Here is a 286,495-nt window from a genome sequence, read left to right on the forward strand (position 1 = left end):
CACAAAAACAAAGGTTAAAATATAATTTATTATGATTAAGAAAAGCTAAAATTATTATTCCAATATCCATAACCATATATAATACATTAAAAATTAATTGAAAAGCTGTAAATGGAAAAGGAATCACCATTTAAGGAATCATTATTTTTAAATTTTTGAATCATTTCTTCTTCTAAAAGTTTCTATCCATATGTAACAATAAAGTTAAAATAGAAAATGTAGTGACACCATTCTTAGTAATAGATACTTATTTATTTTTATCAATTTTTTCTGACAATTTTGGTTATATTTTTCTTTAAAATAATTATTGCCTCGATTTTTTTTATTTTTTTTTAATTTTAAAAGATTGGAAAATTTATGTTAAAAATTTAAATAATAGAAAAATGATTTATTAAACTTTTATCATCATCAATACTACTAATTTATTTGACGTTTTTTCTTAATCTTCATCTGATCGCTAATGTTATTTATATAATTTTGTTAAATCACTTATTTTTTCTTTTTTAACTCTTTTATATATATAAAGTTGGATATGTAAATGATGATGTGACATTTCTTAGAAGCTAAGATTACTATTTATCTAATTTCTCAAATTTTTGAGTTCTTTTGTCATACTAAATACAATATGTTTTATTATAATTACACTCAATATAGTAAACAGTATGTTCTAGGAATTAAAACAAAATTATCATTTCAGAAAAAAAATGTTAAATTATAATTTTATTATGATTAAGGAAAGATAAAGATATTATTTCAATATCCCATAACCACATTCAATACATTAGAAATTAATTGGATATAACTGTATATGAAAAATGAATCACCATTTAAGGAAAATAAATGTTTGCAATACCATAATAATTAAGGAGAGAGTAAGATATTATTTTAATATCCTAATTCGGAACTTTAATCTACTACTCAATTAAAAAGAAAATGCATTTAATAACATTAAAAAGTTATTAGTTTAATATTTTTTCTCATTGTACTAATTCAATTCAATCAAACTTAATTTTAAAGATAAAATAACAGCTTCATTTTAATTGTTATCAATATATTTTAAAAAATTATTGTGAAAAGGCTTTTCTTGCACCTTATTTAATTTTCATATACTATTATTATTTTTTCTGTCATTTTTCAATGATTTTTTATTTCGATTTAAAATTTAATGTTTATTCTTAAAACTCTGATGGTACAATTAAGGTGGAGTAGAATATAATAAATGATGATTCTTCTACTAAATAAGAAGATATAACGAAATTGAAAGGGTGAAGTTTTTTTTTTTTTAAATGGATAGGAAATTCTATTAAGGTATCATTACGTCATCATTCAATATATTTTTAATATAAATTTCATTTGCTGATGCATTTGTTTAGTACTCCCTCTGTCCCTAATTACTTGTTCACTTTTCCTTTTATAGTTGTTTCTAATTACTTGTCCATTTTGACAAATGAAGAAAGAACATTTTTTTTACCTATTATACCCTCAATTAAATGACTAATTACTTTGAAAATTGCAGAACTTTTCATCTACTTCATAATTAATAGGGGTAAAATGATAAACTTACTATGTCATTAATTGATTTCTTAATAAATGTGTCAATTTAAAATTGGACAAGTAATTAGGGACAGAGGGAGTATTACAGTGTTATTTGACATTATGAGATACTTCTTAGACATTTAAGGAGAATGGTACACCGGAATATATATTATATATTAAAGGATCAACTTCATGCAATGGAAGAATTTGTTATTAGCAAATATATTTTAACTTATTTGATAAAAAATATATTCTTCCTCATTTAATAGATGTAAAATTTGTGAAGCTTTATTTTTTTCACAATCTTCATATTATTAAAACAAATAATAATATTACGATTAAACAACAGAGTAAATATAAAATTAATCAAAAATATTTAATTTTAATGATCATGCGAAGTGCGGCCAAGTTCTCTAATTTAAAACAAAAAAGTCAAATTTAAATGGGTCTACTATAGAATTCCTACAAATCCAACTTCAAAAATTATGTTAAAAATGGAAACTAAAAAGTGAAATAAATTTAATTGAGAGTTATCCTTCGTCTGTCCCATTCTATGTGACACTTTTTATTTCTCAAGAATCAAATAGTTTAAGTTTGACCATAAATTTGCGTATGATATCTTCAATTTTTTTTAAATGAAATTTATATATTTGTAAACTACGCAAAAATCAAAACATTATAATTCATAATAATTAATAATTCAAAATATTTTAAAGATGTATGAAAAATTTAAGATGAAAGATAAACTAAAGAGAGTAAAAGGGGAGAATGGAAAGCAGAAAAAAAGAATAGTTCATCTTTTTGGTGGGCCTCAATGTACAATTTCTATAGCTTTTAGTCCAACTCTTTAGTGCAATGTTGGTCCTCCCAAACTCCCATTTCTAAATAGGAGTAAAATTAAAAAAAAAGAAAAAAGAATTGGAATAGTGAAGACATTGAAAATTGTAGGGAATTATTTGTACCTAAAATATTGAAACACATGCAATCCACATGTTGATTCAATAATAAAGTAGGTCAAATATATGTTGGTACACCTCAACTCTCACTTCTAATAAGTAGTAAAGTAATATAGACTAGGGCCAAGTGCTAGTTAAGGGGGAGGCCCTGTCTAGTTAGTAAGTACTCCTATGATTTATGAATATGGTCCCAACCACTTATTTATTAAAATTTGTAACTTATGATTTATTTATATTTATAAGTCAATTCAGATAGACTCGTTGTAGGCATGCAAATTATATGTCTGATGTTATGAGCATGATGATCCTAAAGTGTATGTATGTTTATTTTGTATCCACGTGATTCCAATTAGTAATGCTTGCATTAGTTATATATAGATTATTTTTATGCATTGTTTGGGTTGATGCATAAAAGAATAGCATGCATTGCATAAAAAAAATTAATTTACAAAGATATCCTCCACCAATATTATGGTAAAAAAGGTTTTGAGGGGCAATTGAGTCTTTAATCATGCTAATGCATGCATGCATTAAAATCATTGCATTGCTAATACCTAGAAATCCATGGTATTAGCAATACACACCTTAATACACAATAGAGTGTATAACAAATGCAAGCATTAGTTATACATAGGTTGAAAAAGAGTACCAAGCAAGGTACTAGTAATACACACACATTATTTTTCCTAATACACTCTACCAAACGATGCATGCTAATACACTAACTAGGTATGTGGGTGCAATGTGACAATTATAAAATTTTCTTTAAAAGCGTGGTTCAATATGCTGATTTGATTTATAACAATTTCAATTGGAAAAAGATCATGTATTGCACAATATATTTTGATTGTTTCAAAGATAATAACAGATACACATATTGATGCTATAAATTGTGGTAGATTTTATCGAGTTCTTTTTGCAATAATGGTGAATGTTCTAAGAAAAATATTTCCATTATTATTTTGGATAATATTTTTTGTTGGATAATTTGTTATTGTTACTATATGTTGGGGGGAATTGTGGGATTATTCTCCCACATCAATGGCTGATAGTCACATACACCAAATATCACTGCAAGTCACATACACCAAATAGTATACACCATATATACATTCTACATAGACCATATATACATTCTACATAGACCATGCATACGGTATACACATTCATTTCACAACCAATACATCTAAAATCCCTTAAATTACAGCTATGTTTTGAAAAATCTTTCTAAGTTGGGTAATTAGGTGTAAATGTTGCTAATGTTTTGATATGACATGTGTGGTCTAGCAGTAGAATTGTTCAATGTCATAGTAATACTTGAGTTTGATTTTCATTTGCTATATTTTTAATTTTTATAGATATTTATTTTTAAAAAAAGATGAATAAATTCTAAGCAGTTCATCAATATTTTTTTTTAAAATACTCCCTCCGTTCCTATTTTATGACCAATGAATACAAATTATTCCCTTAGTTTTTCTATTATTGTGATTTATGCATTGATTTTATGAAATATCAAATACTCTTATTATGACCAATTATTTATAGTAACGATGACATATAAAAACGAACGGAGGAAGTATATATCAAAATTTTATTTTGCCTAGCTTGATCTATTGAGAAAAGTCTGCTTTCCTAGGGATTGGGGACTGGAAAATAAGATGTAAACATGAACAGACAATTTAACAAATTCTATGCTCATACTCGTTTCTATTTAGGCAAAATTGTATATAATAACAAATTATTAATTCAAATTAAATGCTATAAACATAGTTTGATTTAATTGTTCCCCATAGCAAACTGTTGCTATTTCGCCTCTCTCCTGGTGAATCTTGCTCGCCACTCTCGTTCTCTCTCTTGCTTTTTATACAAACGCAAAGGTATAAAATGCATTTGTGTTTGTATAAAGCGAGAGAACATTGTATATATACATATATTTTCGTTTCCCTCTCTCCCCTCTCCCAGATCTCGCTCGCCAGTCTCTCCCTAGCCTCTCTCGCTTATACAAACATAAATGTATAAATTGTGTTTTTGTTTGTATAAAGTGAGAGAAAATTGTATATACACATGCAAATACATATATCTTCGTCCTATACACTTATAATTATAAAATACAAATATTCTCCTGCCCAGTTCTTTTTTGCCTTTCTCTCTTTCTAGCTTTATACAAACACAAATTATACAATTGATCTTTTGTATATGTATACCGAAACAGAAACAGATTATATACAACTGCTTTCTTTTGTATATGTATAGCGAAATATACATATTTATGTTTGCTATGGAGCGCAATTATGCAAATTATAATTATATCATACAAATATGATTTTTGTGTTTGCTATATGTGAAAGTTGCTCAAATATTTATAGAGGCCGCAGAAAACGACTTTTTTTTAAAAATATCAAAAAGGAAAATTTACCTAATTAGATAAACATATCTATATATTAACTGTTTTTTTCTATAGTTTGAAATAATTATATATTGTCTTGCTAATTAATAATTTATATCAAATTTCAAGTTAAATGTATCTAAATATATTTATTTTTGTTACCAAATACATTAAAAAAGAGGCTAACAGGAGAAGCAAAGAGGCAAGCAAGATATTTATAGGAGGGAGACGAACGAGATTCTAGATACATGTGAATCACATTAGATACATCTCAGATACAGAGAGAGGGGAGCGAGAGTAAAATATATGCAACTTCAATTAATACAATGTATTTAGAATAAATTGCACATAATTTTAACTCATGTATTGAAAGTCTAAAATCCAGTACAATTTATAATAAAATAATATAGTCACACAAATAGTTAAGAAAATTTTTTGACAGATAAAAAAAATTGAATTTTTTGGTCAAATTTCATGTTAAATAAAGGGAAACTTACATGAATCTACTGTATTAAGAAAATATTTATCATTTATAGTCATAATATTTTTTTTACTTGATCAATTTTAATACATTTATAATACAGTTTTAATACATATTAAGAGAATAATTTATAAAACACATATAATACAAGTTTTATTGATGTATAATACATTTATCACACATTTTAATACAATGTGTCAATTTCTTATCAAACAATCATAATATATTTTAAAGCAGTTATAATACTATATATATTGCATACATAATTCACTTTTAATAGATATTGCAGATTTATCATACTATTGCTATGTATTACTATAAATGATAACAAATAAACAATATCGCTAATATCAGTAATTATTTATTAAAAGGTGTCAATCCAAAGTAATTTTTTCTTAAATAAAATAGTATTAGTACGTAAATTGTGGCTATTCACCGTCATTTCATTATCAAATAGTATTCAAATTCTCTTTACAGCTATACATATTGGGCTGGTAGCGGTACGGTTTAATTGGGCTGGTCCAGATTCATTAAAATGTTGGTCTGCTTGAACTATATAAAGGAAGAAAAGAAGATAGGGAAAATTGTATAAAATAGCAAATTATTAATTTAAATTAAATGGTATAATCACAGTTTGATTTAATTGTAACCTGTAGTGAACAATTGTCATTCGCCTCTCTCCCTGAATTTCTCGCTCCACTCTCCATTTCTCGCTGTCAGTCTCTCCCTAGCCTCTCTCACTTTATACAAACACAAATGTATAAAATGTGTTTGTGTTTGTATAAAGTGAGAGAAAACTGTATATAACTATATATACATATCTTTTCATTTGCCTCTCTCCCCGAGAATCTCACTCGCCACTCTCCCAAATCTCGCCTCTCTCACTTTTATACAAACACAAATGTATAAATTGCATTTGTGTTTGTATAAAGCGAGAGAAAATTGTATCTACAAATACAAATACATATATTTTTGTTATATACACTTATAATTATACAAATACAGATCTTTCTCTGCCTAGTATTCTTTTGTGTTTCTCTCTTTCTTGCTTTATACAAACACAGATTATACAATTGATTCTTTTGTATATATATGTATACTGAAATATACATATTAATAGCTAAAGTTTACTATGGAGCGCAATTATACAAACTACAACTATAACATACAAATATGATTTTTATGTTTGCTGCTAAACCTAAAATTTACTCAAAAAAATATTACTCCTAATATGGATATTGTGGTAAATATTCATATTGTTAATCATTAATTTAAAAGACATACAAAATTTAGAACAAACAAATAAAAATAAATAAAAGTGAGTACAAAATATAAGCGGAGCTTGAAAAATATATTTAGAGCCCTACCTTGTAATTAGTGGTGGCAAATGGGTGGGTTGAAAATGGGTCAACATAAAATGGATAATAATTCAACCCGTCCATATTTGATATGGGTAAAAATGGATTGGGTGACAAATGAGTTGGGTAAAATACTAGCTTACCCATATTTACCCATATTTTCACGAGTAAAGAGTACTCTACTTAAGAATTCAACATGGAGAAAATATTTTAGTCTTTTTTTAGATGAAAAATATTGAAAATGCTTCATTGAGTTTTATTGTATCATAAAAGTTTTTTAAAAAATCATGACTTTTCAATATAAAATAATTTTATGTAATAATAAGGGGAAAATATTTTTAATTTCAAATTAAATGAATAGTTGCATTTAGGACTAAAACATGCTTAATGCACTTTTAGCAATGTCAATACTAATACATGATTTGCTTATTTTACACTATTATATATTATCAAGTATAAAATTAAACAAATAAAAAAATATAATTATAATTAACAAAAGAAATATACATTTAAAATATATATTTTTGGAGGGCCAAAGACTTTACTTTTTCTATTATGGAGAAAAATAATTAATTCTATAGAAGAACATAAAAAGGAAGAGAAGTTACAATCTTTTTTAGTGATATCATAAATTTTGAGTGAATAAAAGTTAGAAGCTTAACCCATTTGGCAAATCCATATTTTACCGATAATTTACTCATATTTTTATGGGTTGAATATGGATATCAACCCATATTTTACCCATGTAAAAAATCATTCTCCCAACCCATTAAAATATGAACGGGTTGAATGGGTGACAACAATTTGGGCTCATTTTACCGGCACTACTTGTAAATGATCTTAAGCAGGTATGTTAACGATCTCCTAATATGCTATCACACATTTTATTTATTTACTATAGTATAACGCTTTACTTTTTATTGGACTGTCGTGTAGTGTAAAAACTCGTAAAAGCACGTGAAATATTAGAACAGTTGATATTTTTGTCCAAATAAAAGGAATTATTTGTGAACATGATTTTTGAAGACTAGGCCCAAGTGCGGGGCAGGCCCAGTTTGGTTAGTATGTCTTTATTCCATTAAAGATTCTCAAGTTCAAAAAGGTCCAACTTAGCTAACTTAACGGTCAAAACTTACGTAAATTTCACTAGTTTATAAGTTAATTTATTTAGATACGCTTTAGTTAAATATTACATATTTTACCAAATTTTTGTACGTTTAGATATGTGAAACATGTTCCATATGGTCAAAATTATGTGTAATTTGTTCTACATACATTGTATCCAAGTGGATTCACAGATATTTGGGATACATAACAAATCTCGCTTATCAGTCTCCTATATATCTGGTATCTCAAATACGTACAAATACATGTATCTAGTGAGTATCTATTATGATTCACATGTAATTGGTATTACATAAAAAATATCACTCGCCTCCCTCCCTATTTTAGTGTATCTGAGAGCAAAGATACATGTATCTTCCACAATATATGGTAGAAAACTCTTAATTAGTGATAAGATACTTAATATTTTGAAAATATAAATAATAATAATAATCATAATAATAATAGTAATGATAATAATATATATGGTAGTGGATTATGTCTAATTATATAGTTTCTCCTTATTTTAGTAGTTGTATTTCTATACAAATCAATAGAAATATATTACAGTATATTAAAGAAGAAAGAACATATACATGACTTAAATGAAGGCTATAGAAAAATCATATACATGACTTAAATGATAGTTACGAACCTTATAATTATATTGCTCTTTTTTTCGATTTAAAATTTTACAGTTTAATGAAAGAAATCGGGTAAGGGAGAAGGGAGGATAATAGATAATGAGGGTGATGAACGTGGGATGAGAGGTTGATAAGAGAGAGTGAGTTGATTAGGATGAAGATGTTAATTGAGGGATACATAACGTGTTTAGATATTCAGTTGCCCTAATCTAGGCTAGTTTTTAATGTATCTCAAAATATCTAACTTAAACACATGCTACAAAATTCTTAATTAATAAAAATATACTATATGTAATTATTGAAAGTATAAGTAAGATTAATATATGGTATAAATGTATATCTAATGAAGTAATTTTTTTCAATTTATTTGATGGGCTTCTTAATTAAACAAACCCTCGATATAACATATTTCACCATAGTCTAAAAAAATAACCATTGTTATAAGTTATAACCCAAATATTAATCAGGTTGCTAAAAATAATTAGTAAGTAATACTCTTTCACTTTTGGATTGTTTGGCCAAACCTTTTAAATTAACTTATTTTGGTTTTTTTTTTTATAAAAAAAGTGCTTTCTAACAATAAATACTCACGGAGAGAAACTCTTGGTGCTTTTGATTAATTAATTTGAAAATTATATTTGAGCAATAATTAATTTTGGCTAAATTTTCAAAGAAGTATTTTTAAATATTGCCTCATAGATGCTTTAAAAAAAGCGTTTTTTCCACCTTTTAAAATTTTTTTTTTTTCTTCTAAAAACTTTGCCAAATACGTCTACTTTGAAAAAAAAGAAAAAAAGAAGAAGAAAGATATATTTTTTTTGGGAAATATGCCTTATAAAACATACTAGAGACAAGACAAGTGTATGTGCTAGTATGGGCTCAATATCTGTTTTTTTTTTGGAAAAATTAACTAAATACACATTACATCTTATTTTACCAGAATCTCTAAAATTTTCTCCTATTTAAAAGAATTTCAAAAATCCCCTCTTGGATACATCACTTTTTCCTCGTTGATACATCATTATTCCCTCCCGAATGCATCCCTCCCCTTTCTGATACATCCCTCCCCTTTCTGATACATCCCTCCCCTCTCAGATACATCCCTCATCAATGTATCAGGAGGTCCAGTGATGTATCCGGATGTCCTATTCCCTCTCAGATATATCCCTCACCTATGTATCTGGAAGTCCAGTAATGTATCCGAAATTCACAAATTTTAAAGGATTTTTATAATTTAGAAAAGAGAAGGAAAATAATGTAATTAGCTCTTAACACTAGGGGTGTGCATCAGTCGCTTTGGTTCGGTTTAACCAATAAAAGAAATACTTCTAAAACAAATATATGGCTTCTATAATAAATTTGACCTGACAACGCAATAATGTAAATTTACAAATGCTCATAAAATAGAAACAATAATAACAAACATGAAAAGAACTATACAAGTGTAACACAAAGAGAAATAAGAGGAATATGGTTCTTACTTTAGATTTTGACGTTTTGTATTATATGAAGTTGTGAACTCAAAGTCACTATGAAGTGTGAATTGAAGGTTAAAGGACAAAAACATAACTAGTAAGGTATTGAGATTAATATATAATATTTATGTACAAGTAAAAGTAGTAAACTACTAATCTTAATGGGTTATCGATTTACCCGATAACCCAATATTAAAAATCAATACCGAACCGGTAACCCAATAATTTTTTTTTATACAATCATTAAAAAGCCGTTAACCCAATAACAACAAACTAATAACATAGTATAAATTCTCCCTCTTTTTGAATAAAAAGTAAAGAAAACAAATTCTCCCTCTATAGTCTATACTTGTTTGGAACTGCTTTCATTTTGTTATTTTTTTATGTTTATAACTTATAAAAATAAAATACGATTAATATATTTCAAGTACATTATAATATCCTAATTTATATAATGTAAATATTCTATCAATATGTTGTATATATTTTTTATACAGTTTTAATATACCAAATATATGAATTATGTATAAATTCACATCCTAAACAAAATAATAATACATGTTAATTAAAGAAGTGGAATATATTTAATAATATATAACGCTATATACAATTCAATTTGTAATATTAATAAAATATTGCATTTGGATTTCAAATGAAAACAGAAAAAAAATAGTTGTTCGTATATTAAAAAAAAGTTAGGAAAATAGCATAGTTGGATAACAGTTTCAATGAAAATAATTAAAAATAAATCAATAAGGGTAAATGTGTAATTTACTATTTTAATACACGTATAACTAATACATACATAACTTATTCCACCTTCTACCCTGCATAACTTATACATAGATTCCCTCATAAGTTATGTTGGTATTAATTATGTAGGACTACAAAAAACACAACCAAACATCGTATAAATTTAATACATGAATAATTTTTATATAATATTTAGAATTCTACCAACCAAACATGGTATAAGTTATGTTGACTTTTCCACCTAATACAAAGTTTCTACCAAACATGGTAAAAATAATGCAACTTTTTATACATGGATAAAATGCAACTTATACAGTAACCAAACGGCCCATAAGTATATATCAGATAAATAAAAAAACTATATCATATGCATAAAAACAATTCAAATACACAGAATAAACCAATCAAATACACAGAAATCCACATTCTGAAAGAAGAAGTAAAAAGTTTTTGATGCTCAATTTTTTTTTCTTTTTCTAGATGTTATATAACATAAATTCCAAAATTGCTATATGCATGATTTCTGCATTACTTATTTATATACATTTAATTATATTTATTTAGTTAACATGTATATAAATGTGTTAGATAGATATATCCAAAATGTGAATTATGATATAATAAATAGTATTGCATAATTACTAGTAAGGTTTGTGTTATTTATATGAAACAAAATTATATCAACAAATAAAAACACTTTATTTAGAAGTAGATAGTGTTTACAGTTGGGTTGTACATTAGTTAATGTAAGAAGCCCAGAAAGTTAGCAAGTACAGTAAATCTACTCAGTTTAGGTTTCAGGTTTTCCTGTACAAAAGAGGCAAAGACTAAGATTTATTTTCCCATAATTCACAGATTCTTTAATTGTTTTTCTAATTGATCGGAGAAATTAAAATTAGGTTAATTGATGGCCGGAGATTATAGCCGATGGTCGCCGGAGCCGCGGGATTTCAAAGCTATGTTGAAGAAATTATCACATGAACAAATTCTTCAAGTTTTGTCTGAAGGGCTATGTTCTTACTGTGAAGAAGTTATAGAGTCTCGTGTAAACAATCTCAACCTTATTCAAAGTAAGCCAATTTCAATTATTCTGTTTTTTCCGATTGATTATCAATGTTTGCATATTTAATTTCACGGGAATTTAAAATCAAAAGAAGTAAACATACGAAGAAGCAGCTAAAGGGGATCGAATTCACTCTGGGTGTGTTAAATAGAAATTGAATTTGTGAATAATTTGAGTTGAAATTAGTATATATAAGGATTTTTTTAGATAGAGAAATTCGAGAAAGATACCGTAAGTAAACTCACTCTTGAGAGTTCCTGAATAGGGATTGAATTTATGAATTTTAAAATGTAGATACAGATTTTTCAGATAGAGATATTGGAGAAAGATACCCACTTTTGAGTTCCTAGGGATTGAATTTCTGAATATTTCGATTTTAAAGTATAGATACGGACTTTTTGAGAAAGAGAGATTCGAGAAAGATACAGTAAATATATATATATATATATATATACCAACTTTCGAGTTCTTGAATAGGGATTGAATTTCTCTATTTAAAAGTATAGAGAAAGATTTTTCAGATAGAGAAATCCAAGAAATAAGCTCTCTCTAGTTCCCGAATAGAAATTAAATTTCTGAAAAATTCATTTTTTTATTACATCGAGCTAGAGCTAGGACAAGGTAAAACGCTGGAGGGAATTACAAGAAGGGTAATCAAACTCTTGCCAACCAACTGAACCACTAAGATATCGTTTGAATAATTTGATTTAAACCATAGATTATGATTTTAAAGATAGAGAATCTATGGATGGCTACTATTCTTCAGTTATTTTTGTTGGTAAAATAGGACTGTCATTGTGATTTATCTTTTGGTACTTAGGAGTACTATAATTCAAATAGCTCATAATATTATTTTTAACTTTGTAGGAAGGGTAGATGAAATGGCATTATCAAATGTTAATGTTGCAGATAGTTCTGCGGAATTCTTGCGGGGGAATTCATCTGATGATGTAATTTCACCAAAGAGAAAGCTGAATGCTGATGCTGATGCTTATACACCCTCTCCACGAGTTGGCGACTCAACTAACTCAGGAAGGTCGAAACGATTTGTTAGTGCCCCGTCTACACCAGCGATCAACAAACAACCAGTGTCTGACCTTTCAAATTTTGAGATTAAACTAAATGATGGACCTAGTAGATCAGTCGTAGGCGATGATTTAGTGGAGGATCAGAAAGAGTTTATTAGGTATAGCCAAGTTGGCAGGCGAAAGGATTTTGTTCATTATGAGAACGTTAATGAAAAGCAAATAAATGTGCTTAAAGGGCTTGAGCTTCACACTAACGTTTTCAATCCCGATGAGCAAAAGGAGGTAGTCGAACTTGTTTACTCTCTTCAGAGAATGGGACAAAAGCGACAACTTAGAGGTAATTTTCATTCAGTTCTGAAATCTGTTAATCAGTATGGCTATTTATTTCTGTCTCCAGCTAGAGTAATAGCTATGAAACACAAAGAATGTTTGGAGAGCTACTGCATTATTGCTTTCAGTGTTTTAATTTCTGGTTGACATTTTGCAGCGCGAACATATTCTGAACCAAGAAAGTGGATGCGAGGAAAGGGCCGTGTCACCATACAATTTGGTTGTTGTTATAATTATGCTGTGGTAAGAGTTCTCTAATTGATGGCTAATCCTTTTCAGTTTTATCTTGACATTTTATCCACTGACCCTTCTTAACAGGACAAAAATGGTAATCCGCCAGGCATTGTTAGAGATGAAGAAGTGGATCCACTGCCTCCTTTATTCAAGAAAATGATTAAGAGAATGGTTAGATGGCATGTTTTGCCAACGTCGTGTGTGCCTGATAGTTGCATCGTAAATATTTATGACGAGGGTGATTGCATTCCTCCTCATATTGACCATCACGACTTTGTTCGACCTTTCTGCACAGTATCTTTGTTGGCAGAATGTAAGATACTCTTTGGCACAACCTTAAAGATTATTAATCCTGGAGAGTTCTCTGGTCCTTTCTCCTTACCTCTTCCTCTCGGGTACGCACGCCACCAACACATTCTTTTTCCTTTCTTAAATTTTACTAATACTGTATACAATTCGATCTCTAACATACGAAATACATATATATTTTCCCCTTTTTATCTTATGCAGGTCAGTGCTCATTTTCAATGGTAATGGAGCTGATGTTGCTAAACATTGTGTGCCTAGTGTTCCAGCTAAAAGGTTGTTTTCCTATTTTCTTTCTGACAAAAATATTCATTCATATATAGTAGTTCTAAACATATATTCAGCCACTTCTCAAACATGTTTTCTGATAACATTTATACAATAATCTCACTGATATCACCTTGCAGAATTTCCATTACTTTCCGTAAGATGGATGTCAGCAAATTACCATATCGGTATACTCCTGATCCAGAGCTTGTAGGAATCGAGCGTCTTGTTCCTCCTCCATCATCAGACAGCTCAAGAAATCGTCACCATGGTAATAATGACAAGCTTCCGAAAAGTGAAAATAAGGTGTTTTCCAATGAAGATGAGTTCCCTCCTCTGGGAAAGTCGATTTCTTCTAGCCGTAGAACTCGCAGATAATTTGTGTAACTTATGGTTAAATTATGTTGTGCGATTGATTTTGGGTATTTTGACCAAGATCAATCGAGACAAATAGATACAATAATTTTCAAATGGTGTAATACATAAATATGCCTTTTAACTTGACTTCGTTTCACATTTATGTTCTTCAACTTTGGTTGTGCACAAATAGACACTTAAACTTGTGCACATTTAAAGTTGGAGGGCATAAATGTGAGCTGAGGCCAAGTTTAAGGCCATATCTATGTATCGTGCCTTTTCGAAATCAACATAAAAGCTTAGGCTGAAATTGTAATTTAAGCATATGTATTTTTTTTATCAGTAATACATAGTATTTGTTTTAAAAGCTCCTCAATCAACGGATGCTTTAAAGATATTTACAGACCTATGCATCATTGATTGGCTTACTAGTTTTAAAGATATTTCTAGCATGTTTGATCAAGTTTTTAGAAGTTTATTTTTTTTAAAAATAATAATTAGGGAAGTGCTTATTTTATAAATGTGAAGTGTTTGGCCAAATTTATTAAAGAAAATAAGTGTTTCAGCTTTTGGGTAGCAAGAGAAACTATTTTTCAAAGGTAGCACTAGTTTTTCTTCAAAAACAAAAAATACTTTTGAGACAATATATTGAGGGAGTACTTTTTAAAAATTAGGTTATATATTAATTGCTCTTCAAAAGTACTTTTTAATTTGATTAGTCAAATATGGAGTAATTTGTTTTTCATCAAAAAATTTTTATTTAAAAAAAACACTTTTCAAAATAAGTTAATTTTAGAGGCTTAAACTTAATAGTGGCTTGCATACTGTATGAGGTTTTTCCTTTTCTTTTTTCTACTTAATTTATTAATTGTTCAATATTCCTTGAATAAGTTTCAGACTGTTTATAATCGAAAGGTGACTTTATGCCTATAGTGAATAATTGACAATTATTCACATCAATTATGTCGGCATGCTCTTGGATCTTCTGAGGGGCGAAAACAGAAAATACTTTTAAATTTTCTTATGTTTTGTTATTTAGAATTTTTGAAAAATATCTTCTTCAGATTTTTTAAAAATGAGAAAAACAATTATCTAGTGGCAATAAAGAAAACGAGTTTCAGAAATGAATTTCACATTGATTGTGTTTCCCTCACCCTTTAACGCACCTCATCAACCTTGACCCGTATCCTCACCTCCCCACACGCATAGCTACATTCACCTCTCATAAATCATAATATTTATTTAGATTATACATAAATCAAACATTTTAAGATAGAATTTTTTGGTTTTAGATTATTGAACCCAAGAAATTAATTATTTCGTCTCATGATTCAAAAATCGCTTATGATAGTACATTTAATTAATTATTGGGGGAACATGTTAATCACCTCATGATTAACCGATTGAATTTGCAAAAAGAATCTCATAATGTCTTTTTTCTTTTTTGTGCCAAATGGAATAAATTGTCAACTAAACAGATGGTAAAAGACAAGAGTTTACACTATGCATGATAATTGTCTCATCATCTTTCCTGCTTTACCATTTAGAATCTAATTCCAAAGGTTGATTGTTATTAATACCATGTAGTATGTAATTGTCAATATGGGAATCACAATTCACAAAAAGTCAATAAAAAATGCGTGTAGTTGATTGATATATACTCCACTACTATTAGAGATAAGATAAGATCACTTTTTAATCAGAGATCTTGACAGAATAAAAAAAATATTTTTATAGTACGTGCATGTATATGTATAATGTGAATACATATTACTCGATCAACAAATGTTGAATACTGATTGAGAATCCCAAAATTTTCTAACTAGGCCCCCTCCCCAACCAATTACTACCAAAAGGAACAAAAAAAGCACAGTACTTTTTTCCGTTTCCATTTCATATATATATTTGAAGAGTACGTACTTGATAATTATTGGAATTAGTTAGTTAACTGATGAGGTATTAGCTAGTAGTGTTAGTTAGATGATAAAATTCTGTTAGGATGATTTGTAACTAACAAAATGATGAGCTGGATATAATTGTATAGGAACTCTAGTATAAATACTAAACTTGTATTGATTCACAATTTTTACACTGAATGAAACAATTTGATTTCCTTTCTTCTCTCTGAGTTACTTGAAAGATTTCCGCCATTGATGTGGCTCAGATTACAAAATTAACAATAATCTCGAGTTAGAGAACCTTATGAGATTGCTCATCTCATGCATGCATTGTCCCCAAAAACATTTACGTCAATCATTTTCATCTTAATTAAATTAAACACATCGAATCAGGATAAGATACTCCTTACATGACTTTAGTAAATCCATTTTTGTTTGAGCTAACTTTAAATCATGTAGTAATTAAGTTAGGATCAATGTTCATTTAGCATGGTATTAATGGTTTTAGACCAATAACTTTTAGATATCTTAGATCTATTTACGAACGGAAATAAATTACACAACCTAAATATTTGTTGAAAGAGAGGCACCTAACAAACTTATACACTTCCATAACCAAAATTAAAAGAGGGAAGAATGATAAACTAACCTTTTTAACGTGTAAAAGATTTGTCACTATGTATGTATATCTCGGTTGATATTGACACACTTGACACTTCCAATAACCCAAAAAGAGAAATAAGGCCAAATAAATTAATGAAAGAGCACCTCATGATCATATTAATTAGAATTCCACTTGTTTTATCATGGGAAAGTTGTATATAATAGCAAACTATTAATTCAAATTAAATGGTATAACCATAGTTTGATTTAATTGTACCCCATAACAAACTGTTGCTATTTCGCCTCTCTCCTGGTGAATCTCGCTGGGCAGTCTCCCTCTCCTCTCTCGCTTTTATACAACTACAAATGTATAAAATGCGTTTGTGTTTGTATAAAGCGAGGGAAAATTGTATATATACATATATTTTCGTTCCCCTCTCTCCCCTCTTCCAGATCTCACTCGTCACTCTCCCAGATCTCACTCGCCTCTCTCACTTTATAGTTTATACAAACACAAATGTATACATTGCGTTTGTGTTTGTATAAAGCGAGAGAAAATTGTATATACAAATACAAATGCATATATTTTCGTCCTATACCTTATGATTATACAAATAAGATCTTCCCTTGCCCAGTTTTCTATTGTCTTTCTCTCTTTCTCGCTTTATACAAACACAGATTATACAATTGATCTTTTGTATATGTATATCGAAACAAATTATACAATTGTTTTTTTTTTTTTGTATATGTATAGCGAAATATACATATTTATATTTGCTATGGAGTGTAATTATGCAAACTATAGCTATAGCATACAAACATGATTTTTATGTTTGCTATATGTGAAAGTTGCTCTTTTATTATTTGCTTGGACTCATCCAGTGGCAGGGGTGCGGGGTGGTGGCATCGCATGGGGGGTAATAACCGACTAACACACACGTGTGAAGATGAAGGATGTTGGAGGCAGAGAAAATCCGATTTAGACATTTTCAAAAAAGGTCATTTTCTTTTAATTTCACTAAAAAGGTCATTTTCCTCATATTAAAGACATTTTTTTAAAAATAAAACAATCAAAATATGAAAAAAAAAATTAAGAAATATTTTCCTCGGAACACACATATTCATAAAATTAATTATGCAACCAAGGAATAGAAAGATTAAAAAGAAAAGAAAAGAAGCACCATAATACGAATTTCAAAGAAGCTATATTCCAATATCTTTTTAGTGAAGTGAAAGATAATATTCGGTACAATGAATTATTTTACTATATATGTTATCATAGTTTGTGCATCAATAAATTAAATCCCTTTTCCTCCTCCGTCCAAAAAGAAAGAAAGAGTAGATTGGGAGTTCAAGGATATCAATAGATCTAAATTTTTAATGTAAATTTAAGCATCAAATTCTTAATATTTATTGTACAATTTAATGCATGAAAAATCGACCATGTCTCCGAGGGACAGTTGAACTAGCGACTCATGAATGCTGCCGGGTTGGACGAGCCAATAACTCGAAGGCGTTCGGCCTGTTTTTTAGCAAGAATCACAGCCTTTTTCTTTGAACCCACCCAATCAAAATCCTCCTTTTCTCAAAGGAGAATCGAAAAAATAATATTTTCATACAATATCTTAATTGAATTATATGTAATGATCAATAAATTAAGTAGAATTCTATATCTACACATACCAAAAACATAGAAAAATCCGAGCTACTATATATTACAGTATTTTAGAGTATAAAATACATATAAATAATATAAAATATAAGAAAAAAGGTTCATTCAACACTTAAAATAACACTAGTAACATTTTGACAAAAAAAAAAGAGTTCGAAAAAGAATGGTGTTATTAAATTAAAATTCGTGTGAACCTCAACATAGAGCAACCAGAGATTCCATAATACTAACTTCCAAGTCATGTGAGCTGTTCGTTCAAAAAGAAACAGGGATCATATTATATCCCCGTTAAATAATTATAACGAAAATAATAACATATCCAATGAAATCCAACAAATGAAATCAAAGGAAGATAGAGTATACATAGACCTTACTCTTTCCTCGTAGAGCTAACTAGATAGACTATTTTTGGTATGAAAAGAAAAACGACAGTGAAGGAATTATAACAACTAATATTTAAACAATAACAACAACAAAATAGTTAAATAATCAAAACTCAATAAACAACAAATCGATGATGAGGATAGAAATCAGAACAAGCTAATTAAGACAACTACAAGAATAAGACCAATACTTCACCACCAAGCCTATATGACTATATCCATTGAAAAACAAGACAACACTCTACTACATACTAAGCTTCTATCTTAATAAGCGATCTCCACACCCTTCTATATAAGTTTATATCGTCGTAAGATAAAACTATACCATGTCATGTCTAATGACCTCTCCTCGTTAAATAATTAAGTAAAAATCATAAATTTAGGTATTTGATACTTAGCTTTACGTGGCAAGCAGTTTAACGATGGCCTACAAAATCGCCCAATTCACACATAAGTCAGTATGTATAAATACCTTTCCATCAGGTCAGAGTCCGTCAACTCATCAAAATCCAAAAATATATATAGAAAAATAAATTTCTTCATCCTCATTTGCAGAAAATGTTTAAATATCTCTCTAGTTAAGCACTATCGATTTGAACTTCTTTTTGTTTGAAATTAAATTTTGGTAGCTCAGGATTTCTTGGGATCACGATCGATCATTCAATGTTAATTTGGAGGTGAGTTCATCTATATATATATATAGATATTACCGCATATATCCACGGTTAGATTTGGTGATCTCGAACTAAATATTTAACATTAATGAAATTAATTACGTTTGATCAATAAGAAGTCAAGTTAGTAAAAATAGAGAAACACTGACTAACCCCCCCCCCCCCCCCCCCCCCCCCCGGCAACTTGTACCAAAAAGGAAAATCAAAGATTATTTTTTTTTGTCTTCATTTCATGTTTGAAAAGTACTTGGATTCATCTTAATGTCGTTGAGTTAAAACATAGGAGATTGTAGATTCACATGCATTGTCCACCAAAATTTTATGTCACTCTATTTTGTCTGAAAGTAACAAAGATACCATTTCAAAATAATAATAAAAGCTTTTGCAGCATATTGAATTATTGATATATATATTAGTTGGATTTTTTTTTGCAAATTCCAGCTAGCTGTACACCTTTAATTAGTTTTGATTGAAGATGTGCTGACCAATAGATTTTTGTCTTAACAAAACCTAAAATATTTGTTGAAAGAGAGAGGCACCTAACAAAATTATATTCTTTTATATATAACGTAACCCAACCAAAGCAAAAGAGATAAAAATGAAAAATATAAAACTGTTACCTATTAAACATGTTGCTAATAAATTACCCTTTTAAAACGTGTAAAGAACTGTCACTATACCTTGGTTGATAATGACGCACTTTCATTAACCAAAAGAGGAAAAAAACACACACAAAAGAATGCCTTATGATATTAAATTTCATGTTTGTTTTTATTTGCTTTGATATTATTTGACACATATAATATCGATGGTCTTATTCGGTAGAAGACGCAGAAATTCAAATAAAAATTGTTATGCAATTGTTTTTTTTTACACCAACTAAATAAAGATGATAAAAAAGAAGAAGCACCATAGTTCGAATTTCAAAGAGTCAATATTCCAAATGAAGATCATGATATCTTTTCAATGAAAGATAATATTCGTTAAAATGAATGATTTTAGTATGGTATCATAGTTTGTGCATGAATAAATTAATTCCCACCCCCAACCCCCACTAAAAAAAAACGATCGCACAGATTATAAATTCAAGAATCAAAATCTTAAAAATACAATTAATACATTAATTTTAAAAACTATATAATACAGTCTTTTAGAATTAAAATTATTAAAAATAACAGAAAAAATCATTCAACACTTTTAATAATACTAGTAATATAAAAAGTATTGGAGAAATCATCCACGTGAATTAGTGTGAACCTCAACATAGAGCAAACAAAGATTCCATATTTCCAAGTCATCTGCGCTGTTCGTTCAGATGGAATCAAATCCTTTTTTAAATAATATTTTAAAAGTTTTCCTATTTTTTCAAACACAACAGATTTTTTAAAAAACTTTAATTAGAAATATATTTATTAGACTAATCTTATTAATGATACTTTAGAAAATAATTGCTTAATTATTATTATTAACATAAATAAATTAAATGAAATATTTATTTATTTATTTTGGTTTCCTACCCACATTTGAGTATATATATTTTTGAGTATATATACTTTACGTGAGAAGCAGTTAAACGTTCAAAATCGCCTACAACACAACCCCATGCTACTTGTCATAGTCCACCACTAGGATTGAAATACGTGGAGGCATCGCTTGCACGGACGACACGCAACCCATTTCACACCTCAGTATAAATATCGTTTGGGTTATCTCTATTTCAGGCTACTGTCCTTCAACTAAAAATCCAAAAAGAAGTACAAACAGAAATTTCTTCAGGTTATTTGCAGAAAAGCTTCATACAAATAAATAGCTTTTGTTTTCTTGTAGGTAACGTCATAGTAGTAAGAGTAAGTTGGTGAACTTTTGGCAGTTGTTTTCAAGGAAGAAGCTGAACTGTCAATTCGAAATCGTTTTTCCAGTTTACCTATCGATTTGAACTTTTTTTGGTTGAAACTTTGGTAGCTGAGGAATTTTTGGTATACGGCGATCCTTTGGTGTTACCGGTGCAGTTTGGAGGTGAGTTCATTAGTTTTTTATGCTCAATTTTGTGTAGTTCTACTATTATTAACCGTGTTTGATTTAAATAATGAGTTATTTTGCGATCTCAGATGATGTAAAATTGATGTGTTATGTTGTTGAGTAAATTATATAGTTTCTTCATTTGAGTCTATTGTTGATTACTTCGTTGGATTAATTGAATGTTTGTGTGCATCTCGGATGCTCATTGAACAGAGATATTATTGTTGAGGATTTAAGTCGATGTCAATTGTTAAGATAATTGTAAGTTTGCAGGGAAGTTTAACTGATTAAACTCCTATAGAGAGAAGATTAGGAGCAAAAATATGGGTATACTGCTGTTAAAATTCTTCTGTTCGGTTCTAATTTCTACAGAATGAGTTGTGTACAAGTTGATTGAATAGTAGTAGTCTGTTGCTAGGTTATTCTGAAGTGCTGCCTGCCTGGTGTTTAAGGCAATTTTAATCCTGGTAAGACAATCTGCCTATTCGAATACTTTATTGCCGTGTCGATATTATTTTGTAGTTTATCCTCTAAATGATATTTTGTGGTTCTTGAAGTGTCTGGACAATGATCAACAATATGGTCTTCATGGAATGCTTGGTACCATAGTACGGATTTCAAAAAAAAGATCTACTATATAACAAGTGCTATTAACTAGATCTATAAAGTGGTTAGGGGTATACGTGCACTTATGCTACTTGAAATGGATGCCTCTTATGCTATTGTTCTTGTCATTGCATGACAATGTGCTTAAAGAGGTATAAGAATCATTGAAGTTGCTCACCAGATTATTTCACTTACAGAGAAGCACCTTAGATGGGTTCGTCGACTTTTACTAAGGAACTTTGAACAAGTCACAGTGATTACTACTGGCCATGGAGGATAGTGGAAGGTACTGACACATTGGAGCCCTTAAGCCGTCCATTTATAAGCAAGTACTACTGGTTCTTTTAGCATGAACTTTTATGTGGGTCTCCCACATATCTTTTTATTGAGTACTTAATTTCTTAATTCTATATGCAGCATCACTGAAATGGTCCTCTCCAATGGGGATGCTTATGTGGGTAGTTTCAAAGGGGTGTTTCCTCATGGAAAAGGTAAATACACTTGGTCAGATGGATCTGTTTATGATGGTTGTTGGGAAGAAGGAAAAATGTCTGGAGAAGGACGGTTTGTTTGGCCTTCTGGAGCTTCATATGAGGGTGATTTCTCTGGAGGTTACCTCCATGGTTTTGGAATATTTAGTGGATCTGATGGCTCAATATACAGAGGTGTTTGGAGGATGAATACCCAACATGGAATAGGAAGAAAGCAGTATCAGAATTCTGATATTTATGATGGTTGTTGGAAAGAGGGAGTACGTGAAGGCAGTGGCCGATATGCATGGAGTAATGGCAACATGTATATTGGGAACTGGAAAGATGGGAAAATGTGTGGTAGAGGTGTTATGAAATGGTTCGATGGAGATCTTTTTGATGGATGTTGGTTGAATGGTTTAAGACATGGGTCAGGCTGTTACCGATTTGCCGATGGAAGTTACTACTTTGGGGTGTGGACTAAAGGGCTAAAAGATGGACATGGAATGTTTTATCCTGCTGGAAGTAAGCATCGCTTTCTGAAGAAGTGCAGTGATAGGTATGATGAGAAGAGGAAAAGGCGGCTCTCACACATTTCATCCTCTAATTCAGAGTCTGTGAAACCTAAAGTGAAGCGTAGTTTTTCAGAGAGAATCTCCTATAGTTTACTTAGAAGTTCAGGAAGCATATCGCAGAGGACTACATCACTGAGGGAAGACATTGCCCTCGGTGATTCCAGCAGAGACATGATGACCTGTGATTCATCAAGTGTATTATCTCAAAGCTCTCTTGATGACAGAACTGAATTTCTGGAAACGGGGTCTGTAGCTTATGAAAGGGAATACACACAAGGAGTCCTAATCAAAGAAAGGATTGTAAATATTAGTAGACTATCTCGCAAAAGTAAACAACGGTGTAAATTTCACGCGAAAGAAGTAAAGAGGAAGTCATGTGTGGACTTTCTTGAAGGCCGTAAGAGCTACTATCTGATGCTTAATTTGCAACTTGGTATCAGGTAAGCATACGCCATGATCCTATTTTATTGATAATGAGTTGTAAAACCCACTTGGTACCATAAAACTATTTGTTTATTTGGTATTTGAAATTACAGATATTCTGTTGGTAAGATCACTCCTGTGCCTATCCGTGAAGTGAGGCAATCGGACTTTGGAAATCAGGCAAGAATCAAAATGTACTTTCCCAGGAAGGGCTCTCAATTTACACCTTCACATCATTCCCTTGATTTTTATTGGAAGGATTATTGCCCTATGGTTTTCAGGTACTTGCAAATTTATTTTATATTTGCTACTTGGTAGTTTCCGCTTATATACTCTCCTACTATGGGAACTTTCTGTGTGGGAGCAAACTACAGTTTTGGAGTAGACATGTAAAATGTAGATTACATGTAGATTTTACTGTAGATGAGTTAGTGTAGATTTTGACAGACTTCTATGACTGTAAAATGTCATGTTCAGATATTTGAGAGAGTTGTTCAAGCTGGATGCTGCAGACTATATGATGTCCATCTGTGGTGATGATGGTCTGAGAGAACTTTCATCTCCTGGAAAGAGTGGCAGCCTTTTCTATCTTTCTCGTGATGATAGATTTGTGATCAAGACTTTAAAGAAGTCAGAGCTCAAGGTTCGCACATACTAAATTATTTTAGTTTTTTTCCTTCGCTTGCTGTTCCAACATTTACATATCTTCTTACATACTCAAAATTCAGCAAGGTATTACCCTTACATTTTGAAATCAGATGCAACTCTTAATGTCAAACCAAAATCATGATTCCGATTTTAAATTACATGCGTGTCTGTTTCTTCTATTTCTTCATCTATCTCCGTATACCTCCTTCATCCTAATTCCTGAAAAATTCTCTACGTTGACTTGGAAGAGAGAGAGAGAGAGAGCCAACCTGCTCATTTTCTGGAGGTGCCTATAGAACTATGTTTAGATCTTGGGAGAGGAAGGCAAAGGGGAATGAAGAAGAACTTATCTGGTTCTTGTCCTTGTAGTATGATTATCTACTAGTTGTGCAGTACCTCAGGAAAGGATAAAGGTGATCCTTCCATATTATCGGTCTTGGGAAAATTTAAAAAGCTCTTCTGGAAGGCAACCAAACCTTCCATTTCTATTTTAGCACCTCAAACAAACATAGCATAAGTGTGGATTTTTCTCTTATTGATAAGCAACAAAGCTTATGGTGGAATAAAAAAATATGTGGATGCTCTGACCCTAAACTCAGTTTCTGCAAGTCAGTTTGACCTAGTTACTGGGATAAGTAACCTTATTTTTAAAAAAGGTTACTGGGAAGTAAAAGTTGTTTTATCTCATATATGTTTTTTCATTTAAAATCCATATGGGAAAAAATGAAAGAAGTAACAAATAAAAGAATTATTGATGTTCTTCTTGCAAATTCCATATTCTATGGTGTGATAGGTCATATGGGTGGTGAAATAAAAACATTCTGAACAGTGTTGTTTTCTCACCAAAAAGTACTGCTGTATCTGGTTAATGTTGTGTTCTTTATTGTCACCAACGTGCATAAGATGTACTTATAATTAATTTGATAAAATGAGCTGAGTAATCATGAATATGGTGCCATTTGTCTTTCTGGGAACAATTATAAACTGTGAGTGAACTGAAAGGTTGTTAAAATGGATTATCTTAACATCATGTAGGCTCTGCTCAGGATGCTTCCTGCTTACTATAAACATGTAAAGGAACATGACAACACACTCATAACAAAAGTTTTTGGGGTGCACAGGATATCATTGAAACGCGGAAAAAAGGTTAGTGATCAGGCGTAAGTCCTACTGTACTTTGCTGCTATGCACTTTCGTCATAGCATTCTGATAGAGTATTTACTTATTTCATTCTCAGGTGCGCTTTGTAGTCATGGGGAATATGTTTTGTACTGAATTGAGAATACATCGCCGGTATGATTTAAAAGGTTCTTCTCATGGGAGATTTACGAAGAAAGATCGCGTTGATGAGATGACTACATTAAAAGACCTCGATTTAACATATGAGTTTCATATGGACAAGTTATTACGTGAGGCACTTTTCAAGTAAGTCTTTGTTTGGTATTCCCCTTCAGTTTGGAGTTAAAAATTCTTATTCACTGGAGTCTCTTATATGTGATGGTTGATTGCTGAAGTTTTTAAAGATGGTTAGATGGGGCAATAATTTAGAACTACTGTAAATCAAAATTAGTATGTTGAGGATGGTGAACTTTTGATTATTTTTCGCAAATTGGATATCTGTAGTTAAACTCCAGTTAACTCACAAAGCATAGTCCGTCTGAGTCCAGGTTAAGGAGGAAGATTATAATAGGTTCAGAGTCGACCTAAAAATAGGTCAAATTATGATGAATCTTTTATAGTGTTATTAATAACGTTTTAGACCCGAATATCTAGCTTTATTTGGGATTGAGGCAGTAATTGATTAAATTACTATTTGATTGAATTTCTATAGGTAACCAAGAGATGTGGCGTTCTCAAAAGACCATTTCTATTATTAGTTCTGTAAAAGAAAAATAGAACATTTTTTTTGGTTCCCAGCAAAGGTCATTTACGTATGTAATTTATCTTCTCTTATCTCTTTTTCCCTCCCCTTTTATGGCTATCATGAATGCCATTAATAAATTTATTCAAGACTATACATTTCTTTTTCTGATTAATTCCTGTTTTGTTGGCTGGAGAAAGTTCAGTGCTTACAAGTTGTCCTTGGTTTAAATTTTTTTGTTGTTCCCTCAACTCATTTCTTTTTTTGATCAACCAACTAAAGCTCTCCTTTTTTTCCTATTCGCAGACAATTATCTTTAGACTGCAGATTTTTGGAATCTCAGAACATTATAGACTATAGCCTTCTATTGGGATTACATTTTAGAGCTCCTGAGAATCTAATGTCTCTTTTAGAGCCACCTGATTCTCTGCACAGAGTCGAAACTGATCCTGATCACATTGAAGGTAAAACCTGTCTTGCAAAGTTTATTTCTTTGTCTAATCTTCATTACGGTGTTATCTCAGCTGAACAGTATTGCTGATTTTCCAGTTTCTTTCTTTTTCTCTTTCTTAGTGATTAATTGCTATAATAAGGGAATAAGGTTAATTCATCATAAGATTATCACAACACTGTCATTTTGTAATCATCAAAATGGTTGTCTTTCTATGTTTCCTTTCGCCCATATCCTTTCTTATGGACGGTTCCCACCATCCAACTCAACGAGCATGTCCCAGGCTGCTGCAAGTAGACTTCTGTTATGTTGTAAATGGACCCTCTCAATTAAAATAGTTGTACTTCTGGTGTTATTTAGGTTGCTTCACTTGTTGTATTCTAAATTAGAAAAATACCATCTGTCATGCTACTTAAAACATCTGAAGGTCCTTACTATAGATGGACAACAACAACAACATAGCCGGTGTAATCCCATAAGTGGGGTCTGGGGAGGGTAGAGTGTATGTAGATCTTACCCCTACCTTCGGAGGTAATTATTATAGATGGACGTACTCCCTGTTTTTCCTTGAGGATCGACTTCATTAATTTTCTGTCTAGCATCAAAGTATAATTCTGGTTTTCCTATATAAGACAAATATTTAGATAAACACTACCAAGCACCATAAGAGATGGTTGTCAAAGAAGAAGTGCTCTTGATAGAAAGCTAGCATGTTTGTCAAAAAAAATAGAAAGCTAGCATGTTTTTCTTAGTTAGTGATTCTGATGTATGGATAGATGTGTCATTTGAAAATTAAAAATCTTCTCTTTTTCGCTTTAATAGGTAGTTATGAATTCTCATAAAAAGTGAGTCTACTTGTACAATTTGAGGAAACCAGAGCCCAGAGGATACAAGCACAACTAGTGTGAACAAAACAGTCGGTTGGCTTTTCTTTTGTTTTAGAAACTTGAACTGGAAAGGTGCAGGTTCCATAGGGAATGACACAAGTAGTCCCTTCCCTCACTTGATGTAGCAGTAAAGATTGTCTATAGGAGAAATTGTCTGAATTGACCATGATCCTGATTTTTTCTGCATTTTGGCCTACTGACAGCATGAAGCTGTCATACTACCTTAGCTTCTCAATTTGAAGCATACATGGTTATGAACTGTGCTTTTAGTGAATATGAATTGGCAAATAAATATGTTGGGCTGTTCTTTATTTATCCAAAAAAAAAAAAGGGATATCCCGGTTCATGAACCATACCGCATTCATGCAGGGTCCCGGGAAGGGCCGCACCTCAAGGGAAAATGAATTAGCAAATACATATGACTATTCTACTCTCATTTCATCTGAAAGTGTGCAAATTAGTAGGAAACGTTCCAAGCAAACATTCCAGAATATTCTGAATTTCATCTCCAGATTTTTGATATTTGTCTTTTCATCGGGAATCTAGCTTGCTCTTACAGTTCAGCTTCTGTACCTGGAACTTTTTTATAGGAACATTGATTGCTACTCCTTTGATAACTTTTCTCTCCCGTCCTATTTTACATTGTTTATGATTTTCTACCATGATTGTTTCCACAGGGCAAATCTGCAAGTTAATTCACTAAAAGAAAGCATCTACATCATTGTTTATGATTTTCTACCATGGTAATTTGATTAGTAAAAGTCTCTTGAATGGTCTAGGTACTGAATTCCTGCTACTCTAATTAATATCATGCAATAGGAACTGTTACCGCATGATGCCATGCCATATCTGGGGTGCGTTTTAAGGTGCTCATGTCTTGACTTGAGGTTTCTTGGCATGATTCGGTTATTCTGTTGGGCCGTCCAGCCTTGCACAGGATTGTAGCAGATTTCTTGTCTGGTACTATTATTTTCGACCTGAAAATAGTTATTTTTGGAACTCCATCCCTCTTCTGTAATGTTTTTTCTTGGTTCCCAGTAAGTCCATGTTATGCAGCACCTTTCTTGTGCCTGTTCCTCTTTACTTTCTGGTCCTTAATCCAATGATAGTTATAAGCCTGTATGAGTTGTTACTACCTTATTTTCTGGGTCAGTTCCCATTTATCCTCTTTCTGTGCATGTCATTTCTCATTTCTGTACTCATTTATCTTGATAGGCTGGGGGATCGTGAAAATGGTGATTAACTTTCTTCTGAAATCTTTGTTCTTTATGCTCAATGATATCTTTTTTCTAGTTAAACTGGTGCTTATTGATTTCTTATTCCAATGCATTAAGGTGGGATATCTCAGGGGGAGCTCTCAATTCCGCCAAGGGGTTTGCTTTTAGTAACGCATGAACCCAGTTCTGTCAATGATACACCAGGTCCTCATGTAAGAGGAAGTACACTGAGAGCCATGTCCGTTGGTGACCAGGAGGTTGATCTTCTTTTGCCTGGTACTGGAAGGTAATTTCATCTGCTTCTTATCCTTTGTTTAGGACTGACATGGATACTTTTCTGTCATTATTATGCATTAATCTCTAATCTTCTCAAAATTAGTGGAGTGTCACAGCCCATCACGATTTACAAGCAGTAGGATTTTGTGAGAGGCACTGTAATAGATAAGCGAATGAGAGGGGACCCAACCAGATTTAGGAAAATGAGGAACCATTATCATGTTTTTTTTTTTTTTCAGGTTAAGGGTACAATTAGGTGTAAACATGCCAGCCCAAGCAAACCAAAAAGTGATGCAGGATGAGGCAGCTTCAGTCCAAGTTGAACTCTTTGAGGTATATGATGTTGTTCTATATCTCGGAATAATCGATATACTGCAAGAGTACAACATGAAAAAGAAACTGGAGCACAGCTACAAATCGTTGCAATTTGATCCCATGTCAATCTCTGTAATTGAACCAAAGATTTATTCGAAACGGTTCCTCAGTTTCTTGGAAAAAGTGTTCCCCGTTGAACCATGAAAAGTCTTGCAAATATTTTCCCTCTGTCCAGCTGGATGGAAAAAAAACCTTTTCACGATTCATTGAAGAGCAATTTTATCACCACTCGAGTGTTACATTGTTAATGTACCATATAGTTTATTTGTACAGAGTTGACTCAATACAACAGTTTTGTAGCCGAAAGGGTCTCCAGTTTTTGCTTTAAGCTTCTTATTTCAAATCTTCTTTGCATTCCTCTTATACCTTATTTCTTTAAAATTATCTTCATTTTTTCTCTTCTTTTTTAACTAAAAGACGTCGATCAATATATACACAAAAAGTTCAAACTCTAACAAGATCACAAGACATTATTCCAAGTAAATTCTTATTATTATTTGATTTTATGCCTGACGCCTACATGTGACAATATCTCCTCTTCTTGCCACTCTGAAAAATTGGCACTCTTTACATTTGGAAACTGTTAATTAATTTTAACATTTTTCATGTTGGCATGCTCTTATAAACATGTCATGCCATACGGAAGATTACAAAATCTTCCACTGTGCTTTTATTAGCGCATGTGGTGGTGTTTTTTCTTAAACTTTGTATTTAGTCTGACATCATCATACAACATGAAACAGGTAAAATTGGAAATTCAATAAAAGAAGTGGTTGTAATCTGTATGGAAGTTAAATATTATGTAAAACAAACACATTTTAGCATTATATTATTCAAAGGACCAAGTTCGATGTATTTAGTGGTATATATTTTTCAATTTGCGTTCATACTTTTGTGGGAGGGTAGTAGATGATTAGACATGGAAGAAGTAAATTTCTTGAATCATGTCATTATTCATATGATACAATTGAAGCCTGGTGAAGAACTTGTGTAAAAATCATATACTAATAGGAAAAATCCTTTTGGCTAAAATAACATATTTCACTGAAGGAATAATTTAGTCATATAAATAAATTAATGTTGGTTTCAGAGTTTGAGTATATATATGGTTGGACATTAGTAAAAGCATGTTATGTATACGTTGTTGTTCTCAAAAAACCTAAGCGGAATCTTTTTTGTGTTTTCAAAAACTCAAAAAGAGAGACTTCTCCTTAAAATATACATCATCATCTTCAATGCTTCCAAATCCAACAACCATATTTAGCCATTAAATTAAGACAGTTACTGATTTTATTCAGTTACATAAACACCCCACCCCCACCACAACACACACACACAAAAATAAAAGAAATTAAAATTATTTTTAAAAAAATTAAAGAGAAAAAAAAAACTCTAATAATTTCATTCATTCAGACAGAGACACAGTAGTACTTGATCCTCGTAACATGGCAAAAGGCTATAATATTAAAAAAATAGTGATGCAATAAATAAGTTAAAGCATTAAAGCTGATCACGCATTTGGATCAACTTCTATCTATTTATTATCAACGCAACGCTCTCCATTTCTTCAGTCAATTCACAAACGCTCCTTTTCCCAACAATATTCAATACTCTTTCCTACTCTAATCTCTATACGAGTACAAAAATCCAACTAAAGTTAGACTACAAATTTATTCAACTTATTATACATTTCATGTTGACGTATACTACATCCGTCCACTTTAATTGTCCTAGTCTCTTTTTTTTAGAGTCAAACTATAAAAACATTGACCAACATTTTATGATGTATTTTTTTCTATATTGATATGCAAAAAATTGCAATTTTTAGTACTTTTCGTATAGTTTTTTAATATTAAATCTTTTTGTTAATAATATCGAATTAATGTAATCTAATTTAACTTTGAAAATTAGTCAAATTGACTTTCGAAAAGCGCAATATGACAAATAAAAGTGAATGGACGGAGTTTTTTTTTTCTGGTACCATGTTGGAGTCCGATTATTCCGGATTCACGTTGGTAGGGTCCCATTCAAGGTGTAGCACTTCCTATCAAGGATTTTTCTATACCCAAGACTCGAACTTGAGACCGTTAAGAAAAAAACATCCTCATCCACTGCACCACGTCCTTTTGGTGGATTAATGTTGACATATATATAGTTGTATACCTGATTTCAAGTTAAGTGCAAATTCACAAAGAATTGATCTTTTATAATTAATAGAAGGTATAGTTTATGCTTTACTAAATAACCCTATTTATTAGATGTTTATTAATGTAGTTGGAAAAAATTACTATTATTTCTTGTTTTTAAATTCTAAAATGATAGTAGTAATTATTTTAGGACATTCGTATTATTTTTATTAAGTGATACTTATTTTGAAATGGGTGAATATTGAATAATGTTTAATATAGAAAGTAACTTAATTGTATACTTTATAAGTATTAGCCTTATTATGGTATAAAACCCTCTTAATAAACTGCTAGCACCTAGAATTTAAACTCACTATCAGATATCACCAATCTAAATATGTGGGAGATTTTTTGACCTTATAGGAGACTTGCTTTGGTAAAAAAAAAAAAAAAAAAAATCGCTCTGGTAGTTTATTAAACTTGAATTTATTACTACTAATGAATTTTATGATAAAAAATAACTTATAGTTACGGTATAAGTGATCTGGTTGTATAAAATTCTTTTTACGCACTAGTATTTAAACGTTCATAGATGTTGCCAGTTTGATCTGATTTGAACATTTATACTTCCTTCGTTTCAATTATTTTGTTTAGCATATTGTGACTTTAAATAAAATTTAGAATTAAAGAGTTATCAAAAAGGAAAACAGAAATTCTTTTTGAATCAGATTAAAGGATTGAATGATACTTCGTCCCAATATGTATATGGAGCAGTTGAAACTTTGAAAATCAGCCAAGTTTTACTTTGACTGAAATTAATTTAATTCTTTTAAATTTGTAGTTATTAATTAGTATGATCTATGGTGTTTTTTTTTTTACGTAGTTCTCAAATATATCGATTTTATTTCATAAAGCTTAAAACTTTTTATCCAAATCTACTATCAAAGTTAAGAAATTTGAATCTCGAAATTCTATAGTGTCACATACACAGAGACAAAGAGTAGTATTTTAAATCAAGTAGTATATATATGTATTTGTTTTGTTTTATTCAGCTATCTTCTACTTGTTGTTTATGGATGAGTTTGAGTTAAAATTGAGAATATATGTCAGAAAGGAAAAAGAGATTGATTTAATAAATTACGTATGAGCTTTAAAAGTTTGCTAGTGAAACAAGTAGCAACAGAGTATAGGAGGCTACTCTAGCTAGGGATGTTTTGTTTTTGTTCAAACAAACTTTACATAAAAACCTAATCTGTTCAAACACAGAATTTGGAATTTCTCCATCTTTTTTTACTTTAAGTGAACCCATTCACTAATAATTAATACCAACAAAAGTCTATCAACTACTCCTTACCAACATGTTAAATCAATGTTTATCTTTTTTTCCAAACTTATATTATTTGACCGTCGAAGTAGTAATGAATTGAAAATGAGGAAACACTAAACTATACTTATAAATTAACTAGGCTTCAATCTCAAACAAGTTAAAGGTCAAAGTCGATTGTTATACAAAATAAAATTAAAACTAAATATTTTTAGTCTATATATATAAACAAGATTTACATGACTCATGTGAGAACCAGTACATATATAAAACAAGAATAAACAAAATATATATATGTGAATACAGTTACAGAGTCACTAATTAGCATCACTGCTGATTACATAAAAAGATCTAATAATTAATTACTAAAAGAGTACATTTGTCACCATAATTTTTAATTAGCCACTAAAATACATAATCTCTGTGTCTAACCCTCCCTGGAAAACAAACAGCACCTTCTCTAACATTAACATCAGTGACTTAATTTCAAGGTGATGAAAATTAAATCTAGTACAAAAAAAATTAAAAAATTACAAGGGTATATATATGTATATAATTTTCATGTTTTTTTTCTTGGAAGAAAACCCTAGCTTGGTAGAGAAAAACCGACCAAACACACCTGCAAAAAAAAATAAAAAAATCTAGACAACAACCCCATTAACAAGATTAATTTATTTTTTAGGTGAACAAACATTACAAAAACCATAATTAAAAAAAAAAGGTCAAGACAAAAAAATTACAATTGTTGTTGTGTAGAAGTAGAATATTGTTTGAGAGGAATGAAGCCTGGTCCGACGCCTTTACTCCCTTTTTACATCTTGTTGTGTTTAATTTATTCGTTATCAACATCAATCTTGATGACGAATAAATAAACACATACAAGAGAGTAATTGTGTCGAGCCAGACAACATCCCCCTCAAACTCACCACACACATATAAAACTTTTCTACTTCATCATCATCATACCTAACACTATAAGCCCTAACCCTATTTTTTTTCAGAGCCTTTGAGAGGCTTTGAGAAAGAAAAAGAGAGAGAGAGAGATGATGATTAGGTACTCAAAAACCCTACTGAGAAGGAACCCCAACTATGCTAATTTATAGGGGGAGATCGATACAGCCTCATGACACCTCACTTTCCATTTTTTTTAAATTTATTATATGTAGATTTTATTGCTATACGCTTGTTGGTAGTTCGTGTTTGTAACGCTCCTAATTAACACAAGGAAAGTAAATAACTAATCATATTTACATCAGTCTATTTTAATTGTCGTGCTTACTAAAATAATATACTAAAATTAGGAATAGTTGTTGTTTCAGAAAATCTAGATATAATTGGTGAAAAATAATATTTAAATGTGAAAAAAAAATATGACAAATAAAATTAATATCAAATTTAACTATAAATAGTTGTTTATTTTTATTCTTATTACTCAGTGTAATAAGGAAATAAATATATGTGGTATGTGGAAAGAAAAATATAACAAGTAAAATTGAGATGTATATAGGTGGGTGGTGGTTCTAATTAATTCATTTGCCACTCTATTTTGTAGAAAACTTCACACCTTTTTTTGGCTCTATTTTTTGTATGCTTCTATATACCATTACCCCACCACATTTATTTATCATTATCTTTTATCACATGAACAATGAAAATAAGAAAAATTTAGTTAGGTAGCAATATAATAAAGTTGGTAAATTCAAACTCGTAATAGTCAGAGGTAAAGTTTTTAAAATATCGGTGCACGGATTAATAAAAGAGAGTATTAAATGAAAATTGATCCTTATTCATATGACTAAATAATTTAACATTCAGCCAATTAAGTGCATTATCCTTAAAATATATATACATAAATACCTAGTTTAATATAGAGATCATCAATTCACCTTGTACCAAAATTTAGACCCAAATATACCCATTCAAGACGGATATATAGCATATTTGCCATGGGTTCAATTAATCATGTGGTGGAGGTAGAATCACTACATAAAAAATATCTTTAGCGACAATTAATTAACGATAATAACTCAATTGCTGCTAAATATGTATTTTTAGCGGCAATTAACACTCTTTGTATATGTCCCTAAAGCCTTTAGCGACATTGAATCTAATGACACTTAACTAATGTCGGTAAAGATTTTATCACTCTTTATTATTGTGCTTATTTATTGCCGCTAAAAGTTATTTATGTTATAGTGAATATTTTTAAGAGAGTTAAACATTTCTTTTATATATATATATATATACTAATTTTCCTATAAATTGACTTAGCTTGGTAAACCTCCTCCCCCCCCCCCCCCCCTAGTTGTGCCCTGAGCTCAATAGAACTCATTGTTTTCAATGACATAAAGACTCAGAGGCATATTTAGGATTTCGAGATGATGAATGCACTATTACAAAAAAGTGGATCTACTCGGTTTGACATTTAGGTTCTTATCATTAAAAACAGTTAAAAGTTTAAAATTATATGTCCAAAATTGAAATGCTTAATTAATTAAAAACTCAAAAGTGCTATTAATAACCACTAAGAGAGGTGTTATCCAATTTTAGAAAGAAAAAAAACAAGATAGATATAAATTCAATTCTAACCTCACTAAGAGGTGCACCCGATCATCGTCACATTATATAATACTTGGTGTCTGAGTTCACACATCTATGTTTAACAAAAAAATAAAAAATATAACACTACTATATATGATTTCGAAAAGAAAGCATGAATTCACGTGAACCTGATTACCCCTCCTTTGTATACGCCTCTACATAAAGTACGCAAGTCCATGTAAAAATTACTAAATTTGTAATAAATAGTAAACTTGTACCTGTTATCCCTAATTTGCAAATCCTAGGTTCAATAATAACAAAATTTAAAATCAAACCCATCAAATTTAAATAATGAATCCACCAATGTGATTATACTGCGATATGAGAGAATGCTGGTTTCAGAATTACTATTCCTACAGACTTTGAAATTACTATATAATAAAATATATAGAAATGATGGGTGCAAGTTTTCACCAATGTTTTGTTGTAAACAATAATTTATTTTCGGTAGCTTAATCTCCTGACTCCATATAACTGTTCTATGAATATGTGCATGAGTCATGACATTGTCATCTTCTGAAATGTAGGCAGGTTCTTCGCAGATATTTTTTCCGTCCCAATTTATATAAAATAGTTTGATCCGATTTCAAGCTTAAAAAGAAATAGTTTGTATTTTAAAATAAATCAAAGATAATTTATTATAAATCGTCTTAATAAGTGTAAAATAAAAGGTTTTAAATTAAAATAAATTATTTCTGAAAAAACATCTCTTTTTTTAGGATTGATTTAAAGAGAAAAATGTATATCACATAAATTGAGACTCATAAAATGAATATATAAAGAGCATTAGCTCATATTCTTTTCCCAAAAATTTTGTAGACCGAATCATTTATTTCTTTTTTCCTTGGATTGATAACGGTAAATATATATATATATATATATAAACTCATATACATAATAACACCAAATATTAATTGGTAGTTTCCATAATTAAGTTCTTAGTAAGTCAAAATTAAAGTAAGTCGTAGTGATATTTTAGACTGGAACAGATTTTGTTTCAACTCCCTAGATTCAATATAAATCCAGTCAAACCTCTCTAACAATATTACTTGTCACGATCAATATATTTTGATTTGTAACATAAATAAAATCATGAAATATTGATTCCACATACCACGAATAATATGATTATTGTTATAACTAATAAATTATTATTATAGAGAATGAATGTCATAAATAAATCTGATTCCACGTACCACGAATAATATGATTATTGTTATAACTAATAAAATATTATTATAGAGAATGAATGTCATAAATAAATCTGATTCCACGTACCACGAATAATATGATTATTGTTATAACTAATAAAATATTACCATAGAGAACGAATGTCACAAATAAATCTGATTGTACCCCGTCATTTTTTTAATAGGGTCAAGAACTCTCATTGACCCTAAAGCTTACAATGGAAGTTTTATCTATAATACTCCCTCCGTATACACAATAAATTAAAACTAGAACAAAACCCCTTCTTTTTTTATTTACCCCTCGTTCGGAGCTCTAATTTTTTTTTCTCTCTTCGTGACTCGAACGCAAATAAATTGTTTTGTCACAATATAATGCATCTTTCCCTTCTTCCTTTTAAATTATCTTATTTTTGTTGAAATATTGTAAAATAAAAACAAAAGAGACAAAAAAAAAAACATATAGTATTTTTTTGGAGAATAGGGAAGGCTCAAAATACAATGATATTTCCTTTTCAACATGTAAAAGAAGCATAATACAATTCTTGAATTAGAAAGTGTCAATACGTAAGCAATTCCACAATAGCAAGCAATCTCCATCCTCCAATACTTTTATAATTGAAGTAAAAAAAAAAAAAAAAAGGTAAAATTTGTTTTTTTGACTCCCAAAAAAAAATGATTCGGGTTTTGTCAGCGGTACCGGAGGACCCGGGAACTCCAAAATCTAATTAGGATTGTATTAACTTACTTAAATCCCAGTCGCAACACGCGCCATTATGGGTGACCCGATTGACTTGACTTGACCCGAATCTGAATTAAATACAGGTTGTACCCACACCAACCACCTTTCGCTTAAAATTCAGAGACTAGTTAAAATTAGTGGGTCCCATTCCAAAGACGAGACAAGAAAGGTGGTGGGAAAATAGGGTAATAATGAGTTAATGATAAGAGGTGTCGCTCTCTTTTTGCCAGACCTTTTTTTTTTTTTTATTTTTATGACAGCTCACTACCCCCAAACTATACATTTAATAACATTTTCAAATATAATAACCATACCCAGTAATTTGAGCAAATTTTACCTTTATCTTTGTCGAAGTTATTTTCAATCGACACTAAAGCGACAAATCGTACTTTTTAAATCTTATTTTATGTGATATTCTTTTTTTTAGTCTATTTCAAAAAAGAATATCAGCTTACTATAATTAAAAGATAAAATTATTTCTTACCTTTAATAAAATGATTTACAATCACACGATAGTCTAATGATTATTTTAGACCATAAATTTAAAAAGTTTTTTTTACTAAACACTATATCAAATCAAATGGTGTCATGTGAAATGTGACCAAGGAAATAATACATATTGAAGCTAGCTCCATGTCTCTCCCATATAAAGTGCGACCATTTCCCCCACATACTAATATTTGTCCTAATTGTTGACCTTTATAGTTTATACCTTTATAATTAGAATTATGTTTTCAGTAAGCTAAAGTTAGCACCTCTCTCGGCTCCAAGTTCATTTTTCTATATACCAAAAAAAAAAAAGAATAAGAAAAATAGAGAATCTTCAGCTACCGCTTAGTCTTTTATTTCAAAAAATTGTTTTAAAGATATGATATTTGGACCTAACTCAGCCTCAAAAGCTAACTCATGAGGGGAGATTTGTCTAAGTCCATATAAGGAGATCAATTTCCCATCCCTCTACCGATATGGAACTTCTAATATAAAGAAGCTTTGCAGAATTATTATAAAGTTATGTGATATTAAATTTTAGCTAAAATAATTTTTCGGGAAATAGAGAAAGAGATAAAACTCTATTATCTTAAAAATCCCATCAAATTAAATTTGTACATATAGAACATTTGATTTACGTAACATGCAAACTCGCTTTGACCCGAGTGAATATTAGGGTTGGCCATTGGCGGGAGTATTCCCAACAACAGTACTATGCTTCAATCCTAAATAAACTAGGCTGGATTATTTACTTTTATGAATTTTCATCGATCACATTGCTTTACAAAAAGATATTGGTATAAATTGATAATGGATTTGGTGTTCTTCTCGAGCTGTTGTGCATGTGTGTCTTGGTTGACAAGACCCATTGTGCTCTCACTCCATTTCATAAAGGGAATTTCCATGAATAAGCTATTTTTATGTTCTAATTATAACTCTAATTTGAGCTACTTACGTTTCATTACAAAATAAAATAATGTTTCTCTTTATTTATTGTAGTAAAATAATAAAAAGTGAGAGATTAGATTGTAATCTTCCTCATTTTAGACTATAATCTTCTCATTCTTTTTCTCTCTCACTCAAAGTCGTAAATTTCATTATAAAAAAAAAAAACTTTATAAAGAAGTTTCAAATACTTGAAGTTCAAAATCAAATTATGCAAAATTGTTACTCCATATGTTTAGATTGGGTGCAGTTGCAAACGATTGAAAATATCATTTGAAATTTAATTGAAACTCGAAGAGGAAGATGAACAATAAATTTATGTATTTTGATTTTTGTATGTCGGGTGTAAAGTTATTTATATGTTCAATATATTCAAGACACATAACAACGTAATTGTATATTTTTGTATGCCAATTATATGTTTTACCGGTTGTTGATTTTATCAGATGTTATATATTTTGTAGAAATGATGCTTTTTTTTTTTTTTTTAGGTTATTCCGCTAAAACAGATAATTTCACCCCCTAACATTGTATCTCTATGTTAAAATCTCTATACATTTTAACTCGTCCAAATTCAGCTCATCAAGTTGATTTGGGCCAAGTATATTCTCTCTTGAAGCATGCAGAGAAATGAAGACAGCCTTAAACTCCAAGCCCAACTATTTTTTTGGGCAGGGTGGAACACTAGCCTATTTATCGACTCAATCCATTTCAGCCAGCGTACACCTAATCTCTACACGCACAAAACACCTCATAAATATCCACAACGAATCGTAAACTATACATTATATTCTTGCAGTCACTGTGAAATATCACTGGATATGTTTTCCTCTCATTTCATATTTTCTGTATCGTAACAACTGAACCATGTATCAAGTAAATAAGGAAAGAAAGAGAACAAACGCAGCCAATTGGTAACAACAACAATATCACAACTTGCTAGTAATGTTGGCCCTAAATTACATCAGTTGAAAACAGTGCATTGATTAGCCAACTACGACGAAGAAAATATACTCAGCAAGTACTTCAGATTACAGAAAAAATGGAGGAACATAAAGAAAGGGTATCCAACAAAACTTGGTTTTCCCAACTCTAATGAAAAACCAATTGCCTTTGGTGATCAACAAGATCATGACCGTGATAATAATAATCACAAGGCAAAGTCATTTATCATTTCAAACCCAATGCAAACGACAACTTAGGCCTGGATTTGTTCTTGCCCAACACTTTCATTTGCTTTGCACGCTCTTCCTCCTCTTGTTGTTTTTTCCTTCGCAAAGCCTCTTCTTTCTGTCTTTGGAGCTCTTCCAGTTCTCTATAACGCTGTTCTTCCTTCATTTGCTGCTCCATAGCTTCCCTTCTCTGAGCTTCTTCCACTTTTCGCCTCTTCTCTTCAAGCATTCTTTCCAACTCTTCTTTTTCTTTTCGAGCTTGTTCCTACATGAATAATAAAAATAAAAAAATGAGTCCCTTTTCACTGTCAATACGAATTTAATATCAATGAAGAATGTGGCGGCCAAGCAGGACCAGTATAAGTTCAAGAAAACTAAAACCATGATTATGCCAAAACAATTGGGTCAAACCATATGGTCACCGCCCTTCCCCAGCCCCTGCCCCCTCTTTGTAGGGTCCGGTGGTGTTTTAATCATTTCTTTTTTAATGGGATTATTAGCGGACTGTGTAACCTTATAGCAGGCTCATGATAGATGGAATGAAGAACCATCACAATAAGTGCACTAATTTCTTTTATGACAGGATGAACATTGAATATCATCTCGGAAGCACAAACATTGCAACAGAAACTATTGACTCAAGAGAGCATGAAATTTATTATCCAGGGTACAAAAACATGCTTAGTGCTAATATAAAAGAAAAAGACCAAGACATGGTAACCACATATATTTAAGCAAAAATAACTTGCCTCTTTTTGTTTTGACTCAATAAGAGCAGATTCCTTCTCTTTTTCAAGTTGAGCAGCAACTTCGTTCACAAGTTTCTTTCTACCATCTTCTAATCGCCTTCTAATTTCAAGCTTGATCTCCTCCTTGTTCAAGCTTTCATCAACTTTTCTCTTAATTGCATCTTCAACTCTTTTTGCAGTTTCTTCTTCTATTAATTTCAGTTCTGCTTCCTCTTGACGCCTGAGAGAAAAGGAGTAAAAATTAGAGACGGGATAAACATTGACACAGAGAGCAAAGACTCCTTTTATGTTCCCCAGATTCATAAATAAAGGAAGAACTAACTTGCGAAGTATTGCCCTTTTTCCTCCTTAGTATATAACTAAAGGAACAACAGACTGACCTCCATGTTGACATATGCACTAAATATACATGTTAATGCTTTATAGCATACCTCTACCTGAATTCTGTCCAAACAAATGAGAATCAAAACTGGTGAACAGTAGATAAACGAAGCACCCAATTGATCATCAAAATTAATTAGTGGAATATAGCAGTAACTCCCTCAAAATAAGCCTGTGGAGAAGAATGTCAAATAACCTGTAGCAATTTTTAAAGCTAATCACCAAAATACTAGCAACTTTACAGCAAAAGTAGAACTTTAAACAGAAAAGTTTCTACTTCTTTAATAGATGACCAAAACTGCCAACATGTCAGCTAAAATAGTCAGAAATGGTGACAAAAAGAAGCCTGAGACCAATGCTTGAGTCACAAGATACTGTTCAAGATTCAGATTAGAGCATAACAGAACTAAAGAAACTTGTTCCAAGCCAACTTGAAATGGACAAGACGTTTGAGTACATTCATCTACACTAAATAATGGCCAATCTAAATCTTGTCAAATGTTCCTTATTAACGAGTACATTCATGATTATGCCTGTCCTATTAACTTTTGTGAGGCTGGTTCTGAAAAATAACATGTTTTAGCAAATACATGTAACATCTGTCCTTGCAGTTGCCACATCTGTTGATGTAATGAAGGACAGATAAGACCATTGATGGGCAGCATGGCAGAATAACCAAACAAAGATTAAGGTTGCGTTTCTCTCTTTCTTTATCAGCCTTAAATAATTTAGCAATTGCTGAACCAATTAGAAGGCATAACTAATTACATGCAGCACTCTTGCTGTTGTTTGTTTTGCTACTTGGTGATCCAGCTGCATTCTTTGCATTATACTGTCTTATAACATGTACTATAGAAACTTGCAATCCACTTGCAACATAGACAGATTCAACTCCATCAACCCTATAGCCATTTACCTATGATTAGAAATAATAAGGCAAGAAGAAGAGTGCAATAAAACCCAGATCCATTAGGCATAGCTAGGGAGCTCAGGCAAGCAGCACTAATTTTATATCTTCATTTTTTGGGGGCATTGTCCCTGAAATTCTTTTATTCCGGGAGGAACATTACTGCCTTCATGTCAAATTAGAAGGATAAGGAGGTTAAATAAAAATGTGAAGCATACAAGTGTAACAATAGCATGCTACATTAAACAGTAGATACACATATTACACAACAACAATTCAAATCGACCACATTCTACAAATATCTACCACTCAACACTCACAGACAAGGTTTATTTTAATTTTAGAGCTGAGCTTTCATGAACAATAAACATCTTCTCATTTTCAGGCAATGGAGTAAAGCGCCAAAATTCCCACCATCCGATCCTACATCTACCTCATCATCAGGCTCTTCACAAAAATCTTTCAATTAAAGAACTGACATTCTGTTCTGTAATCTCCAAAGGTCAGTCCATTATAACTAATCAGAAAAAAACTCTCCAGTGGCCTCAGTGTAAACATTTCTAAGCAAATTTTCCATTTATCCACAATTGGTTTCAGGAAAACAGTACAGAAACTAGAGGTGTATGCTTAAAAGCTGAAAGAGTGTATAAAATAAGTCTTAATTCTATAGGTGAATACTCAAAACAACAGCATAGCTTGCTCTAAGATGAGGAAGAGATGGAAAGGAACAATACAAGACATAAATAGCTACAGAAAATGAGAAGCTTTACAAATACAGCAGTACCTTTTCTTCTCCTCTTCATCAAGTTTATTTTTTTCACTGATACCCTTTTGCTCTTTCGATCCAATACTTGAACCAGGTGATTTACCAATAGGAGACAATGAGGTACTCCTACTTCTCTGTCTCCTATGGTTCCTTGGAGAGCGACTCTTATGACGTCTGGTGGCTGGAGAACGACTTTTGCGGCGCCTAGGGGACAATGAACGACTTCGTTTTCTGTATAACAATGATTAACATTTAAGCAACAATATATATTGGCACCAGACAACATACAAATCCCCAGACATACTAACCAGTCCTCCAAATCAATTAGATACTAAAGCATGTACAGTTACCTCATGAATTGCAAAGAATAAACTCGAGCTCCGTCTTTTATCATAGGAACAGCTAATATCACAATCGAGCAACCAATGGACACTCACCGGCACCCATGACCTGCTTGCTTCCCATGAAGGGAAGCAATTACTTCTTTTAATTTCTCACCGAAGAACATAGTTTGCACCGGGTATTACATTTAGGTTTCTATTATTAACTCTACTCATTAGGATCATGCATATCGTCAGAATTGCAATCTGACCGAGGACTAAAATTTGCAGCTGAACAGCGCAAGAACCAGCTTACAAAGATTTTAACTATGGTGATCACAGGTATTGAAAACTCTTAGTAGCAGCAACAAGTCAATTCGACAAGTACATAACTTGATTTTGTAGAAATCCACTAACTCATATAATAAAAGGCTAGTGGATTTTGATGAGCAAATACCAATCTGAACAATATGAAGTCAATAGTGGCAGCAGAAGCACGAAACACATCTGCATCCCCTATCTCCCCGCTTTGAGGAAGCTAGATATCCAGTGATGGAAATTGACCAAATGAAATAAAAATTGAAGCATTTTGTCAAAAGAAAGGTTAAAGTTCTATAACTTATTTATCATTTGGCGGAACTTAGTGCTATAGAAATGCACCAGTCACTAGAAATTCCTCTTAATGTTTTTAAAATACAAGCAAAAATGATCAATCATCAACCCCACCACATCTTAGACCAATGTTGTCACTACGAAATCCTAAAATCCTTTTTGATCAACGCAGCAAGTCCATCCAATAAATGGTAGATAAAAACCAACAGTTATCAAGAATCAAACGTACACATTGCCTGAACAAACTGTAAGTGAATCAGCAAACACATGTGAGCTTTATTAGAATAATAAAACAACAAATCCTTGTACATATAAACAAACATACAAACCAAAGACATTAACATAAGGCGAAAATCCATATATGTCAAATCCATAAATCAATTTATGGCAATGGGTATCACCTGCTATAAGCATAAGGGGATCTGCTTCTATCTCTCCTGCTTCTTCGGCTATGTCTGCGCACCACAGGCGAGGGTGACCGTGAATATCTCCTCTTATATGCTGGCGACCTCGATCTAGACCTTGAAATATCCCTATCCCTACCTCTACCCATCTCTTCCTCAAATAGTTATATCTAAAAACCCACAAATTCACCTGCAATAATAAGAATCAGAACCCACCTAAACAATTCAAAGACCATGTGTAACCTTAGACCAACAACAATACAAAGAGCAAGCTTCACAAACCACACCCCCACAACAATTCCAAAAACAAGTATTAACTTTAGACCAAAACAAAATAATATTAACAAGAATCAAAACCCCATCTGCCCAAACCAAGTTCAAACACATATATACCCTTAGACCAAACAAAAAAAAACTAAAGTATCAAACCTTATCCACTAAAATAATAATCAAATTGAAGAAGATATATATACTGAAAATCACCTGTTATAACAAAGAAAGAATGGATCTTTCCCGGGGCATAACGAGAAAATAAACCCTAAAAAGTGGAAGGAAGTGAAGCAATAGAGATATATTTTGTGGGTCTCTTTTTTTCTTTTCTCTGTTTTTCAGGGCCGAATGATTGAAATACACAAATGGGAGTTTTCTTGTACAAAGCAAATACACAGAAAGAGAGATTATGAATGGAGTCGCTTGCAAAGGAAGATGAGCGATGACTATACCAAGGAAAAAAAGGTTTCACTGTTCGCGAAAAAAGTAAATAGAAAAAGAACTACCTATGAATTGAATTACTAGGGGAAAATAATGGCCAAAACCTAGCTCGTGAGGGAAAAAAGATTGCCTAAATCAGACCAATTATCCTTTTTCGTTTTTCATTAGACATAGGACTCTTCAAGATTATATGAGGCCTAATATAGATACACAATATTGGAATAGACATGGTAAATAATTTTTGACTAATATAGAATAGAAAAATATTAATTAGAAGAAAGTTATGATTATTTTACCCTTAGTTATGTTGCTCTCCTTTAAGAATTTACTCAGTTTATGTATTATCTTTACTTATATTGATCTTCGATACTACATAAGAGTGTAAAATTATCTAGAAATTACAAAGGCAAAAAATTGTTGAACTCACCAACTTGGGTCAAACTCTTGAATTGTAAGGGGAGATTATTATTACGAATCAATGGCTCAAATTGACCATTTACCATCCAAAACTCAAACTCGAGCCTCATGGGATAAAATGTATCTACACCTTGAAAAATGTTTATTTGAGAATACACAAGTCGATTCAAGCACCACCGTTACAAGAACAATGTATTACCATCCTAACCCTTTTTACACCCACACCATACACAAAGCTCTCTTGGCTGGTGTCTTAAAAGTCTTGGGAAACACATCCACAAGTAAGGGGGTTTGAAGAGGGTGGGATGTATGTAGCCTTACCCCTACGTTGTAAAGGTAGAGACAAAAACTACTATATCAATTCGGAAAAAAAATTGGAAGGTTAATTTAACATGGTAGCAAAGATGTTTACAAATACAAAACATCCAGAGGAAATTCTTCGAACAGGCACAATCTTAGAAAAACAATAAAATTATACACTGGCAAAGATAACACATCAAGTATGGATAAGATCCCTAAGATCCTCAAAGTACAGATGTCTTGAATCACACTCTGTGACATCCAAAGTTTCAATTGTACATGACCAAACATCTATGCCAGTTCACAGAAATGCATCCTTCTCAAGCAGCTTTAGGACATCCTGCTGGTTGTTGAGTTTGGCAACATCAATTGGCGTCTTTCCGTCCAAGTTTTGAAGAGTTCTGCACAAACAAAAGAAAAGCTTTTACTTCGACTTGCATGTGTTAAGCATATAGTGTTTCATCAAATCTAGTATATTAGACAAGAAAATTAAGCATAATGAGACATGTGAGGCAAAACCAATATCACAGCAGGATTGTAGAAAAGTAGAACATACACAGCAGCTCCGTTCTCCAGCAGAAGTGCTACACACTCCTTCCTACCATATCCAGCAGCATAGTGAAGAGCAGTATTCTTGTTCTTGTCCAATGCATCAACCTTTGCCCCAGCTTCAACAAGGAGCTGAGCACACTTCACCTGAAATAAATAAAATAAACAACCACTTAATCTCTGAAGAAATTTGATGAAACATTGGCTTACTTCAATGGTAATATACTCTCAAATAACATGCAATCAACCTTAAACCTCCTATCTCGACAATATGGAAATTTCCTTATATGAGGATGTTGAAATTTTTTCATTTTTTTTTTCTGATTGATGACTGCTGGTAAAATGATATGGTTATTGTGCCCCTCAACCCAACCCGGAAAAGTAAATAATTCTTTTTTAAAATAAAGTAAAAGTACACCCGATAGAAGTATATAATGCTTTCCTCACTCTGAATCTGAAGCAAAAAGAGTGCTTCCAAAACAGTTTATAAAAAAAAGGTAAGTTTGAGGATCAGATTTCATCAGGGTATATGGACATATTCAGAACAATAAAAATGGTCAGAATTAAACAAAACGTAAAATAGAAAAGAGCTCCAAAGTACACAAATTCTAAAGGAGAAGTAATTAGTGCTTTTCGAAAGAACTAATTCCCCTGAAAGGAAGCTTCGAAACGTTGATAGATCCATAAGAAAGCCAAAAAGGATCACCTGGAAAGCTAGAAATATTTAAGTAGCAAACTGAAGCATATGTGTACATGAATATACGGAAGGTCCAATATGAAGATCATATCCATCAACTTCTTACCTCGCCATATCCACAAGCAAAATGCAATGCTGTCCTTCCTTCCGAGTCTTCTTCATCTTTGTCAGCACCAGCAGCTAGTGCAGCCTTCAAGCCCTAAACTCCAATTAAAGCAATTATGCATTTAGATGGACAATACTGTAAGTCTGTAATGTGATCATAGGTATAATTCAATTTTAAGGAAAAGGAAAATATAGGCATATTGACACAAAATTGCTTTCTGATATAAGAAAAAATGAACAGGATTGTAATAATAAAAGCAAAGAGAAAAATAAGAAAATGTGTAATTCACCAGAGTGTACTTATAATGTTCACATCAAAGGGATCATAAGTGTATTTAAGAAACACATATTGCATGCACGGAGTTGTCAGAAGAGTAATTTCAGACTAGAAGCGGAAGAAATTCTGAACAAGTAAAAGGTATCTGAACAAAATTGCAAAATAGAACTACCACATCCCTACGTTTAAGCCCCGACAGCAAAAGGAAGTTGAATTTAAAAAGCACCTCTGCATCACCAACACTAGCACACTGATGAACAACAGATTCATCTTCATTTGCCTCTTCTGTTTCATCTGGCCCAGGTATTTCAGAAGAGGTAGCACCACCCTCTCCTCCAGCAGCAAAACCCATTGCCTCACCAATCTTCTTCAGAACATCTTGATCGTTCCAATACCTGAAAAAAGGAAGGAAAAGAAAACCAACCATTACAGTTGTATTACACCTAACAGAAAAGGCAACATACCCCACAAAAAAGGCTACAGATATCAGGAAAAGTGTTGCAGAAACACCTCAAGCCAGAAGCTTAGCAAATTAACTATTACATGTTCATTTTATCACCTTACTGTTACAGACGAAAAGGAACCTGCAAAATTAGTATTTGTAGCAATGTGTTCATTTAGAAGTCAAAATGTGACGAGGAAATTTTTTTGAATATATTCTGCAGAGGTTGGAATGTTGATTAGATTTATTTAAATTAGCAAGTGAAGTCCCATGCTTAATAAAGTATAGGATATCACTCAAGTTCTGGTTGACCAGAAGTGAGAAAAGAATAGTTAACGCAACCTAAATAAGAACAAATAGGAGATATGACCTCATCATTGCAGCTGGTCCTCCGCTCTCTATCTCTTCCAAGATTGGTTTGAGTGATGGGTCTTCTTTAATGCGCGCCATCCGTTCTTCAAGTTGCTCCTTCTGAGCAGGGTTTGACAAACTCTCAAGCATGCCAGACATGGATGGATCCTGAAGTAAAACAAGGAAATCATGTACCAATCACTCAAAGAAGAAACATTTCTCATTAAGAAATCCAGTGGCTCGTACAACATGAGGCAAAAAGATACCTGCATCAATGCATTACCAAGCCGCTCAGCCATGGTCATAAACTGAGGATTTTGCATAACCTGTTGCATTGTAGAGTAGTATTGTTGGCTATCAAAGTTGGGGACACTTTCTTCCACTGCCGCACCTTGAAAGGTCTTCTGAAGCTGCTCTGCCATCTGATTAAATGCAGGGTCTTTTGCAATCTGCTCCGCTAGTTCTTTGATACTTGGGTCCTACATCAGCCACAACATAAAAGAGATGTGCAGAATAAACCAAAAGACACCATAAATAATTCAAAGTTTGTCAATCAACAAAAATAAAATGACAAGAAAAGCAGCAAAATTAAAAGTATAATTGATTGCAAGTTGATGGTAATAGAACTTTTTTCTATTTTACATTACTAAGATATAATTTTAATAGGTTATCACCAAGTGTTGGAGCTTTGTTTTTGCATCAAAGTAGTTTGTAAGCCATTTGTACTATTAAAACTCAAATAGCATGTATTCAACCAAAATGAGATTAAATATGTAATTATATTTACTATTTAATATATTTGAACATAACAGAACTTTTATTCTGCATAGAAACGTGTATGTACATTGAGAAGTCCAGACATGGCTGAGAAATCAAAGGGATTTTGGACCCCAGCTCCAGCTGCAGCAGTAGAGGCTGTTCTCCCCTCTCCTAATGGTGCTTCCATGGTGGAAGACTCAGAAGATTTTTTACTCTCAGCTGCCCCAGACTTCTCATCTGAAAAAAAAAAATTGATCTTTCTTCAAACTGTGTTCCACATAGCAATTACTTTTTCTAGCAGAAAGAACTCAGTACAAGACAACTTTCTAGAGCACTCATGATGCTATAAAGTGTCATCTTTGGTAGGAGGTGCAACAAGTTGTAAAGCTCAAAATACCAGCAATGTGATATTTCCAAGTCATGAGAAAATATAAATAAATAAAATCTAGACAAAACGATGTTCCAAAACAATGATAGACAGCAGGCAACAAACATTCAGAAAACTACAAGTATTCTGTCTGGCATCCTGATCCTGACCCATAGATATACGAAAGTGCACACATGCATATTATAGTCAGTCTCAATCAGTTTGGACTGAGGCGTTGCTGATTACACGCACGAATCATATCTGGTCATACTCACATTTTTTGATAAGTCATATGTATAAATTAACTGATACAAAACATTATATGCACCAGTTAAGAGAGTAGTATTATTGGAGGTTGAGACATGCCTTCCAACTAAGTTTGTAGCAATGCCAACTCTGTTTGTCTATGTGCCTTTTAATCAATATCAGTAGCACACTTTTTGCTTGATTCTACACCATCAAAATAGACCTAACTTGATTGCTTCTTCATTCAGCATATTCTAATACTAGTGCTTTTATCAAGACAAAATTACTTTCGATTCAATAACTAAAATAGCTAATGTCAATGTAATCATCCCACTTCCATCCACATCCCATTTCACCACAGGTCAACAATTATCCTCATGGAACCTCATCCTTCAAGAATACCTTTTTGGAATTAAGTTCATACATATAACTAAAAAAATCCACATGCTAATATGAAAATTAAACATTCAATATTACATCAATCAATCAGAAGAAGGATGAATTATACCTTTGGATGCAGTCGGCAAAACCTTCTCTCCCTGAAATAATGAAATTAAAGTTATATGAATCAAGAAAAAACATATAAATATCAAGAAACAAGATTCTTTTACCAAAACAAAAGCAATCCCGACAAAACCTCAAAACCCCAATTCAAAAAATCAAATCTTGAATCAAGAAAACAAATCAAGAACAGAAAACAAGATTTGATTTGAATCAAAACAAAATCAAGAATCTAAGAAATTGAAGTGTGATGATATATATACCTCAGACATGGCTACAAAGAGATAGAGAAGTAAAAAAAAGTGAGAGTCTTTGAGTAAATGGGAGATTTGGGGTTAGACGAAATCAAAAGGGTTTTTGTGAGTGACACACACAGATAATGATAAAATTGACAGATGGACTTGTACAATTATCAAGAAAAAAACCTTACAGTATATAAATATTTTTTGTTTTTGTGATATAATCAGTGGGCCACATCAATCTTGAAATGAATGGCACCGATATGCTTTCTTTAGATTCTCCATTCCTTGGGCTTTGGACAGCGACAATCCATTCCTATATTGGGCCTTCCATATTAGGCCCTAACTTGCCAAAAATTGGGTATATATACTCTGATAATGTTTCAATGAAAGACGGTTCAATTATTATTTGATACTATTAAAGTATATAAATACCATCAGAGTATATATAATTCCATGGTATCAGCAGTGGTTCAGTAAATAGAACAAGGGGGGAGTCAAGTAAATAGTATGGCTTGTGGGTCCAATCAGGGTAAATATATATTGGATTTGATCCAATTTGAATAAATTACCTAATAGGTCCAATTTGTATAGTCTTTCATTAACTTAAATAGCCGGCAATTCAACTCTTTAAATCACAAATACCCAACGGATATATTTGTGTATAATTAGTACTATATTATTTATATATATCATTTGATAAAAAATAAATAATGAATTTGATCAATCATTTGTGATTTTTAAAAAAAAAAAATATTTCAGAAAAATTTGCTGATTGTCCTTTGTTGCCTTATTGGGGCAATTATTCAATAGATGGTCCTTTTTTTTTCTGGTAATTTATGAACCTACTAGACCATAATAAGTTATTGCCATTCAGAGAAAAAAATATCTAGTGAGAGAGGGGGGGGGGGAACGATAATCATATGCACTCAATCTTTGTTTATTGAACTTCATACTTTCAAATAAACTTAAGTTCCACTCTCAATACAACCAACTTTGTATATGTATATATTTATATGAAGTTCACTAATTAATTAATTTCCAATCCCTATAGAATTAAAACAATACAAATATACTCACTGATTAATTTATAACCAACCACACTATATAGCTCACAAGTTACAATATATGTAATTATACTTTTATTTGATGAGTCTCTTCATGATGTTTTCTTGGAATTATTCTTGGCATAGGTCTTGAAGTGAAAGTTGAGAAAAAGTGCTAAAAGTGAAACATTAAAACAGAAAGTGTAGAACCAAACATCAATTCCAGAGCACCCAAATTCACTTGTGAAGTGATAATACATCACTGCCCCAAAACACACAAAGCAAAACATGAACTGACCAATTTGTACATTAGTCACCAATTTCTTCCACCTTGGCTTTTTTCCAATAGCAAATAAGAAATAATAAGCATACATTAGTACATGAACCGAAGCATTAGTGATCACCCCAACATGCCACATGGATTGCCCAGTTGCAACACCAAAATAACAAAAGAGTGGCACCAATGCATGGTGGTACACGTGGAGGAACGAGAGTCGTCGAGATCTCGACCTACTTAGTAGTATCAAAAGGGTGTCTAAAAATTCAAGAATCTTGGAAAAATAAAACACGTAGCTCCAAAAAACAATAGGTCCTCGAAGAAGGGCATTTTTGTAATTTAACATATTATAACAGATGATCCAATTCCAGTCATGGACGTTGGCGGCCATCTCGTAGATAACTGAGATGCCGCATCCAACTACCATGATAAGCGAGAGGATACAAAGGACGAGGCTGTGGGTGGCGGTGACACAACGGAGGGTGGCGGTGGAAACGATTGGAAGGAGTGATGGAAAACGGAGAGATAGTAGAGTGAAAGACAAGTAAATTAAGATCGATAATATTGGAAATAACAAAGTGGCACCAAAAGTTTGTCCATGCTTAAACTCAAATTGACTAATAATTGGGTTGCCAACTAGCCAATAGTGGACTATATTGGTGTCAAGATCTTTCATTATTTTTTTATGATATAATAATGAAGAGATCGATGTTGTAATTATATAATATGGAGAAGGAATATATATACATAGGTCTTTGGATAAGAGTATAACAAATAGCTAGAAATTGGCGCCAACCATTTTACTATTGTTTAAAGTTGCCTAATTACATTGTATCTGCCATTATATAGACTCTCTGATGGATTTAAAATTAATTTAGACAACTATTTAGTAGGTGCTTACACTACTTATTACTGTATATAATTTAAATTATTATAACTCTAATTGCATTGAATGATGTTGTACTTGTGTGGAAAGTTAGGAGAAACGATTTGGTTACATGAATATAATTCTCTTTTAATACTGTAATATATTTGTTAGTTGGTTTCTGAGAGGATATCTACGTACATGTAAATGTGAGATTTATAATTTTAAAATTAAGACCTGTATATCTGATATAAATAGATAAAAAATTTAAGGCTTTAAATATAGAATTTAATGTGTGTGTCAAATTGTTATATGTTATCCTTGTGTGTTTGACATGCATGTTCAACTACTAATTAATGATATATTTTGGGCATCATATGGGTGTGTTTGGTATGAAACGAAAATATATTTTTGAAAAATAAGTGATATGCTTATTTTTTTTGTTGGTGTAATTAATAAATAAATAGAAAATATTATCACAAAAATATTAATTTACATATAATTTAGACAAACATTATGGAAATATATACATGTGAAGTGGGGATGGGGTAAGGGTGCGTGGTGTTGTGGGCTGGGGAAAAACAATTGACATAAAATATTACACTTATGAAATTTATTTTTATGAGATTTTTTCGTTCGATTTGGCAATCGGCACTGTAATATGTTAGTATCATCAAGTTTCCTAGAGGATATTTACAGATAAGTTTTTTTTGTAGCATAAAATTTATAATTTAGAAAATAAAATACGTAATACTCCCTCCGTCCACAATTGTTTGTCAGGGTAAGGTCATGCACACCCCTCAAGGAAAATTTAATACAAGGTGTAATTTGACTAATATAACCCTACTATACCAAGAATAGCAAAAGTCCACATAACTTTTCAATTGAACTACACTATCATTAAGGACAGAATTGGAAAAAAGTGACTAATTATTTCTTGATTGTTTAAATTGACAATTAATCTTGGACATCTATTTTTAGTATACCTGCCAAACAATTGTGGACGGAGGGAGTATTAATTAGGATAAAAATTCCTTATATGGTGGCCGGTGGGAGATTGAATTAATGACTTGCCAAACTTTTGGTAGAATCTGCTCAAACCACTGGTGGCACACGTGGAGGAACAAGAGTCGTCGAGATCTCGACCTACTTAGTAGGATCAAAATGGTGTCTAAAAATTCAAGATTTTCAATAAAACACGTAGCTTCAAAAAAAAAATTGGCTCTCGAAAAAGGATATTTTTGTAATTTAACCTATTATAACAAATGATTTTGTTCCAGTCATGGACATGGGGAGCCATGACTGAGACGCCGCATCCAACGACCATGATAATCAAGAGGATACATTAGATGAGGCTATGGATAGTGGTGAACCGAGGGAAGGTGTACGGTGGCGGAAATGATGGGAAGGAGTGATGGGAAATGGAGAGATAATAAAATGAAAGACGAGTAGAGTAAGATCGATAATATGGGAAATAACAAAGTGGCACCAAAAGTTTGTCCATGCTTAAACTCAAATTGACTCATGATATATAGTTGGGTGGCTAACTAGCCAATAGTGGACTATTTGGTCATCAGTAATGGGTTATACGAGTGGGTAGTGGGTTAATCAGGCCGATGGATGGATATGGATGTTTGGATTTAATAATTGATCAAATTGGGTCCCTTGGTAGGATTGTGTTACGTGTCCCTATTTGGTCTTCTGTTAGAGTGAAGGGCAAATATGCTCTAGTTTTTGGACGGCAGGGGCACCAACATCCAAAAAGTATGACAGAGGGTATCTGTATACTATTTACGATAGCTCGAGGATATATTTGTCCTTTTTCCCTTAAAACATAAGTACTTCTTTATGTTTAATCAAAGATTTTGAATTCGAGTGATAGAGTAGAAAATCGCTTTTGATATGAAGTATTTTATCGCAGGATAGAAATTCGAACTTCAAAATGGATATTAAGCATCGAATAGAAAATCAAAAGAGTACACAATAAATACTTTAACAAGACAACAATTGCTACTGCGCAGATCAGTACTTGCAACCTGAGAATATCTAATGTACAAATATTTACATTATGAATTTAATCCTGTTAATTTCCTTCATCTTTAGTTCACACATTTTTTTTTCATTTATCTCAAACACATTCTCTCGATTGTGGTCTAATTCATTTTCTTGAGATTACTTTGAAATTATTTTGTGGATGAATTTCGATGAGACTTGAATTCATGACTTTGGGTGTGATTATAGTAGTGTAGCATGACCTAATGTTGACAAGAGATTAGGGCCACTAGTATTTATTCGATTTCAGCAATAATTTTTCGATGTAATTGGCCACCTCGAATAAGCATAATTATAAATCAACCCACCCACAAAATTGTCCGTGGGGATGAGGATTGATGGCCTTGACAAAAACGCAACATTTCTGGCCCACTTCACTACCTCCCTCATTATTAACATATACATTTAGCATTCGTTTGATTATGCGATATGAAATTATGATTTAGAAATATAAAATCGTTTAATCATGCGATATGAAATTATGAGATAAATTGAAGTTCTATTTGGATACGTAATTTAAATTTTTTGTGTTATATATTTTCTTATGAACATAAAAATCTCATAAGTGGTAAAACTATTAAAATTGTCTCAACTCTTTATACAATCTTACCAAATAAGCAAAAATTTATAAAATCTCAAAATACACTATCACAAACTATTATAAAAAAAAATATATATTTATTGATTAAACTTTAATTTAATAAAAAAAATATTGAACATGAGTTATGACGTACTAGTCTTAATATAATCATCTCCACATAGTACGGACAAACTTTTCACTTTGTGTTGGTGTTTATGCATTTTAATATTAAAATTTAAATATTAAGTGCATATATTAGTGGGTATAAGTTGACAAGAATGTTGTCATGATCTTGGTGTAATTCTTGTAACCACTATTGCCATGATCTACCACTAATTTCACTTGTTATTCTACCTCATTATATCTTGTAACTTATGTAACCTTTGGGCTATTCATTTACCCAATTTACTACTCATTATCTTCCTATTCATTGCAAGGAAGAATTGCTCACCTATAAATAGTGGTATTTCTTCCTTTGTGAAGTGAAGGTAAAAAAAAGATGAGGAGTGTGGAAAAATATTGTAGTGTGTAGTGAGGGTAACTGTAGGGAAAGAGAGAGTTGACACAAATAAAATATTCTAAGTCTTCAACTTTATTCACTATACAAACAAAAGAGTAATTACATGTTGAAGGAAGGTATTTTTTTTTGTAGAGCTTTGGACTCTTTAACTAATCCGAAGTTGTTTGAGTTGTATGATGTTATTGGGCTGTTGTATCTTGGAGGGGACAAGTCAAGAGTATTACCGTTGGATCGGTGTAGATTATGTTGTAGTGGGCTTGAATCTCCTTAAAGAGAGCGAGATATTCGCACCTCAGCCTAAAGATTTGATTATTCATTTTTGTCAATTTATTTTCAACTGTAATATTTTGTATTTGTGGTATATTACACCTACACTTTGAACTTACATTTTTTGATCATATGATCGAAAAGACAAACCAACATTGTTATTTTAAGCCATTTATTGGTTAATTTGATTGGTAAATAAATTTGATATAAAATAATGAATTTTATTGAATACAAATGGTAAAGTAAGAATTGATTTGAAGTAATAATAAATTTTATGTTAGTGAGAAGAATCGTTATATGAGATATAAATGGTTTTAAAAGTAATGATATAAATTATAAACTTTATTTACATATAAAATAAATGGTTAGTACTTAGTAGATATAAATGTGAGGTTATTTTTATAAAATATAAACTCGTGAGTCAATTTTTGCATGTTAAAAATCTCAAATCATGATAATTTCCAAATCATGTTTTTTGAAGAATTTGAAATTTCATGTCATAATATAAAATCAACAACATGAAATCGCATGTCCAAGCATATATGAAATTGCATGTCCAAACGCTACTTACTCTATTGTCTTTGTTGCGTGCTAATTTTATTTGGGATTAATTTGAATTCGTGTAAAAGGAAAAAGTTACTACACGTATGAAATTCAACTTAACCGTTGGTGTGCTTTGAAGGACCCTCATCTGACAGTCCTTTACCAAATAGGTGTTCCTGTTTCAATCATTTTTTCTCCATCCCCAAATTCTAGAAAGAAAAAAAAATGGAATCTCTTTTTGCTCAATTCGCCATTCTTTCGGAGCAAGCTCTTTGTGACAAGAACTTCGATCCGTACACTATAGAAGATGATCTGATGAAGCTCTTTGAAGTGGAGGCTTACAAGGCTTGGGCAGCCATGGAATTGGATCAAGAAAAAGAAGTTGAAGAAGCTGAGAATTTCATGAAAGAAGCAGAGGATCATCTTAACACTGCTATGGAAGAAGCCATGGATGAATTTCGCCGATTCGAAGAGGAAATGAATGAGATGGCTAAATCTGAGTATGATAGCCTTGTGAATGTTGCCGAAAGAGCTAGAAATATGGGGAAAACTATGGAGAAAGTGGCTACAATTGCTGCAAAAAAGTATATTGAAACTGCTGTTAACTCTGCTGGTGCTTCAATGAAATCTGCTTTTAAAGCAATTTCTTCTCACTCTAAAAAGGTTCATCCTTCTTAACAGATCTCTCCCTAATTATCAATTTGGACTACACTTGCTGAATTGTGTTGGATTATAAATGCATAATAAGTATTTAAAGTTGTTTTCTAATGAGCTGAGCTGAGGGTATTTCGAAAATAGCCTCTCTAGCTACATTCTACTCTCTCCCAGACTTTCACCGGGTATGTTGTTGTTGTTGTATTCTAATTAGCTATATATTCTTCTGATAAAGAAAGTAACATAAAATTATTCCTTCAATAATATTACATATTAATCCGAATAGTTTATTGAACTGATTAAAAAACAACATAATGGAATTTAAGCAGCAACACAAGTTTTTATTTGGAGGTAGGGAACTTCCTTTATTCAAATAATTCTGCTTTCTTAGAAAATGTACTTTACTAATCCGGGTATGTGAGTTTCCTTCAAGTATTTATCCCACTGAATGGTTGTCGGATCAAAATTGAATGTATCATCTGCATTACTTTCTCTTGTTGCCATTCGCAACATTTCACCATTCGTATCATCGAAACTGGGATAAATCAAGCATGAATGGGTGTTAAGAGTATCAATTTGGAAAAACTTTTAAGTTTGATTAATTAGTTTCCACTAGTATAGTATATCAAACGTTACATCCAGGTGTCTAAATCAATATTAACATAGAATTAAGAGGAAGGAAGGAAGGGGCATCAAATTATAAACTCACATTCCTTTGAAGAACGCGTAAGGCTTGTAGAGTTCAGCTAGTCGAATGGTATGATTGATCCTTCTTTGTAAGTTTGTGTGATGGATTTGCAAATGTTGGCAAAGTATGAAGTTTGCCCACTTTAATATCTGAAACATGTTAAAATGATAAACTTAGCTAGTGGTAGGCCATCAATGCTGAAGTGTATGTCAACATTCATAAACACCTTTGTATTCTTTTTCTATTCATCGCTCCTGCCTATCGGGATCTTTCTCTCTTTTACTATGCAAAACTAACCTTTAATGATGGCATGTAGTGGATTGCTATGTATATGTGAAGGCTATCCATGCTAACCAGTAAGTGAAATTTCTTCACTTTGACTGGCTTTCCTCTTTTGTCAATCCGTGGATTCTTCTTGAAGTAATCAACGCCAATTCGTATAAAATCATCAATTTTAATTTGATTCCTCCTAGACGAGCTAATATGGTAAACATCTATACGGGAAGATGGATTTCGATGGGCTACCATAGCCGCAATGACTGAGTTTACGACCATATCATCTAGGCAAAATTGCAAGATGGCATTAAGGAATTAGTAAATACTTAGGAACTCAAAATGTAAGTAGATGAACTGATTTATACCAGCTGGCATAAGGTACACTATATATACATATGACTGACTCACATACCACATCTGTTATGGTTTCTCTGCCACCCATTGCAAGTTTCTGTTTTCCCTTACCATAGCCAACAATGAACGTGTCCATGGTTCTGTGGGAAGGAAGAAACATATTATATTGGTTTACTAATAAGAATTACTCTTCTTTAATTTCCTTGTGTGCTCAAATGGTTTATAATTATTACCTCATTCCTTCAATCCATCCAGGGAATGGCTCCTTGTAGGTGCTCAATATAATTGTTGGCCGTAGAATTATGAGTTGGAGATCCTCCTTGAGGTGTCCCAAAAGCATCTCTCCCATTGATTTTGTGAATGAGTATGTGTTTGGCCATCCATGTAGCCTTGCCCTGAAGAATCATATATATATATATATATATATATACTTGTCTTGAATGAATAGGACATATTGGTTGATGAGATAGATTGATTTTATGAATCGTTTTACCTCTCAATACCTAGAACTCTCATAGCTAGTGTAACTTCTTTTTCAGTGGCATTTCTATCTTGAAGGTCCTTTAGTGCCTTCTCTACCAACTTTTGCTCCACGTCTATGTCTAAGTGAGAGCTTCCATTAAGCATCTCACCGTAGTTCAATGGCTTCTCTAGTATCAATTCTTCCTTTTCCCCACAAACATAGGCTGAAAAGAACCAGTCCTTATGCTAAAGTTAATACGCCCAAAGAAGTTGCATGATAATGAAATTTGGTTAAACACACACATATATATATGATGGAGCTGACCTGTGCTTACATGGAGAAGCATCATAAGTTTTGAACATTGCTTGGAAAATTTGAGAACATTCATGGCACCCAATACATTGGTCCTTGTTGCAGTATCACATCTGAAAAAATATGGAATAAACTTTTTCGTTCCAATTTAAGAAAAAGAATTTCATTCTTTATGTACCTTTCATCAAATCTAGTTGTTGCAGCTGAGTTTACAATTATGTCTATTTCTCTGCACATCTCATCTTTCAGCTCAGAATTTATCCCCATACTATTACAAGCTATATCCCCTGCAACTGGGAAAACTTTGTCTTCTATAAAGCTATGTAGGTTGGCACCCAACTTCTCCCTCAGAACTCCGAACGGATCAGTTTTTATAACCTGCACTTAAAACATCATATTGAGCAGTGAACTGTGATAATCTTGAATTCTCATGTGGTAATGCATGACTACGGACGTGTAGTCTAATGTGCTAGCTGCTATTATTTCTACTGCTGCTGCATACAATCATATAGGAGTAGTAGTCTGGTAGTATATATATACCTCGTTGTTAAAGCGTTGTCTAACTGAATTTGAATCTGGAGCTCTTATTAGCAAGTAGAGCTTCTTCACATTTGGTTGGACTCTGAGTATCTTCTCAGTGAGAACTGCACGAATTTACAATTGGAGCAGTAGCAATACTAATATTATTCACAAAGCACTATTAGTTCAACCGTAAGGGGGAGGGAGAGATAGAGAAATTACTCTTTGCAAGGTAGCCCGTTGCACCAGTGATGAAAATGGTCTTTCCCTCGAGAAACTGCTCAATGCAGCACGATTCCATTGATGGAGAATGTGAGCTAGAGATGAAGGAAATTAATAATGTAAATATATATACATTAGATATTATCGTGCTGCAAGTACTGGAAAAGTATGTGTTGCAGGGAAATTATACTGGAAAACTGAGTATTACATTTGCACATATACAAAATCACCTGGATTTTAAGTTACATACCAAATATTCAACAAGAAAGTAATGTAGGTTATCTGTGCAGTAGCAATTGTAGTCCTGTCCAACTATTTATAGTGAATTACCAAAGTCTTATCTTGAGATAGGCAGTACTAGTTTTTTTCCCGATTTCTCATTGGTGTCCGGTACTCAATTTGGGGCCGACTAATCCGGATTTTCGTCATACACAAGGCTCAAACCCGAGATCTTTGATTAAAAATGGAGTAACACTTATCACTCCACCACAATATTAGGGATGAGAGTTCTAGTTTTAGTTAGGTGCGGTTCAATAGTGGAGCTAGCTAGTGCCTAATGGCCTAAATCTAAATCTTAATAAAACATATGAAATATATCTAGTAAAAAAACCCTCAGGGGTTGGCCTGCTGGCAATTGACTTGAGCCTTGGGGTTTGCTCCCTTTCAAGGTCTCAAGTTCGAAACCCACTAGGTGCAAACAATTTCTGAGGGCCATCGGACTGGGTAAAACCTGAATTAACCGTGGTGCACTTGCGGGAAACTCCTTGCCGAGGGCCTGTGCACCCCCGGGATTAGTCGGGGCTCAAAGAGACTCGGACACCCGGTGCAAATCAAAAAAAAAAATATCTAGTAAAATTTCACCTTATTCTTCAGTCTTCTTGAGAAGCAAAATTTATTACTCCATTTTGTTTTAGTTATAATCAATCTCCTTTGTACTAAATTCCTTCCGATTGATCATATATACTCAATCAAATTAAATTTTCTTAATTGAGACATTGTTGATCCTCTCAGGTAAGATCTTATCATTTTCTTAATCTTGAAAAGATTCTTTAAGTTGAGGTTACTGTTACAAAATCTGTTAATATTATCTTATAAGCAATATAAGTATATGTTCAGAGAATAGTCAAGTCTTGTTATCTGATTGAGTATATTAATTAAAGTATTAGTACTATATATGTATGTCTTACTTATAAGTAGTAACAATTTAACACTTCTAATTCCTTTAAACAAGTCTAGAAGCCAATGACAGAGATTGTAACTCCTGAATCCTGATTCCTGATTCCATGTTCGAAACCCCTTGTCAGCGAAAGCAAGGAGTTTGTCTTCTGGGTCGAGCTCGTCACACCGGGCTTGCCTAGTGTGGGTTACCTCTCTTGTGTGATTTGCGAGCTATTGCATAGAAACGAGAATTTTATCTTGTATGCACCCAAAGAATAGCAGACTAGCAGCAGTAAATTTTCCTTGTCATTAAAAAATTAAAAACTGATTCATTTTTATTTGTCAACAAGACTTTGCACTCCTTTACAGAATAATGAATAAAGTGCATTTTTATTGTTAATGCAAAACAATTAGTTTAGGCAGATTCTACCAAAAGTTTGGCAAGTCATTTAGTATTTCTCTGTTACTTGTTCATTATTTTAAAAATAATTTTTTTTACTTTACTTGTCATTTTTCATATAAGCAACTGGAAAATTGAGTATTGCATTTGCACATAAACAAATGTAGGCTATCTGTGCAGTTGGTAATTGTTGTCCTGCCCAATAATTTATAGTGAATTACCAGTCATATCTTGAGATAGGCAGTACTAGTTTTTTTGATTTCTCATCGGGTGTCCAGTACGGGCTGTGGGGGTCGATTAATCTGGATTTGCGATGAAAAGTGGGGTAAAATGGTCACTATTAAAGGTGACTCCATACTAGAGCTCAAATCCTGAGACTTTTAATTAAAGATGGAGGAGTATTTATAACTCCACCAACCTTAGGGGTGGCAGTACTAGTTTAAGTTTGGGACCAATAACGGATGGTCTCCACCGAGCAACTCAATAATGGAGGTGCTTGCTTACTTTCACGCTTCCTTCGATGAGCATTTAAGGCCAGGGGCACTCCTAGCATAGCTAGTGGCCTAAATCTAAGTCTTAATAAAACACCTTAAACTTATTTAGTAAAATTTTACTTTTTATCTTTATTGAATTTTATTCTTCAGTGTAATTTTTTAGTTATTTTGGTTATAGTCAATCTCTTCTATAATTCTACTAAATTCTTTTCCAATAGATCATATAGTCAACTAATTTAATTTTTCTTGAGACATTGTTGATCCTCTCAGGTAAGCTGCTACGAAATCTATTAATATTATCATATAAGCAATATAAGTATTTTGGAGAAGAGTCTAAAGTCTTGTTTTCTGATTGCATATATTAATTAAAGTATTACTATATATATATAAATATATATATCTTGTAACAATTGTTTCTCCCTCGTTCATTTATAATTTGTTAACAATCGACTTTGCATGCATTGAAGAATAATAAATAATATACATATGTATTATTAATGCAAAATAATTACAATTGGATCTCATATGAAAAACAGTTTAAATGCATTAGAAAGTCAGATCTAGAGCCCAATGGATAACAGTAGTTTAGGCAGATTCTACCAAAACTTTGGCAAGTCATTAATTCCGTCTCCCATTATTCCAATATCATGCTGATTAGTAGTAATTAATCAATTACTAATTATAGTACATAGAGGGTAATATAAGAATCATTGACAAATCCAAGTTTTGAAAGTTGTCTATGTAATCTAGTTTGCCTTAAACATGTAAATTCAGTTTTTACATGTCCTTTTTCTCATATAATTTGGCACTTAAAGAAGTACATTTTGAAAGATTTAAAACACAAATTGTTTAATTTATTTAATATTAGAAAAAAGTACTACACTAATTAGTAATTACCCAAATGATTTGGATATATCTTTCCATCATTAATATTTAGACTCACTTTTTTCCATGCTCTTTCTCACAATATAGATTTATTAGTATATACTTTCTCCGTTCATTTTTATTTGTCCACTAATTTAAAAATAGATTTTCACTTTTACTTGTCATTTGTAACATATTGAGAAAAAATAATTATTTTTTTCATGTTTAATCATTATCATTAATAACTTATTTTTCAAGACCTAATACTATTAAATATCAATTAATATGAATATTATGATAAAAATATTTATTTGAATCATCATTTTTTAAAGAAGTTTGCAAAATCCAAAACTATTTCTATTCATGCACTGTAGCTCGACGAGGGAGATAATCACAGTCCAACTAATTCTATCTACCTAGGGATGGCAATTGGGCGGTGCCCGCCCTGCATAGACCCGTCCCACATGAATTCGCATGCACAATTTTTTTAATATTTTATTTTTTTCAAGTTAAGTTTAATATTAAAAATAAAATTTATAAAATAAAGTTATTTTAATCTAATAGATAATGACTTGAAAAAATTATTTTTTAGAGGTTCATTGAAAAACATGTAAGTAATTGATTTTTTTTTATTGAACAATTTTCATTTATTATTTTGCATATGTTAGTAGCTTTAAAGAAATTATCTTTATAAATAATGTTCTATCACTCTTATAACATGTAAAAAGTTAAAATTACGTTTGAACCCACATAAAATCACATATATCTGCAGGCCACAAAACGCTTTGTTCTGCATTAGTTTTAAAAAAAATCCATTTCAATCCGCCCAGCATCCCTCCCGCCTTGCATAGCCTTAAACTCACCCCGCCCCATTGCCATCCCTATAACTACCCCTTTCCTTCAATAAATACAATACTCCTGATCTAAAAAATGCATGCTCACTCTGAAGGAATTGTTTGTAAATTGTGGGAAGATAGAATTAAAGAATGAATATATGGTAACCGGTAATTGTATGTTATTGGTAGTTTTTATTGAGATATCGTATTATGATTTTTGAATAATATATTATCTAGTTTATTATAACAATAATAAAATTATATTATGAGTATTTTTTGATAATTTTTAGAATTTATCATCGTATAAATCATGTTTTATTATTAAAATATATTATGAAAAGCTATGATCAAACACATTGAAACTTTGTACCCAAATCATAATATTTGAAAATTTACAATGAAAGGCTAACTAACTTCTTCACGGTTATGTAATTGGCGGCACATGTGGTAGGAAATATATATAGGTTGGTTTTCATAATTTTTGGGAGACGTGTAGGCTATAAACTAGGTTCATTGTATGTAGGAATTATGTTAATCTATCGATTCCTCAAATAAAATAGCTAGATTAATCGTGTGTTATTATATCCAGCGATTCATTGAATATGAACTATAAAAGAAGTATAACATAAAGTCCCTTCTCCTAATTTCCCACCGTACCAATATCCAATGCATGCAATTAATTAATAGGAGTTGGACTTAAATCAGTAAACACCTACTTTAAATTAAGGATAATTAACTTTAAAGTATAATTAGTAATGGTAGAATGTAATTAGACAATTTTAATTTAAATGAGCAACAGTAACAAGGTTTGGCGCCAATTATTCTCTATGGGCAAAACATAAAATGGTAAGCCTCTTATTATATTAATTAATCTTGTTTAAAATGAACACCTACCTACGGGTTCTCCTATATATATATAATATTCATCATCTCATAAAAAAATAATGAAAAATCTTGACACCAATATTAATCAATCAATCAATTTGAGTTTAAGCAGTGACAAACTTTTGGTGCAAGTTTGTTATTTCCCATAATTAATGTCGATGTTAATCTAGCTACTTGTCTTTCACTCTAGCTAGTATATATCTCTCCGTTTTCCATCACTCATTCCCATCGTTTAATTTCCACCACCACTCACAGCCTCATCCTTTGTATCCTCTCGCTTATCCCGGGATTAATATAATAAATAGTACCGGGATAAGTTATTCCTCTATAATAATCTCATCATTATTTGTCATGGGATAAACTTATTAAATGACAAAACTGCCCTTCAAATGCTGATATTTTTGGTTCCTCTGCTTCTTCAACTGACTACATATCTCATTACGTCTCAAAAAACGAATAAGTTTGCCTATTCGTGCTTCTGCTAGGTAGCTCGTTGTGAAGAAAAGGTCAATCACCCAATAAATACACTACTATTAAGATGGGAAATGGGTGTTTCAACTTTTGTTTACACAAGACACAAGTTTGCTTGATCAAGTCCCCTCTTCCCTTCCAACCCCGGCCCCAAACAAATTGTGTTGAAGTTTATAATCATTTGTTGGACTTGGACATATGGTATTGTCATACAAATAAATCTTGAGTTCCATTTTCTTTAGCGTGGAGTATTGATACCTCCGTAATTGACACATAATTGAACACAAAGAATATTCATACATAAAAATAATTAAGTTAAATAAGGTGGAGATTTGTTTTTAAGAATGAATAACTAAATATATATATATATATATATATATATATATATATATATACAAAAAAGCTAAAAAAGAGAGGGTATTTTTGTAATCAAACCATTTATTTTTAGGAAGTATCCAATGGTTATTATTTTTAGTATAACAAACCAAACAATCAATAAGACATAAGGCCATGATAACTAGTCTCAGTATAACTAATCTCAGCATAACTTAAATTCAAATCAAACGATTATTGTTATACAAATGTCTCACATATACCCTTTTGGGTATATTTGATCATACTCACACATATTCTTTTAAAACTATTTTTTTCACTTTCATGAATATATGTGTGCTCTTTTTGTAACTGTAGAATTACATGTGAGTCATTTATATAACGTATATATGAATAACTTTCATAAACAAACGAGGGGTGGGTATAAATGACGAAATTGAGGGTCATAAGAAGCCCTTCTCCTTGACCGCATTTGCAAGATTCCATATTTGAAGATCCCAAAGTAAATTGTGAAGTAAAAGGGAATGATGGGTTGTTATCTGTTACAAAATTATAGTCCATGAAAGAGATGGCTAAATCTGAGTATGATAGCATTGTGGGTGTTGCCGAAATATGGGGAAAACTATGGAGAAAGTGGCTCTGCTGTTAACTCTGCTGCTGCTTCAATTTAAAGTCATTTCTTCTCACTCTGAAAAGGTTCATCCTTCCTTATGTACACATCTCTCCCTAATTAATAATTTGGACTAATAAATTGTGTTGGATTATAAATGCATTGCAACAAATTTTCTTTCTTGTTTTCTAATTAGCTGAGCCGCTACCCTTTCACTGGTACGTACATTGTTGTTGTCTAATAGCTATATATTCTTCTGATAAAGTAAGTAGCTAGTAACATATATAGAAGTATATTATTACATTGCAAATAGTTTATTGAACGGATTAATGGAATTTAAGCAGTTTTTATTTGGAAGTAGATAACTACACATTATTCTACTTTCTTAGAAAATGTACTTTACTAATCCGGGTATGTGAGTTTCCTTCAAGTATTTATCCCACTGAATGGTTGTCGGATCAAAATTGAATGTATCATCTGCATTACTTTCTCTTGTTGCCATTCGCAACATTTCACCATTCGTATCATCGAAACTGGGATAAATCAAGCATGAATGGGTGTTAAGCATGAATGATTAATTAGTTTCCACTAGTATATATATCAAACATAACATCAAATAATAAACTTACATTCCTTTGAAGAACATGTAAGGTTTGTAGAGTTCAGCTAGTTCAATGGCTTTATTGATCCTTCTTTGTAAGTTTGTGTGCTGGACTTGCAAATGTCGGCAAAGTATCAAGTTTCCCCACTTTAATATCTGAAACATGTTAAAATGATCCTTCATAAACACCTTTTGTATTCTTTTTCTATTCATCGCTCCTTCCTATTCCCTCTTTTACTATGCAAACCTAACCTTTAATGATGGCATGTAGTGGATTGCTATATATTTGTGAAGGCTATCCATGCTATCCAGTAAGTGAAATTTCTTCACTTTGACTGCCTTTCCTCTTTCGTCAATCCATGGATTCTTCTTGAAGTAATCAACGCCAATTCGTATAAAATCACCAAGTTTGATTTGATTCCTCCTAGACGAGCTAATATGGTAAACAGCTACACGGGAAGATGCATTTCGATGGGCTACCATAGCCGCAATGACTGAGTTTACGACCATATCAGCTGGAATCTAGGCAAAATTGCAAGATGGCATTAAGGAATTAGTAAATACTTAGGAACTCAAAATGTAACTAGATGAAATGATTTATACCAGCTGACATAAGGTACACTATATATACATATGACTGACTCACATACCACATCTGTTATGGTTTCTCTGCCACCCATTGCAAGTTTCTGTTTTCCTTTACCATAGCCAACAATGAACGTGTCCGCGGTTCTGTGGAAAGAAAGAAACAGATTATATTGGTTTACTAGTAAGAATTACTCTTCTTTAATTTCCTTGTGTGCTTAAATGGTATATAATTATTACTTCATTCCTTCAATCCATCCAGGGAATGGCTCCTTGTAGGTGCTCAATATAATCGTTGGCCGTAGAATTATGAGTTGGAGATCCTCCTTGAGGTGTCCCAAAAGCATCTCTCCCATTGATTTTGTGAATGAGTATGTGTTTGGCCATCCATGTTGCCTTGCCCTGAAGAATCATTTATATATATATACTTGTCTTGAATGAATAGGACATATTGATTGATGAGATAGATCGATCTTATGAATAGCTTTACCTCTCAATACCTAGAACTCTCATAGCTAGCCTAACTTCTTTTTCAGTGGCATTTCTATCTTGAAGTTCCTTTAGTGCCTCCTCTACCAACTTCTGCTCCATGTCTATGTCTAAGTGAGAGCTTCCATTAAGCGTCTCACCGTAGTTCAATGGCTTCTCTAGTATCAATCCTTCCTTTTCCCCACAAACATAGGCTGAAAAGAATCAGTCCTTATGCTAAAGTTAATACGCCCAAAGAAGTCACATGATAATGAAATTTGGTTGAGAACACACATTTATATAAATGATGGAGCTGACCTGTGCTTACATGGAGAAGCATCATAAGTTTTGAACACTGCTTGGAAAAATTGAGAACATGCATGGCACCCAATACATTGGTCCTTATTGCAGTATCATATCTGCGAAAATATGGAATAAAGTTTTTCATTCTAATTTATGAAAAAGAATTTCATTCTTTATGTACCTTTCATTAAATCTAGTTGTTGCAGCTGAGTTTACAATTATGTCTATTTCTCTGCACATCTCATCTTTCAGCTCCGAATTTATCCCCAAACTATCACAATCTATATCCCCTGCAACTGGGAAAACTTTGTCTTCTATAAAGCCATGTAGGTTGGCGCCCAACTTCTCCCTCAGAACTCCGAACAGATCAGTTTTTATAACCTGCACTTATAACATCATATTGAGCAGTGAACTCTGATAATCTTGAATTCTCATGTGGTAATGCATGACTACGGTCATGTAGTCTAATGTGCTAGCTGCTATTATTTCTACTGCTGCTGCATACAATCATATAGGAGTAGTAGTTTGGTAGTATATATATACCTCGTTGTTAAAGCGTTGTTTAGCTGAATTTGAATCTGGAGCTCTTATTATCAAGTACATCTTCTTCACATTTGGTTGGACTCTGAGTATCTTCTCAGTGAGAACTGCAGGAATTTTCAATAGGAGCAGTAGCAATACTAATATTATTCACAAAGCACTATTAGTTCAACCGTAAGGGGGAGGGAGAGATAGAGAAATTACTCTTTGCAAGGTAGCCCGTTGCACCAGTGATGAAAATGGTCTTTCCCTCGAGAAACTGCTCAATGCAGCACGATTCCATTGATGGAGAATGTGAGCTAGAGATGAAGGAACTTAATAATGTAAAGATTTATACATTAGATATTATCATGTTGCAAGTACTGGAAAAGTATGTATTGCAGGGAAATTATACTGGAAAACTGAGTATTACATTTGCACATATACAAAATCACCTGGATTTTAAGTTACATACCAAATATTCAACAAGAAAGTAATGTAGGCTATCTGTGCAGTATCAATTGTAGTCCTGTCCAACTATTTATAGTGAATTACCGAAGTCTTATCTTAAGATAGGCAGTACTAGTTTTTTTCCCTGTTTCTCTTTGGTGTCTGGTACTGGGCCGACTAATCCGGTTTCGCGCCATACACAAGGCTCAAACCCGAGATCTTTGATTAAAAATAGAGTAATACTTATCACTCCACCACAATCTTAGGGATGACATTACTAGTTCTAATCTTAGGGATGACAGTACTAGTTCTAATCTTAGGGATGACAGTACTAGTTTTAGTTAGGTGCAGTTCAGTATTGGAGCTAACTAGTGCCTAATGGCCTAAATCTAATCTTAATAAAAATTTCACCTTATTCTTCAGTCTTCTTGAGATGCAAAATTAATTACTCCATTTTTTTTAGTTATAATCAATCTTCTGTACTAAACTCCTTCCAATTGATCATATATAGCCAATCAATTTAAATTTTCTTAATTGAGACATTGTTGATCCTCGTAGGTAAGATCTTATCATTTTCTTAATCTTGTAAAGATTTTTTTAAGTTGAGGTAACTGTTACAAAAATTGTTAATATTATGGTATAAGTAAATATAACTATATATTTAGGGAAGAGTCAAAATCTTGTTATCTGATTGAGTATACTAATTAAAGCATTAGTACTAAATATTTATGTCTTACTTATAAGTATAATAACAATTTAACACTTTTGGAGTTATTTGGTTTGAATAATTTATGATGAGATTATTTATGATTGAATAAGTTATGATAAGATTATTTTTTATTAAGTGTTTGGTTTGTTGTATTCAAAATAATAAATTTTAAGAACAATTTATTTGTTTACAAAAATGTCCTTCATGAATGTAAAAAGTGACGTATAAAAAAGGTTTAAAGAGATATTTTTGTTATTTACTTATTTTATCCTAGATTATATACCACCCAAGGGGAGATATAACTTATTCCGTACTAATTATTAATCCCGAGATAAATTATCTCAGACTTTTCAACCAAACAACAAATTAAGTGACACTATAATTAATCCTTAATTTCTTTGAAGAAATCTCAAAGTCAATGAGAGAGATTGTTACTCCTGAACCCTGATTCATGTTCGAAACCCCTTGTCAGTGAAAGTAAGGATCTTGTCTTCTAGGTCGAGCTCGTCATACTGGGGTTGCATAGTGCGGATTACCCCTCTTGTGTAATTTGCGAGCTATTGCATAAGAGCGAGGACAACAGTGAATTTTCTCCACCATAAAAATAAAATAAAAAATAGAAAAACTGATTCATTTGCACGCCTTTTCAGAATAACGAATAAAGTGCAATTTTATTATATTAATGCAAAATAATTAGTTTAGGCAGATTCTACCAAAAATTTGGCAAGTTACTATTTGCCAAATTTCTCTGTAACATGTTCATTATTTAAAAAATAATGTTTTACTGTACTTCGTCATTTTCCATATATATAAGAAAAGATGTTTATTATTTTTCATATTGTACGTTTAATATTAATTATTTATTTCTTAAATAATTTTTTAAAAATTTAATACTAAATATCTATTAATCGGAATAATATGATAAAATAGTCATATTGATTTATTTATTTTAATAAATATACAAAATTTAAATATAACAAATAAAAGTAAAAAGGGGAACTACATATTGTGAGGATAATGTTATTGACAAATCCTTAAGTTTAGAAAGTTTTCTATGTAGTCTAGTTCGCCTTAAATATGTAAAAGTCAACTTTTACATGTCATAAAAAAAAAAAATCTCATGTATAATGGCAATTAAGAACCACATTTGAAAGATTTAAAACACATTTTTTTTTAAAAAAAAATCTCTAATAGTAGAAGAAAAAAATTTACTAGTACTACTCCTTTATTTTATTCAAAGTCCGGAATGGAGTACCGATTAAATTTGAATCGCGCACTATAAATTTGGATGACACTCCCAACAAGATTTTCTCCATACCAATTAACATTAGATATTATCATGTTGCAAGTACAGGAAAACTAGGTATTGCAGGGAAATTATACTAGAAAATTGAGTATTGCATTTGGACATAAACAAAATCACCAAATTCCGTCCAATAATTTATAGTGAATTACCAAAGTCTTATCTTGAGATAGGCAGTACTAGTATTTTTGGTTTCTCATGCGGTATCCGGACTTTGGATGTCGATTAATCCGGATTCGCGAAGAAAAGTGGGTAATTAAAATGGGTAGTGGCTCCGTACCAGAGCTCAAACCTGAGATATTTGCGAGGCTTGAACACACAACTTTAAGAAACTTTTGCAACCCATTAACCAATGGACTAATCTTTTCACTTGTGTCAAGGAGTGTCAATATATATATAATTTGACCCCGTAACTTTCCAGCAAAGGGATATCGCTTGACACCCCTTGACCAAGGGTGGGTCTACCTCTGGATGGTGGAGTATTTATAACTCCACAGTCCACACCAATCTTAGGGGTGGCAGTATTAGGTTAAGTTTGGGACCGATAACGGATGGTCCCACCAAGCAGTTGCTTGGCGCTTGCTTACTTTCACGCTTCCTTTGATGAGCTACTTAAACATTTAAGGCAAGGGGCACTCCTAGCTTAGCTAGTGGCCTAAATCTTAATAAAACACCTCGAACTTATCTAGTAAAATTTCACTTCTATCTTTTTATTGAACTTTATTCTTCTGTAATATTTTAGTTATTTTGGTTAGGTGGAATGGTTTGATGAACCCTCCTACTTGTATGGGTTTGTATTCTGAACACTTCTACTTAATCATTTGTCAACTGAACCCTTAAACTCAATTAAAATGAGACTTTTAAACCCTTCCACCTATGTGTGTAGCTCACTCTCCTTTACATAAATGACATGTCATATCCATGTCACATATAATAATGCCATGTCATAATTATCCTAATAAATATTTTTTATTATATTAATCAAAATTAAATAAAAGGCCAAAAAAATAAGTTTCTATTAAAAATTGATATTTCTCTTTGATTTTCTGCACTTCCCCCAACCCTCAACCACAATCAACAGGAATTGTTTTCATTTTTAGGGTTTGCTATGGTTCTTCTTCCTCAGCTAGCAATGTTCTTCGTTGAACATCTTTGTCTCTAACAAATAAGCTAATAAGTGACAAGAGGAAGGTTGGTGCTCTATTCGTGAGGCTTGTTTCGGCTGTTGAAATTGAATTTTTCTATGTGAAGAATAAGACTAAAACGCTTATAACAAATCAAACAAAGCTTGAATGTTGAAAGTTTGTTCATCATGTGAATCGTCATGTCCGCTTCCAGGAATAAAAAGATGAAGTGACCAAGTTTGTGCCAAAGCTTGAATGTTAGCTTCTACTTTTGCAGCAGCTATTAGTGAAATTAGAGAATAGGACCTTTGGCTCACTTGTGAGCAATCACTAAAGTTTGTTGTTAAGTTTTGTTTATGCAATTTTTCTGGAAAAAAAAACCGTAGTCATTGACGACGGAGGTTCAATGGAAGAAATAGGGAGGAGATGTAGCGGAATAAACGGGAGGGTTGGGCACTTTTGTATTTTTCTTTCTTCTTTTTATTATTTTTCAAGTAAATTCATGTTTCCATTCGCTTTCACAAGTGTGATACCACGCTCTATAATTGACTCAGTAAAACAAATGTCACGTAAGCTCGGTCAATTGTCAGAGGGTTTAAAAGTTTTATTTTAATTTAGTTTAAGGGTTCAATTGACAAATGATTAAGTAGTTGTGTTCAGAATACAAACTCATACAAGTATAAGGTTCATCAGATCATTTCGTCTTTTGGTTATAGTCAATATGTTCTATAATTCTACTAAATTCTTTTCCACTTGATCATATAGCCAATTAATTTAATTTTTCTAGACATTGTTGATCCTCTCGGTAAACTGTTACAAAATCTGTTAATATTATCATATTATAAAATATAAGCCATATAAGTATTTAGAGAACGGTCTAAAGTCTTGTTATCTGATTAAATATATTAATTAATTAAAGTATTACTACTATATATGTATCTTGTAACAATTGTTTCTCCCTCCTTCATTTATAATTTTAACGTTTGACTTTGCATGCCTTAAAAGAATAACAAATAATGTACATATTTATTATTAATGAAAAATTGTTACAATAGGATCTCATATTTATGGAAAATTATGACAAACAGTTTAAATGCATTAGAAGGTCAGATCTAGAGCCCAATGGATAACAGTAGTCTAGGCAAATTCTACCAAAAGTTTGGCAAGTCATTAGTTCCATCTTCCATTATTCCAAAATCATGATGATCAGTATTACTTTCTCCGTCCAATAATAGTTATCCATTATACTAAAATAGTTGTTCAATAATACTTGTTCAATTTAGAAAATCAAGAGATAATTTACTTTTTGTATCCATTTTATCCTTGTTATTAAATACTATTTATCATTTAACACATTTCTCAAAGCATTAAATTTAATAAAGTCAAAGGATAAAATAGTAATAGTAACCCTATTATTTATTGTTTCTTAAGAGGTGTGTCAAGTCAATAGTGGACAATTATTGTTGGACGGAGGGAATAGTAATTAATTTAGAATAATTAATTACTAGTTATAGTACGTAGAGGGTAATATAAGAAACATCGACAAATCCAAGTTTAGAAAGTTGTCTATGTAATCTAGTTTTGCATTAAACATGTAAAATTCATTTTTTACATGTCCTTTTTCTCATATGATTTGGCACTTAAGAAGTACATTTTGAAAGGTTTAAAGACCAAATGGTTTAATTTATCAAACATTAGAAGAAAAAATGGTATTACTAATTACCCAAATGATTTGGATATATCTTTCCATCATTAATATTAAGTAGTCCATATACTTTCTCCATTCACTTTTATTTATCCACTAATTTAAAAATATATTTTCACTTTTACTTGTCATTTTTAACATATCGAGAAAAAATAATTATTTTTCAAGACATATGACTGCTAAATATCAACTAATATCATGCATGTGGGCTGTGGCTGAGCTAGCGTATCATATAGTATAGCTTGCGCGCTGTAGCTCGATGAGGGAGATTAATCATAGTCCGACTAATTCTATCTACCTCTTTCCTTCAGTAAATACACTCCCGATGTAAGAAATGCATGTTCGCTCTGAAGGAATTGTTTGTAAATTGTGGGAAGATATAGAATTAACGAATATGCGGCAAGTGGTAATTGTGTGGTATTTGTAGTTTTTATTAAGATATTGTGTTATGATTTTTGAATAATGTATTATCTAGTTTATTATAAAAATAATAATTTTGTACTAAGCTTATATTATGAGTATTTTTTCATAATGATCGTATAACTCATGTTTTATTATTAAAATTTATTTCCAAAAGCTATGCAGTAAACACCAATTTTAAATAGTGGTTTAAATTAATTAAGACTAGTATGAAAATTTTAAAATTAAATTATTTCAAATTATAATAAGCTGACATTTCTTTGAGACGAATTAATAAGGAAAATGTGTCACATATCCGAGTATAATTTTAAGGGAAAATTAGCAAAAACTAGTCAAAATTCACCAAAGAGGCCCATGGATCCTATAACTAAACCCAATGGGTTCATACAGTGTAATAATTAATCAATTGCAAAGCAAAATACGAGAAGATCGATCTCCTTCTCCGATTTCCATTTTTGAAGATCCCAAAGCTCTGTCAGTCAAAATTCTTCAAGTAAAAGGGAATGATGGGTGACATGAGCAGATGGATATTCTTCATGCTACTCTGTTTATTGCACACGGGACAAGCTATATGGTTGACTGTTCCCCCCATTGGAACTAAATGTGTTTCTGAAGAACTTCACAACAACGTCGTCGTTTTGGCTGATTACTATGCCCTTCCCGATGATCATACCCATCCCAGCCCCACCATTTCCGTCAAGGTATCCCATACTCCGATTCTATCTTTTTTTGTTTTATACTCTACTCTGTATTAGTTAGCAGCCCCGTGAACAACGACCGGGTACCAAATCTTGGGTAGAGGGTTTTTGTAGCTGGAATTCGAACCTGGGTTTTAATTAGTTTTAGTTTAAGATTAGGGAATGCATAGTTTGCTGGCGTACTTCAATTCTTCTTTATGTAAATGAATCTGTGATTTGATCTGCTTAAAGGGTAGTTAGGCATAATCTTCTTTGTTTACATTGGCACCTCACATACAATAGGTATTAGATAGGCTCCATATCAAGGTGAATCAGACACTTATATTTGGCTTTGGCCAATGATATGATGCTGCTGAAATTGATTTTGGTTCTGCTCTTGCTCCTGCATCATCATATGATTCAATTTGCTGCAATGTCGTTGTACTTGGTGCTGCTAGTTATTTCACCCTATAAGCTTAATCCAATTTCTAGCTGAATTTTAATTGTAGCCTTGTGCTTTAGTTGGTCACATGATAATATCAACTTAGGCTCTACATTCTACATCAATCTTAAAGGTTTTAAGATTGGACGTGTCACTTGGCATCATGGGTTCCAAGGGAAAAGCTATGGGGCAGACATGACTGTCGCTCCCTGAATTTACATACCCCCCCCCCCCCCCCCCCCCCCCCAACACACACACACCAGTTTTTTGCAACATTTCCTTAAGCAGGCTCTGTCTGCAGCCTCCTTGTTTAACCTGCTTGAGCTTGCTGTGTGGTTGGATACAAGTTTGGAAAAGTTAGCATAAGTGACATCTAATTAGTTGTTGAGAGTGAACTGTATAAACTCGTCTCAACTTGACCATGTAATATTTGATACAGTTACAATTTGAATCTTGTTACATTTAACATATACCTATCTATAAAGTAGACTATTAGAAATTAGAAAATACTAAAATATCCCAACTCTCCATAATGTACAGAAAGCTCTTTAAATCCGCTACATTAATCATTTTAGGTGAAACTCACAGCAAATAAAATTGTGCATGCTTATTGATAGGAGTGTGATTAGTTAGTATATAGTGTGATGATTTTACTTATTTGATGCTGATATGTTCTTTGTTCCTTCAAAAGAATTTAAAAAAGTTATCATCTTTATTGATACAAATACAGTACTCTCCTTTTTCTAGTTCATAGAATAGGGATCCTGCTTATACTTGATACTCAACTGCTTGTCAAAGTTGAGTCTCTTAAGTTATCTGTTGACAAGGGTGCAGATTTTCAAAGCCATACTGTAGGCAGATTAAGTCTTCAGGCTTTTGGCAAAGGATAAAAGAAAACCACTACGTAAATCTTCTTTTCTTGTCACCTTGTGTCACGTTCATGCAGGTGTTTTTATTGGGTTACCGTTTAGTACAAGGAGCGGTAAGGAGGTATATTTGCATGGAGAAAGTGGAGGAAAATGTATGTGTAAGTTAGCATTATGGGAGAGATTCCTTGCCAAGCCTGCAAATATTTCAATAGTCACACCTTAAACTACCCTGCTCTCCCCTAATTAAGTAAATAGATGGTTGTATTCAAATAATTTTTGTCCCAACATTGTCTTTGATTGCATAGAACAGATTAAACGCTTAGGATTATAGTATTCTTAGTTTAATTGTTTATGTTTCTCTACTGCTTCACCTTCTTGTTTATTGTACTACTAAAGTCTAGACAGCTCCAATGATTCAAAGCATCAACTCATAAGCTGGGTAGTGTATTATGTTTGTATATCCCTGATTGCTCGATTAATCGATAACAAATATTAAATCTCATGGGCTTGTGCCCTGAATGACTCTGTCTCTCTCACACACACACATTAGGACGTGTTTTAAACTTAAAGTGGTATTGCGAGTGTTTTCTCAAGATTCAAGTTTCTTTACTTTGTTTTACTGAAATAGTTTATCGTCCTTTTGTTGGCTAGAACATCTGTACAAATTTTACAGGAGATGTTGTGTCTGATTTATCATATTTCATCATTTCTGCTATTGTAGTGAATCTTATAGTATGTTATTACTTGTGCAGGTCACCTCACCATTTGGGAACACCCTTCATCACAATGAGAACACGACACATGGTCAGTTTGCCTTCACAACAACTGAGGCTGGCAACTATCTAGCTTGTTTTTGGGTTGAAGATGGTCATAATCCAGGAGGTAAGAGCTTAAATGTTGGCCTTGACTGGAAAACCGGAATTGCTGCCAAGGATTGGGAATCAGTTGCCAGAAAGGAGAAGATAGAGGTGGGGCCTTATTTTGTTGTCCTTTCAGATTTTGATCTTCGTTCGTAACATAATTGTCTGAAACCAAAGCGTGCTAGTTTGAAGAAAGTACGAACCCTCAAGGGACAAAAGGGGACTAAAAGCTATAAATTTGAAGCATGTTTCACTAACGAGTCAATAAGGCCATAGTTTAATAATGGTATAAATGAATCTAGAGTTCTTTAATGAGGGAAATCAATGTCATCGATGTCATTTGGATTTGAAATCATGGAGAGCTATGGAGAGAGCGTCAATTAGTAAAATCTCTTATTGTCCACAGTTTGAAGAAAAAAAAGTATTGGCCTATTCTGTATGGCATCTATATTTTGGGACATCATAATTGTTTGACACAATTTCATTTAATATCATGTCATACAAATTTAAAGAACGTAAATTCCATTTAACTATTTAAATTTGAACTGTTTTATGTGATATTTCTTAGTCAAACAAACATTCTGTTTAAATTTAATATTTTCTCCATTATTACTATTTACTAATTTAGTACACAAGTCACAGATTCATAAATATTGTGTACAATCATATATTGTCATATGAAATTGGACAGAGGGAGTACGAGGATGATTCTTACTTTGAGTAAGATAGTCAATAGGGAATAAGTAACCTGATTTAATTCTCAAAAAAAAATAAGTAACCTGATTTATAGGACAGTCAATTTAACTGCCAAGAGAAATTATGTTGCTTGTTTGTTTGTTTATCCTTTCCTTGGTGTGGTCCTTTCTGGACCCTACATAAAGCGGGAGCTTTGTTTACCGAACTGCCCTCTATGTGCGTTTGAACACTTTGCCTTAGTTGGTAGAAGACCCTTTGTTTATGAACCATTTATGCATGGTGGTCCTGAGCATATAAGGTTAATTCATGACTTTATGCTGAGGTTTGAGTTCATTAATTCCTTTGTGTGTCTTTGCTTATTGTTTCTGGAGTTGGCAAGTGGTTGGACACATGAATGTTCTCCTTCTTGTGAGGATGGAGGGATGGCCCCATGGACTTTGTGACTTAGGATGTTCAAGGAGTTAACTATCAATCTTTAGCATTAATTATGATTTGATTATGAAAGCTAGAATTGTCACCTTATAAATCATTCAGGAAAAAGGCTTTGTGGAAGCTTCATTCCGTGATGGAAGTTGAACTCAATGATTCATCCAAGATCAGGACAATTTAGTTTAGCAATAGAAAATTCTGACAAAAGCTTGTATTGTAACTTGTTTAAGCTTCGGTTATGTAGTCGTTATCTCCTTCTGTACAATTGATACATCGGTAAAGGATCATACTTTGGCTTTTCTTTTCCTGATAAGTAGATTAATAGATCTTTTCTGGAAGCTGTAGAAATTTTACTGAAATTTCTGCCTCTAGTAGGGTATTGAACTTGAGCTGAGAAAGCTTGAGGGAGCTGTGGAGGCCATTCATGAAAATTTGATATACTTAAAGACCAGGTACTTTTTAAAATATGTTTATAGATGCAATGCTTTTGGTTTACTTACTTGCTCTTGTTCTTTCACCTTTATACCATCTTCTTTATGTCCTTCCAGAGAAGCAGAGATGCGGGCGGTTAGTGAAATAACTAATACGCGGGTGGCTAGCTTTAGTCTTGCATCCTTGGGAGTCTGCGTCCTGGCAGCGGTTTTACAAATATTGTATCTGAAGCGATATTTCCAAAAGAAGAAGCTAATTTAGACTTTCTTTGGTTGAAGTTACATTCTAGTTGGCAGATAAAATCTTAGGACTAGCATCATTTGGCACTTTTTATGTGATTTTAGTGGATCTACCTTTTACTGTATTAGATATTGAAGGCAAAGGTTTCATGACTTAGATTTGTTCTTCACTTGATCATTTCAGTGGACATTGTTGTTGACTTGTTGTACATTCTCTGAAGCAGTCTTGCTTATTTAAGCAGCGGAATTCTCTCGACTTTTGATTACAGGTTCATCTGAATTCATAATTTTCAACACAAAGTGTGTGTATGTCTATATTAATTATGTGTGAGTAAAAATTTACTAAAATCCAACAAATGTATTATTCTTGAATCCGTAATTTTAATGTTAAATCCGTTAATTTTAAATTTTGGATTCGCTTCTTTGACTGAGAGCTCATTCTTGATATATTTCTTAGTTGTCATGATAATTCCCTTAGTTATGAAATTGCTTCGATAACAGCTAGTATAGCTATTGGTAGGGGTGAACATGGTACAGTGTGGTATGTTAGCATTCTTAATTTTGGCGATAAATTGGTAATTATATTGTTCGACTTTGATTTACATATATCCATTTAATAGAAATATATGATTTTTCCTTTTTAAGAGATGTCTGATTTATGTCATACTAACATGTTATAGGTTCAGAAATATTCAAAAAATAAAATAAAAATACAAGCAATTTCATCGTTAATCAATTGCACAAAAAAAAACATTTCAATCAAGATAAAATAGTTGAAATTCAAACCTTTAAATAATATATTTGCTGGCCATATAAATTATTTATGCTATCGATATATATTATAACTATGATACATTAATTTAACTTAATATATATTGATAGTGTAAAGAATTTATATAATGGGTACATTATCTGCTTTTTATGTAATAACCAATTACACTTATATAACTATCTTATCTAGTTCAAAGAGGATTTGTAAAGTATTTCGTGTTTGGGTTAACAAATTTGTTAATACTTTATAATTTGAGGGTATTTTTATTAATTTAAGTGTTCTTAATCAAGTACATTACAGACTCATTACTCATACATACATTTTTATTCCTATATTATATTATCATAAAAATAACACTCCACATATTTTTCCCATAGTTAAGGAGGTAGTAATTAGTAACAAAATTTGACATCACATGTGATAATAATCTTCGATGATTATGTCATTAAGATTGATTGAAGCTAAACATCTCAATAACATAATAGAATTTATCATTTTACTTTCCAAAAATGAATGTTATCAATAGAGAAATGCTTGTAGGACAATTTTAAAACATAACAATATGTAAAAAAACATGTCATTGGCAAAGGTAAGAATGAGTGAGCGAAGCCCTCAATTAATTGGCTTTCCTCTACTGTAAGTGAAGCCCTCAATTGGATACCGGAGACCTATAATGCTTCATAGGAACAGCTTTTCCAATAATAAGCATCAAGCCATGACTAGTTCCACAAATCTCACTGCATTAACCATAGTAAACTCCTTCTCGTTGTACTATGGACATTACACTGACCATAGTAAACTACTGAACTCTTTTTCTTTGTACTGACAATATAGAAGCTTTTGCAATGGATATAGCAAAAAATGAAAATTAAGCATCTCAATTTCCAAAAAAAGCAAGGATTTCATCTAAAACCAAAGAAATTCATATATGATTTTCCTCAACACCTCTAATCTGGCTTAAAATTTAAAACACCTGAGCTCCAAGTCTGGCTATAAAATTCAGAAGGTACAAAAATAAAATTACAAATGTCTAGGAACTGAGAAGGAAATGGTCCAAGTATGTTCCTATAAAAATCAAAGAGAACAAGGAAATATCCAATCATTATTCAATTGAAACAATGGGTGTGCTGCCCTTCCGAGGACCCTGCTAATGCGGGATGCCTTGTGCACTGGGCTACTCTTTTTTATTCGATTGAAACAATCCTGCGATGACTGTGAGTGAATTTGCAAATATCCTCAAAAAAATCATCTGTGCTGCTATGGCTGCTCTTCATCTGAAGAATTCTTATTCTCATCTTCCTCAGTTTCTTTCCACAGTTGATTAGAGACTCTAGAGTACTCATCTTTTGTTCAGCATTCAGTGGTGACCTAACGGTGACTACAACCTCCTCAAGGCAAGGGATCGTAAATCTGGAGTCCACCTGCAAACATCCAAGATTTCAAATGTCATGAACTAGCTAAACAAACATTAAGTGCACCATGAGGAACCATTGAGCAAGGAGAAACTAAAGACTCACATTTCTCAAACTGTTTCTCTGGCAAAGAGCAGCAAACATGGCACCATGGATTTCAAATTTTGTTAGCTTGGGATGACTGTTAAAGAAATCAACAATATCAATCTCAGGAAATGGCTGAAGAGCATCAAAATCCCCGGTGAATTCCACCTTCATGAGGAGATGCTTGACTTCACTTGCCAATTGAAGCATATAGTGTATAGCACTCCAACACCATTGAACTCCTCTCATCTCCAATGACTCAAGTGCCACAAGCTTTCCAAAATCAAGAGCACCAACCCGTCCTACAATAAAAGTTGGTTGATTGTGATACTGTTTGAAAGTAGAGCACTAAAATAGTATTTAAAAATGGAATTTTCAGTACCTGCAGTATTAGAAATGATGAGGTCTCTGAGAAATTGAGTCGCAGGGACTCTGATCCCACTAAAGCCTTGCACTTCCAAATGTTGAAGCTTCGGAGAATTGACAGTAAGGGAGCATTTACCTAAGCCATTGAAATCAAGTTTGCATTTCTCCAGATGAGGAAGCTCAATAAAGACATCTGTCAGTCCTTCACAACCAAGGAGCAACAGGTTACTCAAATTGGGGCAAGCCATTAATGCAGCATGGAGGTTAGAGTCATCTGTTACTGCACCAACTATTTCAAGATTTCTAAGCTTATGGAAAGTGTGCCATTTTGGGCCACGAGTCATATTCACACCCCAAAGTTTCAATGACTCCAAATTCGTTGCTGCTCCGATACTGTCCAACTTCCTGGAGCAAGAATTCATATCAACAAGGTTGTCATCCATCTTTAGTTCAAGCTTCCGTAGAGAATGTCCTGCCAATGAAAGCCATGACGCTAGGCCAGAACCACTAAAAGGACAGTACACAACAAGTTCTTCCAATTTATTAATTGATGAAACCATGTGCCCAATAATGTCATCAGGAGAGAACCTCTTAACATCATCAAAAATGTTACGAGTGAAGACAAGCTTGTTGAGATAAGGAATTGACTCCTTCCATCTCTTTGATACACAAGAAGCAGAAGCCACATCTTTTGCATTGGTTACATAGACTAAGATGCACGGGACAATGGCATCTGGCAAAAAGTCCATTTTTTCTGGGTAGAGATATCAAACAGGTTATGGTCAGTTACAAATCATAACAAAAGAAAAAAAGCAACATCAAAATTTTAAGCACCTTGATTACAGAAGGTTTAAAATTTTCATCTGTTAAAAAATAATAATCTTGAACATAAAAAACAAATATTATCATTATTATCCAACTGTCAAATTAAATCATGAGGCTAACTTGCACTCCAAAAGCTAGCGGAAAAGAAAAGATTCCTCAAGTTTTATAAGGAAGCTAGGGTTCTCAACCTTCACTAGATGTGGGATTCATTCAATTCATCCCACTCAAAAAAAAGTACATATGGTAAAAAGTTGTCATTTTTAGTAATCCGCAATGAGTAAGCCAGAACAAAGATCTACAGACTACATGGATTAACTGAAATGGCATATGATAAAACGAATCCATGATTATATGGAGAAATGACCACACTGGAACACAAATACAACATTAGCCAATATACACATCTTAATTATCAAAGAATTAGATGAAACTTCATTAACATAACATATACATCTATAGATTCAAACTTTGGCAAGAAAAAAAATTCAGAATTTTAACTAAACCAATGCAAACATTTGTCTTTTTCAGCCTTAGATGCTGATTTAATATAAACATATATATCTCATCTATAAATTAAAACAGAAATGAACCTACATCAAGTGCCCAAAACTTAAATCTACTAACGCCAGCTGGGGGTTAGGGTAGCACACAAATCAGGAGCAGAAATTAACGATTGACCCATGTAAAGAAATTCTTTGATAACGAACAATTAACATGAATTTCATCAGATTAACAAACACCAAAAACGAAATGTAGGTTCATGAAACAAAAAAGATTAAATCTTTGAACAACCACATTACCAATCTAAATCGATTAACTATAGAATCAGTTAAACAGAAGCTCACGATGAAGGATTCAGTCAAGTTTTCGGCTTTCAGCAACAAAGAAGATGCTCAGATTTAAGCTTATTCAGAGCAGAAATTAAAGAAAACCCATGTAAATAAATCCATCGATAACAAACAATTAACATGAATTTCATCAGATTAACAAAAACCAACAACGAAATGTATGCTCATGAAACAAAAAAGATTAAATCTTTAAACAACCACATTGACAAACCCAATCGATAAACCATAGAATCAAGAAAAGAGAAGCTTACGATGAAGAATTCAGCCGAGCTTTATGCCTTCCCCAATGAAGAAGATGCTCAGATTCGAGCTTATTCTAGAGAGAGAAAGAGATATAGAGAGAGAAAGGGGAGTGAGAAAATGGTGAAGGCGCGGGTATATATGGAGCGCTGTGGAGCTGTTTTCAAAATTCAAAAAAGTTTGTGTTATTTTCATGCATGCAAAAAATGACCCGCTTCGTTTTTGAATTTTTGGACCGTTTGTGAGCCTTTTTTTGAATGAAAATTATTCAAATAGCGCCTTAACAACACATGTTAACTTCTTTTTTTAATTTTACCCTAAGTCCTAAATTTTATACCATGTGTGAATATGGTTCCCTTTATTTCAGAAATATTTGTCTTTTTTTCCAAAATATTTTCCAATTTGAAATTTGAAATTTAAATTATGTCATACGTAGGAGTATTGTTCGTCCATGTTTTTTATTCAGATTTATTTTTATTCTAGAGAAAAAATAATAGTGAATTCGATTTTTAGAGTCTTATGATAATACGTGCATGAATATTTGAATTGATTTCACTAGTTTGAGTCGTTTGTGTAGAGTGTTATTCATCACATGGTTTATTCGGATTCATTTTATATTGGTGAAAAAAAATACTGTACATTTTAGGGTAAATTAAGTTTTTAAGTGTTTTACGTTTATACGTGCATGAATATAATTGGATTGATCTCACCAGTTTGAGTCGCGTATTCATGTGGATCATTTATTTATACTCTTAAATAAACGCGTTGATTCTTGAGGGTTTTGGGTAATTTGATATCACTTTCCTTGATTTATAGATTTATTTCCATAAATCTATAATAACTTTGCTTTTATTGGCTTTCGGATATAGATTTTGAAGTTGAAAATTTGAAACTTAAAAATTTGAGTTTTAAATTAGTGGTCTTTGAACTTGTAGTAGTGTTTAGAATAAAAATGAATTTTTGTAACAGTGTAATTTCTCTCAAAATCCTTTTGAAATTTGAAAAAAATAAAAATTAAGACAGATTTTCATAATATGATTCAAAATCTTTGGTCAAAGATTTATTTAAAGAATTTGTTTAAGGTATAAATCAAAAAATATCTGGTCAAACATATAATTAAAGATGAATTTTTAAAATATGATCTAGAATTCATGGTCAAAGCTAGCTTAAGACCCATTTGACCCCAAGAATACTTGGAAAAATTTGGGAAGTGGTATTGGGTCATATAACTTGACAAATATATTGGCCAAGTATCCCAAGTTCCCTCCCAAATTTTTAAGTACTAGAAAATACTAGTATTTGGGTCAAGTTATAATATTTGGGAATTTTAAAAAATTCAAAGATTACCCCAAACTTTTATATTTTATAAAAAAAAAATATATTCATTATTCATTAATTCCAACTAATATTTGTTACTACCTCCTCCGAAAAAGTTCGAGTTCTAATTTTAGTGACAAAATTGAGAAAAAAGAACAATTTGTGTTTAATGGTTTATAATTATAATTGAATCAGTGACAAACTTGAGTATGCGATTAATGTATTGTGTTGCCTATGTTGTTTATTTGTAATTGTTGATTGTTATCAATTATATTATAAGGTTATTTTTTAATGGAACATATTCATTATAAAATGGTAATACAAATTTATGGGTATTTTAATAGTTTTTAGAACTTATCATATTTTTTGAAGTAGTCAAATATTCTTGGAAAAACTTGGGGCCAAAAACATGGTGTAATTTCACCAAAAATTTGACCCAAATATTATTTATCAAAAATATTTTGAAACTTGAGATGCTAGCTTAGACTTTTTAGTTTGGAGTTTTTGACTAAAATCGTCCCTCAATTATGACTCAAATCTAATGTATATCCTTATATTATCTAAGTGAGCAAAAGACATCCTTATACCATCCAAAAAATAATAAGAATCATCATCCAGTTTATTTTTGTTAAGAAACTGATTGAATCAATAATTTTTTTTAAAAATTTGGTCATGTCTTTGCCACGACGAGAAGATCAAAGTTACCTAAAAAGACTAAGGATATGAGTTCGAAATGAATCTTTCATTCTCGAAATTTAAATTTTGTGTATTGTAAATTTATATGTTTTCTTGCATCATCAAGTAAATTGACTTGCAACAATACATAAGTCTTGAAATATTTATACACAATAGGTTCCGTTGGTTAGAAAGATTATATATTTAAAAATATTACGCCCAACTATTTATTTATTTTTTAAAAAAAATATCCAGTAATCAGTATGTATGTATGTTATATACAATCCAATTCACATTTTATAAAATGTACAAAAATGCTGAAAATTTAGGGAAATTACGTAGGCGTTTAGTTATGAAAAAAAATAATTTAAAAATTGAAAATTTTGAAGTTGGAGTTGTGTTGGGCCTTACTTTTTACAAAGAATATTTAGAATTTAAATATATAGATTTAAACCATTAATTTCTAAAAATTAGAAAAATCACCCAACTTGACTAACTTAACCATGTGTACATATATTCATTCGACTTGGCACATTTTTTTGTTGGTGGCGTGAGTTTCTTAAAATAAAAATAGACATAAGGATGAATCTTGCAAGTTTTTGGATAGGGGTGTACAAAACCGAATCGAAAACCAAACCAAATCGCAAATCGAGTCAAATCGAAAAAAAATCCGACTAATGGTTTGGTTTGACTTGATTTGGTATTGAAAATAAAATCCGACTATATTTGGGCTAATCTGATTTTAACTAAAAAAATTCAACCCGAGACAACCAACCTGACATTATATATGTAATTTTAAAATTTTATTTTATACATAAAAATATTTACTTTGATATAATTTTAAAATATTTCTTATAATATTTCACAGTTTTTATCTTTTAATATATTATTTCAAGTTTAAAACTTAAAATTCGGAATGGTCCAATAAAGATTATAGTTCATAGATGTTGATAATTATAATAAAACTTAAATCGAAATCAAATTAATTCTAATGCAAAAAGAAAATCAATTCAACACTAAGAATGACAATAATATTGAATATTTGTTCTTTCGTTTTACATTGGTTTAGATAATTAAAATACATAATCTAATTTTAATTTTCCTTAAATATTTAGTAATGTAACTAATACTTATTAAACTTATTTTAGCATGATTTAGTACTTTTAAATTATGATCATTGTCTTTATGACTTTGCAATATTTATTTTATATGATGATTTCATTATTATTTTTATTAAATATTTTAGTGTCATCAGTACTCATCTCATTTTTTGTGTTATTTTCTTAAGAAACACCTTAGATAATTGTATTTTTGTTGGACTAAAGAAATATTTGGAGTACAAGTTAATTATATGTTTGTATGCAAACTTTACCGAAAAAATCCAAAAATCTGAAAAAATTCGAGGTTTATTAATTTGGTTTGATTTATAAATTTAAAAATTTGGCACAATGGTTTGGCTTGGTATTTGAAAAATCTGAACCAACCCGAGGTTGAAAAACCCGAAAAAATCTGATTTTTATTAGTTTGGTTTGGTTTATAAATTTAATTTTTTTACACAAATGGTTTGGTTTGATATTTGAAAAACCTGAACCAACCCGGTCATGTACACCCCTATTTTTGGATAGTGCAAGGATGTTTTTTGTTCACTTATATAACACAAGGATGCACTTTAGGTTTAAGTCATACTTTAGAGATGATTTTAGCCAAAAATTCTTATAATTTATGTTGTGCAAATATTATTTACTATTTTTACCATCAACTAAACAAAAACTCTGAAAAGTTATTCATAATATATTTTCTTCTACTCAGATTCATCTTATAGTGAAAATATAATATGTTTTTTTAAGTAAATTATAGAATTTGCTCTTAGACGTATATAAACATTTGGGTTAATCTTACTAGCTCAATCACTTTTATGGATCATTAATTTAAATATTTATGTTAGCATAATATATTGAATAATCTTGAGGATTTTTGGTAATTACAAACCACTTTCCTTAATGTAGTTTTAGGTTTATCTTCATCGATTTATTGTAATTTTTCTTTCTATTTTAATTTTCTATGATTTATTATGTACAAAAATCATTTATCGCTTTCAAGGTTTGTTATTCCAAATAAATATATATGTTTTCAAATATTTTTTTTGCGTTTATCTTCCCTTAGTTGAGAGACGCTTAATTAATTTTATGACCTAAAATCAAACTTTAACCAGAGATTCTATATTAGTCATTTTATACATCTTTAAGATGCAATATAATTAATACTAGATTTTTTTTTTATCGAGTTTAAGTCAACCCTACCACCAAAAAAAAAACTTCAAATGTGAAAGTATAAGTGAAAAATTTAATTAAAATAACATAGTATGTTAATCAGAATAAGTTCCACCTCATTTTATTTGGTACAACATACCCTTTATTATATTGTAAAATATAATATATTTATTTATTAGACGACTTATAGTAATGAAGTTTTAATATAAATAGTACTACTTTCAAAAGTGTTGGAGTGCTTGGTCCTATTTGTTTTAAAGTAGATTATTATTTTTTAAACAATAAATTAGTTTTCTTAACCAAAATAGTCTATGATTTCCCTTTAACATTTTTAATACTTGAGTTTATGTATTGGTGTAACACCCCAGAAATTTTTTGAGCTAAGACTTGAACCATCCTTTGTTGTGAGTAGGATTTTACCGAGGAATTAAAATTTCTTAAGTGTTAAGTTCACTAGATGTAACACCTTGAGTTCGAAAAAGAACTAAATTGGAAATAGCAAAATCTGAAATTTTGCAAGTTATGCTTAAGTATGAGTTTTGGGTCGACTTCAAACGACCATAACTCCTAGCTCAGGATGAGTTAGGTGTGCTACCAAATACCGTAGGAAATACCTTTGAATTATCTTTCCAACGCCGCCGAGTTTACTAAGTTTAGAGGTCGGATGAGTGAGATATGACCTTTTGAAGTTAGGTTGTCCTGTTAAGGAAAGTTAACCGAATTTTAGAGGGGTATTTTGGTCTTTTCCTTATACAATCAGATTTAATTTATTTTTAGTAATATTTTAGGGGTCTAATCTGACTAGGTTTAGTTTTATAATCCTATTTTACGCTTAGGGTTTTAGTTGAGAGTTCAAGAAGAGAAAAGAAAAAGAGAGAAGAGGAGAAAAGAAGAGAGGATCAAACGTTCATCTAGATTTGTGTGTGTTGTAGCGGATTTTCGCCATGGGTGTGATACCTAAAAGGTATGTAAGCTTCCATAGTGTTGGGTTAGTTCACCCACACGCCAATCATGTTATTTCCAACGAAATTTCATTCTTGAAGTTGAAAGATTAGAGTTCTTGATGAGTTCTTGATAGGTGTTCTTGAAGTTCATTCTAAATCTTGTTGTGTTGGAGTTTTGATGATTTCTTGAGATGAAATTTAGTAATTTGAGTGTTTTTTTTAGTATATTAGAGTGTACTTATGTTAAGTAATCGAATCCAAGTGATTGGGAAGAAACCGTTCGATTTTAAGCGAGTTAGGGTGAGAAAATGAGCAAGAAAAATTCATTGGATTTTCTGGGTTGGGGCCTGGCACGATGCGCCAGTCAGAGCGCCCCAATCCCTCCTCTGAAGTTTAGGGTCTGGCGCCCCGCGCCACCCATAGCGCCAAGGTCGCCTGCCCCATCCAGTTTGTCGTCGGTTGCCCCGTTGGAGTTCGTTTAAAGTGCACATTCACTCATTTTCGATTCTAACTACTTTAAGCTACTTCTAAACACCTAGAAATCATTCATAACATGATCATAACCTTGAATTCATAATTCAAGTTCAAGGTAAAGTTATGAGTTAAGTTTTTGAGAATTCTGTCGAATATTCTAAGAAAGTCCTTTAAGTTTTTTTGAGGAGTCTTCTACAACTTCTAGTAACTTGTTTCAAGACTCGAGCAAGTAAGTGTGAGGATGAGGAGAATGTACTCATGAGTCTACTTTGTCATCACGAGTTCCTTCATATCATGAACCATAACTCTTGAATTCATAATTCACATTCAAGAGAGAGTTAAGAGTAGAGTTCAAGAAAGCCTTTGAGCTCAACGGTAAATCTTTTGAGATCAACTATCGATTTGAACTAAGTTTTGAAGAAGTAAGTTAAAGAATAAGAAGAGTCGTATACCTGAGTTTCTTATTGATATATTGACATTTGAGTCAAGTCGTTTATGCCCATAACTTCCGCATGAACTCCATCAGTTTAGTATCTTTGAAAGAAGTAGTATCTTCAAGTTCTAAGTCTTGAGTATTGAGTTCCTAATCTCCTATGAGATTATATTTATAATCATGACACTATTACATGTTACCCATGAAGTCCTTGAGTTGAACCCTATAAGTCGAACAGTCTTGAGATGAGAAGTATATTTGAGTCTTTGAGTTGAGTAGTTCATGCTCATAATTCCGCATGAACCCTATGAGTTGAACATTCTTGAAATGAGTAGTATTAGTGAAGTTCTTGAGTTTCAAGTATTGAGATCTATCTATGATTATTGAAAACCTTGCATCGAGTCGTTCACGTCCATAATTCGACATGAACCATATTTTAAGAAGTCTTTTACAAGTATTTTAACTTTGTTTGAAGACTTAAGTTTTGAGTTCAGTAAAGAGTAAAATTGAAGTTCATTTCTTCAAAATTATATGGGGACTATGCATTTCCAAAACAATTAAAATGTTTTCACATTTAAATAAGAACGAAAAACTGAGATTTTCAAAAGAGTCTTTGAGCTAGTGTTTCAGTAAAGAGCCTTTGAGCTAGTTTTTCAGTAAAGAGCCTTTGGACTAGTTTTCAGTTAAAGAGTTAATGCTTTCACAATAAAGCAAGAGAGGAAATTTTGATTTCCAAGATAGCCTTTGAGCTAAGTTTTTGAGCACTAATCTCAAATCACAGAAAGAGGTATGTTTTTAAAACATAAAGAGCTAGTATATTTTGGGAGTAGTATTGAGTACCGATATGGGGGAGAGTTCAGATAACTCACAGCCCCATAAACCATGTAGCCATCACGGGTAGAAAATGGTCATACTTTTTAGATGAATCATTTTCGCATAGACTAGTGGATCCACTTTGTAGTTCAAGTCATATACATGTGGCAAGGTATAGGATGTGCTGGCAGTGGGAGGAAGATCGTTGTATTAACACAATAGCTCTTATGTGATGGTTTTCGGTTAGAGAAACTCCCACATCAATATTTTATATTTTTATATACATCAGATTATTTGTATTTTTACATATATCTCAGAGTTATATGTATCTTTGCATACACAGAGTTAGCATTACGTGTTTAAACAACTTTTCTTTATATTGCACATGTTTTAAATTGCTTTATATTGAAATGAGTTCAGTTATGTTGAGTTGAGTTGAGCCAGGTAAGTTCTTCAGTTTCTTTCAGATTTTTTTCAAGCTTATGCTTATGCTTTAGAATTCCTCTTACATGCTCGTACATTCCACGTATTGAACACTTTGGTCTGCATCTTCTCATGATACAAACACAGGTATTCAGGATCATCATCAGGAGTTTCGCTGATACATCTGAGAGTTCGAGTTAGCTATGGTGAACCTCCATGCTTCCGGAGGATTTCATTTACCTTTCAGTTATATTAGTTGTTAGGATGTCGTGGGTCTTGTCCCGACTTCCATCTTTATCAGTTAGAGGCTTTATATATAGTCAGTATAGTTGAGAAGCATGTATTTTTCATTTATTTTATTAAATGTTTTAAAGACTTAAGTTGCCTATTTTATGGCGAGTTGAATATATTATTTTTATTCTAAGTTGTTCATTTGAGTTAAAGTTGCGAAAAGTTGAGTTTATTAAATTTTATTCAGATTAAGCTTTTGCATGCTTAAGTTAGTCTTCCGCTTGTAGTCAGCCAGGATGAGGGTTCGCTTGGAGACCAACAATGATTCTTGAGTGCCGGCCACGTCCAGGGTGTAGACTCGGGTCATGACAATTGGTTTCAGTTAATAAGTTATTTTTATAGTCATTTCAGAACTTTATTTTAAAGGGTTCTTATTTTAATGAATTGCATGAACAAGCTAAGTGATCAGTATCTACGATCTTTAAGTGTTTTCGATATGGTACAAAATTAAAATCAAGATCAAACTTACATTTTAAGAGTTTGATGAGTTATTATTTGTTTGGAATCAATTAATCATTTGTTTGCAAAGTTATATATATATATATATATATATATATATATATATATAGCCAATCAAATATGAGAAAAGTAAAAAATATTTTCTAAAAAATGGTTTCATACCTACCAAAAATTTAAAAACCTGGCAATTTGCATGCTTATATTATTGTTATACAGTGTAACTATGTACATAGTTAAATTACATTTAACCTGATTATTGAATTGGCAGTTTGTTAATTTCATCTTTATATTCGAATAAATATTTGCTTAGAAGTTGGAACTAACCAAGTATAACTGGCTAATTATTTTTATTATATATTAATCAAACACAGTATAGTTTGAGCATATCTTTTTTAATTTCTATATATCACCAGATGATACCTTATTCTTTTGGTGAACCAAATATCTAACCAAACCAGTCCATAGAATATTCTTTTTTTCGTGTGTACTTTTTTAAAAAAAAAATATATAAAAAAAAAATAAACGTGCATAGGTACTCCTAACAATTTTATAAAAAAGTGTTACGATTCTATACACAATTTTGAATTATTAATTAATGTTTAAGGAACATTTATGGGCTAAACATAACCAAGTTAATTATTAGACCAACAAGAGTTGTGATGAGATTGATAAGATTCCTTTATAACTTCACTAAAGCTTTCTCAAATCATCGATTATGTAGAAGATCAAGGTAGAACATTCTTTCCTCTTAAATAGGTCTTACATGATACAAATATGATTAGTCAACTCCAATATTGATAACGAAACGATAGGTGTGCATCAATTTGATTTGTTCTTCAAGGTGTGCTAGGTCATTTAACTTTACCTATGACTTCAAAATAATTATTTAATTCCAATTAGGAAAAGAAAAAGAAAAAGAATCATTTAATTGGAATAATTCCTTAATAGAGTATCAACCAACTTGAAATTACTGATTAGGTGGTTCATTTAATTTGAATGGAAGATATTAGGTATCCTCTTAACCTTGTGTGAAACATGGTTATCTATTTCAAATTTCGTTGACATTTAATATATAAGATAAGATAAAAAAAGGCAGTGATAACGAATTAAACACAAAACATACTTATAATTAACTGGTTATGAGTAGTGGCGGATCAAAAAAATTCATCAAAGGGTGTTAGTGGTTGTCTAGTTATGAGTAGTGGTAGATCCAGAATTTTCATTAAAGGGTTGTCTAGTTATGAGAGTGTCGGATCCAGAATTTTCATCAAAGGGTGTCAGTGGTTGTAGTAAAAAATTAGTAGGGCTTGAACACACATCCTCATGGAATTTTTACAACCCCTTAACCAACAGATTAAACATTCAACTTGTTTTAAGATGTGTCAATACTTGTATATATATTTATTAAACCAAAATTTGACATCTATATACATTGTAATTTTCGGCGAAGGGGTATCACTTGACACCCCGTGACGAAGAGTGGGTCTGCCTCTGCTTATGAGACACAACACATAAACGAACTTTAGTCATCTTACTAGCAATGTTTCATTTTTCTTGTGTTCGAATATATAAACGGTCAGAGGGGAATTCAAAATACAAATATATATATATATATATATATATATATATATATGATCCTTTATATAAATTTATTGTTTCTTTCACCGTGACACGTCAACTAGAATTAATACTTTGTAAATATTCATACGATTCAAAAGATCTATCAATTGAGCCCAACTTGGATTAAAAAAAGTATAGTCTAGTCTACAACTCAGCGTTGATTAATAATCGTTTAGATAGCAATGGTACATTAGAACTAACTTATGTTTGATTTCTAAATATCAGTAATTGAAAATAAGTAACTATATATAGTTTAACTTTAAGTATATCTTTATGACAAAAATAATAATCAATAACAATGAAAAATAGTGTGTAGATCGCGTGAATGATGAGACCGGTCTAACCTAAAGTCCAGGCTCTGCCCAATATGCATAATAAACTAAATTATACTAATTCAACTCTAAAAAATGATAGTCAGTGACTTTAACTATAAAGTGCATTATACATGTATATAATTTAAAGGGAAAGGCATAGATTCCCTCCTGAACTTGTCCCGAAAAGTCAGTTATACGCTTAAACTATTATGACAACATATTACACACCTTTACTATTTAAAAATTTATTTATTTACCCCTGAGACAGGTAACACCACTCTCACAATATGTGGTGTATTACACTTGCTACCACATCACTGTCATGTCAACGCTATGTCAGAAATTTAAAAAAATTATATTCTTTTTTATTTTTAATTAAATTTTCTTTTCTTAACTATATTTTACACTAATTAATCTCCAATTAATTATTAAAATTCTCTAATAATTATATTTTCTTCATAGCAAAATTACAATAAGATGAAAATTTTAACAATGGCCGCCAAGAACACTAATCGAAACATGGAGTTGATTTATGGAGTGGAAAATTCTCCCATTCTCTCAAAAAAGCCCGCCATAGTTGTAGTGGCTAAGAAACCCCCAAAATTTTATCCCATCAATGACATTAAGAATTCTTTTGTTAACAAACACAAATCAAAATCCACAAAACTTAGATTCATGATAAGTAATTTGCTAAGCAAGCTGAGAAGAAGTTGAAAAGAAGATATTTTTGCTTAAAAGAAAGAGGAGAAAAATGTGCTTCCTCAAGAGAGTGGGGTTGAAGAAGAAGAAGAGGAGGGTGGGTTGTGAAGAAGAAGAGATGTGGAGAGTGGGGTCTAATTGAATTTTGATTTTTTTCTACTTTAATAATTCTGACACGCCTATTTTTATTTTTTTAAAAATTATTTTGTCACAACAGTTTTAAGGGGTAAATAAATTCACTTTTAAGTAGTAAAAGTGTGTAATAGGTCATCATAATAGTTTAAGCGTGTAACTGACTTTTCGGAACAAAGGGAAATTTATGCATTTTCCCTAATTTATACTGTATACAACTATACATTGACTTATATTGAACAAATAACCTTTTCAACTACTCCTATTAACTTCATAAAACAAAAGTATCAAATATTGTCATTAAAGCAATATGATGAATTAATGATTGACCAATCAGAATTTAATTATTTCACTGTCTATGTTTGTATTCAGTGCCATAAAATAATCATAAAATTACTAAAAGTAATCATCAAGTTCCAAGTGTATAAATGCAGATGGCTAACCTTTTTTCGCATTCCATTAAGCACATCTTAATAATTCAATGATCCCCCCTGCCATCTTGAGTAACTCTAAATAAAATTATTAAAAAACACACATGCAAAATATAAAGTAAAATAAAGTGAAACATTGTTAAAAAGAAGAAGAAGAAAGGATAGAGATTAGAGAATAAAGGGTAAACACAATATTAGCATCATAAAAAAATGTGAAAAATAAACTATATTTTCCTTTCATATAGAATTTAATGAATAAAATTATTTCAGTACGTAGACTTTTTTTCCTTCTAAGATGGGGGCAATGGGGGAGATAATTACAATGTAGGGAATCAAACACTTACAATAAGATGAGAGTTCAGATAACCAACTAACTAAGTTACTAAAATTCTCACATAGACGAATAAGTAATAACTAGATTAAAATGTCAAAATTCCATAAATTAATAGTTTTACTCGGACTTGACACTTAATTGGAAAAAAATAAATAGGGAAAGCATTAGCTAAGTTTATATTACAATATATTACCTTCCTCCAACTCATATTATTTGTCTTTTTAACTTATTGAATTTCTTCCAAAAAATTGTTGCCTTTAGAAATCTATTTGGGTGAATTTATTGACCCGTCTTTTTACTAGCCCCTCCATTTTGCTCCTTAAAAGTTTAAATTGATATGTAACTCAATTTAATTTATGAGAAATCTTATCAAAATATTCTAAAAAGATTATTTATTTTAAATTTGATATGTTATATACAATTATAATAAAGAAGAAAACACAATTTTATTAAATATTGGATTTTTTCTTGACAAACAAATAAAAATAATTAAAAATTTAACGAATTAAGTTATGATACTGACCCATTTTATTAATCCAGTCTTATTTTCATCCAAGTAAATTTTGATCAAATAAGGTCTCAACTTATTTGTTATCTTGATCCAATCCATCTAATTAGCGGATATAACTATACATATCTTTAATTTAATATCATAAAATTCGAAAGAAGCAGTAATCCCCGTCCACCCATTGTCACTTTCTCTTTGTTTCCTTTCTCTTTCACCTTTGCTTCTACCCAACGCCGAATCATTCCTTTATATATTCTAATCCAATAGTATAATAATTCATCTTTCAAGCTTTTTAGCTTAGTGGACTTCAACTGTAATGGCATTCTACTGTTATTTTTTGTATTAAACATATGTGTTCACAGTTCACCATGAACAAGTGGCTTTGAGTAAGCCCAGTTGTCAATCCAGTTTTTAGACAGAGAAATTTTCCTAGAGAGAGAAAGAGAGAAAGGGGAACAAAAGGGTGTAGTGAAAGTCCTATATAGAGAGAGAAACACGGATTACAGATGCTCTGGGCATGGGGAAATTGCAAGGACAGAGACTGCCAGTGCAGAACCAGAACAGCGATGGAGTTGGTTCTACAACTTTCTGTCAGAGATGTTCGATGGGTTTTTCAAGAATCGGCTTACAATTTAGTTTCAAGTGTATCGCCGTTTTGCTACTGAGTATTGCCCTTTTTCTCTCTGCTGTCTTCTGGATCCTTCCACATCCTTCTAAGTTATCTGGGTTTGACGCTAAAGAGGCGATCAAGCATGCCGGTCAGTTTCATTATGCTTTTGACTTATATAGACTTTCGTCTCCTCCTCTACTGATGTCTTACTAGGGTTTTTGATTATTTATTTTTAGTTTGTTGTGCAATTAGGGTTTGTGGGTGAATTAGGATTGTGGGTTTATCTGGGTTTGTTCTTGTTTTGCATAAATAGGGAGAAAATGTATTGGGTCTGGTGATTTCCATTTTTGCTGTGCTGTAATGTTCTCAATCAGATGCCTAGTATTGAAATGGTTGAGAATTTCCGGACATCTCTGAAGCAGCCCGAGGATTCATATAGCTGATCCTAGTTAGTTTTAGATTAAGCTTTAGTTGAGTGGTTGATTGCAGTATATCGTTGCACTGTTTGAGTAGAAGGATGTTTTTTGGTTTTACTACGCTTATACATGTAGGCTCGTTGTGTTTGTTTCTCAAGGCTATTGCTGGTTTGCTGCTTCAAAGAGTTCTAATGTTGTTAGACTTAATTGTTCTATGTAAGTATGAGTGTGTGATGGCTCAGGTGCAGTTTAAGTTCTTCGTTCTTGCTCTTGAGTGGGTTTGCTGCTTAGGATTTTTGGTGATGCTTTATGAAGGGATGCATTTTCAATGGAAAAAGGGTGTAAGGAGATGGAAATACTGATAGTTTGGTCCCTATATTGTCTAGCTTTAGTAAATGGAGATCCTGATTTCCTTCTTTCTGGCAGCATAAAATACAAGATGATTTTTTTTTTCTCTGGGATGCTTCTCATGATCTGTTTGGTTATAGCCAGGAAGTGCTGTTGTAGATCTTGCTTCACAAACTTATTCCTTTCTGCAGAATTTTGGCACCCTGAGTAGTCAATAACAAGCACTAGATTACTTTTGTGCTTTCCTTGGCTGGTGGAGTTCTAGCTGAAATTGGAAGCCCTCTTCTCCTTTGCTCATGTCTCTGTTGATTATAGTGATCTAGGCATTACGTTGAACGTCAGTGTTCAATCTTTTATGGTGCTGTTTTTTCCTTTAAATTTACCTGATGAAGACAATGTCCTTTAAAATTTACGTGTGATGTGACTGTTTGATCATTGATGTGGATAATCTCCTAATATTGGTGACCATTCAGATATTGTCAGCTGTGGAGGCTGATTTCCCGTTAATTTATTTATCACCTTTGGTTTCTAAACTCATCCTTACGTCTTGGTGTTGCTGTGTTTTTCAGCCACTACTCAAGCATACTTCAGATTGGAGAAGCCAGTTTCAGACATTGTTCCCCACATTGCAAGACTGGAGTATGATATTTTGGAAGAGATTGCTATCCCTAACATGAAGGTTTGCAACCTACCTTAAATTGAAATCGTAGTTTATCAATGATGTCTCTTTTCAGTTGAGTGCAATTCAGCTTGACAATGGAATTTGCAGGTTTCCGTCCTATCTGTGCATGCAGCAGGTGTAGCTAACCAGACTAACGTAATATTTGGTTTTCTTCCGGATCCAGTTGATTCTTCTAGTACTCCAGTGTACTTAAGTCTGCTGAAGTCTGCTTTATTGGAACTGTATCTTCGAGATACCAATTTGACATTAACTTCCTCAATATTTGGACAACCATCTTCATTTGAGGTTTTGAAGTGTCCTGGTGGAATCACTATGATACCCGAGCACCTACCATTTTGGGACCTACCTGATGTCCTCTTCAATTTTACTCTCCACAGCTCTATTGATGAAATAAGGGAAAATTTTATTGAGCTGAAGGAACAACTGATATCTGGCTTACGTCTCAGTCAAAGTGAGGTATACGATAATATCTACTAATCTTTTTTTGTTTTTGAATTGACATTTCTGGATTAGCGGGAACGGTTAGATTTTGGATGCTTCTTAAATTAAGACTTGTGCATACTTTAGATTGGTCTGCTTTTGGAATCTTGGCAAAGAGTGCACCCACATTTATGTTGAGCTTTCTGACCATGCTTTGTCTACCTATGCATCCCCTTTGGTCTAGCTTAGTACCTTTTCATGGCTTAGGAATCACCTCGATCTTGATCCTTTCTTTACTGCTATGCTACCGATCTCAACTGAACAAAGCAGTTCTATTCTATGGTTCATTTTTATGAGAAACAAACTATAAAAACATGTGCAGTGCAGTGTTCTTTTATGATTTTTCATTTGGTCTGTGGCACACTTGCTTTTGACTTTTATATTTATTTCCAAGGGAAGTTTCCCCGTGAACTATTCACGGTTTGCAACCTTCACACTTAAACTATGGAGTGTTGCTATTACCCCTTGTACTGCAATATTCTGTATTTGTAACCCCCCCCCCCCCCCCAAGAGGAAACTGAAATAATAAGTGTATTTCACATGCCATACACGGGTCAACCTAAGACACGTGGCATTTTCCTTAGAATAAATCCCCTCTCCCAATACTTGTTACCTTTATCAACTCACATACTTAAATTATTGGGTGTTTCTATTACCATTTGATCTTCGATTTTTCCTATTTATTACCTGTAGACGAAAACCAACTTAAGATTCTAAACAAATTTCTTAGGGTCCGATTGTTAGAAGGGGTGAATTATTTAAAAAATTAGTTTTTATTTGCATAAAACTTTTTGGTAAATTAGGGTTTATTGAAAAGTGAGATCTTCTGAAAAAATAAGAGCTTATTTGAAAATTTTCCTCGGCTCTATGTTTTATATTTTTGGTCTTACTGTTATTTTAGATTTATGGGTTTTTATTAATGCTGATTACATTATATTTGGATAAGAGAAGAAGAAAGAACAAGTAGGAATTTTTTCTACGTCTTTATCTTCAATTTTATGTTAATTTTTTCTGGTGTTGCTGATATATTAATGTTATGTTGTTTTAACTGAATTCACCATTGTTAATTAAATTATGCCATGGTTTGCATCCCGGTTTATTTTTTAATTTATTTCTTTGTGGTGTTGCTGTTATTTTGGGGTTATGGAGTTCAACTAGGTTTACTCTTACCAGAAAAAGATGTAGAATTTTGAAGAAAATTACAGAGAAAAAAAACTTAATAAGAAGAGAAGAAAGATAGATAAATACAAAATAAAGGAAAAATGCCACACAACAGCTGTTTAAAGACTAATTTTAGCTGTCACACGTCACAAAGAGAGAAGTTTCTCTTCATGCCTCTTGGCACTCCATGATCTTTTAAATAGGGGAACATTGTAGTTCAGGGTAATGGCAACTCTCTGTAGTTCGATTATGAAAGTTATTAGATGTGAATACTTTAGTGTTTTTTAACGCATTCTCACTTTATATTTTAGAATGAGTTTCTTTAAGTTTTGCTTCCAGATGTCATATTTTTCTTCGATGTTTTAATAGTTGAGTGGATACTCTTTTCCAATGTATACTCCTTTATTTTCTTCTTTCTCTTTGATGATTCTCCTTTTCACATTATAAATTCCCTACTCAAGTATAGATGAGTCATTCCAAAGATAAGGAATTATGTTCCTTCATTAAATTCTTTTAGCAATTTTTGTTTTTTATTTGAATTACAATTCCTAATTGATGTTAATATTACCTTTGTCAAAAAAGAATTTTTTTTTGTAATTGATGATAAAAGGAACATAATGATACACAATGTGTGTGTTGGAAGTTTCTTGCTTAAATTGTGAATAAAGAGATCGATGGTTGTCAAGTAACAAAGCTTTGTTGGATATATGCCACACAAATCTTGGTGTATCTGGTTTTAATTGGATTTCCCTGTCAGACATTTGCGTGATCTGTCGCGAGGAGGTCTTAGACATGTTTTTCCTATGCTGAGGCTGTCATAAGCAGTTCAATATTGCTGAATGAGATGGAAAAGTACCTATTGCTACTCATGCCATAGTGATATATAATTCATAGTTAAACAATAACTATCTGCCACCGTGTGATTGGTCCAAAGGGCGGGTCACAAATGGATTTCTCGGTTATCAAAAAAAAAAAAAAAAAAAAACTATCTGCCACCCTCTAGTGATGTGATGTCAAAGTTATATGACCCCTATGGGCAAGTTGATATGTTTTCATGTTTGTTGCATCAATAATTTTCTGTTTGCTGCCTTTCCCCGTCTTATTTTTCTCCTTCCCCTGTATGGGAAATATTAAAGTGGGTGCAGGCATTGCTGTCTGCTTTTCGTTCATGCTGTTTACCATAGTACATTTTTAACCGTCAGATCTGACTTATTTTTCTCCCTTATTTCTGTCAGAGTGTATTCTTACAGATATCAAATGAAGTTGGCTCTACTAAAGATCCCCCAGTTATAGTTGAAGCTTCAGTATATTCAGATATTGGGAGTCTGCAACCTCAGAGGTTAAAACAATTGGCTCAAATAATTATGGGATCTGTTCCTAAATCTAATCTTGGCCTTGACAACTCTGTTTTTGGTAAAGTGAAGCAAGTAAGTTTATCTTCCTTTCTAAACCGTACTGTTCATGCTTCCCCGCCTGCTCCAACTCCTGCTCCTGCTCCTGCTCCAAATGAACCTTTGTGGCCATCACCTTCCCCATCACCTTCTGTTTCTTCATCTCCATCTCCATCTCCAGCTCCCTTGTCCAACTGTCGTAGATTACAGTCACATGCTAGGCATCATTGTGGTCCAGCTCGTGGAGAAGAACCTAGCAGCTCTCCATCTCCCATAGCTGATCCACCTTCTCCTGTGACAAGCTCTGGTCCACCTTCAAGTAGTTCTGGAATTGCAGCAAGCCCATCATCACATGCACCGACTTATCCTCCAAAACTAAGTCCCAGGGTGAATCTTTCTCCTGGTCCTTCTCCACAAATGTCTTCCTCAATCTCATCTTCATCATCATGTAAGTTTCTCCTCATCATGTGATCTTTATATTTGTGTTATCTCAATAATTCATTCTTCGTTATCATTTTGACATGTTATTACCTAGTGGGTAGCATCTATTATTTGCTTGGAATGGATAAAGAACATGTGGAAATTGGCGACTTTAAGTTGTTTCTTTAGGATCTATCTTTAGCTACAGCATTTTTAGCTCTGGAGGTAACAAGAAATAAAGTGAAAGAGTAGGAAGCTCTTTCATGGAAATCATGTACCGGTGGACCTTGTGATTAGTCTTGTAGGAATTTATGATATTTTTGTGCTGCTCAGTAGCTGTTTGTTTCGCTTTCTTTCTTGCAGCTCTTGCACCTGGCTTTTCTTACAAGGAGCTCTGCTTGTTCTGGTTATTTGGATTGTCAGTATTTCATACCCTTGGTTGGACGTGGTGACTATGTCTTGTTCTCGTTTGACAAGACTTTAACATCTTCAAAGAAGAAGAGAGAGGTATACTTAGCAACAAACAACTTTATTTGACTAGGAATTATAGCATCTTTTGCCAATTAGTCTGTGGTTACCATGGCAAGTCATGTTAACCACCCTATACAAACAGAAGAATCACAGGTCAAAGCCAAAAGGTGGCAGGACTCTGTTTGACACAATGACATCACATGAAGACAGTTACAAAGACGTTTTCTTCCCGAAGGGAATGACTACTCAAGAAAACAACTACATGCTCATCTGCAGGTTTTCAAGGAGATACCAGTCGTAAGATATGTTGGTTCATCTTGAACAAGCTGCAAAAATAATGCAAAAGAGCAAATATTTTACCTTGATGTATATTCTAACTCGAAACTCTGTAATCAGCTGCTTTTCATGTGCTAAGCTTTTAATCAGATAAAAATATCAGCCTTTGGCACTTTATGCATATTAGTATGTTGCAAAATGCTGACTGGTAACGTTCTTTGTTTTTTGGGATCGCAGAGTAATCTCTGAGGGCCATCCCTAGATGTCATGATAAAGTACTGTAGAAAGCGTGTCAACATTTTGAAAAAGAAGGAAAAATGTAACTATGAGAAAGTAATATGATAATCAAAAGACAATGCTTTAATAACCTTCTATCGTCTTCTTCCATAACTTCTTAGATTACATCATAAGTTGAAATTTACATCTCGTTCGTAATGCACAACAGATTTCAAGAACTCTAGAAAAATGGATACTTATTCCACATTTTTATTTAACTATGAATAAGAACAAAGGATACTGGATTTTGAATTATAAATTGTTTAAACATTTATCAACTGGATTATTCTACAATGGGCCAGACGTGCATAAAAGTGTACATTAGATACACCACCTAAATCAGATTACCAAGAACCTCTTAACATCTGACAATACTACAGCATATCAGGCCACCACCAGCAGCTAATGAACGCGAGGCAAATAGATGCCTGACCTCTAATTTGCTCTTTACATGTTCTATGGTCACATATTCCCTGTACAAAGAAAGGCAAACTATGTACAGCAGACTTGTGAACTAGATCATTAATCAACCACAACTGTATGACTATATAGATGCCACATTTGCATATGTATTGGGGAAAATCAGTAAAACTGCAGGTGCTCAAGGCTTGAGTCATGTCAGCCGGCACACTAGCAGTTAAATAGTAGGGATTATGACTCGTCCCTTTTAGTTGGAATGAGAGAAAAAATTGGTGCTGTGTCAGCAAAAACTCGTCTTCCTTCACTGGAGACGGATTGAATCTTCCATGCTGGGCCAAGAAGCCATGATGTTGCAGCTCCTCCTATTAAACCTCCGAGCTGAAATGTTAATGAGAAAAGAGTTAGAAAATCAGACAAGCATTCAAACATATGCCAATGTAAATAATTGTTTGACTTGGATGTATTTATGTACTTATTAAACACATCTACTGCATTTAAAACAAAGTGAAAGGGCACAAAAAACAAAAGCAAAACAAAAAGAAGAGGTGGAGGAGGAAGTACAAAGAAGAAGAGAAGGACGTGACCAGTTGAGGTACACACAAGCCAGTCCGGACACTACAGTTATCAGAAACAAAGAGAAAAGATGTAACCAGAAGAGCAATGATTTTTCTTCCCATACTACTTCCTTTTTTTCTAAATACAGATTTGGTAAAACATCAGAGAAGGTTGAGGTTGGTCCTAAATTGGCTCTAGACAGATTTCTCGATATGAAAAAATAAAATTTTAAAACTCACAGAATGTACAACAAGCGGAAGACACCTTTTACGAGATGAACAAACCTTTGTCGGAACATGAGACACCACAGAGACTTTGCATTCTCGAAAACAAAGCTCTTAAATATGGCTTACTAATTGGATAAAGTGAAAAATTACAGGCAATGATCTTGATATATTTTTTTTCTTTTCTCTCACCAGAGGTTAAAAACAGCAACAAAAAGAGGAGAAGATGCACATGGGAGAAGCTCGCAATGCCATTAATTGTCGTTACAAATAAAAAAGCAGGCTCATAAATAGTTATGTGATAAAAAGCAAGCGCTTTGGTGGGAATGCATCCAGATCAAAAACATGATGGAAAAGTTAGATATTACTAACATGTCCCCAGTTGTCGATTCCTTTGGTCATTAGTCCAATTGCCTGCAAGGAAAATGGTTGCCAGCACTAGATGAATTAGGACTGAAATTCGAAAAAGAGATCAAACTTGATACTTATGAATCAATAGACGTGTAAGTATTATGGTTCTCAGGTACTGAGCACAGATATGTGCAGTTTTTATGATTAATTTTCATTCCTTAAACCACTAATAGCATCTTCACCCTATTAAAGATCACAAGAACATATAAATTTGGAGAATATGCTTAATAATAAGATATGCCCCAATTACTCGCTTGGTGAAAGCCAACAAAAGTGCATTGAGCTGGGTAGGGAATGAAGTGTTTTACCAAATTTAGAACAATCACATTTGCTATGTATCGAAGATCCCCCTCGGTGCCTTTGACCATGCCCCTATGCCTCAAAACGAATACTGCAAAAGATCCAACCTGGTAATGACACAAAAACGTGGAGATCAGTATTTCTTAACCTGATAAATGAAAAAGAGGTAAGTCTAATTCTTTAATTTCCTCAACAGCTGTTCAGAAAGATCCATACTTCAATGGATTCCTTGTATTGGCCAGAAACACAACTTCATCAAAGAAAATAATATGTACAATGATAGTTGAATCTTAAAAGTCTACTTTTTCGTGAACTACATACAACTCGAAGGCAAGTCAATTTTCCCAGCAACACTAATAAAGTCTGTGGCGAAGTATTACATACATAATAGGTCCACAGAAGTAAAAAGAATTAAATATCAATTAGTTGGATGACATAAGGGGCAGAAAATCATGAAATAACATGAAATGATAACCCCAGTTGCATACACCAATTAGCAAGTCCAGTAAAAGTGCAAAAGAATAGCATCACTTACTAATCCAAAAATTGCTCCTGAGGCACCAACTGCAGGTGCCTTACTAAGCCAGTAACTCATAGCTGAACCTGATTTCTTTCATAGGATACAATTAGAATCACTGTATAATAGGAATTTTCTTTGAGATAAAAATGTCATTGTGGTGATGTATCATTACTTGCAATTGCAGACGTCAAGTATAGAGCAACATATCTTTTAGGGCCACTAACTTTTTCAACACCAGGCCCAACCGAATTCAAGGAATAACAATTAACCTGAAAGAAGCCACATCTGCTTCAAAACATTAATAAGGGATGTATTTAGGAATCCAGGAAAACATGAAGTGAAGTCAGACCATGAGATGCACTATGTTTGTATGCAAGAATGATGAAGTAATCAGCCTCCATAGTTGCCCTTTGTCAATAAGACTGTTAATCTGCAACACATATCCATCAACACATAAGAACATTGTTATTATGGAAAATGATACGTCGGCTGTTTACATATATAATCCAGTCTAACCTTAGCTCCCCAAAATAAAAGCTTGCCGTCTGTTGCAACTTGTGCAATATATATCCTGCAGTGATTTAAATAGAAAATGTTAATTTCTCTTTGTAACAATAGCTCTTTGTCCATTATACCAATCAACATCATCACTTGAAAGGTTCCTTTTTCTGCTTTTATTTTTTTCAGACATTTGCAAGAGGGTTTTTCCTTCATTCTGAGAGGGTTAAGGTTAAAAGATTATACGTATGAAAGCCTGGATCTTTCAAAAAAGGGGTTCCTATTCAAAGAGTACATAACCACATGATAAGCTCACACTAAACCGTCAATTTGGGATCCAAATTCGAGATTTTTCCTTGGGAGGTATTGACTTAAATAAACATTAATCCAAAACTAAAAAAACATTTTATTTTTTTAAAAGAAGATAAAAAAAAATCATAATATTCACATCGTTTTGGTTAAGAATGCAAAACTTACAATATGTTAAGTGCAAGGAATATGTTGGTCCATTTCCTTTCACTGGAAAAGAATGATCTTGATGACTTTGAGTATGAATTCTGAATCTTTTTGAATTTCCTTCTACTTTCATCAGCACTGAAGAATAATAAGCTCATGTCTTCGGCAGAGAAGACATCCTGTGACCACTGAAGGATGTTGAATCCAGTGACATGAAAGGTCCATTTATGCCATGCATCCTTCAATATAGGGCCATGAACATGACAAAAAATATGCTGCGCAACAAGCAAAATGGCGGTTAAGATCTTGGCATTTCCAGAATTTCATGATACTCCTATTATGAGGAGACATGTAACACATCAAAGCAAATCTGCCTATCTGAAACGGGACAAGTTGACCAGACCATTCAACATCCAAAGGACTCTTCCCACTAGAACGACTGATGCCTAATTCATTTGCTCACAACCCTTAATCTTTGCAGTCATTTTCTTAGACCCACATTAAAGATGAGGGTTTCTGAGAGTTGATGGACAATCAAATTATAATGAATCATCAAATGGATATAGAGGATTTATACAGCCAACCCCAACTAATGGTTATTGACTGTAACAGATCAAAGTATTGCTAATGAATTCATGTCACTCTTTTCCAAGATTCTGATAAGCAATACAGCAGCATGTTGGCAAACATGACACAGGTCAAAGATTTTCAATTTCAATTACTTTCAAAACAAATACTATATGTCAGGCTACAGGAATTATCCTTCAGTAACCGTGTGAACAGTGACATTGCTACAAAATTGCAAAAAAATAAAAATAAAAATGTGCGAAAGGTGAGTTATAGTATGAACCCAGAAGTCTAATTATGCTATGCACTCACAAAATTAGATTTATGAACAGTCAGGATTCTTAACTAACCTACTAAAGAAATCAAGAGGTTAATTGTTGCACAAGTTATTTGTATTTCTCAGTGTTCTCTTCCTTTTTCTGCTTTCATTTGGAACAATTTGCACACAACATTCGAAAACTCATAAAAAAATCAAGATCAAGAAGGTACCTTGATAGAGGATTGAAGACGGCGGTGGAGGACGTCGCCGATGCGGAGAGCGGCGGCGTTGGTGATGATGTGGGTGGTTGTGGGACCCCATATGGATATTGTCTGATGAAATTTGGGATTGGATGGAAGGGATGACCAACCCGCCATTTCCATTTGGCTCCGAAATTTTTTTATAAACCCGAACCAAATACCCGATATTTTATCGACTGCCAAATCGGTGTTAATTGCTATAACGCCCCTCGTAGTTTGTCATAAATAGCAGATGCATCCGGTATAGTTTTATTTTGGGGTTAGGGGTGGGGAGGAGATTTGAATTTGGAGAACATATCGAATACATAAAATACATTCTACATATACAATAACAATAAAAGTGAACGATCAAAAAACATACCTACATAACAAATACATTACATATGTATGTAGAATGTATCAAAATATTCTTTAATTTTATGATTTCAAACATACAATAATAATAATAATATATTTGATATAATCCTACAAATTACGTTCGAGTATATAATATATTCAGTGTAATTTTATAAATGAGGGTAAATATAAGTCTGAGAAAAAATAAAATATAGACATACCTAATTACTCCTATATTTGTTGGGGTAAAAAAAAAAGGACTGCAAGAAGAAAAAAATAAGGACAGCAAAAGATCAAACTACAAAGCGAAAAAAAAAAGATGCATCTTTTTAAATGGATTAAAATTAAAAAAATAAGAAAAATAAATTGAAGTGAAAGAAATATAATATAAAACAAGTCCTACTAGAACACCAGCTTCTTTACATGGAATTTGTTAATCATTCCTTCACCTACCACAACAAATGAATTTGTTTGTTAATGGTATCATCATCATTCTAAAAAGATACTACATTTTGAGTTTGAGGTTTTTGATAGACATATAATTTTGACAAATAGAAAGTTTGGTCCATAAAGTCACATTGAACATGGAAATAGTGGGCCTTCTCTTTCTCTCCATTTCTTCTAATGCATATTTGTGGCTGAAAATAATTCCATCACTTTGATAGCACTCTTGAAATCTAGAAGCCATTAGTAAAGGGTTAATTTCATATTTAATGGTCAAAATAAGTATGAAGTATCATGTTCTTGCGAGTTTCCTATGTGTATATAATTTAGATTCATTCATTTATTTTTTTGACTGAGAAGGAAGGACAGGCGCATACCTTATGAATCTTTTTGACCCCATTCTCAGATAATTTCCATCCATCAAATTCAGAAAGATATATAGTTTTGTCAACATACCTGTTTAGTTCCTATTGAAGCAAAGAATGATAAAAAAGCAAACTACTCTGTACTGTTATTAAATGAAATAAGGAACCATTATCAAGAGAAAATCCAAGGATTCCACCAAGCTCTCCCTACCCAAAAAAACAAAACAAAGTATTAGCAATAATGTTGTAGCAGATAGCTGGACTTATATCCCGTGTTATTATGACTTAGGTCACATGTCTGTCAGTGTATTAGCAATATGTTACCTCTAGGAAAAGCAGAAGTTGTAGTCTCAAAAGTGTTGAAGTATCTGTGTCTCAAACTTGACATCAAACTAAAAGGCCAAAGAGAGGTAAGCTGAGTCCAACCCCAAATGAGAGGATTCTGGATGTTCTCCTCGTCCTCTTCTTCTTGTTGTTCATTAAATTCATAAGTGTAACCATTTTGGTCCTCATTGTTTGAGAATCCTTGCAGTTGATACCGACAAACGGGACAAGTATTATGGAGTCTAAGCCATGGAACAATGCATTCAATATGATAAAAATGCTTGCAAGGTAACTCTATAACTTCTATCCCAACTTCAAACTCATCCTTGCAAACAGGACAAACAGAGTCATTTTCCAAAAGGTTTGGTGTTAGGTAAATTCTTGGCAATGCATCGATTGCTGAAGATGGCGTTGGAGGTGGCCCAGGCCTGTCATTATCAATCAATTCTTGAAGGGATGGAAAATTAAACGCGTTCTCATCAGGAGAGACAGGCCTAATAGGTTGATCATCAGGGCCAATAAATTGGAGAATGACACGAGCACGTTGTCTAGTCCTACGATGATTTTCATCACCATCGTTGTTTTGTTGCCTAATTGGTGGATCAACCATGAGTGCTAAGGCATCAAGAAGGCGAGAATTGGAGGAAGGTTGTGGTTGTAGCCTTGTGACATTAGAAAGTACAAGCCTAGGCCTTGTCACATCAAGTTCATAGAAAACTTGACCATAACAATGAGGACATAAAATTTCAAATGGATTGGCTGAAGTTGTCCTAATGGATCTTTGACAATGTCTACACCAATAGTAATGGTATGTCCTCATTCTCTGGACTCCATTGACAACAACTCGAGCGCGAGGGATCGATGGCATGTTCTTTTATTTATGTGAAGAAAAGAAGGATAAATGTGTCACAGAATTGACAAATTAGATAGAAATACAAAGGGCCTTTTATAGATGTTTTTTCAAGAAGAAAAAAGATGGCTTTATTAGAAATGCTTTGCATGGAGAGATTCTTTTTCTCTGCGGTTTCCTTAATACTTCATGACTTCTCCTGCCAAAAGTAAAGTATAAAGAGTTAAGACAAACGTATTGACAACAGTAAATGGTGTTTTAAGTTCAAACCTTAATACATGAATCTTTGACAAAGGCAACTCCATACTCGAGACCTCTTGGTTAAGAATGAAAGAGTACTTACTACTCTACTGCAACCCTTGATTAGAGAAATCAACTTTATTTATATTCCTTGTATATGGAATATGCTAGCTCATAATTTAGCTAAATTTTCTCTTTTACTTTTATATAGAATTTCTTAAGTCTAATTTCCCAAGTTGATTATAAATGATGTTCTAATGTCTTACCGACCTTTAAGTCATATTTTGAGGTTATATAATGTGACTGTTTACAGAAAAAAAAATTGTATAAATAAAAAAGGAAGTCCTATGTACAACTTGAAGATAGATTTTTCATATCTTTTGAGATTCACCCAACACTATATTATTCACCCAACACTATATTAAAGAAACCAAATTAAGTAAGTTCAGTTTTTCTAAAAAAATAAAACCTGATTCTTGAACCTTTTTCATACTCATATTACGAGGTACTACAATAAAAAAAAATCAAGAGAAAGATGGAATTGTTCACCGTATATGACTCACATTGAGATTAGACTTTTTTTTTTTTGTTTTCCGCCAGGTGTTTGGTATCCACAATAAAATCCAACTAAATTTGGATTCGCGCCGGAAACTCAAACTCGAGATCTCTTGATTAAGAATGAAGGAGTACTTACCACCCCACCACAACCCTTATTGGTAATTAGACTTGTTTCACTAGATTGAATTGATACTAGAAATACTTTTGTTGGATATATTTCATTAGACCGTGTTTGGATGGTTGTTACGTATTATTTCATAATGTATTGTATTACATTATGTTATTTTAATAAATATAATATTTAAATAAATTACATCATTTTCCATTATTATATAATGTCACACATCAATAATTTAAAAACGGACTAAAAATGAAGGCAAACAAATTGAAAATAAGCCTTGCCACATCAATTTTGAGAGATGGGAGTAGTTATTAACAAGTGATTTAGTAGAGCATTTTTGAGTTAGGGGGTTTAGAGGAAAAAGCAAGTGGCAGCTCTGGATTGGGTTTGTCTTTACCTATTTCTCCTTCATCTTCTTCTAAACCTCAACTCCTCTCTCAACCTTTCCTTCTTTCTTCTTCAACTTCTGCAATCTCTACTCCCACTTTCCATTCCTCCATTACCCCCCATGAAAATCTATCCATAAAGTTTCATTCTTTCTATCCAAAACGCCCCAAAAAAAGAAAAATCAAGAATGTCTCTACCAGTATTCCAAACAGCACAAATCAAGCCTATCAATACCCAAATCATTCCTTACTCAAAACCCTTGTTTCCCCCTTTGCTCTGTCGCCCAATTAGAGCCTTTAAAGTTTGTAAAATCAAGGCTACAGCGTCGCCGGCGGTCGATGGAGACCCAGTTTCTGGTTTGGAACGTTGCTTTCAAGGGTCACCTGCGCTTGATCATCCGGCGTCTTCGTCCTCTTCTACGGTCATGTTTGCGCCGGTGATGAAGGGGGGAAAATATGGTGCGCTTGGTTCGGTTACTTTGGAAAAAGGGAAGCTTGATATGTCATCGAAGCAGCAGACCAGCTCTACTCCCGAGGTTAGTTCTTGTTTTCCTTTACTCTGGAAAACTTGAAGCTATTTCTTCAATAGCTTCCTAGGTAATTGAATGGAACAGTCTCAGAATTATCTCCTTGTGGACTGTGGTGTATTTATGCTAATACTCAAATATTTGATCATAGTTCTTGCTGATTGCTAATGATAGTTGAGAAGGCTCTTCCTAAGAAATAAGACTTACAGTTAAGAGGCCGTGAGGTTCTTTTGAAGTAGAGGTTAATCTAAAAATATACGAGTATTTGAAATTTAGGAAGTTCCAGAGTTTTTCAGATTCCTCAACTAGCTTGGGTTATGAGGCTTAGTTGATTGATTGGTATAGAGTTTAGGAATTGCCTGCCTGGTCTCAGGCTCTTTTCTTTATTCTTGGAGCAAGAAGAATGTTTTTTCTACCAGTAAGGCGTTCCCGTTGCTATTTGCAATCGACTGACAAAGGTCTGACCAACTATGACAAACCTCAAACACTTAAATGCTAAGTGTTAAACTGAGTCTGGTATCACTAAAGTGACAATATGTGTCCAAGAATACTTAGTTCTGAAGTTGCTTACGAGATTTGAGATGTGCGTATGCGTCTTTACAAAGGTATCTTGTTGCTATTTATTCTGTTTTTTGTATCTTTCCTTTTCAATGAAGGAAAAGTTGGAAAAAAAAAGTTGAATGCACCTTTTAGTTCGGCATATATGATGTGAAATGGTGCTTCTGCTACTATATAAGATATTTACATTCTAATCCAACTATGCATTCTCTCTCAAGATCTTAAGATTGTTAACCTTGTGGCTTGTGTGACTATTTAGTAAACACTTTGTCAAGCAAATTTGCTTATAATTTCGCCACATCACAGCTTTCAACTGGCGGAGGAGGTGGAAATATGGGGAAAAATCTAAATCATGGCGGTGGTGATGGAGGTGATGATGATGGTGATGATGACGATTACTTTGATGATTTCGATGATGGTGATGAAGGAGATGAGGGTGGGCTCTTTAGGAGACGAATGCTACTGCAGGAAGTAAGAGGCCTCTGCAAGTGGAAAATTGCTTCTGCTTAATTCTGGATTTGTTCAAACAGTGTCATGTTACTCACAATTTTTCCATGTTACCCAGTTGTTTGATCGTAAATTTGTTGATGCCGTGCTGAATGAGTGGCAGAAGACGATGCTGGATTTACCACCTGGACTTCGGCAAGCCTATGAAATGGTAAATTGTGCTATGCAGTTGTCTCAAACTTGTCTCGTTTGGTCGGGTTATTTCTATGTCTGACTTTAATTTCTGCCTTTTCATCCAGGGATTAGTCAGTTCTGCTCAATTGGTGAACTTTCTTGCTTACAATGCTAGGCCTACCGTGGCTAGGTTTATTTCTCGGTTACTTCCTCAAGGATTATCCAGGGCGTTCAACGGCAGGTAATGTAGCACCCTTACAGTACTCTAAACTCCTCACAGGGAAAATTTTTTGGACAAAAATCTGTCTGCTGGATATACAGTATGTAGTGGCATGTCAGAAATATCATTTGCTGAGCAGAGTAGTTATTCTGTCTGTTTAAATTAATTTCCTGTTGTTCTTATAAAGTAAAAAATTAAGATCTTCTTTTAGTATCTTGCATTTTCAATTTCAAATACGTTTCTTAGCATTGCAGTCACTACTTCAAATCATTATTGTGTTAGCTTCACAGACATTTTTGAGCACTCATCTTCCTAGGCTTGTTCAAGATCGTGAAAGTTTTTTTTTTTTAGTGAAACAGAGCGGTTTTTACTCATTAGCCCCACACATTCCATCAAAACAGCTGCACCGCAATAATAACTACGAACGCAAAGCTGGAAAGGGAATTTCTTCTTCCATACTTCTGCAGCCATAATTGGTTTTATTATGGAGCTATTTTGAAATGAGATGAGTTGGCAGCATTGATCATCACTTTTGAGTTTTTGGGGTTTGATCTGCTGCAGAAGTAGGAGCAGTCTTGTTTTATCCTTCAAAAACTTGTAGGATATTGATAGTGCCAGTTTTCCATGAATTCAAATCACACCACCAAACCCTATAAAATATAAAACTCTTCAGAATGAAAGTTGCTCCAGCTATAGCTTCCCACAAAGTTGAAAGCTTGTATAAATATTTTTACCGTTGATAAATAGAACAAAAATTGAAAAGGAAAAAGAAGACTGGAAAAATCGGTTGGTGGTTGAATTCGATTGTTTCTAATTTCATTGGGTACCATAATTGGCAAAAAGGAAAAAGGAAAAAGGAAAATGAAACCATTTGTTTGAAGGGATGATGTGTCGCTAGATGCCTCACATCCCTTGCCCCAAAAGAAACAAAGAGTCAGATTTCCAAGTTGCCATATAATACCAAAAGACATCTATACCCTCACATCTATAACATTATCTTGTTATTATTATCTCAATTTTCGAAACAGATAAGGTAACCTCAGTCTCAGCTGCTCCATCATCCCCATTGTTGCCAGTGTTCGGCGGCAAAAATGGGAACTCTCTACTCTGCCATTGACTACTGGCTCATCAATCATTCACTTATTTAAAGCCTTGTTATGGGCACTCATCTTCCAGGACTTGTCACGCTTGTTCAAGATCATGAAAGAATTATTATTTATTACTCATTAGGCCCAAACGTTCATTGGAACAGCTACACTGCAATAACAACTAAGAATGCAAAGCTGAAAAAGGAAATTTCTTTTTCCATACTTCTGCGGCCAAAATGTGGTAATGTTATGGGTTTTATATTTTGAAATGAGATGAATTGGCAGCATTGATCATTTACTTTTAGTTTTTGGGTTTGATCTGCTGCTGGAAGGAGCAGCAGTCTTGTTGTATCCTTCAAAAACTTTAAGGGAATTGACAGCGCCGATTTTCCATGAAGATCAAATCACACCAGCAGAACATATAAGATATAAAACTCTGCAGGATGAACATTGCTCTGGCTATATCAGCCCCAAAGTTGAAAGCTTTGTAAATCCATGGGGCAGTTTGACACCTTAGTCTATGTCATCTAAGCTTTTCAATTTTTTGTTGTCAATTGTTTTGCTGTCTAACTAATGTATTAAGTATTCAGTTTTTTACTGCATATTGAAGTGGCATTTCCAGTTGCATTATTTTTCTGGATTCTCTCTGTGACAGGAAGATTGCAGATCCAGCTTTTTTGAACAAGCTGCTTCTGGATCAGGCACTTACAATTGGTTGCTCAGTGTGGTGGGAGGTCAAAAATCGTAAAGAAAGGTATGTTCATTATTATCTTTTTTAATGTTCTTTTTTTTTTTTTTGGGGGGTGGGGGTGGGGTTGGCTTTCTTCCACACTTTTTGCATCCTTACTCTGTTCATAAATGTTAATTGTTGGTAAACCACAATATAAGAGGATTGACTTAACGCACATGTTCTGTTTTACTTTGATCTAGGATTAAGCAGGAGTGGGATCTTGCTCTTCTTAATGTCCTAACTGCAACAGCTTGCAATGCTGCTGTGTTTTGGACGCTTGCTCCTTGTCAATCCTATGGGAATACTTTCCGCTACGATTTGCAGAACACATTACAGAAGCTGCCGAACAATATCTTTGAAAAGAGTTACCCTTTAAGAGAATTTGATTTACAGAAGAGAATTCATTCCTTTTTCTATAAGGCTGCAGAGTTGTGTATGATTGGCCTCAGTGCAGGAGCTGTGCAGGGGGCTCTTTCAAATTTTCTTGCCAGTAAAAAGGAGGGAAGGTCAGCATTTTTTGGCTTATTGACCATTTATTTATACTGTTAGGCTTTTGTTTGGATCTAATTTTTCAGGTAAGGGAAATGTAAGGTATGTCCATTACTGATGGCTTCTGTTTACCATTCACTAGGTTATCAGTGTCTATCCCATCTGTGAGTAGTAATGCACTCGGATATGGGGCCTTCCTTGGTGTATATGCAAACCTGCGTTATCAGCTGTTGAATGGATTTGACAGAGCTGTTTTTAACTACTTTGATGTTATTGGGGTGGCTCTCGTCTTCAGCACTGCCATGAGGTATTTAGCTGCATAGTAGATGCTTAGCTGCACGGTAGTTTACTCAGGCAAATTAGTTTGTTTTTTGTCGGTTTCAATTTCCTTTCCTCTTTTACTACTATCGGTAAAAGTTTGTTATGTTTTCCTATTTCTGTTATTACTCGCTCTCCTGTCAGGTTTATAGTATCTTTTGAATTCTTCGGCTTCAGTACTTTATGACTGCACAGGTTTTCATATTTTTTGTGGGTCTGTAATAACACTTTTTATCTTTATAGAAGAATTTTACCACCTGTATCCCAGGATTAGGTGAAACTATCTTGATTGGAGGTTGGGAAATATTATGCAATATCATTGATCTAGTAATCATACTGGTGTTTATTGATTTGATCTTTTCCAGTTCTCTAATATTTCATTGTATGCAGAGCGTTAAATGTTCAAGTAGGAGAGACATCAAGATTAGCTTGGCTTGGTGTGGAGGTGGATCCACTGGCTCATTCAGATGATGTCTTGAAGGCATACAGTAGGCCTACTGAAGGAGGGGTTGAGCAGTCATCTTCAAAATGGTTCATATCCAAGAATTCCATTGTTTCCGGGCTCGGGCTTTTGGGTATCAAACAAGGTCAGAGTGGCTCAACGACAGAGGGTGAAACATCAGCTCCTAAGGCTCGAAGAAAAAGAATAGTCAGGAAAAAGGTAGCAAGTTGAGCCTAGGTAGTTGATAATAGTACTGTATACTGCTCAATTTTTCCAAACCCAATTGGATGAGGGTGTTTTTGTCTAAAGCATCAATTGCCAAGTAAAGAAAGCTGAGATGCAGGTTTGAATTATGATCATTGGATCCACTACATCAGGAGGTGATTTTACTTGGGACGCTGCAGAAGCTGCTTCTGGGTTTTTCTTCTCATTCCTTACTGGATTTTAGTAAAATAAGTATAAAGATCTAAATATTGAAGTTTGCAGTGGCTAGGTGGTAGGTACATTGCTGATCAATCTTGTTATCTTCATATGCTTATAGTTTCATGGCTACACTCTTTATCTTTTAACTCTTTCTTTTTGGCATTCTATGAGGATCATGTTTTCTTTTATTATTGAGCAGGGATCACCTTGCCTGAGTAGTGATCTAGGGGATAACAACTTAGGTCATTTTCACATTTTCTGTTTATGCTTTTCCTATTTCAACCATGTACAATTTCCACAGCAGGAGTGAATTGGTAACTCTATGTTCAGGCAGCTTTCTATTTTCATAAAAGTTGCAACCGGTTTGCATGTTTTGGCAAGAAGTTGATATGTATTGTTATTATTCTGTTTAATATTCAAATGCGCAGCCTTCATTTTTTTCCCACCAATGAATGTGATGACCCTTCTGTTTCCTTTTCTCTTTTTAGTATAACTATTCTAAATTCAACGACAATGACAACATATTTGGTGTAATTTCATAAATAAGGTCTGTAAAGTGTAAATTGTACATAAACTTTACCCATATCTTGGTGGGAGGTAGAGATTGTTTTTGATAGATTTTCTGCTCGAATCATCATAATACCTAGTTTTATCATGTTATAAGTTGATGTTTATTATAAAAAGATGTAGCAATCCAATTAACCTCTTTCTTTAATACTTTTATTTATCATAATTTAAGTAAAAAAATGATATTAAATAAAAATATTGATCTTGAAGTCTAAAATATGAGAAAATGACATAAATAGTCCATTAACTATAGGAATAGGTCTAAAATGGTCCCTTAACTATACATTTAATGGATTTAGTCCTTTAACTATTTAAAAATTTATCAGCTTTGGTCCCTTAACTATACACTTAACGGTTTTAGCCCCTTAACTATAAACTTACCGATTTTAGTCTTTTAAGTATTCAAAAACTTATCAAGTGGTCTTTGTCCATTTTTTAAATACAAATAGCTTAGATTTATATTAACGGAAATCTTTGTAAAATTAAATCTTTAACCCATTTTTTAAGTTGCTTCTCTATCCCCATCCTTTTTTCTTCAAACTACTCTTATAAAAAGAACAATACATCAACGATTCAAAATAAAATTAAGGGAAAAGGGTCAAAAATACCCCTCAACTTTGGTTTATTGTTTGACTATGCCCTCGCCGTTAAAATGAAGTTATTTTTACCCCTCCCGTTACTAATTTCACCAAATTTATCCCTCAATTAGATGAAAAATCCAAATAAATTAAAATTACCCAATTTCAATTAAATAACCCAATTTTTTCTCTTTTTAATCCGAACCCGACCCATTTATACCAAATTAAAACCCCAAATCAAGCTCTGGAAATCCCCATTCATTTTCTCCGTTTTCTGGCAAAACACCACCAAAACAACCTCCAAACGACCACCTAAAACCACCCCTCAAAACCCCCAAAAACCAGAAACGACATCAAGCAGAAAACATTAACAACAAAACCATTTTCCTCTACTTTCCGGTGACGACAACAAGATCTTTCTTCTCCATTTCCGGCCAGTTCCAAGCTGGAACAACATTAAGCAAACCACCCACCGTCGAAATCATTCAAACAGCCGTGAAACCAACCTGAAATAGCTCTCAAACACCACCCCCTCCACGCCAAAATCCAGTGGTAAAACCACACTTCAGCCCACCAGAACCCAGACCTCTATCACCCAAGCTAAAACAACCAACAAATGACCACTAGACCACCAGTTCTCCGACCTCCAAACAACTAACCAACAAACCCCCGACCAAAACCCCATTGGAAAACAACTGAAGCACCGCTAACAGATCAAACCAACAACACAAACACGCGAGAATCAAGGCTCGAAAACAACAACCACAACTTCATATCTGGCTAGGCTCAACAAGCAAGCAATATCATAGTTTCAAATCTGCCCGCAGTAAAGCAAAATCCGATGATTGAACGAGCTCCAAGCTCCGACCACACTAGCGTGCTAAATCTCTCTAATCTTCTTCATATACTTCCTCTATTGAATATGGTCATGGAGGAAACCCATTGTCATTCTTGGATGGGATTTTCATTGCAGTCAAGGATGACATTGATTGCTATTTTCATTCGAGTATTTGTTTAACTTCATATTTCCTCCGTAAATATCTCTGTCATTTTTAGCTGAATATTTTTCCCTGTTAAAAAGTGCAGGTGGTTCTAAATGGTTTCATGAGGTTTGCCAGGTGAAGGCAGATGGGGTTCTGTGTCAAAATTACGAAATAGTGGTGCAATTTTAGTAGGAAGGACAAATATGCATGAGTTTAACTACAAAATATTTGTTGTCAATTTTAGTAGTATGTGTTTCAATGGAAGAAGGAGATGGAGAAGATTAGAGAGATGGGTTTAGGGTTCTAATTTGATATAAATGGGTCGGGGTCGGATTAAAAGAGAAAATCGGGTCATTTTCTTGAAATTGGGTAATTTTAGTTGATTTGGATTTTACATCCAATTGAGGGCAAAGGGTAAAAATACCCCTCAACTTTGGACGGGTCGGGCATTGGGTTTAAAATGGGGAATGGGTCTTTTTTTAAATTTGGGTTAAATTGAGTCAATTTGGGGATTTCTGTCAATTGACGGGTAAATTTGGTGAAATTAGTAACGGGAGGGGTAAAAATAACTTCATTTTAACGGCGAGGGCATAGTCAAACAATAAACCAAAGTTGAGGGGGTATTTTTGACCATTTTCCCCTAAAATTAATGAGGAAAGAAGATATAAGTCATAATTTTATTCAGTGGAGAATAAAATTAAGCATATAATTGTTGTTAATGACTTGAATCCTCACTCGAATATGCTAATTAGTGCGGATTTTATTTAATTTACTCAAATTTCTTTACGTAAAATAAAATGAATAGAATAATAAGATTGATCTATTTTTAAAAAATTACAAATCTACCATTTTATAAATTTCAATTTCTGGAAAATTAAACAAATTTCATTCAATGAAGTCGTTGGAGTACAAACTTTGGATTTAACGGGTAATAGTTTTTTTCTTTTTATAATAAAGTTTAGCTCAAGTCATTAGTAGCAATAATATGCTTCATTTTATCCTCTGTTGAATAAAATTATGACTTACATTTTCTTTCTTCGTGAATTTTATTTTAAATCATTGAGGTTAAGGTTCTTCGCATAAGGTTAATTTGAAGAAAAAGTAGCGGAGAGAGAGAAACAATAGAAAAATTGCTAAAGGATTTAATTTCTCGAGGCATGAATTCCATTAATATAAACCTACGCTATATGTATTAAGAAAATGGACAAAGATCAAACCTAATAAGTTTTTGAATACTTAAAGGACTAAAATCGGTAAGTTTATAGTTAAGAGACTAAAACCGGTAAGTGTATAGTTAAGAAACCAAAGCTGATAAGTTTTTAAATAGTTAAAGGACTAAATCCGTTAAATATATAATTAAGGGACCATTTTAGACTTACTCCTATAGTTAAAGAGACTATTTATGTCATTTTCTCTCTAAAATATTGTGAATAATATTTTGTTCAAATAAAGATAGATTTAAGAAATAAAGTTGTAGTCAATTTTAAAGTATTATATATTAGGAATTTTTTAATTTTTACAAATTAATAAAAATTTAATAGCGATAATTTTAATTAAATTTCTAGAATAGTAATTAAAATTATTTGAAGAAAATAATAAACAATTTCAATTATTTTAATGAATGATCAATTACTCCCTTCATCCAATAGTTGTCCACTTTATAGAATCAGTAAATAATTTTACATTTATTTCCTAATTTACCATATCCTTAATTGTAGTCATTTTTCTATTACATTTTTCAAGACATTGTATCATTCTACTATAGTTTCTTAAGGAGTGTGCAAAGTCAATAGTGAACAAGTATTATTGGATAGAGAGAGTATTAATCCCCCACCATTTACTTCTACTTATCTATACTCTTTCAGTTCACTTTTACTTGTCACTTATTTATTAAATAAAATTTCACTTTATATCAAGAAAAGATTTTAAAAAAATCATGTTTTATCCTTAATATTAAATACTTATTTTTCAAGACACCATTTAGATGAGATAATTTGATAAAAATACTTATATTAATAATTATTTTCTTAATGAATGTGTTAAATTAAATTGTGATAAATAAAAATTAGCGGAGAGAGTAATATTTTAAAGAACCTTAGTCATCAATTTAAAGTAATATAGGTTAGGTACTATAAAAGTGACCAAAAAATAAAAAGCATCTATCCGAAGGGATGACGTGTTTCTATAGATGCCAAGTCAAATTTCCGAGTTGACCAATCTCTTTCTTATCATCTCAATTTTATCAAACAGATAAAAGATAAACCTCCATTGTCGCCGGCGTACGGATTCAGAAATGGAATCTCTCTACTCCACCGTTGAATACTGGCTTGTCAATCATCCAATCATCACCAATTTCGAATGGAATCAAACCTCCACATTCGGTTCTTCGCTTCTTTTCCTCGCTCTCACTGTCCTCACTTACCTCACTCTCACTTTCTCTTTCCACTATTTCCCTCTTCTCCCCACACTCTCCCCCGCCTCCCTCCGCTTCATCTCCGCCGTCCACAACCTGTTCCTCTTCATTCTCTCACTAATCATGGCCGTCGGATGCTCCCTCTCCGCCTTCCACCAAATGCCCCAAAATGATTGGACTTGGGTCATTTGCTTCCCGGCTAATCAGACTCCCCCACGTGGACCCGTATTCTTCTGGGCTTACATCTTCTATTTCTCCAAGATTGTTGAATTTGTAGACACCCTTTTGATAATTCTCAGTGGGTCTAGATCTAGACGGCTGTCGTTCCTCCATGTGTACCACCACGCCGTGGTGGTAGTCATGTGTTATTTGTGGCTTTCTTCGTCCCAGACTCTGTTTCCGGTGGCGCTTGTTACCAATGCTTCTGTTCATGTGCTAATGTACGCTTATTACTTCCTGTGTACCTTGGGATTTCGTCCATGGTGGAAGAGATTGGTAACCAACTGTCAGATTGTACAATTCGTCTTCAGTTTCCTGATCTCGGGTTTGATGCTGTATTATCACTTTACCGGGTCGGGTTGCTCCGGGATCCATGGATGGTGCTTCAATGCAGTTTTCAATGCTTCCCTTTTGACACTCTTCCTTGATTTTCATTCCAAAAATTATGCAAAGAAGAGGAAAGATGTAAACAAGAATAAGCTGTTGTGATTGCCCAATGCGCTAAGCTTCCACTATTGCTGAAAAGGACCAAACCAAAAGTATCAATTTGACATATCATTGATCACTAGATACATACTGCCTTTCGGATTAAAAGAGTAAAACGCTTCTTACCAAAAGTTTCTTTATTCCCTAAACTCGAATCAAGATCGAAGGATCATAAACTACTTATTCATTTCAGAGAAGTTGAATTTGTTTGTAACATTATTTTGTTGAATGAATGGAAATAGATTTAGCAAAATTCACCTTTTTGTTTATTGCTTTATTTATTATATTTTTAATGGGTATCAGCTTCTCTCGTAATACATTGTATAAATAAAGAAAATTTAGCCATCACGATTCTTACACACTTTTATTATTATATTAAATTAATAATCTTGGATATAAAAGCATATAAATAGTACAAGAGACAATTGTAAGGAACACATAAGTGGGAAAAAATGGTCGGAGGTAAGGAATCGTCTGATTTAAGGAAGAAGAAAGGAAGCCTTATTCCTCTAATGTTCACTCTCTTCTGCACGTATTCTTCTCTAACTTGAAATACATATATGTATATATAAATACTCACTTGTCTTTCACTTCTTTTTAACTCACAATTACTACTACTTAGTAGTGTTGCATATTCATGGCTTCTCACTTCACTTCATCTTTCAATGTTTGGTTTCTCTTGTTTGCTATTGCCTTAGGTATAACACAATATACTCTCTCTCTCCTTCTTTCACTCGCTTTATAATAAGATAGAAAGAAGTTAGCGAGGTAGCTCACCAAGTGAGCTCCTCAACCCTTCACCACATAGATAGAAGGATTCAATATCGTATTTATTTTCTCTCCTGAATTATGTATATTTGATATTGTAATTTTTTTAGAATCTTTTTTTATTTTTCGGATATTGACACAATTTAGTGTGACAGGGGTAAAATTGTCCGAGTGTACAAATATTACCATTATAAACTACTGCGTAGAGACAGTATGGCCTGGAATTACACCCAAGAACAATTTCAGTGGAGATGGTTATGAGCTGAAACAAGGCCAGTCTGCCGTCTTTACCGCCCCGGCCGGGTGGAGCGGCCGTATATGGGGTCGAACCGGGTGTGACTTTGACAAGAATGACAATGGCACGTGCCAGACCGGTAGGTGTGGGACCGGCTTAAAATGTCGTGAACCGGGTCAGCCTCCAGCTTCAATTGCCGAATTTACCCTTGGAGATACTGATTTCTACGATGTTAGCCTTGTGGATGGGTTCAACTTGCCTATAGTTGTGAAACCTGTAAATGGCAAAGGAAACTGCAGTTCTGTTGGATGTGACAGTGATCTCAGACCAAATTGCCCTTCTGAGCTAGCTCTCAAGTCGGACGGCAAGACAATCGCCTGCCGGAGTGCATGTAACGTCTTTGACACCGATGAATATTGCTGCAGAGGTACATTTAGTAGTCCAGTTTCATGTTTGCCTACAAACTATTCAAGGATTTTCAAGACAGCATGCCCTGTGGCTTATAGCTTTGCCTTTGATGACCCAACTAGTATCATCACTTGCTCTTCTACGGACTATGTTGTGTCATTTTGTTCTTCAAGGTAAACAATTCTAATCCTTCTCAATTGCACAATTTTGCACGCACTCTGACTATTCCACCAGCACAAGTATAGGATAACTCTGTCCATCAAGACTTGAACAAATCGAAGAAATCACCGAGCATTTTTTTCCCTTGTTTGGTTTTAGACTACACACTTGGATGCTCTTTTGCTGATTTAAGATTCTCTGTGTTGGATAACAGGAACCAGAACCAGACACAGTGCACAAATCATGGCAAGAATGTGACTTGTAATGGAGCATATGGATTGAAGTCACTCTTTAAAACAAGACATTTACTGATGGTTGGATTGACAACAGTGATAAGTCTTGGAGGATTGATGTTTTGACAGAAATAGTACAGATTCTTATCTTTTTGAGCACCTTCGCAACTACATTTACTTTTCTCATTCATATAGGATTTTGATTGCATTTCCTTGTCTTTTGAAATTTTAATCACTAGTGTGAAAACATCAAAATTTGGCCATTGACCCAAAGTGCATAAGCTTCTAATTCTCAGCAAAACTGTATGTCTGGGATACTGTTCTTTTATGCTTTGAAAGTGATAAAATTCCAGCAACCCCCCACACCACCACCACCACCACCACAAAGAAAAAGGAAGAAGAAAAGAGTGTAATGAGATCACAGGAAAGAAGTGGCTTCTATGGTAACAACTTCTAAAAAGGCCATCTTCAGCCAACGAATCTTAAAAAGGCCATTGACGAAAACAAGACATTCTTATGCTCTTCCTCCTTAGCAGACGATACCTATTGCCAATACTAAATAGCAGTCAGGATTTTTATCTATTTTTCTTGATATGATGCATGGATTAAAAACCCCCAAGAGAAATTATTAGACGGATATATATATTATTTATCATATAAAATCAATCACATTATGTTCCAAGAAACAAAACTACGAAATCCCACCCAAATGATACTGTTTTTAAGGGCAAAAAACTGTTTCTGCTTCAATCTTCGATCCGTCACACCTGCTGTAACCACCTACTATAAAGAAAAAAGGAAAAAGAGAAAAGATAGTTACCTAAAAGAAGATTTACTATAACCTACTGCTTTAACTGTTTCTCTGATTTTACTCCGTCATTGATGGACTCCTTTCTTTGGTTTGGTGCATTGGACTCATCACCCTCGAATGGTAGTACAACAACTGGGGTGGCTGGCACTGTTTCCCACCGCTCCTTCAGAAAGCTCATGAATCTCAAAACCATTTGCCTTCGGAACGCGAGTTCTCGGGTGAATGCATCAGAAATCAGGAAAGCAGCTATATACTTGAATGGAACAATTAAGAGAATGGTTGCACCAAATAGTAGAACCAGAGCAACTTCCATCGTAATCTGACAAAGGTTATGAAAATTAACTCAATTAAGTAAAAAAAAATATAGAGTATTAGAAAAAAATTAACACTACAATCCAGAGGTGCAATCATACCTAGCAGAGTCAGCATTAAGAATTAATTGAGCCCCTAAATTAATTACCCAAAGTAGACCATACACAGAGAAACGGTTTGGACATAATCTCATCAAACTCAGAACATGCACAACTGAGCCCCTAAAACAATTAAAAGAGATCCAACATAATCGAACATTTTCAAAAGAACTAATTTTTTTTATTTTTTTATTTTCAAAAGAACTGATTGTTAGGTGTGGTGCAAGTTAGGGGCTCGTGAACTTTTTTGAGTGTTCATGATCTCGAATGTGATGAAGTTTCAAACGAGGGCGGGGGAGCAGGAATTGACCCAAACAACTCATTTATCAAGTTTAAACATCCATTTTTTCTTTCTTGCATATCTAGTCAAATACTTAAGATAAATACAAATGTCTAATGATCGATAGATCCTACTTTCTTTTTCTTTTTAAGAAAAAAGTTTTTATTTTGGGTTTATAACTTAACAGCTTTCTCTTAGTCTTTCTAGTTGTCCCTCCAAAAATAGAAGATGGAAGAGGAAATATTCAAATAGATATTATTATTTTTTGAGAAGGTAACGATTTGTATTATAAACCAGTACTTATGTAGTACTGAAAGCCCCTTTACAAAAACGTACGAAAATCTAGGAACAAAAACAAACAAGCCTAGCATGATTCTAATACTTCTAGGATTGCTTCTCAATCTACAGGGGAACTCTTTGTACACCAAAAACATAATAACAGAATACAATCTGTTTTGATCATTTGTAGGGATCTGCTTCTATCCTCAAAGTTTCTAGCATTCCTTTCTCTCCAAATGGTCCACCAGATGCATGCTGGAATTGTCCTCCAATATTCAAATAGATATTGTCAGAATGAGGGTAAGGAGGGGGATATGACGAGAGGGTTATTGGCTTTAAATTAGGCAATGGGAGTTGTGAGTAGTCAGCACTAGGGATAGAGCAGCAAGTGGTTGGAGGGATGAGGAAGGTTCTTGAGATGATGAGTGGATCTGGACAAGGGGACTAGCTGTATTTTCACTGATGCCCATCAAGAATGAAATGATCTTAAAGAAAAAAGAACCTTAAGAGTTCGAGTATTCACTAATTAGTATGCTAAAACCACAGAGAAGGGTTAAAGATTAGCAAACAGATTTTTTCTTTTGTTTTGTTTGGTAACGGTTGTGTGCAGGTTAGCGTGTGCGCACCTCAACAACTCAACTGGTCTTTGCTACCTCTCACCGTAGATAAATCTGCCTACCGGCTTAGGGAAAAATTCACATACAGTTTTACCTATTGGGTTTGAACCAATTTAAATAGATCAATTGAATAGGACAATATTTACTTCATTACAGAAATGGAGTGAGAACATTAAGAGCAAATTGCATTTTTGTTCAGAATGAAAAGATATATCACCTGAGCAACCACACTCTAGGACATGATAATATACTAGAAGTAGTTCCAACTGTCCACCAAATTTTTTGAGGGAAACAATTGATTGATGTCTCTGCTATTAAGGAGGGAATTGAGAGGGTTCACATAATCTATCTCCTTTACTTGTTCTAATATCTTTTCTAAGTAGCTATCATGAATCAAATAATTGAAGGCATATACTCTTGATGGGGCTATTAAGAAGTATCACACTCCTAAGCTATTCTTAGCAGTTCTTAGCATGCATGTCAGTAGCACACATCTTAAGCCTATCAGTGGCAATATTTTTCAATTCATCCTTTGGCCACTGAAAGTGATAAGAGACCAGTTTATGGTGCAACCTGGGTTAGATTGGAAGTACCTGAGGTTGGCCAGCAAGAATAATTGCTCGAATTTTGAGCAGCGACACATTCAAGCTCTGCAGATACTTTTCAACTTCACGCAAGGCCTCTTTAACTGCAATAATTTTCTGTAGTGTGTTTGATGGTGGTTGATCACGTATGGTTACTTTTCCAAAATATCTCCCAAGCCGTCCTTGTTCCTTGAGCCCCTTGAGTAATAACATGCCAGCAGCCAAGCCCATCAACATTGCTGGTAAAATATAAGATAGCATATTCCTGATCCCAGAAAACTGAGTGTCAAAAAACTCAATGTAATTAAGAAAGATAATTAACCACACAAAGAATAACTTCAGGAGCATGCTCAAAAACAAAAGTAACTAATTTAACAGTCAGCAATAAATTACCACGATTCACCCTTATTATGTATAGATATTCATGTGTCATACTCACTTCACATTGTACATTATCCTTCTTTATTTTACATGGTAAGTGAAGATAGTATAAATATATACAGTTTAGTTAGGTTCTTGAACACTGTACATAATCCTCTAAAACAACACAGTATTTGAAACTTATACAATGTTATATTTTTTCGAATACGCAAACATTTAAGAGTACAACACAATGTAGCATTTCACATGAACCTTCCTGCAAATGGAACTCTTCACTCTTCAGTATTGTATATGAATATGATTTTCAGAAGCTGGTTAATTTTAGATGACAAAACTGTGAAAATCATTTGGGATGTGTTTAGAATGGTAACTTAAACAGTCTCTTTAATTAGCATAAATCTAACAAAAAGTTGCCTGCAAGATAGCAACAAGCCCAGGAGATTGCAAGTTCATATGGTTCCAGAAAAGATAAAAATCATGAAGAACAGTGGTGAAATTTTCTCCAGAGACAAGTAAATATTCATTTGGACTTAGAGGTCATATATGTATGCTATAAAATGCTTCCACATATATCAGTAAACATTAACGTGTACAGGCAAACCAGATACTGATGGTCGATGCAAGTAAATTTCACAACATACCACAATGCACTTTACCTGAATATAATCGTATATGCGAGTGCAAGAGAAGAGGCAGTTAATAGGGGATCCTCCCAATGCCTAAGTTTCTCAAAGTTTTTTACCATAACTGTTAAAGGAAACACAAGTTCCTGCCAAGAAAGGGGAAGAAAATTAATAATCAATATTAATAATAAAAGAATGAACTTGTAGAATTAGAAAAACACAGAGAACATACAACAAGGCTGAAGTTGTAAACCCAAGAACATAACAAGATGTTTTAGCAAATTTCTTTCAAGAAAAAATGAAAAAACAATATCATTAGTAGTTTCAATATTCTCAATAGATAAAGCGTACAGCGGCACATCCCTTTCACATCAAGCTCCGAGTCCAGTCTTCTTCCACATAGTCACTATGTAGAATGTCAGATGACTGTCATAATCACAATTATTCCTATTTTACAAGGAAAATGTGTCAATGGAAGTCTTATAGTCAAGTGGTTCCAAACAGTACCTCCTCCCAGGCCATATGCCAATTCATCAAGGTTGGTTGAGGCTCAAAATATCCACAACTTAAGACCATCGATTTATACTTACCTTTCAAATCTTAGTACGAGCTTTTGAGGTTGTTTTCTTTTCTTTTAGCAAATCATGGTTGGTCTTTTTCCTTTTCCAAATCATGGTTGAACTTTTACCCTTTTTTCTTCTTGAAGGGAAAAGTAAACCCTGGTTAGATGTTGTGTCGCCATGGTCTAACCCCCCACCAAGTGAAGTAAAGTCCTTGAAATTTCAGTTCTAAAGAAAAGAAAGAAGAAAAGCTGCCTGATTTTAAGCCATAACCACAAGCACATCGTCCATGAAACAGTAACAATAGCTATAACTAGTGAGACTTCTATAATTATTTTTTAAAACTTTATAAAGGTTGTGACTTGACCAGTTCGTGTGCACCTTCATTATTTCACTGGCTAACTGTATCTTCCCATAATACAGGTATTGGGTAACTCTGTCCACAAGACTTTAGCAATGGAAACCCTGACCTCCGTCGGTCTTTGTTCTAACTCCATCGACTGCTAAGTCACGCCTTTGGGTACAAGTGAGGCTTCTATAATTTTGCCGAGCACAAGATAGTATCAACATTTCTGCCTATCTTGGGCAAAACAAAATAGCAGAAGTTTCAAGTAATCCTAAGCAACTATAAGTGATGATTTTATACAGAAACAACAAGTGCTGCAGGGCATTTTTCTACTTAACGATTCTCGATGCTTATGGCAGGTACCCAGTTTGTCTCCTATATAGGACAATAAGCAAAATAAGGACTTAGATGGATCACAAACAATGAAATACCTCTTAACACTAAACTCCGGGCAACAAAGTAGCAAATTCTAAATCAAGTCTGAGCTTACATTTGAAGAATATAAAAAGTTCCCTTCAGATATTAGTTAAATTTCTTTGTATTTCTATTTTTTCAAAAATAACTAAAAAAAAATTATAAAGGTAAAGTTGTATTCTTCAGCATTTCTAATTTCTAATTTTAGTGCAAGTCCTATCAGTATAGCAATCTTACAGAATATAACATGCTTATTTTGCCCTAACTATATCAGAGAATTTAAATGTTTAAACGAATTACCAAAAAAATGATTAATTATTCTGGAGTTACGAGATGTATAAATGCAGACTAATTAATCCAAAAATCAGAAAAAATTGCAGACAGAAACAGCAGAAAAGGAAAGGGACAAGATAACCTTGAAAAGGTCGATGTTACTAGGTATCCCTTCAATCATTGCCGCTTCAATTGTGGCTTGCGTTTTCTCTACTACTTGATATTTATCTCTACATATCAATGCTGCTTTTTCCATCAAATTCATATCAGCAACAACAAGATTTTTACTGAAAACTATTCCCCGTTTCGATCGGGGGTTCTTCCAAAAAGCAAGTGAAGCACTAGAAGCCCATGATGGAGACTTCATCCACTTCTGTAGGTACACACTTCCATCTATGTCAAACACATAACTACTACTTTCTGTTGCATCATTCGTGGATCCAGGTGATCCCCCTGATTGATAATCCTGATCAGTAAGTTTTGCAATCAATGGTCCACCCCAACAATTAACTGCTAGAGTTTGTAAAACGATGTCACCATAAGGTGCATCTTGCAAATATGAGAACTGAACCAATTTAGTTGGATCCTCCAAGAGCTTTCGAGCATATTGAAGAGCCTGAAGTCTCTTAACAGCATTGGTAGCATACGAAATTGCTCTTGCCTTCCCTTTCTGGGAACCATAGACATTGTATACTGATTGATCACCTTCCTCCGGACCAAATTCTCGTATGAACTCGTATAAAGCAATTACTTCATTGATGCATGCATACCACACATCCCGTCTCATTTCTCCTCCAAAGTCGACAAATTCTAATATCCATGTATCTGACCTGATATGAGTACCATAAATTAGAACATAATATATCAACAAGCAATTTTTATCAGCTAAAATAAAAAAGCTGGATATTTCATATAGCAACATCCCATTCTTAATCAAAACATGAAACACAAGAAATTCAAAATAAAAGCACATAAATTAAATGATAACTTGCTCTCCAGAAAGATGTTGCAGGGAGAACTTGACATCCAAACAAGCTACAGAAGGAAAATAAACGAATAGAACAGAAATCTTATGAAACTTTACTTCCAGTCAGAGGACCTGCATAGTCAACTATAAACACGGGACAGGACAAATAATTTTAGGATCAACAAGTCTAACATGCAAATCTAGACTCCAATCAAAGTATGAAATTTGCCTGCATTAATTGGGATAAAGAAGAAACTTGGGAAGATTTCTATCCACAAGGGCGAAATGAATTTGACAAAGTACCTAATAAGATAAATCGAGAGATATAACGATTCAGATCAGATACAATTTACTAGTTAGTCATATGATATTTTGGTGATTAGTTACCGTACTTCCTTTTAAGATTGGCATGCATATGTGAAACTTGAAGTTAGGATTAGGTGTATCAAATGGGCAGGTCATTAACCCCTACAAATGTTACTTTGGCTGAAATGGGCAAAATGGGCTGAACAATGGTTCATATAGTCCAACCCACCCAACTCTTACTGAATTTTAACTTTTTTGTTTTCTTATAATTTGTTTAATTACTTAATAAGACATTTTTGTTTATTATGGCTATATATAACATATCAAAAGAAAAAACAGACAGATGCTTTGACGGGTTATCGACTCCTCACCACACTCTTAAAGCTAGATGTCTTTTTATGGTTATTCAGTTGGCAGAATTTAGCCCCTATAGATTGCCCAATTAACTTGTTGGATTTTGGATTTCTCCTTCCCCCTTTGTACTTATTGCACCTTCTTGATGCCTATAATATAAAAAAATTTACTTCATCAAAAAAAAAAAAAGATGGTTGACACAGGCAATCTCTTCTTGTCTCTATCAGATAATGAAAATGGTCTATCCTAGATGTGATAAAACAGGAAGAAGTGTAAAAGTGAGCACTAACTTTTAGAAAGCTATTTGTTCTAAGGATGGAACTTTGTTTATCTGTGATCTTTAAGAACCTGAAACAATTGACAGGTGGCCATTAAATGTATGTACTGTCATGCAGTTGTGGGTCTAATTTGAGGCTCTACTTAAGGCTTGGGAGATGCCAACAAAAGTTCTATCCAAAGTAAAACAGAAAGGAAATAATATAGTCCACATGGAATTGGTTGGAGAAGCTTACTCACTGAGGACCTGAAGTGACAGATACAGCAGAATCTAGAAAGTCAAAGCCCAGAGGCCCAACTCTTGTTCTCTTTATGCTTGAACCTTCTCCTGTAAGATCCAATCTTGATGTATTTCTTTTTCCTGTCAAACCAACTGCCTGCAAGACAGAAGAGTCTATTATACAGTAAGTAATGTACAAAATGTTCAGCTAGCCAAACCCAATGAATATCATTATCCAATTGCCTCAATTTTCACAACTTGAAAGGAACTACCAACTAAAGTTTACACTCGAGAATGAAGAAATTGCATTACAAGAAAGATATTTCCATCAACAGTGATGGGTTAAGAACATCTCATGAGACCTTTACACAGTTCTTTGGAAATTGGAAGTATATAGTTATTAATGAGTACCTCAAAGTAGAGGGCCCTATCAGTCAAAATTAGTTTTCCAGGCCATGCCATATTATTCTCCCATTTAAGAACAGGGTGTTTTCCGCCAGAAGCAATGCACAAGATTCTCTCGTTATGGAGCTGGGAGAGATCTTGAAACTGGTATGACTTCCGTCCTTCATGCACTCTAAGAAGAAATATCAGAAGAATTATATTAGTAACTTCAAGATTACAAGCTTAGTTAAGAGTTCTCATCATAAATAGAAATCAACCTTAATAACAAAATTTTCCCCATTACTGAAAAGGATAGAACTACTACAAATACTAATGAACTCAAACAACTAGAATGTTAAGACAACAACAACTACTACTCCTCAGTCCCAAACAAGTTGGGTCGGCTATTTGAATCCTCACTGACCATGTATCTCCATTTAAGTTTAACTCATGTCATCATCATACAAAAAAAAACTTGAGTGTTAAGAAAAGGAAAGAAATATTCAGAGGCTATGTATTCATATGAATGCTAAATACTCTCCCTATTCAGTTTTATGTGATAAGTTCACTTCTCATAGTCAACAACAACATACCCAATATAGTCCCACAACTGGGGTTTGGGGAGGATAGAATATACACAGACCTTACTCTTAGTCTCTTAACTGTCAGGTAGAGAGGCTATTTCCGAAAGACCCTTGGCTCAAAGAAAGCAAAAACACCACTTACTTCTCATAGTCAAGTGGAATAAATTTTACATGGATTTAATATTTTATTAAAAAAAGAAGAAATAGTTACTCAGTAGTATGACAATCTCTTATGGGATTGTATTAATTTAAATTTCAGGAAACAAAAGTGAATAAGAGTATGCATTGTCAAGAAATCCTAATACAGCATTGGATTTGTCAAATTAGTAACCTGTATATTCTTATGAATTATGATATGAATTATGATGTTTTGTGTATGTGAGCTGCTAATCGACCATAAATTTGAATTGCGCAACGATATGCACATAACATACTAGAAGAAACTTTTGTACTCAAAAGAGAGGATGCTTACTTGAGAAGTTCACAGATGTAGGTGGACCATGAGGTAAATGAGATGCCCCGATCATTACCAGCAAGAGCTTTGAAAAGGTTGTGTGCTGTTGTCCAATCAGCTATACCAGCAACAGCAGGAGCAATACGAACAAAAGCTTCTTCTCCAACTAGTCTCCTCTTTAGCTTCAGCAGAAACAGATACATTTAGGTTTGACTCATATATTTGTGTTCATAGTAAGAACTTCTCAGTGAAGCACAATCATGAAACACTTAGTTTAGAACAAATATAACATATGAATAATGGAGAAGCCACTTTTCCAAGCTTGAAACTATTAATATCCTAGCAGATCCGGGAGAGCTTTTTATTTTGATCGTCATGGAAGCAAATTAGTATACATGGAAAGCAAAAGTGAGGTCTGCACTACATATAACTGAGAACAAAAGTATTTTGCTCCTCACAGCATCCACCTCCAGCCTCTCCTTTCCATCTTCTTAATTCTCAGCAATTTCTTTTGTAAATTTTAATAGTTAGATAAATATAATTGTCATTGATATTGCCACCAAGGAGTGTCCACCCTATATATCCTTCAAAGATACAAAATGGTTTAGAAAAAAGAAAATGAACTAGCCACTACACAATGCAATGTCCTTACACCAGCCTGAAAATTGACCCAGAGATAGAAGTGAATATAGCAACTACATCTTCACTTTCATATTTAAGACTATGTCAAGCATTTCCAGTTTATTCACCCTAAAATGCATTCTTATCACAGCAAAGGGATTTTATCATCCACCGTTTTACAGCACATTTACCCATAAACTATTCACTGTTTCAGTCGTAGGTTTAAATGTTTGAGATTGTTCTTGGAAAACAGCAAGCATCCTCCAAAAATTGTACTCTGTTTAGTGGGAAGTTTGTTAAAACTTCAATAATCGAGTTTGATCTGACTGCACAAAGGGAAAAAAGACTTTTTTCCTATCTTTCCTGTTCAAAAGAACATATTGTTGACAATGTCCCAATCTATCAAATCCAAGTTAGAAATCCAGGGAGCACCACCAGAAAACCTCAGCTTAATTGATTAAGTTTAATAGGCATCTTTACTGAAATAAACAAACCATTGAAAGAATAGAGAAGGTTGGCATATAAAGAATAACCTACCCTCTTTCCACACCACAAGAACAAACTGAAAAAAGAAAAAAGAAGGCAAAAAACAGAAAGAAAAGACAGAATATATGCCGATTCTTGGCAGAAGCACGATGATTAGAGGTCGAAGATGATATCAACTGACCATATTAGTCCTAGCGCATAAAATCACCAGAAATCTATCTTCTTTGACAGATCATCAGAAGAGTGATATAAGATGCCATAAAATTGTGAGTGATGATATCTTATTTACCCATCAGCTGTCTTTGAAAATGCATCTACAGTTAGACTAACAGCTTAACACTAACAGCCTAAAGCCAACAACCTACCCTTAAAGTGGCCCATGTCACATACAACCTATCATCTACAAGATCTAAAGAGCGGAGAAAGAACCTGGAGAGAATGCTTCTCTGCAAATTTAACTCGGGAATCTCCTCTACTCCTATATGGTTGCTCCCACGCCAACATAGTTACGAAAATCAGTCTCTGGAATGCAGGTTCCTGCAATCACATATGAACATATTAATGAATGAGTAAGAGATAAATCTTAACTTTTACAACTCATCCCTATCTGAAAATATTGAGTTAATATTTCTTTTATGCAAAATTGTAGAGAGACTTTAAGCATGGAAAGAAAAACTAACTGGAAGCATTCCTATTCCTAGAGGACCTAGGAGAGATTTCATGGATGCTATCATTGTTTTACTTCTCCTCTTCCATAATCTGAAAAGTTCAAACCAATATTTACTGATCCGACTGCAACTTTCAGATTGTGCTGAATCGACGGAATAGCAAAAATTTTTCTTCATCATAAAAGACACAGTATCACGCAAGATATTGGAAAAAAAAACTGTCAAAAAGATATTGATTTTGTTTTTATAAAACCAAAACCAAAAGTAGAATTAAAACAGTTTAACATCCACATCAAAAGAGATGAAGACTAACAGGATCACAAGGTACTTCACTTCATCCAAGAGTTACATGTTCTATTCTTCATTTTGGATTTGTCTTCTGTAGATCACCCACAGCAGAGACCACTCGAGGAATAGGGTTCAAAACCATACAAGAAACTTTTCATGATACTCTAAAGCTAATAAATGGAAAATTGGGATCTCCTTAGTAGGATTGGAGGATGTGGGATAGAGGAGTAAGCTGAGCATAAGACTCTCTGAAAAGAACTTCAGTTTCATAAAGGAAAAGAATACATGTTATGCTCATAAGAAAACAACTGATGAAAGACTAGAAAGGAAACACGTAGTTAAGGCAACAAACCTTCAGGGAAGGATGAAGGATAGAAGTATCCTTTGACAGAAACCTAAAGCAGCAGTATTCAACCAAGCTGCGAGCATCACTATGAACAGATTCAGGAACAAGTGCTTTGAATATCTTCTGCATTTTCTGCCCAGTCAATCCGTTCATCCTGCACATCTGTCATAAGTCATATACAGGTCCACATTTTAATTTAAAAACATATATTTACTCATCATTGGTTTGTTGGGCATTGAAGCTAACCACAGAGGGAAACATTGGTAAGCTCACGTCCACAATTTTAACACTCAATTGCAAGAATAACTACCTAAAAGGAGCAGAGGCTGCAAAGACAAGGATGTGCAAAAGTGTCAAAAGATTTTTGAACCTAACTCCAAGAGTATTAAAACACATGTTTCACCATATCATGATCAACTTTTTAAGTTTATTACATTTCTTCCTTAAACCAATTAAACTCTCCCCGCTCCATTTCCACCCTCTCTACAATAGCAATAACAACTACTCTCAATCCAACCTAGGTAGTCATCTACATGAATCCTCTTATCCACCGGTGTTCCATTTTAGGCACATTTCATTCTAATACCACTAAGTTTCTTTTAGGACAATTAAGGGTCTTGTAAAATTAGAGACCGGTGAGCCCATCATCCCCGAGTTCTGAAGGTTGTGCAGATTTCTGTCATAAAAGAAAAAAGGGTTTCTAAAACTTAAAGTTCTCAAAACATCACTCATCCCTAAAAAGACATTAATCTCTGGCCAAACTAAACAAACTCCTGAACGGCACCAAACCAATTATAATGTACCAACACTGAACAAATCTTTATCTTAACTAGTCGGTATTGCCAATGTGAATCCTCTACTTCTTTTTTGTTCTCTTATTAGTTAACTATGTATGGATTTCAAGAGAATATAGGTATTTTGAGACAGACACCCTCCACACTCCATGATTTTGTGTCTCCCTTATTCCCTTATAGTTTTATCATCCTAGTTTTGTATATATAGAGTGGGGTATTTGGATGTCTACTTAGGACAATGACCAAACCAAAAATTGTGATTAGGATAGACTTCGAAAATTCCCTCATCAAGAAGTTTTGCACTCCTAACTAGTATTTCCATAAGACGCCCAAGTTTGGGATGTGCTTAAATGTGCCACATGATGAGAGGTTAACATTTTTTTACCCCCTCCATCGCATTTTTTTTTAATAAAGTAGGGATGATTTCATTAAATAGCATCAAGAAGATGCAAACAAAATATTACATGAAAAAGAGATAGTGTCTGCTTCTATGCAAAAGCTAGTCTATACTACGGAGCAAACACAATCCAAAAAATGATCACAGCTAGATACACGGGCCTAATTGAGCCAACAAAATAAGTTCAATAAGCACTTAACTTTAAGTACGGAAGTAGGAGTTCAGATCCCATCCAAACATCTACAATTTTTTTCATTCCATGTGCACCACAAAAATGGAAGCAGGCACACCATTAACCAAGTTTTTTTGGATGGATTTTCCAACTCTCCATGAATACCAGATTTCATATGCTTCAAAGATACAATTAGGCAAGACCCAGGCTTCCAAAAACAGGGAAGAACATACTCCACATTTCAGCTGCTACAGTACAATGTAGAAATAAATGTGCAACTCTTTTAGAAACTTTCACAAATTTAAAAACTGTAAGTACTTTTTGTTCAGTACTTTAATATGATGTTTTCTCCGTTAAAAAAACATTGCATGTGTCGCCTTAATAGCAACTACCAATTTTATTATTTACTAGTCAAATGAACATTTTGAATTTCATGTCCAATCAATGGTTCACCTAAACTGAAATGCGGGAGAATTATCATGAATCTGACTAATCTAAGAAAATTAGTCCGAATACATAATTTGCCCCTGACCTTGAGGCCAAATCCCTGTGACACACCTTTCCAACACAGAAAACTCTTTACACACCCAACTTTCCCAACCTTTCGAGCACATGCTCAGCAGACATAAAGAGGCAGACTTCTTGATATGAGAAGATATCCTAAATTACCTTAAATCTACTGGGGAGCTGCCTTTTTGGCAGGATATTCATCACAGCACACAAGGACCCAAAAAATATTTACAGCAGGCACTTCCAAGATAGACACATAAAATTAAGCAGTTTGATTCAGAAATAAGTGGTTCCAATTATATGAGACCATAAAATGTACTTACCTGCTAAATTGCTCAATTGAAAGAATGGCAGCTACAGAAAGATCACCATTCGGTGTTTGGCTATCAACAGTCTGTTCAGCCATGAATACTTCCTCCATATCTTGCGTATCATCATGAAAACTGGTTCTTTTATCATTTACAGTTTTTACCAGTGGTGAAGTGACTTCATTCCAAAAGTTCTGTGTCTTTGACAGCCAGTGATTTACTGATTCTTGTACTGTACCTGTAAGGAACCACAATATACTTTAGAGTATTCTCAGGCAAGTGGGACCAGGGCTTGAAAGTGTAATTGACTTCAGCTTTGCAAATGTTCTGGAGAATATTCATCATCCATTATCTAATTGATACTATGATTTAAGTAAGAAGCTCTCACTTTGCTCCCTTGAAGAAGTGGGATTGGGAGACTTTGTTACCACCAATCCCACCGGTAAGCTCCTACTTCCTTGAAAAAAATTGGGGGCACAACCTTCGTGAGAACAATATGCTCCAATATCCTTATCCTTGAAAATCTAACTATACCTCTTCATCCTCCCGTTCCTTTCTTCATCGTGCATTGCACTAGTAGTTCTAGCACTATTATATTGCATACAGAAGCTCATTCCTTCATCTCCTTTTTCAATTTCAAACTCTTGAAAGAAGTCTTAGCGATTTCCTGGATGGTTTAACTAATTCGACAACTGTGTAAGAGGAAGACTAGGGTGCAAATTCTAAATATATATATTTATTTCATATACTGGATAGGCCATCACTACCAAGCACAGTACAATTCATTCTACACCACCTCGGCGATTCAATGAAATGAATCCTGAATCCTGAATCTTGAATCTTGATTCTTGAAGCCTATTATGGATAAATTGAATCGTTGGTTTATTATATATCATATGGCAAATTAAAGCTCTGTTTTATAGGATTTCCGAATTTCCCACTCACTCTTAAGTAATATAGAAAGTCCCAAACCAAACTAAACAAAAGAAGTTGGACCTAACTAAACGAATCTTGAAATCTTGAATCATACATAGTAATTTTTTTTTACTTAAACCCTATAATACATGGAACGAGCAATAATAAAGAAATTGAAAGAAAGGGTAAATTAAAGCTCTGTTTTATAGGTTTTCGGAATCTCCCACTTACTCTTAAGTAAACATAGAAAGTCCCAAACCAAAACTAAACTCAAGAAGTTGGACCTAACTAAACAAATCTTGAAATCTTGTAATTTTTTTTTACTTAAAGAAATTCAAGAAAAGAGCAAGACTAAAGAAATTCAAGAAAAGGGTAATGAACTTACTGGCATCAATATCTTTGAACTTCCACTTCCTATCACCCCCAAGATTAAACCTGAACTTATGGTCCGACGAAGAAGATGATGAAGAAGAGGAATTGTTGGTGCAGCAAAGAGTCTTGAACAAGAATGGATGATGAAGACGGTGATTGAGTCCACAAAAACCTGATGAAGAACTTACTAATTCTACTCCAACAACAACTTTGCTGTGCATCTTTTTCAACTTTCAACAACAATTCTCACCATTCTCCGATAAATTTGATTTATTTTTTCTCTTTTTTTTTGGAGAAGACGGTAATGTTAGGTTGTTTTTCTGTCTATTTTAATTTTAGGAGGATCTGAAGTCGAAATAATTAATAATGCATTTTACAGATAGTTACACTTATTTATAACTTCTTTCAACACTTCAAGTTTCGGAAAACTCAAATTTGGTCCCTCAACTTCCAATCTTGCCTATAATCTCATAAATATTTCTGTTTCTCAATAAAAAATAAAAAATAAAAGTCATTATAAAGCTTTCCCTACATGGACAATAATTATATGAACGAAACTTTAAAAAGATTTTAATTGCAAATCGGAGTATGTAACATTATAGTATATATCTAAATTTTAAAAAAAATTAAGAGTAAATATGTGTATTAGGGGAAAAATGGGCTTTAGTAAAAAGAATGTATTGGGCCGTGATACAGAGTAAAATCATAGTATAAATTATAGGAACCACATATTATAAGTACTAAATAACATCCTATCCCTTCTAGTTTTCTATTTACCAAAAATCTCTTAAAAATGATGTTTGCGGGATACATAGCGTTGTGCACTGGATACATTAGGTTTGATACATTCCACATAGCGGGATACATAGCGTTGTGCACGGGATACATTAGGTTTGAAACATTCCACATAGCGGGATACATAGCGTTATGCACGGGATACATAGCATTGTGCACGGGATACATAGCGTTGTGCACGGGATACATAGGTAAAATAAGGGATTTTTGAAAATTTTGAAATAAGTAGGGATAAATAGATATTAAGGTAAGTAAAAGAGTGTAGTTATGTAATTTGTCCAAAATCATAATCGAAGGAGTGTTTGCCACAATCTGAAGAAAAAAATGGGGAGGAGTTGCTCTAGGTATGTAGTAATGTGCCTCAGGACTCGCTTGTGCAAAATTTACTCGACCAGACATATCTCATAGGAGCTTCACCCAGAGTCCAAAGAAAGTCGTCTTACAAGCCTACTTGCTCCAATAAATTTCAGGTGAAACATTAGAGAATAAGCACAAGATAGTTTTTCAATCTTAAATGTACAATTATTTTATATTGAGGTGACGATTTAACTTTTGTAACCTATAAAAGAAGGCTTGTAGGAGTATATAATGCATTAGAAAATCCCAATAAAGAACACATTAGTTTTTTTTATCTTCTTCTCTTAATTTCCACGGAAGAAGACTTTTGGGCTTCTCCTCCCTTATTTCTTTCTTTCCTTTCTAGTAGATTGTATTCCTATATTGGCACATGATATTATAGTCAAAAGAAAAATAAAGTTAATTGACCTTAACAAACTTATGTTTAATTTCTTTATACAAATTTTATTGTTAATCAAAATGACGATTTTTTCAGTAAATAATAGTATAATTTAGGTAAAGATATTTCTCTTAGCTATTTATAACCTTTGTTGGTGACGGATAGATTGTAGCTATTTCAATACCAAGTTTGATGTTGGTATAAAGTGTAAAGAAATTATGTGGTTGAATATGAACTTAAAAATACAGCTCCATATGATTCACATGTGATATGTTATTTAATCAAATTTTCTTTGTTCTCATTTGGTGTACTTTCATTTTCTACCATTTTGAATCTTTTGGTCGCAAGTGCACTTTGAGTCTATCTTTAGCACACATCATTGATTGAGTATTAACTTTTATTAGAAAATAGAATTAGAATTTTAGACGTAAAGCACTTCCATTTAGGGGTGCGCATCGGTCGGTTCGGTTCGGTTTTAGGTGTTATTGATTCGGTTTATCGGTTTTCGATTTATAAATACTTCAAACCGATAACCAAACCAATAACATATTTCTTATCGGTTTTTGGTTAATCGATTTATGGTACTTAACGGTTCGGTTTTCGATTTAACCAATAAGAAAATACTCATATATATTATATACACGATAAAAAAAAATTCAAATAAACCATATGATTTTTCTAGCATTTGGCATGAAAGTAATAATCATAAAAGTAACAATCATTTTCTTGCAAGTTTAGATACTAGACACATTCAAAGGAAAAAATGTGAAAGTAACAATTGTTTAACCATTAACAAAAAGTGTGAAAGTAACAATCGTTTAACCATTAACAATAAGACTAGTAAATTTAGTATAGTCTTATTGGGTTATCGGTTTAACCATTAACAAAAATTATAAAACCGGAAACCGAACCAATAACCCAATAAAAAAATTTGCAAAACCGTTTTAAAACCATTAGCCCAATAACCCAATATCAATAAACCAATATTGATTTATTGGTTAAATCGATTTTTGCACACCCCTACTTCCATTCATTGTTTGCTAAAAAGATTATTAAGTTCATTGTTATACATTTCCTTCATATCGATTTATATGAAGTTTATTTTATTCGACATGAAATTTAAGAAGAAAGAAAAAGATTTTTAAAATTTGTAATTTCAAATAAATCATAAATATTTGTATGATTATAAATCACTTAATTAAGGATAAAAATGAACAATTTTAAATTACACTGTTAGTATTAAATATATAAAGGAGTTATTCTTTTTGAGTAATTAATATAATACATATAAGTTATTTGGAACTTAAAGTGATATATGGGGATGTAGCTCAGATGGTAGAGCGCTCGCTTAGCATGCGAGAGGTACGGGGATCGATACCCCGCATCTCCAACTGGTCACATTTTTTTTGTTTTTAATGCAGAAAATAGAGACAGAATAGCATCTTTAAACAATGAGCTTATGATATAAATCTTGCTGATATTACAGAATTATTATCACAAATATGTAGTAAGTAGTATTTTACAACAACATTCACTTCAACTGAAAAGGTCTGCTATGACTAGAGTCTCTAAAATAGTGGGCTGCTCCTACTTTTTTCCATCAGTAACTGGTATAGGAAGTGTAGAAGTAGAACCCCAATAATACTCCATATTCAAAATCCTGTGCTCTTTTTTGTTTTTCTGTGAATCCTTTACAATTTACATCTTTGCAATGTTATATACAAAATCTTGCTGCTAACCTACCACAAGTTTCGGACCCTCTTCATTCTTCCTCAGTATCAGCTCCTTGTTAAGGCAACAGCTCCATCATTGTTGAAGTATACCTAGAGCTGATCATTGCAGCGTCCGTGTATCATCTTGATCTCATACACTCTTAAACTAAATCAGTCCTTATGATAAACCTATTGTACAAGACTGCTGCCTATGGAAGAACTGTCATCATCTCGAATTAAGTCCTCAACTGGGTTCTCCTGGGCCCACACAGCTGCATCCGCATAACCTTGTTCAAAGAGCTTATCAAGAATATCATCTTCTGCAGGCTCAAGTGCCCAGTTGAGAAGCTGCAAATTGTGGCCGAAAAAAGAGGAGATAGAACTTGTTATTGGTCTATCATTAGAAAAATCTGGCAATTTACTGGAGGATGTTCAAGTACCTGGCGAGGAGTGGCCCTATTTTCAGGGTTGCAGTCAGGACTTATCCCAATTCCTTGCAATCCCAAACGACCGGCTGGAAATGCACAAATGCGCACCTGGATACAACCAATCAGTTATCAACTACCCCAGGAATCATATGAACAGAAATCAATATCCTGACAAGTCACCGATGTTTCTATTGTAGAACTAGCAAGTAAAAAACTTAAATTGTTAGCACCCAAGGTTGTTGTACCCTGGTGATTGAAATGGGTGTTAACCTTGGAGACCAGGGTTCATGTTGCAGTGGAAACAAAAAAAACACACAAGGTGATTACTTCCCATGCCTAAACCTTGGAGGTATAATTACTTGGTACATGTGCCCGTATGAGGTAGCAAGTACCAGTGGAATAGTTGAGGTGCACAAAAATTGTCCCGAATACCACCATTACAAAAAGAAATCATGAACAGTTGCAAATAAATACTGGTAAATGTAGCAGTGGAGGAAAAGCAACAAGATGAAACTGGGAAAATACAGTATCGGCACAGACAGCGAAAGGAAAAAAACAAGAAGGAAATGAAGTTCGTGCAGAAGACTAAAGACAAGTAGGTTACATATCAAACATGCCAGATAAAATCTTAAGAATTAAAGGTAATCAGCAACCAAGGGAGATTTGCAAATTTGCTGCTAATAGTTTTAGGCTACATTAGAAGAGATGAGGACAGGGAAAATGCATTCTGATTTCAGGTAACTTATTAAACAGGAAAGACTACTAATTTGCAGTAGATCATAAATGTGTATATTAGCAACTCCCAACTAATTCCAGAGCTGCACACAAGGCTTCAGTTGACAGCTAGTTATCAGATGACTTGATGGGTTGGGTTGAGTCAATTACATAAATGTATGGGTCATATAAGTATCTCTAAATGGGTTGGATTGAGTAAGCGTCACTCTCTACAATATAGAGTGAAGTCAGGTGAACAGACGAGGTTTTCAGAGACCCCCCCCCCCCCCTCCTTTTTTTCTTTTTAAGAGCTTCTCGTCAAAGTCAGGAGGCAGCATTTTTCTTAGAATTGCAAATCAGTGACTATGAAATGCTTTTCCTCTTCAAATTATTTCAATGCACAGGACATACAACAGCAAAATCAACCTACAACTAGCATCCACAAATGACAGCGGACTATTTGACTAATTTCTTAACAAGTTACCGTCTGAGCAGCAGATGTCGGCGGCATAAACAGTGTCAGCCCCCCATCAATACACAGTCTATTCCTGAAAAACGTGGCTGGTCTTGGAGCAAGATATCTGTGATTCATGATACTTTGAAGGTTTAGATTAAAGCTTGAGCTAAAAGAGAAGCTAATAAAGCCAGAAAGAATGTGTACCCTGGGATAAACGAAGAAGTAAAGACAGCGTTGATAAGATCTTCCTTTGAATCAAACTGATCAACCAATAAGCCTCTGGGCCTCCAAAGTATCTGTGTTACAGCAACTGGGATGAAATGACTACATTATTCTCAACTCAGAGAAACCATATTATATTTCGGAACAGCTTCAAATATCAGCTAGGATGAACAAAGTTTATCTACACTTACCACGAACTCTTCCATTGCATCTAATATGAGCATCATCTGGAAGAAATCTCTCAAGAACTTCTCTAAGAACAGCCTGGTACACAATGACATTTTTAGATGCTTTAACATTTAAATACCAAAAATGCTAAATACAAGTCTTCAAGAACAATACTCTAGAAAATCTCAATGACACAAATAAAGCATTTAACCACATAAGGTATTTTCCAGTGAGATAGAAAATCTGCAATCTGTCTCCAAATAAGAGATTGCAATTTTAAGTGGACAAATCAAGTCATGATTAAAATTGCTACACACTTGTTACTTTTAAGTTTTTTACTCTTATATACCCAATTCATACACTTTGATTGAGCCAAACACATTATAAAGTTTCAATTGATCTATTCTATTTTTACAAAAGACTGATTTATAGCTGCCCTGCTTGTGGGAATACACTAGGTATGTTGTTGTTGTTGTTGTACTATGATTTATAGCTTAAATCTGTTTCATAGAATTTGACTGAGAGCAATCCTATCAATTGTAAACATAATTATGAATGGGTATGATTTTTATAGCTTGCACAATTAAGAAATTCTGTTATGACACTTACCCCAAGGCGAAATGCTGTCCCTTTGAGCCGACAATCTTGAGCTAATATTTTAGTAGCATCTAGAGCCTCTTGCATACTGGCACCAGAAGCAACCACTGCACAGACAATTGCACCAGCAGAAGAACCAGCTAGTGGTGTTGTCTCCTGGGAAAGAAGAAATATGTCGGACTGTGAAAAGACATCTTTGTAATCCTTTTGTAACCAAAAAAAAAGAACATTCAACCAAGACCCTCCGACCAGTAGGTAAGTGGTTTAATGTACAGTATTACATTTTTGTTAACTTGTTGACCTTACACTCTGGTTGGAGTGTTGTTACATATTGTTTCATAATGTATCGTATTACACATTATTAGTATGTTGTATGTATCGTATTGTATTGTATTGTTTAGATGAATACAACGTTTGAATAGATCAGACAATTTTCAATCGTTACATAATCTCACACATCAGCAATTTGAAGATAAACTTACAAGAAAAGTATGGTACAAAACGGAGCTACTATATAAAAAGGTAAGGTAGGGTAAAGGATAAAGTAGAATTATAAGATAATAAGTAAAGATTAAGTGAGGAAAAAGAATAAGGTAACAGACTCGATCACAACAAATTGATGGTTACACAAAATGGGACTTTTCATCGTTACGTAACGATGGATTTAACAGATTATATTTAAACTAACAACACAATACAATAGGTAATAACCACCCAAACTAGTTGTAATCCTCTCACACGATAAGCTTATTAGCAAATCAAGATGCTTGAATAATCAGGGGAAAAGCTCAATAAAACTACAGAAGGTCGGTCCATAGCAACCTTAAATTCTCAAAGAAGTAGATGAACCAAGTTAAAATAAAGAGCATAGTAGTCTCAAAGTAAATGAAGAGTATGTCAAACCTTGATATATCCCTTCTCAATGAGAAGCTTAGCAACCCCAAGATGATAGGGAAACAAAAGCCCAGCAGCAGAGAAGCTAAACCCAGGGCTAGTCACCGTTTTCAGGCTCTTCTCAGCTTCCACATCCTTCTCCGTCTGTTCCCACACAACCTCCGGCTGAACAGGGTCCTCAACCACCGACGCTATCCCTTCCTTCCTCCTTTTCAGAAAGTAAGACTCACTCACTTCATCATCCTTGAACATAGTCACACCCGCCGGCTCCTCATTCCACCCATTAACTAAACTATTTCCACGCCTCAACACTCGTGAAGCAATCCCAAGGAAAAGCTCGCCGGTCGCCACCGCAAACGACTTCTTCTCATCCCCCACAGGCGGAGTAGGCAACGGCGGTTCTCTGATGGTGGGTGGTTGTTTTGCATTGGAGTTCGGAGGGGGTGGGTTAGATTTAGCGGAGAAAGTGAGGGTACGAAGTGGAAAAACGAGATGGGGATTAGATTTAGGGTTTATAGGAGGGCGAAAAGGACGAGGGTTTGAGAGGAAAAGGGAAGATAGTGAAGCAGCCATTGATTTGTTAGGTTGAGAGGAAGAAGAAGAAGAAGTAGAGGAAGAAGCCGTTTGATGGATAAAATGTTTCATATGTATTTGTATGTCTTTCGTCCATGCGTAGATGCTCTGTTTTTGTATACTGATTTTCCCTCTACTCTGTAAAATTGTTAGCTTTTGGAACATGAAACTCAGTTGATTTTGTCGTGGGAAACGAACTACTCATTTGGATTTTGTTCTTTGCTCCATTGTTGAGTTTGGAGAGAATGATTCGTTGAGTTCCAATCAAAGATTCTTTTTCTTTTCTTGTCTTAACAATTACTATTACTATTACCAGTGTTTTAAAAGGTGGATCGGTGCATAAGCCTCATGTATCTATCGGACGTAATCTCATCTATATTTAATTTTATAGTTTTATGACTAATAAAATAAGTAAAAGTAAACTTTTCAATGATTTTACAAATTTTTTTTTATAAATAACCTATAGAAATTGTTACTATAAACTTTTCAATGATTTTACAAATATTTTTTTATAAATAACCTATAACATATAGAAATTATTACTATTTGAGAAATATCATTACACCAAAAATAAAAAAATATGATTTAAAGTAAAAAAATGTTCAAAAAATAAATTAAAAACGCTTGGACCTACGATTTTACGCTCTGGACTTATGTTTTTATGCTCAAAGCTTACGCCTCAATTTTTAGAACTTACGCCTTATGAACTTATGTCTTTAATTTACGCTCTGGAGCATTTTTGGTACACCCCGCCCTGAGACCTACATCAAAAACATTTTTGAAAACACTAACTATTATTACCATACTACTTAATAGTAAGTATAGAGTAATAATGATGATATTTTTATTTATTTTTATGGTGCATATGTGGCTTTCGACTAATTTGGCTGTATTTCGACTATTATTATTCTAATGAGTATTTGAAATCTATATAATGTCAACACACTCACTTGATAATTCTATCTGAAATAACAAAAGTTATATCTTGAGTTTGAAGAACTGAATTTCTCAACCCTGAATTGGTCAACATACAAATTAATCATTTTTTTCTCAAATGTATGCTCTATTACAGTCGAATCATCTTGATCACCTTTAAAACAATTAGAAATTATGTCTTGACATATAGTCCTTGCTACAACCTTAGTAGATTATTTCTCAGAGTCCTAATGTTTTCCATAAGTTGAACTTGAAAACCAATTCACTTATATTATGCATCATAAGAGATGTAGTCCCTTGATCAAACTACAAGCAATGAGTTTATTTGCTATTATGATGGTCAATCATAGCACAGTAAGATGTGAAGCAAGTTGGACTATGCTGTTTAGCTTTACCATGAAGCATATCTTTATTATTGTTGATCGGAAATCTGATCAAGCTTGTACGCGTCATGAGAACTAGTTCCAACGCTGAAGTCCAACTGAAATGGTTCTAAGAGCGATTGCTTGAGACAATTACTATCCACAGGAGCCATGCTTAAAGAGGGACTCTATATGATGGATCCACCATTCTTAGAATAAACAGGTTTCCTTGGTTGCCCCTTGATATCCTGTAACAAATGATGTTGCATGAAAAAGGTATGTGACACAATTGAAAACAGTGGGTTATTTTCCTTTACCTTAGTTCTTCATCCAGGTATGTGATTTCAAGTTCACCACGACCACTTCCGCGGTTCTTTATAGGTATCTACGAGCCAGAAGAAAGATTGATCCAATAAAAGTTAACAAGCAAAGCTTTACAAATTTTATTTAATGTTTTTTGCCAATTTTCTTGAAGCAAGCAATAGACAGAGATAGGTAAAGAGAGTAGCAATGTGCAGTACGTGTCTCCAGTACTCTTCCTGTTTGATACTTTATAACGACGTAAAGAAGAAACATCTTGTTGCTTAATGAATACTACAATAGAATGCAAGCTGATTAAATTTCCTTGCCAAAATGAAGGTTACTTACCAGACTTGCTATCGTGAAAGAGTCAAATTTTACAGCAACTCTCCGTGCATTAAGAGGAACTAAATTGGCAGTAGCCTGCAGATATGTTAGAAAACTGACTTCAACTTTATTGCAAAAATCAAAAGAAAACATTTTTCTTTTATAGTAACTGACAGTGGATGATCCTTTCTTAAACATCTGTCGAGTTTTTCTCTTGGAATCCAGGACAATGAGAATCTCATCATGATAGAAAATACAGTTTTATCTATTTTCAAAGGTGCAAAAGACAGCCTATGATATCTGTCCCAACTGAAATCAAGCATCAGTTTTGTGCATTACCTTTTTCACAGCAAACTTCCATAAAAGAAAGCAGCTCCAGCAGCTTATAAATTATAACTAAATCACATACTAATACTGAGATCAAAATCAATCTTCTTCTTTTTTTCTGTGTGGTTTATTTATGGAAATATTTCATCATAAAGAATGTGAGTGTGTGAGGCTGTGAGTATAACTTCTTCAACGTTAACAATAGTTTTGAGAACGACCTTCTTGAAATCAGCAGGCTGCATATACTCATGAAGGTGACAAAACTAAAGAGGTATCCAATATAAATCACAGACCAGAAAATCAAGTTACCAAATGGACATGAGTGTGTATGAAGCACCTGAGGTGCAGCCCAAGTACTCCTGCTAAAAGAATGTAGTCCTTGAATTGCAAATAAAACTTACTTGACTAGATTTCTGAGCCTTACTTATACAATTACTGGAGAAACAGGCAAATTTTCACAAGTTACAGATTAAATAGGACAATATTTCACAGAAAAAGAAAGAAAGAAAGACTGGAGATCCTTTGATATTTCTCTATGAGTTTAAAAAGGGACCTGATTGAAAAATGGCCATGTTTCCATATTCTGAATCCTCAATGTATCTGCATTGATAGCCTGGTAAATTTTTCCATTGGCTCTCAAGAATTTGGGCCTCTGCGACAGTAATAAACTAATAAGAACCCTGTCACTACAGTTAGAAATGAAGCACATCAAACAAGAAAATAACCACAATGAAGAAAATAGCTCAATGAAGAATCTAATCAAACACACAGTTTGGAGGATCATTGAATTCATTGCACTAGTCTAATATTGCAATCACATCTTTATGAAACACGAACTACACCAAAATAATCACAGTCAATAATTATATACTTGTTACAGAAGTTTGTTCCCTTTCGAAGAAGAAATCTTCACAAGAATCTTCAATGAAACTTTTTCTGTTTTGAAATCCTTTTATAATTCTAAAGGGACACAATTTTCAAATAGTTGTGTCTCTTCTCTTTTATTAATTAATAAATTAAATATATAATAATTATATATTATTTATTTATTAATATGGATCTGGGTTGACCCAATCCAATTTCCTTCGCTCAACATACATTGCTGCCTTCTTTTTTTCCCTTTTAGAAAGTTGTTGTCATATGTCACTTTAGAATACATCTTAGCATATTGTTGATGTTTGGAATTGAGAAAACAAATTGAAACTTGTGATCTAAAACCAACATTCACAATACAGAAGGAAAAGAGAAAATGAATCAATCATCCAACACTCTCAAAAGAAGAAGGAAAAAATATTAAAGGCAGACTCTGAGACATCACTGCAAATAGAAAGCATAACTTATTTATGCTTGATATTTGAAGAATGGAAGCATTCTTTTGTTCTTTGTTTGGTCATCAGAAGATTTAACCAGAAGAGAATGATGAATCTTCATTAATAATGGAGTAAACTGAAAGCAATGACTATGTATTGAATGAGTATCACAATTCTTCTCACATCTGACCTATTTCTTGAGGCTAATCAATGCACTTAAGATTGTAGCATGCTAAATAAACCGATAATATTTTTTAGAGTAAAAATTAATAAAGGACGAGAAAAGGAGGTCTAAACTTGCTTCTGATTATACCTAAAAACAATTATAGTAACTGATATCAAATGAAGAATAAGCAACTTTACTGTGACTATTGTAGATATCATCCTTTGCATATCTCATTTAGTCTAGTTAGAAGAAGATAAGTAAAAGCCAAGAAACTGCTTCAAAATTTGCCAACCTATGGGCAGGCAATGACCTATGGAGTTAAATTATGACAAAAGAACAAAAGGGTGGAAGTGATTAACTACCTATCTATTTTCCCTTTGTATGTACACCCTAAACTTTTACTACTTGTATGAATCTAAAACCAACAGTCTTCGTAATTGAAGTAATTTGTTCCCTCGAGAAAAGAGCAGATGATAAACGAGCAGGAGCATCTTAGCTTCTGGAAATGTGCATAAGAAAGATAAAATCAGACCAGACCTTGGTTTGTAGAATTGATTGAGATGTAGAATACAAAAGCTCCCACTTTCCATTCAATAAGCTCGACTTCAGGGGCTCCTTCACTTTATTAGCTGCCTCAAGTTTGCTTGCAATCTGCATACACATTAGGCTAGTAATGCACCAGCAGCAAAATAGGAGCTAAAAGGCTTCTCTCAAACTTAACCTTAGCTGGCAAGTAAACACTCCAACTTTGAGTATGCATATCTAAACCCCCAACTCGTCTCCATTATGTCAGTTGAACATTCCAACTTACAAAATGATCTTCTAGACACCTTCAAAATTTATGTCACGTCAATGTTGGGTATCCACAAGACACCATGGGGACAAATTAGAGTGTTGAGTTGTCAGTTGAGACCAAGTTAAGGTGTCTAGACTTGTACTCTCAATACCCACAGTTATGTATTATATATATGCCCTTTATTATTTACTTTAACACTCCAATTAAGTCCTAAATAACAATTTTTCAACTTCAACAACATCATAAACTACAATACCCACAAATAATTCAAAACAAAAGAATATATTACACAAGGTGCATGACCCACCTGATCAACAAGCTTTTGATCTTCAGGAGTGGCCTCAGCACCGCGATCAAGTGGGGCTATGGCTTCGAGAAGCTCCTGCTTGAGGCTCTCAGTGTCTTCACTTTTGGTAAAGAAAAACGGAAATAAGGAAACCCTTGCCCTCAATTTCAAAGATTCCGGTACATAATTGACGGCCGTAAAATGATCGAAAAATGATCTCCGAAGTAGATTTGGATTTGCTGGGAAAGAAGAATGAATAAAGGGGGAGATTTGGTGAAGTTTAACTAAAGAAGATGAAGACATACAAAGAGTAGCCATTGTTGGTTAAAAATTTGAAATATTTGTTCAATTTTGGTACACACAGTTTTGTCCTGGAGTGGATAAGCATATATTCACACATCTTCGTTAGCTTCCCGCCACATTTTATAATCAGCACAGTAAAAAGTCAAGGATTCTAAAATTTCGATGAACTTGTTTATTTAGCTAAAGTAATATCGATTCGATTTTATCAAACTTCGATTTGGTTCTTCGGTTTTCAGAAAATGTGCATTGTTTATCAAGCCAAACTAATTCAGTGCAGCTCGGTTTTTCTACTTCAGTTCAGTTTAGTTCAGTATTTTTGAAACGATTTTCGGTGTGAATGAAAAATAAAAGGGAAAATTGTATAAAATAGGAAAATATTAATTCAAATTAAATGTTATAACCACAGTTTGATTTAATTGTAACGTGTAGCAAACTGTTGTCATTTCGCCTCTCTCCCTGATTTTCTCGCTCGCCACTATCGTTTCTCGTTGGGAAGTCTCTCCTCACCCATCTCACTTTATACAAACACAAATGTATAAAATGTGTTTGTGTTTGTGTTTGTATAAAGCGAGAGAAAATTGTTCATATACATATCTTTTCGTTCCCCTCTCTCCCTCTCCCAGATCTCGCTCACCACTCTCCTAGATCTCGCTCACCAGTTTCTCTCACTTTATACAAACACAAATGTATAAATTGTGTTTGTATTTGTATAAAACGAGAGAAAATTGTATAAACAAATACATATATTTTCGTCTTATACACTTATGATTATACAAATACAAATCTTCCCCTACCCAATTTTCTTTTGTCTTTCTATCTTTCTCGCTTTATACAAACACAGATTATACAATTGATTATTTTGTATATGTATAACGAAATATACATATTAATAGTCATATCAAACATAAAGTTTGTTATGGAACACAATTATGCAAACTATAGCTATAACATACAAATATGATTTTTATGTTTGTTATTTGTGAAAGTTGCTCAAAATAAAATGAGGAAAAAATTAAAAGATTAAGACACTTAAAAATTTAAAACTATATATGTTCGCCATAGAACATTTATTGTGTCAACTAAAAATACGTTTGGGTTCCTCTCGAAAAATAATATTTGAAGTTAACTATTGAATTATAAATTTGTTGCTACTTTGATTTGTCATGAATGATTTAATTGTTAGTTGACTTTTTTATTTTTAGTTAAGGAAATGCCCATAAATAAAAAATATATATCTTTTTTTATTTTTTTTTAATAAAAGTTCAATTGAAATTCTGAAACTCTTACACCAAACACTAAATCGAAAAATCGAACTTTTGAAAAAATAACACTGACACCGAATCGGAAGCCCACCCTAAAAGTAATACATTTCACTCATTTTTTTTATTGTTTTAAACAAAATGACTTTTCAATGAAGATTTGTTCTATTGTGTGTTTTTAGAAACATTTATATTCCTAAGAACTTAATAGAATTGTTTAACAAGGAGAAAACATTTTTTTTTAAAAACAAAAAAGTTCCGTTACCGGGAATCGAACCCGGGTCTCCTGGGTGAAAGCCAGATATCCTAACCGCTGGACGATAACGGATGCTTGTTGCTAAGTTGCAATCATAAAATTATTAACAATATAATGCTTCTTATCCTGTGGTATCTCTTTATTTTGGCCATGTGAAATCAAGTTAATGTAACTTTAAAAAAATAAAAAAGTTTTCTTGATGGGGGTATTAAAAAAAAAGGAAACTGAGGGAGGGGATTACAATGTACCAATTTGAACTCTCAATGATAAGGTGAAAGTTTAGGTTGTCAATCAACAAGGTGAATTTAACTTGAAGTTAGTTTATTTATTTCATACAATCTATATATATATAAAGTTGAATGAGAAACCGCTGATGTGGCACCTCTTAGAAGTCAAGATTCCTATTTATTTATTTTCTCAATTTTTTTTTATTTTTCATCACACTAAATATAATATGATTTAATATTACATTCAATATATTAAACATTAATTGCATTGCAAGAATAGAAAGAAAATCACCATTTATGGACAATAAAAGTTTAATTACAATTTTATTATAATTAAGGAAAGAGAAAGATTACAATAGATGTTTAGTTACAATTTTACTATAATTAAGGAAAGAGAAAGATTAATTCAATATTCTATAATCACATTTAATATTCTAATTATTAATTATATAGTTGGAAACGGAAGAAAGATCCCATTTCCGGAAAAATATATTCTAATATCCTAATCTGAAACTTTTGGCATTCTCTATAATATTAAAAATTATAAATTTCATTTAGAATAATTACGTATTTCTGGGATGAAACAATGAAATCATTTGCAAATTTTATTATTAACATAATGATTAAAAATATTGTGAGTATATAAAGAGCATCACCATTTAAGGAAAATAAAAAATTAATTACAATATATATTTTTATCTATTTTTTTAAACCCTCTATATTTTTTTGTCTATTTTTTTTTTTAACTCTTATCTTTCTTTTCTTTCTTTCACGTTCTTTCAAGAAAATAATAGTATAAACTTTTTTTTTTATTATAGTCATTTATATCATTTTCTTATATTCCATCTTCAATTTCATCAAATTCATCTCTTTATTCTATTTGTGTATAAACTGATTATCCTTTCATATTCTTCATTAATGTTATTTATTAAGATTAATTAAAAGTCATTATAATATTCTTTTAAATATGGTAGCAAAAGGAGACCCAATTCAAATCCAGCCATGATTTTTTTCACAATTTTCTTTTCTAGCTTTTCAATATTTCTATTAGAAAATAATACTTTGGAGAGACATAAGGTAATCTTAACTTCCTTACTATTTTTATGTTTATACTATTGTGAATTTTTTAATTTTTTTCATTTCATTTAAATTATATAATCAATGAAAATATGATGATTATATTGTATATACAATAAACATTGAGGCATCTTTCTTACTGTCAAATAATTGTTCCAGCAAATTGAGATTTACATTTTTATGAAATTGTTTGATTGTTGTAAAGAGGTTCATAATATGGATATTTATATTAAATTAAATACAAATGCATTGTTCATATGTTTCCTTCCTCTCTTTTGTTTTTCAATGAATTTGGCAGGCTTTATCAAGCTAAGGATTTCAAGACATATCTTTTCTGTCTCTCTATTTTTTTCATACTTCACTTGTGAAATTACACTAAATATGTTATTGTTGTTACATTATTAGAGAATATTTAATATTATTTTTTTATGAGAAATTGTAATTGTTTCTGCAAGTTATCATGGCATGGTGTGATATTGGTGATTGTCGAGACATGTATGAAGGAGCAGACATGGAAAAGATTCTTACAGAAGCATCTTGTCATTTGAGTATTTTCTCTATTTTCATCTAACACCCAAAATAATAATAAAAAAATTATTGGATAATAAAGAGATGTTAAATGAAAAATTATCTCAATATATTGTAATTGATTGATTTATTAGTTTCATTATTCATACATATTAGAGGTTTGGTTTAATTTTTTGGAAAATAATATTAATTTTTTTAATTATATTGTTCAAAATATATTGATTGTTGAATTCGAACTATTATGTTTTACTTGCAGGTTCAAAATTTATTTAAAAATGAAAAAGTGTTAATTATATGTTTAAAACTTACTTCCAAATGAAAATGTGTTAACTAATAACTATATGTTCAGATAATTTTAAGCACGGATAAGCTTATTTTGTTACATTCTAATAGAATAGTTAAGATGAATTTATCAACAAATTAACAAGAAGTCTTGACTAAATTTGTACTTAATAATTTTAAACTTAACAAGTATAAGGATCTTTATATTTAAAATTGTGTTAAGATTTGGATTTTTTTATTGACTGATAGTCTTAATTAGATAAATTTTAAACTTTTTACTTTATTAATATGTCATATTCCTCTTGCTGAAATATATTAAGTGGATATTTAATTTTTAGAAGGATTGTAAATTATTTTGATATATACATATTTCTTTTAAAATCTTTAGTAACTTATTGACTTGTGCTAAATAGTTATATCACCACAAAACAGTTAGGAAGAGAAAAAGTGAGGGTGATATTTTTCTTTGGTCAAGAAATACAATTTTTAAAAAAAATTTATGTGCTATATTAAAAGAATTTAAAAAATATTTAACTCTGTTAATTATATTAAATGTGCATTACAAAGTAATTAAAAAGACATTTTTAGAATAGTTAAATGTAAAACTTAATTTGTCTTTATTTTCATTAATTACTCTACACAACTTTTTATTATTATGACCTATAAAATAATTAATAGTCATATTCAGCATATTATTTGGTGTTTCATATTGTAGCCCTGCAAATAAAATTACTATAAATTTTTTATAGAAGATCACATTAGGTTTTTAGGTTGTTATATTTTCGGTGCTTATTATATTCATATTTTAATTTGATTTGAAGAATGGTGATCGGCTTGTGGGAGTGGACGTCCACAAGAACTCGAAAGATATGTGTACTGATTTCACATTTTTCCTTCTATTTATTAATGAATAAGGAATTAAGAATGATGTTGCATTTTTATTGATATGATTTATCTTTATTTTGCATCTTATGTGAATTTCTTGTTGCAATTTTTTTGTTCAAAATAGTAAAAAATTTAATAACTTTATTGGAAGTATACTAAGTAGTAATCAAACATTTTTCTCTTACATCAATATTATATTTAATAAAATTTTCAAATTTTTATCACTCTTTATAACCGCGCAAAGCGCGGAAAAGTTCACTAGTTGAGTATAATTTAACACTTTATTTTTATATTATCGAATAACGCTTGTTTTGAAATTTTGAGTTAAGTTTCTAGGAAATAAGTATGTTCCTTACTTCTTTTCTTACTTTATTCTAAAATATTTATACATAATTTGGACATATATTATGTGAGGTGGGAGTGAAGGTAGGGGTATGGGTGTGTTGGATAGTGGGGAGCATACAATCAGTTTTTCAAGGTTTAGCTTGTTCAATTGGAGTTGATGTTATGATGCCCTTTCCTTATTCAAGATAAAATGATGAATTTCTTTTAGCTATCGTTCCAAATAAAGGAGATTAACCTCTTGATCGATCGGTTGATTCGAAGTATGAAAGGGTTGATTAAAGTCTGAGATCAACCCAGGGCTAATGCCAAGCAATGGTTATTGCAAGATTGACTGTCTACCATCTATCTCACGATACTCCCAAACTCTTATAAAGGCCGGTGGAAGAAAAGCTCTTCTCATCTTTCTTACGGCTTGTTACCATAACACTTGTTCACTCCTTCGACTTCTTCCATTTCAAAAATGTCACTTGTAAAATTGGCTATCTCTACTTTCATTAGGGAAGTTAATTTTCTCATTTTTGATGAAGTTGTTATGCATAAAAATCAAATTTGTCAGTCTCCTTCAAATTTCTTTTAAAATTTAAATAAATATTAATCGTATTTTCATGCATTTTGTGCAAACTTAACAGATGGATATTTGTCATTTTTCCTAAAATAAATTCATTTAAAAATAAAAATTTTGAACATTTTTTTTTTTTAAAAATCATTGTCTTTTGACATTTTCCCTTGGTTTTATTGCCGATTTTCACTTGTTTTTAGTACTGCTAATTTTTGTAGTTCATGTTATTTCTAAAATTTGACGTAATTTTTTAAGGTGTAATTTCAGTTAATTTTTTTGTTGCATATTTCAGAATTTAATGAGACTTTTTTTTATATTTATAATTAATCTTTTATTGCACAATTATTGTCAAATCTAAAAGAAATAGTTTGCTTAATAATTTGCTGGACTAAAAATGTTAACTTTTGGAAATTTTAAAGGACTTCAACCTTGAAGTACATGCTTAAGAGAATATTTTTAATCTACCCTCAAACATAAAATATCATTTTTTGTTAAATTATGACAAAATCAAAGGATACAAAACTATAAAATGTATACTTAAAAAAAGACTATTTGTATGCAATTTTTTCATGTGAAAATTCTATTATTCCTTTTTAATATTATTTTAGTAACTAATACTTTTTTATGTTACATATTCCAGGATTTAATGAGACTTTCTTTTTTATATTTATAATTAATCTTTTTTGCTCAATTCTTGTCAAATCTAATAGAAATAGTTTGCTAAATATTTGTTTGAAAACTAAAAATATTAACTTTTTGACAATCTTAAAAGATTGAAACCTTGTCATTTGACCGGGAACAAGTTATCCCAGGATTAATTATTATGGGATTAGTTATCTTGGAATAACTTATCCCATCACACTATGATATAAATGGTGGGATAAGTTATCTCAAACAAGACATCAAAATTTAATTTTAGGACTATGTTTTAATCCCATGACTATTTGTTCTCATCCCTCACACCAAATGAGGGAGTATATTTAAGTCTACCCTCAAACATAAAAGACCATTTTTGTTAAATTATGACAAATTTAAAGGATCAAAACTATAAAATGTTTACTTAAGAGACTATTTTGACTGTACCCTCAAACATAAGGGACCATTTTTATAATTTTCTCAATTTTTAATACTACTCCTATGGTACTTTTTCTATTCCAATTTAAATGCAATGAAACCCCAAAATTCGAACACTCACATGAGAAACCGATAAAGAAGAAAGGGAAGAAGAAACAAAGAAGAGCCTTGCTTGAGGAATCATGAATGCTCCACCGCATGACGTATGTAAATGGCAATGGCGTATTCATCCTTCTCTCTACCATTCGGTTGTCTTCTTCTTAGTAAGCAAAAAAAGAAGAAGACGTAATAGAGAAACTGAAAGAAAAAAGGGACAAAAATAAAGCTGTCCCGGCATTTACTCTTGTTTTCTACTAGCTTTCTCTACTTTTCTCGGATCTTCCGAAATGTAACCGCTTCAATGATATCTAAGTTGCTGATTGTATCACTTCAACATTGTGTTTCTTGACCTCTTTGTACTCTGTGAGTTCCCTTTCTTGATTACTCAATGCACTTATGTTGTTTTTTTATTTAATCTTTGTTTTTGTTAAATTTGTTAACTGGGTGTTGGTTTTCCTGTACGTAGATGACTGGAATTATGAAGATTGCGGATTTGATTGCTGAGAAGACACATTAAGGTTGCTAGTAGTTTTTTGCTACTTATGTTACTGCTAATTTACTTGCATTTCTTTTTTCTGGAAGTTTAGTTCTGCAAAGCCATAAGGATGTGTGGGTATACTATAGAAGTATGATTAAGAACAAAGTTATAGGGGACTATTGGGTTGAGATGGTTCGGATATGTGAAGAGGAAGTGTTAGGGTGTGCCAGTGAAGAGGTGCAAGAGGTTGGCTATAGAAGGAGTTAGGAGATGTAGAGGTAGGTCAAAGAAGAATTGTGGGGAGGTGACTAGACTTGATAGGATATGGGAGTGAACTTTTTCTTGAATTGGGTCAAAGTATTCAAGTTTGCAGAGGCCAATCATTGCTAAGAATTAATGGAAAACGTGGGAAATAGCTTGAGCTAATTGTAAATTAGTCTTTAATACAATGTCCACATGTTATGTTGTTAAATATATTAGATGTTTGAGAAGATATGATGATCTTTTCTTCCTGGCAGTCTCTCGTTAGAATCGAAATTTCTAGTTTAGTGATGATGATGTGTTTGATTGCCCCTCCTTTCCCTTGTTAGTTCTTTTCTCGTTCTCATGTGACATTGACATGAAGGGATTTATGCAGCTACTCTGTTAACTAGATGAGCTAGGGAGATCTGTTTTCAGCTAGTCCTTGCCCAAAAGTGTTTTTCTCGTTTCTTTGTGTCCTATACTGAGAAGGGCTTTTGCATAATATGTGATTGATATTTAATTTTGCGACCAGCTGTTGAAGTAATGTGAACCGTAGAGAGAAAAAGAGATCAAATTACTTACTAATGCAGTAAAAAGGATCTTATTAGTCATTCTCTTTTAAAGAACCATTCCCATTGAATTTCGTTATGGATCATAATGTAATCATGGACATAAATTCCATTTTATGGGGTTCATCTTCATCTTTCGTGTTGCCTTCAGGAATGTTAAAGCAAACTGGTCTTTACGACTTCACCTATCAATTTTTTCTTACTTGGAAACTGAAAGAAGTAATTAAGTAGAAGTGCATGAAGATAGGTGTAGATGATCTTGGCTAGGATGCCTTTATACTCGTTATGACTTCCTTTTTAGAGGTGAAGAATAGGTGAGAGAGATTAAACATTCATACTTAATTAAAAAATTATATATATCTTTCTGATAAAAAAGTATATCAGACATTCTAAGTTTTCGAATTTACTATGCTGTTTAATTACAAAGTGGTGTATAAATCCAACCAAAATAGTCTGTTTGGCCTGGTCCAAATCTTAGTCCATTGTGACTAGAATTCTTAGTCAAGCCTCCACTGCGGGGCATATATAAATGGCCAAAAATTGATCCGTATATCAGTTCAGTTCACGCATCTCTCCACTTTCTGGTTGTCTTGTTCTTGGTAAATTAAAAGACAGAAGTGAACATAAAAGAGAAACAGAAAAAAGGACAAGTGTCAAGTGGACAACAAAATCTGACCTGTACTTACTCTTGTTTTCTAGTGTTTCTCAGTTGGGACTTCCCCTTACTCATAAGTCATAACTGTAACGCTTCGTTGATATCTAAGTTGATGATTGTGTCTCTTCACTGTGTTTTTTGCTTGTTATTCTCTGTAATTTCCAGGGTTTCTTTCGTCTTTCCCCCATTTTTGTTAATTGATTTACATTACCCAATGCACTTGCATTGAATCAATTTGATCTTTGTTTTTGTTTTGTTAACTGGGTGTTGGTTTTTCTGTACTTAGGTAACTTTGGAATTCTCAATATTGCATTTTGGTTTGCCAAGAAGACACAATAAGGTTGATGATTGTTCTTTACTTTCTTTTGTCCCTTATGTTATTGCAAATGTATCTACATTTTTACCCTGGAATGTAGGTCCTGAAATCCATCTCGAATACTCTTTTTCCTTGGCTACCTTAGGTAGGAGTGTGCTCATTTTTCTTGAATTTGGTTAGCATCCAAGTTTGAAAATGTCAAATCATTGCTCAAAATTAATGAAGGACTTTGAACAATAGCTTGAACTAATTGTCGATTAGCCTATAAAACAATGTCAATCAGTTATACTCCTTTAGTATCTTAGATGTTTCAGAAGAAGTGTTCCAACTTTCTCTTTCTGTCACTCTGTCGTTAGAATCTAATTTTGTGAAAGTGCTGGTGCTAATGCCATTATTCGCCCCCTTCCTCCCTCTTGCTAGTTCTTTTAATTGTTCTTCATTGACATTTGCATGAATGGATTTCTGCAGCTATGTTGTTAACTACATGAGCTAGGGAGAGGTACCAGCTCAAAAGGGTTTTTCTCTTTCTTTGTGATTTTTACTTAAAAGGGCTTTTGAATGACTTGATAGTTAATTTGCCAACAGATGTTAAAGTTATGTGAACCTTATGAAAGAGAAGGCATGAAATTGCTTGGAGTAATTCAGTAAGAAAGAAAAATCATTTCCAAAGAAAAAAAAGTAATTCAGTAAAGAACATATGTTAATAATTGAATCTTTATAGAACCATTTTGTATAAATCGGACTCTGGTCATAATTAATGTAATGGGTTTCATCTTCATATTTCTTCTTGTTGCCTTCAGAATTACCAAAGCAGATGGATCTTTGCCTATAATTTTTTTCCTACTCAGAACTGACAAAAGTAGGTAAGTACAGGAATTTAAGATATATGATTTTTTTTTCTGGGGTGCATTTCATACTCGTTATGGCTTTCCTTTTTTAGAGATGTAGTTTAGGTTACTACTTAATGCAGTAATTATATCTATATTTATGAGAAATGTAAGTATTTCATTAATGACACACAAATACAATACAAAACAGATGTTTGAATTGGGGGTATGGCTCAACCATTTTCTTCTATCAAGTCTACTCAACTTTTTTTTGATCAGGTGAAGGATTTCATTAATAATAACAAGTTAACTCAACTATCAATTAAAGAGGGAATTCTTACACCTATAGTGTACCTGAAGAGAAACAAGTTATAACTTTTTCAAATCATTCTTACGATCTTAAACAATCTTCTATTTCTTTCAATCCAATTAATCTAAAAGGACACTCTTATCAACCAAAAGGAATAAAAAAAAGTCTCAGTGTCGAGATCTTGCTTTTGAAGCTTTTAAGATGATCCCTATAATAATGTGGGTAAACATGGATACCCATATTATCCATTGGGTAACTTGTTTTTACCCATTTAAAATATGAGTCGAGTCGAATAAAGTATTTTTTCCATTTTTATATAACTCGTTCTCGATCGACTCATATTCGACTCGACCTGCTCGTTTGCCACTCCTACGAATGACTCCCCTTAGCTCCTCAATATTATCTTGTCTATTGTTTCCCTCCTTGTTGTGGTATCATATACTTTATAGAGAAACTCCTTATTCTAGTCGTATCACTAATCTTGAACGCCCCTCATGAAACTTAAACAATATCAGCCCTTTTAAAATAATTAGCCACCCATAAATTTATTTATTATAATGAGAGATTGATCATTTTACAAATGGGTATATTTTGTTCGTACCATTTCTTTTTCTGAATCGTAAGAAGTGGAAGGTTGTTCGTGTTAGTTTGTGCTTCATGTGCAAGGAGACGGGTAAAGGTGTGGATCATCTCCTTCTTTATTGTAGTCTAGCTTCGAGGTTATGGTGCGAAGTATTCAGTTGGTTTGGTATCTCATAGGTGATTCCAAGAGTTGTATAAGAGCTAATGATCAACTATAATTATGGGAGAAGGTGCATGGCATGGACTATTGCTCCACTAGCTATCTTGTGGGTTATTTGGAGAGAAAGAAACAAAAGAGCTTTTGAAGGATAAGACGAGTTTTGTTCCGTTAATGAGTAGCCTTCTATTTCTTCTTTTCTTTTGGTGCCCCCATGAAGTCGTATATTGTATATAAGATTGGGTGTCTTTGATAGAGGACCATATCTTTTGTAGGTTTACTACTCTTTTGCTATACTTCTTGTATATGGATATTCTTTGCTTTGGTCCATTCATTAATTAAATTTGTTTACTTAATAAAAACAAAAACAAAAATCTTATTGCTGAAAATCCAAAAAGGATGTTCTCCTTTCATGTTGCCTATATTTCTTACAAGATCTTTAACTAAAATTTGTAGACATTTTTTTGTATAACACAACCAACCATATGAAACCGGTTGTGGAGATAGAGCTATGTTTGTCTTGCTCTCATCACCAAAAACAAGGTTCCATGATTGTGATTGAGACTACAATGCAATTAGGGGTTCGCCTAAATCACAATAAATTGAATTACCAAAGTTTGATTTATTGTATCAGACCAAATTTTCAAAGTTCGGTATTTGGTATCTACTTCTAATTGTATTGAATTACCGAAATCAAACTTTGGAAATATCAAATTGAATAACCAACGCCTATCCCCAAAGAACTTGAGTCTCCTTTTGTCTGTGGCAACAATTGTCATGTCCTAGTCGTAAATATTCTCTAAGAATATTAACTTATTGATCTAACCAAATTCACCAAGAACCCAAGTTTGAGAACTTTGGCTATTCATTTACTTTTAAGCTTGTGGGTATGAATTGTCTACCATATATATAGGTAACATGAACGAGTGATTTGAATGTCTTGATTGACTCGTGACACCAAATTTTATAATTTTATGGCTTGAGAACAGAGATCTAACCTTTATATGGCATTTCTCTAAAAGCTAACATGTCAAATGTTGGACAAATTCTAAACATATCTTGTAAAATCATATTTCCCTTCAATACGTAATTACCAAATTACCGTACCAAAGTTTGATATACTGTAATAATTGGTATCTTTTTTCAATTACTGATTATCGAATTACCGTCTACTGAAATTGAACTTTGGAAAAGGGAACCGAATACTGAACGGCCACCCTTAAATGCAATACGGGGTGCTAAGTATCTTCCCCATACTTTCTCATGATCATACCAACTCATAACAATTTTCAGATTTCCTTATGTTAGCCGCCATTACCATTTTACCCAATATTATCAACAAGGAAAGAAAGCTACTTCCTTTAGCCATCTTGGTACTCTACGTTCTTCCGCACTAAGTGCTATTGTTTTAAGTGAATGACTTTCCATAGGCTCCCTTATTGGTGAATCCAAGATTTTCACTAAGGGGGTTTGGAAAATGAAAATGTAGTGCACGGAGTTTGAACTTGAAACCTCAAGGTGAATTTTGAACCCCCTAAACCATTGAGTCAACCTCTAGTCTCGTGTTTAGGGAATTCAAAATCTATATATATGCATAAAAAATTACCTTATATATACAAGGTAATTTTTTATCGAGGAAGTTTAGGTGAACACCATGACAACCCCCTATATTCGCCCTGGGCACTGTTCATATCTACCTGTCTATTCTGTTCTCCCTATTGAGGTGTCATAAACTTTTTTTTGAAACTCCTAAAGCTTATCTTATTCCTAATCCTATATGTTCTCGAGATTCCATGTCTTATTTACTTTCTTAAATAATCAACCATCGTTGTTTCTCTATTAGAACAAATTTACCATTTTGTGGAAGAGAATATCTTGTACTATCCTTTTCTTTTTCAATAATGTTGAAAAGTCCTTATTTCCCAACATGATGATCTTTACCTAAAATGGCTAGTATTTTTTTGGTAAAACCAAACATAGTGAAGTGGAACCTATTTTGAAAACAATCTTAATATGTGTTCCCCACATAGAACATGGTGAAGTGGAACCCAAAATAGTGTATTTTTAAAGGATTCGACGGGTGTGGCAACATTTTTGGAGAGTCCGAGCAACTTAGGAAAAAGTTACCATTTTCAAAAAACCAAAAAGAAAAATGAAAAAGGCAATCTTTCTAAAACAGACTAAAAAGGAAAGTAAGACAAATAAACTGAAATGGAGGGAGTATTAGAGAGAATGAATCTTGAAGAGTCTCATGTCAACATATTACTTAATAAGTACTTATAATCATATACTCCCTCCGTCCACTTTTATTTGTCATGTTGTGCTTTTCGAAAGTCAATTTGACCAATTTTCAAAGATAAATTAGATTACATTAATTCGATATTTTGAACAAACAATTTAGATATTCAAAAACTATACGAAAAGCATTATAAATTACAATTTTTTGCATATCAATATGATGAAAAAATACATCGTAAAATGTTAGTCAAAGTTTTTATAATTTGACTCTACAAAAAGGAAACTATGACAAGCCCCCAAGGCCTAGCTCAAGTGGCAAAAAGTGGAGGATTTGTGGCTTAGTCACAGATTCAAGCCCCACACCATGCAAAGCAAAGCTTGGTATTTAAGTGGAGAAGGGTAGAGGGGCGGGCCCATTATCCACTGAGTTTAGAAGGCTGTGATTGGTCCAAAGGGCGGGTCACAGACGAATTTCTCGGTTATCAAAAAAAAAGAAGGAAACTATGACAATTAAAAGTGGACGGAGGTAGTATATTTTAGGATTTACTATTCTATATTAATTCAAATTATTATTTTTTAATATTTGCGAGAAGTTGGATGCGAAGGAACTCTTGTCCGATTTTGTAGTAGAAATGGAATTCAAAAACAACCGTCAACTATAACCCAAAAGAACCATACTCCGTCCTAATAGCCCATGTAGTATGATCTCATTGAATAATTTTCTCTTGACACCCTCCATTTCATATCCATTCCTTCCCTTCTGATTGAGATGTCATATATTGTCTATTGGAACTCCTCAACTTTTATTTTTCCGAATCTTGTACGGTCTGTCTCTCCATGAAACTTATCTTGATGTAATTCCCCTATCTGTGATCATAAATGGAGCTCTAAAAGTTTTTTTTCCCTATATACAAAGGATTAAGACATCAATTTCAAAAAAACAAAGGATTAAGACATTTAGCTCTTAAGAAATACCATTAGTTTAAGGCATTATTCGTTAATGTAATTTTTCCATATTAGATTTCAAGCACAAGTAGTTTCACCACTCTAAGCTTGTATAAGGAAGTTAAACAGGGCAACGATAGGCTAAGTTGCTAGGACTTGAGTGTGGGTGTCCGATATGGGTGACAAGGTGAGGATCTAGAGGTTGGATCCTTCATGATTGGGATTTGGCTAAAAAGTGATTCAAATATCTAACAATAGAGTTATATGTCTAAACTATGACTCTGAGACATTATGTGGAAAACTTACAAAGTATTATGAGAAGAAAATATTGATAATCCTAGGAGAGAAGGAAAAGAACTAACATAGAAATTTCTTTATACAAGCTACTATATTTTCTTCTATTTCACCTTAGTTCTTATTTTTTGATGCCAAGGGAAATCCGCAGCCTCTACCCTTTGGGTGCGCACAGGGTAAAACCCCCGCTCCTATGCAATAGCTCGCAAACCACATAGGAGAGGTAACCCACACTAGGCAAGCTCGGTGAAATGAGCTCGACCCAGAAGGCAAACCCCTTGCTTTCGCTGGTAAGGGGTTTCGAACTTGAGACCTCCAACATGGAAGTCCCAAGCCCAAACCACTGGGCCATCCCGAAGGGTCTTAGCTTTTTTTTTGATTATGGAGATCATTGTATTTGTCTCGAATTTCTTTGTCGATTTTGGTCAAAGTACTCAAAATCGGTTGACCAAATCCTGCACGGATCCTACACTCACACCCACACCCACATTCACGTCATGTCGACAGGGTGGTGGCATCAAAAGTGAAGAATCCGAGTAACTTAGTTGATACATGACAACCTAATGAACATGTCAAGCAGTGCTATAATTGCACCTTATTTTATAGATTTCATTCACATTTATTCTTCTTTTATCCATTGTGTAAGTCATGCCTAAATGATACCTTTTTATAAAAAAGAAAGAAAAGTAGTAAACATTAAGTCCAGTACAATTGTCATCCAAATAAGACAAGGAATGTTATTCAATGCTACTGCAATTTTCTCTTTACAACTCTCTACTGCTTCCCCTTAGATTTTGGAAACTGACTTTATACCATTATAGAGATATTGCATCATAACACTTTCCAATCTGTGACTCAAGTGAAAGGGTTATATTTTTCTGTAATTTCTTTTCACTGTAGATAGTATGACTCGAATCAAGCCAAGTGAGTCAAATGTTTATTCTGCTTGGTTGCGTCATTTTTGAATAAGCACAGTGTATGAGTTACCACTACCTAGCCTGAAGTTTAAAGGCTTAGGCCTCTTCTTTTTTCCTTTTTTTTTTCCCGGAAAGGTGACCACTGCTATAAATATCATCTGCACAAAGGCAGTGGTAGGTGTCATATACAATTCAAAAAGCAAACACAGTGTATGCTTGATTCTTCTTACAAGGATTCTAAAACTTCTAAATAGAGTTTGAGTCATTTATAAATTTCTCTTTCCACCAAAAGTAAAACAGAAGTATACAATTCATTTAATCTTCTGAGTAGAATTATACCTATCTTAAAAGCATCTTGATTTTTTTTCTTCCTTTTTTGGGTGTTGGTATTGGTGTTTCTTGAATTAATTCAAAACCTGATGTGCGACCTAATTCTATATAATACTTTCTTACTAGAGAGGTTACTTTCACTTGACATACTAATTATTGTTTTTTTTCCTTATAAATTACTACTATTATTTAATAGAAAATAAAAACTCTAAGCTCAAAAACCTTTCTGTTTATTGATAGGTTCTCAGCTCAAGTTTCTATCAGTAGACTAAAGAATTTGTGCATCAACTTCTAGTGCAAAAATTAATGTTTTTCATTGTGACATGACATAAAATGGGTAAAGGAACTTGCAACAGTGCTGTAGTTTTAATTGCTATAATTCCAAGTCTTATCCGATGCATCATTAATGCATGAGTGTAATTGGCCTATGAAATCTTGCTTTTTTAGCTGATTTGGTGATAATATCGACTACCAACTGGGAACATCAAGCTACAGCCTGATGTTACTTTCATAGTGTTACAAAATGCTGGTGGGATTTTTTTTCTAGATTTGCAGTGTTTTAGTTGGTAGCAGATGAGTAAGAATTACAGAGGGCATGATTAAGGGTTGGAACTGATAGGATATAGGTGGGTGGAATTTGATTGCTGCAGCAATGTTTATTCGGAAATAAAAAAGGAGAAATAAGGGTCCTGTCAGCTGATAGAGTGAAAGGGAAAACTTATAGGTAGTGGTGCATATTTTATATCCTGCATCTATAAGGGGCCGAAAGAATAATTTATGCATATATGTAAAACTAAAGGGTCAAAATGACATAAAATGATGTTCTAGTTCATATGCTGTAATTTATAATGCATCCAGTGGAACATGTTTATGAATATTGAGTCTACTAGTCTTGAAAGTCCGTTGATTTGAGCTGGACTAAGCTGAGCTCAAGTAGCTTATAGTTTGTCTTGGCTCGGTTACAATTATGGTAAGATTTTCGGAGGTACATTAATCCTATAGCAATCGTTTCTTGACATCAGTCTAAGAAACCTTAGATGTTGCAACCTCTTCGGTGTTCCAATGACTATTCTTGATGCGTCTCCTGATATCTTATTGTGAAGCATTGTGGTCAATTGAATTCCTTTTATATCTGAAATTAAGTGATATTTGTATATTGAACTTAAAAAGAGTGTTGAAATACAGAATAAAGTGTACGTGTATATGTAGAAGCTTTCTGAATAATGTGATTTTTAATTGCTGTTCGGCCAGGTTTATCTCAAAGAATGATTGATCAGATATGATATCTGAGATGACTTGTCAAATATCTATCATGTATTTGCATATAGATATATCCAGGTAGAAGATTTTGTTTCATACAGCTTGAGCTCTTGTTCTGGTTATTTTGGACTGTAAGAAGTGGCTATGCTCCTAAGTAGGAGCTGCTAAGTAGCAAATGTTGATATTGTTTATTCTTTGTGTCGAGTAATTCTTAATTTTATTTTGGTACACTTCAGCATTTAGATTAGGACTGTATTCTGAATCATCATTCCTTTTTCTGAATTGGAATGGCTGAGACTCCATTGTTAATAGTGACCGCTGGCCAGGCTTACCTTGAGTTTTAGAATATAGCTTTAGTTTTTGCCTAGAGGGTGTAACGAGATGATATTCCTTTTTCTATTCAACAGGGAATCTCATTCTTCTAGGAACGACGAAATTGTACATTGCTATATGCTTCCAAGAAGATTTCCTCAGATGGATGCTAATCCTAGGAATGGGGGTGAAAGGGATAATGCTTCGCGAGGAATTCTGCATGACTTATTGCCACTAAATGAAATTGATCCAAGCACTCAAAAGTTCCCTTGTTGCCTTGTTTGGACTCCTCTCCCTGTGGTTTCTTGGCTTGCACCTTTTGTTGGACATGTTGGCATATGCAGGGAGGATGGTACCATTGTGGATTTTTCTGGAGATAACATGATTCATGTTGGTCAGCTCTTCTATGGAACTGTAGCCAAATACTATCAGGTAGACAGACAGCAGGTATGTGCCCATGACTGCTTTTATCCATTCCAAAATCCCACCCCATCCCTATAAAGAGAAAGTAGCGAGAAAAGTTAAACGGTGCGCTTGCAGTAGCATCTCTTCAATGACTCATAAAAATTTACATACAGGTCTTGATAACTCTCTTTATCAACTTTGTTATGCTTAAACAGTGCTGTTTTGCTCGCAACTTTGGTGGACACACATGCCGTCAGGGTTACGTACATGCTGTATTTGGGACAGCAATAAGTTGGGATGATGCTGTTCAGTTGTCTAGGCGCACCTTTGAGTACAGAAACTTCAGCGTTTTCAGTTGCAACGGCCACTCATTTGCTGCTAATTGCCTGAACCGGCTATCATTTAGAGGATCAATGCGCTGGAACATGATTAACGTTGGAGCTCTTATAATGTTTAGGGGAAAGTGGGTCAATCGCTGGTCAATCTTGAGATCATTTCTGCCTTTCATTGGGATGCTTTGCTTCGGCTATTTAATGATTGGATGGATGTTTCCAATTGGTCTGCTCTCCTTTGTTCTTGCGACTTTTGGATGGTATGTCATGATCTGTTACTGTTGCAAGATTGAGGATGATGATTAGAACCTTGTGCTGTGTTGGTTCAAGTCTTTTTAGGTGTTTGAGAAAGACACTCAAAAGTGTTCTTTCCTGAATAAAGTCTCTTCTTGTGAGAGAACTCTACTTATTTTCTGTTGTAATGTCATGTGAAAACATATTATATTAGTTAAAGTCCAGTGTTGTAATGTAATGTTAAAACATATTATGTTAGTTAATGACCAGTGTTGTAATGCAATGTTAAAACATATTATATTAGTTAATATCCAGTGTTGATATTTCTTTTTAGCACATCTGTTCCTGTCAATTTATGCAATTTTTACAACACAGAATATTGTTATAGTTTTGACAAGTTCTCTTGAAAAATTTTGTTATAGTTTTTTTTTTGACATTCATGAGTGTTCTTAGAAAAAAGTTATCCTTAAGTACCTCAACTAGGGATGATAATGGGGTGGGGTGGGTTTAATGCTATATGGGATGGTGCAATTTTAAGGTTGTGTGTGGTGGGTCGTAGTAGGGTTTTTTTAAAAATTAATGTGGGACGGGTTGCAGGTATATGTGATTTTATGTGGGTTCAAACTTAATTTTATTTTTTACATGTTATAAGAGTGATATAATATTATTTATTAAGATAATTTCTTTAAAATTACTAAAATATTCAAGATAGTAAATGAAAATGGTTCAATAAAAAACAATACAATTTCTTACGTGTTTCACAATTGACCTCTAAAAAAATAATTTTTTAAGTCATCATCGATTAAATTAATACAACTTAATGAAAAAATAAATGTGTTTCTATGAGTTTTATTTTTAGTATCAAACTTAACTAGAAAAAGAAAATATTAAAAAAATTTTGCAGGACGGGTGGAACTGATTAAAAATGAAAAAATTGTTATGCGGGGCGGAATAGACTAAATTTTATGGATTAAGCTCAATTCTCCCTGCACCGCCCCATTGTCATCCCTAACCTTAACCATAGTATAAGTTAAGTTGATTTTTCCAAGTAGAATGCAACATTTTCTTTAATTGAATGAAAAAAATGAGATTATTTTCTTTTAAATTAATACTATCACTTTCAAAAATAATATATTTTTATATAAATATATTAAATATAAATTGAGTAAACTAATTTATTTATTTATTTTGGATATTTATGCTAATTTTTCTCAGAGGAAAATATGTTGGTGGTAGCAGTGGCGGAGCTAGAAATTTTATTAAGGGTGTTCAAATTATTTTTTTTAATAAGTGAGTTGAATGTTATTTGTTTAACCTAGGGATTCTACCATGAACGATCTCAACATTTGTCAATATCAAATATAAACAATCGAGTTCTTTTTTTCTTTTTGATGCATTGATTTTATATGATAAAAATATATGATTATTGTTTTTAAAGTGAAATATTGATAGAACAAATGTGTCTAGCTTTACGTAACATAAATCATATCAGTATAATTTATTTTTTCTTAAAAAAAAGATTAAACACATGTATTGATTTTAGCTTTGGGTTTAAAGTTGTCAACGTATATAAACACAAAATTTTAAAGTAAAATTTGGCTTTTTTGTTTTCACCATTCGAAAGTGTATTATATCCTAGATAAAAATTAGAAATACATGATATTTAAATATTCAAAATTAAAATAATGTATTCATATATGTTACTCTGTATTATTAAAATTGTAATATTAATAATTAAGAAACTTGAAGAACATAGTGCATTATATCCTAGATAAAAATTAGAAATACAAGATATTTAAATATTCAAATTAAAATAATGTATTCATATATGTTACTATGTATTATTAAAATTGTAATATTAATAATTAAGAAATTTGAGGAACATAGTGCATTATATCCTAGATAAAAATTATAAATACATGATATCTAAATATTCAAAATTAAAATAATGTATTCATATATGTTACTCTATATTATTAAAATTGTAATATTAATAATTAAGAAACTCGAGGAACATAATAATGGTGTGTGAGGTTGTGTGTTCTGCACTCAGTGAGATTCGAGTCCACACACCTGGGGTGGAATTGAACACGCTTAACGACTGTGCCAGAGAAGAGTTTATGTCAAGATTGTTCAACGTTAATTATTTATCCCTTAAATCCAGAATTTGACCTCTCTATATGATGTACTTTTCCGGCGAAGGGTGTTCAGCTGACCACTCTTAAATGGTTGTAGCTCTGCCCCTAGGTGGTAGGGGTGTGCATCGGTCGATTCAATTTATTGATTTTCGTTTTTTTGAATACGTTAAACCAATAACCAAACAATAAGAGATTCTTTATCGATTTTGGTCTTTAACGGTTCGATTTTCGATTTTCGGTTTAACCAATAAGAAAATACTTATAAAATAAATATATGATAACCTGATAATATAAAATAAATACCCAATAACCCAATATTAAAAATCAATACCGAATCGATATCCTGATATTTTTTTTATATAAAATCATTAAAAAACCGTTAATCCCATAACAATAAACCAATAACACTTTTTCGGTTCAATTTATCGGTCGGTTCGATTTTTACATACCCCTAGTTGGTGGTGAGATGTAACATATATCTCGTGAAATTTGTTGAAGTGCACGAAAGTTGGTCGGGTGATAAAAAAAGAAAAAAAAAAGAACTAGTATTAATTATTATATTACCTTTAACATATGCAGACATCCCATAAAATTAAAATTAGTAGCATATATTTACCACTCAATTAAATAAAAGTTTTTCCAAAAATAGCCAAACAGCAAAATAATATTTTTATAATAATGTTAATATTATAAAAGAAAAATAAAAATAAAGTAGAACTGTTTCCTATGCGGAAGGAATCAGTTTCTGCTTTCTGCTTCTTCCCCAAGTATTTGACAGATACTGAAACATCTCTCTGTGTATACTATATATACCCCATCCCCATCCCCACCCCCACCCCCACCCCGACCGACCCGGCCCCGCCACTCAACGGAGAATCAAGTAATCAGGGGTGAATCAGTTTGTTGAGAACTTTTGAATCGGACTGTTTCTTGAGAATCGGAAATTCTGGTATGCAAGATTACTTTTTCTTCACCTTTTGATTGAATTTTATAGATGGGTCTTGACGTTTCGGCACTTTGATTTACTTTCTTGAAATAAATGATCATATCTTGAATTGGGCTTTCTGATTGGGTCCAAAGACATGTTGTGTTTTTGGAAGTTCTTCTGTTGTGTGTTAGGACAATTCTACTTTGATTCTAAGCTCTGTATGGAATTTGCAAATTAACACAAGAAAAGTTCTGATTTTCTTGAAAATTTCTGATTTTCTTGAGAAGTTCTGATTTTCTTGAAGGAAAACGTGTTAATAGATTAAAAAGGGGAAAAGGGAGAAATCAAAGACTCAGTTTTAAATTGAAGATCCTGATTTTCTGGGAATGCTTGGGTTTGGTGCTATTTAGTCAGAATTGTACTGGGCACTCTTGAATCTTTCGGTTTTTGTTTGATTGTAGAGATTTTTAAAAAAAAAAAACTAAGTTTGTGGCCGGGCCAACCATCTGGGTACTGGTATCTTCTCAGTGATATGTTCTCCGCAGGACAAAGGTGATATACTCTGCCAGATATTTGCGTCCTTTCACTAGTGTTAGTACAAATTCTGCCCACCACGACTTAGGTAGATAGGAAAATTATACCTGGCTTTTTATTTATTGTGGAAATCTTACCTCCCATGGTTTTATTCTAACTTCATTTGTACCTTGAGTGTAAATCCATGTAGAGATTTTGAACTGAGTACTTCCATTTGTTTGATGCCTTGAATCTAGATTTAAGAGAAAGTTATTTCTTTTTTCTTCTCTATTCCTTTTCACTCGTTTTAGATGTTCTTGTTTAATTGGAAGTTCACTATGATTGAAGCTATAACAAACCCATTTCAAAATTATTTCCCATGATGCACAGCTAATTCTTGCTAAACATTTTATTTCCTTCAATGACTGATTTAGCTTAGTTTGATCTCGTTGATCATCCTTTTGTTTTCTGTGTGTTCATTTGGTTAGTATCATAATTCATATCATTTGGAGTAGACTTTTATTAATCATCTAGGATCTCTATGAAAAATGGTAAGAAAGAATATTAAAAATATGGAAGGAAAATAGTGGTGTGTGTTGATAACGTGTGCTTGTGAGAAGAGAGAGAGGAGGATGTGGACCACTTGATTTTCTATTTGTCTTGTTCTTTTTTTTTTTTAAAAATCTGTTCATTTTATTTATATGTATATTCTTTAATTAGTACGAGCACTGTTTATTGTTTCATGCCAAGGAGCTCCGAATTCCTGTTCTTACATAAGTTCTAGATAGATTTTAATTTGGCTAAGGGATTGCAGAAAAACTGCTATAATAGCAGAGTTAACTGCAGAATAGGAACAAGAAAGAACGACAAAAAATTACCAGTTGAAAGCTAAGATGATATGGTGAAGGGTAGCTTTTTAGATTTTAATAACCCATTGCATGGTTGAAACTTTAGCATTTGGATTCATAAAGAAGATGCCCCTAGGCCTAATTCAACCTCAGAAACTAGCACATGAGGTGAGGATGTCAAGACTATATGAAGTGAGGATGTCAAGACTATATGAGGAGAACGGTGTGTCCATTTCATCTAAAAGTTTAAGCCGTTAGAGAGAGCACACTGTTATTTATTTAATTTTGCATTCAACATGCTCCTCATGTATGGATTTTGACTTTTTTTCATGAGCCAAGTATGTGGAATTTTTTTCTGATAATGATTGATGGCAAGACTCGAACCTATGACCTCTTTTTGCTCTAATGTTATGATAAGAAAATCAACGTTGGACCTAATTTAATGCTCATGAAGTGAGGATTGTCCATGATCATATAAGGAGACCAATTTCTAATCCCACAACTGATGGACTTTTAACTAGCACTACTTTCAGTTTCTAAAAAAATTCAGTTTCAAAAAACTAGCACTACTTGGTGCTTGAAACTGCCTTTAACTTATTGATAACGTGTTCCAGTGAATGGCATCTGAAAACCTGAAGCAATTGTTGGTACTTTCAGTTTTGGGAATGTCCAAAGCAAATATTTTCTTTTTACTTTATTACCTTTTTGAAACAATAAAGGGTGACTTTATAATTTATTTTCGGAAATAATAAAGGGTCAACCCTGCAAAAATGGATGGACTTGCAAAAGAAAGTAAATCTTATGTATTTTGTCTTGGGGTTTCTTATTAGCAATTTCCCTTTCCATGGCAGGTTGTTTGCACATATTTGCTCTCAATGTGCTGAGAATGGTTTGAATTGTAAGATATTGCAAAATGGGACGTGAATTAGAGAACAAGCAAAATACAGATATGATATTAGAGGCTTCGGCAAAGAAGCAGAATGGAAGTGATTCTAAAGAACTTGAAGCTAGTTATGCAAATTGTGCTAGCAACCATACCTCCTTGGCTGAACAAGTAAAGGAGGAAGCCCATGGCATTGAGGACGATGAAATTGATATAATAGAATGTACAGATCCTGCTGATAATGTGCTGGTGCAATCAGATAGAGAGGAGTTGACAGAAAGTTCAAGTTCTTTTGGGAGTATTTTTTCTGAATCAGAGAATTGCACAGGTATGAATGACACCGAGTGTACGTCAGAATACAGCGGTGATGCTACAGCAGAACTAGCATTTAGTGGATTTGGTGACATTTTTAGGATGACGTATGTATTCCTTCTCCTAATCTTTATTTATTGGATAGCCTTTTTTTTCTGTAGTCTGCAGTTTGGTTTCTGATGCTTTGACTTTTATGCTTCATATTTGTGATGAGTAAAGGTAAATTTTATGTATAAAGGTTCAGTACCAAGCTGGTACTAAGACAAAGTACAAAAAGATTTGCTGGATATGAATTCTTCAAAGCTTTAAAGATTTCAAGAACTCCAGCATTATGTCGCTATCAGCAGAAAAATCTGCATTGCACCAATTCCTTTTTAAAATTTTGGATACATGTATATTTTACAATAGAAATATTCTCCTCATTCCCCTAAAGCATCTTATGTTCGTTCCTCTCGAGCCAGATTCTCCATATAATGCGAAGAGGAATGACCTTCCAGATCTTCTTCTTCTCCTTACTTGTTCCTTGCCTCTGCCAACAGTTCAGAAGTTGTTTAACATTTGCTGGTATGTCCCAACAGACCCCATAAAGATTGAGAAACATGCACCAAATTTGCCACACAAAATTGCAATGTAGTAGCAAGTGATTCACAGTTTCTCCCTCTAAATTGTGAGGCTTCATATGCGAATAAGCATTATAGTTCCTCGCTTATTCATCAGAAAATGAAACTGATTGCAGAACTAAAGCTGTCTTTCTGGAATTTTGTTTTTCGAACTAGGTGACCTTGTATTATATCACAAAACAATACACGGGTTGCATTGAAACCTTATATACAAGTGTACTAATTTCACTTCTCTATAACTAAATAGAGTCTATAACTTCAATGATAGAGATAGTTTCATTTGAGTATAACTAAATACACCAAAAAACTAAAAGTAGAATGCAGTTAAGTTAAACTTTGTGCACATTGTTCACTATGCTCTCAAAACATCTTGAATTCCTCTCTTTTCAGATAACCCACCCTATCGCACTAGGGATAATCTTCATTTACCTTTGTCCTTAGCATGTACCCCTTCTTCCTCCCAACTCATTGAGGCCTCAGCCACCTTCCTTGGTATGGTCCAGGAGAGTCCTTTGAGGATCAGAAATATTCTCCATAAATGTTGGGTGTACTTGCAATGTAAAAATAGATGGTTAACCGTCTCAGATGTTTCACCACATAGGAAGCACCTAGAGCACAAGGTTATCCCCCTCTTCATGACATTGTCCTGTGTAATGACCGCTTCCTTAGCCATTAACCAGACAAAGCGTGATACTTTGTGAGGTATTCTACAATTCCATATTTGTTTCCAAGGCCATCTTGTACCCTGCTGATTAGTTTGATCTATCAACTTATTAGCTTTGTTGACTTTGAACACTCCCCGGTCATCTCCTGTCCATCATAGTTCATCCTCCCATCTACAGTCAAATGAATGTGTCCACAGTGTTGAAAAATTCAGCAACTCTCATGACCTCCCAGCATTCAACTGCCTTCTGAGAGTGAATTTGCAGGGATTGATTTAATCTATTGAAGTCAATTTTCTTGTTACATTGAAGGATTTGGTTTTAAGAAATATATGTGCATGGTTTAGTTGTTCAACTAAGGTGTTCTCTTTATTTGGACAATGGTGGTGGTCGGGCTAGCTTGTGCGCGCCTCAACTAATTCTCTTGGTATTTTACCATTCAGTATAGGTAGAAATATCTATGCATGGTTTAGTTGTTCAACTAAGGTGTTTTCCTTTTTTGGATAATGGTGGTGGTCAGGCTAGCTTGTGCGCGCCTTGACTAATTCACTTGGCATTTTACCATTCAGTATAGGTATTGGCTAACTCAGCCACCAAAGTTTGAGCATATAGAAAGAATTCATATTGTCGCTGCTTCTGGGATTTGAACCAGGTTCCTAAGGTCGTTATTCTGATCTTCAACCGCCAGGCTACCCCCTAGGGTAGTTGTTCAACCTAGTCTGACCATGAACTTGCTGTTGAGTAACTTGAATTTCTTGTTCACAGACATAACAGGCTAATCATCTCATCCTTAGCTTATGTGACTTAGTGTCAGATTCAACATGGGCTTAGGGGGATAGTGTAGTCCTTTGTGGTGTTTTGTGCCTTTTTTAGAGTAAGAGAATATCTATGAAAAATCTTAACACGTTTCTTTTTTTTTCTGTCCTTTAGGAGGAAAAAGGTGACACCTCATTGGAGAGACTTTATACAACCTATTAGGCAGCGATGCAAGTTGATTGAGTTGAAACTTCATCTGCTTCAGTCTCAAAGTCGGAAATATGAGAAACAAATGCAGGATGACAACCACCAGATGAAGCTTCAAATGGGAAGTGTTCCATTGGAAGATTTAGGTTCAAAGTCACTTCCATTCTCTTGTAATAGTTTAAGAGATAATGTTGTGAAGAGAAAGAAGAGAAGAAGAACTGAAGATACATTGGATATAGCTGCTTATATGTCTCATCATCCCTTGTTCTCTTTCTTTGGTAATATTTCCCCTCATTGTCCTTTAGCCTAGTTTCACATTTTCATTTCCAAATCATGAATTTGTATTTGTGACATGCAGAAAAAAGAAAGTCAAGTGCTGATGGTTCTTTTCTGGACAATGAGTTGGACAAAATAGGTTCGAATGCATCCTTGCCTTAATTTTGAGTTGCAGTTGTTGTGGTTCTTTGTTGCTTCTTGGTAGAAAAATAATTTGATAACATCAAAATGGTAGCAATGCATATGTTGTTCCTATTCAAGTCTTCTATTAATGGCTATTTACACACACAACAGAGGCTATGTTTGGAAGCTGTATGGAATTATGACTTCTTGTGCAACACAGCTGCTGTTTGGTTAAGAATTTACAATTGTTTCTTGAGTACAAGTTTCTTTAATGTTGCAGGGAGATGTTAAAGATTAAAGTTTTCCAGTTCAGTTAGGACTTTTCCTTTTTTATGTTTCTGAGATTTGTTAGTGAAGTTGATCCCTAATTGCTTATTACTTGTGACCTCTCATTCTGTCAATATGCCACAAGTCCTATTTTACTTCCATTGATCAGTTAGAATTAGTTAGTACTTTCACTGACAGGTACAAGTTTGCTTGGTGTGAGAGGTTAGGTGGTGGATCGAGACTACACAGTCAATTAGGTTACATCAGACTGGTTGGTTAAAACGGAAATTACATTGGAATAATTGAGCTAAGATTCCTAAAATCAAGGAAACAAAGAGTGACTATGAGTTTTGGGACGAGTGGCATAGGTATGGTCGACGGTACTTTAGATGACAGATATGTGCATGCATGTGAAAGTATGTGCTTATTGGAGTAAAATTAGTTGCAATTATCAGTTTGATGCTGATAAAAGATCAACTTGGGTATAATACCATCACATAGGTCATAAAAAGGCCTAGCGTTGGGCTCTTGCATTGGTTTTGCTCTACTCTAAGGCCTCATTTGTTTTCATTAAGATTAAGATGTCTGAATTTGAATGAACATCTAGATGATTAAGATGTTGTCTCTAGATCTGAACATTGAATGATTATGACGGTTTGTTTTTCAACATCTGAATGTCCATTTCTTTATTTATAAACATAATAAATATACAATTGAAATAAAATAATAATTATAAATTTGATAAAATAAATTAGTATGTGAGCAAAAAAAATAATATGTTTGCTAGTGATGGTGGATATGATTTGAAGTGGTGGTGGCGATTGAAGAATATGTGGTGGTGATAGTTGGAGACAGTGCTAGTTGTGATGGTGAAGATGGTTTGTAGTTGAAATTAACCTTAATGGTGGTAGTGGCTGATAGTGACGGTGAGGTGGTAGTGGCTGATAGTGACGGTGAGGTGGTAGTGGATGTAATTATAACAATGGAGGTGATAGCGACTGTTAATAATAGTTGGGAACAATGATAATTAAGACTGTAGTTATTTTTTCATCATTTGAATACATTGAATTGAGAATTATTAAGTATTAACTTTAAACAATACAATAACAACAACATAACTAATATCTTTCCACAAAATAAAATTTAAATAGTGGTATTTAAGTGGAGAAGGGTAGAGGGGCGGGCCCATTATCCACCGAGTTTAGAAGGCTGTGATTGGTCCAAAGGGGGGGTCACAGACGGATTTCTCGGTTATCAAAAAATAAATAAATATAAATTTAAGTAGTATAATAATTAAATATTATATTAACCACACGGAATTAAAAAAAGGTATAAGATTTGATGTTGTGTTTTCAAAAGAAAACAAGTAGTGGTAAAAGAGACTCTAAGTTGCTCAGACTCGGGTGTGGGTGTCCGATATGGCTGCGGATCTAGAGGTTGGATCCTCTATGATCTACATTTTAAGATGCGGGGATTACGGATCCATGTATGGATACGGGTGCGGGGATTCTGCTAAAAATAATTCAAATATCTAAACATAGAGTTATAAAACCTAAATTATGAGGTATTATGTGGAGTACTTGAGGAGTTAATATTGATCAAGAGGAGAATCCTGGAAGGAGATAAAAGGAAAGGCCGAAAGGGAGTGCAATAGAAATTTATATATACAAGGTAATTCCATTTTCTTTAATTTCACCCTAGTTTTTGTTTTGATTACATAAATCATTGAACCTGTCCAAAGTTTCTCCCTCGAATTTGGTCGAAGTATCCAACCCAGTTGACCAGATCGAGTATGGATCCCATACCCACTTCGTGCCGACATGGGTGCGGTACCGAAAGTGAAGAATCCGAGCAACTTAGAAAGAGAGTATAGAAGTGGTGAAATCTTAACAAAAACAAACGCACTTAATGAGTTTTTTGAAACTGGTAACTTTGTTTCTATTGATAGAAACATATCAGTACATGGGATGTACTAGGGCCATATTTACAAGTAAATCCAGATCCTATGATCCCATGTCTATAATGAATCTAACACATCAATAATAGATACAAGATCATTAGACTGAATTTGATTACACCAAAAACATAGAATCAAGATACAATTCAATTTGATCTGTTCTATACTATTTTCTATGTTCTCAAAACACCTAGCATTTCTCTTCTTCCAGATTGTCCACCAGCATTCTTATCAACTTTGAAGGGCCTCTGTAACCTTTCCTGGCATAGTCCAGGAGAAACCTTTTAAGGTTTATGAATAGTCTCCCAAGCTGACCTATGGTCTTGCAATGAAGGAACAAATGTCGAACCGTTTCTGCTTGTTCTCCGCAAAAAACACATCTCGGACATAAAATTATCCCCTTGTTCATCAGATTGTCTTGTGTAAGGACAACTTCCTTAGATAGGAACCTTGCTTGTGTAATCATCTGGACACATAGTCTAGTGCTTTTGTGGGTTCCTAATGTTGTTCTGGTGTTCGCTCCAATATTCTGTTAATTGACATGATGTTTTCTATTTGTTAAATTATTGTTTGAATTGATGAAACTAGCTAAAGAGTCTGTCAAAAGATGGAATACTGGTAAAACACTTTAGAGGGTAAGGAAACTTGCCAATCGCCCCTTAAAAATTGAGCTCGGAGCTAGCTCACTTCCTTAAATTGGCCTGGTCCATCCTGGTTGACTTTTCAGGCTGGGACTGGGCCAAGTTTTTTCAATCCCTGATCCAGACCAGCACAGCATAGATCGGCTCAAATCTACAAAAAAAAGAAATTGCGGACTTAGCTAAGGGCATAATAAAATGGAAGCAACGGGATTATATAGGTGATAATATTGGTTGGTTGAGATTGAGATTAGCTGTTACACCTGCATTATGCGCTGTGTTTGTCAACTGTCAAGAGTCTTTCTCGGTCTGTTAGAAACTTGTATGCTATTGCAAGGATAAGAGTAAGTACTAGAGTTCTACAAAACTCCTTATTTGACATAAAAGATAGCTTATTTAGTAGTGGAATTAAATAGAGACCCATATACAATGGAATAGATGCAATGAATTCATATGGCCAATCATAGTGCATGGTTGATTAATTGATTCATTTTGATCCCCCATTAGTGTATATCCATCTCATCTTTGAACTTGATCTATGGTCTGTTTGGTATGAAGTTAAACATTTCCCAGAAAGTGTTCCAATTTTTTCACATTGGGCTATAGCTAAATTGTCTGAGAAAACGTTTTCGCTAAGACTACATTTTCCTTTATAAAATGGTAAGTAACTCCCTTTGGCATGCTTAAGGAAGTCATTTTCCAAGAGAATCGAGATGAGCCCCTGGAGCTAGAGTCCCTTGATGCTGTTTGGGGTGTGGGATTTGGGGAATATAGGAAAAAGGCATATGCAGTCAATGAGCATTTGAAGTAGTGGTCCAATGACAGGACAGACATACATCTAACTTTTGTTGAGAACTGAGCAGAGAGTGTTCCAAGCTCGATTTTAGAAAAATTCAAAGATAAGACGTGTGGAGACTTCTGTTTTGTGCTCTAAAATCAAATGGTGCTTTCATGTTAATGTCAAGTTTAGGATTGGGAATTGGAGGGTGTGGGAGGTGCACAGGAAATTATTTATGTTATATTTAGGGAACTTCAGGGAAACTATTTATCATTAGGAATCTATTTTTCTCCCTAACACTAACTCTGGACAATACGAATGCCCTTTCTGATGCAGTTCACGATGCAGAGCTGCCAAACTAACTAAGCTAGGTAGTTTGTTGATAGAATATCTATATTCTATCCTAGTAGGATGATGGAAAGAATATACTATACTCAATAGGAGAGTCAAAAGAATAGGCATGTTGGTGGATCTATATTGGAAGGTTTTGGCTTGCCCCTCTCTTATCTTATTAGTCAAACCTAAATGTCCTTATTTCGAAAAACAGCGCTAACACCCTTACCAACCAAATACTAGAAATATTTTTTGAAAATGTTTTCCACTCACCCATAAGAAAATCACCTATTTCTGTGGGAAAAAAATTCCCTTACCAAGCACACCCTTTGTAAATGCAATCCTATACAAAATCACCTGTTGTGTGCGCTTAGTTCTTCTGCTAGCTTTCTTCTAATTGTTTGAAGAATTAAATCATTTCACTTCTTAATTCTGTAGCCATCTGCTCTGACAAGATCAATGCTGATGATGACTTGCACCAACAGCCTGCTGATGGTGATGCTTCCCTGGAGAAAATACTCCACAAAATTGGGGTTCTTCAGTCACAAGTTGTCCAGCTTAAAACTAGACTTGACAAGGTAACAAGTGGGAATGGGATGTTCTCCAGCACTGATGACTTGAAATCGCTTCTACCATGTAATGTTTTGGGCAGCTCTGCTCGAAGTTCTGCCCTTCTTCAAGACAATCGGGGCAAAATGCCAGTGGGATCACATGATGTTGTATCACAGCTGATATCTGAGTATAATATGGTTATGCCTCCTGACAATGCAGCTTCAAGACATGGACAAGCAGTGAACGTCCCTGATGTGATTGAAAGCACAGACCGTTCCTTACTTATGGATACAAACACCAATGTGAGTACTTCAATATAACTCATTATTCTTCATTGATTGCTGTTCTGTGTCTGTGTATGCGCCTATGATTCATCATATATCATTAACCCTTCAAAAAGAATGTCGTGATTTTCAAAATAGGTAGGTAAATGGGGGATGTGCTTTTATTTGTTTTCTTTAAGCTTGCATTTTACTCTCCATTTCTCTGAGTGCTCTCTCTCTCTCTCTCTGTCATTGTTACTTCCTGCTTTAAGTTAGTTAACCCATCGATTTATAATAGTAATAGTTGGTGGTTAAATCGTTTGTTCGCTCATAAAGTGAGGAAGTAAGATCTTATTTTTATCCACTGTGACAAACTTGCTGAAAGCTTGTATTTTAGATCATGAATATTCTTCATATGGATATTATGATGACCTAAACCTTATTTCTATTAAATTGTTGATGTGTTGAATTCATCCAATCATGTGCAGTCTGAAGATGGCGTTCTAATCTACAATCAAAAAATGAAGGAAGAGATGAGTAACTTTGAGGAATTCAAGATTCATTCTGCAGAAAATCATCGGGTTTTAGAACATGTCCAGAAGGTTACCATCCCAGCTAGTGTTCCAGATCCAGATCTTGCAGGGGATGATCAACCAGCTCCGAAAATTCGCTCTATTTCCCAGCTTTCTGCTCCTAAGATGAAGAAGAGGAAGGCTCGACGGAGAGGTGGTTCTGGTAAACGGAATTACTGATCTGATTGATTCAATGATTTAGTAGAAGTTGATTTCAACTCCCCTCCTCTTGGAACTCAAAACTGTTCTGCAAATGACAAAAACTGTTTCCTCAATCTCAATCCTGTCAATATGTTCTGTTTTTGTTTTTCTTCTCAAGTTGCGTTTATTTATTGAGTAAATATTGTAGTCCACAAATGAGTTTGATTAATTGCAGTTTACTTTCATACATTACCATCTTCATTTGCTTATTTCTTTGTTGTGGTTCAGATTAATTGCAATCAGAATTAATAAATGTCAATTAGTGGTTATAATTCTCGAAATGAGGAAAAACATACTAATCAAAGTTCTGTTAATTAAAATCTTAATATCTTTTTCTTTTTTAAAAAGTGGTAATTAATTTATTATTTTGGCTTATTGAGAGAAAACAAGGTGACAAGTGGAGTAAAGGAATAGAATAACGTCAACCCCTTTCAAGATTATTTAAATTCTTTGCCATGATGATTTAATGAAAAATCAGAAAATTTAGATGTAATGCAGTAATAAAATCCTTTTTTTTTCCTTTTCCGATTTTTGATGGTTTAAGTTTTTTCAAACAGATTAATCAATAACCTGATAGTAAATTAAAAAATTATATTTATACCATTCGAAATAAAAAGTCGTTAACTTAAGAAGAAAATTTAAAAAAATGAAAAAATTCCGTTACCGGGAATCGAACCCGGGTCTCCTGGGTGAAAGCCAGATATCCTAACCGCTGGACGATAACGGATACTTGTTAAAGGTTCTTTTCTTAAGTTTAATAATAGTAAAATACAGAGATTTTTTTGTAAAATATATGTCCATTTTAAACTGATATAATGTATTCTAATGGTCGAATATATAAATTTAGGAAAGTTGGACCATGAAAGTTTCATTTAGTTATCGTGGTCCAATTCTTTTTTCGATCTCATACATAGCGAAATTTAGTATAACAAGTCTTTAGCTTCAAAAGATTGTATAAATATTCAATGGAATTTCGATCTCATGTAATTTTAATAATATATATTAGACAAGCACTTTGTATTTAATCAATATTTATTAACATTTGAGATGACTTTCATTCTTATCAATATTATTTTGTCATGAGGAGGATCCATATAGGAAGATGTCAATTTTTTTAAAATATAAGTAGCAGTTTTGCTGGTTTAGGTGTCTATTTCATGATACATCTTTTCTTTGTTTGTGCAAGCAGCTGCTTGATGGCTTCTTGTTGTTGGTTGAGACTTCAACTCATATGTGAGGTTTCGATTTGAGATAAAATGTAACATATATTGGATCTGTGTTAGCACGGACTTCTGAATCTAGTATAGATATCAGCTTTGTTCATTAGTTGTACATTGACTTTGTTCATGTCGTTATTTAAAGACGAAACATAAATTTCCAATCAATATCATATTGTATAGATGATTTTTATTATTAGTATATAGTAGTAACTAGTAACATAAGGGAAAACTAAACAAATACCCAATAAAATCAAAATAATTACAAATATATACTCCTTTATATTTATACCCCACTAAATAATTACACTATATACTCCCCCCTCCCCCCAAACTAATATACATATACTCTTATAGTATCATTGACTAATGAGTAATTTCTTAACAAGAAACTTTAATGATACCAATACAGTATATATATATATATATACTGATTTAGTTACAGTTAAGAGAAATTATCAGCCTTAATGATATCAATACAATATATGATATTGATTTAGTATCAGTTAAGTGAAAATTATCAGCCTTAATGAAAGGGAGTATGAGCTGTAAATTAATTTTTTTTAGAGAATGATATTTACTTTGCTATGATGAAAAATCACACAAATATTGCAAGGGCATCTTTGATGTTTCTATTTGCTAATTTATCCAAAAAGAAAAAAGAGAACTTTTAATCTGTTTATTTATTGAAGAAAAAAAAACTGAATAGATAATATTCATTATATAAATAATAAAAGATTAACAATTCCGTTACCGGGAATCGAGGATTCTAAAATTTCAATGAATTTATCTTTTTGCAAAAGTGTAACATTTCACCCATTTTTTAAACAAAATGACTTTTAATTGAAGTGAAGACTCAATTTGTTCTATTATGTTTTTTTTTAAAACATTATATTCCTAAGAACTTAATAGAATTGTGCAAAATTTATGAAAGTGTTATTGTAAACAGATAAATTGCAATCACATAGGCAAAAAAAGCACAAAAACAAAAAAATTCCGTTACCGGGAATCGAACCCGGGTCTCCTGGGTGAAAGCCAGATATCCTAACCGCTGGACGATAACGGATGCTTGTTTGTATATCCCCTCTTAATTTGTAATAATCTATAAGAATATAAAATTAATTGCAAAATATATGTCCATTTAAAAAACATATATATATATAGTAATTTAGCAAAAATTAAAGACAATAACTTTAGAATGGAGACAGTGTAAATGCTTTGAAAAATTGAATGTGAATTCATGAATGGATCACTCATATTATATTGTTAGTCAAAATTCACTCTACAAAAATGTTCCAACTTTAATTTTGTTATACACATATATATTAGGCGTGCATATATTAGATTAGACACATACTTAATAATTTACATTTTATCAAGATTTATGAATATAAATATAAACTAGATCGAGACGACTTTCTTTCTTAATTATCCATATATATTTTGGCATAATAAGTATTACTATATATATTGACAGATGAAAATATGTGACACAACAATCATGTGAAAGTACAATTAATTAATTTAAATGTGAAAATAATAACCAAAATGGCATCATGTGATAACATATAAAAACAATTATTTTCCATCCGTCTTTTTATCCCCAATTATCATTTAAAAAATTCTCTCGCTAATGGGGCAAAAAGCTGATGGTTGAGCCAGTATCGAAGTCAAAAATTTTATCAAAAAAATTTAAATGTACAAATTATTTAATTCAGCATATATATTTTATATATAATTATGTTAATTTTTCAACGAAGAAGATTCTTGAGAGATTGAAACATTAAAAAGGGTTGAATTGACGTGAGTTGACAATGGTGATTACCTAGTAAATGGGAGACAGTGGCAGCTAGCTCCATTTTGCACTCTCCTTTTTATTTTTGCAAAAGTCAAAAAACCAAATCATATAGTTACAGCTATCAGAATCATCATCATGCAGGTCCATGGACACTATCAATCAAAAAGAATAATTCCTCGATCGATATGAAAATAAGTTATAATTATTTGTGTGGCTCAAAAACTATTTCACTAAATACAAAATAGATATTTTAAAAGTTAAATTATTATTAAATATAGAAATGTATATTTATTTATTTTTTCATGAATTGTATGCTTCACTTTAGAAAAAGAAAATTTACGGGTAATATTTTGTCCATAAAGTACAAGATAGAGTACTGAAGCAAATTAGAGCTAGCAGCCTTTCAATCTTTCTTACAAGTTTAACGTGGGAATGAGGTAAAGAAGAAGGAAAAAAAACAACACTATTTTTACTTGTGAACTTTCCCTTTTACCTCCCACTAAGTCGTACAACCACCATGCACGCTCATGCACCCACTTTCCCCTTTTCTTTTCATTTTTTTTCAACATAAAAGACTTTCAAAAAGTCAAAGTAAGATATAGGACATGGGTTCGAGATTTGAATTATATGCGTAGAAATTCAACATAAAACAATAATAACATATTCAGTGAGATCTGAAAAAGTTTGCTAACATAATATATACAATACATCCGCCCCTAAAGAAGGAAAAAACACTATGTAGAGTCATAGCCTAAATTTATATATAGAAATCAAAGCCCTCTCTCATAAGGAACTTATATATATATTTGCATCTGCTGGAAGATGGTGTACTAAAAGAGTTTCTTAGGAGTATCAGTGTAGAGCCATTTTGGCATTCTGTCCACCTCCCAGCTTACTGAGGACTGAGGAGGGGGCCAAAGTGCCAAACTAGCTCTGCAGCTCTCTCTATCAGAAAACCTCACAGATTACTTTGTGTGCGTATGGAAACAACCTCCATCTCTACCTCCAACATATGGATATATAGGGGTAAGATCTGCATATAGTACTCTAGTTCTTCTCTAGACCTCACTTGTGAATTACACTGAGTATATTCTTGTTGTTGTTGTTTACCTGTATCTATTGGATATTAAGGTGTTATCACTATTATTGTGTATAAAATTGATGGTGGCACTGGCATGTGATGTGTACGCTCATATATATGTGCAATGGTCATGAATCCCCATTCTGTTGTTGTCTGTACTTGTTGTTCTTAGGATGAAATTTCCATTACTAATTCAAGAAAAGCAAACCTTTTTGCAGAAATAATACTACTTGTATTTCTTATATGGATAAAGAGTCCTAGTTTGATTATTTCTGATTTCTTATATATGGAATGATATTGAATCGATGATTTTTTTGTAACGGACAAACCCAAGGATCAACCAAAGCCAAGATCGATTATATTGATGATGAGAACATTGAGAAGACACAGCTTTTGGATGATCACAGAGTTTTCAATTCTGTTGCACTGAACAGTTTTTGGATGATACGTCTTTATGTGGTTCTACACAGTAATAAGTATTTTCAAACAATTAGAGCCAGGTACCTTTTGTTATTGATGTTTAATCCATCTTGTTGGATTAGTTTTACTGATTATATTATTTGAATTGAAATTAGGAACTGGCTGGGGACTTCATGTTGGATGAAGAACCTATTATTTTCCTGACATTGAGAAATTGCTGTCTGGCGATAGTGGCAAGCTAAGCTTTCTTTGAGTCGGGTCCTTCAAAAACAATTTCCATGTCATCACAAGGTAGTGATAAGGTCTACCTTACCGTGGGATTTTTTGTTGTTTGTAATCTAAAATCACTATCGATGTCAACGAGGAGGATATCCTTCATTTTTTTTCTTGTCCAAATCTCAAGCAAGTCTGTGTTTAAGATTCTAAAAACTGTTTACTACATTTGATAGTTACTGATCCACTTTCGAGTTTGAAGTCCATGGGGATAATATGTTGTTACGATGTCAAGTTGATGTTCCAAATCTATTGCCTTCTACATACATCAGACATGTTATTTTTATCAAAGGCGTCTCCTTTGCTGTCTAGCTACATCAGTGTTGGTTGGCTTCTGTTGTTTTTTGTTAACAAACCTCTTCAGAAGTTGAATGATTTTGAACTTGTCTTGCATTTGGTAGAAAACGGGAAGAGGCGATCATGGCTAAGAAGGTGCCATTAAACTAAGAACGGTGCAAGCAACGTTCATGTTATAAGTTATACAAATCCATCTCGACTTACAAACCTTTTTCAAGTATATTCAAGTGACCTTCTCTAGGTGGTTTATTAGTTTAACTCAAATGACAACTCAGGAGTCAGGACAATCAGATAGTTGCACGAAGCCATTACCAACTTAACCATCGACAATAATAGTACAAGTTTTACATTCAAGCATAGATTTCTAGGTAGTAGGGGGAGAAACGAGGTACAAGTATAGTTAAAGAGGTAACGAATGGACATACTACGGTCATCAGTTACTCACAAATATCATTTAAATCACAAGCATGGGACACAGTGACTTGAAGGATTCTTCACCACATAAAAGTATTACACTTTCAACAGACGGAAACTCCATACTCAAATTCACAGTTCGTGGCTTTATAATAATATCATTTGTATTTAAAATGAAGACTTGACTACAGAAATGTAATCCACTACACTAATTTCATATCTGTTTCAATAGGACCATCACTTCAAAAGACATTCACGAAAAATAGCAAATGCAAACCACTTCATAAAGAATTTAGTATCAAATAGTGAATACAATGATTCTTTACATCATGCTGAAGCTGGTTCTTGGCTCAAATCGGCCATTTGCTTGGGGATAGATAAAACCAAGTTTCTCCACTTTGATGTATACTAAAATGAACAGAGGAAGGCCAGTAGAGTAGTAGGCCTAAGGACAAAGAAAATATCAAAAGGCTAGCATCCAACTTACATTAATCCAAGGACAGATAATTATTCAACATTCTAAAACTGCCAGTAGATTGCCGCCAAAGAACTCCATAGAAAACATATCTCATCAACACCAGTTGCAAATGACTACTACCTAAAACAACTTATTCTACGCCGTTTGCAACTGGTATCTACTGAACAATTTATCAAGAATAGAAGAAAGCTCAGCTCAAATGCATATCATATAAATATGGAAGACATTTCCAAATCAAGATCCATTCAGGCAGTTAAGCTGCATCACCAACTGTCTCAAAATCAAAACTACAGTAGCATAGCCTTACATTGCAAATTGTCAAGACAGGGACTCTAAAGTAGCATGGAATGTTTCGTGGTTACTAAGAGCATTCTATTGTTTGTTAAGTAACACTTAATAAGTAAAAGATCAGTGACAATATAACAAAACAGATAATTAAATTTTAACAATAGAAGGACAAACATTTGATTAAACTGACAAAAATGGCTCAAACTAGCATAACAGGAGTACATAACCTCCTGATGATTAAATGTTACTCTTAAACTTTCCAAATATCTCAAACATCAAAACTAAAACTTTAACCAATATTTTTTGGAAACAAAAGAACAGATCATACTAACGGTAGCTTTCTAATCGAACAAACTGAATCCCATATCGTCATCACTTTCTTCCTTTGCTTCCTCCTGTACACACATAAAACAAAAATTAACACTCAGTTAATTTTAAATATGCAACTCGAGGTTAAACGAATTCTGAAAAAAAAGAAAGATGAAATAGTTCATTACCTTCTTCTCTTCAGCAGCAGGGGCAGCTGCTGCACCACCACCAGCGGCGGCACCACCGACGGGGGCAGCAACGGCAGCGACACCACCACCGCCGGCACCAACGTTCATGATGAGATCTGAGATGTTTTTCTTCTCGGCAAGCTTGGCGAACAAGAGAGGCCAGTAAGGCTCGACTGTGAGATTTGCTGCTTTTACAAGAGCAGAAATCTTCTCTGCCTATTAAAATCAAAACAAACCACAATGAATACTTCACAAAACGATAAAAACAGATCCGGATAAAACTTATCAGGCAAAGAAACTAACTGTGATGGCAATGTCATCGTCGTGAAGGATCAAACAAGCGTAGGTACTAGCAATTTCTCCGATCGACATTTTCTACTCAAACGAATTACCTGTTCCTGCAATTTTTTCACCAATATTGAAACTCCTACGGAGAAAATGCCTAATTCATATATAGATGAACTTATGATACTGCAGAGGAATTGGTTAGGGTTTGTACCTTAAAGGACAAGAAAATGGCGGTCTGCTTCTTCGGGCTGCTGTTACTGAGTTCTTGCTGCTAGGGTTTTGAGATTTGAGATGATGAGAGGTTTATAAAGTGGAGAAACACAGCGTTAGCAGGGTTTTGGGGGCCCAATATTGAAAAATGAAGCCCAATAAACATTGGGCCTATTAGCCCTGTAAGATTACTTGATATTTCAATGAGATCGATAGCAACCCGTTTTATATGCCAACAATTTTGTATTTCTTTTTTATTTTACATTCATTCTAATTATATTGCCAACAAATTTTGTATTTTTTGTGCTCATTTTGTATTTCAATCTAACTTTGTAAGTCAACAAGTTTTGTATCTTTTTAATTTTGTATTCATTCTAAAGACTAAAGGTATGCCAACAAGTTTTATATTTTTTATGCTCACTTTGAATTTCAACCTCACTTTTTATTTCAATCTCACTTTCTATTTCAATTTCACTTTGTATGCCAACAAGTTTTGTATTTCTTTTTTTTTTTTTTTTGTATTCATTCTAAATGTATGCCAACAAGATTTATTTGTGCTCACTTTGTATTTCAATCTCACTTTTTATTTCAATTTCACTTTGTATGCCAACAAGTTTTGTATTTAATTTTTATTTTGCATTCATTCTAAAATCTTCTTCACTAGCAGCAATAATCTCAAATTAATCGACTTCAATTTGGCATAGATTGAATATTATCAATGGAGTGTCGAAAATCAATGTTGAAGATTTAAGGAATAAGGGAGAGAGAAGGCATGTCGATTTTTATTTGGAATGTAACTGAGGAGGAATTTCAATGATTTTACCTTATTTGAAATATTCTCTCCCTTATTTTCATCATTCTATTATTAACTAATTGCATTTTTTCAAATTAAATAAATGGAAAAAAAAAATACATAAATCAACAATATAACAAACTAAAATATTGATATTTTTAATACATATTGAAAGTGTGGCTATGAGGTCCTATTAAATGCTAAATATTATTGTTTTGAAAAATTTCTCTTTAATTATTTTTCACTTGTAAAAGTTTTTTTTTATGAATATAAAGTTATTAAATAGAAAAGTTTGTGCAAAAGAAAATTTGTAACATACGAAGGAGTGATCTAGTGGTGATAATTGGACGGGTTGGGTTAGATTTTGGTGAGTCATAATTAATCAAGACAGTAAAAGGGTCAAGATCCAATTCAATTCAACTTTGTTTGGATCACGGGTTGGGTTGAAATAGGTGGATAATGGGTTATAAAACAGGTCAAGACTCAACCCAACTCAAATTTTATCAAGTTCTATAAAAGAAATTACCTAATTACACAAATATTCAAGATAACAAATGTGTCAAGATTCAATTCAAATTTGTTTGATCAACAACGGATTTGATAATAGGTTATCAAACAAATCAAGACTCAACTCAACTCAATTTTTATTAAGGTTTATAAAAGAAAACTACCTAATTATACAGATATTCCTACCATATTTACTAATTCTCCTTATGGTTTGAAATGATTACATTTTATTTCACTATTTAATAATTTCATACCATAGTTCAAGCTAGATACATGATTCACATGTATCTAGGACATCATATACAGGAGCGATATATGAGAGTGGTGAGCGAGATGACAGGGTGGCTAGAGCGGCGAGTGAGATTTATCTATGTATTTCATATACATGTGAATCACATTAGATACACAATATATACATGTATCTTATGTTATTCGCATGGGATACCAAATATCCGAGCGATATATGAGGGCAGTGAACGAGATTTGTTTATGTATCTAAGATGCATGCGAACGACACCAGGTACAGTATATAGTGTGATTCACATGTATCTCAAATATGTGTATCTTGATGTATCCAACGTACAAAAATCTGAGAAGACCCGTAATATGACAATATCTTAGTAATTAACTCATAAGCTAGTGAGATTTCAGTAGGTTATCGAATTTAAGAAAAATTACATAAATACACTGTACAACTTAAGATATCATAATCTCTAAAATTTTCACCATTTAAAAAAATAACAAAAATCTCCTCTCAAATACATCTCTAGGCTACATCCTTCCCATTAAGTAGTGTATCATTTACAATGTATCGGACAACCAAGAAATCATCCGAGAGCAATGATAAGTTTGAAAATTTTATAATTGGAGAAACTTTCGAGATGAAATGTAACTGGCCCCCAAAATTTATGAAATTTTTGTACTTTACACTAAAATTTAATAGCTACACAATAATGAATAACTCTAAAAGGTCAGTTGAAAATGTATAAAATTTCAATATATTAGTTAAGAATTTACATTTCCTTTAAAATAATACTTAGCAAATTATTCTTCTCACTTTGCTCTGTGAAAAACATATCAATTTTTTCTTTTTATAATATATTCCACAACAATATTATTATTATTTTTTCACCCACAACAATATTATTCACTTTGCATTTCTAGAAGCTCTATTGAATTCCCCCTTTTTGCTTTAATAACATTTTATTGAGTCAACATAGAAATAAAGACCTTTTTAAGTTTGTTACACTAAAGTCTCCACACATTATAATATGAGGAAATTATAATTAATTACAGATAAAAGTAACATCAATACCAATACATAAAATATTTCAAATTCAATAAATATTGAGTTTAAATGTGTGAGAAAAATACCTATATAATGGCCTATATTCTTACTCAATTAGCACACCAATATTAAGAGCATCCTTCATTCTAATCCTTTTTGCATATATCTAATTAATATATCTATTTTCAACATGTTTGGAGTGAACAAAGCCACAATTATTGTCCTTGTTATGATGTTGTGCATTTTACTTCAATCCAACATCTCAAATGCAGCTACATTTCCTGCTGGTGATGATAAAGGTTGGGGTTTTAATATGAATGGTTGGCCTAACGGCAAAAACTTTCAACACTGGTGATGTTATTGGTAAGAATTCATTAATAAAATCTTGGTTAAACAAATCATCTATTCACGTCATTTTCACTATTTAATTTTATTTCTTGACCATATTTATACGTTTTTTTTTTTTTACAGAATTTAAATATAAAGTTGATATGCACAATGTGGTAAAAGTGAGCAAGGGAGAATATGACTCTTGCAAAACTAGTGGAGGACAAGTTTACAATTCAGGAGATGACAAAATACCACTTGAAAAGGGGACATCATATTTTATTTGTACTATCGGACCACATTGTTCTGAAGGTGTCAAGACTGCTATTACTGCTAATTAATTTGTTTCAAATTATATGTATCGAAACGTAATGGTTTTGTTTCACATTTATAATTATGACTTCGAGTATCGATGATATAAAATATTTTATTTCATGATATGTAAACATGAGTTTTGCTTGTGGAGTACTTTAAGTGAAAAGAAAATTATCATAATTATTTTGTCACTTTGTTCTTCTTTTGTCGCAACATTGATGAATGAATGTGATTCTTTAATATATGATCATTTAAGTTATTCACTCGAAAAAATTACACAACACTTGTATATTGTATATCTTTAAAGTATACAATTCACATGTGTATATAACTTGAAGATATACAACTGGTTAAAAATTAGGCTTCAAGATTTACAATTTTTTTTGAAAAGTATGACCAAATTAAATTACTTCTAGGTTAAGAGTTGTATAAGCTTTACATCTCTTGAGGTGCGATTCTTTTCTAAATTTTGCTAATGCAAATATTTTATGTATCAAGGTGTCTTTTTTTTTTTTACTCTTATAATGACTTAGTAAAATAAAATGACAAGTACTTCACAAACAAAGGACATTTATAAACAAACAAACGACATTAATAAAAATTAAGTCTCGAGAAATCTTATTCATGTCCACTTCATACATTTTGTGGATCTTAACATTAATTTTTTTGGGTACATAGAACTATCAAGAATAAAAGAAAAAAGATTAATATAATTTTAAAAAAGAAGAAGAAAAGAATATGATTATATTACTGAAGGAGAAATTACATAGAGAAATGAGAGAAATATTGATGGTGTTCCAGAGAATTTATAATTTAATAACTCATAAGTATTTTGACAGAAAAATAAAATAAAAAGAAGAAGATGTGATTAATATACGTGACTCATAATATTTTTTGTCATTTTTGATAAAGAACTTGTCCAGCATATATCACATTCAAATTCACAAAATTAGGTTCTAAATCATTTTATTTTATTTTTTCAAAAATCAATTTAATGAAGTTAATTTTATTCGGTACTTATGTTAAATCTGTCTGATATATTATCAAAAAATCATCATATAATTATAATTATAATTATTTAATTAATGTGAACTCAAATTTTACTCTTAAAATTAAAATTATAAAATGGAGAAACACAACATTAGTTGAATTTTGGGGACCCGATTTGAAAAGGAAACTTTCATAAATCTCACTAGTTTAGGAGCTAACTATTTAAATATACTCTAGTTTGCAATATTACGTATCTTATAAGATTTCGATGCTTCAAGATACGTCTAGATACATATATCTCGGATACATGTGATCAAATTTATGTGTAATTTGTTCTAGATACATTGTATCCAAGTGGATTGACATGTATTTGGGATCTCCTCGCCTCCCTTGTCCCTTTCTCATCTCGCTCGCCACTCTCCCATGTATTTGATATTACATGTGAGTCACTCCATATACATACAAATACATGCGTCTAGTGTGACTCCCTCTAGTCCATATTAATTGAATTATTGGGATTTGGCACGCCCTTAAAAAAATAATATTTAAGGACATAAATTAAAGACTATTTTTCACTATTACTCTTTTGATTATTCTCGAACTATTCTATTAGAAAATGTAAGTAGTTAAGAACCTTTTTAAACGAAGAGTAAGTATGAAAAAAGGTTTCAAACAATTCTCTTGAACAATTAAAGTATTAAACTTGACAAATGATTTAGATAATTATTTTCCAATTGGTTCGGTTGTCGTATTGGAGCCGAATTAAATTCAAATATGGGTTGGGAAGTCCCATATTGGGAGGTAAAATGCTTCCTAACAAAGGTGACTATGTACCCGAGGAGACTCAAACTAGAATCTTTGATTAAAAATGAAGAAGTACTTATGATTCTGCCACAACCATTGTTAATTTTTTTTTATAGATTCTTTCAATCAATTACGTAACTTAATTAATAATAATATTCATTTTCATATTTAAATGCACTCGATGAATCCAAAACACAATGGTATCATAATTGAGTATTACTCGATATTATTAGAAACATTTAGGAGGAGTTGATTATAAAGTTTGGGTGCATTTAGAACTGTTTCAAACTAGTTTTGATATAAAAAAATAATATTGAAGTCATATTTTGCGAAGACGGCAGCTATGTATATCATCTATATATTTGGTATATATTCTATGTATATCATGTGCATCAATAATATATTTGACATATGATAAATAAACGACATACACATGAGGTTATACTTCTTATGATCTTCAATCTCGAAATTCAATATGAAATTCAATTCAAAATCTCACCAAATCGTCTCAAAGTTGAGATATAATTATATCCTTAAGATGTTCGTATGTTTTCAAATAAAAAAAATATGATTTTGAACCAATGAGACCTAACAGTTCAATTTCAAAATTAATGATACTAATGAGTGATTGATTCACGTTTCAACTTTCAAAATATAAAAACCAACTAAACAATCAATAAATTGTCCACATGATATGAAATCTAAAAATATAGTCACCAAATGTGAATTCTTCCTCACTTCAATAGCCAAAGAATTGCATTTATCTTTTTTTCTTTAAAAGAACTATTCAAATGATATCTATCTCATTTTTGCATCTCTGGTAACTCACTCAATTTTTTCCCTTTTTTCATATTGTAAAATGTTAGTAAGTCATTACAAAAATGGACATTTTTTAACTTTGTTACTATAAAAGGTTCCAATATTATGATTTTGTATGTGTAAAGTTCCCTATATAAAGGCCTACATTCTTACTCAATTGGCACAACAACACTAAGCCTTTATTCTAACCCCTTTATGCATCTATCTAGTTAATAAAATATATTCATTCTCAAAATGTCGGGAGTAAACAAAGTCACAATTGTTGCCTTTGCTATGATGCTTTGCATCTTGCTTCAAACCAACATTTCAAAAGCAGATACATTTCTTGCTGGTGATGCTAATGGATGGGGTTTCAAGTTGAATGGTTGGCCTAATGGCAAGACTTTCAAGACTGGCGATGTTATCGGTAAATTTATTGGTAAATTTACTATTCAAATAATGATGAAAACTGTGACTAATGTGTATGTACTTTTTTCATGTTAACAAAAATACAGAGTTTAAGTACCCAGCCGGAGCGCACAATGTGGTGAAGGTGGACCAAGCAGGGTTTGACTCTTGTAATGGTGCTGGAGGACAAGTTTTTGCTTCTGGAGATGATAAAATAACTCTCACACAAGGAACATCATATTTCATTTGTACTATCGGACCACACTGTGCTAATGGTGTCAAGGCAGCTGTTACAGTCAATTAAATTACTCCAATTCAATAGTCTTATTTTCATTCTAGTCAATAATTGTAACTTTGGAGTACTAATAATTATATAATATAATGTTTTATTTCTTTTGTCCATATAGATGTGTTTACTTGCCTACTTAATGAAAAAACTAAGCATTATTATTTTGGGTAAAAATAAATTTTACTAATGAACATGTGAGTGGAATTTTCAGTATCCTATAAATCTTATTGTTTTTATTTTTTACAAGAGATTAAGTAATGTATTTCTTGAAACATAAAATGATAAGCGTCTTTTTTTATAATTTACTTAATTCAAATCAGTAAGATGTTTGAATCTGAATACGTCTTTGAATATTGAAATGTTATCTCTATATTTAAATATTAGATAATTAAAACTATTTGTTTTTAACCTTTGAATAACATAAATTCATTTCCAAACTATTAATAACATAATAAAAAAGTGTTTTGAACACTGGTTTAGCCCTTGAGTAACAAAATCAACAAATTTGAATCTTTAGATTCTTGTGAAATCCTCTCTAACCTCAAATTTTAAAGACGAAAAATTAAGAAAGTAATTCAAATTTCAATTCGTTTATTTTCTCAATTTCTCAGTATTATAGTTAGGGTACAAAATCGAACAGAAAATTGAACAAAAGAATGCCGGATCCCATTAGACTTCAATGAAGGAGGTGAGGTTAAGGCCCAATTCTTGACTTCCCTTTTCTAGGCCCAATGGGTATTTCTTAGTTATTTGCTTGGCCCAGTTCTGTATTCTTCTCTGGGATTGAAGAATGCAAATTAGAGAGAAGTAATTTGGCCTTAACGGGTGTGTGTCAGATTCTCCAAATAGTGTATTTTGGATAATCTAACACGAGTGCAGTATTGAAAGTGAAGACTTCACGTAATTTAAATTTCGCGGAGTATCCTATTTAGGGAAAAAATATACTAGTAAATATCCTCAAGAGTCAAGATGTTTGTGAGTTTCCAGACTAACACTCAGTTAAAAAAATATGATTTTGAACCAATGAGACCTAATTGTTCGACTTCAAAATTAATGATACTAATAAGTGATTGAATCATGATATTTAATTTTCATAACATAATAACCGACTAGACAAACAAGAAATTGTCCACGTGATATGAAATCTCAAAATATAGTAACCAAATAAACGTCAACAACTTCTTGGGACAAAAAGGGGGACTAATTGGTTATTGATAGAAGTTGAAGTTGTAAAATGTAACGAACTATAATGGACTATACATATTAGGAATTTTAATTATATATTTCCCCTAATGTGAATTCTTCCTCACTTCAATAGTCAAAGAATTGCATTTATCTTTTTTCCTAAAAAAATACTATTCAAATGATATCTATCTCATTTTTGCATCTTTGGTAACTCACTCAATTTTTTCCCTTTTTTCATATTGTAAAATGTTAGTAAGTCATTACAAAAATGGACATTTTTTAACTTTGTTACTATAAAAGGTTCCAATATTATGATTTTGTATCTGTAAAGTTCCCTATATAAAGGCCTACATTCTTACTCAATTGGCACAACAACACTAAGCCTTTATTCTAACCCCTTTTTGCATCTATCTAGTTAATAAAATATATTCATTCTCAAAAATGTCTGGAGTAAACAAAGTCACAATTGTTGCCTTTGCTATGATGCTTTGCATCTTGCTTCAAACCAACATTTCAAAAGCAGATACATTTCTTGCTGGTGATGCTAATGGATGGGGTTTCAAGTTGAATGGTTGGCCTAATGGCAAGACTTTCAAGACTGGCGATGTTATCGGTAAGAATTTAATGGTAAATTTACTATTCAAATAATGATGAAAAACTGTGACTAATGTGTATGTACTTTTTTCATGTTAATAAAAATACAGAGTTTAAGTATCCAGCCGGAGCGCACAATGTGGTGAAGGTGGACCAAGCAGGGTTTGACTCTTGTAATGGTGCTGGAGGACAAGTTTTTGCTTCCGGAGATGATAAAATAATTCTCACACAAGGAACATCATATTTCATTTGTACTATCGGACCACACTGTGCTAATGGTGTCAAGGTAGCTGTTACAGCCAATTAATTTACTCCAATTCAATAGTCTTATTTTCATTCTAGTCAATAATTGTAACTTTGGAGTACTAATAATTATAGAATATAATGTTTTATTTCTTTCGTCCATATAGATGTGTTTACTTGCCTACTTGAATGAAAAAACTAAGCATTATTATTTTGGGTAAAAATAAATTTTACTAATGAACATGTGAGTGGAATTTTCAATATCCTATAAATCTTATTGTTTTTATTTTTTACAAGACATTAAGTAATGTATTTCTTGAAACATAAAATGATAAGCGTCTTTTTTTATAATTTACCTAATTCAAATCGGTAAGATGTTTGAATCTGAATACGTCTTTGAATATTGAAATGTTATCTCTATATTTAAATATTAGATAATTAAAACTATTTGTTTTTAACCTTTGAATAACATAAATTCATTTCCAAACTATTAATAACATAATAAAAAAGTGTTTTGAACACTGGCTTAGCCCTTGAGTAACAAAATCAACAAATTTGAATCTTTAGATTCTTGTGAAATCCGCTCTAACCTCAAATTTTAAAGACGAAAAATTAAGAAAGTAATTCAAATTTCAATTCGTTTATTTTCTCAATTTCTCAGTATTATAGTTAGGGTACAAAATCGAACAGAAAATTGAACAAAAGAATGCCGGATCCCATTAGACTTCAATGAAGGAGGTGAGGTTAAGGCCCAATTCTTGACTACCCTTTTCTAGGCCCAATGGGTATTTCTTAGTTATTTGCTTGGCCCAGTTCTGTATTCTTCTCTGGGATTGAAGAATGCAAATTAGAGAGAAGTAATTTGGCCTTAACGGGTGTGTGTCGGATTCTCCAAATAGTGTATTTTGGAGAATCTGACACGAGTGCAGCATTGAAAGTGAAGACTTCACGTAATTTAGATTTCGCAGAGTATCCTATTTAGGGAAAAAATATACTAGTAAATAGGTAAAACTAATTTTAAAAACATTATGTATAGGGTTAGTTAATTATCAGCTACAACATATCAACATATTTAATTCTATAACAAGTTCTAATACATAAAGAATTAATTATATATTAAATTTTCATGTTTTTCATTTTTATATTGCCTACTTTTAAGTAGGCATACCTCTGATTTAGTGGTATGAATAAATGATTTTAAAAATGAATGCTTGGATAAATATTCGTATTTTGATAATATAAACTTTTTACTTTTTCTCCTCAATACGCGACTCCACTCATTTATCATTAGAGTTTAACTAAAATTTATCAAAAATTTAAGTATTACAATAACCAAATTAGTCATCACTAGCTACTAAAATACTACTTCATGTTAATTAAAAGTTCAAAATTATGATTCAATCATTTGTTACTTCTTACATTTTTTTCCCTCTTCTCAGATGATTTAAAAAAAGAAAGAGAGACAAACAAATCAAAAATGATAGAAAGAAAACAATATTTATTTAATCAATTAGCAGTAATTGCAATTTTTTGGGCACCATCACAATGACCAGGAACACCACAAATAAAATAGGTTGTGCCCTTTTTAAGAGTTATCACATCTTTCCCTGAATTAAACATTTTTCCTAAAGGGTTACAATTATTGTAATCCACCTTGTTCACTATAACCACATTGTGAATTTCTCTCGGATAATTGAATACTGCAAAATAAAACAAAATAAAATAAAATAAAATAAAGTTATGAAAGTTGCAAAGTATTAAATACTAAATAAATTCCTTTAAAATTGTGTTTTGATATGCATTTAAACAAAAAAAATGAATAAAGGGCATAATAACGATATACTAGTAATTTCATACCAAGCACATCACCAACTTTGAAATTCTTGCCATTTGGCCAATTGCTAACACCAAATGTCCAACCATTACTATCTCCAACATTATAAGTTGTTGATGCATTACTTATTTGGATGGCAAACAACATCATGAATATTACCAAAAAAATAGCACATCCTTCTAATTTCCATGCCATTTTTTCTACTTCTCTAAATGAAAATTTGTCTAATTTAAAGTTTTTTAGAATTTTATAAGGTGTTAATTGTATAGACTTGAACTTAGATGAATGCTTTTAGTTACAACCTTTTATAGTGGTACTAGCTAGACTACTTAATTAATGCTAATGTATATATTTCTAGATTTTGATGATATTAGTGTTGGCCATTTGATGTTAATTTTATGAAATTTAACTCCTGTAAAGTTATTTGACTGAATACAATTTTTTATTAAGAATAAATAAAAGACCTTTGAAATTTCTGGTCAAATAGAGTTTAAAGATTTTATGGACTTATAAATCATCTCATTAAGAGTAGATGAAAAGTTTAAAATTAAATTATTTACCAAATATGAATAATATCATTATTTTTTCGAAGGACTAAAAAGGAAAAAATGTTACAGGAAACTGAAAAAGTATATTGTTTAGTGAAAATTGAAAATTTTGACTTTTATTGTGTAGAAAACTAAAATTATCTTTTTGAAAAACTACATAAAATAGATTCAATTGTGTAATTATTTACTCATTGAGAACATTTCTCAGTTACTCATTGATACCATCACTGTATATTATACTTACTTTGATGGTATCATAGTATCATAGAGGGAAAATGTGGGCGCTGATGTCAACATGTTATCAACGCGCGAATAAAAATAGATATATTCTATTTTAAAATAAAAATAGAGTATGAAAATAATAAAATATTTAAAGATAAATATTTTACTTTTTTGTGGTATAAGCGTTTTTTCCCCTTATCTTTTAATCGTTCTAATTTCTAGGTATGGACGATTTATAGATTGGAATTCACTAAATTGTTTACATGAAGTTAAATCTTGACAAAAAGTACTTATATTCGGCTATAACGGCTATTTTTTTTTAGGTGACGGCTATTTTATGTCAATTTCAAAAAATATTTCCAGTTAATTGCTGTATCCCAATTACTACCATATTCTCGACTTTCCTACTTTTAGGACCAATGGGCCATTTTCTAGTTACTCTCTAGGCCCATTTCTGTATTCCTCAATGGGCTTGAAGATCACAAATTACAGATCTCCCTTTGCACAATTCAGCTGGAAAATGTTTTTTATTTTTATTTTTATTTTAAAATCTCATTAGACTTCGGATACATGTATTTGACGCATCAATACACGTTCATATACATGTATCTTGGATACATGAGGTCAAAATTATGTGTGAATTCACATGTATCTGGGATGCATATATTAAGTTTATTTGACTTGAACTTTGATACATAATTATTAATTAGTGAGATAATATGTAATTATTTTAAACTATAGGAAGAAAGAACCGAAGAATTAGAAATACGATAAAGAATGTTTGCCTAATTAAGTAGTTTTTCTTTTGATAGATATATGTATATATAATGTGGAATTAATGTTGAACTATTTGAGGCATTTGGCCAAAATATTATAATTATCATTTATCATCAGTTCATCGCTTAACTTAAAGTTTCTGGTAGTTTTTTCGAATATTTTCTTATTAGTAGCGCCACTAGCGAGGTAAATGTCAAAGTACCTATTACTTTCCGCCAGTACAAATATGTCGAAGTACCTATTACCTTCGGTCAGTACAAATATCAAATAACTTTGTCTACGCATTCATAGACATAAAATCTAATATAGAAGTAACAAAAAGTTCATATTAATCCATTATTTGTCATATTATATGGTAGTAGTACTAGTACACCAACATAGGTGACACATGATAGAAAGTTTATAGGATAATTGATTTGGTAGTTTCACATAGCAAAGACAGAAATCTTCATTCCAGACTCACAATGACCAGCATAATTGCAGATGAAATAGTTCTGTCCCTTTACTAGCTTTACTTTGTCACCCCCTTTGCTGTACACTTTTGCACCTCTTGGTGTGCTGCACGCGTTATAACCAGCTTTATTCACCACCACCACATTGTGCGCACCATTAGGGTAGTTGAATGCTGCAGTAGCGTATTCAGAATTTTTTATAATTTTTTTAAAAGGAGATAATATACTATAGTAGTACTATTCTTGCAGTGAAATAATTGTGGGTGACAAACAAATATTGTACAAAATCAGAATTGGTTGGAACATAAATGCGTTACATGTAATCATAAAACATGTCTCTCAATGGACCACATATTGGTAGGTGTAATTATCATTAACGTCAATATAACATTAAGAATCATTGTCATTATAACACAAGTGTGAAAGTGAATTTTTTAGGTTTAAAAGTGGTAGTAGAACAACAATCTGTCCCTAATTATTTGTCCATTTTTTTTAGTTATTCTTAATTACTTGTCCATTTGACAAATAAAGAAAGGACAATTTTTTTTCTTATTATACCATCAATTAATTAATTTGAAAAAGATAGTTCTTGAAAATCTTAAATTTTTAATTCATCTACTTCATAATTAATTGGATTAAAATGATAAACTCACTATATCAATAATTGTAATCTTAACAAATGTGTCAATTCAAAAGTGGATAAGTAATTAGAGACAGAGGGATAGTATCTTTAAATTAAATTTATATATTGTCGGTAACTCATTTTAATTTGACGGTGCAAAAGAAAAAAAATATAATTCCTCCATCCAACAACAGTCAGAAACAATAAATAACAAGAGCAATAGCCAATATTATTATATTATTTTTTTGAACATATTAAATTTAATGTTTTAGTAAATGTTAAATAATATTTAATATCAAGGATGAAATAAGTACAAATTTCTTGATTTTTTAAACTAGACAAATATTATTAAATACTCCTTCCGTCTCATTTTATGTGAGATAGTTTGACTCGACACGAAATTTTAAAAGAAAAGAAATTTTTTTAAAACTTGTGGTTCAAAATGAATGATAGAAATTTGTATGACTGTAAATCATTTCATTAAGGGTAAAATAGATATTTTATAGTTAAATTGTTACTTAATATAGAAATATGTCATTCTTTTTGAGACTGACTAAAAAGAGAAGTAAGTCACATAAATTGAGACAGAAAAAATAACTATTTTTAATATAATGAACAAGTAAAAATGGACAAATGAAATACTTATCTAGTTCTCTTTGAGTTACCCTCAAGAGTCAAGAGAGTCAAAATTACACTAAAAAATAGTAAAACAAGGTCCCATGAAACAAAAAATTTGGTAGTTCTTTGAAAAGTTTTAGGATAACAAAATTAAAAACCAGTCAACATTATGGGACCTTAAAAAAGAAAACAAAGCACTTATTTTGGTGGGGGAGGGAGTATTAAATTTTTGTGGAACATTTAACATTTTAATGCTTAGCCCAAATATTTGAAGCGTGAACAAAATAATTAGGAACATATTGTTATTGTACTATTTTATATGATCCAATTGATATATTTATGGAACTCAAATATAGTATTTGTGCTTATTTAGTACTCCTTCCGTTTCACGAAGAATTGTCTAATTTGATTTGACACGGAGTTTAAAAAAATAAAGAAAACTTTTGAATCTTGTGGTCTTAAATTAAAGTTATGTCTAATGTACAAAATTGTTCTTTAATCTTGTGGTCCTAAACATGTCACGTGGAAAACTGAAATTAAAATATTACCAAAAAAAAAAATAAGTCATTCTTTTTTAAACAGACTAAAAAGAAAAGGAGGTCATTCTTTTTTAAACGGAGAGAGTAATTTTTTCAGTACATATGCCCATAAGTAAGGGATCCATAGAAAAGTTAACTCATGAAGTGAGACGATATCGAAAAATCATACTTACTAAGAGTATCACCAGCCCTAAAGCGTTTGCCCTTAGGCCAACCAACAGTGTTAAAAGTCCAGCCACCAGAATCACCAACTTTGTACTCAACAGCATGAGCCATCTCAGTTTGAATGAGCACCACAATACATAACACAAACACCATTTTCATGTTCATTTCCATTGCACTGCTTCTTCCCTGACTAAATTAATTAATTAAAACAACTCTATATATATAATTATATTAGTGAGTAGTGTGATATATTAGTTGTGCAAGTATAACTCCCATTTTATAGAGAAAAATATGATGGTGGTGGTCCTTGAATTCTTTAATTTACTGTTTTGGGTCAAGCAGTATGTAGTGTAGGTCCACAATATTCCACTCCCGATAAAAAAAAAGATAAAAGCATGTCGGTGCAAAAATGAAGTTTGAATTTCAATTTTTTTTTATGAGTTTTAAATTTTATAGTGATAATAATTGAGTTCTAATGTAATATTTACATGTTAGGTTCGTCCGAACTCGCATAATCAATGATCGTTCTAATGGGTTTTTGATGTACCGTTGTTATAATATATATTTACATAATCAGATCAATATTAAGTATCTTTTTTATAACAAAACATTAATTGATAACTCCTTCGATCCGCCCCCATTTTTACAAAGGTGTTAGTTCCATTTGACTTATACTCCATTTCGTTTAATTTTTAAATATGTAAATTTTATATACACAAAAGTTTTATAAGTTAGAAAAATAAGAAAGGCGGAATGACCTGGTAAGCCCTTATACTTGGCTCTGTTTGTAAGTTGAATCCTTATACTTACAATTTTATCAACTAAACCCTTAAACTCGTTGAAAGACAATATTTTAAACCCTTTCCTCATCCTATGTGTGCGCGTGTGATACACTTATTTACACGTAGGATTCCACGTCATTTTTAATGACACATAAGAAATTAAAGATTAGACAAATAAAATAAAAATAAAAGCCATATCCCCTATCACATTTCTGCCTCTAACTCCGCTACTCTCCTCCGTTCATCGTTCTCCGATCAATGGCTCCAAGAAGGCACAGGCTCCACCTCCATCTTCCAAGCCAGCAGATCTACACCAGGGCTACCAACACTTAATATGCGTTATTTCATTAGCTTACGTAGCTCTTGTAGGGGCTACTTGTTTTAGAAATTTCTAAGCTTACTTTGGAAAATATCAGAGGACATATGAGCTACACAACTATTTTGAGCAATAGTTTTGATCACAATTACTATTTTGACTATGCTGGCTATTTAATTGAGTTATTTATCTCGAAAAAAATAAAAAATAAAATATCCTGTAACTTTTATTATTTTCTCCATTTTTGCTCTCAAATTGAGCACAAATTCATGTTAAATGGATAGAATTCTTACCAATTTGACTTGAATTTTACATTATTGGTTCACAAACACAAACCCAACAAATCTTTATACAATTTTAAATTTATTTCATAAATTCACAAAACCCATTTGTTATTTTTGAAGCTTCATCAAGCTTATCAATGAAGTTTTTCATTTTTCAATACCCATTATCACCAAAAAATACGCACGAAATCGAGATTTTGAAAAACCAAACATGGCAAAACGAAAAGAACTAGGAGGGAAATTGATTTGCAGCAAAAAGAATGAACTTTGAGAAAATATTTAGGAGTGGGACAGTATGTGGGGGTGTTAAGAAGAAGAACGAGGGAAATGATGGGTGAATCCAAAGAAAGAAGGAAAGAAGTGGAATAGGTATAAGAAATTTTATTGGGGCGGGGGTTGGGTGGGGGAGCAGCGATGGGTTGCTTTGAAGAAGATGACTTCCCCCTTTTTTTTTTGTTGTTTTCATTTATTTTTTTAAAATTTTAATGTTTTTTTCATATTAATTTTATACATACTTGCTTTAAAACGCGTGGAATTACACATCGTTCTAAGTCAGCAATATTAATGTCACATGTGTTCAGTCAACGTCAGAGGTGTTTAATATATTGTGTTTCATCGAGTTCAAGGGTCCAGTTGACAAAGTCGTAAGTATAGGGGTCCAAAATACAAACAGAGTCAAGTACAAGGGCCTTCCAGACCATTCCGCCAATAAGAAAGCAAGAGATGAATTAGTGGAGAGACAATCTACGTATTGTACGTATATCATTGAAAATAAGGCATTCAATTTTCAATGCTGACTACCAACCCAACATTATTTGTCAAGAAAGAGGGGCAATTAAATAGTTAAAATTAGTAAAAGGTCAAAAAAATTTGCAGATTTGCAGGATTATTTTAATTTTATGTACTTTTTATGTCTCAGTGGATTTGGCTACTAGAGAAAGTGGGAGTAGGAGGGGAAATTTTGAAAAAGAAATGACAAGTTACCATTATTTTGCTCTTACTTTATTTGATAGATCACTTATGAGTGATTTTATCATATTTTTAAATACTTAACTAGATATTGTGAGGATAAGTATAAATTATCTCTAACTTTAATAAGATATTTTGAATTCGAGCTATGAAAATAAAATTATCTTTGGTGAAGAATGTTTTGCTTCAAAGTGAAAGTTTCTGCTAGAACGGTTTGATTGAATCTCAAAAGAATACCGAACGACACGTGGCAAGAGAAAAAAAGAGAGGAAATTATTGATTCACCAATAAAGATTGTGATGGAGTGATAAATAATTTTTTATCCTTAATCAGAAGTCTTGAATTCAAATCTCTCTAGATACAAAGTTCCCTTTGTGATTTTAAAGTGAAGACGGGACACCGAATCGAGAAAGAAAAGAAAAAACTACTGGTTCAAGAGATGAATTGAATTCAAGTGACCTATGAACCACTACTGAGTCAGTTAAATCTAAACTTTTTGACCTTTTCAAAATGTGAACTACTTTTTCACACTTTATTTGAGCCCACCAACCCAACATTTGATTTTAGATAAACTTGTTCTTCTTACTCCATTTTTCCTCCACATTAATTTGACTGTAATTAGGTTGGCGAAAACCCTCAATACATAAATTTAGAACTAGAAGGAAATCATTTCTTCATTCCTTTTTCGTTTTTGTTTTTTCACTTAATAATATTTGATATCTGTATTAAAGTTCGACTAAATTTAAATTAGAAACAAGCACATAGTTCTTTTAAACAAGGAGTATTCATATGTTGAAGCTCTAGTATGATACTATTCATTTTTATGTTTTACTGTCTTAATCATTGCTTGCAATAGGTCCCACAACAAAGCCCGTCTAGCTCAGTTGGTAGAGCGCAAGGCTCTTAACCTTGTGGTCGTGGGTTCGAGCCCCACGGTGGGCGTTCTTTTTTCCCCTTGATTATAAAACATGAATTCAACTAAAAAATATGTAACAAGTCCAAGTATCCTCTTTTAACCCAATCAAGAATAATAGGAACTAAAAAAATTGCAGATTAATATAATACTGAAGTTCAATTATCAAGCAAGGGTGTTTACAAATAATTGAAAGAAAAGAGAAAACCCAGATGAAATGCCTTTAAATTGTTTCAAAGGAAGAAAAAAAATCCAGTACTAATATCATCCTCTATCCAAAAGAACAAGAAATAAATAGTACTAGTATGTATCATCGACAACTTCTTAGCTCTTCGTTAATGAGATGAACTGCTTCCGACACTCCATCCTGAACATTTTCCAAACGATATCAATCTCACTATTAAACTGAAGCGAAAGACACTGCCTATAATGTGCTTTATAACAGTATTAGTAATAGCAGCAACCAGCGGTAGATATAGAGCGAGTTTAGCTGAATTCATTACTTTCAACTCACATCACTTATACATATGCAAAATGAAGTTAGAAATACAAATATATAATAGATCACATCTATTTGAAAGTGTTGACAGGCATCAGCAGCATTGCAAGCCATTATGATGTAGGATTATAGAAGGACCTTGTGTTTATTCATCATCAAGAATTGATCTTACCTCATTAGACAATTTATTAGAAATCTGCAAAGCACGGGATTTGACTTCAGAAGACTGAGAATAGTCTAGGGCCCTCACAAGCATGTTTGCAGCTTCCTTGATGTAGAAATCTTCATCTTTATCTGGCACCAAGTGTTCTCTTTTCAATGGCTCAGGGGCAACACCGAGCCAATACATCCTCTCCGCCCAGTAAAATTGGTCCAGCATAAATGGACATATCACCTGTCATTATGTAAAGCAGACATCATGTAGGAGAATTTGCACCAATTTCTGACCTTTTACCTTTACAGAACTAAAATCTTAACGTCAAACATCACCCGTATTTCACCACATCAATCGAAACATTCCATGACATCTTCTTGACAGTCTATGAAAATATCCATCCAACTTTTAATGCAATTATAGGTTAAATGAGCGCATATACATGATGGTACCAAATTTTAACTTAGACAATCTTAATCTTTCTAAGCTTCTATTCGTAGTTTAATCAATATATTACAACAACAAACAACAACTATGCCTCCAACCCAACTAATTCAGGTTGCTATATGAATCTTCACTATTCATTTCGCTTCATTATGATCCGTCTCATTCCAATATTCAATAATTTAAGTTCTCTATACCATAAGTTCTTTAAACTTTAAACTGACAAACGAATCTATTTAAACAACATATGAGTTTTGCTAAAAAACAATATGCAATCTCATGTGCTAGGTGAAAATCTTATTCCTAAAGACAGTCAACCGCAGATCAGAAGCGTTACAATAACTTCTCTGAATTGACCTTTCTCATATTTCCACTCCAGCAAGAATGAATTGCTACATAATTATAAATAAGATGATAGTCAAATGAAGATTCCACAGATCTGAAACCTTATAAAGGAAAAAAGGAATCAAGATTCTTCCTAATATACCAAGTTTTATAGACAATAAATTGCTTTCACGTTTGCAATTTCTGGAATTTCAGACAGGCTTCAGAGATAGCCATAAGTTGCAGAAACCCAATGATGAAACAAACCTGAGGAACTCCAGCCAGTAAAGCAGCAGCCGTGGATCCACTGGAGATATTGAGACCCAAAGGGAAGCAAACACATTAATAACAAGAAAATGTGCATAATGGTTAGCATAACTCTTCACACAGAGTGAGGATAGAGAGACAGAGAACAACTGGAGGTAGGAAACAGTAAGAGAAAATGGAAAAAGAAAAGTGGAACACATCCAACCTTCCACCGTGATGAATTGCAGCAGCACACCTTGGAAACAGCCAATTGTATGGGACGGAACTTGAAGAAAGACAACCAAATCTCAATAACCAGAATAATTGTATAGGATGTTTCTAATTATAGCTTCCAAACTGTTAGTTTGAATCCTTAACATGGAGATCAAACATTAAGAGCCTATTTGGATTGGCCTTTTGGCTTGTATCCAAAAGTCATAAGTTAGAAATTCTAACTTACGACTTTTGGCTTATTTTTATCATTTTCACTTAAAATCAAGTGCTTATAAGCACTTTAAAAAAAATAAAAAAATCTACCCAAACACTAAAAAAATGCTTTAAAGCTATTTTGGCTTAAAAACACTTGAAATAAGCCAATCCAACAGGCTCTAGTATTGCAATAACTTACAACCATTTGTTATAAGAAAATGAAGAAGTATGGTCCTTTGTGAATCTTTTAGTGCAAAAACATTCTCCAAAGCATAACTGTAGACCTAATACTCCCTCTATTAGAATTGTTAAGGATCCAAATGGGTCCAGCATATGAACTTACCCAGAGAAACAAAAGAGTCGACCTCCAAAAAGAGAAACTCCTTCATTACTCCGTTGTGTTTGTTCCGGACGAGAGGATGCTTCCTTGGCATAAGAGTCAATTGCTGCTTCTAAAGGTTCATAGCCAGCTGAGAACAAAATAAATCTGCTACCTGATATGTCTAATGCAGTTCCAAGCACCCGAAGGAATGCATGAGGGTTCCTCAAGAAACCCATGCTGCAGAGCCAATCAGAGACAAGTTCATGATAAGAAGGTATATATATTCAATGATAGCACAGAGAGTAATTAAGCAAAATTCAACTAAATTTGTCTTGCAGAAAGCATACATGTTAAAAACATAAAATTAAGGAATGAAATTAAAATATCATGAATCAAGTTGCAAAAAATTAGAGACAACATTATATCGATTTTGCAATTTTGTTTATGAAAGCAATTATTTTATTGATGTTATGGGGGAAAACCAAATTTACAAGAGGTACACCAAAAAGTAGAAAGCCTAAACAAAATTATGGTTTTCTAAGAAAAACATTCAAACAGCTATGGCTATGGGAAAATGCAGATCACCTCCTTCCTCACTGTCGGGTTGCTTCGAGGTATGGTGGGGAATTTTGTCATGGTTTGGCTAGGCAGTATGAAGGATCTTACGTTTAGCTGGAACTGCAGGAGAAGAAGCAGGGCTTGGAGTGTTGCCCCACTAGCATTGATGTGGGTCCTGTGGAGAGAAAGAAGAGTTTTTGAGGGTGTACGGATGAATCTTGTAAAGGTAAGGAGTAGTCACTTGTCCCTTATTTCCTTTTGATGCACCCATGAGTTCTCTTTTTGTAAAGATAATTGGGTATCTTTTGTAGAAAACCATCTTATATTGTCGGTTTTCTACTTTTTAGGTCTACACCTCTTTTAATAAAATTGATATACCTTATCAGGAAAAAAAAATCAGCCTGTGATTTTTAATCTTCAAAAAGACATAGAAGATGATGGGACAATTAAAATAACCTAACTCAAAAACTAACAACGAAAACCAAAATAAACCTCTTATATCCAAATTGGATTTAATGCTAGAATTATTTTGTACTATTTAAGAGGAAACAGAGAGGACATTTGAAATGAACATAAGCAGTAAGCACAAACTAACTTCAAGACAGGAAAAGAGTTCTCATTAGTCCCTCAAAACTTATGTACTGAGAGAAGAACAGAGCTTTGCATGAAAATAAAATAGTCAAAATGGGACTTTACCTTCCAATTGAACTCAGACCTATGAAAATAGGCAGCTCTGTAGCAGGAAATTCAATGAAAAACTGCAAGCTGAGGTGGATAGAACACAATTCGTTTTGTTTATTTGAACTCCCTGAAGAAACCGATGCAGAGATTTCTGCACAGTCATTGCAAGAAAACTGCCATTCCTTGGGAGGAAACCAAAAGCCACAAACCCGCACTTTTGATGGCCAATAACCTAATATATAGGGTTCCACTGATCAGCTTAATAACAACGGTATAATAGCTTTATCAATACAACTTCGTCAATAATAACTTTTTGCATTGACAAAACCATCTAAAGCAGGCGGCTCAACTTTTTTTTCTTCTCACGATTTTACAAAGATCATAGTTAGGTTATCTTACATAGCCAAAGTCCGGAAAGCTTGTAGCCTTAAAGTCAATAGAGTAGCTGAGTTTGTAATATAGCTGGATTTACCCTAAAATAGAAAAGCAAAGTGGCTTTCAACTAATATGTACTTTACAACACCGAAGAACAGAGAAGGCACAGACATATATTCTCAGAAGCATCAACTTGATTCCTTATAAACACCATTATTGCAATTCTGTTACCACCATTTTACTCAGAATTCCATTGTAATCATGCAGTTCTACAGATTCTAAGTTGTCATGTTACAAAAGATCAAAGATCACCAAAATGGAGAAATATATACTATATTAATTTTTTTAGCATTTTATTCTCGTGTCAGGAAAATTTTCACATGAAACTAAGAAGAGATGTCTATAGATATTTCATCATAAGCCATACCGGGGTATTCAACAACTTCTTTGCTAAATCCATACCTGTGAGCAAGTCGCATTATGTCAGAAAGTGCAATAACAATTATCCTGTTACAATAAATAGACACATGGAAACATATATATTAAGATGCCAATAACCTATAGGTCAAAGATAAAATATCGACTTATTCTATTTGGAAATACTTTGAAAAATACATCTTAACACAATTTTTCCTTGCTCCTTTGTTTAGAAGGCAACATGGCTAGCGGAACACCAAATCTCAGGTGAGCTTTCTATAGACTTCTCAAGATGACTGGAAAGACACAATCTGAAAGCACTTTTTAAAGAGATTTTTGAAAAGCTAGTAAAAACCAAATTAATTCTTTTCTACACCTTTAAGATTTATCCTACTATTATCTTCTAGAACTTTATAGTGTTCCATAGTTCTATAGATACTTTTTAGCTGGTACAATTATCTTACAATAGTAGAGGAGATGGAAGCCTCTCATGGAATGTCGGAAGACCTGTTACAGGGTCCTGCATCCAAATGAAAGACCAGTAAATACAAGGAAGCAGCAAAATTAACAGAGATTCAATAGGAGAGGGAGCACTACTTGCCTTTAACCAAAACACCAGTGACCCAAACAATTCAGTTTATGGGTTCAGTTCTGAATTGGTTACTGGTTTTGATTTAGAAAAATATAAGTTCTACAAAGTTTTTAGTTATCAAAAAGCCTGGTTGTTGCATCATAAAATAAGCTAAAAAATAGAACCGTGTGGTTCAGTGATTGGTTTGCCCCTTAAAGACGAATATCTAAACTGAGTGAATTCCAGCCTCAAAGTTCAACGCTCTGATTAGAAAGGAAAATTTAGGAAAATTGTCATTGGCTGGAGTAAAGAACACACCGTAAAAGGAAGGGAACTCAGGTTCAGGTCCAGACTTCTCCACGATCCCCACTCCTCAGTGAAAAGTGGCCACATCCAATGGATGACATCTTTCCAGCCAACCTACAATCAGCAAAAGCCTCAACTCATGCAATTGCTGTCTTTAGTCAAAGCAAATAAGACTAAAATGCAGGGGAAAGACTCATATAACATTAACAACCTAACATGGTTGAAACAAAATTGACGATCAATCAGCTGGTATTAGTACTGAAGAAGCTTATACCACAGGCACAAAATTTGAAATGTAGATGAAGATTTTACTAGAATCACAGCCATAAGTCCATCCATTAACTCACTGTACATTTTAAATGAAAAGTGGAACTGATTTTCCAAATGAAAGTCAGTGAATAATATACCAAGTGGCTACAGAATTCGTCAAGTACCTTGTCAGTGGGAGCTTCCTGGAGATGGTTATATAAACCTGGATGTTCTTTCCTAAATTGCCGTTCAAATGATGATGGAGCACTACATTGCATGAGGAGAGCTAAAAGTCAGACAAACAAGCAGTGTAGGTTCTGCATTAACATCCAACCTAAGTGTCCAGATACTACAGAAATTTCAAACGCCCAAGATGCTTCAGAATGAACAGATGAAAGATGAGCATATTTTACACATAAGTAAGGGTTCATGAGTTTAAATGCTTGGTCTCCATATACTTAAACAGGTCTACCTTACTAGTAACAAAGAAAGCAAGTGAGTCCAGAACAAGAAGTTCATGGAGAGATGTTCATCAAGTTCATTGCCATACGAAGCAAATCCACGGTATACCAATTAACAAATTAAAGGAGACATAAATTGTTGTAACTTGAATATAAATACATAGTTGAAGACAGAGGTAAAGACAATATGATTGTTATCGAAAGTAGGGAAATAAGAAAGTTTCTCTTGCTACCTATAGGGAACAACATAAGGAGCAACCACAATGCAACGGACCCGAAAAAGCTCAGCAAAACTCCAACCTTCCTGGAACTCAAGTTATACGGTGAAAAAAACAAAGCGTTGCGACTGTACTATAATTGACAATGACTATACTTCCTGTACATATAATTGAAAGCAATTCACCCCCTCATTCCTTCTCTCCACATCCTCCTCCCCCAAACTTTCTACCCTTCTAAGGAGATAAACTCGTCAAGCTCATCATCTTGATGAAAGGAAATTTCCTCTCTAAAAACAAAAATTAAAAGGGATATAGAACAATTAAATGCCAGAGAATTTACCAGAGCGAAGAAATTAATAGCAATAACATCGCCTTCCACTGAGCTATCTCCAAAGATATCCTCAATAATTGAAGTACACTCATACCTATGTTTCTGGATAATTTCCCTTTTGTGGGCAGAAAAAGATAACTCCATCTTACCTGATCAACATGCAGTACTTGACTGATGATATATTGGGATAAGAACAAATATAACGAAGCTGTATAAAGTGACATACCATAATGTTCAAGAGGGGAAACAACAGGTGGCGATGTAACTGGTATATACGTAACTTTATTTGCTCTCAAGTGCACCATCAAGTTCTGTCAGGAACAAAAGGAAATAAAAGAAAGAAAAAAAAACTCTGAAGCATTCAGTGTCAACTTTCTGAAATGTCACATATTTATGTTCAAAGAGAAAAGAATTTGGCTGCCTTATCCAGCCTAAAGGCTAAATTATCTGGGTTTCTTTCCAGGGCTTGCTGAAATCAAACTAGATCACATTATATAAACACAAACAACACAATAACATGTCAAAAAACAATCTCCTCTTAAAATTGCGACAACAAGCAACAAATAAGAATTGTTCTGCTTTTGCTAACCTCATGAGATGAATGAGTGATAAAAACCACTTGATATTGCTCTTGATCACAAGCAAACGCTGCAGCAATGGCCTATTCAGCAAAAGAAAACCTCTATATAGGTTATTAATGATTCATACAAACATTTCCATTGTATATTGTGAAGGGAATATACAAGGCCTGTCATGAAATTCAGCACAAGAAAGATAACCCAAAACTTTGAGCCTACAGAAACCAGTACAACACAAAATCCAGAAATAGAAACTATTTCAATATTGATACACATATAAATGTAAAGGGGCGAAAAATTATTCGAATATTGAATGTTTAGATAAATTTTCAATTAGTTGCAATAACAATTGAATGTCAATGCGATGCATTACATTTACACACAAAAAAAAAAAAAACGAAGAGGAGGAAGAGGGTTACGGCAAGAGGGTAGATATCGCCTTTAGTTCCGAAAGCCATGAAAACAGCGGCTGGTTTGCTCCTCATCTTCCTCGATTGCTCCTTCCTTCACTTTACGACTTCTGGTTCTTAACAATTTTCACCTATTTTTGTCATTTTTTCTGAAATTCAAGGATACATCAGAATTTTATTTTATTTTATTTTTTCAGAATGTGCATTTTTTGCTGCAAAATTCTAAAATGGTTACTCCTCCATTAATGAAATTAAAATAATATTAATTATTTTTTCCATTTGGTTAAATATTTAAAATCATCATATTGATGAGAAAAAAGTTTATTGTGTTTCATCAATAAATTTTAAAAGCATTTTAAAGTAATAATTAGTGTTTGAGTATTTTTCAAGAAATCTACTATAACGATCAATAACTACAGTTAATCGATATTGTTTGCCACCATTACTACTAGCCCACTCATTATCACCACACTCCCAACATAATCCCAATCGATACCTACAACCATCATTGCTAGCAATCATCACCTTTAATTGTCATATAATTTTTAAAAGTATCTTAATATAGTATAAATATATAATTTAATAGTTCATTTAAATTTTATATTTATTAATTCTAAAGAAATGTAATTTCATATATTCACATGTTGAAATAACAAGTCTTAATTGTTTAGTATAAAATTTTTAGTATAATATCTTAATATTCAAGTATGTATTCAGTTTAAAATGTCTCAATCTTTAACGAAAACAATTAGAAATTAAGGAGGTGAAAGGAATATAAATATTAAATTGAGATTAAATAATAAATAAGAGTAGTTTAATCAAATCATCCTTGTAATTAATATTTTTTAAAAAGAAATGCAAAAGAAAAATGTGACAACCAAAATAAACCTAAGGGTAGCACTAGATATTAGAAATATTTCTTGATATTGATCGACACATAAAAATGATTCTTCCAAATTCCTTTTATTTAATATTAATTCCTTTTATTCTGTCCTAAAAAAGAAATCAACCCCTCATATACTTGGAAACTATTTAATTTAGCATTCATAAAACGTTTCCCTCTAGTTCATTTTAGGTGATTTTTAAAGGTTTTGACCAGATTCCTTTTATTCTAACCTAAAAAAGATTGACCCATTATATACTTAGAAACTATTTAAATTAACATCCACAAAAATGCTTTTCTCAAGTCTAATTTAGGTAATTTTTAAAAAGATTTTAACCGAATTCCTTTTATTCTATTTTAAAAAAATTGACCCCTCATATACTAGAAAATTATTTAATTTAGCATTTATATATTGCTTCCCACTAGTCCATTTTAGGTGATTTTTAAAGATTTTGACTAAATTCCTTTTATTCTATCCTAAAAATGATCGATCCAATGGTACTCAAAAACTATTTAATCTTACATTCAGAGATTATTATCCCCGTCCATTTTAAGTGATTTTTAAAAAGATTCTCTCATTAAAAAATTTATGGAAAAAAAGTTATTAATAAATTTATGGAATTTTAAATTCAACAACCATATTTAGACAACTTTTTATTTTACATTACTATCATACAATTTTGATTTAATAAAGCAATACATTTTTGGACAGTGAATAATAAAAAAGAAATCACATCGACAACAATATAAAGATATTCAGAAGCAAGACTTTTATTTTATAATTGGACACTAGACCATTAAAACTATTACCTTATTTGTTAAAATCAACTAATTGAAGATTGAAAGGTACTATTTGGTCAACCATTGCCAACTAAAAAAGGAAATTTATAGTCAAAGCAATTACCATTCTTGAACCAAAGCAACAAGGATGCCTTACTTGTCTTGTTTTAGTGACCAATATTCAACTTACTTGATGTTTCTTTCAAGAATCAATATGCCATTATGCATTGATCATTAATTTGCTCATGTAAGATAATTTTATCGTGACATAAAAACTAAATACTTTTCCATATAAAGAATATGCAAGGCTCTTCCCCGTAAGATATTAGTGGTGCCGGCAAATGAGTTGAAAATGGGTCAAACAAAACTGAAACATAAACCAACTCGCTCATATTTCATACACTAATGGGTATGGTATGATCACTTTGCTTTACAGGTTGACCATTAGATTTCTGAGAATCCAGCAAGTTAAATCATCACAAAGAGGCAGAGGCTAAGCCAGAACATCTGTGTTGAAACTGCAGCTGAAAGAAGCACACCATTTCCTCATTAATAAGCTTCAAACATACTCCAGTAGCCTTGAAAACATGATGTGCGAGAACCTTAAAAAGAGCACATCAATAATGCACTACTTTGAACAAGTTTGACATATGAACTGAACATCACAACTCACAAGTGCAATAAATAATGTTTCCACTAGATTAAGCTGATTGAATCAAGATTTATTTTCACAAGAGATGGGAACAGTGAAAAACAATCAACATAAGCTTAAAGCAACATACTGAGACATCATTGACTATTAGAACTTATACATCCATGTACTCAGGGCAAAGGACTATACTGTACCTACTTCACATTCGAGTAAACCAGCAAGCAAGGGAAATACCATTATTACTAGTATCAATTTATCAAACACAATCTTATCTAGTATATTCAAACGTTTCCAAGTCATGTTGGATAGACAGTTAAAATGAGAAATCTGGCAAGGAGACACCTCATATATTATGCATGTGTAATATATAAGTAATCTTGAATACGAATCATGATGAACTTATATGAAGGTAATAAAGATTCATAGAGTCGCCCCAACTAGCTTGAAGTGAGGCGTGATAGTGGTTGTTAATTGGAAGTCAGTGAGAATGACATAAAGGAAAATCCATCTGCTTAGCTACACGAAATTCTGTCAATGGCGAAAGATAAATGCACAAGCACAGTAAGATAGAAAAATAAGTGCCGCTGCTGCATCTCGGTAGCAGGGACTGGACTGGAAAAGGAAACATCCATAACTGAATCCATTAAACAATAAAATGATTGCCAAGACCATAATAGATTATCTGCATTTCAACAACAAGGAAATATTGTTTAGATGAGTCAATATCATCTTACCAAAATATTGCGAGTCGAGTCGTCAGAACAAACAGTTGAGATAAGTACCTCAGAAATTGACAATAAAGCTGCCAAGAAAAAACATGAGAACATTCATGATTTGGAAGTTCACTAAGGTGTATTCAGACAGTCAATTGGAAAGTTTTTGGCAACTGATTTTCTTTTCACTTGGTTATTTGGCAACTCTCTTATTTGCTCACTCTTAGATATTTCAATTATCATATAGAAAATATTTAACGCTCCCTTGCCTTAAGATTCGTTGCTTAACAAGCCTTGACCACTAAACTAAAGGCCTAAATTGTGAAGATTCACCAAATCCAGCATTCACCCATCCACTCCAACCCCAAATTCACACCCCCTTTTTTTTTATAGAGAATCTAAGATTTCTCTCATTGGAGTTCTATTGTCCATAGTTGAGAAATTACAGTAATCAAAATTGATGAGCTGTCACAAAAGGGAAAACAGAATAGATCAAAGTTAATGACCCCGTATCATGATTAACTATTTCCATAAATAAATGACCAGCTGTAGTCTACTGATTTCTTATCTGTCTATATATTTTATCCGTCGCCTCAGTCAGACATTTTTAGATTTTGAAAGCAAATCCAACTCTAACGTTAGCAGCAGTACCTTCAACCTGATTTGAACAGGAATCATTCAGAACCAGATTTTATGGGTAAACAAGGGCCATGTTGCCATTGTAGCATCAAGCGTAAGTTCTATTAACCACCTATATCCCGCCTTTTATGTCTATCAATAATCTCTTGCTTTACAGGATAATTGATTCAGTGATATTTAGAATTTATGTGCCTGATGTTAAGCAAATAAACATTGAAGAATCACATGCCTGAAACACTAAATAACCAAATTTCCCTAAATTGCCAATCTGTTAAACATAAAGCGTAGCGTACTTGAATTTTCTCACCTCTCGAGCCAAATGTTAATTGATTTTCAAAACAGCTCCCCTTAGTCTAACAGGAACCGAGGTCATCTTGGATAAATTGTAGATTTGGTCCCCAATTCCTGGCATAGATGCACATTTTAGACCCTGCCGTCTCCCGCTTCATATTTGGCACCAATGACCCTGTTCCACAACAACTGTCTGTCATTGGCATATCTCCATAACCACTTCATTCTAAGAGCTTTGCTTTGAAATTCCAGATTCTTTATCCCAAGCCCCCATTCTTCTTAGCAGTCATCACAGATTTCTATTTTACCAGGTGGTACCCTTTCTTTTCTTTGTTTCCCAGCAACAAAAACTCTCTCTTAATGTTGTCCAACCTTTTTGATAACCCCTGGTGGGATGGGAAATAAACGCATCATATAAGTTGGTAAAGCATCAAGGACTGAATTAATGAGAGTCGGTCTTCCTCTAAGGAGAGGTATTGAGTTTTCCACCTGGCTAGCTTTTTTTCACACTTCTTTATCACTCTATCCCATTTTTCTATAGATTTAGATTTAGCCCCCAGAGGTAGTCCCAAGTAAATTGTTGGCAGACTGCCAAATTCTCCATCATGTATAGCAGCTAGCCAGTTCATGTTGGTGACTTCATTTATAGGATACATTAGGATCTTCCTCTAAAATCTATGTTGCTTGGACTCTCTGAAATTGTTGTCGCACCCATGTCGAATTTTCCAAAATGCACTACTTTTGGAGAATCCGACATGCACATCTTGGCATTTTTGAAAAATTTGAGCAACATAGACTATAATACCTACTCCATTCCTACTCCTCAAACTTCCTGATTACCTTAACTTGAACCCGCCTATATCCCTAGTCTTAGTTCCTACCCATTAGGTGTCCTAAACACAAGGTATATTGATCCTCCTTCTCTTAAGAATAATCACCAACTCTATTGACTTCCTCGCCAATGTCCCTATGTTCCAAGACAGAACTCTCAACCTTTCCCTTGGTACCCTTACAACCCCTGCCTTCACCCCAAATCACTGACATGACTTTTAACAACCATCAAACCTTTTGAAGCCACTAATGCCAGTTATAGAATAATCAAGAGTAAATAATCAAGTGGGGCAACCCGTAACATCAAAACCCTAAATCCAAAAGTGGCAGTCACACAATACAATGAAGAAAATAAAAAGAAGCAATAAACTATAGCAAAGATACCAGTTCAAAGTAGGAACAAAAAAAATGTAGTAATATTCACAAGGGCACAATAATAAATTCACAAACACAATATCAGATTTAATAAAATCAGTTAACAATCAAGAAACGATAAGGGTCTGAACAATCTCTCAAGGAAAAATCAGGTCTAGATAAGACAGGAAAATATATAAAAGGGGTGGTGGATCATACCTAGGAGTTGATGGGGATAAAAATAAACTATGGACTGATTTTCCGAAACCCAGCGAGCTCCGATATACTGCTTTGGTCTGTCGGTCATCAGGATGGGGTCGCTGGATTCTTGCTGACCGGTGTGGCAGTGCAACAAAAAAAAAACAGAGAAAGGGAGAAAGAAAGAAAGAGGGCAGGGGGATTTCGTACCTGGTCGCCGGTGGTGGTGAGAGGTCAGGCCAGCAGCTTGCAGTGCAGGAGAGTAGTGGGTGATCTGCTTTGGGGGGGGGGGGGGGGAGGGAATTATTTTACTGTTGAGCGCTAGAGAAAAAGATAAGTCCCTGTTGAATATTATACAGTTAACCACTGTCAGATTAGATGATAGAGTTCCTCCTTAAAATATCATGCAAATAAATGCAGTCTGCCAAGAGGTTAACTATTTTGCATGGTTCCTTAACCCAACAAGCAAATCCTTTTCAATCTTTCCACCATCAAGCTAGTTCAACTATGTTGTATGGTGCCATAAAATGGTGAGGAAAATGTGTGTATAAAAGCAGTTGACACATCCTAAAAGTCTATATATGTTTCACAGAAAGATATTTCCTCTTGTTTTGCCAAAGATATTCCCCGCTATACGTACTCTAGTTTCGTGACGCTTTTGTTCTCGTAAAGTACATTCTAAACCTTTTAAAGAAAATCTTAATTGTCAATGGTCATTGTGCTTTAGTTTCTGAGATAAGTTACCTGTAAGATTTTATTCATATTTTGTCCCATTTAAATGCTAATTAATTGTGAACTCAAACAGAAACCCCCCTATGGAGACCTGGGCCAACTGCAAAACCAGTGCTCTGCAATGCATGTGGAATAAGATGGCGAACTAGGGGAACACTAGATGACTATCTTCCCAAACATGCAAGCAACGAAAAACAGAGCCATCAGTTACCTTCTGAGATGAAGCCGCATCTCTTAGCTCGTGATGACCAAAAGCTGGAAGTTGGTGAAGAGATTTCTGGACAGGATGGCTCTTCAGCTTGTCTTGAAGAGGAAATGATTCACATATCAACCTTGGGTTCAGAAGGATCATCCCCAGACAAATGCATGCAAATGGAAGAAACAAATGGTAACAAAATTTCACTTATATATACATGATGGACTTAACTCCACCATCTCTTTTGACTCTTGCTGCCTCCTCTCCTAACCCAGCTCTTTAACAACTCTAAAGTATGTTCTGGCATTGTCCAGTTCAGACTACCCAGATCTTTAACAACTCTAAAGTATGTTCTGGCATTGTCCAGTTCAGACTAGAGATGCTGAGAAACAAATTCCAGGTTTGCTTAGTAAATTACAAGGCAAGAATAGGTGGCTGTCAGTTTCTCTTGTCAAATTGCATAAAAAGCACCTAGGGACCAGCTGTCTGCCCTTCTTCTGTAGTACTTCCTGTGTTAAACATGCCCTTTTTATCACTAGCCAAGTGAGACATTTCACTTTTGTAGGAATGTCCCCATTCCAGAAATAGTTCCAGAGATGTTTTGGATCCCCAGCTATCAGCTGGAGACCTCTTCTGTAGACACTGCTAACTGAATAAAGACCACTTTTTTTAATGATTCCACAACATCTTGTCTGTGGAAATTGTATACGTACTCATTCCACCTATCTTCCCTAGTAACTCTGCAACCCTTTCCACCTCCCAATCATTTACAAGTCTTCTGAAGGCTAAATCCCATCCCTGTTCTGGCCCAACAGGCACCTACATTAGCATCAGGATTCACACAAATTTGGAAGAGATTCTTTAGAGGGAACTGTTCTATCCAGAAATCCTTCCAAAATCTTGTTTTACTGTCATTTCCCACTTTGATATAAAAGTCTGCCTTCATTTGAGGCCACAAACTTCTGATTGTTCTCCATACTCCCACACCCCTTAAGGTTCAACTGTGTTCTCTGTACACCATGGGGTTAGCTCACCATACTCGGCTTTAATCACCTCTTTCCAGAAAGCATTTCTCTCCTCAATGTACCTCCACAAACGACTTCTTCAGAAGACTTCCATTTTGCAATCTCAAATTTCAAATTCCCAGCCCCCCCCCCCCCCCCCCCCCTGTCTTTGTTAAGGAGTATAGTCTTCCAGTTTACCACAGGAGAGGAGTTTAGATGCCCCGAAGGGACCTCTAAAGGTTTATCTTGGAGTCCATGTCTGGGAGCGACAAGTATTTGTAAGATAGTATCTAGGTCGTGTCCTGAATCAAATCCTTTCTTAAGTGTAAGGGTTATAAGAAAGTGGAAAACTAATATATTTAACCATACAAATTTTTGTAACAGCTTACCCCCCACTCCCACACACAAAAAAAAAAAGAAAATATCTATTGTATTAGTACCTTATTGTTTTATGTTCACTAATGTTCACCTTCTTTTTGAAGAAGCAGACAAAGATCCTCACCTGAATCCTGACAGTGTCCCAAGAAGAAAGATATCAAAGCTTAGACATAGCATTTTGTCACCTGCTCAAATCCAGAGGACACTTGATAACAATCTCCAGGCACCAGACTTTGAAATAATATCTGACGGAGATGAACCTGTTACTCTAATTTATGCAAGGAACAAATACATTCCTCCTAATGAGATTGGTCTTGGAGCTATGCTGCTAGTATCACCAACTACTACTACAGAACCCTTGACACCTCTATCAGCAATGGCAGTTCCTCCTAATGATATTGGTCATGAACCTACGCTGCTAGTATCACCAACTACTACTATAGAACGCTCGACGCCTCAATCAGCAATGGCAGAAGATACTGCCTCTTGCTCAATGGATGTTTCTAAATAAAATTCATCTATAAGTAAATTTTTAGATACATGCATAACATTCAAGCTGGTATGTGAAGCCAGCTCTTATTGTCTAGCTAGTGCAATGTTGGCTAAAAACAATTTGGGCTGTGTTCCAACTTTACAGATTTCCCCAACAGCAACTCGCAACAGTCTGGGTGTTTTGAGACCATCTAGTTTGTCTTGTTCTGGATATTCATAATTTCTTCTGCTTTATTGGATGGAATTTTTAGACATGTCAATTCTGCTTTTTGGATGCATTTAATATGTCAATTCTGAAGTCTATAACACTTGCTTACCTACAAGTTTGTCTGGACTACACGGTAGACTAAAATTGTAACATCACGAAGGCCATTTGACATACATATGCTTGGCATTACAACTGTAATGTCTTGCATTGTACTTGTTTCAGGAGAAACAACAATGTACTAGATCATGTGGCTATGCAAAATGAAACTACTGGAAATAAGCATGGAAAAGCAAATGCATATGATAATGGACTCGCTCCACATCATATAGATACTATATCAAGGGTATGTCAATAAATTGTTCTAAAAAATGCTGCTGCTATTGAATTTTCTTCTGTATATGGAGATGAACATCTTATTATTGAAGAAATAGGTATATCAGCCTCAGCATAAGATATGCTCAACCACAAAAAGTTTAAAAATAAGTGTACCAAAAAGTCTCTTCGATCTCCTTTTAAGTTATTAGGACAAGTTAATAAGACACTACACCTTCCAATAATAGCTACACTAAAGAGAAGCTAGAGAGCCATTATTAAATAATCCAAGAGCAATTGAGACCGAGAATAATTTAGTACTGAGTTTCATTAATGCCCCCAAGTGGCAACATAGCACTCTTCAAAATAGATTTATACTTTTATATTACTTTGTAGACTTTGAAGTAATAAGAAGTAGACATAGTAAAAGTTAAACGACAACACTCCTTTGGTGACATTCCTGATTCCACAACTTATATTGCTACTCTAGCAACAAATATTGCAGAAACCAAAACAATGAATTAACTATTCACAACCATAAAACTTCATAGAAGGCCATGAAGTACTAAAACAAAAGAAAGGGGCAAAAGAGAGTGAAAGATATTACTCCTTCGGAAAGGAAAATGGGACGTGGGAAAAAATGTGAAATGTTAGAATCTGTCATTCTTTTGATCAGTGGCAGAGCAATGTAAGTAATGATAGCTGAAAAAGGAAACAGATAAGCATATCTTAGGCTCCGGAGCATCATACAACTGAAAAAGGCTACTTATGGGTTGTACTTTCGTATTCTTAGTTTTGTTTGAAACATAGGATGCTTAATATACAATTTTATGCCAAAAAAGAAATTTAAAAATTGTGGAGCGAAGATTTTCTACAATACTCAAGTACAAGAATGAAACTTGATGGAAGGAACACAACATGATAGCTTAGCACAACTTGCAACTGAGGATTTCAAAGTCAAAAAATACACCTTGTTGTCTTTTGGTTTAACTTTCCTTCTTTATCGGCAAGCCTATTTCTGTATTTTTGCTTCAGGGTATATGCTTGTGACGTTACAACTACATCCCGAGTAGACGATATACGATGCTTATGGGTTGTACTTACGTATTCTTAGTTTTGTTTGAAACATAGGATGCTTAATCTACAAAGTTAATTATTTCGCCAAAAAGGAAGTAGAATTGATGGGAGATACAATTTTATGCCAAAACAGAAAAAGAAAAATGGAGTGAAGATTTTCTACTATATACTCAAGTACAAGAATGAATCTTGATGGAAGGAACATAACATGATAGCTTAACACAAAACTTGCAACTAAGGATTCCAAAGTAAAAAAATACGGTTTGTTGCCTTCGGTTTAACTTCCCTTCTTTATCGGCAAGCCTATTTCTGTATTTTTGCTTCAAGGTATGCTTGTGACGTTACATCTACATCCAGAGTAGACGATATAGAAAGGAGCTAATGGACATGTACTTTCACTAATATTGTTGTTCCACACACCATATAAAATCCTTTTACTTGTCAAAATAATCATTATACATCAACAGCAAAACATATGATTTTAAAAAATAACAATCAAGTCATCTTGGTTTCCTAAAATGACACTTATTTCATACCAACTTTGAAAGGCTAAAACAACATTTAAAATGGACTGGAGGTAGTACCATTTATTTTCTTTTTTCTTCATAGTGCTATTTCTTTGATAAGGTAAACTTAACCCCATACCCAAGAGCCCAATAATGACTCTTTTTCTCACATTGCGCCATCAGTGACTCAAACCTCTTGTTATATATAAAGGTGGAGGTTCCTTACCACTAGACCATCCCTCTGTGCCACATTTATATACTACTTATATAAGAGCTTTTAGGAGTTATATGTTACATGCAGTAGTCAAATTCCATACTCCAATGTTGCTCTCTTCCAGTCACACCTCATTTCTAACATTTAAGTACACTTCTATTCCATTGCATTAAAATGTTTTCCGAATGTATGAGCTCACATGCAAGCCTCACTTCTATCATGAAAACACAATTGACAGGATTAACTCAAGGAAGGATACATCTACTTTTGTCGTTGACATGTATGGCTATTTCATCAAAAAGCTAAAGTCGTTAGAGATTGCACAATTTTATTTCCTTATATTAAGTCTTGATCCACTCTTTTTCCTATTCAAAGAGCATCTCCCTAACTCTGTGTTTTCACATCGAGAATTATTTTCAGATGAAGAAATGTCAAAGGGGTTCGATCCCTTCACATGTGAGCTCCTAAGTACATGGAATATTTTTAATTATGGGTGACAGTAAGACTCAGATATTGAATCTTTGTCCGCTCTAATACCATATTAAAGAACTCATCTAAAATTTAAATTGTTATAGCAAGTACTCTTTTATTTATTAAAAGCAACATAATAGCTTGAATTTTTCTAAAAACCTCCAACAAAATATTAGGAGCACAAAAATAAAAGACTGCAGATCTGTTAGAACATGAATAGGTTTATACAATCCTATTAGAATAGGAATAGGTTTATACAATCCTATTAGAATAAGAATAGGTTTATACAATCCTATTTAGAATAGGAATATGAATACAAATACGAATCGTATCCAACTTGGTAAATGATTGTATTCTAGTGTCTATAAATAGAGTCTCAATGTAATAGTGTAGAGACAACAGCAATTCAATAATATTCTTTTTCAACATTTCTCACAATTGAGACAACATTCCTCCATGTGATATCAAATTCACTTTGTCCCATTTCATCGCATCCAGTCATCCTTTATGTGCTACAACTTAATGCAATAAAGTCAAGCTAAAACCAACTTATCATCAAAGAATACATGTTATGGTAAAAACCTTATCATCAAAAGAAATCTACCATTGTCTTTTCATCACTACTCATATCTACAAATTAATTACTTCTTGAAAACCTTATCATCAAAAGAAATCTACCATTGTCTTTTCATCACTACTCATATCTACAAATTAATTACTTCTTGAAGTGACAAAAGATGTTCTCTTTAGCTTAATATATTTTCTAGCCCTTTGATTCCAATAATTTAGCTGTATTGTCTTAAAATGTACATTCATAGTGCAATATTATCCAAGTATGTACAACTAATTGACATGACAAGTTTTAGTATGATTGCAAGTATCACGATGAGTCATGGTAACCATGCTTGTTCAACCTGATAAAAGAAAATAGTAATCAGATAATCCCCACAGCCAAAAATAGTGCTAACATAGAGACTTGAAATTAGTGCTAGAAAGGAATCGTAAAAAGCATTTCAAAGTTAAGAGAATATGAGGACAAATCAAAGCACCGGTACCTGCTACTCTATTTAAGTAACCTTACCATTATGTCAACAAAGACTACAATCATAACGAAAAATCCAACAATTTATCCGTAACTCCTCCATGTTTTTGTTTGTTCCACTTCATTGCTCTTTTCTTTTTTGTCAAGTAACTGAATCTATGTTTCCTTCCTTTGCATCTGTTGCAAATAACACATCTTCTGTCTCTTTTCCTCATAATCTCTTGGGTAACTTATCAATCCATCAAAAAAAAAAATGTAATTAAGAGGTTATATTTATATCCTTCGAGTATAAACATATTGATATTTGAAACTGCACAACTGAGTCCATCTGGAAGATCAGCACCTAAAATCCTAAATGAGCAAAATGAATAGTTTCATTTGTACCAACTGCCAGAAAACTAAATAAAAAATCTTCTAGTTAAGATAACAGCTGCATTATTAATCATCCAGTTTGTGAGGTGTTTCCATTCATTCCAATAAACTGAAACAGAAAATGTGGAAAGCACCCGAAGTAGTAAACAACTAATAGACTCATCACACGGAGGTAGAGACACAATTTGATCTGTTGAAAACACAATTCAACAATCAGTTTATTTATTTCTATGGATACAATACACTTTTTAATTTTAAGAAACTTCTTCTTCCAAACATCTCTTTGGCTTTTATCTAAGAATTGACATGCCACCTTTGTTCTGTTTTTTTGGTATATACAAGAAAATACAAATATACAAGTGTTTCCTCATCGACAATCTTCTTTGCAGTCTAGAACTCAAATTGAGAATTTCAAAAGCAAGTCAGGTAATAGTGTATGTTAAATCTCTTTTGTGATTTGGTACATCCTTGCATATTTCATAACTACTTGAGGTACCTTATTTAATTACTGCTTGACATTAGTTGCTCGAGGTCTCCAGCCAGAAACTATATTTTCGAAGAGCTCGGTGTGGAGCAAAAATAGGATATCCTAGAGGTCAACAACGGCTATCGACAACCTAAGCTACATCTCTGCTTAAATTTGTTTCGGTTAATGAATCTACTTCTAGAAAGCTCTACAAAATTGAAATCAAACAAATATCATATATTTGAAAGACATGTGTTGCTATATCTACCGGCATCAACAGACTTATGCAGACATAGGCACATTTCAATTAAGTAAATTTTTTATAACCGGAGAAATCCCCGAGGTTCCAAACTCAGTGGATCTTGAGCACAGCTTCTTCCCACCCACCTCCTATCCATCCCCCAACCCCAGCCCACCCAAAAAGAGGGCAGTGAATTTGAAAGCACTTCTGAACCTTTTTAATTTATTAGAAAGCACCTTAAATAGAATCTTGTAAATGCTTCCTACCGGACTAATAGGTCTATAGTCCTTTATACTTGTCACACCTTCCTTCTTTGGCACATTAGTAACAAAGGATGCATTAAGACTTTTCTCGTACTCCCCTAAATTCTGAATTCTGCAATGGTCACCAACAGCTCACATTTGACTATCCTCCAACATTGTTGGAAAAGAGCAAACAAGAATCCATCAGGACTCGGAGTCTTGTCACCCAGACAACTATCCCTCACCTCTTCTTCTTCTACAGCCCTTTCCAACCACTCCCTCACCCCCTCCCTATTAGGTTAAATACTAGCGCCCCCCAGAATTTTCGTCTCCACCTGATATCTTCCTTGAACGAATGTTCATAAAACCATACAATGGCCTCCTCCACTTCCGCCTCCCCCTCACGCACCTATAAAGACGATAAAGTTTCTCTTCCTATTTGCTATGGCTACCCTATGAAAGAATTTTTTGTTAGAATTCCCCCTCTTTCAACCACAATGCCCTCAAATTTTGCCTCCAACTAGTCTCTTCGGCAACCACTAGAGCCGCAAGCTCCCCCTTTGCCTACTCATATCTGACCTTCTCCCTTACTTCTAACACCCTCATCCCTTCCACATGCTCAATCTCCCCCACCTCATTTATTAGCTCTCTTATTTTAAACTTTCACCCTCCCAAACACCTCTTTGTTCCATCTACTTAATCTCCGTTTACAATTTCAACTTACAGCAAGTTGAAAAGATGGTGTGCCAGTTTTTATTCTTGAAAAACTTCAAACTAAATTAAAAATAAATATCACATGACTTGAGCAACTAAATATGATGGGATCCAGTTTTAGTAGCCAAGTGACTCAGGCAATACAATTTTTAGTCATTTTATTCTCGTAACAGGGAAATTTCCCCATAGAACTAAGAAGAGATGTCTATAGATATTTCATCATAAGCCATACCATGGCATTCAATAATTTTTTTGCTAAATTCATACCTACGATCAAGTCACAATATGTCAGAAAGTGCAATAACAGTTATCCTGTTACAATAAATAGACACATAGAAACATATACATTAAGATGTCAATAACCTATAGGTCAAGATAAAATACCAACATATTCTATTTGGAAATACTTCGAAAATACTCTCCACACAATTTCTTCTTGTTCCCCTGTATAAAAGGCAACGTGGTTAACAGAGCACCAAACTCAGGTAAGCTTCCCATAGACTTCTCAACATAACTAGAAAGCCGTAATCTGAAAGCACTTTTAAATAAATTTTAGGAATGCTAGTAAAGGCCAAATTAGTTATTTTCTACACCTTCAAGATTTATCCTACCCTTATCTTCTAGAACTCTATAGTGTTCCATTGTTCTTTAGATGTTTTTAGCTGGTACAATATCTTACAAAAGTAGAAAAGACAGAATTTTTAACTACTTTGATGTGCATTACTTGAGCTGAGGATCTTGCTGAAATAGCCTCTCTACCTCTACGAGGTAGGGGTCTGTGAACACTCTATCCCAGACCCCGCTTATGGGACTACATTGGGTTTGTTGTTGTTGTTGTTAGCAGAGGAGATGAGCACCACTCATGGAATGTCGGAACACCTGTTACAGGTTCCTGCATTCAAATACAAGACCAAGTGATCCCAGTTTCTGGTAATTCATATTCGCTACTGGTTTTGATTTTGCAAAATCTAGGTTCCACAGTTTTTAGTTACCAAAAAAAATGAAGTTCCTGATCCCTGTTTGATAAAATAAACCAAAAAATTGAACCGTGTGGTAGAAGGGAATATTCCCACCTCAAACCCTGAGTGAATTCCCACCTCAAACTTCAACAGTGTTGGTATAAGGGAAAATTTTAGAAAATTTCCCAGTCCCTTGGAATGATGATGACTTCTGTCCTTAGTTAGCCAGAAGCGTTTTCTTCATCCATGAAAAAGAGAACTACATAAACAAATTTTATAGTCCTGTTAAATTTTCCAGTGTTTTACTTGGATTAGAGGAAAATATGGACTTTGTGCTGTATTATTTCACCAAAAGGATACCCGTACTTGCAATCTTTGCATATGATCTCTGTTTATCTTAGACTTTTGGTCCATCAACCAAAGCATGCCACAAACTACTAAACAAGTCTCACATAAAATCCAACTTCTCGCCTTTGGTATATCACTTGTAGGTTTATATTTCGGTAGCAACATATGCTGACTTAGAGATGAATGGTGAATTATCAATGAAGATTTTCGTCTGATCGTAGCAGGGTTATTAGAAACTTGCAACCAACAACAGTAGAAATTTTCATAATAGCCTACAACGCTTCCACGTTAAATATAAACAGTATGAGTTTAACAATAAAAGTGCAGCTATAAAAACATAATCATGTCTGATACTTTGAAGAGTTTGTTTGGAACTTGGACAACTATATTGATGTTTATATCTTATACTGAAATTAATTTGAATAAACCTACTTGACAAAGGCAAGAAACTTGACGAAGTTACATCTACCTAAACGGCATAAAACAGTATATCAACTAACAAGAACTAATCACAAAGAAAGGGGAACCAAGAAAAAGTAAGAAAAAAGAGAGCAACATTCCCAGATTCAGTTTTCTGGATTCAAGAATGCAAGAAAGTGGAGAAATTGAAAAGTATGTTCTCAAGAATATATATGGAAAAATATGAAGTAGGAACAAATAGTACTTGGTAGTATTTAATAAAAGTTCAACAAGGATTTCAGATGAATATAGAACATATATATTACAGAAGAGAACAAATTAAGGATACCTTTATCACCTAACTGGTAGTCCTTAAACCTCGACTCCTCCTGTCTTTTATCTTTATAAGTCTGCATTATATTCCACAAATGGATTGAATTTTTCCACCACCAGGTCCTGTGATATCGTTCTCTAGAGTTGCAATATATGATGTTATTCTACTTCCTTTCTGATTAATGCCAAATGCTGACTTTCCAAAACCAGAGATCTTGAGAAAGGGTGGTGTGTACTTTCTTTTCCTGGTTTGCAAATTTGATCAAGATTGAACACTTAAAGATATCAAAAAATATGAAGTAGGAATAAATAGTACCTAGTGGTATTTAGTAAAAGCTTTCAGATCAATATACAGAGCAAAATTCTCCCTCAAAACGTTGATTAATCTGCTCCAATACATGAGAAAATGGACAATAAAGTTAACCTTTGCACCCTAACATGGATTCTTCTGGTTGGCCAAAGGAGTATGAATCAAGTCTTGGGGTGCCAAAGTGTGAGTTGCTTGAAACAATAAATGCAGGAGCTCTTGGATATCCAAGTATGGAGGAATCTGAGACATTGACATCCCTGGACCACACTAGACGTTCATTGGCCACACTAATAAAGTCATATTTCTTTCCAAGGTAAAGTGGAGGAGCCCATAGATACGTTTTGTGTTTGACCAGATGTAGCATTTGTTGCTGCACTAAAGTCTAATGGTACTGCAGTTAGGAAAGCAGATTGAATTGATTTTCTAATCACTAATTAAAGACAACTACAAGCATGAATACCTGGCACAAGAACGGTTCTAGAAATTGTAAGCAATAACACTACCCACCATAAGAAATCCCACTGATGTACTGCAGTTATTACTAACATTTTTTTAGAAGAGTACAACTCAAGAAGCATAGCTACTTCCACAAGGAGCAGATTTAGCTTTTCGACCAATTCCAAAGCCGCCTTGCTTCTCTAGAAAAGTAAATATGATATCTCTTCTTTCATGAAATTGGCAATAGTAAGTGTAGCATCTATAAATGTCAATCCTCACCTTGACCACAGGCGAGAAAGAATGCTACAATTAATCCATTTGGCAAAGAAATCATTGGGAAAAACATATTCAAAGAGTGTGTGTAGGTCATTCCCTATTTCCCATGCAATAGCCTATGTGGTCTTTCTGCTGAGACATAGTAATGCACCAAAATCAAGCTAGAAACAAAATTAAGTTTTGAAGAATATGCAAGAAAGTTGGAAAATGTTGTTCAGAGTGTATGAAAACAAATTCTTGGTATCAAGAACCGCCTCCAGGTCTCAATCTTTTTTTCTTTTCTTTTCTTATAGTAGTGTTAATCTACGTCATGCCACTTTCTTGGATCCGCGTTACATGGATTGTTGAACCTGATTTCAACTAAATTGATTCATATGCTTATGTAGTAATGTAGACTATGTGTACTAATTAATACCAAGAACGTTCTCTTGGGATTACAATATATAGAAACAGATATATAATGGATTTGGAAAAGGGTAAATTAAAGGGGAACCAAGAAAAAGGAAGAATAAGAGAGCAACATTCCCAGATTCAGTTTTCTGAATTCAAGAATGCAAGAAAGTGGCGAATGCCATGGTATGGAGATTGTACCGACCACATAAACTATCAAGTAACAACATGTAAGTAATGAAAGAAAATTTACAAAAACTCATAAACACAGGACACAATGCATCAAAAGCCCTAAAGAATGAAATTTTACTCACTTGTAGCTGTGAATATCGACGACAGACAGACAGACAAAACAAAGAAGAAGGACCCTTTTGATTGTCAATGTTTTGGAATGGTGGTATGTATATATATAGAGAAGAATAAGAAGAAGAAAGGTTGCATAATCTTTCTTAACCTGTTTAGGTTGTTGCTTAAGCTAATATCCTTTCCAGCTTGCTATTTAAGCTAATATACAACTAATTAAAAGACATGTTTTTTTACCTCAATTATTAGTTAAAATAAACTAGATACAAAAATTTAGGCTTATTATTTTAATTTTTAATTTATACGACATAAATAGAATTAGGAGAGTCAACCAATTTTTTAAATATTTTTATTGTTAATTATTTATATAATATTTTTCAAATAATATAAATAGAATTAGGAGAGTCAACTAATTTCTTAAATATTTTTATTATTAATTATTTATATAATATTTTTCAAATAATATATGTGGCACTTGTAGCGGTGAATATCGACGACAGACAAAACAAAGAAGAAGAAGAGGAGCCCCCCTTTTGATTGTCAATGTTTTGGAATGGTGGTATATATAGAGAGAATAAGAAGAAGGTTGTATAATGTCTACGCATATATTAAATCGTAAGTGTATTTTTCTTACTGTTTAAGCTAATATCCTTCTCATATACGATTAATTAAAAAACACGTTTATATAGAGAAGAAGAAGAAGAAATGTTGCATAATGTCTACGCATATATTAAATCGTAAGCATGTTTTTTTTTAGTGTTTAAGCTAATATCCTTTCCAGCTTAGTGTTTAAGCTAATATCCTTCTCATATACGATTAATTAAAAAACACTTTTTTTTCAATTATTAATAAATTAGAAACAAAAATAAAGGCAAGTTCGGATCCAATATATATTATTTTATTTATTTTAATTTATGTAACACAAATAGAATTAAGAACATCAAATAAATTTTAAAATGTTGTTTTATTGTTAATTATTTATACAATATTTTCAATGTACTTTTCAAATAATATATGTGGCACATGTAATATTTAGAGAGTTTATCAATATTTTAAATTGTTAATTATTGTGATTTATATTACACGTGAAATTTGGAGAGTTAATCAATTTTTTTATATATTTTTTTTAAAAAGACACATACTTTATATTTCTTAGTTAATATAATTTTTAAATAAATATTACCCCTTTTGTCTCAGTTTATGTGACATAGGTGAAATTTCAAAAGATAATCAGTTTTTTATTATATTTTTAAAAATATTTTAAGTCATTAATTATTGAGATTTATAGTAATTTTAACGTAATTTTCAAATAAATTATGTTACTCTCTTAGTCCCAATTTATTCCACATAATCGAAATTTTGAAAATTAACCAATTTTTTTATAAGTAATTTCTAAATACATGATATTAAGAAAAAATAAACAAAAATAATTAAATATAAAATAGAGGAAATCTAAGGAGAAGGGCAAATCGATACCCATGTAGTTATTACAATTTTGAATATTACAATTATTCTTGTAGCACCATAGTACTCCATCTCCATTAAAAAATAATCAAACATAGCAAAAATAAAAAACAAAATCGTCCAAATTCAAGTATATAAATAATTTTAAACGTAAAATAAAAAGATATTAATTATTAAATCTTTGCAAACTATATGGCCTATTTGTTGGTGTTTTTTGACGATAATAATTGATAAAAGTATGTGTGACAAGTAGAATTAAAGAGTTGTTACCACTTTTTGTCTATGTCAACCCTCTTGGTCCATGACGTTTGGCCTTGTGCTTGAGCCACCCATGTAAGTATCGTCGCAAATATGACAAGCAGAACAACTTTTCCTGTGACCTTTCGTAGCTTATGTTGGAAAGAGAAAAGAAATAAAAAAGACAGAGAGTCCAAATATGAGGTATCGGTTTACTAAGCACTTGTTGGCTGTTGCAACACAAAATTAGTCAAATAAGATATGTCGAGGGATAGTGCTATTTATAAGCAAGAAATTGTGAAGATTAGATATAAATGATTCTTTGGCATGTAAACAAATTAGTTGTCAATGAACAATGACATCTCAACTTGTCACACAGGTTTTTATTAATTATTATTGACAAATTTGTATCCAACTTACTGTTTAAGCTAATATCCTTCTCACATATGATTAATTAAAAAATACGTTTTTTTCTCAATTACTACATAAAGTCAAAGTCACCACTAAAGTGTTTCGGATTTTCATAAAGACACCTTAACTTTGAGGACGTCCTATTGTCCCACAAAAGTATTGAATATATTTGTAAATGAACATTTTGACGATTTTCTCTACTGTGAACACGCGCGTGATACTCACTCTTTTAATTAAATCTAATTTAAATTGATTTCTTCAAACCAACCCGACCCGAATCATTTCAAAAAAGAGATCTCTTGTTCTCCATTTTTCATTTCTTAGTTTATGTCTTCATTTTCTTCAATCAGAGGCATTGTTGAAGATCATCTCCTTCAATTTCGACGTTTGTTTGCCAAATTTCTTGGAGTACTAGCTTATTAAACAAGGAATTGAAGGTTAACATATTAGAATAGTAACAATAGCAAATCGTCTCAGATGCGAACTAAAACCCTCATCGAAAAAGTTATTTATGATTTCAATGGCGAATAATAACTCGTTGAAATCGACATTAATGGTATTTGGAGCCCTGACTTTTGGGTGGCTAGTGATTGAGCTTGCTTTCAAACTGTGGCTTGATAAAGCCTGATCCTTCATGGACAAATCTGAACCATCTCGCGACCCTGATGATGACACTGCCTATCAAAGTTCAGAAGCTAGCAAGTCTCATGTTGTTGTTGATCCTCCCAAAAAAAATAACTGATTTGAGAGTTTGGTTTGATTTGTGGGTTCTCAAAACTAAATGAAATTAAGAAGAAATTAAACATTGAACAACTTCAAATTAACTATTTCGACGGGTGATTAAAGCGAATTCATACCTTGTGTTGACTTCATCAGTTCATCAGTTAGTACCTACAACTCTTCTGTTGGGGAAGATGATGAGTTTGAATGGAGTAAATAATTAATAAATAAAATAACTGAAATGTGGCACTTTTAATTGGTTTTTGGCTAGTAAAATCAGACCTTCATGCGCATCATGTGCGTGTACACAAACATAATGAGAAAATGGGTCAAAATGGTCCTTCTAAAAAAATATTCAATACTTTTGTGGGATAATAGAACACCCTCAAAGTTAAAATGTCTTTTTAAAAATTCGAGACAACTTTAGTAGTGACTTTATGCCTTTTCTCTTTTCTTTATTTTAATTTATGCGATAAAACTAGGAGAGTCAACTACATTTTAAAATTTTTTTATTGTTAATTATTTATATTATATTTTTCAAATAATATCCATGGCACATGTGATAATTATAGAGAGTTAATCAAATTTTTAAGAGAAAATACATCATTACCTCATTCAACTATAGCCTTTTTTTTAAAAAGACGCTCAAACTTAGCAAAGGTCCTAATACCCCCTTAACTAATTTAAAAGTGGTAAACGTATCACATTTTTCAGTCAATCTCACCTATAAGAAAGAAAGTGCATACACACACCAAATATTCCCTACCACGTGCCAGTTATTTTTAATTTTTATTTTCATTTATTTCTTATTTAATTTTTTTAAACAAAAATTCTCTCTTCTTCTTCAATTGTTCAAGTATGTTGGACGACTGTAAATTCAACCTTTTTCTCCTCTTTGCCGCCGCCGGCACCACTGCTACAACACCATTTCAATCATTTAATTTTCTATAGTCCAATCAAAATTAAAAATTAATAAAAAAACTATCAACTCAATGGCTAAGCAAAATTGTAGAATCAATTTTTTTTTCGATTTTCTCCATGATTAATCTTCTTTTTATGTACTTTGCCTTTTGATTTTTGCACAAAATCAAAATGTGTTACACAGTATTAAAACTCTCTCCCTAGCTCAAACTCTCTCTGACTCAAAGACACCCAACAATTCTGCCTCCATCGTAGCCACCAATTTCTCCGGCACTTTTTTTACCTATCTTTTCCGATCTTTCTTTGTCACCTCACTCCGCTTTCATCTCTTTGTCTTTTCAATAATCTTACTAATTCCGATCTCCCTCAGGTGAACAGAAGTCCCCTTCGTAACCTCACTCTACTGGGTAAAGAAGATAAAACGACAAGAATAATTGAAAAAATATGATAAAATAAATAGAGTAAAAAGAAAATAATATTTCTAATTAAATAATACTAAAATAAATAAAATAATATTTTTTTGCTTATCTCACTCGCTAGTGGCGAGTAAAATCCACTCTATGTGCCACGTAGGATCAAAAGGAGGTAATAAATCCGCTTTGAACAAGAATAATGGGGTACTAGGACCATTTCATTGTTTGAGTGTCTTTTAAAAAAAAGTGTTATAGTTGAATGAGGTAATGATGTATTTCCTCATTTTTTAAATATATTTGTTTAAATATTTTAAGGTGTTAATTATTGTGCTTTATGTGACACATATAAATTTTTGAGAGTTAATCAATTTTTAATATATATTTAAAAATATTTTAAGTTGTTAATTATTATGATTTATGATACTCTTAGTTTGCTCCTCATCTTCCTCAGTTACGCCACCTTTAGTTTGGGACTACTGGTTCTTTACAATTTTCTCCATTTTGTCATTTTTTCTGAAATTCAAGCATACATCAGAATTTTTTTAATTTTTTTTAGACTGTGCATTTTTTGCTGCTAAATTCTGAAATAGTTATCATTTAATAAAATAAAAATAATAATAATAATAATAATATCTTTTTTCATTTGGTTAAATTTTTAAAATCATCCTATTGATGAGAAAAAAAAAGTTTATTGTGTGTTCATCAATAAATAAATTTAAAAAGCATTTTAAAGTAATAATTAGTGTTTGACCAAAAATTTTAAAAGTATTTTAAGTGGATTTTTTTTGAAAATATTTTTCAAAAAATTATTTTTCAGAAAAAAAATAATTATTTTAGCTTTTGAAAAACAATTTTACTACTTCCAAGAGTATTTATTTTCTCCAAAAAAGTTTGATCAACACTGCACATTTAACAAAATAAATATATTTTACCTCCCAAAAATTTAACCAAATAGACTATTAAATATTTAATACTAATCATTTAGATTCTAATTATTAAGTGTATTTTTTTAATATAATTTTACAATTACTTAACGAGATTGAATAAATTTGAATAAGCATGATATTTTTCAAAGTTTTCTTATATTTCTTCACTATTTATCTATTTTCACCAATGCAATCATTGCCGTTATTAACTATTATCAATTACAATCACCCAATATCTACAAATCATCATCACCACCGTATAAGGTACTCATTATCATTAGCTACCATTAACAATCATCAATCCTAACCACCATTACAATTTACAACCACCATTCAATAATGACAATCACCACAATAACTATTCGATCTACACTGCAAACCATTGTTATTAGTTATCACTATCTACTATCGCGATCAACAACAACAATTAATCAGTATTGATAGCCACAATTACTACTAAGACCACTCAATATCACCACCATCTCCAACATAATCTCAATCGGCACCTACAACCATCATTGCTAATGACTAGGAGTGGCAAACGAGCAAGTCGAGTCGAATATGAGTCAATAAAAAATGAGTTAAATACATATGGATAAAGCACTCGGCTCGACTCACATTTTTAATAGGTAAAAATGAGTTATCCAATGAATAATATAAGTAAAATATGGATATCCATATTATAGTAGAGATCTTGTTAAAAGCTTTAAAAACAAAATCTTTTTAATTTTTTTTTTATCACTCCACTTTCCCTACCATCCCCTACCCCCCTATCCCAAAGAAATTGCTTTTTTTTTTTTATATAAAAAAATTATTTTTTAAAAAAGTTATTTTCTTCACCCAATCCCCTACCAGCCCCCAGCCCCCAGCCCCCCCCCCACCACATTTTTTTTATATAATTTTTTTTTAAAATTTTTTGACCACCCCACCCCCAACCCCCACCCACGCCCCCATCCAAAAAAAAAAATGTAAAAACATTATTTTTTTTAATTTAAAAAGTATTTTTACCACACCCCCCATCCCAAAAAAAAATTACCTGCCAAATTTTATTTTTTTTAAAAGTATCTTAATATGATATAAAATAATTTAATTGTCATATAATTTTTTAAAAGTATCTTAAATATAATATAAAATAATTTAATTGTCATATAATTTTTTAAAAGTATCTTAAATATAATATAAAATAATTTTATATTTTATATTTTATATTTTATATTTATTAATTCTAAAAAAGGAAATTTTATATATTCACATGTTGAAAAAAAATTAGTCTTAATTGTTTAGTATTAAAATTTTAGTACAATACCTTAATATTCAATTGTGTATGAATTTAAAATATCACAATCTTATTGAAAACAATTAAGAATTAAGGCGGTGAAAGGAATACAAGTATTTTTGAGATTAAATGATAAATAAGAATAATTTGATCAAATCATCCTTCTAAATAATACTTTTTTTTAAAAGAAAATTTGACAACCAAAATGAACCTAGGGAGTAGCACTAGATTGATTATTGATCAACAAATAAAAACGACTCTTCCAAATTTTATTTAATATTAATTCCTTTTATTCTATTCTTAAAAAAATTAACCCCTCTTATACTTAGAAAACTATTTAATTTAGCATTCATAATATACTTTCCTCAAGTCTATTTTAGGTAATCTTTTAAAAAAGTTTTGACCGAATTCCTTTTACGGAAAAGGGTCAAAATTACCCTTAAACTATTCGAAATAGTTTTAATATACCATTAAATTATATTTCGGCTCAAAAATATCCTTCCCGTCAAACTATTAAGCCACACCTACCCTTTTAGTTAACGAAAGTATCCATGTGTGTGTTAAATGCCACATGTGCACACCAAACAGACCCCACCTCCACATAGATGACTACGGAAAAGGATCAAAACTACCCTTAAACTATTCAAAATAGCTTAAATATACCCTTAAACTATATTTCAGCTAAAAAATGCCCTTTCCGTCTAACTATTGGACCACACTTGCCCTTCTATTTTAACAAAAACATCCATGTGTGTGCTAAAATGCCACATGGACTCCATATGTGCACGCCAGACACACCCCACCTCCACATAGACTACTCCAGTAGCATTGAAAACATGATGTGTGAGTGTGTGTGAAAACCTTAAAAACGGCATATCAATAATGCACTACTTTGAACAAGTTTGACATATGAACTGAACATCACAAGAGATGGGAACAGTAAAAAACAACCAACATAAGCTTAAAGCAACACACTGAGACATCATTGACTGTTAGAACTTATACATTCATGTACTCGGGGCAAAGGACTCCCTCCTGTTTCCAATATACTGTACCTACTTCACATTCCAGTAAACCAGCAAGCAAGGAAATACCATTATTACTAGTATCAATTTGTCAAACACAATCTTATGTAGTATATTCAAACATTTCCAAGTCATGTTGGATAGGAAGTTAAAAAGAGAGATCTGGCATGGAGACACCTGATATGTCACAGAGCTGGAAGATTAAGAAAAATTAAGATGAGCCAAGCATATGCTTCCTAAAGTGATCATCTTTATATAGGATTTTCCCAAGGAAACAAGAGCAAACTCATAGCTGCTGATAAGAAACAGCCACTGAGATTCTTTGATATAATGCTTCATAGTTTTTAGATTAAACGCCAGCATTGCAAAATCATTAAGAACGACAAAAATAAAGTCTCTTAGGCACCATAGTTACACATTTCCGCATAGCAGTAGTGAAGTTTATAACCAAATTCAATATCCAATTATGCAAGAGTATCGAAACGAAAAAAAAAACAAAAACTAAAGCCTCATGCAACTAGATGTATACAAGAAGAATATGCACACAGCTAAAATCAGCATTCTTCTACTCTTCCCAGATCAAAACACATTTTTGGCATCACAGAGAAGTAGATAACAGAGTACATAAAGCCAGTGATATTTTATATATTATGCATGTGTAATATATTAGTAATCTTGAATACGGATCATGATGAGCTTAAATGAAGCAAGATAAAAAAGATTCATAGAGTCGCCCCAACTAGCTTGAAGTGAGGCGTCACTGGAAGTCAGTAAGAATGACATAAAGAAAAATCCATCTGCTTAGATACACGAAATTCTGTCAATGGCGACAGATAAATGCGCAAGCATAGTAAGATACAAAAAATAAGTGCCGCTGTTGCATCTCAGTAGCAGGGACTGGACTGGAAAAGGAAACATCCATAACTGAGTCCATTAAACAATAACACGATTGCCAATACCGTAATAGATTATCTGCATTTCAAGAACAAGGAAATATTGATTAGATGCGTCAATATCATCTTAACAAAATATTGCGAGTCGAGTCGTTAGAACAAACAGTTGAGGTAAGGACCTCAGAAATCGATAATAAAGCTGCCAAGAAAAAACATGAGAACATTCATGATTTGGTAGTTCACCAAGGTGTGTTCAAACAGTCAATTGGAAAGTTTTTGGCAACTAATTTTATTTTCATTTGGCAACTCTCTTATTTGCTCACTCTTAGATATTTCAATTATCATATTGAAAATATTTAACGCTCCCTTGCCTTAAGATTCGTTGCTTAACAAGCCTTGACCACTAGACTAAAGGCCTAAAATTATGAAGATTCACCAAATCGATCATTCACCCATCCACTCCAACCCCAAATCCCCACCCCCATTTTTTTTTTATAGAGAATCTAAGACTTCTCTCATTGGAGTTCTATTGTCAATAGTTGAGAAATTACAGTAATCAAAATTGATGAGCTGTCACCAAAGGGAAAACAGAATAGATCAAAGTTAATGACCCTGTATCATGATTAATCTATTTCCATAAATAAATGACCAGCTGTAGTCTACTGATTTCTTATCTGTCTATATATTTTATCCGTCGCCTCATTCAAAAAATTTTAGATTTTGAAAGCAAATCCAACTCTAACGTTAGCAGCAGTACATTCAACCTGATTTGAACTGGAATAATTCGGAACCAGATTTTATGGGTAAACAAGGGCCATGTTGCCATTGTGGCATCGAGCGTAAGTTCTATTAACCACCTGTATCCCACCTTTTATGTTTATCAATAATCTCGTGCTTTACAGGATAATTGATTCAGTGATGCTTAGAATTTATGTGCTTGATGTAAGCAAATAAACTTTGAAGACTCACAAGCCTGAAACACTAAATAAACAAATTTCCCTAAATTACCGATCTGTTAAAACATAACGTACTTGAATTTTCTCACCTCTCGAGCCAAATGTTAATTGATTTTCAAAACAGCTGCCCTTAGTCTAACAGGAACTGAGGTCATCTTGGATAAATTGTAGATTTGATCCCCAATTCCTGGCATAGATGCACATTTTAGACCCTGCTGTCTTCTTCTTCATATTTGGCACCAATGACCCTGCTCCACAACAACTGTTTGTCATTGGCATATCTCCATAACCACTCCATTCTTAGTGCTTTGCTTTGAAATTCCAGGTTCTTTATCCCAAACCTCCATTCTTCTTAGCATTCATCACAGATTTCTATTTTACCAGGTGGTACCCTTTCTTTTCTTTGTTTCCCTGTCACAAAAACTCTCTCCTAATGTTGTCCAGCCTTTTGATAACCCCTGGTGGGATGGGAAATAAAGGCATCAATATAAGTTGTTATAGCATCAAGGACTGAATTAATGAGAGTCAGTCTACCTCGTAAGGAGAGGTATTGAGTTTTCCACCTAGCTAACTTTTTTCCACACTTCTCTATCACTCTATCCCATATTTCTATCGATTTAGATTTAGCCCCAGAGGAAGTCCCAAGTAAATTGTTGGCAGACTGCCAACTTCTCCATCATGTATAGCAGCTAGCCAGTTCATGTCTTGAAGAGGAAATGATTATATCAAGCATAGGTTCAGCAGCAGCATCCTCAGACAAATGTATGCAAATGGAAGAAACAAATGGTAAAAAAATTTCACTTATATATAAGTGATGGACTTAACCTCCACCATCTCATTTCACTCTTGCTGCCTACTCACCAAGCCCAGCTCTTTAACAACTCTAAAGTATGTTCTGGCATTGTTCAGTTCAGACTAGAGATGCCGAGAAACAAATTCCAGATTTGCTTAGTAGATTACAATGCAAGAATAGGTGACTGTCAGTTTCTCTTGTCAAATTGCATAAAAAGCACCTAGGGACCAGCTGTCTGCCCTTCTTCTATAGTACTTCCTGTGTTAAACATGCCCTCTTTATCACTAGCCATGTGAGACATTTCACTTTTGTAGGAATGTCCCCATTCCAGAAATAGTTCCAGAGATGTTTTGGATCCCCAGCTATCAGATGGAGACCTCTTCTGTAGACACAGCTAACTAAATAAAGACCACTTTTTTTAATGATTCCACAACAACTTGTCTGTGGAAATTGTATCCATACTCATTCCACCTATCTTCCCTAGTAACTCTGCAACCCTTTCCACATCCCAATCATTTACAAGTCTTCTAAAGGCTAAATCCCATCCCTGTTCTGGCCCAACAGGCCCCTACATTAGCATCAAGACACACAAATTTGGAAGAGATTCCTCAGAGGGAATTGTTCTATCCAGAAATCCTTCCAGAATCTTGTTTTACTGTCATTTCCACTTTGATATATAAGTCTGCCTTCATTTGAGGCCACAAACTTCTGATTGTTATCCATAGTCCCACACCCCGTAAGGTTCAACTGTGTTCTTTGTACGCCATGGGGTTAGCTCACCAAACTCAGCTTTAATCACCTCTTTCAAGAAAGCATTTCTCTCCTCAAGAAGACTTTCATTTTGCAATCTCAAATTTCTAATTACCCCCCCCGCCCCCCCCAACCCCCCAGTCTTTGTTAAGAAGTACAGTCTTCCAGTTTACCCGGAGAGGAGTTCAGATGCCCTGAAGGGACCTCCAAAGGTTTATCTTGGAGTCCATGTCTGGGAGCGCAAGGATTTGTAAGTTATACTCTAGGCCGTGTCCTGAATCAAATCCTTTCTTAAGCGTAAGGGTTATAAGAAAGTGGAAAACTAATATATTTAACCGTACAAATTTTTATAACAGTTCACTCCCCACTCCCCCACACACACAAAAAAAAGATCTATTGTATTAGTACCTTATTGTTTTATATGCACTAACGTTCACCTTCTTTTTGGAGAAGCAGACAAAGATCCTCACTTGAATCCTGACAGTGTCCCAAGTAGAAAGAGATCAAAGCTTAGACAACACATTTTGTCACCTGCTCGAAGACTCCAGAGGACACTTGATAACAATCTCCAGGCACCAGACTTTGAAATAATATCTGACGGAGATGAACCTGTTACTCTAATTTATGCAAGGAACAAATACATTCCTCCTAATGAGATTGGTCTTGGAGCTATGCAGCTAGTATCACCAACTACTACTACAGAACGCTCGACGCCTCAATCTGCAATGGCAGTTCCTCCTAATGAGATTGGTCATGAACCTATGCTGCTAGTATCACCAACTACTACTATAGAATGCTCGACGCCTCAATCAGCAATGGCAGAAGATACTGTTTCTTGCTCAATGGATGTTTCTAAATAAAATTCATCTATAAGTGAATTTTTAGATGCATGCATAACATTCAAGTTGGTATGTGAAGCCAGCTCTTATTGTCTAGCTAGTGCAATGTTGGCTAAATACAATTTGGGCTGTTCCAACTTTACAGATTTCCCCAACAGTCTGGGTGTTTTGAGACCATCTAGTTTGTCTTGTTCTGGATATTTATAGTTTCTTCAGTTTTAATGGATGGAATTTTTAGACACGTCAATTCTGCTTTTTGGATGCATTTAATATGTCAATTCCGAAGTCTATCATGTGTGCTTACCTACAAGTTTGTCAGTTTGTGTGGACTCCACGGTAGACTAAAATTGTAACATCACAAAGGCAATTTGACTTACATATGCTTGACATTACAACTGTAATGTCTTGCATTGTGCTTGTTTCAGGAGAAACAACAATGTACTAGATCATGTGGCTATGCAAAATGAAACTACTGGAAATGAGGATGGAAAAGCAAATGCATGTGATAATAGACTCGCACCCCATCATATGAATACTACATCAAGGGTATGTCAATAAATTCTTCTAAAAAATGCTGTTGCTATTGAATTATCATCTGTATATGGAGATGAACATCTTATTATTGAAGAAATAGGTATATCAGCCTCAGGATAAGGTATGCTCAACCAAAAAATGTTAAAAAATAAGTCTACCAAAAAGTCTCTTCGATCTCCTTCTAAGATATTAGGACAAGTCGATAAGATACTACACCTTCCAATAATAGCTACACTAAAAGAGATGCAAGAGAGCCATTATTAAATAATCCGAGAGCAATTATCATAAAGATAAATGAAGCATGATGAGCTTAAATGAAGCAATATAATAAAGATTCATAGAGTTGCCCCAACTAGCTTGAAGTGAGGCATGATAGTGGTTGTGAATTGGAAGTCAGTAAGAATAAAATAAAGAAAAATCTATCTGCTTAGATACACAAAATTCTGTCAATGGCGACAGATGAATACGCAAGCATTAGTAAGATAGAAAAAATAAGTGCCGCCGCTGCATCTCAGTAACAGGGACTGGCCTGGAAAAGAAATCAATCATAACTGAGTCCATTAAACAATAAAACGGTTGCCAAGACCGTAATAGATTATCTGCATTTCAAGAACAAGGAAATATTGTTCATGTTAGAATAGGAATAGGTTTATACAATCCTATTAGAATAAGAATATGTTTATACAATTCTATTAGAATATGAATAGGTTTATACAATCCTATTAGAATAGGAATAGTAATAGAAATAGAAATAGGAATACTAAATAGTATCCTACTTGGTAAAGGATTGTATTCTAGGGTCTATAAATAGGGTCTCAATGTAATAATGTACACAACAACAATTCAATAATATTCTTTTCCTATATTTCTCACATGGTATCAGAGCCTCTACGAACTTGGTAGAGAATTAAAGAGCTTCCGCTGTCGGCGGGTGGCACCCATAGATGCTGCCCGTCTGGCCAATGATTATGTTAACAAAAGTTGGGTCACCGTGTATCTATCCGGTGACTATTTTCTTATATCTAATTTGTGTAGCACCGTGCTATCATTCCGGTGACTACTTTTTCATATTTAATTTTTGTAGCACCGTGCCATCATTCTGGTGTCTACTTTTTTGTGTAGCACTGTGTCATCATTCCAGTGACTACTTTTTCATATATAATTTGTGTAGCACCGTGACATCCTTCCGGTGACTACCTTTTTTGCATATCTTATTTGTGTAGCACCGTGCATCTTTTCGGACTACTTTTCATATTTAATTTGTGCAGTACCGTGGATTTTTTCGAACTATTTTCTCATATCTGAGTTGCATAGCATCATGTGTCTTTTCAGTGACTCCTCAGATTTGATTTGCATAGTTCCATTCGTCTTTCCGGTGACTCCTCAAATCTGATTTGCGTAGGGTTGTGCCATCATTCCAACCCTACCCGTTTCTTTTTCAGTAGGGTCGTGCCAACATTCTGACCCTACCCATATTATTTCTCTTTTTCAATGGGGTCGTTCCATAAATTCAAACTATCCTATATAATTTATATTTTCTAGTTGGGTTGTGACATCATTCCGACTCTACCCATATAATTTTATTTCTTAGATTGTGACCACTTTTAGCCATCAAATCTAATACTCCGGCATATGAGCATGTTCTGGCTAGTTTTTCGGTGACTTGTCTGATATCAACTCGTCTAGTGATTCCAACATGATCCATATACTTTACACTAGATTTTGAGCACTTACGACCGTTGTATTGTGAAGAAGTCTATATGGAGCAACCACCTAATTTTGTTGCTCAGGGGGAGTTTAGTAGCCTTGTATGTTGATTACGTAAGTCACTCTATGGTCTGAAACAGTCTTTGCAAGTTTGGTTTGGAAAGTTCCAACACTGTAATTTTATCACTCTGTGTTTTATCGGCATTATGCATCAAATTCAGTATTTCATGAGAAGACCAAGCACATTGAGATTGATTGTCAATTTTGTGAAGTCGAGTGATCAACTTGCAGATTTCACCAAGCCCCTCATCAGTCCTCGTGTTAATTACATTTGTAACAAGCTAGGTACATGAATTGTATGCACTAGCTTGAGGGGGAGTGTTAGAATAGGAATAGGTTTATACAATCCTATTAGAATAAGAATATGTTTATACAATTCTATTAGAATAGGAATAGGTTTATACAATCCTATTAGAATAGGAATAGTAATAGAAATAGAAATAGGAATACTAAATAGTATCCTACTTGGTAAAGGATTGTATTCTAGGGTCTATAAATAGGGTCTCAATGTAATAATGTACACAACAACAATTCAATAATATTCTTTTCCTATATTTCTCACAGTTCAGATGAGTCAATATCATCTTACCAAAATATTGCGAGTCGAGTCTTCAGGATTAACAGTTGAGATAAGGACCTCTAAAATTGAAGATAAAAGTGCCAAGAAAAAGCATGAGAAAATTCATGATTTGGAAGCTCACTAAGGTGTGTTCAAACAGTCAATTGGGAAGTTTTTGGCCACTAATTTTCTTCACTTGGTTATTTGGCAACTATCTTATTTGCTCACTCTTAGATATTTCAATTATCATATTGAAAATATTTAACGCTCCATTGCCTTAAGATTCGTTGCTTAACAAGCCTTGACCACTAGACTAAAGGCCTAAAATTATGAAGGTTCACCAAATCCAGCATTCACCCCCAAATTCCCACCCCCATTTTTTAATAGAGAATCTAAGACTTCTCTCATTGGAGTTCTATTGTCAATAGTTGAGAAATTACAGTAATCAAAATTGATGAGCTGTCACCAAAGGGAAAACAGAATAGATCAAAGTTAATGACCCTGTATCATGATTAATCTATTTCCATAAATAAATGACCAGCTGTAGTCTACTGATTTCTTATCTGTCTATATATTTTATCCGTCGCCTCATTCAAAAAATTTTAGATTTTGAAAGCAAATCCAACTCTAACGTTAGCAGCAGTACATTCAACCTGATTTGAACTGGAATCATTCAGAACCAGATTTTATGGGTAAACAAGGGCCATGTTGCCATTGTGGCATCGAGCGTAAGTTCTATTAAACACCTATATTCCACCTTTTATGTTTATCAATAATCTCGTGCTTTACAGGATAATTGATTCAGTAATGCTTAGAATTTATGTGCCTGATGTTAAGCAAGTAAACATTGAAGACTCACATGCCTGAAACAGTAAATAACCAAATTTCCCTAAATTGCCGATCTGTTAAACATAAAACATAGCGTACTTGAATTTTCTCACCTCTCGAGCCAAATGCTAATTGATTTTCAAAACAGCTCCCCCTAGTCTAACAGGAACTGAGGTCATCTTGGATAAATTGTAGATTTGGTCCCCAATCCCTGCCATAGATGCACATTTTTGACCCTGCTGTCTTCCGCTTCATATTTGGCACCAATGACCCTGCTCCACAACAACTGTCTGTCATTGGCATATCTCCATAACCACTCCATTCTTAGAGCTTTGCTTTGAAATTCCAGATTCTTTATCCCAAGCCCCCATTCTTCTTAGCAGTTCTCACAGATTTCTATTTTACCAGGTGGTACCCTTTCTTTTCTTTGTTTCCGTGCAACAAAAACTCTCTCCTAATGTTGTCCAACCTTTTGATAACCCCTGGTGGGATGGGAAATAAAGGCATCATATAAGTTGGTAAAGCATCAAGGACTGAATTAATGAGAGTCAGTCTTCCTCTAAGGAGAGGTATTGAGTTTTCCCATATTTCTATAGATTTAGATTTAGCCCCAGAGGTAGTCCCAAGTAAATTGTTGGCAGACTGCTAAATTTTCCATAATGTATAGCAGCTTGCTAGTTCATGTTGGTGACTTCATTTATACGATACATTAGGCTCTTCCTCTAAAATCTATGTTGCTTGGACTCTCTGAAATTGTTGCCGCACCCGTGTCGAATTCTCCAAAATGCACTACTTTTGGAGTATCCGACATGGTACCTCTTGACATTTTTGAAAAATCTGAGCAACATAGACTATAATACCTATTCCATTTCTACTCCTCAAACTTCCTGAGTACCTTAGCTTGAACCCGCCTGTATCCCTAGTCTTAGTTCCTACCCATTAGGTGTCCTAAACACAAGGTATATTGATCCTCCTTCTCTTTCTTATAGTAACCAACTCTATTAACTTCCTCGCCAATATCCCTATGGTCCCAGACAGAACTCACAACCTAGGAGTTCCCTTGGTACCCTTACCACCCCTTCCCTCACCCCAAATCATTGACATGACTTTTAACTACCACCTATTCAAGCCACTAATGCAAGTTATAGAATAATCAAGTGGGGCAACCCGTAACGTCAAAACCCCTAAATCCAAAAGTGGCAGTCACACAATACAGTGAAGAAAATAAAAAATAGCAACAGCAAAGATACCAGTTCAAAGTAGGAACCAACAAAATGTAGTAATATTAATAAACAATCATATCAGATTGGAAATCAGTTAACAATCAAGCAACAATAAGGGTCTGAACAATCTCTCAAGGAAAAATCAGGTCTAGATAAGACAGGAAAATATATAAAAGGTGTGGTGGATCATACCTAGGAGTTGATGGGGATAAAAAATACTATGGACTGATTTTCCGAAATCCAGTGATCTCCGATATACTCCTTTGGTCTGTCGGTCATCAGGATGGGGTCGCTGGATTCTTGCTGACCGGTGGTGGCAGTGCAACAAAAACAAAACAGAGAAAGGGAGAAAGAAAGAGGGCAGTGGGATTTCGTACCTGGTCGCCGGTGGTAGTGAGAGGTCAGGCCAGCAGCTTGCAGCGCAGGAGAGTAGTGGGTGATCCGCTTGGTGGGGGGGGGGGGTGTTGAGCTCTAGAGAAAAAGATAGTCCCTGTTGAATATTATTCAGTTAACCACTGTTAGATTAGTTGATAGCGTTCCTCCTTAAAATATCATGCAAAGAAATGCAGTCTGCCAAGAGGTTAACTATTTTGCATGGTTCCTTCACACAACAAGCAAATCCTTTTCAATCTTTCCACCATCAAGCTCGTTCAACTATGCTGTATGGTGCCATAAAATGGTGATGAAAATGTGTATAAAAGCAGTTGACACATCCTAAATGTCTATATATGTTTCACAGAAAGATATTTCCTCTTGTTTTGCCAAAGATATTCCCCGCTATACGTATTCTAATTTCGTGACGCTTTTGTTCTCGTGCAGTACATTCTAAACCATTTACATAAAATCTTAATTGTCAATGATCATTGTGCTTTAGTTTCTGAGATAAGTTACCTGTAAGATTTTATTCATATTTTGTCCCATTTAAATGCTAATTAACTGTGAACTCAAACAGAAACCCCCCTATGGAGACCTGGGCCAACTGCAAAACCAGTGCTCTGCAATGCATGTGGATTAAGATGGCGAACTAAAGAGACACTAGATGACTATCTTCCCAAACATGCAAGCACAGAGTTACCTTCTGAGATGACGCTGGAAGTTGGCGAAGAGGTTTCTGGACAGGATGGCTCTTCAGCTTGTCTTGAAGAGGAAATGATTAACATATCAAGCTTAGGTTCAGCAGGATCATCCCCAGACAAATGCATGCAAATGGAAGAAACAAATGGTAAAAATATTTCACTTATATAGACATGATGGACTTAACCTCCATCATCTCTTTTGACTCTTGCTGCCTCCTCTCCGAACCCAGCTCTTTAACAACTCTAAAGTATGTTCTGGCATTGTCAGTGTAGTCAAAGGCGTGCTTAAGCCCGGAAGCGTATTGTGCGCTTCCCCTCGCTTTATGTGCGCATTAGTGTCGTCATCAAGGTTCTAAGGCAAACTTTTCCTTGCCAATGAACCTCTTCTGAAGAAGTGACACTAAGCAATTGATATTTTACTTTATCATAAAAAAAATTTAATTTCTTTGGTCATATATTTGTCATTCATGTTTATAATTATTAGACTTGGACTAAACATATATATTTGTATTTTTTTTTCTCCCTTTGCACCTATTTTCATTGAAGCCCACGTTTTATTTGCGCTTAAGGCCCCAACAGACCTTAGAGCTTTTTTGCGCTTTTCGCCTTTGATAACAATGGGAATTGTCCAGTTCAGACTAGAGATGCTGAGAAACAAATTCCAGATTTGCTTAGTAAATTACAATGCAAGAATAGGTGGCTGTCTGTTTCTCGTGTCAAATTGCATAAAAAGCACCTAGGGACCAGCTGTCTGCCCTTCTTCTGTAGTACTTCCTGTGTGAAACATGCCCTCTTTATCACAAGCCAAGTGAGGCATATCACTATTGTAGGAATGTCCCCACTCCAGAAATAGTTCCAGAGATGTTTTGGATCCCCAGCCATCAGCTGGAGACCTCTTCTGTAGACATTGCTAACTGAATAAAGACCACTTTTTTTAATGCTTCGACAGCATCTTGTCTGTGGAAAATGTATCCATACTCATTCCACCTATCTTCCCTAGTAACTCTACAAACCTTTCCACCTCCCAATCATTTACAAGTCTTCTGAAGGCTAAATCCCATCCCTGTTCTGGCCCAACAGGCAACTACATTAGCATCAGGAATCACACAAATTTGGAAGAGATTCCTAAGAGGGAATTGTTCTATCCAGAAATCCTTCCAGAATCTTGTTTTACTGTCATTTCCAACTTTGATATAAAAGTCTGCCTTCATTTGAGGTCAGAAACTTCTGATTGTTCTCCATACTCCCACACCCCGTAAGGTTTAACTGTGTTCTCTGTACACCATGGGGTTAGCTCACCTCTGTCTTTGTTAAGGAGTACAGTCTTCCAGTTTACCACCGGAGAGGAGTTTAGATGCCCTGAAGGGACCTCTAAATGTTTATCTTGGAGTCCATATTTGGGAGCGACAAGGATTTGTAAGATAGTATCTAGGTCGTGTCCTGAATCAAATCCTTTCTTAAGTGTAAGGGTTATAAGAAAGTGGAAAACTAATATATTTAACCATACAAATTTTTGTAACAGCTTACCCCCCACTCCCACACACAAAAAAAAAGATAATATCAATTGTATTATAACCTTATTGTTTTATGTGCACTAATGTTCACCATCTTTTTGGAGAAGCAGACAAAGATCCTCACCTGAATCCTGACAGTGTCCCAAGAAGAAAGATATCAAAGCTTAGACATAGCATTTTGTCACCTGCTCAAATCCAGAGGACACTTGATAACAATCTCCAGGGACCAGACTTTGAAATAATATCTGACGAAGATGAACCTGTTACTCTAATTTATGCAAGGAACAAATACATTCCTCCTAATGAGATTGGTCTTGGAGCTTTGCTGCTAGTATCACCAACTACTACTACAGAACGCTCGATGCCTCTATCAGCAATGGCAGTTCCTCCTAATGAGATTGGTCATGAACCTATGCTGCTAGTATCACCAACTACTACTACAGAACGCTCAACGCCTCTATCAGCAATGGCAGTTCCTCCTAATGAGATTGGTCATGAACCTATGCTGCTAGTATCACCAACTACTTCTATAGAACGCTCGACGCCTCAATCAGCAATGGCAGAAGATACTGTCTCCTGCTCAATGGATGTTTCTAAATAAAATTCATCTATAAGTGAATTTTTAGATGCATGCATAACATTTAAGCTGGTATGTGAAGCCAGCTCTTATTGTCTAGCTAGTGCAATGTTGGCTAAAAACAATTTGGGCTTTCCAACTTTACAGATTACCCCAACAGACACACACAAAAGTCTGGGTGTTTTGAGACCATCTAGTTTATCTTGTTCTGGATATTTGTAGTTTCTTCCGTTTTATTGGATGGAATTTTTAGACATGTCAATTCTGCTTTTTGAATGCATTTAATATGTCAATTCCGAAGTCTATAACGCGTGCTTACCTACAAGTTTGTCAGTTTGTGTGGACTACACGGTAGACTAAAATTGTAACATCACAAAGGCCATTTGACATACATATGTTTGGCATTACAACTGTAATGTCTTGCATTGTACTTGTTTCAGGAGAAACAACAATGTACTAGATCATGTGGCCATGCAAAATGAAACTACTAGAAATATGGATGGAAAAGCAAATGCATGTGATAATGGACTCGCTCCACATCATATGGATACTACATCAAGGGTATGTCAATAAATTGTTCTAAAAATGCTGCTTCTGTATATGGAGATGAACATCTTATTATTGAAGAAATAGGTATACAGCCTCAGGATAAGGTATGTTCCACCACAAAAAGTTTAAAAATAAGTCTACCAAAAAGTCTCTTCGATCTCCTTTTAAGTTATTAGAACAAGTCGATAAGGCACTACACCTTCCAATAATAGTTACACTAAAGAGAAGCTAGAGAGCCATTATTAAATAATCCAAGAGCAATTGAAACCAAGAATAATTTAGAGCTGAGTTTCATTAATGCCCCCAAGTGGCAACATAGCACTCTTCAAAATAGATTTATAATTTTATATTACTTAGTAGAGTTTGAAGTAATAAGTAGACATCGTAAAATTTAAACGACAACACTCCTTTCGTGACATTCCTGATTCCACCACTTATATTGCTACTCTAGCAACAAATATTGCAGAAACCAAAACAATGGATTAACTATTCACAACCATAAAACTTTCTTAGAAGGCCACAAATTACTAAAACAAAAGAAAGGGGCGAAGAGAGTGAAATGTATTACTCCTTAGAAACAGAAAATGGGACGTGGGAAAAATGTGAACGTCAAAATCTGTCATTCTGTTGATCAGTGGCAGAGCAAGTAAGTAATGATAGCTGAAAAAGGAAACTATGGGCATTATTCATGGGACTGGATAAGCATATCTTAGACTTTGGAGCATCATACAGCTGAAAAAGGCTACTTATGGGTTGTACTTTCGTATTCTTAGTTTTGTTTGAAACATAGGATGCTTAATATACAATTTTATGCTAAAAATGAAATTTAAAAATGGTGGAGCGCAGATTTTCTACAATATACTCAAGTACAAGAATGAGTCTTGATGGAAGGAACATAACATGAAAGCTTAACACAACTTGCAACTGAGGATTTCAAAGTCAAAAAATACACCTTGTTGTCTTTCGGTTTAACTTTCCTTCTTTATCGGCAAGCCTATTTCTGTATTTTTGCTTTAGGGTATATGCTTGTGACGTTACAACTACATCCCGAGTAGACGATATAGGATGCTTATGGGTTGTACCTTCGTATTCTTAATTTTGTTTGAAACATAGGATGCTTAATCTACAAAGTTAATTATTTCGCCAAAAGGGAAGTAGAATTTAAGGGAGATACAATTTTATGCCAAAAAAGAAAAAGAAAAATGGTGGAGTGAAGATTTTCTACTATATACTCAGGTACAAGAATGAATCTTGATGGAAGGAACATAACATGATAGCTTAACACAAAACTTGCAACTGAGGATTCCAAAGTCAAAAAATACACCTTCTTGTTGCCTTTCGGTTTAACTTCCCTTCTTTATCGGCAGGCCTATTTCTGTATTTTTGCTTCAGGTGTATGCTTGTGACGTTACAACTACATCCAGAGTAGACGATATACAAAGTAGCTAATGGACATGTACTTTCACTAATATTGTTGTTCCACACACCATAAAATAATCATTATACATCAAAAGCAAAACATATGATTTTAAAAAGTAACAATCAAGTCATCTTGGTTTCCTAAAATGACACTTATTTCATACCAACTTTGAAAGGCAAAATGCCATTTAAAATGGACCGGAGGTAGTACCATTAATTTTCTTTTTTCTTCATAGTGCTATTTCTTTGATAAGGTAAACTTAACACTTACCACCACCACCGCCCCAACTAAACCCCATACCCAAGAGCCCAATAATGACTCTTAGGACACGTTTGGCCATACGATATGGTATCATGATATGGAATCATGATATGCTATTATGATATGAAATCATGAGATGAAATTGAAGGTTTGTTTGGACATGCGATATGAAATTTTTGTGTTGTATATTTTCTTATAAACAAAAAAATCTCATAAGTTGTAAAACTATTAAAATAGCCCCAATTTTTTATTCAATCTTATCAAATAAATAAAAAATTATAAAATCGCATAATAAATTATTACAAAGTTATTTGTTCTCCACTTAAGTAATTGTTTTATCTAACTTTAATTAAATAAAAAAAATTGAACATAAATTGTAGTGTACTAGTCTTTAATATAATCCTCCCACATAGTACAAACAATTTCCTCACGTTGAACTTGCATTTCTCGATCATGTGACCGAGAAGACGAACCAACATTGTTACTTTGAGCCATTTGTTGGTCAATATCCTCCGCAACTATATCTTCATGTTCATAGACCATAAATATTTCATCACTACTTACACATAAAATATAAATGTGCACTTATTAAGGCCATAAAATAAATTTATTAATGTGATTGAAATTTTAACTTAAACCAAGGCCAAAATCGAGTATTATGTCAAATTTTGGAATGTACACCAGTCATATTTTTTGGTTGTATAAATGTTGGTGCTATCTTACTAATTGCCTCGGCAACTATTTTAACATGCCGGTTAATTGTTTCAAGTGAATGTTGAAAAGTTTCACAATCGTGAGGTGTGAGTTAAAGTGACTATATGTGGGTGCGAATAATAAATTTTATGTCGGTGAGAATAATAAATTTTAAAAAATAATGATGTGATTATAAATTTTATTTACATATGAAACAAATGGTTAGTAGATATAAATGTGGAGTTGTTTTAACAAAATATAAACTAATGGATCAAGTATTATAATAAAATATCTCAAATCATGATATGAAATCACCATGTAATTCCATATTATGGTTTTTGGAGAATATGATATCACCTCTCATGCTATGGAATCATGAGATGAAATCAGCGTAAAATTGCATGTCCAAACGCTGATTTCATCTCACGATACCATATCGTGATATGATATCGCATGGCCAAACGCCTACTTAGACTCACATTGCACCATCAGTGACTCAAACCTCATGTTATATATAAAGGTGGAGGTTCCTTACCACTAGACCATCTCTCCCTTCCACATTTATATACTACTTATATAAGAGCTTTTAGGAGTAATATGTTACATGCAGTAGTCAAATTCCATACTCCAATGTTGCTCTCTTCCAGTCACACCTCATTTCTAACATTTAAGTCCTTCTATGCCATTGCATTAAAATGTTTTCCGAATGAATGAGCTCACATGCAAGCCTCACTTCTATCATGAAAACACAATTGGCAGGATTAACTCAAGGAAGGATACATCTACTTTGTCGTTGACGTGTATGGCTATTTCATCAAAAAGCTAAAGTCGTTAGAGATAGCACAATTTTATTTCCTTAAATTAAGTCTTGATCCACTCTTTTTCCTATTCAAAGAGCATCCCCCTGGCTCTGTGTTCATATTGAGAATTATTTTCAGATGACGAAATGTCAAAAGGGTTCGACCCCCTCACGTGTGGCCTCCGAAGCAAATGGAATATATTTGATTATGGGTGATAGTAAGACTCAGATATTGAATTTTTGTCCGCTCTAATACCATATTAAAGAACTCATCTAAAACTTAAATTGTTAAAGCAAGTGCACTTTTATTTATTTAAAGCAACATAATAGCCTGAATTTTTCTAAAAACCTCACACGACAAAATTTAGGAGCACAAGAATAAAAAACTGCAGATCTGTTGAACATGAATAGGTTTATACAATTCTATTAGAATAAGAATAGGTTTATACAATCTTATTAGAATAGGAATAGGTTTATACAATCCTATTTAGAATAGGAATAGGAATAGTAAATAGTATCCTACTTGGTAAATGATTGTATTCAAGTGTCAATAAATAGGGTCTCAATGTAATAATGTAGACACAACAACAACTCAATAAATCAAAGAGCTTCTGCTATCGGCGGGTGGCTATTACCCATATATGCCGCCCGTCTGACCAATAATTATGTTAACAAAAGTGACAACAATAATTTATGCATGGACCCCATATTCAGAGACAAATAACTCAGTCAGACAAGTCATCGTGCGTCAATTTCTGATGACTTTCTAGGACTGTTTTGTCTCAAGCCCATATTCGTCGGTATTTGTGTAGCACCGTGTTATCTTTTCGGTGACTACTTTTTCATATTCAAATTGTGTAGCACCGTGCCATTATTTCGGTGACTACTTTCTATATCTAATTTGCGTAGCACTGTGCCATCTTTCCAATGACTACTTTTTCATATTTAATTTGTGTAGCACCATGCCATTCTTCCGGTGACTACCTTTTTTTGCATATTTGATTTGTGTAGCCCTCTGCATCTCTCCAGACTACATTTCATATTTAATTTGCGTAGAACCGTGGATTTTTCTGAACTACTTTCTCATATCTAAGTTGCATAGCACCGTGTCTTTTCGGTGACTCCTCAGATTTGATCCGCGTAGTTCCATTCGTCTTTCCAATGACTCCTCAAATCTGATTTGCGTAGGGTTGTGCCATCATTCCGACCCTACCCATATAACATTATTTGTTAGATTATGACCATTTTTAGCCATCAAATCTAATACTCCGGCATATGAGCATTTTTCGGCCAATTTTTCAGTGACTTTTTTGTTTAATATCGACTCATCTATTGATTACAGCATGATCCATATACTTTATACTAGACTTTGAGCACTTTGTAGCTCAAAGGGAGTTTAGTAGTCTTGTATGTCGATTATGTAAGTCACTCTATGGTCTGAATTCTGAAACAGTCTTTGCAAGTTTAGTTTGGGAAGTACTACACTGTAATTTTATCACTTTGTGTTTTATCGACATTATGCATCAAATTCAGTATTTCATAAGAAGATTAAGCACATTGAGATTGACTACCAATATGCATCAAATCCAGTATTTAATGAGAAGACAAGCTCATTGAGATTGAATGTCAATTTTGTGAAGTCAACTGATCAACTTGCAATAATCTCACCAAGCCCCTCATCGGTCCCCGTATTAATTACATTTGTAACAAGCTAGGAACATGAATTGCACGCACTAGCTCGAGGAAAAGTGTTAGAACATGAATAAGTTTATACAATCCTATTAGAATAGGAATAGGTTTATAAAATCCTATTAGAATAGTAGGATTAGGTTAATACAATTCAATTTAGAATAAGAATAGGAATACAAATAGAAATAGAAATAGGAATAGTATCCTACTTGGTAAAGAATTGTATTCTAGTGTCTATAAATAGGGTTTCAATGTAATAATGTAGACACAACAACAATTCAATAATATTATTTTCCAATATTTCCCTAAATTGAGACAACATTCCTCCATGTGATATCAAATTCACTTTGTCCCATTTCATCGCATTCAGTCATCATTTAAGTGCTACAACTCAATACAATAAAGTCTACCTTAAACCAACTTATCATCAAAAAATACATGTTACGGTTAAAACCTTATCATCAAAAGAAATCTACCATTGTCTTTTCATCACTACTCATATCTACAAATGAATTACTTCTTGAAGTGACAAAAGATGTTCTCTTTAGCTTAATATATTTTCTATCCCTTTGATTCCAATATTTTAGCTGTATTGTCTTAACATGTACATTCATAGTGCAATGTTATCCAAAGTCTGTACAACTAAATGACATGACAAGTTTTAGTATGATTGCAAGTACCACAATGAGTCATGGTAAGCATGCTTGTTCAACCTGATAAAAGAAAATAGTAATCAGATAATCCTCACAGCCAAAAATAGTGCTAACATAGAGACTTGAAATTAGTGCAGAAAGGAATCGTAAAAAGCATTTCAAATATAAGAGAATATGAGGACAAATCAAAGCACCAGTACCTGCTACTCTATTTTAGTAACCTTACCATTATGTCAACAAAGACTACAATCATAAGGAAAGATCCAACAATTTATCCGTAACTCCTCCATGTTTTTGTTTGTTCCACTTCATTGCTCTTTTCTTTTTCGTCAAGTAACTGAATCTATGTTTCCTTCCTTTGCATGTGTTGCAAATAACACATCTACTTCTGTCCCATTTCCTATTAATCTCTTGGGTAACTTATCCCTCCATCAAAAAAAAATGTAATTAAGAGGTTATATTTATATCCTTCGAGTATAAACTAATTGATATTTGAAACTGCACAACTGAGTCCATCTGGAAGATCAGCACCTAAAATCCTAAATGAGCAATAGTTTCATTTGTACTAACTGCCAGAAAACTAAATCAAAAATCTTCTAGTTAAGATAACAGCTGCATTATTAATCATCCCGTTTGTGAGTGTTTCCATTCATTCCAACAAACTGAAACAGAAAATGTGGAAAGCACCCGAAGTAGTAAACAACTAATAGACTCATCACACGGAGGTAGAGACACAATTTGATCTGTTGAAAACACAATTCAACAATCAGTTAATTTATTTCTATGGATACAATACACTTCTTAATTTTAAGAAACTTCTTCTTCCAAACATCTCTTTGGCTTTTATCTAAGAATTGGCATGCCACTGCTGTTCTGTTTTTGGTATATACAAGAAAATACAAATATACAAGTGTTTCCTCATCGACAATCTTCTTTGCAGTCTAAAACTAAAATTGAGAATTTCAAAAGCAAGTCAGGTAATAGTGTATGTTAAATCTCTTTTGTGTTTTGGTACATCCTTACATATTTCATAACTACTTGAGGTACCTTATTTAATTACTGCTGACATTAATTGCTCGAGGTCTCCAGCCAGCAACTATATTCTCGAAGAGCTCGCTGTGGAGCAAAAATAGGATATCCGAGAGGTCAACCACGGCTCTCGACAACCTAAGCTACATCTCTGCTTAAATTTGTTTCGGTTAATAAATCTACTTCTAGAAAGCTCTACAAAATTGAAATCAAACAAATATCATTTATCTATACTACATTAAAAGCATGAACTCCCAAACATGAATGTTGAATTACTATAATACCCCCAATTAAAAATACTCAATTTATTTTATTTATTTAATTATGTTATATTAAAAGTCGATACCTTTTCACATTAATGGATTGTGAGTTTTGCAATGAGTTGTGACTTTTTTGATGGTTTGTGACATTTCCGATGAGTTGTGACTTTTCCCAAGAATTGTGATTTTTACAAAGGGTTGTGACTTTACCAAAGGGTTGTGCCTTATCCGATGAGTTATGACTTTTTCAAAGGGTTATGTCTTTTCCGATGAGCAGGGACTTTTTTGAAGGGTTGTCACTTATCTGATAAGGCACAATAAGAACATATTCATACTACTATTTGTTAGCTATAAATAGAGGGGTTTCTTCTCACTTTTAAACTACAATTTTTTTAGGTTTTCTACTCTTCTTCTATTTAAAAAATCTCAACTGTTATTTGCAATAGTTGATTAAGTTCGGAATACAATGAAATTCGAGGCACTACATAAGAAAGAGTTGGTGAACAAATTATAGCAAATCATTCATCAATTCACACTCATATTTTCCTCAGACGATTTACATCACATACTTACATCAATATTATTTATACCATTTTGGAACATTAATACTCTTTTAATTAACCTACATGTTTTATTTATTCAAAAAAGACTAATTTCCTACGAATAGTCACAACAATTTCTACTTCATATTTCTTCAGTCATAAATCACAATAATTCACTCCTTATAAATTCTTGGGGATCTCTTTTCTGTGACAATTTGAGATCATTTAAAATTTTCATAAATGATTCTTCCACAATCCATTGATATGTTTCGCCGAAGTTCTTAGCATTGGAATTTAGGTAGTGACTTTCTATTAAAGAAGAAAAGAAGAGAACAAAGAAATATGCAATTATCTATGAACATTGCTTCACACAGAAATCTTCTATATATAGTGCGCGAGAATTTTCATTTATTTTTCTTATATTGTTTCTTGAATAATTTCTTTTGTGTTTTCATTCGAGAGAGAATTTAAATACACACATTGTGTATTAGTTTTTCTAATAAAATAAATAGATAAAGATGTGTGAGAGACAATAATAATAAACAAATACAAAAAAGCACATGATTGGGGTAAGATATTTCTTCTTTGTATTTCCATTTCTTATTCTTTTAACCTCAAATGAAGGAGTTTCTTCCTAATTTTGCTAAAACATCGAGCATCAACGTAGTCCATTGAATTAGTAGTTTTGATGTTAAGTTCAATATTTCAAAAATAGATTTTCACTTTTACTTATAATATGATAATATAACCATGATAATAATTATTTCTTAATAGATATGTAAGTAAAATTAACAGAGAAAGTAAAGTGTTGGTTGCAAGAGATTCAAATCAAATGGAACACTAGGGTAAATATAGCATGAAAATATATATCATTGGATATGAATTGATCCACATATTTTTACTTTTTTATATTTATGTTGAGTATGAATTTTTTTAAGTATGAATTTCCTGTTATTTTGTGTTCATTTTGATCTAAGAAAATGTTATGGCACAAGATACACTCTTTGCTAGCTATATGAATTTCCTGTTATTTTGTGTTCATTTTGATCTAAGAAAATGTTATGGCACAAGATACACTTTTTGCCAGCTATATAAAAATGATAAGAAAATAGTGATTGATCAGAAAATGATCTTAAATTGAATCAAAGATTCTATAAATAATACTTTAAATTTTATTCGATCTCTTAATTTTTTAATTGAAAAAGTTTAATGTTTTATATCACGATACAACATCTATAAGATACTAGATACTCTTATTAGACAACAACTATATGATATGTATGCGGCAAAATAAAGGAGAAGACTACAATTCCACAAAAATAAGGTAGAAACATAAAGAATTTTTTTTTTTTACCATAGGTGATGTTGTTCATATATTAATATTAAATTATGATAATGAAATATATATATATATAAAACAAAGAATTGATCGAGATAAATATTTGACATACACTCAAACCTCTATTTAACCATCATTCATTATAATAACATTTCAATGTAACGACCTAATTTTCTTTAGAACTAATTTTTGACGTAATATATATTTCTCTATAACATTGTACTTATAAAAGTATTGACATTCGCTATATAAGTACACTTTTTTTTTGTAAAATTACATCTATATCATAGTCTTACTCAAATATTAATTGAATAATAATATTTTGTAAAAGATATATCACGTTTAAAAATAAAATATTAAAATACTTATGGTAATCGTTCTTAGTGTCATGCACATATTAAATTTCAAGTATTAATATCTAAGAGAATAATTGTACTTAAATGGTATCCATCATTTACAGTCATAACCTCAAGAGTAAAGGTTATTGCTAACCATTTTTTATCTTGATATTATTTTTTTGTTTTGTTGGTTAGGTTTGTTTACCAAATTGAGTAAAGTAAAGAATAATACTACTTAAGAAATGTCACTTTCTCCCTATATTTAAATTTTTGGAATGCATTTTGAAATATTTCAATGATATCTGGTCATTTCTGTCTCAAAAAATAATTAACTCTATGAAAATCTGTATTAATCATTTAAAATTACTTGTCCAATATTCTTTCAATTATAATTAATTACTAAAAAGCTTTAATTTAGTATATTAATTCTATTTTACAACATCTATACGATATGATACACACGTGCAACGCACGTGCCGTGAAACTAGTATATTTGAAAGACATGTGTTGCTATGTCTACCGGCATCAACAGACTTATGCAGACATAGGCACATTTCAATTAAGTAAATTTTTTATAACCGGAGAAATCCCGAGGTTCCAAACTCAGTGGATCTTGAGCACAGCTTCTTCAACCCACCTCCCCTCCATCCCCCAACCCCAGCCCACCCAAAAAAAGGGCAGTGAATTTGAAAGCACCTTGAATAAAATCTTGTAAATGCTTCCTACCGGACTAATAGGTCAATTGAGTTTTGATTCCACAAGGACCAAACCAACTCTTTCAGCTGACTTAGAGATGAATGTCAAATTATCAACGAGGATTTTCATCTCATCGTAGCAAGGTTGTTAGAAACTTGCAACCAACAACAGTAGAAATTTTCATAATAGCTTACAACTTTTGCTCTCACGTTAAACATAAACAGTATGAGTTTAACAATAAAAGTGCAGCTATAAAAACAGAATCATGTCTGATACTTTGAAGAGCTTGTTTGGAACTTGAACAACTATATTGATGTTTGTATCTTATACTGAAATTAATTTGAATAAACCTACTTGATGCAGTAAAACCAAACAAACATAAAGACGAAGACCAGAAACTTGATCTACCTTGACGAAAGCATCAATAATTACAGCATAATAAAGGTAATAAATAAATCTGTCTTTCAAGGTGCATAACCTTTATAGCAATAGTAATGAGGCATCCCAAAACATCATGTAGTAATGTATACCAAGAACGTTCTCTTGGGATTACAATATATAGAAACAGATATATAATGGATTTAGAGAAGGAGAAATTAAACAGCATAAACCATATATCACAAAGAAAGAGGAACCAAGAAAAAGGAAGAAGAAGAGAGCAACATTCCCAGATTCAGTTTTCTGGGTTCAAGAATGCAAGAAAGTGGAGAAATTGAAAAGTGTGTTCTCAAGAATAAGAAATATGAAGATTGGACCGACCACATAAACTATCAAGTAATCAGAACCAACATGTAAGTAATCAAAAGAAAATTTACAAAAACTCATAAACACGGGACACAATGTATCAAAAGCCGTAAAGAATGAAATTTTACTCACTTGTAGTGGTGAATATCGACAACAGACAAAACAAAGAAGAAGAGCCCTTTTGTTCCAAAAGCCATGAAAACAGTGGTTGGTTTGCCCCTCATCTTCCTCAATTACTCCTTCCTTCAGTTTAGGTGTACTGGTTCTTCACAATTTTCATCCATTTTCTCTTCTTTTTTTTCTGAAATTCAAGAATACATCAGAAAAGTTTTTTTTTTCAGAATGTGCATTTTTTGGCTGCAAAATTCTAAGGTCCTAATTCTAAAATAGTAATCATTTAATAAAATTAAAATAATAATAATTTTTTTTCATTTGGTAAAATTTTTAAAATCATCTTATTGATGAGCAAAAAAGTTTATTAAAACCAATAGATTTAAAAAGCATTTTAAAGTAATAATTAGTGTTTGATCAAATTTTTTGAAGTGTTTTAAGTGTATTTTTTTTAAACTATTTTTCAAAAAGTATTTTAGAAAAAAGCTAATTATTTTAGCTTTTGAAAAACAATTTTTACTACTTTTCTCCCAAAAAGTTTGATTCAACACCTCACTTTTTAAAAAATAAATATATTTTACCTCCCAAAAACTTGACCAAATAGACTATTAATATTTAATATTAACCATTTAGATTCTAATTATTAAGTGTATTTATTTTTTATAATTTTGCAATTACTTAAAGAGATTGAATAAATTTGAAAAAGCATGGTATTTTTCAAAGTTTTCTTATATTTCATCACTATTTCTCTATTTTCACCGATGCAGTTGTTGCCGTCATTCACTATTATCAACTATAATCACCCAGTATATACAAATCACCATCACCACCGTATTAAGTTCTCACTACCATTAGCCACCATTAACAATCATCAATCATAACCACCATTACCATTTACAACCACCAATTAAAAACAACAATCACCACAATAACTATTCAATATATATTGCAAACCATTGTTATTAGTTATCACAATCAACAACAACAATTAATTAGTATTGTCAGCCACATTACTACTAGACCACTCAATATCACCACCGTCTCCCAACATAATCTCAATTGACACCTTGAACCATCATTGCTTACGACCATCACTTTTAATTGTCATATAATTCTTTAATAGTATCTTAATATAATATAAAATAATTTAATATTTTATTTAAATTTTATATTTATTAATTCTAAAGAAAGGATTTTTTTTATATATTCACATGTTGAAAAAAACTAATCTTAATTGTTTAGTATTAAAATTTTAGTACGATATCTTAATATTCGGTTGTGTATTAATTTAAAATATCTCAATCTTGATGAAAACAATTAAGATTTAAGGCGGTGAAAGGAATACAAGTATTAATTGAGATTTAAATAATAAATAAGAATAATTTAATCAAATCATCCTTCTAAATAATATTTTTTTAAAAGAAATGCAAAAGAAAAATTTGACAACCAAAATGAACCCAAGAGTAGCACAAGATATTGCAAATATTTCTTGATATAGATTATTGATCAACACATAAAAACAATTCTTCTAAATTTTATTTAAAATTAATTCCTTTTATAGTATCCTTAAAAAAATCAACCCCACTTATACTTGGAAACTATTTAATTTAGCATTCATAAAATGCTTTCCTCAAGTCTATTTTAGGTAAAAAAAATTAATTTTTTTTGACTGAATTCCTTTATTCTATTCTAAAAAAAATTGACCCCTCATATACTTGGAAATTATTTAATTTAGCATTCATAAATTGCCCTCTAGTCCATTTTAGGTAAGTTTTAAAAGCTTTGACCAAATTCTCATTAAAAAAAGTCAATTATTAAAATTAATAAAATGAGTTATTTTATCAAACATTTGTTCAATATTTTATTAGACAAGGATAATTTTGGAAAAAAAGTTATTAATAAATCTATAGTATTTTAAATTCCACAACCATATTTAGACACTTTTTAATGTTACATTACTACCATGCAAATCTGAATTAGTGAAGCAAATACATTTTTGGACAATGAATAATTAAAAAGAATCACATCAACAACAATATAAAGATATTCAGAAGCAAGACTTTTAATTTTATAATTGGACACTAGACCATTAAAACTATTACCTTATTTGTTAAAATCAACTAATTGAAGATTGAAAGGTACTATTTGGTCAACCATTGCAAAAGCTAAAAATGGAAATTTATAGTCAAAGAAATTACCATTCCTGAAACAAAGCAAGTACATAATAATTTGTCCTAATGAGATCACTCAGCATAATCACAGATGCTTAATTTTGGTGAACAAGTTACTCGATATTTGTGACGACGGCAAGGATGCCTTGCTTGTCTTGTTTTAGTGACCAATACTCAATGTACTTGATGTTTCCTTTAGGAATAAATATGTCATTATGCATTGATCATTAACTATTCAATATATAGACTGCTCACTAAAGATAGACTACAGAATATGCATATACAAGTTGAAAATGCAGCATGTGGCTTGTGTGAGAGTGCTGAAACGCACCAACATTTGTTTACTGAATGTCATTGGGGGAATACACTGAGGAAGGATTTGGCTAACTGGATGGGTGTGGAACTACTAAGAGGCACAATTCAACAAATATTGGCGTGGATTAAAAGAAGACGTTGTAAACAATTGAAGAAGGAAGCAGTAGCTGCTATGTATGGAGCAACAATTTATTATACCTGGCAAGCGAGGAATTGGAGGCCGTTTAGACAGGAACATGTAAATACAAATTTCATCATTAAACAAATAAAAAAGGAGTTACAAGTTAGATTAGAAAGAGTAAAGGAGTCTAGAAAGGCAAGAAATTGTCAAGATTTAATACAAAGGATTTGTGGTAGATAGTAAGTAACTAGATGCTATAGTGTTTTTTTTCCTAAATTGTACTACTTTGTTTTGGTATGATAATATTCACAGTTTATTGCTTTTAAAAAAAAAAAAAAAAAAACTATTCAATATATATTGCAAACCATTTTTATTAGTTAATGACCCTCTATCATGACTAATCTATTTCCACAAATAGATGACCAGCTGTAGTCTACTGAATTCTTATCTGTCTATATATTTTATCCGTCACCTCAGTCAGATATTTTAGATTTTGAAAGCAAATCCAACTCTAAAGTTAGCAGCAGTACATTCAACCTGATTTGAACTGGAATCATTCAGAACCAGATTTTATGGGTAAACAAGGGCCATGTTGCCATTGTGGCATTGAGCGTAAGTTCTATTAACCACCTATATCACACCTTTTATGTTTATCAATAATCTCATGCTTTACATGATAATTGATTCAGTGATGCTTAGAATTTATGTGCCTGATGTTAAGCAAATAAACTTTGAAGACTCACATGCCTAAAACACCAAATAACCAAATCTCCCTAAATTGCCGATCTGTTAAACATAAAACATAGCGTACTTGAATTTTCTCACCTCTCGAGCCAAATATTAATTACTTTTCAAAACAGCTGCCATTAGTCTAACAGGAACTGAGGACATCTTGGATAAATTGTAGATTTGGTCCCCAATCCCTGGCATAGATGCACATTTAGACCCTTCTGTCTTCCTCTTCATATTTGGCACCAATGACCCTGCTCCACAACAACTGTTTGTCATTGGCATATCTCCATAACCACTCCATTCTTAGGGCTTTGCTTTGAAATTCCAGATTCTTTGTCATTGGTACCCTTTCTTTTCTTTGTTTCCCTGCCACAAAAACTCTCTCCTAATGTTGTCCAACCTTTTGATAACCCCTAGTAGGATGGGAAATAAAGGCATCATATAAGTTGGGAAAGCATCAAGGACTGAATTAATGAGAGTGAGTTTTCCTCGTAAGGAGAGGTATTGAGTTTTCCACCTGGCTAGCTTTTTTTCACACTTCTCTATCACTCTATCCTATATTTCTATGGATTTAGATTTAGCCCCAGAGGTAGTCCCAAGTAAATTGTTGGCAGACTGCCAACTTCTCCATCATGTATAGCAGCTAGCCAGTTCATGTTGGTGACTTCATTTATAGGATACATTAGGCTCTTCCTCTAAAATCTTTGTTGCTTGGACTCTCTGAAATTGTTGCCGCACTCGTGTCAAATTCTCCAAAATGCATTACTTTTGGAGTATCCGACATGTACCTGTTGACATTTTTGAAAAATCTGAGCAACATAGACTAAAATACCTACTCCATTCCTACTCCTCAAACTTCCTGAGTACCTTAACTTGTACACGCCTATATCCCTAGTCTTAGTTCCTACCCATTAGGTGTCCTTAACACAAGGTATAAAGATCTTCCTTCTCTTAAGAATAATCACCAACTCTATTGACTTCCTCGCCAATGTCCCTATGTTCCAAGACAGAACTCTCAACCTAGGAGTTCCCTTGGTACCCTTACCACCCCTGCCCTCACCCCAAATCATTGACATGACATTTTCTACCATCAGAACTTTTGAAGCCACTAACGCCAGTTACAGAATAATCAAGTGTAAATAATCAAGTGGGGCAACCCATAACGTCAAAAACCCTAAATGCAAAAGTGGCAGTCACACAATTCAATGAAGAAAATAAAAGGAAGCAATAAACTATAGCAAATATACCAGTTTAAAGTAGGAACCAAGAAAATGTAGTAATATTCACAAGGGCACAATAATAAATTCATAAACACAATATCAGAATTAAGGAAATCAGTTAACAATCAAGCAACAATAAGGGTCTGAACAATCTGTCAGAAAAATCAGGTCTAGATAAGACAGGAAAATATATAAAAGGGGTGGTGGATCATACCTAGGTGATGACGGGGATAAATAAAACTATGGACTGATTTTCCAAAATCCAGCGAGCTCCGATATATTCCTTTAGTCTGTCGGTAGCTGGATTCTTGCTGACCGGTGGTGGTAGTGCAACAAAAAAAAAACAGAAAAAGGGTGAAAGAAAGAGGGCAGGGAGATTTCGTACCTGGTCGCCGGTGGTGGTGGGAGGTCAGGCCAGAGGCTTGCAGTGGAGGAGAGTAGTGGATGATCCGCTTGGGGAAAGGGGGGGGGAGGGAATTATTTTACTGTTGAGGGCTAGAGAAAAAGATAATCCCTGTTGAATATTATACAGTTTACCACTGTCAGATTAGATGATAGCGTTCCTCCTTAAAATATCATGCATATAAATGCAGTCTGCCAAGAGGTTAACTATTTTGCATGGTTCCTTAACACATCAAGCAAATCCTTTTCTATCTTTCCACCATAAAGCTCGTTCAACTATGTTGTATGGTGCCATAAAATGGTGATGAAAATGTGTGTATAAAAGCAGTTGGCACATCCTAAAAGTCTATATATGTTTCACAGAAAGATATTTACTCTTGTTTTGCCAAAGATATTCCCCGCTATACGTACTCTAGTTTCGTGACACTTTTGTTCTCATGCAGTACATTCTAAAACCATTTACAGAAAATCTTAATTGTCAATGATCATTGTGCTTTAGTTTCTGAGATAAGTTACCTGTAAGATTTTATTCATATTTTGCCCCATTTAAATGCTAATTAATTGTGAACTCAAACAGAAACCCCCCTATGGAGACCTGGGCCAACTGCAAAACCAGTGCTCTGCAATGCATGTGGATCAAGATGGGGAACTAGGGGGACACTAGATGACTATCTTCCCAAACATGCAAGCAAAGGAAAACAGAGCTATCAGTTACCTTCGAAGATGAAGCCGCATCTCATAGCTCGTGATGATCAAAAGATGGAAGTTGGCGAAGAGGTTTCTGGACAGGATGGCTCTGCAGCTGGTCTTGAAGAGGAAATGATTAACATATCAAGTTTAGGTTCAGCAGGATCATCCTCAGATAAATTCATGCAGATGGAAGAAACAAATGGTAAAAAAAATTCACCTATATATACATGATGGACTTGACCTCCACCATCTCTTTTGACTGTTGCTGCCTCCTCTCCTAACCCAGCTCTTTAACAACTCTGAAGTATGTTCTAATGTCCAGTTCAGACTAGATCCTGAGAAACAAATTCCAGATTTGCTTAGTAAATTACAATGCAAGAATAGGTGGCTGTCAGTTTCTCTTGTCAAATTGCATAAAAAGCACCTAGGGACCAGCTGTCTGCCCTTCTTCTGTAGTACTTCCTGTGTTAAACATGCCCTCTTTATCACTAGCCAAGTGAGATGTTTCACTTTTGTAGGAGTGTCTCTATTCCAGAAATAGTTCCAGAGATGTTTTGGATCCCCAGCCATCAGCTGGAGACCTCTTCTGTAGACACTGCTAACTGAATAAAGACCACTTTTTTTAATGCTTCTACAGCATCTTGTCTGTGGAAATTGTATCCATACTCAATCCACCTATCTTCCCTAGTAACTCTGCAATCCTTTCCACCTCCCAATCATTTACAAGTCTTCAGATGGCTAAATCCCATCCCTGTTCTGGCCCAACAGGCACCTACATTAGCATCAGGATTCACACAAATTTGGAAGAGACTCCTAAGAGGGAATTGTTCTATCCAGAAATCCTTCCAGAATCTTGTTTTACTGTCATTTCCCACTTTGATATATAAGTCTACCTTCATTTGAGGCCACAAACTTCTGATTGTTCTTTATACTCCCACACCCCATAAGGTTCAACTGTGTTCTCTGTACACCATGGGGTTAGCTCACCATACTTGGCTTTAATCACCTCTTTCCAGAAAGCATTTCCCTCCTCAATGTACCTCCACAACGACTGATTCAGAAGACTTCCATTTTGCAATTCCAAATTTCTAATAGCCACAGCCACCACCCCCCCCCCCCCACAGTCTTTGTTAAGCAGTTCAGCCTTCCAATTTAGCACCGGAGAGGAGTTTAGATTTCCTGAAGGGACCTCCAAAGGTTTATCTTGGAGTCTATGTCTTGGAGCGACAAGGATTTGTAAGATATTATCTAGGCCGTGTCCTGAATCAAATCCTTTCTTAAGCGTAAGGGTTATAAGAAAGTGGCAAATTAATATCTTTAACTATACAAATTTTTATAACAGCTTACCCCACACCCCCTCACGAAAAAAAAAAAAAGATCTATTGTATTAGTACCTTATTGTTTTATGTGCACTAACGTTCACCTTTTTTTGGGAGAAGCAGACAAAGATCCTCACTTGAATCCTGACAGTGTCCCAAGAAGAAAGAGATCAAAGCTTAGACAAAGCATTTTGTCACCTGCTCAAAGACTCCAGAGGACACTTGATAACAATCTCCAGGCACCAGACTTTGAAATTATATCTGACGGAGATGAACCTGTTACTCTAATTCATGCAAGGAACAAATACATTCCTCCTAATGAGATTGGTCTTGGAGCTATGCTGCTAGTATCACCAACAACTACTACAGAACGCTCGATGCCTCTATCAGCAACGGCAGAAGATACTGTCTCTTGTTCAATGGATGTTTCTTAATAAAATTCATCTATAAGTGAATTTTTAGATGCATGCATAACATTCAAGTTGGTATGTAAAGCCAGCTCTTATTGTCTAGCTAGTGCAATGTTGGCTAAATACAATTTGGGCTGTTCCAACTTTACAGATTTCCCCAACAGTCTGGGTGTTTTGAGACCATCTAGTTTGTCTTGTTCTGGATATTTGTAGTTTCTTCCGTTTTATTGGATGGAATTTTTAGACATGTCAATTCTGCTTTTTGGATGCATTTAATATGTCAAATCCAAAGTCTATCACGCGTGCTTACCTACAAGTTTGTAAGTTTGTGTGGACTCCACAGTAGACTAAAATTGTAACATCACAAAGGCCATTTGACTTACATATGCTTGACATTACAACTGTAATGTCTTGCATTGTACTTGTTTAAGGAGAAACAACAATGTACTAGATCATGTGGCTATGCAAAATGAAACTACTGGAAATGAGGATGGAAAAGCAAATGCATGTGAAAATAGACTCTCTCCACATCATATGGATACTACATCAAGGGTATGTCAATAAATTGTTCTAAAAATGTTGTTTCTGTATATGGAGATGAACATCTTATTATTGAAGAAATAGGTATATCAGCCTCAGGATAAGGTATGTTCAACCACAAAAAGTTTTAAAATAAGTCTACCAAAAAGTCTCTTCGATCTCCTTTTAAGTTATTAGGACAAGTCGATAAGGCACTACACCTTCCAATAATAGTTACACTAAAGAGAAGCTAGAGAGCCATTATTAAATAATCCAAGAGCAATTGAAACCGAGAATAATTTAGTACTGAGTTTCATTAATGCCCATAGCACTCTTCAAAATGAATTTATACTTTTATATTACTTAGTAGACTTTGAAGTAATAAGAAGTAGACATAGTAAAGTTAAACGACAACACTCCTTTGTGACATTCCACAACTTATATTGCTACTCTAGCAACAAACATTGCAGAAACCAAAACAATGGATTAACTATTCACAACCATAAAACATCTTAGAAGGCCACGAAGTACTAAAACAAAAGAAAGGGGCAAAGAGAGTGAAATATATTACTTCCTTAGAAAAGGAAAATGGAACGTGGGAACAAATGTGAAACGTTAAAATCTACCATTCTTTTGATCAGTGGCAGAGCAATGGAAGTAATGATAGCTGAAAAAGGAAACAATGGGCATTATTCATGGGACTGGATAAGCATATCTTAGGATCCGGAGCATCATAGAACTAAAAAAAGGCTACTTATGGGTTGTACCTTCGTATTCTTAGTTTTTTTTTGAAACATAGACTGCTTAATCTACAAAGTTAATTATTTCGCTAAAAAGGAAGTAGAAATGATGGGAGATAAAATTTTATGCCAAAAAAGACACTTTTATTTAAATTTTATGCCAATTTAAAGCAAGTACACTTTTATTTATTTAAAGCAACATAATAGCCTGAATTTTTCTAAAATCTCACCTGACAAAATATTAGGAGCACAAGAATAAAAGACTGCAGATCATTGAGACAGCATTACTCCAGGTGATATCAAATTCACTTTGTCCCATTTCATCTCATTCAGTCATCATTTATGTGCTACAAACTCAATGCAATTAAGTCTAGCTAAAACCAACTTATCATCAAAAAATACATGTTATGGTTAAAACCTTATCATCAAAAGAAATCTACCATTGTCTTTTTCATCACTACTCATATCTACAAATTAATTACTTCTTGAAATGACAAAAGATGTTCTCTTTGGCTTAATGTATTTTCTATCCCTTTGATTCCAGTATTTTAGCTGTATTATTTTAACATGTACATTCATAGTGCAATATTATCCAAAGTATGTACAAGTAATTGACATGACAAGTTTTAGTATGATTGCAACTATCACGATGAGTCATGGCAACCATGCTTGTTCAACCTGATAAAAGAAATTAGTAATCAGATAATCTCCACAGCCAAAAATAGTGCTAACATAGAGACTTGAAATTAGTGCTAGAAAGGAATCGAAAAAAGTATTTCAAATTTAAAAGAATATGAGGACAAATCAAAGCACCGGTACCTGCTACTCTATTTTAGTAACCTTACCATTATGCCAACAAGGACTACAATCATAAGGAAAAATCCAACAATTTATCCATAACTCCTCCATATTTTTGTTTGTTCACTTCATTGCTCTTTTCTTTTTCGTCAAGTAACTGAATATATGTTTCCTTCCTTTGCATCTGTTGCAAATAACACATCTTCTTCTCCCTTTTCCTCTTAATCTCTTGGGTAACTTATCCCTTCATAAAAAAAATAAAAATTAAGAGGTTATATTTATATCCTTCGAGTATAAACATATTGATACTTGAAACTGCACAGCTGAGTCCATCTGGAAGATCAGCACCTAAAATCCTAAATGAGCAAAATGAATAGTTTCATTTGTACTAACTGCCAGAAAACTAAATCAGAAATCTTCTAGTTAAGATAACAGCTGCATTATAAATCATCCCGTTTGATATATACAAGAAAATACAAATATACAAGTGTTTCCTCATTGACAATCTTCTTTGCAGTCTAGAACTCAAATGGAGAATTTCAAACTAATGTTGATGTATGAATTATAGTCACAGCAAGTCAGGTAATAGTATATGTTAAATCTCTTTTGTGATTTGGTATATCCTGACATATTTCATCACTACTTGAGGTACCTTATTAGATTACTGCTTGATATTCATTGCTCTAGGTCTCCAGCTAGAAACTATATTATCGAAGAGCTCGCTGTGGAGCAAAAATAGGACATACAGTGTAGAGACCTAGAGGTCGACCACGGCTCTTGACAACCCAAGCTACATATCTGCTTAAAGTTGTTTCGGTTAATAAATCTCCTTCTAGAAAGCTCTACAAAATTGAAATCAAAGAAATATCACATATTTGAAAGTCAAGTGTTTCTATATCTACCAGCACCAACAGAATTATGCAGACATAGGCACATTTCAATTAAGTAAATTTTTTATAACAGGAAAAATACCAAGGTTCCAAACTCGGTGGATAATGGGTTTGCCCCTTTACTATCCCCAATAAAGTTGTGTTAATTTACAATGGTATCTTGAGCACAGCTTCTCCCCCCCCCCCCCACACCCCCATCCCCCAGCCCACCCAAAAAAAGGGCAGTGAATCATTCTCCTATTGTTAAAATTCTATTGACTTAATTTTGCCATGCATGGAAAAAAGTTGAAATCATGTTGGGTGACGTTTGGTATAAAGGAAAATGTTTTCCAAGAAAGTGAGTAGTTTTCGTACTTACTTTTTGATGCTCGGCAAATATGCAGAAACATTGTCCAAAAGCAGTTGTATATAATCTTCGCAAACGGTGCGGGGATGGGGATAGGGACGGGGGGGTGTGTTGGAGGCTGGGGATTAGGCAATTAGTGTGGAATTCACAATTTACCAATTTTAGAAATAAAAAATATTAAATTAGGTCTTAGGCCTAACTCACACCCCAAAAGCTATCTCAAAGAGAGGAGGATTGCCCAAGCCTTATAAGGAGTTCACCCATCTCATTAATCACCAATGTGAGACTTTTGTCATTCTTTAATACCCCACCTCACTCCCAGTGCTTAGCATCTGGTGCGTGGGCAATTTTGATTTTTGGGGGACCCCAACATTGAGTGAGATGGGCCCTGCTCTGATACCATGTTAGATTAGGTCTTAGGCCTAACTCACACCCCAAAATCTAGCTCAAAGTGAGGAGGATTGCCCAAGCCTTATAAGGAGTCCACCCATCTCATTAATTACCAATGTGGGACTTTTGTCATTCTTTAACAAAAAAAATAGTGTGGAATTCACTCAAGGAACTTGTTTTCTCTAATTCTACTAGGGAAGTCATTTTCTACATTTTCAAGGAACTTACTTTCCTAGAGATTTTTTCCCCAAAATTATGTCCAACCAAACATGAGAAAATTGAAAAACATAGAGAAATCGGACCTAAGTATTGTGTTGAAGTCATTTTTCATTTTTGTCTCATAAGTTGAGATGGTAGAATCATAAAATAATCTCCATATGACTTTGTTTTTCACCAAGGTGAGTTGTATTAACAGAGGCTCTACGGAGGTGCTAACCTTGTATCAATATTTTTATAGTGTAATTTTGAAAAGGTGATAAACAAGAAAAGAAGCAAAATCCTTTTGGACAGATTTTAATTTAAGGAACAATACTTTCAATTTAGGACAGACTACAGAGGAAAGCATTTTGCAACAGACCAAAACGGAAACAAGGGGTCAGTTACAAAAGTTAATTGAGATGTTTCTCAACATTGTAGCCACATCATGATAATTTTTCTAGCATGATCTTTGACGTTCAAGAAGTTACCTAAAACAACATATTCCATGCAGTCACATTCATAAGATGTAATGAGAATAGCATATAGAGTAAAAAGAGGGAGGAGAATGTGTTCATCAGCTCTAACAAGCACAGAGGAATCTAATCAATCTGTAGTAAGGGAGAGCAGAAGGAACATATTACCTAAAATAGATTGTATGTGCATTGAAATTTCAATAGCATATTTTTAAGTTTTATCTCTATGTATATTTTACCAATAATTCACATGAGTTCAGAAGTGACTCTTTAACCACCCAAGGAGAGAAGTTCTCACACAGAAAATGGCACTTGCCACTCATGAGTTTTCCAGGAAGATATCTCAAGTCTCAACAAGGATAGAAGATTTGAAACAGCAAATGACAATTTGGCAGTGGAAATGCAAAACCTGATCTAGCCATCCAACTACTCCACTTGTCCCCAAAACCCATCATCGACATAATAGAATCCAGAAATCCTAATTTCACATGATTATAAGCTTTCTTAAGATCCAAATTGCATAAAATTCCCCACACACCTTTTCTTTCTAGAGTTAACCACTTCATTAGTCACAAAAGCAGCATCCAATATCTGTCTTCCTTCCATAAAACCGTTCTGAGAACTGGAGACCGTCTCATCCAGAACCTTTTTAATTTATTTGAAAGCACCTTAAATAAAATCTTGTAAATCCTTCCTACCGGACTAATAGGTCTATAGTCCTTTATACTTGTCACACCTTCCTTCTTTGGCACAATAGTAACAAAGGATGCATTAAGACTTTTCTCGAACTCCCCTGAATTCTGAATTCTGCATCGGTCACCAACAGCTCACATTTGATTATCCTCCAACATTGTTGGAAAAAAGCAAAAGAGAATCCATCAGGACTCGGAACCTTGTCCCCCAGACAACTAACCACCGCTTCCCTCGCCTCTTCTTCTTCTATAGCCCAACCACTCCCTCACCCCCTCCCCTATTTGGTTAAATACTAGCGCCTCCCAGAATTTTGGTCTCCATCTGATATCTTTTAGTAGCCCAGTGACTAATACATTTTTTAGCCATTTTATTCTCGTGACAGGGAAATTTCCCCATGGAACTAAGAAGAGATGTCTATAGATTTCATCAAAAGACATACCATGGCATTCAACAACTTCTTTGCTAAATCCATACATGTGATCAAGTCACAATATGTCAGAAAGTGCAATAACAATTATCCTGTTACAATAAATAGACACATAGAAATATATACATTAAGATGCCAATAACCTATAGGTCAAGATAAAATACCAACTTATTCTATTTGGAAATACTTTGAAAATACTCTCCACTCAATTTCTTCTTGTTCCTCTGTGTAAAAGGCAATGTGGTTAACAGAACACCAAATCTCAGGTAAGCTTCCTATAGACTTCTCAACATAACTAGAAAGCCGCAATCTGAAAGCACTTTTAAATAAATTTTAGGAATGCTAGTAAAGGCCAAATTAGTTATTTTCTACACCTTCAAGATTTATCCTACCCTTATCTTCCTGAACTCTATAGTGTTCCATTGTTCTTTAGATGTTTTTAGCTGGTACAATTATCTTACAATAGTAGAAAAGACAGAACTTTTGACTACTTTGATGTGCGTTACTCGAGCTGAGGATCTTTCGGAAATAGTCTCTCTACCTCCACAAGGTAGGGGTCTGTGAACACTCTATCCCAGAGCCCTGCTTATGGTACTACATTGGGTTTGTTGTTGTTGTTAGCAGAGAAGATGAACACCTCTCATGGAATGTCGGAACACCTGTTACAGGTTCCTGCATCCAAATACAAGACCAGTGATCCAAAACAATTCAGTTTCTGGTAATTCATATTCGCTGCTGGTTTTGATTTTGCAAAATTTAGGTTCCACAGTTTTTAGTTACCAAAAAAATGAAATACCTGATCCCTGTTTGATAAAATAAACAGAAAAATTGCGCCGTGTGGTAGAAAGGAAAATTACCACCTCAAACCCTGAGTGAATTCCCACCTCAAACTTCAACGCTGTTGGTAGAGGGGAAAATTTTAGAAAATTGCCCAGTCCCTTGGAATGATGATGACTTCTGTCCTTAGTACACCAGAAGTGTTTTCTTCATCCATGAAAAAGAGAACTACATAAACAAATTTTATAGTCCTGTTAAATTTTCCAGTGTTTTACTTGGATTAGAGGAAAATATGGACTTTGTGCTGTATTATATCACCAAAAGGATACCCGTACTTGCAATCTTTGCATATGATATGTGTTTATCTTAAAATTTAGTCCATCAACCAAAGCATGCCACAAACTACTAAACAAGTCTCACATAAAATCCAACTTTTCACCTTTGGTATATCACTTGTAGGTTTGTATTTCGGTGGCAACATATGCTGACTTAGAGATGAATGTCGAATTATCAACGAGGATTTTCGTCTGATCGTAGTAGGGTTGTTAGAAACCTGCAACCAACAACAGTAGAAATTTTCATAATAGCCTACAACTTCTGTTTTCACGTTAAACATAAACAGTATGAGTTTAACAATAAAAGTGCAGCTATAAAAACATTATCATGTCTGATACTTTGGAGAGTTTGTTTGGAACTTGGACAGCTATATTGATGTTTACATCTTATTGAAGAAATACTGAAATTAATTAGAATAAACCTACTTGATGCAGTAAAACCAAAAACTGTCTTTCAAGGTGCATAACATTTATAGCAATAGTAATGAGGCATCCCAAAACATCATGTAACTTCTAGTGAGTATGATACTTGGTTTAAGACCAATGAGCACATCCAGGAGCAACATTAATTATGCTTAGTTGTTCAGAAATGTGAACTTACAGGTAAACTAGAAATTCCATACTGGATGGATGTTGCCAAATTCAGGTGCTCTACCGAGATTTGGACTGAAGGTTGTGTTTCAGCAGGAGGCGTAATTGGTGATGGATTCACTTCCATGATTCTAGGAAAAGCAGGAGGCATAATTGGTGATGGATTCACTTCCATGATTCTCGGAAAGTAAGACCTGCAAATATGTTAAGGTATAGCTGGTGCATGAGAAAGTACAAATAAAGGATCACAGAGGCAAGAAAAAGAAGAGACAGACCCCTCTTGGACACCGATTTCTTGCGAGTAATTTTCAGCATCCAAAGCTGCCATGCACCCTACAAAAGCATGCCCCAAAAGAAAGAACAAAAAGAACGTTAAGCCATATGTTATCTCAAGAGAAACAAGAGGAGTCAAGACACAGTTTGTTGCACTCGAAGACAAAAGTGATAAACAAAGCAAAAGCACATGGATATAATCATCACAAATACCAAAGTACTGAGTGTCAAAGATGTTAAGGTTACCAATACGAGTATGCCAAGGATGCTGATACATATAGCAAGAAAATGTTTTAAAAAGAAAAAGCCCAGAGACAATTAAAAAAATAACAATCTAGGCACCAAAGACAAAGGTACCAACGTTACAAAGCCCACCCAACAGACATCATCTCACAAGGTTCTCACTTCTCCATATGTACACTGCATCCAACAGGCATCATATTTCTTTCACAAGTACATAAGCATAATGTACAATGCAATGCTGAATGGAAAAGGCCAATAGATCATTGTTCAAGAACGTCTTAGTAGGATCTTGAGACACATATCTGTAAATTAGTAACCAGAAGAAGAATAAAACGATCAGGTTAAAACGTGGCTGTGGAGTAATAACTTAGGCAGTGGAAATAAAAAGAATGTCAGGAAAGTCTAGAAGTCAAAATTAGGAATTTTATAACTCACGCAGTAAGTAAAACAATAAATGGTTAAGTTTGATACTCACTGTTGGTCATTGATACTTGGCTGACCACCTCCTTGTCCAATTTCTGAGCAACTAGACCCTTCTGAAAAAACAGGTGCTAGGAGGATTAGTTACATGGATTACAATCCAACATACTATCAACCTCAAAAGAGCAAGGCAAACTGCACGAAGTACCTGTTGATGGGTGAGAAGCGTTGGTTGTTGGAAGTGTTGCTCCAACTTTAGGAGTCATTTCTGGCTGTAGAGGACCAAAGAACAAAGGCTGCAAGAGTAGCAATAGCTTAGATGTACAACACCACAGTAGAAGTGCTTCACCGATTTTATAGACCATAAGGTGTGTTTTATATTATTTATATATGACAGAAAGTCAATGGCAGAGAGGTATAAATGAGATCTAACTGCACATACGATCAGAAACACTTAGAAGTATTTTAACTAGCAGCAAGTGGAGTGCTTGAAACATAATGTCGATTGTGGATGGCCTCCTATAGTTAAAACAGGAGAGGGAGAAAAGTTCTTTTGACAAAACAGGAGTGGCCTGATAGTTTTGTTAACTAAGTATCGTGGAAGGTGACACTGAACATGGAGACAGTGGAGATTGTTATGTGATAGAGTGGCAGATGTTGATAAAGCCCATGGATTCCTTAATGGAGAAAAGGTGGATGTAGTGGAAGAACTGGAAGTTGGTTTTAAAGGTGAAAACGGCCTTGAATGGATCCATGGAGAAAGGAGAAACATCTGAGGCACTAGATTCAACTCTACTTCCAGTGCACAAGAGTTTATTAATGATGTGTTGGGGGAAATATATGGAAAATGAACTGCTGTGACTTCGGAAATGTGTAGATGCAGTTGCTGTAGAATTTTTCATTTTATTGTGTCAAGTCCTGTCCTTTCCACTGCAAATGTACTTAAAATGGGAATAAAAAGGTTGTTCAACAGTTGATTGGTTAAATACTAGTGATTTGAAAGGCCTAGTGTTGTCGATGACACTCCCTGTGTGTTGGAAACACTAAATGAAGACTAACATTTCTGACCTGCAAATTCACCCACCATGAAGTATAAAAAGTGTTAATTGAATGCAAGGTAGATTTCTTTGTTATCTACAGATAAGATAACAAGTTAAGGACACCTTTATTACCTAACTGGTAGTCCTCAAACCTCAACTCCTCCTGGCTTTTTTCTTGATAAGTCTGCATTCCACAAATGGATTGAATTTCTCCAACTCCGGGTCTTGTGCAATCTATCTCTGGAGTTGCAATGTATGATGTTGTTCTACTTCCTTTCAAACTAATACTAAATGCGGACTTTCCAAAACCAGAGCTCTTGAGCAAAGGGTGTTGTACTTTCTTTTCCTAGTTTGCAAATTTGATCAAGATTGAACACTTAAGATATCTAAAACTATGAAGTAGGAACAAATAGTACTTAGTAGTATTTAATAAAAGCTCAACAAGGATTTCAGATGAATATAGAACATATAGATTACAGAAGAGAACAAATTAAGGATACCTTTATCACCTAACTGGTAGTGCTAGAACCTCAACTCCTCCTGGCTTTTATCTTTATAAGTCTGCATTGTATTCCACAAATGGATTGAATTTTTCCACTACCAGGTCCTGTGATATCGTTCTCTAGAATTGCAATATATGATGTTATTCTACTTCCTTTCTGATTAATGTCAAATGCTGACTTTCCAAAACCAGAGTTCTTAAGAAAAGGTGGTGTGTACTTTCTTTTCCTGGTTTGCAAATTTGATCAAGATTGAACACTTAAGATATCAAAAAATATGATGTAGTAATAAATAGTACCTAGTGGTATTTAGTAAAAGCTCGACAAGGATTTCAGATCAATATAGAGCATACAGATTACAGAGCAAAATTCTCCCTCGAAACATTGATTAATCTGCTCCAATACATGAGAAAATGGACAATAAAGTTAACCTTTGCACCCTGACAGGGATACTGCTGGTTGGCCAAAGGAGTATGAATCAAGTCTAGGGGTGCCAAAGTGTGAGTTGCTTGAAACAACAAATGCAGGAGCTCTTGGATATCCAAGTATGGAGGAATCTGAGACATTGACATCCCTGGACCACACTAGAGGTTCATTGGCCACACTAATAAAGCCATATTTCTTTCCAAATGTAGGTAAAGTGGACGAGCCCATAGATACGGTTTGTGTTTGACCAGATGTAGCATTTGTTGCTGCATTAAATTCTAATGGCCCTGCAGTTCGGAAAGCAGATTGAATTGATTTTCTAATCACTAATTAAAGATAACTACAAGCATGAATACCTGGCACAAGATCGGTTCTAGAAATTGTAAGCAATAACACTACCCACCATAAGAAATCCCACTGATGTACTGCAGTTATTACTAACATTTTTTTAGAAGAGTACAACTCAAGATGCATAGCTACTTCCACAAGGAGCAGATTTAGCTTTTCGACCAATTCCAAAGCCACCTTGCTTCTCTAGAAAAGTAAATATGATATTTCTCCTTTCATGAAATTGGCAGTATTAAGTGTAGCATCTATTAATTCCAATCCTCACCTGGACCACAGGCGAGAAAGAATGCTATAATTAATCCCATTTGGCAAAGAAATCATTGGGAAAAACATATTCAAAGAGTGTGTGTAGGTCATTCCCTATTTCCCATGCAATAGCCTATGTGGTCTTTCTTCCGAGACATAGGAATGTACCAAAATCAAGCTAGAAACAAAATTAAGTTTTAATTAATCTTTGAAAAATATGCAAGAAAGTTGAAAAATACGTTGTTAGAGTATATGAAAACAAATTCTTGTTATCAAGAACCGCTTCCAGGTCTCAATCTTTTTTCCTTTTCTTTTCTTATAGTAGTGTTAATCTACGTCATGCCACTTTTCTTGGATCCGCGCTACACCGATTGTTGAACCTGATTTCAACTTAATTGATTCATATGTTTATGTAGTAATGTATCCACCAAGTAGACTATGATTACTAATTAATACCAAGAATGTTCTCTTGGGATTACAATATATAGAAACAGATATATAATGGATTTGGATAAGGGGAACGGCATAAAAAATATATCAACTAACAAGAACTAATCACAAAGAAAAGGGTACCAAGAAAAAGGAAGAAGAAGAGAGCAACATTCCCAGATTCAGTTTTCTGGAATCAAGAATGCAAGAAAGTGGAGAAATTGTGTTCTCAAGAAAAATGTACGAGAATATGGAGATTGGACCAACCACATAAACTATCAAGTAACAGGAACCAACATGCAAGTAATGAAAGAAAATTTACAAAAACTCATAAACACAGGACACAATGCATCAAAACCCCTAAAGAATGAAATTTTACTCACTTGTAGCCGTGAATATCGACGACAGACAGACAAAACAAAGAAGAAGAACCTTTTGATTGTCAATGTTTTGGAATGGCGGTATATATATAGAGAGAAGAAGAAGAAAGGTTGCATAATCTTTCTTAACCGTGTTTAGCTTGCTGTTTAAACGAATATGCTCTAGCTTATTGTTTAAGCTAATATCCGTAACGGATTAAAAAACAGTTTTTTAATCCTCAATTATTACTTAAAATAAACTAGATACAAAAATTCAGACTTATTATTTTAATTTATGCAACATAGATATATAGAATTAGGAGAGTCAACTAAATGTTTAAATATTTTTTATTGTTAATTATTTATATAATACTTTTCAAATAATATATGTGGCACATGTGATATTTAGATAGTATATCAATTTTTTAAATATATTTGTTTAAATATTTTAAATTATTAATTATTGTGATTTATGTTGCATATGTGAAATTTAGAGAGTTAATCAATTTTTAATATATATTTTTAAACAAAGAAGAAGAGACATTTTGTTTTGGAAAGGTGATATATATATTATATAGAGAGAAGAGGAGAAGAAAGGTTGCATAATCACTATGCAGATATTAAACTGTAAGCGTGTTGATTGTTATTTAAGATAGGTAAAGGGACAAATATACCCTTCGTTTAAAGTTTGGCTCACTCATGCCTTTACCGTCCAACTTTTCATCTAAATATGTTCCTATAGGCGTTAGTTGGTCTGCTGGACATATCCAGCTCATTTTTCATTTCTTTAAATGCCACATGAAATTGTCATGTCATTTTGACTTTACCACATGACATTTATATGGAAATGAAAATGGATCAATTATGCCTCTAACAAATTCGAACTCATAAACACATGATCCGACCCATAAATCAACCCCCTTTGTAAATAAACTACATGACCCGTTTTCAACAATTTTGTTTATATTTTTATTTTTTTCGGTAAATTCCGAAAATTAGTAATTGATTAATAAAAAATAGGAAAAATATGAAAAAAAATATAAAATTAAAGCCAAAAATTCACAAATAAATATTGTAACCTTAAATTCAACAATTTCAACAATTTTTTAAATTATTATTTTTTTCGGTAAATCCCGAAAATGAGTAATTAATTAATAAAAAATATGAAAAAAAATATATAAAATTAACTCCAAAAAATCACAAATAAATATAGTATTAAATTCAACAATTTTTTTTAATTTTTCTTTTTGTCGGCAAATCCCGAAAATAAGTAATTTATTAAAAAAATAAAAATTAAAAAAAATTGTTGAAAATTTTGAAAATTTTGAATTTAAGGCTACTATATGTATTTGTGATTTTTTGGCGTTAATTTTATATTTTTTTCATATTTTTTATTAATCAATTACTCATTATCGGGATTTGCCAAAAAAAATTAAAATAAAAAAAACTGTTAAAATTTTTTGAATTTAATGTTACTATATTTATTTGTGATTTTTTGGCGTTAATTTTATATTTTTTTCATATTTTTATTAATCAATTACTCATTTTCGGGATTTGCCGAAAAAAATAAAAATTAAAAAAAATTTGTTGAAATTTTTGAATTTAAGGTTACTATATTTATTTGTGATTTTTTGGCGTTAATTTTATATTTTTTCATATTTTTTATTAATCAATTACTCATTTTCGAGATTTACTGAAAAATAAAATTAAAAAAAATTGTTGAATTTAAGGTTACAATATTTATTTGTGAATTTTTGGCATTATCTAAACCTTTTCCAATAGTTTAGGGTTATATTTGACCCTTTGCCCTTTAAGATAATATCATTTCCAGCTTAGTGTTTAAGCTAATATTATTCTCATATATAATAACTAATTAAAAAAAATCACATTTTCCCTCAATTATTACTTAAAATAAACTATACACAAAAATCCATGCTTTTTTTTTTATTTTAATTTATGCAACATAGATAAAATTAGGAGAGCCAACTAAATTTTTAAATATTTTTTATAGTTAATTATTTATATAATACTTTTTCAAAGTACTTTTCAAATAATATACGTGGCACATGTGACATTTAGATAGTTCATCAATTTTTTAAAATATATTTATTTAAATATTTTAAATTGATAATTATTGTGATTTATGTTGCACATGTGAAATTTAGAGAGTTAATCAATTTTTAATCTATTTTTTAAAACAAAGAAGAAGAACAACCCTTTTGTTTCGAAATGGTTATATGTATATATATATATATATAGAGAGAGAGAGAGGTGAGGAGGAGGAGCAGAAGAAAGGTTGCACAATCACTACGCATATATTAAACCGTAAGTGTGTTGCTGGTTGTTTAAGATAATATCATTTCCAGCTTAGTGTTTAACCTAATATCCTTCTCATATATAATAACTAATTAAAAACACGTTTCCCCCCTCAATTATTACTCAAGATAAACTAGATACAAAAATCCAAGCTTATTATTATTATTATTATTATTATTTATTTTAATTTATGCAACAAAGATAGAATTAGGAGAGTCAACTAAATTTTTTTTATTGTTAATTATTTATATAATATTTTTCAAAGTACTTTTCAAATAATATATGTGGCATATGTGATATTAAGATAGTTCATCAATTTTTTAAATATTTTAAATTATTAATTATTGTGATTTATATTACACATGTGAAATTTAGAGAATTAATCAATTTTTAATATATTTTTTAAACAAATAAGAAGAAGAGCCCTTTTGTTTCGGAATGGTGATATATATATATATATAAAGAGAGAGAGTGAATGAGAGAGAGAAGAAGAAGAAGAAAGGTTGCATAACCACTACACATATATTAAACCGTAAGTGTGTTATTGATTGTTTAAGATAATATCCTTTCCAGCTTATTGTTTAAGATAATATCCTTCTCATATATAATAACTAATTAAAAAACATGTTTTTCCCTCAATTATTACTTAAAATAAACTAGATGCAAAAATTCAGGCTTATTTTTATTTTATTTTAATTTGTACAACATAGATAGAATTAGGAGAATCAACTAAATGTTTAAATATTTTTTATTGTTAATTATTTATATAATATTTTTCAAAGTACTTTTCAAATAATATATGTGGCACATGTGATATTTAGATAGTTCATCAATTTTTTAAATATATTTGTTTAAATATTTTAAATTGTTAATTATTGTGATTTATGTTGCATATGTGAAATTTAGAGAGTTAATCAATTTTTAATATAATTTTTTTGAACAAAGAAGAAGAAGAAGAAGAAGAAGAAGAAAAGAAGAAGAAGAGCCCTTTTGTTTCGGAATGGTGATATATTTTTATTTTTATTTATTATATATTATATTTAGAGGTAGGTTGTTGGACGCTTACTGTAGAGCGACAAGCTGCTGCGACTAAGGGTGTTGTATTTAAAAAGCGTATACATGGAAGTTATTGGGAAAATGCCTGGTGACATTTTTATCATTTGGTATTGGGTTCATCAAGGGGTGGCTTCTAGCACTTGTTATGGTTTCACTTATTGTTCCACAAAACCTATCTCTCTCATTTAAATCTCACTTTATGTTTGTAAGTTGCATCATTCACAGGTGAAAAACAGGTTCTCGAGGAGTATAACAAGTCCTTACAAAAGGCATACAGATCTGGTATAGATGAAGTACTTTCAAGTGGCTTAGGCGTTGGATCGTCCCAATTTATTCTCTTCTGCAATTATGCTTTGGCTTTGTGGTATGGTGGAAAGATGATCTTGGAGAAAGATTACACAGGAGGTTCAGTCTTGACCATAACTCTAGCCGTGTTAACTGCTTCAATGTGAGTGTCGATGAATCTTCAAACACGTTTTTTTAATGTGATGAATATTCAAACACATTTTTTTAATGTGATGAATCTTCAAACACGTTTTTTTTAATGTGATGATCCATATTTACATATATTCTTCTCTTTTTGTTTTAGGTCAATAGGTGATGCATCTCTTTGCTTTGCTGCATTTGCAGCAGGGAAAGCTGGTGCTGGTGCTTTCAAGATGCTTGAGACTATAAACAGAAATTTAGAGATTGATGTGTACAACAGTGGAATAATTTTTTATGACATATGTGGAGATATAGAGATAAAAACATGTATGTTTTAACTATCCAAGCAGATCAACAGAGAGAATACTCAACGAGTTCTCATTGCTAATCCCAAACGGAAAATTTACTGTTTTAGTTGGTGGAAGCGGAAGTGGCAAGTCCACAATTATTAGTTTAATTGAGAGATTCTATGATCCGCAATCAGGGAAATTTTTAATAGACGGACGTAATTTCAAAAACTTTCAAATTATCTGAACTTAAAACATTTATTTGTATAGACAAATGTGTATGAATTAGTATATTTGTCCGATCAACAATAAAGTTGATCAGGTATAAGTGAAAAAAAATATAGTAGCATAGGAATCTGCAAAATCAATTGATATAAAATGTTTTTGTGCGACTTAAATCGGTAAAGGTGCAGGATGCATTTCATCTTTAAAGTTGAATCAATAGTTGTATAAATATAAGGTGCAGCGTTGGGCCCGTGCTTAGCACGGGCACATACCTGTCTAGTTTCTATTTCTATTATATAGAAAGGTGAAGACAACCAGACGATCACTGGCATTTTAGAAAATATCATTACAATATAAGGGTAAAATAGTAATTTCATCTTAAGATCCAAATCTTCCCCTTTCTCTCCAGCACTAGCAAAGCAGGAGCTTTCATTAATCTCTTGCATTTTAGCACACTCTCTTTAATCTCCTCTCTTTCATCACAATCTTTTTGTTAAAAATCCTCTCTTTCAGCTCAGCAAATCGGAGGTATGTTTTTCTTTCAAATTTCTATATGTTATTTTTCCGCTTATAAACACATCTATATTTGGGGATTTGCTCTTTTACTCCATTTTTTTAAAAAAGAAAAAAAGATTTGAAAAATTCATTCTCAATTCTCACTGTACTGTTAATGAAAATAGATAAGAATTATCCAATTTTCTTTGTATCTAAATTTTTATTTTTAATTTTCCCGGATTTCTGTTTTTTATTTTATTTATTTTATTTATTTATTTTATTTTTTAAATAAAAATTTCAATTACTTTGTAGTTTGA

General features: G+C 33.1%; 27 protein-coding genes, 5 non-coding genes and 2 pseudogenes across 42 annotated transcripts; 16 read left to right on the plus strand and 18 right to left on the minus strand.

Moving 5' to 3' along the window:
* The first annotated feature begins 11,494 nt into the window (after positions 1-11,494).
* On the plus strand, positions 11,495-14,332 carry LOC125816333 (RNA demethylase ALKBH9B-like). The gene is made up of 6 exons (XM_049495924.1): positions 11,495-11,763; positions 12,624-13,121; positions 13,272-13,357; positions 13,433-13,743; positions 13,859-13,930; positions 14,062-14,332. The coding sequence occupies exons 1-6, from the start codon at positions 11,601-11,603 to the stop codon at positions 14,297-14,299; spliced, it is 1,368 nt and encodes a 455-aa protein (XP_049351881.1). The 5' UTR covers positions 11,495-11,600; the 3' UTR covers positions 14,300-14,332.
* Positions 14,333-21,232: 6,900 nt separating this feature from the next.
* On the plus strand, positions 21,233-29,636 carry LOC125816324 (phosphatidylinositol 4-phosphate 5-kinase 7). Its single transcript, XM_049495913.1, has 10 exons — positions 21,233-21,524; positions 22,331-22,419; positions 22,551-23,618; positions 23,715-23,882; positions 24,079-24,244; positions 25,285-25,395; positions 25,487-25,674; positions 26,417-26,574; positions 28,783-28,951; positions 29,181-29,636. Exons 2-10 carry the CDS (start codon positions 22,403-22,405, stop codon positions 29,458-29,460), a joined length of 2,325 nt encoding a protein of 774 aa, XP_049351870.1. The 5' UTR covers positions 21,233-21,524; positions 22,331-22,402; the 3' UTR covers positions 29,461-29,636.
* Positions 29,637-39,641: 10,005 nt separating this feature from the next.
* On the minus strand, positions 39,642-44,781 carry LOC125816356 (uncharacterized protein At1g10890). 2 transcript variants are annotated; one of them, XM_049495952.1, is made up of 5 exons: positions 44,525-44,781; positions 44,039-44,231; positions 42,724-42,936; positions 40,616-40,871; positions 39,642-40,167 (listed from the first exon to the last, which is right to left on the minus strand). In XM_049495952.1, exons 2-5 carry the CDS (start codon positions 44,188-44,190, stop codon positions 39,901-39,903), a joined length of 888 nt encoding a protein of 295 aa, XP_049351909.1. In that variant the 5' UTR covers positions 44,191-44,231; positions 44,525-44,781; the 3' UTR covers positions 39,642-39,900. The 2 variants fall into 2 exon arrangements, 1 of the variants encoding a protein (XP_049351909.1); XR_007442225.1 differs by lacking the exons at positions 39,642-40,167; positions 44,039-44,231; positions 44,525-44,781 and having other exon boundaries at positions 40,651-40,871; positions 41,083-43,340.
* Positions 44,782-45,543: 762 nt separating this feature from the next.
* On the minus strand, positions 45,544-56,372 carry LOC125816340 (ankyrin repeat domain-containing protein 2B-like). Of its 2 annotated transcripts, XM_049495934.1 has the most exons (10): positions 56,365-56,372; positions 50,027-50,057; positions 49,771-49,801; positions 48,735-48,886; positions 48,157-48,369; positions 47,910-48,058; positions 47,324-47,492; positions 46,822-46,914; positions 46,026-46,165; positions 45,544-45,870 (listed from the first exon to the last, which is right to left on the minus strand). In XM_049495934.1, the coding sequence occupies exons 2-10, from the start codon at positions 50,033-50,035 to the stop codon at positions 45,771-45,773; spliced, it is 1,056 nt and encodes a 351-aa protein (XP_049351891.1). In that variant the 5' UTR covers positions 50,036-50,057; positions 56,365-56,372; the 3' UTR covers positions 45,544-45,770. The 2 variants fall into 2 exon arrangements, with proteins under 2 accessions (XP_049351891.1, XP_049351890.1); XM_049495933.1 differs by lacking the exon at positions 56,365-56,372 and having other exon boundaries at positions 50,027-50,157.
* Positions 56,348-56,910, plus strand: LOC125816354 (uncharacterized). Its single transcript, XM_049495949.1, has one exon. The coding sequence runs from the start codon at positions 56,378-56,380 to the stop codon at positions 56,828-56,830; it is 453 nt and encodes a 150-aa protein (XP_049351906.1). The 5' UTR covers positions 56,348-56,377; the 3' UTR covers positions 56,831-56,910.
* Positions 56,911-57,135: 225 nt separating this feature from the next.
* LOC125816332 (fatty acyl-CoA reductase 3-like) lies at positions 57,136-59,912 on the minus strand. The gene is made up of 11 exons (XM_049495923.1): positions 59,871-59,912; positions 59,641-59,735; positions 59,440-59,543; positions 59,078-59,277; positions 58,912-59,012; positions 58,618-58,810; positions 58,358-58,519; positions 58,179-58,264; positions 57,792-58,054; positions 57,516-57,643; positions 57,136-57,341 (listed from the first exon to the last, which is right to left on the minus strand). Exons 2-11 carry the CDS (start codon positions 59,717-59,719, stop codon positions 57,194-57,196), a joined length of 1,464 nt encoding a protein of 487 aa, XP_049351880.1. The 5' UTR covers positions 59,720-59,735; positions 59,871-59,912; the 3' UTR covers positions 57,136-57,193.
* A 6,877-nt stretch (positions 59,913-66,789) lies between these two features.
* On the minus strand, positions 66,790-68,740 carry LOC125816342 (probable fatty acyl-CoA reductase 4). Of its 2 annotated transcripts, none has more exons than XM_049495935.1 (8): positions 68,643-68,740; positions 68,393-68,487; positions 68,192-68,295; positions 67,830-68,029; positions 67,664-67,764; positions 67,368-67,560; positions 67,118-67,279; positions 66,790-67,024 (listed from the first exon to the last, which is right to left on the minus strand). In XM_049495935.1, exons 2-8 carry the CDS (start codon positions 68,469-68,471, stop codon positions 66,865-66,867), a joined length of 999 nt encoding a protein of 332 aa, XP_049351892.1. In that variant the 5' UTR covers positions 68,472-68,487; positions 68,643-68,740; the 3' UTR covers positions 66,790-66,864. The 2 variants fall into 2 exon arrangements, with proteins under 2 accessions (XP_049351892.1, XP_049351893.1); XM_049495936.1 differs by having other exon boundaries at positions 68,623-68,664.
* A 5,597-nt stretch (positions 68,741-74,337) lies between these two features.
* On the plus strand, positions 74,338-78,776 carry LOC125816349 (transmembrane emp24 domain-containing protein p24delta3-like). Its single transcript, XM_049495945.1, has 4 exons — positions 74,338-74,579; positions 76,619-76,834; positions 78,227-78,303; positions 78,400-78,776. Exons 1-4 carry the CDS (start codon positions 74,382-74,384, stop codon positions 78,542-78,544), a joined length of 636 nt encoding a protein of 211 aa, XP_049351902.1. The 5' UTR covers positions 74,338-74,381; the 3' UTR covers positions 78,545-78,776.
* A 1,615-nt stretch (positions 78,777-80,391) lies between these two features.
* Positions 80,392-81,905, minus strand: LOC125816335 (F-box protein At1g10780). The gene is made up of 3 exons (XM_049495925.1): positions 81,173-81,905; positions 80,812-81,092; positions 80,392-80,715 (listed from the first exon to the last, which is right to left on the minus strand). The coding sequence occupies exons 1-3, from the start codon at positions 81,903-81,905 to the stop codon at positions 80,479-80,481; spliced, it is 1,251 nt and encodes a 416-aa protein (XP_049351882.1). The 3' UTR covers positions 80,392-80,478.
* A 13,679-nt stretch (positions 81,906-95,584) lies between these two features.
* Positions 95,585-101,618, plus strand: LOC125816331 (uncharacterized). The gene is made up of 5 exons (XM_049495922.1): positions 95,585-95,964; positions 97,150-97,259; positions 97,350-97,718; positions 100,139-100,742; positions 101,078-101,618. The coding sequence occupies exons 1-5, from the start codon at positions 95,724-95,726 to the stop codon at positions 101,164-101,166; spliced, it is 1,413 nt and encodes a 470-aa protein (XP_049351879.1). The 5' UTR covers positions 95,585-95,723; the 3' UTR covers positions 101,167-101,618.
* A 202-nt stretch (positions 101,619-101,820) lies between these two features.
* On the minus strand, positions 101,821-106,334 carry LOC125816343 (RHOMBOID-like protein 10, chloroplastic). Its single transcript, XM_049495937.1, has 9 exons — positions 106,178-106,334; positions 105,143-105,396; positions 104,684-104,738; positions 104,517-104,597; positions 104,340-104,436; positions 104,183-104,250; positions 103,656-103,754; positions 103,309-103,350; positions 101,821-102,535 (listed from the first exon to the last, which is right to left on the minus strand). The coding sequence occupies exons 1-9, from the start codon at positions 106,328-106,330 to the stop codon at positions 102,389-102,391; spliced, it is 996 nt and encodes a 331-aa protein (XP_049351894.1). The 5' UTR covers positions 106,331-106,334; the 3' UTR covers positions 101,821-102,388.
* A 1,029-nt stretch (positions 106,335-107,363) lies between these two features.
* On the minus strand, positions 107,364-108,566 carry LOC125816345 (probable E3 ubiquitin-protein ligase RHC1A). The gene is made up of 2 exons (XM_049495940.1): positions 107,677-108,566; positions 107,364-107,559 (listed from the first exon to the last, which is right to left on the minus strand). Exons 1-2 carry the CDS (start codon positions 108,542-108,544, stop codon positions 107,525-107,527), a joined length of 903 nt encoding a protein of 300 aa, XP_049351897.1. The 5' UTR covers positions 108,545-108,566; the 3' UTR covers positions 107,364-107,524.
* Positions 108,567-109,789: 1,223 nt separating this feature from the next.
* On the plus strand, positions 109,790-115,571 carry LOC125816330 (protein RETICULATA-RELATED 1, chloroplastic-like). The gene is made up of 8 exons (XM_049495921.1): positions 109,790-110,367; positions 111,223-111,387; positions 111,482-111,574; positions 111,663-111,778; positions 113,501-113,599; positions 113,776-114,081; positions 114,207-114,371; positions 114,773-115,571. Exons 1-8 carry the CDS (start codon positions 110,020-110,022, stop codon positions 115,053-115,055), a joined length of 1,575 nt encoding a protein of 524 aa, XP_049351878.1. The 5' UTR covers positions 109,790-110,019; the 3' UTR covers positions 115,056-115,571.
* Positions 115,572-119,542: 3,971 nt separating this feature from the next.
* LOC125815675 (elongation of fatty acids protein 3-like) lies at positions 119,543-120,793 on the plus strand. Its single transcript, XM_049495204.1, has one exon. The coding sequence runs from the start codon at positions 119,669-119,671 to the stop codon at positions 120,494-120,496; it is 828 nt and encodes a 275-aa protein (XP_049351161.1). The 5' UTR covers positions 119,543-119,668; the 3' UTR covers positions 120,497-120,793.
* A 332-nt stretch (positions 120,794-121,125) lies between these two features.
* Positions 121,126-122,551, plus strand: LOC125815674 (pathogenesis-related thaumatin-like protein 3.5). Its single transcript, XM_049495203.1, has 3 exons — positions 121,126-121,191; positions 121,417-122,077; positions 122,278-122,551. The coding sequence occupies exons 1-3, from the start codon at positions 121,131-121,133 to the stop codon at positions 122,420-122,422; spliced, it is 867 nt and encodes a 288-aa protein (XP_049351160.1). The 5' UTR covers positions 121,126-121,130; the 3' UTR covers positions 122,423-122,551.
* Positions 122,552-122,990: 439 nt separating this feature from the next.
* Positions 122,991-137,570, minus strand: LOC125815727 (uncharacterized). The gene is made up of 11 exons (XM_049495273.1): positions 137,310-137,570; positions 136,025-136,247; positions 133,835-133,982; positions 132,956-133,063; positions 131,438-131,601; positions 130,409-130,574; positions 130,018-130,154; positions 128,017-128,704; positions 126,315-126,427; positions 125,287-125,542; positions 122,991-123,426 (listed from the first exon to the last, which is right to left on the minus strand). Exons 1-11 carry the CDS (start codon positions 137,515-137,517, stop codon positions 123,139-123,141), a joined length of 2,499 nt encoding a protein of 832 aa, XP_049351230.1. The 5' UTR covers positions 137,518-137,570; the 3' UTR covers positions 122,991-123,138.
* A 2,574-nt stretch (positions 137,571-140,144) lies between these two features.
* On the plus strand, positions 140,145-140,217 carry TRNAA-AGC (transfer RNA alanine (anticodon AGC)). Its single transcript has one exon. It is a non-coding gene; the product is annotated as a tRNA-Ala (tRNA).
* A 235-nt stretch (positions 140,218-140,452) lies between these two features.
* On the minus strand, positions 140,453-144,757 carry LOC125815958 (uncharacterized). The gene is made up of 7 exons (XM_049495536.1): positions 144,029-144,757; positions 143,138-143,281; positions 142,552-142,624; positions 142,343-142,448; positions 142,166-142,262; positions 140,980-141,075; positions 140,453-140,887 (listed from the first exon to the last, which is right to left on the minus strand). The coding sequence occupies exons 1-7, from the start codon at positions 144,755-144,757 to the stop codon at positions 140,729-140,731; spliced, it is 1,404 nt and encodes a 467-aa protein (XP_049351493.1). The 3' UTR covers positions 140,453-140,728.
* A 1,015-nt stretch (positions 144,758-145,772) lies between these two features.
* On the minus strand, positions 145,773-149,748 carry LOC125815585 (probable plastid-lipid-associated protein 4, chloroplastic). 2 transcript variants are annotated; one of them, XM_049495089.1, is made up of 6 exons: positions 149,424-149,748; positions 148,858-148,971; positions 147,398-147,496; positions 146,539-146,613; positions 146,208-146,275; positions 145,773-146,129 (listed from the first exon to the last, which is right to left on the minus strand). In XM_049495089.1, exons 1-6 carry the CDS (start codon positions 149,718-149,720, stop codon positions 146,066-146,068), a joined length of 717 nt encoding a protein of 238 aa, XP_049351046.1. In that variant the 5' UTR covers positions 149,721-149,748; the 3' UTR covers positions 145,773-146,065. The 2 variants fall into 2 exon arrangements, with proteins under 2 accessions (XP_049351046.1, XP_049351045.1); XM_049495088.1 differs by having other exon boundaries at positions 145,773-146,138.
* Positions 149,749-151,220: 1,472 nt separating this feature from the next.
* Positions 151,221-151,292, minus strand: TRNAE-UUC (transfer RNA glutamic acid (anticodon UUC)). Its single transcript has one exon. It is a non-coding gene; the product is annotated as a tRNA-Glu (tRNA).
* Positions 151,293-156,373: 5,081 nt separating this feature from the next.
* Positions 156,374-167,963, plus strand: LOC125816446 (protein REVERSION-TO-ETHYLENE SENSITIVITY1-like). 2 transcript variants are annotated; one of them, XM_049496053.1, is made up of 6 exons: positions 156,374-156,659; positions 156,763-156,814; positions 158,528-158,581; positions 159,358-159,416; positions 166,825-167,176; positions 167,350-167,963. In XM_049496053.1, exons 5-6 carry the CDS (start codon positions 166,868-166,870, stop codon positions 167,770-167,772), a joined length of 732 nt encoding a protein of 243 aa, XP_049352010.1. In that variant the 5' UTR covers positions 156,374-156,659; positions 156,763-156,814; positions 158,528-158,581; positions 159,358-159,416; positions 166,825-166,867; the 3' UTR covers positions 167,773-167,963. The 2 variants fall into 2 exon arrangements, with proteins under 2 accessions (XP_049352010.1, XP_049352009.1); XM_049496052.1 differs by lacking the exon at positions 159,358-159,416.
* Positions 167,964-172,978: 5,015 nt separating this feature from the next.
* Positions 172,979-181,726, plus strand: LOC125816231 (uncharacterized). Its single transcript, XM_049495808.1, has 5 exons — positions 172,979-173,429; positions 175,535-175,845; positions 175,926-175,982; positions 180,378-180,793; positions 181,243-181,726. Exons 1-5 carry the CDS (start codon positions 173,041-173,043, stop codon positions 181,504-181,506), a joined length of 1,437 nt encoding a protein of 478 aa, XP_049351765.1. The 5' UTR covers positions 172,979-173,040; the 3' UTR covers positions 181,507-181,726.
* Positions 181,727-182,182: 456 nt separating this feature from the next.
* Positions 182,183-182,254, minus strand: TRNAE-UUC (transfer RNA glutamic acid (anticodon UUC)). Its single transcript has one exon. It is a non-coding gene; the product is annotated as a tRNA-Glu (tRNA).
* A 1,484-nt stretch (positions 182,255-183,738) lies between these two features.
* Positions 183,739-183,810, minus strand: TRNAE-UUC (transfer RNA glutamic acid (anticodon UUC)). Its single transcript has one exon. It is a non-coding gene; the product is annotated as a tRNA-Glu (tRNA).
* Positions 183,811-188,039: 4,229 nt separating this feature from the next.
* On the minus strand, positions 188,040-188,857 carry LOC125815615 (60S acidic ribosomal protein P1-like). 2 transcript variants are annotated; one of them, XM_049495129.1, is made up of 4 exons: positions 188,790-188,857; positions 188,594-188,688; positions 188,291-188,506; positions 188,040-188,188 (listed from the first exon to the last, which is right to left on the minus strand). In XM_049495129.1, exons 2-4 carry the CDS (start codon positions 188,660-188,662, stop codon positions 188,135-188,137), a joined length of 339 nt encoding a protein of 112 aa, XP_049351086.1. In that variant the 5' UTR covers positions 188,663-188,688; positions 188,790-188,857; the 3' UTR covers positions 188,040-188,134. The 2 variants fall into 2 exon arrangements, with proteins under 2 accessions (XP_049351086.1, XP_049351087.1); XM_049495130.1 differs by having other exon boundaries at positions 188,594-188,682; positions 188,790-188,856.
* Positions 188,858-191,566: 2,709 nt separating this feature from the next.
* Positions 191,567-192,140, plus strand: LOC125816130 (basic blue protein-like; annotated as a pseudogene). Its single transcript, XR_007442208.1, has 2 exons — positions 191,567-191,739; positions 191,848-192,140. The product of XR_007442208.1 is annotated as a basic blue protein-like (transcript).
* A 2,725-nt stretch (positions 192,141-194,865) lies between these two features.
* On the plus strand, positions 194,866-195,322 carry LOC125816117 (basic blue protein-like). The gene is made up of 2 exons (XM_049495709.1): positions 194,866-195,037; positions 195,126-195,322. The coding sequence occupies exons 1-2, from the start codon at positions 194,866-194,868 to the stop codon at positions 195,320-195,322; spliced, it is 369 nt and encodes a 122-aa protein (XP_049351666.1).
* Positions 195,323-196,933: 1,611 nt separating this feature from the next.
* LOC125816116 (basic blue protein-like) lies at positions 196,934-197,393 on the plus strand. The gene is made up of 2 exons (XM_049495708.1): positions 196,934-197,105; positions 197,197-197,393. Exons 1-2 carry the CDS (start codon positions 196,934-196,936, stop codon positions 197,391-197,393), a joined length of 369 nt encoding a protein of 122 aa, XP_049351665.1.
* Positions 197,394-198,048: 655 nt separating this feature from the next.
* Positions 198,049-199,358, minus strand: LOC125814986 (basic blue protein-like). The gene is made up of 3 exons (XM_049494415.1): positions 199,187-199,358; positions 198,845-199,029; positions 198,049-198,156 (listed from the first exon to the last, which is right to left on the minus strand). The coding sequence occupies exons 1-3, from the start codon at positions 199,356-199,358 to the stop codon at positions 198,049-198,051; spliced, it is 465 nt and encodes a 154-aa protein (XP_049350372.1).
* A 1,658-nt stretch (positions 199,359-201,016) lies between these two features.
* On the minus strand, positions 201,017-203,354 carry LOC125815814 (basic blue protein-like). The gene is made up of 2 exons (XM_049495371.1): positions 203,115-203,354; positions 201,017-201,335 (listed from the first exon to the last, which is right to left on the minus strand). The coding sequence occupies exons 1-2, from the start codon at positions 203,275-203,277 to the stop codon at positions 201,136-201,138; spliced, it is 363 nt and encodes a 120-aa protein (XP_049351328.1). The 5' UTR covers positions 203,278-203,354; the 3' UTR covers positions 201,017-201,135.
* Positions 203,355-206,326: 2,972 nt separating this feature from the next.
* TRNAK-CUU (transfer RNA lysine (anticodon CUU)) lies at positions 206,327-206,399 on the plus strand. The gene has a single exon. It is a non-coding gene; the product is annotated as a tRNA-Lys (tRNA).
* Positions 206,400-206,513: 114 nt separating this feature from the next.
* Positions 206,514-214,076, minus strand: LOC125815983 (uncharacterized). Of its 4 annotated transcripts, none has more exons than XM_049495561.1 (15): positions 213,953-214,076; positions 213,545-213,616; positions 213,182-213,266; positions 212,965-213,104; positions 212,640-212,710; positions 212,131-212,212; positions 211,709-211,810; positions 211,284-211,339; positions 210,830-210,864; positions 210,043-210,259; positions 208,810-209,025; positions 208,264-208,323; positions 208,059-208,098; positions 207,042-207,263; positions 206,514-206,737 (listed from the first exon to the last, which is right to left on the minus strand). In XM_049495561.1, the coding sequence occupies exons 1-15, from the start codon at positions 214,016-214,018 to the stop codon at positions 206,681-206,683; spliced, it is 1,521 nt and encodes a 506-aa protein (XP_049351518.1). In that variant the 5' UTR covers positions 214,019-214,076; the 3' UTR covers positions 206,514-206,680. The 4 variants fall into 4 exon arrangements, with proteins under 4 accessions (XP_049351518.1, XP_049351517.1, XP_049351519.1 ...); XM_049495560.1 differs by having other exon boundaries at positions 212,640-212,716; positions 213,953-214,048; XM_049495562.1 differs by lacking the exon at positions 213,953-214,076 and having other exon boundaries at positions 212,640-212,716; positions 212,965-213,126; positions 213,545-213,622.
* Positions 214,077-217,499: 3,423 nt separating this feature from the next.
* LOC125816188 (uncharacterized) lies at positions 217,500-222,105 on the plus strand. Its single transcript, XM_049495776.1, has 3 exons — positions 217,500-217,704; positions 221,705-221,945; positions 222,036-222,105. The coding sequence occupies exons 1-3, from the start codon at positions 217,665-217,667 to the stop codon at positions 222,103-222,105; spliced, it is 351 nt and encodes a 116-aa protein (XP_049351733.1). The 5' UTR covers positions 217,500-217,664.
* A 6,860-nt stretch (positions 222,106-228,965) lies between these two features.
* Positions 228,966-284,198, minus strand: LOC125814987 (nuclear pore complex protein NUP98A-like; annotated as a pseudogene).
* Positions 284,199-286,495: the final 2,297 nt, after the last annotated feature.

This window comes from Solanum verrucosum, unplaced genomic scaffold (assembly GCF_900185275.1).
Source record: "Solanum verrucosum unplaced genomic scaffold, falcon-dt-bn FXZP01000261.1, whole genome shotgun sequence".
Classification (NCBI taxonomy): Eukaryota; Viridiplantae; Streptophyta; class Magnoliopsida; order Solanales; family Solanaceae; genus Solanum; species Solanum verrucosum.

Bases quoted from the DNA above. Each gene is read 5' to 3' on its own strand.
- LOC125816231 (XM_049495808.1), top strand. From the start codon at position 173,041: ATGGGACGTGAATTAGAGAACAAGCAAAATACAGATATGATATTAGAG. The intron at 173,430-175,534 runs GTATGTATTCCT...TCTGTCCTTTAG, and splicing joins GGTGACATTTTTAGGATGAC to GAGGAAAAAGGTGACACCTC. The intron at 175,983-180,377 runs GTTCGAATGCAT...TTAATTCTGTAG, and splicing joins CAATGAGTTGGACAAAATAG to CCATCTGCTCTGACAAGATC.
- LOC125815674 (XM_049495203.1), top strand. From the start codon at position 121,131: ATGGCTTCTCACTTCACTTCATCTTTCAATGTTTGGTTTCTCTTGTTT. The intron at 121,192-121,416 runs GTATAACACAAT...TTAGTGTGACAG, and splicing joins CTTGTTTGCTATTGCCTTAG to GGGTAAAATTGTCCGAGTGT. The intron at 122,078-122,277 runs GTAAACAATTCT...GTTGGATAACAG, and splicing joins GTGTCATTTTGTTCTTCAAG to GAACCAGAACCAGACACAGT.
- LOC125815585 (XM_049495088.1), bottom strand. From the start codon at position 149,720: ATGGCTACTCTTTGTATGTCTTCATCTTCTTTAGTTAAACTTCACCAA. The intron at 147,497-148,857 runs GTCTGGTCTGAT...TTACTGTCGCAG, and splicing joins AATCAATTCTACAAACCAAG to AGGCCCAAATTCTTGAGAGC. The intron at 146,139-146,207 runs GTAAAGGAAAAT...CATTTGTTACAG, and splicing joins TACCTGGATGAAGAACTAAG to GATATCAAGGGGCAACCAAG.
- LOC125815727 (XM_049495273.1), bottom strand. From the start codon at position 137,517: ATGCACAGCAAAGTTGTTGTTGGAGTAGAATTAGTAAGTTCTTCATCA. The intron at 136,248-137,309 runs GTAAGTTCATTA...GGTTCCTTACAG, and splicing joins GTTCAAAGATATTGATGCCA to GTACAGTACAAGAATCAGTA. The intron at 133,983-136,024 runs GTAAGTACATTT...ACAGATGTGCAG, and splicing joins TCAATTGAGCAATTTAGCAG to GATGAACGGATTGACTGGGC.
- LOC125816332 (XM_049495923.1), bottom strand. From the start codon at position 59,719: ATGGAATCGTGCTGCATTGAGCAGTTTCTCGAGGGAAAGACCATTTTC. The intron at 59,544-59,640 runs GTAATTTCTCTA...AAATTCGTGCAG, and splicing joins AACGGGCTACCTTGCAAAGA to TTCTCACTGAGAAGATACTC. The intron at 58,520-58,617 runs GTAAAACGATTC...ATGATTCTTCAG, and splicing joins AGAGTTCTAGGTATTGAGAG to GGCAAGGCTACATGGATGGC.
- LOC125815983 (XM_049495560.1), bottom strand. From the start codon at position 214,018: ATGAGGAGCAAACCAGCCGCTGTTTTCATGGCTTTCGGAACTAAAGGC. The intron at 213,105-213,181 runs GTATGTCACTTT...CATGTTGATCAG, and splicing joins TTCCCCTCTTGAACATTATG to GTAAGATGGAGTTATCTTTT. The intron at 211,340-211,708 runs GTGTGTTCTTTA...ATTTGGATGCAG, and splicing joins TGAGTTCCCTTCCTTTTACG to GACCCTGTAACAGGTCTTCC.
- LOC125815675 (XM_049495204.1), top strand. From the start codon at position 119,669: ATGGAATCTCTCTACTCCACCGTTGAATACTGGCTTGTCAATCATCCA.
- LOC125816343 (XM_049495937.1), bottom strand. From the start codon at position 106,330: ATGGAAATGGCGGGTTGGTCATCCCTTCCATCCAATCCCAAATTTCAT. The intron at 104,739-105,142 runs GTAAGTTTTGCA...AAATCACTGCAG, and splicing joins TTCCTTGCACTTAACATATT to GATATATATTGCACAAGTTG. The intron at 103,755-104,182 runs GTAAGTGATGCT...TGTCATTACCAG, and splicing joins CAGGAGCAATTTTTGGATTA to GTTGGATCTTTTGCAGTATT.
- LOC125816349 (XM_049495945.1), top strand. From the start codon at position 74,382: ATGATGGGTGACATGAGCAGATGGATATTCTTCATGCTACTCTGTTTA. The intron at 74,580-76,618 runs GTATCCCATACT...TTACTTGTGCAG, and splicing joins GCCCCACCATTTCCGTCAAG to GTCACCTCACCATTTGGGAA. The intron at 76,835-78,226 runs GTGGGGCCTTAT...TGCCTCTAGTAG, and splicing joins CCAGAAAGGAGAAGATAGAG to GGTATTGAACTTGAGCTGAG.
- LOC125816116 (XM_049495708.1), top strand. From the start codon at position 196,934: ATGTCTGGAGTAAACAAAGTCACAATTGTTGCCTTTGCTATGATGCTT. The intron at 197,106-197,196 runs GTAAGAATTTAA...ATAAAAATACAG, and splicing joins CAAGACTGGCGATGTTATCG to AGTTTAAGTATCCAGCCGGA.
- LOC125816117 (XM_049495709.1), top strand. From the start codon at position 194,866: ATGTCGGGAGTAAACAAAGTCACAATTGTTGCCTTTGCTATGATGCTT. The intron at 195,038-195,125 runs GTAAATTTATTG...ACAAAAATACAG, and splicing joins CAAGACTGGCGATGTTATCG to AGTTTAAGTACCCAGCCGGA.
- LOC125816330 (XM_049495921.1), top strand. From the start codon at position 110,020: ATGTCTCTACCAGTATTCCAAACAGCACAAATCAAGCCTATCAATACC. The intron at 111,779-113,500 runs GTAATGTAGCAC...TCTCTGTGACAG, and splicing joins TCCAGGGCGTTCAACGGCAG to GAAGATTGCAGATCCAGCTT. The intron at 114,082-114,206 runs GTCAGCATTTTT...ACCATTCACTAG, and splicing joins GCCAGTAAAAAGGAGGGAAG to GTTATCAGTGTCTATCCCAT.
- LOC125816354 (XM_049495949.1), top strand. From the start codon at position 56,378: ATGGAATCTCTTTTTGCTCAATTCGCCATTCTTTCGGAGCAAGCTCTT.
- LOC125816324 (XM_049495913.1), top strand. The intron at 23,883-24,078 runs GTACTTGCAAAT...TGTCATGTTCAG, and splicing joins TATTGCCCTATGGTTTTCAG to ATATTTGAGAGAGTTGTTCA. The intron at 28,952-29,180 runs GTAATTTCATCT...TTTTTTTTTCAG, and splicing joins CTTTTGCCTGGTACTGGAAG to GTTAAGGGTACAATTAGGTG.
- LOC125816446 (XM_049496053.1), top strand. From the start codon at position 166,868: ATGCTTCCAAGAAGATTTCCTCAGATGGATGCTAATCCTAGGAATGGG. The intron at 167,177-167,349 runs GTATGTGCCCAT...ATGCTTAAACAG, and splicing joins ATCAGGTAGACAGACAGCAG to TGCTGTTTTGCTCGCAACTT.
- LOC125816188 (XM_049495776.1), top strand. From the start codon at position 217,665: ATGGGTAAACAAGGGCCATGTTGCCATTGTAGCATCAAGC. The intron at 217,705-221,704 runs GTAAGTTCTATT...TTGAAGAAGCAG, and splicing joins TTGCCATTGTAGCATCAAGC to ACAAAGATCCTCACCTGAAT. The intron at 221,946-222,035 runs AGAACCCTTGAC...AACTACTACTAT, and splicing joins GTATCACCAACTACTACTAC to AGAACGCTCGACGCCTCAAT.
- LOC125816333 (XM_049495924.1), top strand. From the start codon at position 11,601: ATGGCCGGAGATTATAGCCGATGGTCGCCGGAGCCGCGGGATTTCAAA. The intron at 13,122-13,271 runs GTAATTTTCATT...GACATTTTGCAG, and splicing joins ACAAAAGCGACAACTTAGAG to CGCGAACATATTCTGAACCA. The intron at 13,931-14,061 runs GTTGTTTTCCTA...ATCACCTTGCAG, and splicing joins CCTAGTGTTCCAGCTAAAAG to AATTTCCATTACTTTCCGTA.
- LOC125816340 (XM_049495934.1), bottom strand. The intron at 47,493-47,909 runs GTCATATCTCCT...TCCTTTTTTCAG, and splicing joins GGACCAGCTGCAATGATGAG to GTATTGGAACGATCAAGATG. The intron at 45,871-46,025 runs GTATGTTCTACT...TTGTTTGTGCAG, and splicing joins CTGGAGAACGGAGCTGCTGT to AACTCTTCAAAACTTGGACG.
- LOC125816356 (XM_049495952.1), bottom strand. From the start codon at position 44,190: ATGGGTAGAGGTAGGGATAGGGATATTTCAAGGTCTAGATCGAGGTCG. The intron at 42,937-44,038 runs GTGATACCCATT...ATTGTTATACAG, and splicing joins TCCCCTTATGCTTATAGCAG to AAAACGAAGTCGTTCATTGT. The intron at 40,168-40,615 runs GTCTTGGTCTTT...TTATTCATGTAG, and splicing joins TAAATATATGTGGTTACCAT to GAACAAGCTCGAAAAGAAAA.
- LOC125814986 (XM_049494415.1), bottom strand. From the start codon at position 199,358: ATGGCATGGAAATTAGAAGGATGTGCTATTTTTTTGGTAATATTCATG. The intron at 199,030-199,186 runs GTATGAAATTAC...TTTATTTTGCAG, and splicing joins CAAAGTTGGTGATGTGCTTG to TATTCAATTATCCGAGAGAA. The intron at 198,157-198,844 runs GCTAATTGATTA...CTTCAATCCCAG, and splicing joins CCCAAAAAATTGCAATTACT to AGAAGAATACAGAACTGGGC.
- LOC125816335 (XM_049495925.1), bottom strand. From the start codon at position 81,905: ATGGACTTTTTGCCAGATGCCATTGTCCCGTGCATCTTAGTCTATGTA. The intron at 81,093-81,172 runs GTACTGAAAATT...CTTTTATTGTAG, and splicing joins CATCATTTCTAATACTGCAG to GACGGGTTGGTGCTCTTGAT. The intron at 80,716-80,811 runs GTGAGTCTTTAG...GGATGTTTGCAG, and splicing joins AGAGAAACAGTTTGAGAAAT to GTGGACTCCAGATTTACGAT.
- LOC125816345 (XM_049495940.1), bottom strand. From the start codon at position 108,544: ATGCCATCGATCCCTCGCGCTCGAGTTGTTGTCAATGGAGTCCAGAGA. The intron at 107,560-107,676 runs GTAACATATTGC...TTTTTTGGGTAG, and splicing joins AACTTCTGCTTTTCCTAGAG to GGAGAGCTTGGTGGAATCCT.
- LOC125815958 (XM_049495536.1), bottom strand. From the start codon at position 144,757: ATGTTCCAAAAGCTAACAATTTTACAGAGTAGAGGGAAAATCAGTATA. The intron at 142,625-143,137 runs GTAAGTGTCATA...ATTGTGTACCAG, and splicing joins GGACAGCATTTCGCCTTGGG to GCTGTTCTTAGAGAAGTTCT. The intron at 140,888-140,979 runs GTACTTGAACAT...CACAATTTGCAG, and splicing joins ATAGGGCCACTCCTCGCCAG to CTTCTCAACTGGGCACTTGA.
- LOC125816331 (XM_049495922.1), top strand. From the start codon at position 95,724: ATGGGGAAATTGCAAGGACAGAGACTGCCAGTGCAGAACCAGAACAGC. The intron at 95,965-97,149 runs GTCAGTTTCATT...TGTGTTTTTCAG, and splicing joins AGAGGCGATCAAGCATGCCG to CCACTACTCAAGCATACTTC. The intron at 97,260-97,349 runs GTTTGCAACCTA...TGGAATTTGCAG, and splicing joins TTGCTATCCCTAACATGAAG to GTTTCCGTCCTATCTGTGCA.
- LOC125816342 (XM_049495935.1), bottom strand. From the start codon at position 68,471: ATGGAATCGTGCTGCATTGAGCAGTTTCTCGAGGGAAAGACCATTTTC. The intron at 68,296-68,392 runs GTAATTTCTCTA...AAATTCCTGCAG, and splicing joins AACGGGCTACCTTGCAAAGA to TTCTCACTGAGAAGATACTC. The intron at 67,561-67,663 runs GTCAGCTCCATC...GATTCTTTTCAG, and splicing joins GCTTCTCCATGTAAGCACAG to CCTATGTTTGTGGGGAAAAG.
- LOC125815615 (XM_049495129.1), bottom strand. From the start codon at position 188,662: ATGTCGATCGGAGAAATTGCTAGTACCTACGCTTGTTTGATCCTTCAC. The intron at 188,507-188,593 runs GTTAGTTTCTTT...TGATTTTAATAG, and splicing joins ACGATGACATTGCCATCACA to GCAGAGAAGATTTCTGCTCT. The intron at 188,189-188,290 runs GTAATGAACTAT...ATGTGTGTACAG, and splicing joins CTGCTGCTGAAGAGAAGAAG to GAGGAAGCAAAGGAAGAAAG.
- LOC125815814 (XM_049495371.1), bottom strand. From the start codon at position 203,277: ATGGAAATGAACATGAAAATGGTGTTTGTGTTATGTATTGTGGTGCTC. The intron at 201,336-203,114 runs GTAAGTATGATT...ACGCTACTGCAG, and splicing joins TAGGGCTGGTGATACTCTTA to CATTCAACTACCCTAATGGT.